Source organism: Bombus bifarius, unplaced genomic scaffold (assembly GCF_011952205.1).
Source record: "Bombus bifarius isolate JDL3187 unplaced genomic scaffold, Bbif_JDL3187 scf7180000008166, whole genome shotgun sequence".
In the NCBI taxonomy this organism is placed as follows: Eukaryota; Metazoa; Arthropoda; class Insecta; order Hymenoptera; family Apidae; genus Bombus; species Bombus bifarius.
This window is the reverse complement of record NW_022884488.1, coordinates 992,645-1,251,762: the sequence shown is the minus strand read 5'-3', so window position 1 is coordinate 1,251,762 and position 259,118 is coordinate 992,645. Positions and strand designations below refer to the sequence as shown.

The 259,118-nt window shown below is 35.7% G+C and overlaps 2 protein-coding genes, 1 long non-coding RNA gene and 2 other non-coding genes across 7 annotated transcripts; 2 read left to right on the top strand and 3 right to left on the bottom strand.

The window, feature by feature from the left end:
• Positions 1–67,542: 67,542 nt before the first annotated feature.
• Trnav-aac lies at positions 67,543–67,615 on the bottom strand. Its single transcript has one exon. It is a non-coding gene; the product is annotated as a tRNA-Val (tRNA).
• Positions 67,616–68,032: 417 nt separating this feature from the next.
• Trnav-aac lies at positions 68,033–68,105 on the bottom strand. The gene has a single exon. It is a non-coding gene; the product is annotated as a tRNA-Val (tRNA).
• An 8,067-nt stretch (positions 68,106–76,172) lies between these two features.
• LOC117209233 (ras-related protein Rab-37) lies at positions 76,173–251,547 on the top strand. Of its 3 annotated transcripts, none has more exons than XM_033450991.1 (8): positions 76,173–76,271; positions 115,627–115,741; positions 124,446–124,703; positions 148,945–149,055; positions 243,383–243,491; positions 246,991–247,101; positions 248,794–248,935; positions 249,961–251,547. In XM_033450991.1, the coding sequence occupies exons 2-8, from the start codon at positions 115,679–115,681 to the stop codon at positions 250,076–250,078; spliced, it is 912 nt and encodes a 303-aa protein (XP_033306882.1). In that variant the 5' UTR covers positions 76,173–76,271; positions 115,627–115,678; the 3' UTR covers positions 250,079–251,547. The 3 variants fall into 3 exon arrangements, with proteins under 3 accessions (XP_033306882.1, XP_033306880.1, XP_033306883.1); XM_033450989.1 differs by lacking the exon at positions 76,173–76,271 and adding an exon at positions 98,997–99,449; XM_033450992.1 differs by lacking the exons at positions 76,173–76,271; positions 115,627–115,741; positions 124,446–124,703; positions 148,945–149,055 and adding exons at positions 240,624–241,152; positions 243,107–243,217.
• Positions 86,829–90,159, bottom strand: LOC117209234. The gene is made up of 5 exons (XR_004487881.1): positions 89,754–90,159; positions 89,339–89,666; positions 89,057–89,259; positions 88,579–88,682; positions 86,829–87,426 (listed from the first exon to the last, which is right to left on the bottom strand). It is a non-coding gene; the product is annotated as an uncharacterized LOC117209234 (long non-coding RNA).
• A 292-nt stretch (positions 251,548–251,839) lies between the features above and the next one.
• On the top strand, positions 251,840–257,436 carry LOC117209232 (zinc finger protein 62-like). The gene is made up of 4 exons (XM_033450988.1): positions 251,840–252,126; positions 252,459–252,605; positions 252,689–252,778; positions 252,848–257,436. Exons 1-4 carry the CDS (start codon positions 251,983–251,985, stop codon positions 256,187–256,189), a joined length of 3,723 nt encoding a protein of 1,240 aa, XP_033306879.1. The 5' UTR covers positions 251,840–251,982; the 3' UTR covers positions 256,190–257,436.
• Positions 257,437–259,118: the final 1,682 nt, after the last annotated feature.

The window sequence follows — 259,118 nt, the reverse complement described above, 5'->3', positions numbered from 1 at the left end:
AATTTTTCTTCGAGCATTTCAAGCTGAAAGTTGTAGGAAATATCGATATACTTATTGAAAATTGGTAATACGTATTAATTAAGTATTATGGTGTTAATGTGTTCATATTCTCCAGCAAACATAGTGTGTCTTCTCTAGTTATACAACTTTGCGTATTCCTCTTATACGCGACTTGTTCTTGTAAAGCGAATGTCTTTTAAATTCTCTGCTAAACATTCCTACGAGTTGAATCTGCTAAATTCGATAGAGATACATATTTACGAAGACAAATTTTCGAAAAGAAACAAGTAATCTTGTAATCTGGAAATCCTAAACGATTACGTTTAACTGGATAGTTTTCTCTATTGAAATTTCAGACTTGGCAGGTTTCAATCTCCTAAAATATTAATTTTAAAATAAGAACACTCGTTAGAAGAATTTTATAGCAGGAAAAACATCAATTTCTTCCTAAGAATACATTACATCGATCTCTTCCAAGAAACATCGAACAAAATAATGCACGATCGCCGTCGATCTGAGGAATAATTTTTCAATTACATTCGCGTTCCCATGAAACTTCCTCGATGTTGAAAGAACACACGAAATACTTTCTCCGGACAGGAACTAAAAGATATTTTGCTTGTTACCAATAACGAGACAAGAATGGACCTCTAATTAACTCGTATAATAGTCGCACAAGCAACTCGACCGTTCCATTCGATTCTCCTTGATAAATTCTCTCGTCCGATGCAAGTTGGCAGAAAAATGCTGGCAAAGCTCTTCGCGAGGGATGCATACCTATCCCTTGTTCGTGCGTTTAGATGACACTATCAGGCCGATTCGCACGAGTGCGCGCGCGCACGAAGATGTTTCACGTGCTGGAACATGCGGCGCGCTGTTCATCCTCTTATCTGGAATCTTTCGTGAACAAAACGGCTGGCTACGGTAACCAGCTAACATTTTGCATGCACGTGCATTCTTACGCGATTGCAGAAATTTTTAACTCCAGCCTTTCGCTCTGCTCACTTTTAAATCGTTCGTTGTACGTGCGTTATGGTAGTCGCCGGGTAATTCTCGCAGCAAGTATTAAAATAGCTCGAAACGTATCATTTTTTTCATTGCAGGTTCGGCCAAACTAACGAACTTTTTAGAATAATTACAATCTTTGGACAGATTTTAAGAAGAATCGTTGTATATATAGTGACGAACAGGTTCACTCGCGTAGATTCGACCAATTTTGTATTGTTCGCATTTTGCCAAGTACCATAACCGTGGAATTGGAAACCTTCACTTCGAACAATAGTTGGAAATTAAGCAAACTTGAACTTCGTATAAACAACTTCGCTATCTATACGCTTGTCATTGTACTTGATTAACGTGATACATGATTTAATCGAAATGAATCAATCAAATTCGAAGATGGTATCTCACTGGGGGTAGCCATCCACATGTTACTTAAGTTAGAAAAATTTACCAAATGTCCAGCTGGACAAATTGTAAAGTATAAATTAAACAATAAAAAAAAACTTTCCGAAAGAAAAAAAATGATTTAATCATTGATTGGTACTGCTAGATCACTGAGTCAGATTGCTTGCTCTTAAGAGCGAATTAAATTTTGGGAAAATGTACCATAGACGTTGTCGTCGAATGAGACTGAAACTAAAATGAAGTTGTTCAGGAGATACTTTTATGTCTGCCCTATTCTCGTTCTATACGTAAGAAACGATTGAAGATATAAAATTCAGGTACGCGCGTTGGCTTATGTAACGCTATGAAAATAAAATTTTAAGTTAGGACGTGACGTACATAATAATTTCGGACGTGGACATTAAGGATATTTCATTCGCGATTTTCGCTATTCATTTTTCTCATACGATCGTCCCGTACGCCTCTATCTCATGACTAACAAGCAGAATGGTCATGCTTGTCCCGTAGAATGTGGTTCTCGCGAGAGAGCAAGTGTCGGCGACAGCATGGCAAGCAACAGTTTGCAGACGATAAATCACAATCCCCGAGCGTGTCGAACGAACTATCGGTTCTAGAAACGGTACTTCGATCGATCCGTGCGTCGCGAATTCAGTGTCATCGACTCGACGTGGCGGGCTGCGAAATCGTGCGTTCGAACCACATGACTTCGTACACGAGAACACGACGCTTGTGCAATTGACACGTTCTGGGAATTTTGTTCACGGACGATACCGATCGTACAATTTCATAAAATTCCACCTTGCAAAATTAAAATTTCTAATTTAAATAAATTCTCCTATGGTCCGCGAACTTTTGGAATTAAACCTTTCAACGATAAAATTCTTTCTACGGTACTTGCAAGCAGATAAACTTCCGAAAACCATTAAACTTCTCTCACAGCATAAAAATTAGTTCTTTCGAAGTTAAAATCTCCGATTTAAGTAAATCTTTCTAGTTTCCGTAAACTTTTGAAATTAGATGTTCCAGCGGTAAAATTCTTTCTATAGTATTTATAAGCAGGTCAACTTTCAAAAACCACCAAACTTCCCTTAAATCTGTCTACTTACCACGAACTTCTGAACATTCATTCGAATAATAAAATCCTTTCTACGGTATTTACAAGCAGATGAACTTCCGAAAAAATCGCGAAACTCTCCTTAGATCGTAAAAATCGCAGAAATTAGTTCTTGCGAAGTTAAGACTTGCAAATTAAATAAATTTCTCTACCGTCGACGAAATTCTAAAATTGCTCTTTTCGACGCTAAGATCTTTTCTCCGATATTCACCGGCAGATAAATTTCCAAAAGCCATAAAATTTCTCTTATACGTCGTAAAGATCCTTCGAAAATTACTTCTTTGATTCTTCTAAAATCCCTAACTAATTACTTCTCTTCGTTTTTCTAATTCGAAAGAAACTTTTTACCGCCGACAAAATTCTAAAATTGCTCTTTTCAACGCTAAAATCTTTTCCCCGATATTCACCGGCAGATAAATTTCCAAAAGCCATAAAATTTCTCTTATACGTCGTAAAAATCCTTCGAAAATTACTTCTCTGATTCACCTAAAATCTCGAACTAATTACTCCTCTTCGCTTTTCTAATTCGAAAGAAATTTTTTACCCACGAAATTCTAAAATTATTCTTATCGTCGTTAAGGCGCTATCTTGCAAATTGATAAAATAAAAGAGAAATTCTCAAAAGCCATAAAAACCCTACTGTTTCCCTAATTAATCCTTAAAATTACTCCTTTTAAGATGAACATTTCCGACGAAACAAAAGTTCTGCTTTCTTCAAAGCTGTGAAATTACTCTCTTCCACATTAAAATACGTACTTTCCGCAATATTCACAAGCAGGTTTGGGGTCGCGGCGGCGAAAGCGCGCGTCCCGAAAATACGAGTCGGCCGCGCTTTTTATTATTCATAAACCCATCGGGTCCCGCCGGTGAGAGAACATTTTCGACTCGGTGTACGAGCCGGCTATCGTCACGTACACGCGTCCATACACTGTCGAGGTGATCGCGAGCATTGCTCGTGGAGACACGCGTGCGTGCTCGCGTGCACAAACGGGACAACGGTGTTCAATTGCAATACGTACAGTGGCTGGCGAAAGTATTCGCACACTTGTCGTCGTCGATATTTTTTATTTACATGTTACGTGTGTTACTCTAAACGTTTTCAAAATTCGTTGATATACTAACGACATTCAGCTATCACGGTTATATCGATAAAACTTCGAACTATATTCTGGAAATATGTACGAGATATTTGAAAAATGTTGCGAGATATTTAAACAGGCCATTGTCTACAATATTAACCAGTTGGTTGTTACGAAAACTCTGAAAAATGTGTATTTAAAAAAATGTGTTGCAAAAAAGAAAGAACGAGTATACTCGTCAAACGCAGAATATGCGTGGCTTTTATAATGTAGAATTAAGTTGTAATGTAATGACTGTCTTGTTTTTTATCTTTATTACTGACCCGCCGTAACACGAAGTATCGTCATTTCTTCATGACGAGTATACTCGTCAGAGACAGCTAACTGGTTTAATAAGTTTCAATGTTTAGTGGGACCATATTTAACATTTACCTGTTATGTATACGCTCAAGATGAGTATTCGTACTGTATATAGTGATATTCTAGGAAATATAAGTTTGCTGTAAATATTTTGCAACTTCTATACGACTCGTTAACATTTATTTAATTTAATTTTTGTCTTTCGGTTTTCAGTGACTTCCGGTTGTCAAGCTTACAAATTTTTGTAAGGCCGACTATTCAGTCAGTGATCACGATACTTATTTCTATCTATCACTCATTTATCTAATTGTTAATTATAATTATCTTAAATCTATCTTATTCTACTGCTATTGTCTCTTGCTTTGGTACCGTGCACTTTCTATATGTATTTCTATATTAATTAGATTAGATTGAAATTTTGTCAGTATAACGTTTGTAGTCGCGTCTCGTTACAGTGTTAATGAAGTATTAAAATGTTTTATATAACACGCACGATATCCAGGTAAACATTTTCTGTGGTAAGAAGTGTGCGAATACCTTTTGCCAGCCACTGTAAGTATGTCTTTCAGATGGAAAATGAGATAAGTGCATGTGCAATGCGCATACGAAATACGATATTAATTGGTAGTTTATGGTATGATCGATCGAGGTGAAAAAGTACGAATGGTGATAATTGATGAATTATGACATAATTGATTAATACGACTCGGTAAATGCGAAAGTTTGGATTAACTCTTTGAGCGACCGTCAATTGGAGAAACTGTTTTTGTTTGAGGTTTTACGTAGTTGTTATAAATATTACACGTTACGAATAAATAGATGTTATAAATAATTCTATCCGATATTTTCCACGCGATATTTAACTACGTATAATTCTTCAAAAAAAAAAAAAAAAAAAAAATGGCAATAAAAGTGAAAAATAGCAATTCATACCTGCATTTATCACAGTACCATAACATAATTTTATTCCACTGTAATTCCTCTGAAAAACAATAAAATAGAAAGGGAGCAAAGTGTTTAAAATTCATTCGTTTATTCCTGATGTTCGCTTCGACACTATATAGGTAGCTCATCTTTTAAAATGAAATCCACGGAAACGAACGAATCCTCAAAATCCACTGATTCGTGTCTACCATGATCTAATTACAATTTCTCAAGGGAACAATGCTAGAGACCCGCAAAGTTTATTCATTCATGCGTCCATTTCCTCACAGTCGCTACCTCCGACACCGCAAACCTCATCGTACGCACATCGGGGAAAAAACCTGCTACAAAAAAGAAAAAAAGAAAAAAAAAAGAACACTGCATCCCATTTCATTGGTGCAAACAAGGCAGCCTATTTCATCGCAAAAAAGCAGGCGAAAAGGTAGTACTACCAAGGGATGTAACCGACAAAAACCGCGTCGAACCTCGTGTACATGCTCGCGAGGCAAAGGAGCAAGAAGATACGGTTGAAAAAAAAGACCAGGAACACTTTCATAGACCCGCGAGGAAACGCGAACGAGTCGTGAAAAAAGGTAGCAAAAAACGAGCGAACCTCGCGATGTAGTTGGCCGTGTGTATGACAAGGATAGATATACTCGCGAGCCTCGTCTAGAGACAGTGCTACTCGGGATTATGGTTGAAGAAAGACGGAGCTAGTATCTCGGATCTCTTCGAAAGGAGGGAACCGGCTGGACGGGAGTGGAACACCACGGGTACGACCCTCGTTCCCGAACGAGCACGCTGGAACGAGGATAGAGCGGTTCCACGAGGGTGTCGTGGAGATGTTGGAGAGAGAAGAAATTTGCTGATGGAAGAGGATAGACGAATAGATACTATATCTTGGCGCGGAGCTTTGCTTGGTAGTACAGAGACTTGGTTCTATTGGCGTGTTCTATTTTCTGTTTGAAGGTTCTGATGATTGGCAAAAATACAGTAGTACTGTAATGTAAATGGTAATTATTTCCTAGGGCACAATATAAGTTTATATTTATTTATTTATTTATTTATTTATTTATTTATTTATTTATGTACCTTTATCTCTTTATTAAGTCGGTGCATATGGAACGTATCCATCAGATGAAATTTAATCGCATAGTTTCTTCCAAAGATTATATGCAGTGGACCCTCGTACAATGCGTTCCCCTATAACGCGGATTTGTATAACGTCACATTCACAGCCGATGTAGAATACATACAGGAGGTTCGTATATTATCGTACACAGTGTATATGACACAGCTGTTTCCTATAACGCGGAACGGATAGCCCGCGTAATGCGGGGTTCCGTTGTACTTAATCAGAGTAGTTTGCACATAATCAATTGATTTCATTATTCCAAATATGCGAGAGTTATCAATTCTTTTACGCCAATGGACTAATCTACGAATGGGATCCCTTACTTTACACTCACTTCCGGTTCTACGGTTCCATTACAACTTTCCCCTCTTTTTCTTCTCCTATCTTATCCCTTTAAATGTTTAACGTTCTGCCATAAAGCTAGAAACGGGGTCACGCTTTTTCGAACGTCGCGCTGGCAATCTAAGATTTCCTTCACGATGATTGAAAGATTTGCAGTAATAACATACTCCAAATATCTGAGTCGTGTTTATTGGAAAATAAAGGAAGATACGCGTAGAATTTTTTCTAAAAAAAAATCTGTCAAATTACTGCGAAAAGGAAAGTGCCACCTTATTGTAGCATCCCTTTCGATCAACTCACTTCACCGTAGCTTCGGATAGAGCCGATGTAACATGCTCAAGGAATACATTAAAATTCGATTAATTCAATAATTCAACAACGACATCTTAAAAGTGGGGGAAGGGAATTTTACTCGTAAGGAAGGCTCGGACAGCGCTGTCTTATTCGACGTTACGTGCAAGAGAAAGAAAGCGAAAGGTGAACAAGAGAGAGAAAGACAGATAGAGTGGAACTCGAGGTTGGAACTCAAGCGCGAAACGGAGGTGGCGGACGATGTTGTTGGATGAAGCGAGAAGGTAAAAGACGAGAGTAGGATGGAAACGGAGGTCGGAGCGTTTTATGGGTGTGCGGTGAGGTCGAGAAGGAGGCACGACGAGCGCGTGAGGGATCGTTCAGCTCGGGAGGGGCCTGGAAGAGGGGCCAGGGGATCCTTATCGGGTTCTAGGATCGCGAGGCTCGCACGTACGGCAACCGCAACCACCGGGGAACGATGAGGAGAGACGGAGCAGAATTTTTGAACACCAGTACCCGTTCGTTTTTGTCCTCGATTGGAACTTTCTACAGCCAATTTTAGCCCTTTCAGCTCATATGGCTCATATGGGCCACTCTAGAATCGCGAAAACGATTCTTTCACCGAACTCTCTTGCATAATGATTTTTACTAACTAATAATTAGACTGTAGATTTTTTTGGATCTTTTAGAAGCAATTCGGACACGCGAAAGCGCGAAAAATACACATAATATGCAAAGGTAGATTCAGAGTATAGTATCGATTCTTTACGATGTTTAAAATATATAATACAATTTTATATGCAAGTTTCAGTTTGTTAAAATTATAAAAGTTTGCACAAGTATCTGTAGGTTACTAAGAAATATTTATGTATCGACAAATGATAGGTTGCGTGTGATAGGTTTCGGACAACTACAGTCGACATTTAGAAGCAATTTACGTCGCAAAATTCGGGTGTCCTTGTTATTTTGATTTTTTGGAAAATTTAAGTAGGTATAATAGAGATTTACTTATTGGAACGAAATATTAGTTTTGACTGTATTTTTGAATAGAGTAAGAAGATTGGATAGAGAAATATGTATTTGTGAACGACGGTGTATATTTGCTTTTCCTTTTACTGTTTGCGTTCGAGCTATTGGAAGCATTCGAATAAGTGGAGTGGCGCCAGATAGTAGCTTAAATAATAGGAGCTCCGCAGCGGTTCAGTAAATCGAATGTCGAATGAAATTTCATTCACGATGAATGGAGTACGGATCTGCTATAATTCTCCTATAAAAGTTTTCAGTACCATTCGATACATTTCAATACGATCCAATACAGTTTTCTATAGTAGATTGCTATAAAATAGCAAAGAATTGCAGCAAAATTGTTGTAATCTTGCTATAGAAAATTATTGCAGAATAATGAAAAATTGTATTAAAATATTTCAATTTTACTATAAAAAATTCTGCAAGGTATATTTAATTAAAATATACACAATATGACATTTTTATTGAAAATCGATTCTTTAAGCTCAAACTTTGGCCAGCGTTTCCTTAATCTTATCATATTCTCTTTACGTAATTGCAATTAACGAAATGTCAAGACAGACGTGCAATTTAACGATTAAAAAGGAATTTTACGTCGACTGTTATTGGACAGACGATTGAAATTGAAATTGTGAACTAAGCCGTAATGAACTTCTGATATTTAATTGATCTCCGGTGAAGCGTGTAGGTTAGATTATTGGTTGCTCGCGCGTCTAATTAGGGCTATAGTGAATTTGGATTAATTAGAACACGAGTCGAGCTAAGGTATGTCCAATCCACACTGTGGTTATGTAATCGCGGTGAGCGGCCGAGGAGTGGTTGCGTGGATGGTGAGAGGCGATCGCGTTTGTCGAGGAATTATGCGATTGATTTTATTCTTCCCGAATTCAGTTCCATTACTTCCAAATTTCTTGTCAAAATTATATTCTCCAACTATTTTCAACCGTGCTATGCTCTTCGAATTTTTACTCTCACTTCTTTGCTTCACCCGATAGAAGAAGAAATTTATAAAAAGGTTTGTATTTTCATAAATTAAATTTTAAAATAAACAACAGCAAATCCCAAGATACATTATATAAATTCAAAAAAGTAGTATACACGTTTTTAGTATTAACATTGTTTCGATTTTTCATCTTATATCAACTCCTTAACAAACCACTTAATCTGAAAAATCCTCGATTGCCAATATGAGCTTCTTAAAAATGAAATTGATCAACTCTAATCGATTAATGAATCAACTGACTTGCTTGCAGCGGTTCATTTACCCCGAGAAGATGATACAAATAATAACAAATTTTAAAGCTTCTATAATATCACCATGGTCTCCTGATTCTCGTTGTATAAAGTTGATCAACGTGGCTTTTGAATGGCTCGTATATCAACATACGATCAATGTTCAATTTTTACGAAATGATTGACTTACTTCCATCAGTTCCTTCATGCCAAGAAATTGACATAAATAATAGTAAATTCTAAGGCACGTTTAACATATAGTGTTTGCAACATCGTTGCTTTCTCCTGACTCTCACTGTATTAAGTTGATCAATGTGGCTTCTGAATGGCCCGTATATCAATCAGATAACACTGTCCGCGCTAAAACATCAGTTGCATTATGCCAAGAAGTTGATATAAATATTATTAAATTTCAAGATAATTGAAAGTGTATAGAGTTGATCAGTGTGACTCTTGAATGGCTCGTATATCAACATACGATCAATGTTTTTCATTCTTACGAAACGATTGACTTACTTCCATCAGTTCCTTCATGTCAAGAAGTTGATATAAATATTATTAAATTTCAAGATAAGTGTAATGTATAGAGTTGATCAATGTGACTCTTGAATGGCTCGTATATCAACATACGATCAATGTTTTTCATTCTTACGAAACGATTAACTTACTTCCATCAGTTCCTTCATGTCAAGAAATTGATATAAATATTATTAAATTTCAAGATAAGTGTAATGTATAGAGTTGATCAATGTGACTCTTGAATGGCTCGTATATCAACATACGATCAATGTTTTTCATTCTTACGAAACGACTGACTTACTTCCATCAGTTCCTTCATGCCAAGAAGTTGATATAAATATTATTAAATTTCAAGATAAGTGTAATGAATAAAGTTGATCAATGTGACTCTTGAATGGCTCGTATATCAACATACGATCAATGTTTTTCATTCTTACGAAACGACTGACTTACTTCCATCAGTTCCTTCATGTCAAGAAGTTGATATAAATATTATTAAATTTCAAGATAATTGAAAGTGTATAGAGTTGATCAATGTGACTCTTTAATGGCTCGTATATCAACATACGATCAATGTTTTTCATTCTTACGAAACGATTGACTTACTTCCATCAGTTCCTTCATGCCAAGAAGTTGATATAAATATTATTAAATTTCAAGATAAGTGTAATGTATAGAGTTGATCAATGTGACTCTTGAATGGCTCGTATATCAACATACGATCAATGTTTTTCATTCTTACGAAACGACTGACTTACTTCCATCAGTTCCTTCATGTCAAGAAGTTGATATAAATATTATTAAATTTCAAGATAGTTGAAAGTGTATAGAGTTGATCAATGTGACTCTTTAATGGCTCGTATATCAACATACGATCAATGTTTTTCATTCTTACGAAACGATTGACTTACTTCCACCAGTTCCTTCATGTCAAGAAGTTGATATAAATATTATTAAATTTCAAGATAAGTGTAATGAATAAAGTTGATCAATGTGACTCTTGAATGGCTCGTATATCAACATACGATCAATGTTTTTCATTCTTACGAAACGACTGATTTACTTCCATCAGTTCCTTCATGCCAAGAAGTTGATATAAATATTATTAAATTTCAAGATAAGTGTAATGAATAAAGTTGATCAATGTGACTCTTGAATGGCTCGTATATCAACATACGATCAATGTTCAATTCTTACCAAACGATTGACTTACTTCCATCAGTTCCTTCATGCCAAGAAGTTGATATAAATATTATTAAATTTCAAGATAAGTGTAATGTATAGAGTTGATCAGTGTGACTCTTGAATGGCTCGTATATCAACATACGATCAATGTTTTTCATTCTTACGAAACGACTGACTTACTTCCATCAGTTCCTTCATGCCAAGAAGTTGATATAAATATTATTAAATTTCAAGATAAGTGTAATGAATAAAGTTGATCAATGTGACTCTTGAATGGCTCGTATATCAACATACGATCAATGTTTTTCATTCTTACGAAACGACTGACTTACTTCCATCAGTTCCTTCATGTCAAGAAGTTGATATAAATATTATTAAATTTCAAGATAAGTGTAATGAATAAAGTTGATCAATGTGACTCTTGAATGGCTCGTATATCAACATACGATCAATGTTCATTCTTACCAAACGATTGACTTACTTCCATCAGTTCCTTCATGCCAAGAAGTTGATATAAATATTATTAAATTTCAAGATAAGTGTAATGTATAGAGTTGATCAATGTGACTCTTGAATGGCTCGTATATCAACATACGATCAATGTTTTTCATTCTTACGAAACGACTGACTTACTTCCATCAGTTCCTTCATGTCAAGAAGTTGATATAAATATTATTAAATTTCAAGATAAGTGTAATGAATAAAGTTGATCAATGTGACTCTTGAATGGCTCGTATATCAACATACGATCAATGTTCAATTCTTACCAAACGATTGACTTACTTCCATCAGTTCCTTCATGCTAAGAAGTTGATATAAATATTATTAAATTTCAAGATAAGTGTAATGAATAAAGTTGATCAATGTGACTCTTGAATGGCTCGTATATCAACATACGATCAATGTTTTTCATTCTTACGAAACGATTGACTTACTTCCATCAGTTCCTTCATGCCAAGAAATTGACATAAATAATAGTAAATTCTAAGGCACGTTTAACATATAGTGTTTGCAACATCGTCGCTTTCTCTTGATTCTCACTGTATTAAGTTGATCAATGTGGCTTCTGAATGGCTCGTATATCAATCAAATAACACTGTCCGTGCTAAAGCGTGATGATCATATAAAACTTGCTCCCACTCTGCATGTGTCTTCTTCCCCGTGAAGTCCGCAAGAAGAATCCGAAACTGGACGAGGCACACGCACCTCGTTGTCCCGTTATTTCCGCGTGGCGGTGTAAGCCGGCTGTCGCGGGTGTAGCAGTCGATAAATCAACAAGTATACGCTAGGCTGTTCGCGGGTCTGTCAGACTCGCGTTGCACGCGTGTACACGCGCGGACACGTGGACAGAAACGATGGCTGAAAGAGAGCTGAAAAGGGAGGCAGCCGACTGGTGATTTATCTCGTAGACAGCTCCGGGTTCCTTTGGAATTCTGCTGCCGGCGACCGTGGACGATCTCGACGAAGGGAAGTCGATCGACCGGAATACGTCGACGTAACGAACCGATTCTCGACGCTTTCTTCCTCCTACTCTGACCGTTTATCGCGCTGACAGATGTTTTCGGTGAGTGCCGTGTAAAGCTTCGCGTTACGGTTTGCTTGGTGTCGATGGCTCGGGGCGGATGTGCCGGAGACTGTAGCTTGTGATGCTACGATCATTCGATTGTTCGTAAGACGATTATGGTTCTAGCGATTTTCAGTCGTGGCAGATTGATGAGACGAGGATCCATTGTTCCGCCGATTCTTGGCCAATGTTCCGAACTTGATAACGATTCAATAAATTTTTTCATGTTGCGTTTAGGCGATTTTATCTTATTTGAAAGTAGGTAAGAATATTTATGCAACGATGATCCGAGATAACGTGGCAGTGTCGTAGAAGGGTTGATCGTAAAAGTTCATTTTCATCGTATTTGAAATACACGGTGTTGAATCGTAAGACGTAAGAAATCCAATGATCGCGATTTTTTCGTTCGAAGAAACGTTTTAGATTGAAGATCGATACGCGTGTTGGATATTGATTGTATGAAAATTTGTCCGAATTGTCTGAGGGAGTAATCAGACTTTCTATCTCTGCATGTATATGTATATCGCTGATTTTTGCAAAGATTACAAAGCGAGTAGTTTTACTTGAGATTGTATTTAAAGATGAAAATAATCAGAAATCCTAGAGGATTTAATTCGCTGTCCTTTAGAAAACGATAAACACGCTGTGTATGTAATGAACTTTTTGATATCGATCGAACGAGTAAATTGAACTGCGAAGATACATGCGGTTGTAGCCAGTTAAAGGCTACTACTGATTACTCGCTACTGCCTCTCTAACTGCTGGTAATTACTGGTAACAATCGGTCTGTGTTCTACTGTGAAAGCTGTTAAACGTATCTAACTTAACCCAACCTTCGTCACAGTATGAAACACATTACGGTTGAAACGTTGGGAATATCTCAAGTGAAAAAGTGAAACATTCTACCATCTGCTTTATAATAACATTGAATACTTCTCCTCATTCTTAGAACAATACTTTTAAATTATACCTATCTATAATAAGTATTAACTTATTGTAAATAAACAGCCATGTCACTGCGCCACGCCAGAAAAATTACTGAAAATTCTCAACGCGAGAATTGATTGTAATTTCAACAAATAAATAAAAAAAAAATTCTTAGAACAATATCTTCAAAATAATGAGAACAATTTTTAAAGCGATATGAATAATATTAGGTTGTTCGAGAAGTGTCTTTCTTTTACAGACACGTACTTTACAACGACGAATTTTTATACAAACATGAAACATAATCTGTCGAACGTTATGATCTTTATTTTGATAGAACAACATGGATCATACGTAATTCGATAAAATAATATAAAACGGAGAATGTTGTGCATCCATTATTTCCTTATAAAACGAAAGAAACTTGGTATGAAACTTGGAAAATGGTATATGATGATTATTATCGTGTATATTTTGTTATATACATTATATGGAATAATATGTTGAATAAATATTTCCAAAAATATTTCCGTAAATAGATAGCAAAGTACAAAATCACCAGATATTAATAATCAAATGAAAAATATGAAAATAACGATTATCCCTTTAGTTGGAAACAATTCTTTAATGATAATCTGTTTTTAAATCCTGTTATGATTTAATGTGTTTCATAAATTTCAAAAATCTAATTGAAATGGAATATTGGATGCAATTCGACATAAACGCGTTGAAGTTTAAGATTCATCGACCAATCTATCGAATTCACGTTCTCGATTCGTATTTCACATTCTACTGTTATTGTTTCTCTGCATAGCTCGCCGAAACGTTGTTTCCACCGATGTTCAACTGGTCACCTGTTGATCGTGGCTGTACCGACTTTGCAACACACCGGAAACAAAAACATATTCGAAGCTTCCGGCCGTAGTAGGACCGGTTCAAACTCTCGTTTCGTCCCTTTCCCCTTTCGACATACGATTCGTTGCGTTAATTGGACGATTATTATGCAAATACGTCTCCGATCATCGAATTGCTTGTATACATCGCCAAAATACGTAAATGGGAAGCCGGGAAGAAGCGTCGCGAAACGAGTCTGAAGTTGAAATCGAGTTGAGTCGTATGGAAAGAAAGTGGAAGGTTCTGTCTGGGAAAATTTAGTTTAGTTTAAGTTACATTCGTTCGAAACATCGTGAGAAAAACTCAGCACCATGGGCTTGCTGCAGTTTTCAAATATTCGCGAATCACAGAATTTGAATGTACGAATTTCGAAGTTAAATTTCCAGATTCGAAGTGTGCAATTTTTAGATTTTCTAAAACTTTCAAGTTCTCCAGCCTTGAAGCTTGAAAATTCCCGAAGCTGCGAAATTCCAGAGTTTTCAAATTCCGCAGCTGCAAGCTTCGAAAGTTTCCAACTTTCCAATTTACTAACTCCTTAATTCTTCACGTTTGAAATTTCGAACTTTCGCAATTTTCGAAGAAGCTTCGAAATTCTCAAAATCCGAAACTCTGCAACTTCGAGACTTTAGACCTTCCCCATTTCGTAAATCTAAATGTTTAGCTTCTGAAATTCCTAAATACTACACACACTTCGCCAACCATTTCCACCAAAATCTACCCGTAGCAAGAAAAACCTTCTCTAAACGTCCAATTACCAACCAACTCACCGCACACCGGGTATCGTCCAGACGAAAAATCGTATAAACGCAAACAACTTACGCTTTCCTTCGCACACGTGCGTACATCCTACGTTGATACGTAACTGTGGCATTGGTGTGGTATGGAGCGGCCGTAATATAAAACGTACATCGTTCGTTTTTCTCGTTTTCTACCGTTGCAGAAGCGTGGATCGCGAATTCGTGGACGAATCGGCGAGCTTCCCCATCGCTGCCGGGAATTAAGAGCGTCGTAAGAAAGTCTCGCACGGTTTAATTACCATTCAAGCCGGAGGGCCAGAGGGAGGCCTGGCCTCATGCAAGTATAATTCTCTGCTCCGGTCTCTCCTCTCCTCTCCTCTCTTTATTGCTTTCTCTCTTTCCCTTGGACAGCCTTCTACACGATTCTACGGTATACGGTACCCGACGAAAGTATTCGTACACCTTTGAAAACGGAATAACCTTTCTGAAACTTGACCAAACCGGCTCGAGCTTTTGCGAGAAATTATGTGTATTAGTTTGTTGGATGATGTGTAAAAAAAAGAAGAAAATATGTCGAAAAAATGACAATTGGTTGGAACCGAGAAGAAGAAGGTAAAGGTCGCTTTTTATAGCATTTTTGTCTGGTAATTGAAACAAAACAGTTTGAACAGCTATGTCGGTTATTATATACACGTTGATAATTTCATCGAAATCGGTTGATCCAAAAACTAACGTCGATGCGATTTTCGTCGTTTTCAACCGCTCGTAGCCCGTAGTGGCATTAACCGATCTCGATGAAAGTTTCGATCTTTTAAATTTTCATTACGGATAAAAAGAAGATCGTAAAAAGCGAGTTTTACTTTTTTCGTCGCATTTCCGACCGATTGCAATTCTCTCGAAATTTGTTGTACACGTCGTCTAATAAACTAATGCTTTTAACTTGTCGCAAAAGCTTCAGCGATTTGAAAAAAGTTGTTCTCTTTTCAAAGGCGTACGAATACTTTCGTCCGGTACTGTACATACATATACACAGGCCACGATCTCGAATACTGGACTGGCGTGATACGCAGGCGAAAACAGAGGAAAAGTCACTGGAGAAATGCGTTTCTTGTTCGATATTCCTCGTTTGTCTTCTATTTTCATGTGATTTCTATCATGTCCAGTGTTGTGATTTCTGCTATTTAATTTCAAGCTGGTGTGAATATTATGCACGTTTTATTGGAATTTTTGAAACATAGCTTCTAATTGCAATCTTGAAATTTGCATTGGTTTCAATGGATTAAATACATCGTATTTTAAAGTCATTTTCTCCTCTTATTTTCGCCTGACTTACTTTCTGTCGCTCCGAGTCTCGTAATTTATATTCTTTCACATGTAAACATTACGTAGGTTTGACGGGAAATTTAAAACAACAGTTTCTATTTCCAAGTGTGGAACTTTCAGCCCGGCTTCCTGTAGATTATCGATTTACAAAGTTGAAATTTTCGTCGACATCTGCCCCCTTTCCAGTACATTCAGCCATATACCCGAGTTAATTAACAGCGTATTTATTATTGTGATCATATATATACATATTTTTATCATTCAGTCAGACTCGATCAGTTCAGAAATGAAGCTTACACTTGCATCGAAGATTCCCATAATCAAACAGCAAGACCATCCATCCTTTGGATGGATCCCATCAAGTTTGGAACCTTCAGCCTGGCTCCCTTAGGTTATCGATTTACAAAGTTGAAATTTTCGTCGACATCTGCCCCCTTTCCAGTACATTCAGCCATATACCCGAGTTAATTAACAGCGTATTTATTATTGTGATCATATATATACATATTTTTATCATTCAGTCAGACTCGGTCAGTTCAGAAATGAAGCTTACACGTGCATCGAAGATTCCCATAATGAAGCAGCAAGACCATCCATCCGATGGTTAAAAATTTGCATCCTTAACGAGGCAGATACTATAATATTTCATTAACCACATTTTTCCAAGAGACACTGTATAAGCAGAAAGAAAGATAAATTTAGACGACACCCGACGTAGATTACGAGCAGCTCGATGATGAATCTTCCCTTTCATTCTCCAACCGATCTCACCTGCGTACCGAGATCCCGTGTTCGTTAACGATGGAAAGTAATTTGCGGCGTACGAGCGACCGCGGTACAATGCGTGTTTTCTTCGATAAACCACGACCGGAAGTAGGTATTCGTGATCGCGCGTGTCGTTACCTCGCGATTTACAATCGACCGATGAAATGAGTTTGCCCGGGGCCAATAAAACGATATGCTCGATAACGAACGAATGCCGTGTCTTTAAATATAATCGAGCCCACCGTCATGATATCTTCTGTTACATGGCGTGGTATTAGAAAGATAATTGATTATCCGGGAAATTGATTGACTTTCTAAGGCTGGAATTTTTTGGCCAATTGCCAGCTTCATAATTGATGTGCACGAGTGGATGCATGAAATATTTTATGACGGACGCGATTAATGTGAAAATTGGCTAATATTCTGAGAATACCATTTTTTTGGTAAGCGTTCTTTTTTTTTTTTGAGTCGGTGATTGGACGACGAGAGATCGATGAATCGAGAAATTAATTGATATTTTGTATAATTGTGATTTGTTTGGAATTTTGGAAATGTAAAGACGGTTAGTTGGAGAACTGATAAATTTCCTGTGCCTGGAATTCTTCATATTTGTTTTTGCAAAATGACTGACACATGTAGATGAAGGAATATACAAGGCATTAAATGAGAGATTGATTAATTGGAAAATTGATTAATATCGCGAGACTGCTAGTAGATTCTTCGGAGAAACATTTTTAATAACCTTGTTTCATAGAGAGATTGATGTCGAGGAAAATTGGATATCGATGTTAGCTAAATCGATAAGTTGATTAATATTCCAAGGATTTTATCAGGAATTTTTAACAATTATATTTGTAGAGTGATTGATAAACATGAGTGGACAGATGAAGTCACTTACCTACCAGGTAGGAAATTAGTTTTAAGATTACTTGAAAAACTGACTAACACGCTACAGGAGAATGGAATTTCTCGAAACTTTCTAATTTCAATTAAATCTTTTTCAATACAAAAAAAAGCATCCCATAATTGATCAATCGTAAAATCATCGATATATCCTGAAAATGACAAAAATTCACTATTTTCATTATTTCGAAATTATACATACATATTTAAAAATTCATTATTTCATCCAATTACCTATATATGTATTTGACATTTAAATAAATCGAAAATACTAATTAATAAACGAAATACTATTAAAAAAAAAATCAATTCAAATCAAAGATATCTTTTTCAATTTTCGATAATTCTTCGAATCTCTTAATACGCATTTAATGAAATCAAGTTGAGTTCAACTGAGGACTTGAATCGAAACGACCAACGATAATTCTGTTTCTCAGAATCGATGATTCCACGATGTGACATTAATTAATCAGAAATTTAATTAATATGCTGTGGATCGTGAAGTTCTAGAATGTTGGCTATGTAAGAATGGTTAATTAGAAAATTAACTCTTTGGCAACTAATTTCCATCAACTGCAACTGGCAGCGATCGTTCCAGGAACGCTAAATACCGGCATTAGAAGCACTTTTGTCGCGATAACGAGTCGGTTATGCGGATGTCCGTGAAGCAGATTGTTGGCCGACGTACTCGCGGCTACGACACGCGAATCTGCGCATGCGACACGGTCCGGTGTTGCAGTGAACGCGGACGACCCATTTAACCCATTCGCGGCCGTGCTGTATACTGTATACTGTATACTAATACCGCATGCATTCGATGCCGAAGAAGGTTCTTCACTCGACCTCGTTACCCCTATCTTCTTACATCTTTTCTCCTGGTGTATCGAAATTTGAAAACTACGTCGTTTGATCAGACTTTTATAGAAATAAAAAATTGATCAAATATTCGAAATATCGGACGTGGCAGCGACGATTCGCTTCGTTATATTTTAAAGTCTAGAAATTGTATGCTTTGAATTTTGATAAAAGCAAGGTTAGCGATGTTGAAAATTGTGGATCGTAATCGCGGAAATAAATATGTAGGAATATTTTCGTTACATGTAGGAATGATAATAAACTGGTTTTGTATTTATTTAATATGCGATTTACAAGATGTTCATGGATACCCATTACACGTGTCTCACTTTTACAGTGACATTCTTTTGTTCTACGAGACGCTGCGCACGACATACGCACATACTTACACATATATTCACACGCATATATGCGTATCACTATTGCGCAGGTGATTAGGTGTAGCACACAAAATTACGTATATCTCAATAAGTGAAACTGATCAAATGTTGTAAATATTCCGCGTGGCGATATTGTACTTCTTTTTCTTACGTATCAATTACATTCGGAGATCGTATGCTTCGTATGGTGGCAAAAGTAAGATCAGTACAATGGGTAAAATGTGTTAAATATTGGGCATAGAAATTACTTCTATCTTCTTCTCTTTATTATCTTTATCTTCTTATCTTTACTATCTACAAATAAAATATTGGAAATAGTAAGTGTGTGTGTGCTTTGAATCTTGACAAAAGTAAATTTAGTGTCACTCATTTTTACTATTATTACAAATTTGCAAATTGCCTGCTTCGAATCTCGGTGACAGTAAAATTCACGAGATATAAATATCGAGCAGGTATATTATTATAGTTGTGTCTACATATAATTCTTAGTAAAAATCTTGATACACGTAAAATTGGACGAATATAAATAGTAAATTAGATATTGTAAATATTGAACATGGTACTTACATATTATTTATATCACTTTTGAAAAAACATGATACCACGTCGAGTAATTGCGAGACTGATAATTTATTGTTAAGCCGCAGATATTTATGCATTTATGGAAAATCCAAACGTGTAATCATGGATATAATATGCAAATGTATATGAGGTATTCAAAGCAAAGTATTCATTACAATATTTAGCGAGTCTCATTTACTATGCACGTTTCATTTTTCGAATGTTATTCATAAAAATATGGATTTGCATAAACATTCGCAGCATCGGTATATTATTAATAAATTAGGTTTACGATTCATAATTTGTCACGCAGCTGTATAATTTATTATATAGAATATTGTGAATTTCAAATAGTCAAAGAAATTGATTTGCAATATATCGCAATAGTCAAAGTAATTATAACCGCAATATGTTGTTGTATAAAGTTCAACCATAATCCATTACAACGACGATTATCACTGTCTGGATTATGCAATTACCTACTGTACAAAAACATATAATTAAGTTCTATCGAAGGGTGTAATTTCGAATGGTTCGCAAAACGACATAGACATCTTTCAAACCAAATCTATAAATTTATAGTCGTGAAGGGATCAAAAGAATTGAAAAGTATAAATTTGAAATTTCTTATAGAAAATTCGAAACACCTAATTGTCTTCAAGTGGAAATTTAGGTTTGTTCTCGTTTGATGTCAGATAGAAAAATGACTGAATTGAACATTTTCACGAGTTGCAGAGTGTGTGTGTAGGAGAGAAAAAAAGTTATTAGAATCGAAGAATATTACTCTTTGATAAATTATCAAGGATTTTTTTAAATTTCACGTAAATATTGCAACGAGTATTTTGTTAATAGCTGTTTGACAAAGTCGTAGTTTCAAGATTTCTGAAACTAATTTTCTCTGAAACATCTGGATATGAAACAGGTCCTTTCAGAAGGATGCTTATACGTTTCGGTATTGCAGCTTGTCTCATCAGGGATCTGGGTTAGGTTAGCACCATATGTGGTATCAGTGCGTCATCGGATCCCTAATGAAGCTAACTGCAATGCAGACGAAGCTCTCTTAGATTCCCGAAGGTATACCAGTTTCTACTCGCATAGCAAGTAAGCTCTGCCTGTCTCCTCTAGGTTCCTGTACTTCGACGATTATACGCTGTAATCTGTGAGATACTCTTAGAACAAACTGTTGTAACCACACGGATACAGTAAGCAAAAATAAGTTTAAATATGTGGAAAATATAAAAAATTTCAATTGCTAAACTTTTAAAAAATCTGAAAATTCGAATTATTTCTCAAGTTTAAAAAATTCGGAAAGTTCACGATAAATCTAAGTATAAGGAAACGTTAAAAATTGGAAAAATTTCAATTATTCCAAAAGTTCCAAAAAAAAATATCCAAAATCTTCGAATTTCAGGAATTTACGTTACACATATCAGACACGAGCAAATATTCGAAAAATTCCAATAATCAAAGATTCTAAAATTTCGAAAGTTTCGAAAATCTCACGATAAACATATCAGAGATAGCAAGATAATAGAAAATTCCGATAATATCGAAAGATCATAATATTCTTGAAAAATTCTACGACTACGAAAGCTTCGATAATCCCAGAAATTCGAAAAAATCCACTTCTCATTTTACACGTTCCACGGGGGAAAAAAAGAAAAAGTAACTTACGTACGTCTGTGGAAACCATTTACCCCGCGCTTACTATCGCATTACGCTGGTCAGTAATCTCTCGCAATCATTCACTTGGCATTATACCACGCGGAACAAAGATAGTCCCGTTTAAAGCGATTTTCCGCGTTCATTCGCGCAAATGAACGCGGATACATTCGACGAGGATACAATTATCCGGTCATCATGCTCTTTAATTCTCTCCGAGCACTTCTAAATCCTACTCTCCGTTGCACAGGGAATGATGTTGACTCCGTTGATCGTTCTCGTCGTTCGATGACCCGATTTTGCGGTCCGCTCGACATGTTTGCGGAGAAATTGAAAATACGTCGCCATACCGGTGATTGGAATTTTCGTTGCGGTGGATCGATCGCTATATCAAAAATTTCATCTTCCACAAAGGGTTCGTTTGTCAGGAAGGAGGCCGTGCATCTACTTTTTTTTTTCATCGTCGCAACTTTATTGAAAATTTCACGTTTGTATTTTCTGGTTATTGGTAAACGGTTCTTTTGTTTTTAAATATTCCAGAATATAATTTGTTTACGTAGCTCGATTTTACTATGGACTCTCGTACAGAATCCCTTCATGGGAACGATAAAAAATATTATTATTATATTACGTTATAAACGATTCTCCCTGGTAGAGGCATTCGTTTTTCCTCTTTTATTAGTTTCAAATTGAAATGTACGAATAAGCTGTTCAATCTGTAATGTATTTAAATCGTAACGATTTCAATAAGCACTACGATTGCCAATATTCGTCAGAAATTCGTTTCAGAGTCGCATAAACTGCCCAGCATTTCTATTAATAACAGATTTTCTATAGAAAAATCTATTTTTTCTTTTCGTCAAACTTTTTCCACGATCGAGCTACAAATAAAAGTATTATCACGTTTACCATATTTGAAATTGCAAAAGATTGGCATTTCCATTATGTTTGTACTTGCATAAAGCTTGCTCCATATTCAAACCACGTACGAAAATATTTATTACATTTACTTTATCAAATTTGTAATATCGCAATAAACTACAATAAATTAGAATTCGTTAATTATTCGGTTAATGTCGGCTTACTGAATTATTTAAAAAAGAATATATATATACACACACACACACAGTATCCATATCTTTCGTCAAATTTGCCACTAGTTCATGAAGTTCGTTCACCTTTATAAAAGAAGGAAAATGCGATAGAATTTTACGTATTCGAACGGAATTTCAATTACGTATACACTGTTCGATGAAACGAACTTTCATGCGCATAATCCTAACTCAAAATTGCGGCTGGTATCAGCACGAACTCCAGTCACGACTATTTAGTTCGCGGCTCGACAGCCTGGTCTAGAAATCCGGAGTCGAGATAGCGATTTCGAGCGGCAAGACGATCTTTATTACGCGTGCACGAGGAAAGTACACGATGACGATGCGGACGGTAGCTGGCTCGGTGCCAAAGAGAGATCTCGCAGGGCTCAGCCTCTTCATCCTCTTCCTCTTCGTCCGTATTCAACGTCCATCCTCTACCAACCCTCTGTTCGTTCGCTTCTTTTCTGCTTTTTTCTTTTTTTTTTTTTTTTTCGGAGTCGATATCGAGAAGTTGCAAGAGCTCGTTTTGGCTGAACTGGCGTTCTCTTTTTCTCTCTTATTTCTCCTCGCAATTTTCAGTGATTTTCTTTTATTAATTGTAAGTTTCTAGGCACCTAGATATTTTTCACGATTTACAAAGAAAAGTGAATTTAATTATTAAATTATGTGATTACGATTGTTACGCTTCTAGGAGTATGGCTGGCAGCGAGATAATTTGTATATTTATCTTGTGATTTTTGATAGTGTTATTTAACGTTGAATTTCTTTAACAGCATATTTATTATATGTAATAATAAATGATTAATTAACATTGCGTGTATAATGTGAGAATTGAATATATTTAATTAAAATCGTGAATATAACTTTCTAAAGATCTTGAACATCGTTTTGGAGTAAAGTTCGGGAATATGTGAGTTAAGGTCCTCGAATAAGAAAATACAGATAGCAAAATTTGTGCTAATTGGAGTAATTGTTGGAATAGTGAATCTCTTTGACAGAAGAAATTAGAACTATTATCTCAAAGATTGATTGTAAATTAATTCTAGAAATTATTTAATTTTGTAAAAGAAGGCAGATATAATCGAGCAAATTAGCAGAATTTGCAATTATTAGAATATTTGTTGTTATATTGATGTTTCATAGAAAGCGAATAATAATTTTTTGTCACACGTTTGCGTACAAACAGTTGTAATAATTGAAGGAATAATGTAAACAGCGTAGTATGACGAAGAAAAATATTTGCGTAGACTCGTTAGTAGCTGGTAAAATCTCGCGTAAATTTGCAAAAACTAAAATCCATTGTTTAATCGACATACTATACTTTCTATCGTATCAATGCAAATATCAAAATCAACAATTGTATTAAACTCTCGATATCAGAACGCTGACCAACAGTTCCTGACACTTTTAGCATTACAATAGCCAAAAAAATTTTTTTTTAACTCAAAACTGTCTGTCTTTGTAATTGCGCAAAGCAATTAAACATCAATCGATTAATCCTCAAGTAGCAAAAATTCCAACTCTCGTCTCTAAGATTTAGACGAACAGTTGCAAACGCTTTTAACGCTACCAACTCTCGTCTCTAAGATTTAGACGAACAGTTGCAAACGCTTTTAACGCTACGTTTCTTAACGACTTCTCTAAAACCGAAAATCTATTTTCAAAACGCTTTGAAACAATTCGCTGAATTGAAGCTTCAATCGGATACGCTCAATCGACTAATTTTCCAGCAGCAAAAATTCCAACTTTCGTCTCTAAGATTTAGACGAACAGTTGCAAGCGCTTTCAATGCTACGTTTCTTAACGACTTCTCTAAAACCCAAAATCTATTTTCAAAACGCTTTGAAACAATTCGCTGAATTGAAGCTTCAATCGGATACGCTCAATCGACTAATTTTCCAGCAGCAAAAATTCCAACTTTCGTCTCTAAGATTTAGGCGAACAGTTGCAAACGCTACGTTTCTTAACGACTTTTTTAAAACCCAAAATCTATTTTCAAAACGCTTTGAAACAATTCGCTGAATTGAAGCTTCAATCGGATACGCTCAATCGACTAATTTTCCAGCAGCAAAAATTCCAACTTTCGTCTCTAAAATTTAGACGAACAGTTACAAACGCTACGTTTCTTAACGACTTTTTTAAAACCCAAAATCTATTTTCAAAACGCTTTGAAACAATTCGCTGAATTGAAGCTTCAATCGGATACGCTCAATCGACTAATTTTCCAGTAGCAAAAATTCCAACTTTCGTCTCTAAGATTTACACCGAGGACACATCGAAACATTTTCAAAATTACGATCCTTAACAATTTCTCTAAAAGTGAAAATTATCGTGTAACTCTTTAAAACAACTAGGATTTGATTAAATAGTAATTTTCAAGTAGCGGTAGAAGTTGGAGTAAAGTTGAAGGAAGGTGGAGACTCGGCTTGAAAAAAACAAGAGAGAAAAAGCGGAAGCGGAGGATTCAAAGCGATGCCGGGTGGATCGAATCGGACTGCACGGAATTGGCGGTGATTTAAATTGGCTGCCCTCTCGACCTGCCGTTTAACCTATTTACCACCGAGGCTCCTGAATACGCCTGCTCCTCCTCTTCTTCTTTTTTCTCTTTTTATTTTTTTTTCCCCTCCCCCTCTTTTCGTCCTATTCCTCCATCCACTGAATTTCGTAGCCTGTCAGTCGCATTTATCCTCTTTGTGGCACGACCCCGAAGCTTTTTAAGCTCCTGACGGGAAACACGATCGTCGGGCCCGCGTATCTACAACTCGTGTTCGAGGAGCCTTCAAAGGGAAATCCGCGCTCTCACTCTGATCGAAGTTTATGAACGTTTCGTGGCCATGTGTTTTCGTTTTATCCGCTGGTTCGATTTGAATTCGCTGGTGGGCGGGCAAAAGTCATTATCATAGAAGTCGGAGTATAAATCGGAATGATTAACTTTGCAGAGAAGCATTCCGATTTGTACTATTAGAATGGTCAGGTAAAAGCGCGGAAAAAGAAGAAAGAGAAATCGAATAATTCGAGTGAAATTGTATTGTTAAAACGATAAGCGACAGATAACGACATAGAGAATATTAACGCGCTTATCAAAGTTCGTCTGTTAATCGAAATTTAACTTATACTCTTTCGGTGTAAGTGTACACTTATTCTCAGAATCATAGGATTTATTTATTCCGAAATATTAGCAATTAGGCTCTCCAATGATTTCTATCCTATATCATAAGTTTATTGATAGCTGGGTTTATTTACAATGGATTAAACTAAATACAGTAATGTGCTATAACTAAGACAACTAAATAGATAATTCACAACTCACGATTAATAGTTCACAACTCATAACAGCTCAACTCTCAGCTCCTCACAACTCGACTCTCAGTTTACGACTCCTCACAATTCGAGTCTCAACTAGCAACTCAAGTGTCAAGAAGTATTGGATTGGCGACTAAGTGATTGCGGAATTTGTCAATACCACTTAATGACAAAATCCGCAATCACTTAGTTTCCGACTTAATAGCTCTTAACATTTGAGTTATTAATTAATATGATACGTGAATGGATGTACGGATACTTAAGCGAATCCATACTTTCTTAAAGATAAACGAAGGAATGGAAGCTAAGCAGGTATTTGCATTTCCTATCAAATATTATTATAATAGACGCCAATGTTTGTATACTTTCTCACAGATTTTCCATAAATGCACAAATGTCCATAATCTGTGCATAAATTATATTCCGAGATTATATCGCACACGTTTCTTTGCTCAAATCAAAATTTGACAACTTAACTGTTCCATCTCCACCGAGTTTGTTAACTGAGAGAAACTTTATTTAAAACGTTTAAACTTGAAAAGGATTGAATATCTGTCGCGTACCAAGTAGAATTTTCATCAGATTATCACGAACTTGCATTCTTTGTACCAATGAGACGTATGTGGATCGAACAATTACATTTTTTCGAAAAATGGAGTTCGAACGGTTAAGGAATAGAGTGACCACGTGCAGGTAGATTTTCACTCGAAAATCTTGCGATTCTTAGGACGATTATCGTGTTTGCTTTAAAAGTGCAAGACGCTCGAAAGTGCTTACGAATGAATGTAGTTTAATTTGCCACTTTATACTATAAGTGAACTAATTTATGTGCCTCTCAGAAGCCTTTTGATCGACGAATCTGCGACAGAAAATTAATTAGCCGCGGTTAGAATACGGTTTGTCGTAAACAGAGTGGAATTTAAGATGTGTATTTTGGAAAAAAATGAATTGCAATGGTTTGGAGAGGGATATGAATTTTGGAATTGGATCGTTGATATAAATGTGAGAACACCGAGAAAATTGTTCGAGTTTCGAAGCTTTATTTGCATTATAATACGATCCGTTGCTTCCAGAGACGCGTGTAAAACTGTGTGGCGATCGTCTGTGATTTTAAATTTTACACGCGTGTACGACAAAGAAAAAGATCTCATCTGTTGGATGGAAATTCTGTAAAGATGGTCGCGTGTAATTACAAATCGATTTATACTTCGCGGTTTCTAATAAGAATAAACAGGGAAACGGATCTTACAAGTAAAGAAATGGACGTGCACGTACGCGAGACGTGAATTAATTGGAATTTTTAAAAGAAAGATGGGGTTAAAAATGAACGAAGAGAAAAACAAGATAAATTACGCTTTTTAATACGGAGGATACGAATATCAGCAGGAAAAGGAAAACCTGGAACTTTCTACGTTATAAAAAATTTGTTACACTGAGGTTAAGGAAACTTTAAACCAAGAAATAAATTTTTAATTGGAAAATATTCAGCGACGTGAACAGGTTATCTAATGCTTGACAAGTTGAATTGCTAATTTAATGTTGCGCAACGCGATCAAAATATCTTCGTTACTATCCTTGCACCAACATCGTTATACCATAAATATTAAATAAAATCGGCACAGCAACATAGCGACTATCATAATTAATGCGTGGTTTGCAGGAATCGATATTAACACTAGAACTAGCAAAATTCAAATTGACTGGTCTTATAATTTTATTTTAAAATTCCTATTTCATTTATATTTTCTTCCACAATGATGTAACGAGTTTTGCAACGATAACTAAAAGAATAATATAATGAAATTTATTTTGTTTTTTTATGTATTCAAACTGAAAATAATTCTGTATCGAGGCTACTTATACCAATACCAGTCAAAATGACTGGTACTTGTCAAAGTGTAAAAGGATGCTGCGATCTGTTTATCTAACCCCAATTAACCAGTCTCCTCGTTTTGTACAACTTCCCACGTGTTTTTCAAATTTTTACTGCGTATCGTTCGATATGGTGATATCAGTTATCAGGAAAATTCCGGATCGATCGCTAGATCGCTAGATGCTAACATTAGAAATACCACAGCGGTCAAAACGACTGGTTCTACAATTTTATAAATGTGTCGACCTTAGTTTAGGGATGATGGTCCCAGATGGATTAATAATACCAAAAATGTACTACACAACATGGAATTCCTTCTGTAAGAAAGTAATAAATCAATAAATATAAAAATATTCTATTCTTGTGTATTATTTAAAGACCACTCATTTTGACTGGTTTTGGTAGAAATAGCTTTGTGTTAACTATCGGTAATTCTAGTATTAAAAACATACGAAAGATATGACTTAGGAAAAGGAATTAGAAAAATGAAGAAACACCGTTCTCGTGACAATTAACTCTTTCGTGCGTATCTACATGAGCAGCTGGCTTTCAAAGTTTCCATACGGTTTTTCCACGTCTCACGCGAATTCCAACCACGTGCCGTTTCGTCGCGGTAAATTCAGCTTGTCCTGTGAGGGTGGCAGCCGTTGAATTAACGACGGTACAAATTTAACTCGGTCGCGTGCAACAAATAAACGAACGCCGCTGCAGGCTAAATAATTATTGCCGAGCAAAATGGCGTGCTGAGCGGCCAGCCAGCGTAGCGGCCATTTGTACGTGGCCAACTCATAAACGCGGCCCAACTCTGCTCTGCCACGGTCCTCTCTGTGTTGCACGAGACCCGTTTTCTACAGAAAACAGCTGTTTGAACCTTTCAGTGTCCCTACAATGGCAACAGAATATGCTACAGTTACGATTTCATTTATCTGAAACTCACGAGATTTTTAAAACTCTTTGTCCGTGCAGTGCGCACGTTGTAATAGAAGACGAATTGCCAAACGAATTACACAGTTAACACGTTGTTGACTGGCAATTTTGCTGAGAATTTATCTCATGTCACCGGCTGTTATTTCGTGATTGGATGTGGAAATAAAACAGTATAAATAAACTTTAATAAATTTTATTTGTTATTCAACTTTTAATATTTTTTTGGCGAAAAAAAAGCGCATCGCGAGTTTACTCGTGGCAACGTTTGGCCATGAAAACGCGAGTTAACTCGTGACCGGTCAACAATGTGTTAAGATTCGTGTCGTTACAAGGATAATTACGAGTGATCACGTATTTTGTATTTTATCTACCGTGTGAAAAGCGTATGTTAACCGTTTGATTGCTAAACGTGTGTATACAGGGTGTCTGCGAAATCACGGTACAAGTCGGCTGATGATTCTACGCGTGGAAATAAATCGAAAGAAGAGAGCAACGTTTCTCTTCGTTTAAGGCTTCGTTTTCGAGAGAAACGAGTTTGGAAACCCAGCAGGTAGCCGCGTACGTAAATAGAAATTATGAAACTTTTGTTTCTTTATTATTGTTACTGATTATTATTACTTTCTTTACTCTGTGTTCAATTTCAATGATTTCATAGTGAAGGATAAGGCTAGTACCTTTTAAGAATCATTTTATTAATCAGGAAGCAAATAGCGACACTGTTGAAAATGACAACGTGAGTTCGCGCTCGTCATCCATATGCAGATGTGCTAGTTACAGTAAATAATAAGTAGAAGATAGTTCTCGATACAATCGATGGATTCAATCGATAGGTTTAAGGGTGTGTGTTGAATTAGAATGTTCTAAAACAGCGTCTTTTTGTGATTTCTTTTAGAAGGGAAAGAAAGGAATGAAGTTATTGAATTTTGAGATATGGTTTTATATGTATTTAACGAATATAAAAAAATTCTTTTTAAAGTAAAAAAGAAAATTATAACAGATTTCTAAGCCTATTTCATGAGCTGCAGGTTTCAATCAGCGTGAAAGATCCACCCCGTAATTCTTGACTGTAACGAAAAACCAAAAAAGGATTAAATTATTCTCGATGAACTAAAAAAGTTCGTCAAAAAGTTTATTTAAATAATTGCTATAGCACCTTAAAGTTTATTTCTTCTTTTTAAAAAACACATTTTTTCTTTAAACCCGCTAAAATTTTTAATTTCCACACTATTTCCTGCCTTTTTTTTTAATTCATCGAGAAGAAAAGTATATAATAATTTAATCCTTTTTTGGTTTTTCGTTTCAGTCAAGAATTACGAGGTGTATTTTTCACACCGATTGAAAACTGCAGCCTATGAAATAGGCTTAGACATCTGTTATAATTCTATTTTTTTACTTTAACAAAATTTTTTTTATGTTCGTTAAATATATATATAACCATACCTCAAAATTCAATAACTTCATTTCTTTCTTTCCCTTCTAAAAAAAATCACAAAAAGACGCGGTTTTAGAACATTCTAGTTCAGGACACCCCCTTAAGATATTCTTTTGCTTTTTATCCCTAATAAAGAAAAAAATAACTGTGATCCTGCTTCTAAATACAGAAATAACAACAGATTATGGGCCCAGATTCAATAATTAGTTATTATTTTATTGAAAATATTATTAATAGTAATAATATTGAGGAACGCAGACGATGACCTAAAAAATAAAAAAGAAAGAACGCGATCGATGATTCAGTGTTGAATATCATAAAGGCGCTCTTTTTTTTTATTTCTAGTCCATGTAAGAATGTGCAATAAATGTTTCTCGGCTCGGAATGGTGTGATAAATTTATCCAAAGAATAAAATAATAGCTATTGCGACCCTACCTGTAAATACAGAAATAACAACAGACACTGTCCACGTTTAACAAAATACAGACACGAGCAGAAACAACAGTTTCATAATTCGAAACAACCAGACGACAGACGGCTACCCGATGAATGTTCAAACTCATTTTTCTTGAAAACGAAGCCTCGAGCGAAAAACACGTTGTTCCTCTTCTCCACTTATTTTTCCATCTGGAATCATCAGTCGACCGTTTGTACCATAATTTCGAAGACACCCTGTACATGTACTTTTACGTTCATTAATATATAGAAAATATTAATTTACATTAATATATAGGAAAGTATATATATATATATATCCGTTTAGCAAATTTTATTCAGAAAAACACATTTACTGTCTTAGCAAATTGATAAAAAGTAGGAAAAATTTCCCAGGTGAAGAATTCGTAGAATTAGGAGAAAAAGGTGAGTTAATAAGTTAGGAAGAAAAAAACTGGCTATGAATTAAGATAAGTAAGTATTGTATGGTCAGCAATTCTTATTCTGCTCTATTAAAAGTTCAATTAGTGTTCTATCAAAAGCTTGTTATTGTCTGAGGATAAGCAAGAAAGAAATAGTCATGTACATCAAAAATCTACATGAAAAAACGTTTTTTTTCTAAGTAGCGCAACATTTTTGTTTGCAGCACATCGCCAGTTTAATCGACAACGAGAGAGTTAATTCACGTCTGGTTCGATGAACTTCTGTCAATCGAACGCTGTCATCTGAATACTCGGAGTGCGAAGTCCTGGTTTTGCGGAATTTCACGGTGAATATCGAACGAACCATTCGTAATATTTGGATTATGTATAAAACTCGTGGACTGAACATTTGATTTTGATGATGCGAGAACCAAGTATTGCATAATTCAGTATTTTTAACGCATAGTAGCAAGTAAGGTAGAAATGTTCACTTTATACCACGTCTGATATTTTTCTATATTACCATTATTTCCTATGTTACTTTATGATTATTTTACAACTTGGTCTTTTTAAAACTATATTTTATTCCGGTTTCATCATCGTTTTGCAGTTTCGTTTTTCTTTAGATCACCGCTTCATTCGTCTCTTCGATGTAGAAAATATCTCTCTATTCGAGATTGAAACTGTGGTAATTTTCAGATCTCGTTAGGATCTTTATTCTGATCGTAGAACGATTTCATTCTTTCAGTGGAATATTTGAAGCTGAAATACTTCGAAAGAAACTTTTACAATCTCGTTACATCTCTTCTGACTGTACTGTCTACGTTTTTTAACGTTGTTCGTATGCAGATTTCGTTGGATGAAAACGATAAACTTGTGGAACACGAATGAAAGAGAAATTCCTTTGGTTAGCCATTACTTGGTACGCGTAAACCACTCAAAAATCATACTAATCCACTCCATTTCGTGAAAATTTTATAATTTTAATATAAATCTACTGCTTTATTTCGCTCTTTTTCGACTTAATTATGCTTTTTCTAACATTCAAAAGAAATGTCCAGCAAATTCTTGTTGATACAGATGATTTTTCGCTGTAATTTTACGTGATACGTCTTGTTAAAATTCTAAAAATTTGTTTGGTCTGCTGAAATAATAGCAATAAATATGCAAATATAAATATACAAATATGAATATAAAGATACAGAAGCTAAACGTTTATTTGTTAAAACTGATTTGATTTCTGCGTGACTAAATATATATGGCAATGTTTAAAGATTAATTTTCAAACGTAGCGTAATAAATGAATTTAACAATTTCGAAGAAGGCAAAGATTTGAATAAAATCGAATATACCTGCGGTGTATCATTGCTAGCTAGGAATCACGTTTTTAATTTAGCGCTTTTTAACAGATTCAATTTCATTATTCGCTCGAAACAACTTTGTTTACGGAGCCCTTCGTTCCATATTTTTCTTACCTTTATGAAACGAGGATTTTCAATTTTCCGCGAAGCGATACGATTTTGTATTTCATATTGCCGCAACTCGGGAAATAAACTATTAAATTTAACCTACATTTACGAGATTGGTACAGGTAAATCGTACTTTATCTCTTCGATACATTCTGTGATTGAAATTTTTCTAAAATTTCCTCCACCGTTTAAATTACAACCACGTCTGCGAATAAAAACAACTAGTAACGTGTTAAATAAATAGACGAAATAAATAACGGGAGCTCTAAATCGACCATACAATTAAAACATTTAAAATAGAGATATTACAAAATTCTATTTAAATTCCACTATCGAAAAGCTACATTTTTGGAAAAGTCTTCTCCTCCATTTACTCGAATTGTATCTCGCTCTGCGATACACGTTACGTAAATTCTAATACAAAAATAAGAATTACACGTACGTTAACATTAACGATAATGAAAAATAATTATTATTAAAATAATATTCAAAAATTCTACTTATCTAAATTTTGCTAAAATTCCCCCCTCTTATTTAAATTCTAATTACTCGTATAATCGATATTATACAAATTATCGCATAAAAATACATTAACGATAATAATAATAAAAAAAAGATAGCGAGAAAGATAGTAAGACATGCGTTTAAAATATTAAAAAATTCTATTTGAAAGTTATTATAAATTCGTGTGAAAGTAGATCTTGTGGGGAACTTTGGCAATGTACGGTGTCTCTGTTTAAACTGAAAATTTCCAATTTTTCCGAGCAAACAAAGAGAAGCACAAAGAGTGCAGTGACGAACGAGGCCAGAGGCCTGTAAGCGCGCGAATCGAGAAGGAAGGGAGAAACGGAGCTGAGAGAACGAGAGAACAGAGGAACGTCTGTTCAGAGGCACGCGCTGCCATATCGTTGCGCAACAGCTTGACCGATCCATCGACTCGAAACACGCGTCGACGATTAACCGCGTTATCCCTATTTGCATGCGGCATTTATACGCCACGCTAATTACAAGCTACGTATTGTCTATCTATTAATTTGCTCGTTTTTTTCGGTTTCTTCCTATCGCCAGATCGTAAGATGTGTTTCGCACGACTTTGTTAGGAAAAGATGAATTCCACTGAGAAATGTTACAAACGTTAGATAAACTTGTTTCACAGTAGCTGTTAGTATTACGGAGCTGTTGCTTTGTGAGTGTTAAATAGTCTGTGGTTAAACATTCTTAAGTATAATTACACAAATTGAAGTAATTCAACGAAACTTTTTGCCATTTGTTCTCCTGAAACTGGTAAACGTTAGAACCATAGCCTTTTCCTCGGTTTTACTTCGATCGCTTTTAAACTGTTTCAATCGTTCGATCGTTTGGTCGAGTGTGATCTCAATCACGTAATACAGATATTCCGTAATTGTAAAATAATTGTCCAACTATTCCAAGAGTAAAAATATCTTCGATTCTATGTTTTCAGTTGTCTGATAATCGTAAGTTGCATTTATAGTTTCTTCGTTGCGCGTTAATTTAATCTTCGGAACGTGCTCGTGATACAAGTTCTAACGTATATGGATATTTCGAAAAATATTGAATTAATTAATTGAATAATTATTTCGATAATAAAAATCATTATTCATTACCTTTGAATTGCCTAAATTGAAGAAAACAGATTGAGATTCGTTTTAACGGTTATACGGAATAAAAACTGATTCGGAGCGTTTAAACTGGAACGCAGACGAAATACGGACGCGTGAAACATTACCTGGGAGTTACACCGGGTTATACAGGGTTAACTGGTAAAGTGGTTATAATGCGCCAGTGCGTCATACAGCGTCCTTGGTGCAGTGCACATGACGCACGGATGCATCGTGTGCGAAAACTTTTCCACGTTTGATTGTCACAAGTCTGCTCGTTTAAAATCCACACGTTTCCTGCGCTTCTTTCTTTTCTGCGTTTCGTTGGAATTATTTAAATCAATTAGTTCAAGCTTGTTCGATCTCACGTTTCTTTATATATTCGATTCGAACAATTTCTTACGAACGTTGAGACAATAAATAAACGATAACGCGAAAACGTAATTAACATAACCGATTTAATCTTGAAAGAAATGACATTATTTTCGAAATATATTAAAAAGATTCCAATTCATTTCGTGGTCATCGAAACATAGTTTCACCATTTACATATTTAGGTATTTAATAATAATTACGTATTCGATAGAAAGAAAACCAATGAAAAATTGTTACTCAGAAAAATAAGATACGAAGCTAACAGGAATCTGCTAAAGGCTTTCGATTTATTACGAAACAGCCAGAAGACCATATTATATCTTGCATTTCTTTTCTTTCACAAATTACCCAATATCAGATAGCAGAACCGATCTCAAACTTTTGACCTGTGCTGTGTCCTAGGCTAATAATAAAACTAAAAATCCTCCCACACTCATTTCCATCGAGCTTTCTACCTGACAGGCTTTGCACGTGATTTTTCCACGAAAATTTCCCTGTCACTGGGATTAGAGACGTGTTTTGTCCATGTTGGTGGACAAGCGCGTCGGTCAACGACGGTCGATTAAAAAATATCGAGAGGCGCGGAGAAAAAGAAAAGAGGATAGAGAAAGAGGGAAGAGGGAACGGAACGAGGTCGAAGTCGAACGGAAGACAAGATTGATTACTAAGCGGAACGTATGGAGGGTCGGGGACAAAGCAGAGACAAAACAGATCGAAACACCATCCACGCTTGGGGCGGGTTTCTATTTGAGCACCCTCGGCCACGCTCGAGTGCCTTACTAATTCGATTAAACGTCGCTCCCGACCTTCCGTACCTTCGACACGTGACAGTCTAATTAGCGTGCGATTATTTCTGTAATGCCAAACAGGCCACCCGTACGTTATTTGTGCCGTGAAATAATATTGGGGAAGGTATCGATGGTGTTTTTAGAAGATTTCCTATGGCGGAGCGGCAAATTACACGCTTGCAATGAGTTTCAGTTTGATTAACGCTAGAACTACCAGTCAAATTGACTGGTTTTACGATTTTATTTTAAAATTCCTACTTCGTGTTATATTTTTTTTATGTAATGAATTTTTTGTAACGATAACTAAAAGAATGATCTAATGAATTTTATTTTGTTTTTTATGTATTCAAACTGAAAATAATTTTGTATCAAGGCTACGTATACCAATACCAGTCAAAATGTAAAAGGGTGCTGCAATCTGTTTATCGAACCCCAATTAACCAGTTTCCTCGTTTTGTACAGCTTCGCGCACGTTTTTCAAATTTTTACTGCGAATCGTTCGATATGATGATATCATTTATCAAGAAAATTCCGGATCGATCGCTAGATCGCTAGATGCTAACGCTAGAAATACCACAGCGGTCAAAACGACTGGTTCTACAATTTTATAAATGTGTCGACCCTCGTTTAAGGATCATCGTGGAGTAATAATACCAAAACTGTACTGCATAACATGGAATTGCTTCTGTAAGAAAGTAATCAATCAATAAATATAAAAATATTCTATTATTACGTATTTTTTAAAGACTACTCGTTTTGACTGGTTTTGGTAGAAATAGCTTTGCGTTAACTATCGGTAGTTCTAGTGTTAAATATTTGCGTTTTAACTGACTTAGACGCGAGTACATGTCTTTTGGTCGACCCGATGAAATTGCAATGGAGCTGCTTTTTCAGATACGTTATGTGTGTATTAGGTTGTCAGAAAAGTTTCTTTCGTTTTATAAGAAAATAATAGACGCACTATGTTTTTTCTTCTATATTAGTTTATCGAATTATGCACGAACGTAATAATAGAAATAGAACGAAATGGATCATACCTAATTCAATAAAATAATATAAAACGGAAATTGTTGTTCATCTACTATCACCTTATGAAACGAACGAAACTTTTCGGACAACCTAATACAATGGTTGGAACACATATTTCTTCATACTCTTGCTTTTCATCGAAGCGTATTTTTTTTTCTTTTTTTATATATCAGGTCCATTTCATTTTCACGGTATCGATCGTACTATCGATGACACGAAATTCAATGTACTTGAATGTACTAATTAATTGCTATGTACTTGATGCGATAAATACAATGGTGTGTAAATGCTTTTTGGTAATTGGCAATTTCCTAGATATATGAATATCGTAGAAGAAAGAGTGTATTTTAACGTTCCTTCACGTCAAATTTCTACGTGATAAGCAAATTCGCGAGACATTCGTTCTTCTTTATTCGCGTTATAAACACTAATTTGAAAAATTGAATGATTCTATAAAAACTTGCATCTCGTTTAATAGAATCATTCGTAGAGCGCAATGAACTAGAGAGTAACAAATACAAGAAAAAATTTTGTAATCGAAATATCCAGATTGGTTAAGGCAGTGAACGAATAAAAATTATCCACTAAATATTTATTGTCTATGAAATTCTCATTTGATAACATGAAATGTCATCTCTATAGATCGTAACCCACGGTTCCCAAAAGAAGCTTTTAACAAGCTCCTAATCATTTCCCGGGTTAATCTCGTTCTCTGTTAAATGTTCTATTACTTATGCATTGATATGTACTTTCTTACGTACACAGAGCGTCATGAAGGTGCGTTTAGGCGAAGCGAGCTCGTTCTTGCGCCGCTTCGTGGTGGGTTTAGACCAACGGAGAGTATATTCGTTGTCCGCTCGGTAAAATTAAAAGATGATATCGTAATCGAGCATTCGTCCACCGATCGGACAAAGAATGATCTCACTTTCTTCGCGTTTCTGTACACGTTTGGTTAACTGTAAATTGTTAAAATTTCGTTCAGCGTGAGAGCACAGGCGAACGAATGCTCGTTTGCGCTATTCATTTCACGAAATTTTACCAGAGCGGTGAAAGAGCTAAACGCACAATTAAACGTAATTAGAGCGGAAAATCGAAGCGTAAACGAGCATTCGACGACTGTTCGTCAAATAAATAAACGGCACGTTATGAAAGATCCTAAGAACGTTTGAAAAATCTTCATTTATTCGTCGGTTATGGTCGCCGCGAGTCTAATCGAAGATCGAACTGGAAATAACTATCGAGCGTTCCAGATGCCCGGTCCAATCTCTACAAACGATCGTACACAAAATTGTAAATGAGTTTACGAAGCTATCGGTCGATGGTGGTTTACAGAAAACGAGCAGTAAAACGCTGCTGCTCTCGTTCTATATTCTTGCTGGTTCGTTCTAAACGCGGCTAGAGGTGTTGCAGCGAGTCGAATCGGCTCTTGAATCGCATCGAATCGGCCGAATCGATCGATTTACGATCACCAGCGCACACCTGACCGACCATAGAGTGGCGCCGATCGAAACGCGGGTATGCACGCGCTCATTCCCGCATTATTCGTCGCGTATAAGTGGGAACGTACACACATGGGTGCAAGTTAGGTCGCACGGCTGACCCAGATATGCGCGCAGCGTCGCGTCGTCGCGCGAAGCGAAACGCGATTGAAACAGCCCGCTCTAGATTTCGCCGCCGTTTGTCGTATCATCGGCCATCGTATCGCGCGAAATATCGTCACGCGACGTCTTCTACTGGGATCCTGATCTATACAGAACTGTACGATCGATCCACTAACTATGCTAATAGACGTAGCTACGTGCAAGTTGCTACGAAGTCGCTCGACAATACAAACTTTATGGCATCTATTCAGGTAGTTTTGTTCTTAATACTGTTGTCAATTGCCGCGGTTGTTCATGGTTGTATGGTTTCTGGGTAAATGGAACGGAAACGTTGGATAGATTGTGGTTGGACGAGACGAGTTGTTTAGGTGAATCGAGTTTACGAGTTCCGAGGAAAGTGAATGCAAAAGGAAATATTTTCGTATTGGCGGATTGCGAATGTTTAGGGAAATTCAGGTTTTTGTATAATCATTATTTTATACCCTTGGAAATAGAATCGTATAAATATGAAGTAACGTGCAAGATAAATAGAGATTTGTTTCATCCTTGAAATGCTGTACACGCCTTGGATATTTTGTATATTTTTGCAGATCATGTGCAATGCGCATTCGAATTTCTCATAAACGCAGAAACATTGGCAGTGGGTAAGCAAATAAAAGGATAACTTTGATAATATGCAATCGATCATTGAATTTTTCAATCCCTCCTTATGTCTCTTTCCTGTAGCCTTCAAAATTATCACAATTATCCCGTCAAATTCTTAAATTGTATCTCATTGTTGTGCGTTATTTAATGCCAATAAACCTGAAAGCCAGAGACCAAGTTGGAGAAGAGTTCAGACTCTTCGCTGTCGCGACTCAGGCATGTTAAAATTTCGATATTTCTTTTATCCGCCCTTGTGCTTCGATTTAAGTTGCAAATATACGAAACAGAAGGCACAGAATTTTGTCGTATCTCCGATAAAAAGTCTGCTCTTGAAAGTAGCCGCGAAATGGTTTTAATAAACCTGAAAGCCAGAAACCCGGTTGTATTTGAAGGAGAAGCTTCTGCTGTCGCGACTAAGCTGCATTAACATTTTTTTATCCTCCACGATATCTAAATTTAAGATGATCCTACAGATACGCAGAAGACGTAGAATTCTTTTGCCCTTGATAAAAATTCTACTCTTGTAAAATAACTGGAGAACAGTTCTAATAAACCTGAAAGCCGGAAACGTAGTCGGAGAAGAACCTAAACTCGAAACCCTTGGCTGTGGCGAATAAGGCGTCGTAACCATAACGCAGCCACGAGTTCCAGCCGTCTGGCAGACGAGGCGCACAAGCTGAGCGTATCCGGCACGAACGTGCGCATAAGTGCACACCGGAATGCCCGACGTAGCAGCGGTGCATACTTAGCGGTGCATACGCGCCGCACACGCATACACTCGGTCACGCGATCCTGTATGCGCATACACTGTCTCTCAAAAGTATACGGACGCTTGGTTGCGTTTGACAAAATGTGATGTAAAATCGTAGGAACGTAGGAGCAGCTGATTTTTATTATTTTGTCGTTGTTACGTTATGGTTGTGTGTGTATAGGTGTACGCACATGTCGTCTATGAATTGGAGACATAATTTAAGAAATTGTGAAAGAACGAGTCGCAGATGTGAGACATCGTCTTAAGTTTGAGAGAATGTGACTTGAATCGCGGCTACGAGCAACCGCGCAACCATCTCGTTATTTATTCGTTGTTGATGTACGTTGTATATGTTGCAGAGTGTTTTTAAAGCGAAAAATGTCACATAGAACGGACTTAGAAGGTTAGTTAAACGCGCCAAGTAACATCGTTTAGGTTTGATAGAGGGAATATAACGTGAGTTCTAGAAAAGAGTAACAGCGACGATCGTAGTACAGGTCGCTTGGTTGCGTTTGACAGAGTGTGATGTAAAATCGTAGGAACGTAGGAGCAGCTGATTTTTATTATTTTGTCGTTGTTACGTTATGGTTGTATGTGTATAGGTGTACGCATATGTCGTCTATGAATTGGAGATGTAATTTAAGAAATTGTGAAAGAACGAGTCGCAGATGTGAGACATCGTCTTAAGTTTGAGAGAATGTGACTTGAATCGCGGCTACGAGCAACCGCGCAACCATCTCGTTATTTATTCGTTGTTGATGTACGTTGTATATGTTGCAGAGTGTTTTTAAAGCGAAAAATGTCACATAGAACGGGCTTAGAAGGTTAGTTAAACGCGCCAAGTAACATCGTTTAGGTTTGATAGAGGGAATATAACGCGAGTTCTAGAAAAGAGTAACTGCGACGATCGTAGTACAGGACGCCTCTAAATTGGAGATACAATAGAGAAAGGGGTGGAGAAAATCAATTGGATATCGTAAAGTAAGGTTTTTCACTGAGAATCTGATCCACATTGTTGTTATAAATATATTACAATGATTTTGTTATTTAGTCGTTATTATTAAAGTTACGGTAGCCTTTATCTCAAGAGGCCACAATGTGAAAATTGTTAGATCGCCAATTTCTGAAACGTAACAAATTCTTCGCTCGTGAATCCCCTAATTTCTAATATTATAAATTTCACATTGATTTATTAATATTTTTCCAAATTTCTAAAGACCTTCGCTAACACGATTAACAGTCTAACTTACAATCTGTAAACCTATTTATATGCACATAGAGTTACAAATTGGTCAAACCTCTAGATATTAGGTTGTCCGAAAGGTTTCTTTCGTTTCATAAGGTGATAATAAATGAACAACAAATTCTGTTTTATATTATCTTATCGAATTAGGCGTGGTCCATTTCGTTCTATTTCTATTATTATGCTCGTGTATAATTCAATAAATTAATATAACAGAAAAAACATTGTGCGTCTATTATCTCCTTATAAAACGAAAGAAACATTTCGGACAACCTAATACTTACGAGTAACAGTGCGTGTACGCGTCAGAGACACTCTGAGTGCTGTCAGAGCTAAAGAGAAAGAGAGAGAAAGAGAGAACAGTCAGGAGCGGGTTCCGCTGGTGCGTGCGGGCATGTGCAAGCGCAAGGTCGTGTCGGGGTTGGGAATTCGGACTGCCAAGGGTTCCCACCCCTTCGTATTGCACTAGAATTCTGACACTACTACCTGGACGACCGACTGCTGCTAGACGAAGATGGAGAACAACAGAGAAAAGAGTGGGAGGCAGATAGAGAAGGGCCACTCCGTCTCGTTTCCTTTCCGAAGCGTATCCTTCGGGAATACGTACCGGGTGAACCCACAGGATTCCATGCATCGGGTTGGTTCGCAAACCTGTTTCACAGGGGGAATTTGTCACGTTCCCTGCTAATCCGATTTTCACGAGCCATACGTTATCATGGTAATAATTTTCGTGTAAAATTAGTAACACTGATTTTTACGCGTCTTATTTACCAATTATTGTGAAATTATCAGTGTAAATAATATTTATGATTTTTACAGTTATCCTTCTATGGTATTTGCATACTATGTGTGCGTTATCGACCAGCGATTTTAAGTTATCTTTCATCTTTTTATGTTTTCGTTTAAATCTAACTTTGCTTAGAAAGATTAAGGTAACGCGTTGCAATGAAAGCCATTGGACGATATTCTAGAGACTTGGAAGAATATTCAAGAATTTTGGGCGATTTTAAAAAAAAAATGCGGATCGCATGGATGTAAAGGACTCAGTGTGCAGTCGACACCGGTAAAAATAAGGTTGCAAACGAAGGATTATGGATTATTGCGTGAAATCGGTTTCTGCGTTGTGAAAATTTCTGTTTTATTTAAAAGTTACCGCGATATTACGTATGTTTATATCATATATGTGTGTATAATTTTTTAAACTACGAATTTCATCAAATTTTATTTAATCAGATTAGTCATTAGAGTACTACATGATTATTAAAGTACATACGCTGCAAGCTAAGGTACCATTGGAAATTATACGAGGAACAATATAATTCGTTATGTTTCATTCAATTTTCCGATAGTTAATATTAATTCGGATCAATAATTTTAATATTGTACAATGTATAAGTATTCTCAAAACATATCTAATAAACATATTTTGTTTTAATCCTTTTAAAAATATACCAATTAGATCGAAACAATCGATAGTGTCTCGACTGAGAACGGTATAAAATATTACAAATAATATAATTGTAAAGTAGTAATTATAAATTAAATTATAAATGACTGGTTTTAATACTTTTAACCCCTAACGTGTTTTTCTATTACAGTGTTCGTCGCAAAATCGTTTTCGTTTACTTCATATCGTTCCGTTTCATGACGTGCATCGTTGTTTGACGTATACTTACACGTCGTTTCGTTTATACGTCATTTCCGTTTATAACTGGCGTACGATGAACGTGTCGAGATTGTACAATACGTCATTAGATACATTTGCAAGATTATGAGTTGCGAAATGGATAGTAATAGAAGCCTAATAATAAGATTGGCTAAGCTTAATGATAAAAGAATATGAAACACGTAACATAATCAATAAAATATATTACATCATAGCGGGGAATATAGTTTGAAAATATAATTTTTCATTATAAACTTCGGTTCGTTTTTAAATCATTAGACACTGTGTATCACTATGGAATATAGTGACAAGTATTTGTCAAATTATAAATTTCAAATTATATCTTTCTATATCGATTTATATAATTTCGCGAGAAATGAATAAAATTTGTTTTAGTTTTGTATAAAATTTTGTAAAAAGCTACGAAGAATATTTATTTCGTCCTTGAGGGAATTTTAACAATGTTCTTTCGATATTTGATTGAATCAATGATTAAAACGTTACGAATGAATTTCCGTAACCGTAAAAAATTCCCCGATGGAATTGTCAGCCAACCCTTTTTTCATCGGTAGGAAGATAATTCAGGAAGGAAGAAGAATCTTTTGATGAACAGAAATGCCGGGAAAGGATTGAAGTTCCTTTTCCAAGTGGATGAAGTACGTAGTTGGAGTGATAATTGACTGGGCGATGATGAAACTGGCTGACTCGCGATCTTCCTAGAGGTAGCTAATATTTACGTTGAACTAACAGGAAAAGGAAGTTCTTCGTGAAGTAGGAAAAAGCTTCTCTTAATGCGAAATAGCCACTCGTTCTTTCAAAATAACGGCTGAACGAGTCCCTAGTAGAAAATTAATAAACAAGCGATTAAGAATTCAAAATCTTTTTTCTAAATAATTCCAGAAACGCAAAGAGTTTCTATATTGTTTAAAACATCTTCAAAATTGATTAAATAAACGTAGCGATATTTCTTAGAATAATTAGCAATTATGTTATTATAATTTTTCTTTCGATTATTTTTTACTAGAAAAATACTACAATAAAAAGGAAAAATACTTTTTGATTCTAAAGTTTCTTGAAAATTCTCGAAACTGATGAAAAGCGTTGCTATCGAATATGAAAAAAATTTTAATCGTTTTCAACCATCTAAATGTATTTTCTTTATTATATCATCTTATACCGTAAATAAATAAAAATCACGTAGAGGTTAAAGAGGACCAGTTGCGCGATAATTTCGCAACGATCACCCGTTATACAGGCAGACCGATCTGTTCGCGTAATATTATAGTTCGGTGAACAGTAATCTGGGTTACGCCCTCCGCTCGATTCATAAGAACCGCGCGTTAAAGTAGGAGAGAACGTGATTTCTCTCGTACCTTCGTTCTTTCTCCCTCCCCCTGTCGCCCTTCTCTTTTCTAGCGACACCCTTTTCCTCTCTTTTCCTTTTTCATGCTTTCTCCAAACGCTCTCTTTACTTTAACCCCTTTCCCAATCTCTGTTTCTAATACTTCAGTTCTTCTTTTCTTTTTCTGTGTTTTCCTGCTCCTCTTTTCACTTTCACCCTTCTTTTTTTTTTTTATCTTTTATCTGCTCTTTTAATTAGTACACTCGCAATTTTATCTTACGTTGTCTTCATCTCCAATAACCATCTTCTTTTTTTCAAGATACTGTAAATGTTGAAGTTGTGAAGTCTACAGAAAACGATTGGCATTGATATTCAAGTATGGAACTATCATTGATAGTTTTACAGCTAATTATTATTTACTAGTTTTTACTAGTTCAGTTTTATCAGTATGTAAATGTGTCAGAGAAGGTGTTAACTGTTTAACCATTTAACACCAAGCAGTTGCACTGCTTCTCAAAATCACTTTCGATCAATTTCAAAAAAAGGCTCCTTTTCAAAATTCGTCAAACTTTGTCCCTGATTAATGCCCCTAATCTTTCTTGGTCAGGCTCCATTGACAGAATAGCGAATAATTTATACATCGGATTAACATTCCTAACAAATCTTTGATCTGAAGATAACAAAACACCTACGTATAATATATAAATAAATTTTACATCTTTTAGATAATTTGGATTTAAGGAACCAGATGTTGAACGGTTAAACAGAGAATTTATCCAATGTTTCATTTTTTCCTTCCCATTTTTCTCCTAAAATTAATATTAAAATTTCTATCGACACTTATTATCCTGTTCTATTGAAGAACACTGTGAATACTTTCAGTGTTCCATCATATTCGTAACGTATATTTGTATCATCCTGAATAATAGAACAATTAACGTCCTAAGAGAGAATGGCGAGAAGAAAATTGAAGGAAATGGTCCAAACTTGTTGCATGCCATCCGGACGCTTCTTTCACCCTCTCACCCTTATCTTCTCATTTCTCTTACATTTCTCCGCGGATATTTCTTGGTCTCGTCATACCAACCAGGAATTTCCAAATGGATCTTCATTTTTTAGATGGCCATTTTTCTCACGTCCATTTTCGCGCGTCTTTTTGTTCCTACGTTGCAAGATCCGGCTATGGCGAACGGCTGCTTTGCATTTATACGTCTACTTCCTCGAGAAGCGAATTTTTTATCCTACTACGTTCTATTTTGCTCTACTCTACTTTTTTCTTCTTCTTCGTAATCTCGCCGCGTTCTACTTTCTCGCGTTAATTCTGGATTTACGAGCGTTCGTGCGTCGTGTTGCAAATAGTTGCGAATATTCCGATTCTTTCATCTCGATGCAATATCGATCTTGCGAAACTTGCGATTCGCTGACTCAAGGATTATCGATAACGTTAGTTACATTTCTTTCCATACAAAATATCCGAAATTTGTAGTGTTAAATAGAAGATTGAGTCAAGATTGTATAAGATATGAGATTTTTTTCATTTTCTTACCGAGAAAAACGTCATTAATTACCATTTCTAATTGATTCTTTACACCTGCACCGATAATCAAAATGGGTTAATAGGTTATTCGCTAGTAATAAATTATTAGTAAGTTAAAATCGGTTCAAATTATAGGTCTTGAGTCTTATAATTTCTTTTAAAAGATTGGCATGTTTTTGAATATATTAAATATAAATTGTGTGGATGATTAAAGAGTGATATATCGTCGAGATATTACCAGCTCGATTTATATACTATTCTACCTTTCATAAGTGATCCTATACTTTTTCTACCTATAATTACTATTATACTAATTGCTATAATTACCTCATATGTTACTAAATAAATAAACATCTTATTATAATAGGAAGATATGATTTATTTCAATAGAAATAAATTCTTTTGCAACGTTAAATCATGCAGCACGACTTTCGTGAATCACTGTATCCTCTTTCTTTTAGTTACCATTATTATTTTAATAATATGTACCTACTATTATTTTAGTAATTTGTGTATAATTACTTCGTACAATAGCAAATAGATAGATAATCATGCTGTTATACGAAGACACGATTTGTTTTAATAAACCAAGTTCTTCTGTAAGTTTAGTTTAGGTACAGAAACTATCATGAATGACCAAACGTTTTTTTTTTTTTTTTTTATTTGCAGGGCTGAGACTCGCAGAGGACCAGAGGAGTTTATTGAATAAATCAAGGTCAAGCGAATGAAAGAGCGACGAGGAGGGCCGAGGCATCGGCCGGGATTCTGTCGTGGCGCAGAAAAATCAAATTAAACAGCCGCTTTTAAGTCGAATTAAAACGAATGCGCTTAATTAAAGCGGCCTGTGCCGCTCAACTAAAGGAGTTTTATTGACGGCGACCGAGTCTCCTTTGTCGGTGCCACCGTGTACCCTTTCATTATTACGTTAAAAGATGCCCGCGACTTTTTGGTTTTGCAGCAAATAACGCTCTATTTTTCTCTCCGTTAAAGACAGCCCGGTTTTTTTCCGATTTTTCAACCCGACTTCTCTGTTTTTCAATGTTTCCTTTCTTTGTGATTTCGAGACGCGTTTCAGGATCCAGCTTCTTCGTAGCCGTGTTTTTTGCTCCTTTCATCCTTACGGCTACGTGAATCGGAGATTTTTTGGAAGCGGCAGAAACATGGTGAAAAAGAAACGAGCGTGTGAAATTAATTTACTGTCCTTATTGCTTCTCTTTGTTAATTGGATTAGAGTGAAAAAAGCGATAGCCCTTTAACATATTTGCTGGCGTTAGTTTTATGGAAGGTCTGCGTAGTTTTTATGGAAATTCATATTTTCATAGAGCCAATGAAAAATCTGGAATCTAATGGTAGGTAGGATGTTATCTCATCCGCTGAATGTTATACAAGTAGCTACTGTATCTTCCTTATTTTCTGTACTTTCACTTGTCGTGTGCATTTTCCAATTTGTCATCTTCTATGAACGCGTAAAATTCAGCCATACGCGGCGGTTATTGAACGAGAAGCTCGTAACGAATGCGAAGAAGAAATGTTTTTACTATCGTAATGCATAAAAATCCGCGAAGCAAATGTTTAAATAAAGCAGCTAACACAACTTGTGCATTCTAGTTTTCCATATAGAACAGCGCAGTTTCTGAACGATTTATTTTAAATTCTACCTTATTTTATTACACTACCAAAGGGTTAGATGATAAAATAATTCGTTTCATCGTGGCTGTAACGATGCTCGTGGCCCATGGTTTATCGGTCAGAAAAATGTGCAGAGCCGTGACAAAAGGAGTCATAACGGAACCGCGTTCGCAAGCCAAAGACGAGCACGTTAACGGTGTCTGAGGTTTCACCGCGCTAAATACACACTTTTTCCCTCTCACTCGTCGCGTTAACGTCGAACCAACCGCGGACGACGACTCTTTTTCTTTTCTCTTACTCGACGATGCTGTCCGCCGTGAAAAGAAGCAGCTACTCCATCGTAGGGATAAAGACGAGAAAGCGAAGAAAAAGCCACGGTTCTCGTTGCAGAGAAAATCGGAAGAGGATCGACGTAGAAGATGAATAGAAGGCGAGAAGCAGAGGTTCTCCCTTGAAACAGGGGGACAATCTTCCCCTGTTCATTGTGAGAATTTCTAATTGTTCGCCAATGTTCCGGATATGCTAAGGGAATTTTTCTCTGGGAAAATGGTACGTGGCATTATCTCTTACCATATAACGTATGGATTATCGAGAAATTATAATTTTTTTTAATAAATTTAACAGTTGAAAAGCAATGCGTAAGTGTCTGGTGTTTTTATTGTAAATTGGCAACTAAGTGATTGCGGATTTTGTCAATACTACCTAATGACAAAATCCGCACTCACTTAGTTGCCAATAGAAATGAAATTATGTAAATCATTGGCGATATTATGTAGTGTTATAGGTTTGATAATAATAGCATCAGTATTAGTAATATTAATAGCTGTTAATAATAGGATGATGTATTTTAACAGTATAATTGATATTAAAAGTAGGGTAAGGGGATTTTCTTTCGGCAGGGTGGATGCGACTAATTAAGAAATTTAACAGTTGAAGAGCAATGCGTGAGTGTCTGGTGTTTTTATTGTAATTGGCAACTAAGTGATTACGGATTTTGTCATTAGGTGGTATTGACAAACTCCGCAATCACTTAGTTGCCAATGGAAATGAAATTATGTAAATCATTGGCGATATTATGTAACGTTATAGGTTTGATAATAATAGCATCAGTATTAGTAATATTAATAGCTGTTGGTAATAGGATGATGTATTTTAACAGTATAATTGATACTAAAAGTAGGGTAAAGGGATTTTTTTTCGGTATGGTGGATGCGACTTTTTGTTAGAAAATTGTGTACGTATCGTGAAAAAATTACAAGTTTTCTAGGAAATTGGGTGATTTAAGCGTAACGTACAAATCTTGCTTTTAGAAATGAAATTATGTAATTATTAGTAATTGTGTAATTATTGCAGGTAATCGTGTAATTATTAGTAATTATTAGTAATTACATAATTACGCAGGTAATTACGTAATTAGTAGCGTCGTATCATTATGATATTTCAATGATGTACTATTAAAACGATGCCTGTAAGTTAAAGAAGAACTAAATATTAGGAAAAACATAAGAAGCCACTTCTCAATTTGTTCATTTCCTTTGATCTTCCACTTCTCCCTTGCTACTCCTAAAAGATACCGAAAAGTCACAAGCTTCGAACTTCGATCTTATCGAAATCCCTGAAATCAGTGAACTCTGAAAATCGATAGTTGCCGAGCGAAAAATCCTAACGGTATGTAAAAGCTACTATTATGAAAATTTCATTTCAGTTACGTACTTCAACTCTTACAGGTCTCCTTAGTTTTACAGCAAATGAAAATTATATTTCACTGCTAGAAAAGTAAAAATCCATTTCACAAATGATAGCACTAAACTGGCTTACATCGCCATAATCCTCATCTAGCCAATTATCACAAATATAAACCGGTGATAGTTTCCAAGCAACAAATGAATAACAAAAAAAAAAAAAAAAAAACAGAAATAAAAAGAAAAAGAAACTCTGAATCGGACATAGAACGAGCGCAAACGAGGGAAGAACAATTCTCGCGCCCTTCGTGTGCGGCAAGGTCCGTCCTGCTCGTTTCTTTCTCCTCCGGCTCCTCTTTGCTCGTTTTCTCGCGGCGTCGTCGTCGTCGTCGTCGTCCCTTCTTCCCATTCCATCGTCCTCTTTCTCTTCTCTGCCGGCCGTGATCTCACGAGATTTATTAACACGCGTCGCGCCTCGCGGGGATACGCCGCGCGTTGCGAATTACGGATGGAGCTCGGTCGCGCGCGTTCACGCGCATCACACCGCTCGCCTATATACTTACTTATGTACTTCGCCAGTATTATTTGCACACAATGCGACTTATGAAAAATATCTGTATTAAAGAACCGCGTTTTCGACGTGGACGTCTCATTGTTCAGCGTGGGACGAAGTTAAATCACAGACCAGCGAGCTTTCTTCTTCGATAATGGTTGGCGGGACGATGAGGTGGAGGGTGGGGGGATATATAGAGAATTTTTGGTAGATTCGCGCATTCGTGTTAAAGTAACTTTCTTACGTCAAATTTCGTCCAGATGATGTTTTTTAATTTCTTCCTTTATTTCTCTGTGTATTTTTGAAGGCATCGATCAATGTATCATTTATGAGATTTATCAAACAGACAGACTGTCGTAACTACGGTAAAACTCTGTTTATCTGAATTTGTAGTGGAACAAACAGTTTAGGTGTAGATATAATGGAAGTTCGTATACAGCAGGAGCTCGCTAAATTTCTCCCTGCTACCCATTATTTTTCGTTCATACAGGTAATAGGAGTTGGCGCTCGGTTAGTGGGTCAGTGAATTCAACCAGCAAAAGTTCAGTTAATCGGGCATTCACTAAAATTTCCCTCCGATAAATCCAGTTCCACTGTATTGAATAATTAGCGCGAGCTTTGGCGAGCGAAATAGGAAAATCCAATGAAAATTGCATTTAACGAGGAAGTCAATAATCGTATATCGTAACTAGACTGCGGATTTTTATGCATTTACAGGAAATTTGAAAGTGCAAAATTCCGCGGAATGCACGTGTGTGTAAAATATCCAAGGCAAAATGCTTCGTGCGATACTTGGGAAAAATTTCGATCTTTTATTGGAGAATAAATAATAATAATAAGCACAGTGTAAAATTTCAGTATAAACAAAAATATAATCGTCGATGAACATTAGTCAATTGTTTTTTCGCTCGTATCTGTGCCATTTATTTAAATGAACGCAACGTTGAGTTTTCTTTACAATTAAAAAACATGGCACGCACATGGTTTTTTTTTACAGACACATTTTCCTTTTCCATGAATTTGCACTTCGTTAACGCATAAATTTTCTTCTCCTCGGAAAAACCTCGTTTCTTGGCACTCGCAGTGTCTTCTACGAACACTGTTCGACGTTCCAGCGAGACAAATTTTCTATTTCTTTGAATCATTCTTCCCAAAGATAAGAATCTGCGTAAACAATCCGCAATGTAATCGTAACAGATTCTGATTTAAAATTATAGTTAGCTAGAAACGGTAAAGAAATGCTGACGATTCGCGAGTCAAGCTCGATAAATTCACGAATCATGGGAAACGACCAATTCTCAGCATCCGGTGACTTCCAATTACGTCGCATTGTGTTCGGCAATCCTCTATGTTCCCGCTTCCGTACGTCAAAGAAGCAGAGGAAAGAAGAAAAAAAAAGGTAGGAAAGAAAAGAAAAGAGAAAGAGAAAAAAGAGTCGATCGTGGTATTAGGAGGCTGACAATGAAGAGAGGGGCCAGGCGTTGTGACTGTGTGCGTGTATGCGACTGGAAGTGGGCTAACTTTTGATGCGTTTCTAAATAAGGGTTCGACATACCTTGTGACACATGTCACTCACGCGGGAATCTGCGAATCATCCCAGGACGGGTTTAAAGACAATTCCCTGAGTTTCTCACGCGGAAGAAACTTCACTTGATCCTGTCTTCTTTTCTTTTTTCTTCCATTTTTCTCCGTTAAAAACTTGTTATTTCATTATACAGGTTGTTTCACGGTTTAACAGCCAAACTTTGTACGTGCATTTTACAGGTATAACGAAGCAAAAACGTTTACGAACACGAATATAGATCGTTTAGAGCTTTGTTAGAAAGTTACAATAAAAATATGAGATACAGGGGGAACAATGAAGAAGAAATGAAGGACGATACTTTAAGAAAAGGCAATTACGAAACGTTTCAAAATGTTCACTGTTCCTGTGATACTAATAGCGATCAAAGATTAAATTTGTTACCCTATGACGCTCATTTGGATTTCGTTTTATCCGAACGAAACGACCTAATACTCGTCTGATATATCTTTCCTTTTTAATTTTATCCAAACGTAAAGACCCGATGATCGCGGACCAAAGTATTCCTTTGGTATTCTTATGGTTGTTACTTTTATTATAATTTTTTAACACAGCCTTCGACAAATCACCTAATTTTATATGACATTTTTCTCTTGATTATATATATTTACACCTGAACACAATAGAATCGTTAATCACGTGAAATTGTAATCATATTTTTCATGATTTAAACAAGGCGAATGTACTTTTTAATTTGTTAAATCTATATTTATATTTCGTTCGTTCGGTTTGCTTCGGTATTTTGTGAATTTATAATTCGTGAATTTTTAACGTGTATATAAATATTTGTCAATTCAATTTATCAATTTAATAGCACAACTTTCTTACCTTAAATGTCAATTTTAAATTCTAAGTATATCAAATATACTTCCTTATTCGGTATATCCGTGATATAATTAATCTCACTCGATTAAAATAATAATGTGATAACGTATCATCGTTTGTAATAATGTAGTCTGCACGTAACAAGCGTTAATGGCCTCAAACGAGAGGCACCTCTTGAAGTGGCGTCATAAATCCCTGCATCCCTCGCGGAACCCTCGATGGCGACAAATAAATACGCGTAAAACGGGGATACCAGTCCCTTCTAGTTGTTATACAAACATAAAGGGCGGCTGGAAAGCCGATTCATCAAGAGGAAAACGGAAGTTATCATTAGCCCCGAGTTTCCTGCCGTGAAAATGGTCCTTCTCTTAAATTTTAAGAAACGACTCGAGAACCATAAACGCTCGGATTCTGAGTAATTTCAGAACATTCAAACCATAGAGTCTTGTTGAGGTTGAGGTTGACTGATCGAAGAACGAGTGGATGAATTTGTAATAGAAAAGTGTATTGAGATAATTAAAGGTATAAGTATAAGTTTATGCTGATTCAGATCTTTACTCTCTTAGTGTTACTAGACAATGGAATGATAGGGAGCACGTTCATATATTTATAGCAAAAGGATATTACCAAAAAAGTTAACCGTATAGCTTTGGTTAGAGGCCACAGGGAACATAAATAGAAATCTTTTTATTAATTGCTTTGTTTCTAGACCTTGCAACCTAAAACATAATGTATGTTCAAGGGTACAATAATATGCACTTCTCCTTATGTAGAATATTTCTGCATAGTAGTAGTCACGGATATACATAAATAAAGATGTAGAGTTTTTCTTGAAGTAGTTACTTCAACAAGTCTGAACGAATACGAAAACTTGCTATCCAGGGTAGAATTTGACCGAATGAAAAAGAACTTTTGTACAAAGAATTAAGCTTAGTATTTAATACAAGACGTTTTGCTATAAGATATAAAGTAAAGATATTGATATATTTACGGAAAATGGAAATATGGAAGAGTATGTGAGAAGCACACAATGCCTATGAATAGATAAATAAAACATCTAAAATGAATTTATTTGTTACAATATTTAGGTTAAGAAAAAAAGGCAAATCCATATTTCTTAAGTCGTATTCGTAAAAATATAAATTTGCATAATACACGATATGACAGTCAGATATGATATAAAAGGAAGGTATAATGGAAAATACAGAGAAATAAGAGAAGAAAACAGAGCAGTGTATCCTAAGTATATGAGATATAACAAGGATCGATAGACGATAGCGAGATTTAGCTGTAACGAGAAAAGAATTAAGAAACTCTGACTAAAAGCGAAGAAGAAGACATTATGATGAAATACATTACGCGGACAAGGGGAAGAAACGATAGAATTGCAGAATGCAGAGAAGCTGGAAGAGAAAGGAAATTAACCAGAAGGATAATTGTGCGGAGACAAGAACAAGGAAGAAAGTAAATATAGAAAATAGTAAAAAGAAGAAGTCAGTAGGCTGAATAGGTTTCGCGAGTATATTAAGTATCCTAAGTATTGTAATTATTTTTAAAGTATTTCACTGATATATGTTTATGTACATTGATTTTGTACGCGAAATCATGTGCCAACCCACTTTTCAAGACCGAATAGGCAGAAAAATAAAGTTATCTATCTATCTATAAATTTACATAAAGATATGCAATCTAAGCGTAACTAATTAACTAGAAGTATTTGATACAGAACTATAATATAATACCTACGTGATACAAAGTTTATAAAGTAAAGAAATTACAATGATGTATTGTACACTGTAATAGTATATTGCAATAGTATATTGATTTTATTAGGATCGATAGGGAGCATTGCCTCCTTTAGCGATTTCGTGAAGAACCTTTTGATCTTCCACGGAGCATCGTTGCACTTTTTTGTGTCAAGCTTGAGACCACGATCGTGCTTATCTTTTATCTTAATACACTTAAAGTAACGATATCGTGATAGATTACAATGTTTATTTAAATTTACGCTCTTGTCGTATAGAAGCTTGCAGTCTATGTATTTCTTGGTTGTTAGCCTTTGTTCAACTCGAACGTTATAATACAAAAATTATTCAGAGTTAGTCAAAGTAATTATGAATCGCAATGGATCGAAGTTTCTTATTCATTCGTTACGGAAATATGTTGAATAAAATATTCTTTAATCATTACTTGTACGTTAAAACGTAACTTTGCCTCTGTATCTGTGTTTAATGAAATTTAGTTAATTTTAAAAATTGACTTTGTTTATGAGCTTTGCAGTCTATGTATTTCTTGGTTGTTAGCCTTTGTTTAACTCGAACGTTATAATACAAAAATTATTCAGAGTTAGTCAAAGTAATTATGAATCGCAATGGATCGAAGTTTCTTATTCATTCGTTACGGAAATATGTTAAATAAAATATTCTTTAATCATTACTTGTACGTTAAAACGTAACTTTGTCTCTGTATCTGTGTTTAATGAAATTTAGTTAATTTTAAAAATTGATTTTGTTTATGAGCTACACACAGCTTCCTTTATCACGCAAAATTTTATTCAGGTTTCAAAACCTGCCTTTATACTCTACGTCAGGTAAAATTTCTTTAGTCCCTTCTTTCGAAAGAGAACGCATCGATTTATTATTTCTCCTCGCCATTATATCATAGATCAGTGATTTTCAGTCTTTCTCATCCCACGAAACTAAACCAATTATTGCTAATATTCTATCAAAATAATATATAAACTATATACTAACTAAAATAATAATATATTTTCTACATTTGGTTCGAGACAGGGCATTCACACCGGACTATCTACTATCGTTGTTTTGGCTGTTCTAATTTTTTAATTTGACAAATCTAAGAAAGAAGAGGTCAGTGCTCCTGAATAAATGCGAGATACAAGTAATTAAGCAATGCAATTAGTAATGCAAATAAATATTTTAAAAATTCCCGCCGCACCGGCACCAAACGTCTCTAAAAGAAAGATAAAAACCCTACAGGAAGTAGCAGCCTCTAGCTTGACCTTCCGATTATTATCACCAAAAGAAACAGTCATATTTCGTTCCATCCCATCGAAAACCGACAAAACCGCCGAGCGAACAGATGATATCGGTACTCTGGAACAGACCTCGCGCAATCGTCTCGCGTTTCGTTTTGCTGTCGATTTCCAAACGCCTGATAGTTTGTCGAATGATCTGGCCTTTTCCACGGAGGAATTTTAATTTTTCTACGATCGTATTTGGATCGCAAGGCATCGGGTCTAAATGTTTCAACGATTCCCGTTCTTCCGGCTCCATTATAGTCAAATCGAGAGATCTGTCCATCTCTTCGACTAGCTCAATACGTTTCTTGTCGTCTTCATCCTCCTTTATCGAACATAACCGACGGCGATCCATATTCGATCGAGTAAAAATAGACGTAGACGATGTAGATGACATACTCGCTGCATTTTTCTTGTTGCCACCGTCGTCGTCACCGCTGCTAGGTTCCTCGTTCCCACAATCGTCTATTTGCATATAATTCTTCTCAGTGTTTATAGACGCAGCTAGCTTCCGATTCGTTTCCAATTTCCTTTCAGTCGAATCAATTTCACGCGTTTCTTTTCTCCATTGCAGACAAAATCTTCGGAAATCGGAGCAGCGAGCTAGCAACTTCTGCATTTTCGTCGTTTTTGTTTCTTCGGCGATCTTCCAGGTTTTCCAAGCAACGCTCCCAACGTTCTCCACGTACCCAATCTCTCCCTTCTCTTAGCGATCGGACGAGATTGTTCTTCACTTCGGTATCTTCTTCGGTATCCTGTGGTTCCTGCCGCGACAGCACCGGCACCAGGACCAGGGATCGTAATAATCCTATTCGAAATACTCTCATTATCAGCATCTCCGCCATTCGAGCTTGGCAGCTGCGATACACTTGACCAGTGTGAATCAGTTACGATGACAGAGACAGCGGCAGCTTCTTCTGGCCAATTGCGAGTTATTACATTCATCATCATCGTATCTTCAAAGCGACGATCTCTAGACTCGAGCTGGAAGCGGCGGATTCTTCGGATCTTCTCAACGCGTTTTGCGAATCGAATCGATTGCAGTGAACCGATTCGATGCTTTTCGTGATAACGGGCGCCACTTTGGTCTCAACGATTCTACTCCTTGCGCTAACTCCACCTTCACCATCGGCAATCGAGAAAATCATCTTGCCTGTATCTTGATTCTGTGTCACTGGTACCTGCTGTAACTGCACTTCTCGAAGCGCTGATATCGGTGACTTAAGAAAGTTTATGACCCGATAAGATCGCCGGTTGCGATAACTTCTGATCCGATAAAACCATCAGTTACGCGTAGTTTGCCCGACATCGCCGTCTCCGTCATCGAAAAGGACGATTGATCCTGGTTCAATCGATAGAGGATCTAATCCAACGGTTGCATATTCGCGATTGATGCCATTGTCGAGGTTGCTCCTAACCGGTCAGGTATAGAAGAAACGATCGAAGATAAGAACGTTGCCGTGGCAATGGAATGTTAGCAGCGGCGTGGAAAAACGCGCTAATGCAATCGTTTCCGCCGTCGTTGTCGTCTCCGCGACTTTGCTCCGACACCGCGTGAACCAAAAGGTCGACAGTGTCGGTGCTTGTCTCCATCTGAAGCAGCGAAGTAGTAGCAGTGGCCGACTGATTCAAGTTCCTTAACTGCTTGATGCGTAGACTGGAAACAGACATGGACTCGTCGTGACAGCTGCCGCTACCGCACTGTAGCCACTGGTGTCGTTGCTGATGTCGGTATGTTGAAGACTGTCCGCGATGTTACAGGTTTCTAACAACTTGTTCAACGTCTCGTCGAATTGTCTTTCCCTGCGAGGATTCCACTGTAGCGACTTAACGTCGATAGATTTAAACGTTTGCTTAATATCTAAAAGCGTGTAACGTTCTTTTGTACATAGGTTTACTTGTTCTTTTTATATCGTTTAATGACTTCTCGGTGACTTTTTGGAAGATTCGAGGGTTTTTCTCCGAGTTTTTGATTTTTCTTTCTTCGTAAAGCACACTTACGAGGTTTGGAACCGTTTCAATGTTAATAGATATTAGGAATTTATATTATGATATGAATAAAACAAGATTTAATTTTCTAGAAACCACGAATGCTCCATCGTTTAAATGGAACAAGCGTACCTTATTTACGTAGATATTTGGTATTTCTTTTAGGACACGGCCACTTGATATTATTCCAAATTTCAGTGATATCAGGATTAACATCTCAAACATTATCCTCCTCATCTGCCATAATAATTCCTTCTTTAAGCAAAAATTTTTCAGACAGAAAATTGTACGACTCCGAATCTAATTTCCTGTGATAATTCACGTTCAATCTGTCATTGTGGAGTTTGCAAATATCGATTAAAAATTCCCACGCATATTCGATTGCTCTTCTTCTTAAAATAATCAGTAAACGACCAGTTTAACCCGCATTTCAAAATATGTGTGACGATATGTATCTTTATACACGTCGCGTCGTCCAAGTCATTGTGTTTCAGTGGCACGTATGAGCACATCTTTCAACCGAACATGCTGTTTTCAAATTGCTAGATTCTCCTTGTAAAATGTTTTTTCGAAATTGGCACATGCCACTGTCTGGCAAGAGTAACGTCGTATCGTTGTGTGGGACAATGCGACTGGACTTTATCAATGTGTGATTTTCACACCTGAAACATTTTATAGTCTTCGTTTCTCTGGACTAATCACTCGCGTCTCTAAGTATTTGAAAAATTCGATTTGGCCAGAAAAACGCCTCGACCAATCGAAGCTTTGAAGTCGAGCTTTTTACGCAATTTAGAAAGATCAGCCGGTATATCGGCGAGATATTTACGTGCAGAAGCGATGCAGAAACATACTGTTACATTATAGTGAGTAACTAGATATTATAAAATAAATCCAACAGATCTCTGTTGTATTTTTTTTTTCCATGATCATCTTCGGTAATCATCGTCGTTCGAAGCGTGAACCAAATGGTTCTAAACGCGTAAGAGAACATTGGTTGTGCCACGTGAGCCATTATTTCGCTCGAGACGATGGTTCATTGCGTTTCATGCGCGTCACATGGGTGGCGTGGGTCACCCGGTAGATCCTCGTTCTCATGTCGATACTGTTATCGGCTACTAAAAGATAATCAGCCGACTCGATGCGTCGTACTCGAGAGTGGGCGTGCGACCGGCTGCATCGTCGCGGAATTTATTCAGCTGTCCTCAATACCGATGGAATTCAGACTTCATCGACAGAATTGCACGTCGAACGATTTCTCGTTATAAATATCATCGATGTGCCGGTAAGTTCGTTTTAGAGTTAGTTCGTTTTCGCGTGTTTTATGAATACATAAATCTGTATGATTTTGCTGGAGGAATTGTCTGAACGAATCGAAGAGTACAGGAACGAGATGATTAATGATCCATTCGAAATTGAAATTGATATTTTAGTATCGTGCGTTACAGCACGAGGAAAGCTATCAAACTGTAGCGTGATAAAATCAAAGAACCGTAGAAGGATTAAAGACGAGAGATTTTGAATTTAAAGCTGAATGATCAAAGTCAGGTTTTTTCCTAAATGGACAAGCGATTAAAGTATCAAACGGATTTCACTTTCTTACGAAGTATAGAATTATCGGATAGATCTTAGGCCATTTCCAGTATAAATAACATAAATTGTATTCCGATATCATGCAGTGGCAACGATTAAACCAAATATCCACCATTCTGTTCAATAATTCTCTGCCATCGATTGGATTGTTCAATGCCATCCCTGTTTCTCAGCAAAAGAAAATTCGAAAAAAAATAAAACTTCACAAAAGCTTAAGATTTCTACCCGATAACACGATAATTTCTCACGTAGAATCTTAGGGAATTTAATTTAAGAAGAATTGTATACTTAACGAGCAATTAATGCTCTCAGAGAGCTTCAGAAATCTTAGAAAACATTTATACTTGTCGTGGACAAAAGTTAATTCTTCCATATGATCCGCTTGTTATCAACCTAACAGCAATCTCGTAAGCTTATTAAACAATTTATACTAGTTGATTGTTCGATTTGTTGGAATAAATTTCGTGTTGCTCGACAGAGTTTTCGAGCTCGTTTTCCAAACATATTTCGATATGACGAGGCGACGTTTGCGTTCTGTTAAACGTTGTCCAAGTGCGATTCGCAGTCGAGCGGACCGCCGTTTTACGTAATCGCGATTAAGCGCGTCCTTGCGGACGTATTTGTCCGGCTCGTCACGCGACACGCGCCATTGCTTCGAGAATTTTCAACGCGCGTCCCGCAGCGGCGCGCCGAGCGTAAAAAAAACCGGTTCCGGCGGCGGCTCGCCTCGAAAGTCCAAGCCACGCCGTGAAATATATCGCCGATTCGAGATTCCGGCCTTCCTCCCGTCTAGGAATATTAATTCCTCCTCTTTTATTCCCTTCTTCCGCCTGTTTCTTACCTTCCCTTTTTTTCTCCCTTTATGCGTTTCATTCCTCTCGTCACGGAAGTCGGATTATCGGGAACTTGACGATGAAACTTAATCGTTATTGACTTTGCAAGATGAAAAGTTGATCATTGTGAATGAGACAGCGAACTATCGACCTCGTCAGATGAATAATTAACGCTAGGAATATTGGAATTTCTACTTGCTTTTCTTAGAAATGTCCTGTCTCGTAGCTAAGAAAGTAGTGTACGAATTAATTTGAGGAAACGTGGCGGTGTTTTTAATATACGGACGGGTTTCCTCGATCCTTCGAAGCTGTAAAGTAGTAAAATAGTATTTTTTTCAATATTTGTTTCTAAAAATTTCTAAAATTTTTCAATTGCGTCATATATATACATTCACTTAAAAGAAACAGCAGAGAAAGAAATATTTGAGAATTAAGAATTTAGATATTTCTTTCGGAAACTGTAAGCAACTTGTAGAAATTAAAAAATATCCCAATGACTTCAACGATCCATCCAATACGTTTGAGATCGAGTAGGGTTCCCTTAGCTAACCGCTAAAAATTTCTTTTATTTTTCGTATCTTCAACATTGTTTAATATCTATTTGCTACGTTATTCATTGGTAGTACGTGAAATAACGATGTACACGAATAACTTAGTGATTACGAGTACGATTACATATAACAGATATTTATTAACTTATCAAAATTTCAGAACACGAGTTCGTCAGACGTATAAAAAGTTTTCCAAGAAAGGATGATAAAGCTAAACTACGGGGAAACACTCGTAAAACACGCGTTATAATTCCAATCAGCTTCAAACACACTTTTACAAGACCTATCCGTTTCAACGTATGTATATGTATCTACATTGAAAGCTGCTTGCTTTGCACGTTTTCTTCATTCGCTAAACAGATTACAGCCGAAGTTTTGATGTTTTTTCTTTCATTGTAACTTGGTACGATAACATTAAGAAAACTGACGGCTATTAATTGCGATAGTGTCTGTATGGAAACCTCGTGGGTCACTAAAGTAAAGGGTGTTTGGAAATTTATGCAGGAATCTCGACCGCATTCCGTCAACATGGCGAGCGTAGAACGTGATCTAGCGAAGTTTCGTCTTGATTCTTCGATTCTTCGTATGATCGTGCTTAAACAAAATTGAGAATCTTTGTTTTCTTCATTAGAACGCGTTTTCAAGGTAAATTCTTATACTTAACAGATTGGATATTTTATATTTAAATAAGTATTCTTAGGTGTAATCTCTTCGTGATACAGATTTAAGGATATATTATAGATCAACGTACGAGTAATTGGTGTACGTTTTTAGAAAATTAATTTTAGATCGACGATTCCATACGATTATTGGATTATTTTTCCGCAAGATATATCATGCGAAGTTGTTCGATTTATCGTTCTGAGAGTTTGCATTTTTAACAGATATATTGCTTAGTTTGAGAGATAAATATTTTAAAGACCAGGTGCCTGATCTATGTGGCCAATAAAATGGAAATTTAGTTTTTACACGTTTCGCATAAACTGTGAAAACCTACGTATCTGAAAATATAAAACAGTTTTGAAGCTTTCCAGTTTTGTCGCCGTTATAAACGCATTTTCAACGTTCAACTTGCACATGTAAAATTTTCTGAAATATTTCGCACCGTAGCAACGAATAAATTCAACGCACCATTAATATTTCACGCACTGAGAGCGAACAATATTGAGCGCAACGCGCGCAGTGTAACTGCAATAAATATCCATCGCGTTGTATTACCATACACGTACGACCGAATTTTTTCAGTCATAAAATAACCGGTAAAAGATCGAAACTTAGCAAAAATTAAATCTACTGTAGGACGTCGGTAACTCGAACCTCTATGACTCGAAAGCGAAGCCCTCTAAGTCGAAATATAAATTTTCTCTATGTCGAATTATTTTCTCCACGTTTAAATGCGTTATTTTAATCGTCGAATTTAGAGAAGCTCAAACTATGCAAATCGAAGTTCGCCTTTGTAAGTTAACGTGTACCATGTCCCCGCTTTTTTGTACGAAAACTATATACATATTGTCTTTCGTCGCGTCTTTGCTCTTGCTGCTGATCAAACTGATCGCCTTTTGTCAGTCGAGTCAAAAGCGTAATCGTTTGATTTGTTACGCGTCTCTACGTCTTTGAATATTTATAGACCGGGAAACCTAATCTATCTATGAAGCCTCTGTAAGTTGAATTTGAATACGAATAGCTTCGATAGGTCGAAAGCAATCCATAACCCGAAGATTTCAATTCTTCCCTTGAGATTCGAATTATCGAGCTTCTGTTGTATTAATTATATTATTTTCTGATATTATCACATGTTCTTCAAATTTATATGTAAGTCGTTCACAATTAGAATTCGAGCCGATCAATTGCAATTTTTATGGAACTATCAGTTTCAAAATATAATTGAAGGATATAAACGTTAATCGGTGTGCGTAAATTTTTCTTTAAAAATCACTTACGTCATGTGAATAAATTTTCCTTGTTAAAATTTCCAGTTCGCGCACCTGTTCGGTTATTATAACTTAGGGTCCTCACACGAAATGTAATAATTAACCAAGATTATCAGGAAAAGGATTAATTCATCAGAATTTTATATTCGTCTAAAATTAGGATTTCAAAAATTTGTGGAATCTATTTGTAGGAATTACAGAAGTATAATAAATTGATGATATTTATGTATATATTTATAAAGTTTCCTTATTTAAATTCTACTGACAAACTTGCGATGAATTAAATAAACAATTTCGAGAATCTAAATTAGAAAGACTGTTACAACGTTACAAAAACGAAATTCAATATTCGCATGAATACTAAGATTAACCAGAGCAGTGATCGAAAGATGCAATGGATATAGACGAGGAAAACAAAAGATCGCGAATATAATATCGAACGTATGAGTTCAATATATCAAACGTATGTAATTCGTCCGTATGAAATAACAATTTTTTTCCATAATTTTCTAATGATTTTTCAAAAGTATCAGAGCAGTAATCGAAAGATGCAACGGATATAGACGTGAAAAACGAAAGATCGCGAATATAATATCGAACGTATGAGTTCAATATATCAAACGTATGTAATTCGTCCGTATGAAATAACAATTTTTTCCATAATTTTCTAATAATTTTTCAAAAGTATCAGAGCAGTAATCGAAAGATGCAACGGATATAGACGTGGAAAACAAAAGATCGCGAATATAATATCGAACGTATGAGTTCAATATATCAAACGTATGTAATTCGTCCGTATGAAATAACAATTTTTTTCCATAATTTTCTAATGATTTTTCACAAGTATAATACTAATAAAATTGAAATTGAGGATGCTGAACTATAATCAACAAATCGTAATAAAAATTGCAAAATTTGCGCATGAAATACTAGAAATTGTAACCAACATAAACCTTTTTACACGCTACGTATATAGCTACAAAAATTCTTCAATTTGCAGCAAACACATGAAAAATTATTGCCAATACAAGCGTGAAATCGTTCTCTTCGCACACGTATCCAACCTTCGTTTCATCGATCACGCTTCCAATTACTCGAGATTAAAAATCACATGGCAAAAAGGAAAAAAATGGATGAAATACACGGGGAGAAACGGTTTTAGGGGGATCGAGACGAAGTGAAGAAGGCGAGAAACGTCGCAGGGGGCGCGATCGATATCCCGACATCCTGGCCCACGCGTGAAATCAATGCCTGTTGGCGTCGCTGAGGGCTGGTCACCATATTGCGGCCGATGGAATCACGGATGAACTTGGAAAAGATTCGATTATGTCTCTGTGATAGCATATATAATGCCATAAGTGGCTAAGAAATTATTAGACTGCGAACATTTATGCAAACTTGTATTTTTATAAATATGATTAAAAAAAGATGGTACCTGGCTCGAAAGAAGCTTTACCTGTTAAATATTAGATATACAGTGTAGATATTCGGAAAGGTATGATGAATATCGCAGACTCTATATATTTTTGTAGATCGTGCGCGTTCTCAGTATATCTGAGACTTTAAGTTTCGTAAAAATGCAGAAACTTTCGCAGTCTAGTAATTATAATCATTTATTTGTCAACTATAGTCCAGAAATTCTATCGTTTCTCTGCAACTATGGGAACAACGCACCTCTCACTTGTATTTTGTATTTTTATAAATAATTCAAAAAATGGTACCTGGCTAGAAAGAAGCTTTACCTGTTAAATATTAGATATACAGTGTAGATATTCGGAAAGGTATGATGAATATCGCAGACTCTATATATTTTTGTAGATCGTGCGCGTTCTCAGTATATCTGAGACTTTAAGTTTCGTAAAAATGCAGAAACTTTCGCAGTCTAGTAATTATAATCATTTATTTGTCAACTATAGTCCAGAAATTCTATCGTTTCTCTGCAACTATGGGAACAACGCACCTCTCACTTGTATTTTGTATTTTTATAAATAATTCAAAAAATGGTACCTGGCTAGAAAGAAGCTTTACCTGTTAAATATTAGATATACAGTGTAGATATTCGGAAAGGTATGATGAATATCGCAGACTCTATATATTTTTGTAGATCGTGCGCGTTCTCAGTATATCTGAGACTTTAAGTTTCGTAAAAATGCAGAAAATCTGCAGTCTAGTAATTATAATCATTTATTTGTCAACTATAGTCCAGAAATTCTATCGTTTCTCTGCAACTATGGGAACAACGCACCTCTCATTTCTTTTCAATATTTCAAAGAATCTTCATTCCAGGATAAAGAATATTATTTATCTTCTACGATAAATTCGGATAAATGAAAATTCTGATATAGTACCATGTTAAATTCTTTCCTTTTTTTCGGATGCTTCAGCCATATTAAACGTAACAAAGTGGAGAACGGTACCTCGAAATTGCATTACACGTACAACTGCAAAAGAAACACGACCGAAAGCTTCATGCAGAGGCGCAAGTTCGTAAATTCCCGCTTTATCGTAACAAGGCGGAAAAATGAATCGATGAATCGTCGTGGGCTCACGTATTTCGTCGTATCGGCTTCCACAAATCGCCGGGCGCGTCGTTCGATTGATAAAAGCAGGAACGGTTCCCCGGGCTGGTTTATTAAGATCGCGGTACGATATTTACGGGGTGACTCAAGGCGATCGAGGAGGCGTAATCGAGGCCTCGAAGACTCGTCGAACGCGTTACTTTCCGATAAGCTGGTGAACCGTTTCACGAGGTCGTGAATCTGTGATCATCGATAACCGGCTGATACGCTGTAATTTCTTTCCAGTTCTAATAATAACACGAAGTTGGTGCAGCCGAAATGTCGTTTTTTTAACGTCTCAAATTATCATACTGATGCCACGCCTTAAATTTCATTCGATACGCAATTTGTGTAAGTCATGGTAATCATTCTTCAAGGATGAATCTATTAAGCTCGAAGAATAAATATATTTTCTTTTTATTTTTCTTCTATTTCTTTTCTGTACTTTTGTTATATTCTTCCTTTTGGTAGATATTTTTTACCTTTTTTTATTGTATTTAAACGTGTCAGGTAGTATTGAGAAATATTTTGGGAAAATAAGGTACAAGTGTCTGCACTATATGTTATAAACGTTTTTCCATAATAATAAAATCTTAACGAATAGAACTATACCAATTATACCTACGTGTTTTACTACCATATTTATTGTTGTTATATAGAAATAACATTTGTCTGTTTTATGCTAACCGATAGTTTCTGAATAAATTATTGGAATTATAATATCGAATTATTTTCAATGTTCAAATTTACCAAATTACCGCATTAATATTCTGTAATATCAATGAATAATTCTTGTCCGAATCAACAAATGAAACGATTGTTCTTCGATTATTGAAACACCGGCGTAATAAAATGAAACTAATTATCGTATTAAATAACAGTTTCAAGTAAATTCACCAATTCTCTTATTCGTTCACTCGATTACATGTCGTCGATTTTCTATTTTCTACTGTTTTTAACATTCGCGTGAACAATATCTTTATCTGGATCCTCTACTTTAAAAAAATAAAAGTGCTTCCAAAGATTAATGATTTTAAATCTCGAACCGACTTTCCGAAAAATATAACTTTTATTAAATTTTTCATTTTCGTTGTGAAATTTATTTATTAAACCAGTGCTTTATTGTGGATATTTCCCCCACCCATTTATAAATGCACGAAAATCCGCAGTCTAATCATTGCATAATAACTGGCAAAAGTATTCGTACACTTGTTCGCATCTTCTATGAGCACATTATCTGTACTATACTAAACATTTTGAAATGTTGTTAGTACTGTAATGACATCCAAATGTCAGGAATTTTACTGGTAATATGTTTGACGATTCTAAAAGTGTATACAAACGTTACAAGATGTTTAGTATATGTAGTACAAATATGTTTTGTAGAGATCGTAAAGATATTTGAACAGGCAATCATGCACGATATTAATAAGTCTCGGTTTGTTCAATGGAACGTCCTTAAACACCTGTTACATGCTGAAGGTGAAAATCTCTATTGTATATACTAATATTAATTATTCGTATACTAATTTTTTATTAAATACAAGCTTGCAGTAAATGCAAAAACTCTTACACAATATTTCTATATCGCACTCAAATTTTGCCTATATAATGATAGTAGTTGCGTCTCATTACAGTGATAGGTAATCAAATTTCAGAATATTTTAACTAACGTTACAAGTTTTTTCCACGAATCGTATTATTTATGTATGTACGAATGTAACGTTTATTTAATCGTTTTTCGGTTTTGAAAAAATCGCTCACTTCGGACCGACACGACCGGACCGTAAGGACTCGAAAAAATTTTGCACTGGCTCGAGGAGACCGAAGATTTTTCTTGAAATATCTGCTTAATTAACGTACATGATAAAATAATAAAATACACACGAAAAAGTTTTCTATGACAAGTGAACAAATACTTTTCGAGCCACTGTAGATACTTTTACGTATAGATACTCATTTCCATTTTTCTTTTTTTTTTAATTTAATTCTCCTATAAATCGAGAGTATTTAATGCCTTCACATTCTTCAACTTGTCTATCTAGTACTCTGATAAGTGACGTCGATTTGTTTCCAACCTTTCTCTTCATTACTCGCTTCCGGTTTACCAGCATTTTCCTTGATCACAGTTAATCATCGCGGGGCTCTTTCATCGTAGCCAGCACCGACGCGAAAGAGGTCTCGAAATAACGTGTCGTGACCTCGATACGCTGAACGGCCTCCAGATTCGCTGGTTGGCTCATGGCCCGATTTTCCTTCCGATATCTTTCCGCTGCACCCTCGAAAACCACCCCGTCACTGTTGTTCGTTATACGTTCGCTTGGACGATGCTCTTATTCTGAATAATTCGCGGGCTTGAATTTTGTCGATGATTTTGAGCGCTTCTTAAGACGTAGGCTGGTTGTTAGGAATTTTCCCTAAGAGTTGGGAAGGCTCCAAAATTAATTGTCAATAAAGTTTTGGCTGAAACGGTTATGAATGAACTGTGAATGTTTATACATTTATGAGAAATTTAAAAATACAATAATATGCAGAATGCATATAATGCGCAAAATTATCTAAAGTAAAGTATCTATTAGAATATTTCAAAAGCGAAACAAGTGTCTATTCGGATTCTAGGATATTTCTTCAAAATATGAATTTGGCAAACTGAGTTTGCATAAATATGCTTGGTCTAATTATAAGATAAGAAATAGTTATAGTACAAAAATATGTGAATACCACTTATAGCATCCAGAGACTAAGAGGATGAAAAATCACTTGTAAATGTAAAAATTTAATACACATGCTATGACTAATGTATTAAGAAAGAGATTTATAAAGATTTTCCATGGTGCGTTGGTTGACAGATCATTGCCATATTTTGTTATTTCTTATTTTTCGTTTCACCAGTTATTTGATATCTGTTCTGTTCTACTTCTAGAAGGATTCTATATAGATTTTATACCGGTTCAAAACTGTTGTTAAATTGGTTTTATACTCGTGTCGATATTACGATACTCGTTGTTTTTGATAAAACTTAATTTTTCGTTAGTAAAGGTTACGGAGAAATATATTTATTTTCAGAAATGATGCGAATATTAGTGGTATTAGTAGTAGTGAATAAAATGAATTAAATGCACTAAAAAATGCTAGCAAAATATAATTGATATATTAAATGTATTAAAGAAGAGATTAAGTAGCTCACAGAATTATTTCTTTGAATTTAAAGCTTCACGCGCCAAGTAATAGGAAAGAGTTTGCATTAAACGGAACTCTCTTCTCCAAAATCTTTTTTAAAATCAGCTGTTTTTTTATAAATGTTCAAGGAAAAATACTAAATAGGACACTTAATCCCTTTAACATCGGATTCTATGTAGTTACGAACGGTTTAATGGTTTAATTTCGCGTAGTCACGTCGCGATATGTCGGACATTAAAATCTTCTTCACAGAAAATTCGGAACAAGTGCCGGCGAAATGGATAAATGAAGCTTTCAGTGCTACAGATTTATATGCCGCCGGTGAAACATCATTAATGTGAAGTATGAGGCATGGACGTGCGTTTTTAAAACGCTGGAAAGTATTTTGTCTGCTTTATCTTTGCACCACGCTGTTTTTAATGAAATTTTCGAATTTGGTGTAAGCTATGACTTTTTAATAAATTCATCAATATATTAGGGTACGGGTAATAAATTAAGGTTCAGGAAATTTTCTTATATGTTGTAAAATATCTGAGAGGAGCGCTAAATTGCATCGCTTTGATACTGAAAATTCTAAAAAATAATCCAAGAAATATCAAAAAGTCTAGAGAATAGTGGTTGTATGTCCAAAGTACCGAAGTTCGTAGACATTTTATTAATGAAATATTTCCAAACATATTGAGATTGTTAAAAATTTCATTTTACCACAATTATCTCACGACACACAACGATAAACTACGTTGCACGGTTACTGTTTTTAATTACTTCCACTTTAATTTTGTTATTTCCATTTTCAATTAAAAGTAATTTGTATACTGTGTATTGTGTGTATTTTTTTACAAAATATTCAATGCAAAAAAATGTTTCCGCCCGGGATCGAACCGGGGACCTTCCGCGTGTTAGGCGGATGTGATAACCACTACACCACGGAAACACGCTTGTGCGTCAATTTCTGAACACCGCCCTTGATGAGAATATTAAATTTTCATTTAAAAAATTTCTTAAATCTATTTATTACTTGATCGTATATGATTCGTATATGATGACCTTAATTTTAGAATTAAAACTACATTATACTATGAAATATAGGCTGCAAATTTTTAAAGAGTATGAGTCATGAATATCATATTAAAAATCAGATATGAACAAATAATGATAAAAATTTACTGAAATTACTTTTAATATAATAAATGAATATGAAGAAACATCGATAAAATAGTGATTTAAAGCTAAAATTTTAGGCGGCCGTAGTAAATATAGCAGACAATGATGTTGATCGTATTTTAAAATTACACTACAATCAACTGATACTTTCAGATGTTGGTGCGTAGATACTAAAAAATAAAAAAAATGTTTCCGCCCGGGATCGAACCGGGGACCTTCCGCGTGTTAGGCGGATGTGATAACCACTACACCACGGAAACCAGATACTGGTTGTTCACTAGAGACAGTCCAGGATTTTGCATTTATTTAAATTTATTTATCAATCATTTATTTTTCATTTTCTTTTTATAGCTAAAATTTGACGAAGTAAATATAAACACGCTTCCGATATATATAAAATAATTGTAGAAAACTACTAATCACGATCAATTAGTTCCCTAGTTTCTTTTTAGTGATTTTTTTTCTTAAATGAAGTAAGGTACGACGCTATTGTAAAATACGAGCAATGTCCTTTTTTAATGTATAGATAGATATTTATCTGAACGCATGAAATTCATAACATGCACTATTGGTTTTTATGTATAAAAGATTGATATGGATTTATGTATAAAAGATTAGATTAAAATTCTTTTTCATATACCATGAAATGATCTTTAATATCCTTTGAAACCGTATTTCTAAGCTTCCGTCAAGGAATGTGTGCAGTGTAGTATAAAATTGAATTAGAAATTCTAACGCGCTTATGGTACAGACATAACCTCCAAATTCTACAAGGATCCTGTAACTAAACTTCGTGGATATTTATGACATAAAGTACCAATTGTTCTGTTCGCGATGCTTTCTTTCGCTTCAATTTTTCCTGTGTAGTCATCTGACTGAATTCTATAATATGTACCAGCATGTTAAGTATATTTTTACCAAAATTTATACGCGCACCTAGCGGTAGCGAATATAATACAGTTATAAAATAATTACTAAATAATATCCTTCTTTCCTTTCTTGTTTCCCAAGAATTTGACAGAGCATTGCCTCTGTACTATAAAAGTCTATGAGTGAATATAATTCATAACATCTTCTAAAATCATCGTCAACTAAAAAATTATAAGCAGGGTTGTACAAGAAAATGACATACTTTTTATCAAGAAATTTAGATAACTCTAAGAAACATACGTTGTGATATACTAAATTCATGATACTCTACATAATCTGTCCGCTTTTTGCATGTAAGTTTCCTCTTCCCACGCATTAAAACAACACCGTATAACATAATTTGGAATTATACGTAATAAGCCAAATAAAACGAAAATAAATAAATAAATATACTATACTACCTGTACTATAGTAATTCTACTACAAAGAGTACTATATTTAAATTCCTAATACAACCAACAAGTTTTTACCCAATTCTTACACATAATTCTTCTTTTCACAGTTTCATTCCCACACGTTAGGACAGTCCCATATAGCACAGTTTTCGAGTAGCTACCTGCGAATAGCGAAAGGGTTAATCGAAATCGGCGCTGGAAGGAAGCCGCGTGTCATTCGACGCACAGCAGCATCGTAAATCGAAGATCCACCCGGCGGCCGACCAATCAGCGCCGCGCACCAAATCACCGACACACACGTCGGTGGACCAGCACCGCGTCCTGTTCCTCTGATCCTTTCACGGGCCTTCTATTGTCCTTGACGACCCTCCACTCCCACGCGTTCTTCGCGCTCTCGTCCCGAAAACCTGGCGTATCCTGTCCCCACCCCATCCTCCTGCCTATCCATGGGAGCCATCGCGATCCTTCGACTCGCTGTACGAGGATCTTACCAGCGGAAGGACGAAAATCTGCCACGTCTCTGGTCTCCTGGTAAATATTGACTCGCGCTCCACCGTCTTGCTCGATTTTCCTCGTATTACGTGCTGTATGTATACGTACGTGGAAACGATACAGTGGCACACGAAAATATTTGAGCATTTGTTATAGGACAATTTTATGTATAGTAACATCATGCGTGTTATGTAAAGTAATTAGGAATTTCGTTAGTATTGTAACGACTGGATCGTGGATTTTTGTGCAAATTAATATCTTTGAAAATATAATTAGAAAAGTAGAATCTCGGTAGGTAATTGTTTTAACTACCAAATATTATGAACAACGCTATACTTTGAATGTTCTACGTATTTTTTTACATGTGCAATTTTGCACTTTCAAATTTTCTACAAATGCAGAAAGATCTATGATTAAATCAAAGTTACGTTAGTCAGATTTAAAAACAATCTGAAGTTACAAGATATTTATGACAAATATTTAGTAAAGGGTTAATAACGTGAATAGCTGTTGAAGATGACCTCGTCGAATGTTGAGGCTTACTAATTGATTGTTTGAATACTTTTGTGAGCTCTGCAAAGCGTATATAAATACCTGCACTAAATATCATGTAGCTTATATAAGTACATATTTTCAGATTACTTTCTAATTTGATCAAATCATGATAGTCAGATCTCATTACAGTATCAACGAGATTTCAAATTATTTCGTAAAACACACATAATATATTCGTAAAAAGTTTGTATAAGGATTTTTCGCAGCATCTATGCTCTAAAACAGAACTTCACATCTCACAGTGTATTCAAGTTTCACCTTTTCACATTAAATCATTTCATCCCAATCATCGTCAAATAGCAGCCTGCATCATCCTTAAAAAAACCTTCTAAAGTATAAATCTTCCAATATTTTGAAACAATTCAACGCAACGCGTCTCAACCACTCAATATCAAAGGAGGCTTGAAATTTCGTATGAAGAATCAACAACTCGTGAGAATGAAAAGGGTGTAAAGGAGATAAAAAGGTTGTGAGGGGGTGATATAAGCGTCGGTGGCAAACGACTCGCAACAGTCGATAAACAGAAGAGCTCGGACCACTGTTGAAGAGCGTCGGACCACCCTCCTGGCTAGCGTGAAAGCTCCGTAAAGCCCAATGACATAAAACGTAACAGGACTGACGGGCCAGGCCGCCTTTGGGGTTGGATCACGAGGAATTCACGGTGAAGCAGACCGCGTTATTAACCAACCACGGCGAGGCTAACTCCCGGTTACGTTATTCGACGATCGATGCCTTAGCACTATAGTGGTTAGTGACCCGAAAGTGACTCATTTTGAGTTCAAAAACTATGTAATTGATATTCTGGGCAGGTAACTATACCGATTTAATGGTAAATTGTTTATTTCGAATTTCTAATAGCGAATATGAATCAGAGAAGATTATTATTACTTATATATTTATTTATTTATTTATTACCAGTGTCACTGTTTTAAATTAATTATTGATAGAAGAATTATTCGGAAGACTTACACAATTTTTGTATAGATGCTTGTTTGGAAATAATATCTTGTAATTGTTGCAGATTGTATCTGTTTTAAAAAAAGCTGCACAGAATTTTAATTGAAAGTCATTTACCACTTGGTGATTTAATTTAATTATCGATTTCGATAAATATTTATATAGACAAGTATTGGTTAAAATATTAAATTTCATTAGTGAGTACATTGTCTTCTGCTACTTTTCCATGAATAATTCTTCAGTTTCTCAGCCGACTTACGAACCTATCGATTCCGGACGTGGAAAGATTTTCGATCACAGGAAAGTAAAACGAATCTCGAGCCTCTCCTCAAACATTCTCAACAAAGAATGAAGAAATCACATCAACGAATCTAACATTTTCTGCTATATTTCACATGGAATTTACATTTCTTTCTATTAAATCACTTCCAATTTTTCGGACATTTGAATCATTAATTGTCTCGACTCTCCAAATAGTTTTATTTCGTTTTCACGGCAATGTTACTCCATGAAGCTATTCCATTCGGATATTTACGTGGCAGTTCGTTTTGGATGGCCGGGTGTCGAGGAAGAAAAGCCACGTCGCGCGAGAACAAAGTGGCTTCGTTAGATGCAAATCACTTTTGGAGCCGTTCCAAGTAACGGACGAGGGAGAAAAAGAGACAGAGACAGAGGAGCAACCGGGATAAAAGGCGGTATTTCCGCTCGACAAATTCGTGTGGCAACTCGCGGAGCAGAATCGTAGGATGCCGCGGACGCCTTCGATCCACGGGATCCGAAACGCTGGATCCCCGGCGTCCATTTGGAAATTGATTTCGAGGCTGTCAGCCGGCCTGGAATCCCATCGTTTCGTCGTCGACGGAATTCGACCGCTCTGGGATGCTTGAATTCGAACTCTGTCGAGTATGATACGCGAAGCTTGCCGAGCTAATCGTTCAACGTTGTATTTAACGTGATTATTTGAGAAATGGGTCAGGATTTTACGGAGATATTAAATCTTTTGAATGGTACGAAAGTACATTTAGATCATCTTAGATTATCTTACTGTTTGTTGGTTACCACCTCCTTTTCCAATTGTATCTCCGTTGATATACGTGTTAGTTTCATTATTAATTCGAAATTAATGCTACAGATATCAATCGATAGACTGCAGAAGCTTATGTATTTCTGGAGAATTTCAATGTATAGAAATCTATAGAATACACGCGATATACAAAAATATGTAAAATACCCAAAGTAGAGAGTTTATTGTAATATCTAGTAGGTGAAACAAATTTTGATTCATTTACGCTCCATTTGATTAGTAATATTCATAAAGACATAAAATTACAACAGTTTGCAATCTGTTAATGACAATATCCTTTACTTCGATACAATTTTTTCCTAAAAAGTTGTCTGAGATAGCGAAATTCTAAATTGATTTCTTTTCGAATTTTTGGACTATATAAAATATAAAATACACAGCGATCTCAAACTTTCGCTGGTCGTGTATCCTTTCAATTTTGCATTGAAGCAATGCTCTTCTTTTATAGATGCTTTTATATTTTACGACATTACTTAGACAGTTGCGTTCTAAAGACCATCACAATTACGAATGTGCAAACAAATTCGTACAAACTTGAGAAGAAAATTACTGCTCGAACGTTCAGGTTAATTCGGAAACACTGGAATTTGTGCAAGGATCAGGAAAATGACGGATATCGGCATATTATATAATAAAAGTTGAAAGAAATGGGATACGAGTCTAGGTTTGTAAATGTTTTATCAACAAGTTACATATAACAAAAATATATACATAATACATAAATGAAGTTATTAGATAATATTATCTTATCTATAAAACAGTTGTACATGTCTAATAGAGATAATATACGACGATTTCTACAATGAGATTTTAAAATCAACAAACCTACCAAATAATAATACATTTTTAATATCTTCCTGTTTTATAATTACTGAAAATATCCAGGAACTTTTAACAAGATTATTTCTCGATTCTTTTATTCAGGTATAGACACAACTCCATAGAGTTATCATTTTCGGTGTATCATTTTAATTGTAACTTATATTCTATAGATGTATAAGTCGAGAGTTTTATAATTAAATTATCATTAGAATATCAGTGAGTTATACATTTCAAATACTTCAAAATATTCGCGTACACTTTCCGCTTCTCTTTGTTGAAAGCGGTATATGATCTAGAAAAATGGTGGAATGGCGTAGATGTTTCTACGAAAGAGTGGTTCTCGAGCAACCACGTGAATATTGAAAGACCCAAGAAGGTTGTGGCGGACTGCGGAGGCGGATCATGGAAAAAAGACGCGAGGAACAGAGAAGAGGTAACCAAGAGTCGCGACAGTGTCGTAGCATGTGGTGAAAGACTCGATAGAAATCAGCTAAGATCAAATATTCCTCCCTGGAATACTACTTAAATTGTATCAGGCACTCTTTTTATTATTTCGATGGTTATTTGCGAATTTCAATATTGGAATCAATCGATCTTCTGTGAAGTCTGAACTATCTTTCAAAATATACTACAACAGTTCTATCTGAATTATTATCTAAGAATTTCTAATCTCTTTAAACTGTGATAAATTAATTAATTCTTGCCATTCATACAAAATATAATATAAAAGGCCACATATTGGAATAAAGAAAAACCACGAACAATGAAAACCTCAAATACTGTGAATATTTATGTATTTATGGCAAATATAAATGTACAAAAATATACAAAACGTTTAAAATAAAGTACTCATGTTACAATCTTTAGAAGGCGAAACAAATTTCTATTCATATTCCCTTTCCTTAATCGTGTCTATAAAACTATAAATCCTCATAAATCGGTAATCTAATCATCATAATCTACCACAATAGTCATCGTAATTTAAGCACTGTGATCATAATAACCATCATAATTCGCCTAAATCCGCAGACTAATCATCACACATCTAAAAAATCTATATTTCATTCATTAGTGAAAATCCCATAAACAATTATTCGTATCTCTGTTCAAAATTACAAAACCATTCAAGAGAGCTCGACAACAAGCTGATAAAGTGCGAATCGAGCACGGAAAGGCCACCGGAAGTGTTACGCCACTGGCAGAAGAGCGGCCGGCTTCAAGGAGACTCATTAAAACCGTGCACCACCGGCAGATTTTTCCCCGAGAAAATGAGAGACAGAAAGAGGAAGGGAGCAAGAGAAAACAGGCAAGGTGAAGGGTGCAGTCGGTGGACCACGAAAGATCGCCGGCAAAGGAGCCAACCCGGAACGAAAAGAGAAACCTCGATGAAACGAAGAGAGAAAGATAGAAGTTGTCGCGAATAAACCGGCTTCGGTAATCCTAGATTAAGATCAGTGACGTTCGCGACACTTTCCATCGACTTAACCACACTTCGACTAGTTTTCTCGACTGGTTGACGATGGTTCACGATTCTTTGGGATCGATGTGCTTCGCGAACGATCGTCCAGCTTCGATTATGATGAGCGTAGCTGCTCGTTAGCAGCTCGTTAGCTTCGCTTCCCACCGGAAAATCCTTAATTACTGCGATCGAAAGCGACTAACGCTGATTCTTCTCATCTTTGGATACCGCGACCCCGTTTTAATGGCAAGATTCCGGTTTGAAGTGCCTCTTTGGGAACAATTGGTAGTATATTAAGGGAATGTATGTTCTGAAGATATCTAATTGTAAGAATTAGTTGAGATTGAGGTATCAAATTGACATGTGACGTATGCAAATGTTGCTTTTTACGCGATGTATAATAAAGAGTTTTAGGATGACAGAAATGACTATCTTTTATTTCATTTTAATAGGTACTTATTAATTGACGTATTGTTTATTTGAAAGCTATGAATTTTTAGCCGCTGGATAAAATTTTTATTTGTTTTGATGCCTGGCGCGGAAAGTATTTGTTACGTGACATTTAACTATGCAAGATTTCTGGTAGCATTAAAATTCAAGGCAGAAACGTCAATAAAAATAAAAATACCTTGAAATCATACACATTCGAACACAATAGAAGTATTCATATATAGCGTGCTCGAGTCTAAACTGTAAATGCGAATTAGTCGTAAACTGCCTGCTATATGGAAAAAATATCCAAATAGGAACAGAATGGTTTCATCAATGAATTAGTTTAAATTGGAAGAATTGTTCATTACATGCGTATACTTGACAAACCTATTAAATAATTCATTCACACATTCCAAAACGCTCATAATAATAAATAAAATTAAAAATTCCAATACGAAAATCTCTTATACCAATATAAAATGTTACATTAACAAACAAATACCTTGTAATAACACACACTCGATCATAATAACAGCATTCACACAATCTTCAATTCACCAAATTTTCTGCGATACACAAAATTCTTCAAAATCACTATCCATCTCGTTATACAAATTTCACCGAACATATCGACTAACAGTATGCATGCAATTCGTGCTCGCGATTTTGTCACATTGAATATGATTCACGGATGTAACCTAACCTATAATTCGGAAGAGAAACGCAGGCTATTGAGCTAACGGGGGAATTTATGCGAGTTTCCCTAAGCAGAGTGCGACGAGGCCGGAGAGCAGCGGCGATCCACGACCGAAATAACCGAGATTTATTTCGCGAGGGTCCGCTAAATCCTGTTAAGCGGCGAAAGTGTAAACGCGCCTACGACTTAACAGCGTTTCGCGCGTTACCGTTCACGGTTTGCGAGACCTCGCTCGCCGCGCTGCGAGTCTCATCGATTATCGAGACTAACGAGTCCAATTAAAGTGCCCTCGTGATGCTACCAACTGATCTATTGCGTATCCTGGCTTCGTCCGTTTTATTAGAGGTGAAATAAATATGTACAAGGTGTCAGTGAACTGCTGATATTATGTAGAAGAGGATTGTTTTTCGTTTTTTTTTTATTCTGAACAAAGGTATTAAACGCGTATAAAAGTAATAGTTGTTATTATTTGGATTAATCTATATTTTGTTATTTCTTCATTAGGAATAAATGCAAGGTGTCTCTGAATTGCTGGTATTATTCGAAGAAAGATTCTTTTATATTTCTTTTGATTCTTCATGAAGATTTAAGGTGTAAAGAAAGGTAATTGTTTTTATTGTTTAGGTTAAACATTTTAAAGTTGAATTTGTTAAGACTAGAACAAATAATTAGCTTTTTATTTTTCTGGAAAAGGGTAATATACTATTTATATGTAAGTGTAGATATTATAGGTTAAAACCTCACATTAATCAAGTTACTTGATATATAATTTGATTTCAAGCTTTTATATATAAAAAGATAGGTTATGTGAGTTGAAATTGTTTGAATATAAATAATCTGGCTTCCAGAAATAATATTAATAATGTGTATATATCTAATGAAATATGGATTGCTATATATAAAGTTAGTGAACCAATTAATGACCAATATCAGTAATCATAGAATTAGACATAACATTACTTCAGCTAATAATCATTATTTCTTTCAAATTAAGAAATAATTATCATAAGAGACCACCAACTTTATTTGAAATATGAAAGGATATTTCAAGTCAATATATTAGTATACGCTTTCAAATTACTTGAAATAACTTGATTAATGAGGATAACTCTTTATTATAATTATTCATTATTTATATGTACATATTACAATGTATGTATTTATTATTTATGAAGTACAAACTTCTGATATACATATAATTAAGGATATCCTAAATAGTCGAAAAATTGAATTAATTTCTTGAATTAAAAGCTTCCAATTAAACTGGTTTTTTCACACATGTATGATGTTTCACGCGCTAATATGGCAAGTCTATTTACCTGTGCGCCTGTCGCATAGTGCAAATGCACCTTTAACCGCACGCGTTCCGCGTATGGAACTGATTTATCGATTGGTCGAAAGGCTTTGAATGCCACAGTGTTTTGCGATCGGCCCTGTAATTTCCTGCTTATTCGAACGAATAAAAGAAGACTGAATCGTAAATTCTACCGCAATTCATGAGGTTCTTTTATCACGGATGGAAAATACCATGGACGAAACATTTTATCGGTCCGTATATTGGAAGAATTGGAACTTAACGATCCCGGAAAAATAGAATTCCATTGGTGATTTCAACACAATGAATATACAAAAATACAATATGGGTAGAGCAATACAAAATATACATGAATATAGAAAATATATGAATATTCTTTTGGAATTAATTTAACATTAAAATATAATAAAATTTTATATCAAATTTCGTATATGGAAATTTTACACAAAGGCGTTTCATAGTTTTGTCATGGAATACTTTATAATTTGTTATGGATTGAAAAAATATACAATCCTCCTTAAAATCATGTAATGTCGCAGAGAATATTATTAGAATTGTGTTATCAATTTATCAATTAAGTATAATGAGTTTTTGGTATTAACTCAGCGTTGATTGCTTCGCACGTATCCGATATTATTTTTAGAGAATATAAGATTAGAGTGATCTACAATTTTAGCAAATAGAATTTTTGGAAATTTAATAACAGGATATTGTTCTCTTATTAGGAAAGATTCATAGACAATCTGAGAATGTATATATATGACATATATAATACTAGAGATGCAGTTTTCTTGGACTTCTACATTTTAGACCGTAGAATTCTAGTTTTCTTAGAGAACCTGGGACAAGAAAGTTGTAGCTTTCTCAAGGCGGCCTAAGACAAGAATATTCCAGTTCTTTTTAGCAATCTTGTACTAGAAAGTTTCGACTTTCTCGGAAATCTTCTACAATTTCATATTAAACAATTCTATATTTTCGCTTTAAGCCCACGTTTCCAAAGTTTAAGCGAAATTTAAGGTATGCAAATTCAAAGTAGTTTTCAAACTGAAGTAAAAATAATCCCTTTGCCGTTAGTTTCAACTAATCTCCAAATGCAACCTATTAAAATTGAAATTACCTTCATTATACTCGACTATTGTTTTCTAATAGAATCAAACTTTAATTTTCACGTAAGGTTTCATTTAAATTCTCTGTCTTATTTATTTGTAGTCTACGTGACTGCGGATATCTATGCAAACTCATATCTTTACGAAGGCAAATTAAGAAATCAGATGTAGATGGAAAATTGTATTACCCACTAAATATTTGATCAAGTAGATACTATATTTGACTGTATTATATGTGTTTTTCCCCGATACTATACATTTTTGCACCATTAAATTTCGCGTAGGTACATAAAAATCCGCAATCTACTTGTACGTAACGTGTTTATTGTTACAAACGCTAAAAGCAGGAGAACAAAGAAACGATAACGATGCTTTCGTAGAGCGTGAAAACTGATCGAGTTGAACGCAAAAGTCGGCGAAGGGTCGTTCGTTCTCCGTTGCCCACGTGCATTCCCCATATGGGATTGATTTATCGATCGGTCGGATCCCATAATTCTATGATCGAAGGCATAATTTCGCTGCACCGCGAAGAAACGATCGCAATACTATTGAGACCATCTAACGCGTTCAATGCGTATTGTATTGTCACGTGAATGAGTGGAAATAGCTGCACTTTTTGCTCTTGTTATGCAGGATCGTTTAACGATTTTAAACGATTTTATAATAGATCCGATGCGATGTTATCGGGCTTGAATGGCGGCAGAAACGTCAAGAAGTCGGTATTCTTGCGACAAATCAATGGCTTAATACAAATCAATGTATTATTGGTGAATTGTCGATCAATAGGCATATCCACTAACGCTCAATTGGTTCATTGCAAGTAACTTACATTATTTTGGATTAAGTTATATGATTTTATATAAATATTCTACTTTCTTCCAGATATCTACAAATTGAGTTTTAATTTATATGTATGTTTCAATCCTCAAAATATGACGTATAAAAGAGTTGTATAATATATTGGTGGAGAAATTATCTGTTGAAAAATTGAAGAAATTGTTCTATTTCACAGCTTGTCTTAAATACTGCATGTGTTTTGACGTTTCAAACATACATATGTATACCTTCATTTGTGAAAATCTTGAAACAAAATTATAAATATACAAACGATGTGACAATAGAACTTTCCAATCGATCTACTAATACGATCACAGAAATACAACATATTTTGTTTAATATGAATTACAAGAACGAGAACAGTAATATTCGAAATATTTTCCACTATTTTTTATCGAATGCCTACGAGTAAAATATAAAAGGTACGCATCGAAAAACAGCAGGAATACCGTGACATATACCTATGAAAAAAAGCAACGAACAAAGGCATGAAAAAAGGTTCTTTCACATGGCCGTGTGTCCTGTTATCGAGGATGTACCTAACCCGTACTTTTTTCGACGTCCGTTACACGTCGCAGCGATTCACGTCGGATAAGCTTCTGAATGGCGGGACGGTGAGTCGATGAATCGATTTTCACCGGAGAGGCATCGACGTGGCCACGATGTGGCATGCGATGCGGCTCAATAATTTATTATTTGAGCAGTCGCCGGAGACGATGCTCCGAAACCATCGCGACGTAGAATTATTTCGGTCGCCGCACGATACGCACGGCTCATCAACTTCCAGCTTACATACTTGCGCTGTGCTCATAAATATGCTTGCGAAAGTTTCAATCGATTTGTACTAACAACACGCAGAAAGCTAATAATCGAACGCAACGTTTACTATCTTTTATCTGAAATCAACGTGTATAAGAGAAAGCATTGATTTCACGTGCAAGATATTTTTGAACGTCAATGTGCCAACGTCCAGTCGCGTTTTTGCACCTCGATTAGATCATTTAAATTAGATTATTTATTTTAAGATATTAAAGCTTAATATAGAAAAGAAATGTTCGGATACTGAAGTACTGGGAATTTCGTTTGCTCAGGTATTCCGTGATTATTTTGAACCGAATGACAGAAATTAGTATTTCTTGCGGTACAACGATATCGTGAGTTGTATGTAGTAGGTACATTAAGGTTTAGAAAATATCAGGACGAAAAGATTTAACTGAATAGAAATTAATTGCCATAATATGGAAATTGAGGAAAGTCATGAACAACTGTTATGACATATAACTTTATGAAAGTTGAAGTGTAATAAATATTAAAGTATAATTGTCAGATGAACGAAAGACGTAATTGATGAGTCTGACTTCTGAGAGGAAGAATTAAAATGTAAAATATTGTAAAGTGTGACTCTTGAAGAATTAAAAAAACCTTGATGCTTCATCATCTGCCGCAACTTCTCAGGACACAGGATTGCGCAATATGTATCGATCACTTCCCTTAACGTAACCAATCAATCCCAGCACGATGATTCAACATCAACAACGATTCGAACAACAAGCAAAAGAAGCAACGGAGAGATTAAAATAGCGTTCGCGGATAACGCGTGTCACGAGTTATTTTTAAACGCGACAGGCGCATTCTTTTCGCGGCTGGTCTATCAATAGTCGGCCCCGGTAATATCTGCTACGAACATAATAACGATATTTCAGGCTGCGACTTTGACTTTTAACGCCTCGTGGGACGAGCAAAACCAACGAAGCTCCTGTTGCGTCAGTTCATACGTGAAATTCTTTTCCTTGCACTGATCGACGATAGTTTACATTTCGATATTGTAATTCGACAAACTAGAATCCAGGTTTTAACAAATAAGGTTAAAAACTTTCTCTGCCTTTATCATAGTGTTAGAAGGTATTAAGTTTAAATTAAATTAAACTCATTTGAAACGAAGTTCTGTCAATGTCAGCGTGTGCAAATGCAAGTATGAAACTTACACTGTAATTAATAGACCGTGGATTTCTGTGCAAATTCGTATACGAAATAATATTAATATTAATTAGTACTAATAATAATAATTTCGAATATTCGAAATTCGAAAATTCATTCTAACGAGTACGTGTCCCGCCTTGAATATTTTACATATTCAACATATATAACGTTCTGTGCATTTTTGCATCTTCAGATTTATCACAAATACCCGAGAATCTACAGTTTAATGTCAACAATGCAATTTAAACTACACACGATACACAAAAATGGAGCGAAAGTGTAATAAAGTTAGAGAAAATTGTTGAATAAATAAATAGATTGAAATTAACTTTAGTTTAGAAACAGCCTGTATCTACGTGTATGCATAATATCTAAGAAACATGCAACATCTCGTTTTAGCTTAATTTAGATTATAGTACGTTATTATAATAATTCAGTCTTATTAAACGTCAATTATTGTCATTTACCTGGGACAACATACAAATTAGCTTGAACTGTTTGAAAGTTGATCGGTCGATGGTTGGAAATCAATTTCCGCTGGCATATGTAATCGAGCGATCGAGCTCGTGTACTGGCGTGTTTATTGCTAATTAATCGAGCATGCTCGACTGGAGGAGAGCCGGTCGGATTGATGCCTACGATTAACTATTCAGAAACGATGCGCTTGCTGCGTTAAGACATCGTTTCGTCTTTGCCACCGTGGGATGTAATTGACCAATGTGATGTGTACACGCTATTAATATATATCGTATCTTCCGATACATAACGTGCATCCTGATTTTAAAACGAGACTTTATAGTAAAAAGACAATTGCAAATATTCGTAACAAACAATTAAACGATTTCGCGGTTAAATTGTACGTAACCAATCACCGCAATTTAGGATAACTATGTACATCTTATGTGAGGAAATTAGTGTTGAAATTATGGGTAATATACTGTAATTTCTATTATAATATAATTTACTATATAACATAATATGTCGGTGATTTGCTATTATAAATGTGTTACTCGATTATTAATATTATATAATTGAGAGATTATTCGTTATTACAGGATATTATTATTATTATGTACATTGGTAGAAATTGCTATCCGCGTTTAAAACTACTATACATATAGGGTGTTCGTTCCATTCATTGACCGTTTACTTTCTGAATATTCTTTGATTTTCTTAATCCTTCGTACTCCGAGAATGTTTACTATACAATCGATACAATCAAAACAAAACTTCTTGAAATCAAAGGTTTTATTTTGAAAAAAAAGACGTTATACAGTTTACAAATCTTGCTGATCGGATAGATAGGTATAGATATTTTACTATATATCCTAAAAATGATATTTCAAGAAATGTTAAATGACATTCCATATAAGAGGATGAAAAAGAGCAAGTAAAATATGACAGTGCGACAAATAAACATTGTTATATGGTCATATCAGTCCAAGTGTGCACAGAGCTTAATATCAACAAGTGGAACAACGTCAAAGAGAATCGAATCGAAACGGGACAAACGCGACAACTATTGTACGTGCCTTTAATTTTGGCGTATTCATTGGCAGCTATTGCATTCACGTTTCTGCGAATACCTTTTTTCCCATCTGCTTTGTTAACGTATCACAAGGCCGTGGTGGGATCGTAGCCGTGTGAACAACTTTTGTAGAATAGAAGAATGAAAATGTGAAATGTGAAATTGATAAAAATATATCTTTATACAGCGATATTATTTTAACAAAAACTGCAGCGCGTGTTTGTGTTGAAAGAAAATGATTGCAGATTTCGTTTAGCGAATGCTAATAGAATAACAATCCTTCATCGACCAAAAGGGTTAAATAAAAAAGAAAGCTTTGCCACTCTATTGTTTAAACAATTCATTGAACTTTAAGCGCCGTGTCAGTCACCTGTGACTGACAGTATACTCTTCGTTCAGGCCGCGTTAGTCACTGTTGGCATACAATTAAAAACTTATATTTTCGTATAAATTGCACTGGGACACGAACCACAGACAATTAACCGAAGAGGAAGCATTTCTAACAGAATGTGGAGTACAGATTGCGATAAATTCATAGAAGAAATATATTCGAAGATATACACGCAACCTTGCACAGATCTCTGGCCGCCAGCAGATCGATGAAATCGAATATCCCGAGCTAAACGGAATGGAAGACAAAACAGGCTTGGCGCTTAACGTGTTAACTACGTCTATCTAATGTTTCACGAATATCAACTTATAGTACGGATGAAATCAAATGAAAATCTACGAAATTTCTAGCCAAATTCTCAATCAAATACTCCATTACACTCTTTCAAGATACATCTGTCTCTTAATGATAATGAGAGAGAGTAATAATGTGAACTATAAATGAACTTCCATCACAAAAAAAGCAATGTTCCTGGATCACCTCGATGTTGAAGATTAAATTTTCAGATTTAACCTTAATAGATACTCGTTAGCTCGACTACGTTTAAATTTTGCTCGAAAAACAAATTTGCTACGAAAACGAGCGAATAAGAATGTTCTTCGCGAGTTGTCGATCAACGATTGGAACGATCTATCGTTCCAGGTGCGCGAAGGAGTTTGTCGGGCGAAAAAGGAGGTCGCGAGAGAACAGGAAGGACGGTGAGAAGGCGAAGCGACAGGAAGAGAACCTTTCCTCCCATGATACCCGCGAATTTGCATGTGAGCCGCCTTGGACCGACCGGTCGAGATATCGATTCGCAGGTGGCTAGCCGAGGGGATCGCTTACAATACGATTTATTACGGGGGACCACCTGCTTGCAGAAATCTCAATCGTGCCGACTCGATGCCGCCACAAACGGGAATGATGGAAACGCGGAGGAACCGCTTCCTACGGGATCTTCATTAGGATGTCTAGATTTCTCTTTTTAAATGGTGATTGTTCGGTTCAAATTTGGACTGGTGTTGACTTTCGTTGACTTTTTTAGATTGAAATGAAATTTGAAGGAAATTTAAGTTACAATTTGATACTAATTTGAGATCGTCTAAATTCGTCGAAGGAAATATTATTATTCGTGTTATGAAATAACGTTGTCTTTTTTTTTTAGATTTTTTTAGATTTTCTTAGATTGAAATGGAATTTGAGGAAAATTTCAGTTACAATTTGATACTAATTTGAGATCGTCTAAATTCGTCGGAGGAAATATTATTATTCGTATTATGAAATGTTTGTCTTAAAATATTTGAGTGTTTCATTGCAATCATCAGGCTCTATATGGTCATAATTCATTCTTCGATAATTATTATATCTAAAGGAAGTACATACTTAGCGAATGTTGTTCGTATTATGAAATGTTTATCTTAAAATATTTGTGTGTTTTATTCTATTAATTAGGCTCTATATTGAGATAATTTATTCTTCGATAATTATTAGGTATATCCGAAGGAAGTACATATTTAGTAAAAATTATTCGTATTATGAAATGTTCATCTTAAAATATTTGAATGTTCCATTCAAATTATCAGGCTCTATGTAGTAGATAATGTATATACATTATTCGATATTACATTTATGTATGTATTTATTAGTTTGTACTTCTTGGCCTCGCGGTCAAGAAATGGACTTGGCTTACATTCAATTACCTATAATATACATATAGATATCATACTTATGGTACCTATATAATCATATAGTTGAGTTAAGTCTGAGTCATGTAGACAGTTTGAAGAATTAATATCTTGACATTACCGTCAATTTAGAAAAATAATTGCAGTGACTAATTTTGGAAGGATGAAACCGACGCAAAACGTGTGATGACAGAATCTTTCAAATTAAAGTCATGTTTGTGTTATGATCGTCCTTTTGAAAGTATTTCTTTTCAAACTAACAAATAGTATGCAAAAATTTAATTAACTTGGAAACTACCGCCGTGTAATATATAAATCAAACATTTACCAAAGAAATCAGAATGAAAGTGAACATCTACATAACACCAGGAGAAAAGTAAGCTTTTATTCTCATACTTTGCAAGATCATTTTAAATCATTCGCATCCGCTTCCGAGTCTATGGAATTTCTGTAAAAAGTCACAAATGCATCACTCTGACCATTCTTATAATTTTATTGCCGATACGTTTAACCTGTAATCGACATAAAATAAAAAGTACCGTTACCTCTAAAAACTATCTGCCAAAATTTCAGTCAGGTCTATGAGCCAAAGTACCAAGTGTTCGTATATTTACATACAAAATCGCAGCGCCCACAAGCGTCCCACGGCTGCTTGGTCGAGAGGGTCGAAATGAATGAGAGGTGGACGCGAGAGCGTTACGAAAGAACTAAAAAAGGAAAAAGAACAACAAAAAAGGAAAGAGAGAAAAAAAGGTAAAAAGAACCCTCGGTGGCAGCCGGTCCAGCGAGTTTTTGACCGTCTGGCGCTAACTGTTGGCCCCCGTACTACCTTCTCAGGTACTATGGTGCCGTCCCACACGTGGTCCCACTCCAACCGCATGCTCTTTCCGACAGAGAAACCCTTCCTCCTATCCTGGCCGCCCACAACTCGCTACACCACGGCTCCTGGGTGATTTATGGGACATGCCGGAAACACAAAAGGGGGAGAACGGTTTCCAGCGGAAAAGAGCCAGGCAAAGGGTGGAACTGTTTTTGCTAGCCTGCACCCAGGATGCCACGTGCCGCATGGTCAGGTGAATGGCAGAAGACCTTGTTGTTGTTAATTAGCTTAGGAGAATTTAGGGACGATTTTGATTATGCTTGATAGTGGTTGTTATGGAGGAGGGATTTGTGAGTGGTTTGTAAGACGAAGTTATGAAGAAGAGTAATAGAGGAAGGAATAGAGGATTTTATGAGTAGATTGTAGAACATAAACATATAATGACTTTAGAATGTATTTTATGTCATTTTCTTGGGAGAATTTAGGGATGATTTTGGTGATGGTTGATAGGTGGTTGTTATGGGGAAAGGTTTTGTGAATAGTTTAGCAAGTGGAATTATAAAAAGTGGTGGGAAAAGGTTTAGGATTTTATAGACAGATCATATCTATATCACAAATATATAGTGACCGGAAAAGGTCTTGGTACATCATTGTATTTGTTATAGCATCTACACAGGTATTAATTAATTTGGTCCAAGCTTATTAAATTTCATGTCATTTGATAGTACTGGCATGTGACTAAAGAAATTTGATACTTCAAAAACGAAATGTAGAACTTGATAAAAAAAGAATCTGCTTCAAGGTCAACACTTTTTATAGTCGCTAAATGCCAATTTGTATTGCGTGGACTAAAGCTTCGTTCAGATAACTTAATCTACTACAATTCAATCTACTATCTGTTTTGTTATTTACATTCGAGCAAGTTAAAATTACAATCATTTTACCGGTGTAAACTTGCTAGTTGGTGTGAAATATCTTTCCAAGTTTCTACATACGCTTGTTCTCATTAGCGATGACTTCAAATCGATTGAATCCAAGTGACTAAAATTACATCTACGCTGATAGCAAACGTGTTATGCCTCGTCTCCATTGAAAAAACATCAAGCAACTTCTTGCTGTTCCATGTTTATCGAAAACTTGCACCAATGTACAGAAATTATTTCTGTAAGTTACTGTTCGTTGGAAATGTTCTGAAACACGTAACAACAAAAAGCGACAAAAAATTCCTCGTTGTCGCTTCAGTGCGAATCCAGCTACAGATTACGTTGCTTCAGTGTGAACAAAATGTTTCTATAAGCTGCTGTTTGTTGGACAATTTTTTTTTTATTTATTTAATTTGTACTTTACAATTCGTCCAGCTGGACATTTGGTATATTTTTTTAACTTGGAGATGTCGTAGAAAAGGCGACAAGCAGGTTGCTCGGTTTATTTCAATGGAGACGAGACTTCACTATTTTTCCATCTTGTGTTTACAAATGGTGGGACTCTTGAGAATTGTGCTTGCAATTATTACGTCATTGCCATACTCCAATCAGTGTAATTATCGCACAATGAGCAATTTTTGTCCGCGTTTAAGAAAAGAAAACAGTCTTGTAGTTACGGCTTTTCCTTTCCTATCCAAGCGTTGTTTTCTCAAACAAACATCATATTCATCCATGCGCCAAAGAGTTAAGTTCCGTCTTAAGTCGAAAGATTCCAATATTTCTCTTCTCGTATTCCCGTATTCCCATTAAAAGGACGAAAATCTTGCTGGAACGTTGTGCTATATTTAATCAGTCTCGATATTATCTTTCATCCTGAGCTTCCTCGATAAAACGAACGATCGTGGAACGCTGATGAGGAGGTGGAACGGCAGGAGGTAGAACGAACGGCCGTGAGGAGGTCGTTCGAGTGAGTAAATGGCACGTCAGCGTGAACTGCGGGCAATATCAGCGGCGAACGTCAGAAGGCCGGCCAACTTTTTTTCCTAGCGAACACAGACAAATCGATATCTACCCGTGCGGTGGTTTCGCGTTTTCCTGCTGCAGCAGCCTCGACCGCAGGGTCACTGACACACCGTGCCACTGTCTCCGATGGAACCGGCTACGTTTTTAGTTTCGCCTAGCCACGATTTTCCGCTGATCAACGGAAAAGTAGATATGTAAGCATTAGGTCGTATGAATGTGCATATGTACAGGAAATGTTTCTTTTCTTCGGTTAAAATAAATAAAAGAATATATCTTCGGTTTTCCCATCGAAACTGAGTTTACCAATTCAAATAGTAAAGCCAGCCAAGTAAAATGTTATTGACTTTTGGTTAACAAGTTTTCTGCTTATCTTTACTGTCTTTTCGTTAAATGGTATGGTACCTGTTCCAAGCGTCCAGAGACACACGTTTCCCAAATGCCACGCTGAAAATGATTTATCCTGGTAAAGAAACATTTCATGGATTCATCTTAACGTATCAGAAATGTTAGATTGTGAAAAACTATGAATGTTCAATTACCATAGTGAAAAAAGTGCAAAATTTTTGAAAACAATGAGTGAATCCTGCTGTTATTTAATTAACAGCAATTAACAGACGTATGCAAGCAAAATAGCTGCAAGATTTTCCTTTAATTTACTTCTTTTTAGCTTCGATTTTTAAGAGCTGTATTTTAGACGGAAAAGATGTAGCATAATAGTTTTACGTTTAGAAGTGGTGGAAAATGATCATTGCTGAGATCTATAATTCTTATAACTAAATTTTAATAATTCTTATAATTATAATTATAATAAAAATATCGAGAAACAAGAATCGATTGTTCTGTTAATTGAACATAAGAAAATGTCTTTACTTTGTATATTTTGAATAGCGTATTTCATATAGGAGAATATGACAACTTTATGTTCAAACATGATTGGTAACAGATAAAACTAAAGATTTTTCGGAAAGCGGAATCGTCTAATTTGGCTTCTTAATTTCAAAGATGTTTAATTGTGTCTGATACACGAAGAAAATATTTCCAAGGAACTTATTTTCACTTCACAAACTATTGGTTCTTCTTAAATAACTGAATGATGGAGCGTAATAAGTTCCATCTTATTTGAAACACAAACTTTCTCCGTTTCATGTCACGAACCTAACAGTCGTATTGAAGTCAGAATCTATACGTAGTACTATGAACAATCCTTAGAATTATCGTTTTCTACATCGTCAATTATCGATAATAAGTGACAAAGGTGAGATAAAATTAGAATATCTGAAGGAGTGAAAGACAAACAAACATAGATTCTTGCGACGATAGTACCTGTCCCCATTAAACTAGGATCAATCCACGAGACGCCATTCAATCCAATCGTGTACAAGGAAAGCAAGAGAAACTGGGTCAGCGCAATTTCATAAAACCTCTTCCTGCAACAGCAAACAACGCGATGTACTCGCTTTTATAACGTTGCATCGACCCACATTCCACCAGCCGCGTTTAATGCAGTTTTGGACGAACGAGCGGAACGTGTAAACTCGTGTCCATCGAACAATAAACATATTTTCTTTAAGATATTTCAACATAGATAGATATCCTTATAAAATTCCAGATTCCAATGAAATGCCAAAAAATTAGATCGTTAAACGAATATAAGTTTGGTACGTCTAAATAAATTTGGTAAACAGTATAAGAATTAGTCAGAAGCTATAACTGATCAATTTCATAAATGGAAAAGTGAAAGAAAGGTACTTAATGAAAATATTATTTCTTTTTAAATTTGTCGTGGAATTTACCTACTTACAATATCATAATTTCCTCGTGTGTTCACGAGAGAGGTTCATATGGAAATATTAGTATTTGAAGGTCCAAAGGAGATAATCTGTAGTAATTTTGAATCACAATATCCTGTATGCTGTTCGTTTAAAGTAATCGAAATGTAATTGTAAAACTTCCCGAAAACCTCTCAAAAAATCCCTTTCCAGTCTTCCCAGTATACTTTCAATGCTGCAAAAACCAACACATTTAAAAGATTGCCATCACAACTCCAACTCAATATGATCCTCGTCCTCGCAACTACACTAACCTCCACCACCTTCGCTTCGATCCAGACTCTCCAACGCCACCTCCTATTGCCGAACAACGAGACAGACTCGCGTTTCTCCTAATAATCCCAGCATCAAGGCAAAAAGAGCCGCCAAAGTGGTACTGGTTGCTCACAATAGCAAGCGTGTTACTTCCTGGCGTTCCTGTCGCCTTGCTCGAAGCGCGACCCTCTCCTCGTTTCTTCCACGCACAGCAGAGAGAGCGTGACACTCTCCTCGTCGCGACAGCACTGGCAGCACCGGTTTGGTTCCACCAAATCATCACTCCCCTCGACTCATTCTCTGTCCGCTTACCCCTTCGTTCGTCGCCTGTGAATATTCGTGATTAGGAGAACGAGAGACTGACCTTTCTCTCTCTGCTTAATATCTTCATCTTTATTGGACGTTCCAGCATACCTCCTTTCTTGTTCCTGAACAGAGAACACCTCCTTCGTCGTTTCACGTTCCTCGTTTGGCTTCTTCGGTCGTGAATGTTCGGCCTGTGTTCATCCAACTGCGAAACTCCTGTTACTTATCGGGTTTTGTTGGCTTGTCTCTTGGTTCGTTAGAGGGAATTAAGTAGCTTCTTAGATAGCGTGGCACCCTGATACCATGGGCAGACGGACGCAGACGTGCAAGATGGCACGCCCAGCTGACGCCACGCAGACGCCGTCGTCGCCCGCTGCCGCCGTGGAAACAGGATCGCATACACGGCAATTGTTGTGGATTGTGGAGAGTCGAGAGAGAGACTCGGCAGATCGAGTCGAGCTTTTGCTGGGTTCACTGAAGCCTAGTTCATACTGACAGACAATTGTCCAATCGGCAATCGGCATACGTTGTCCGCGGAAAAGCTGCGGATGTATGTACTAACACAGCTGGAAAAATAATTAGCGAGAGAGCACAATGGCTGTGAAAGTACACTATATGCTATATGCTTTTGTTTATATACGTCACATTTTTGGCTAATATGCATGCTTATCTTTATGATTGCGTTGGACCTAGCAGAAACAACCAATCAGTCCCGCGTTTATTTCTATTGTACATTGTCTGGCAATGTCGCATCGGACTGATAATGTCATCGACGAATAATCTACTTACTTACTTATGTAGACTATTTATTAGTTTGAATTAGGCTTAAGTTCACCTAATGTGAATGGAAGTTTGGGTCTATTTTTGTCAATTCCTGCGACTTTTGTTCAGATTTTGGGCCTTTGGTGGGTTCGGAAGGATCGAGTTTGCAGTTGCGAGTTCGGCGTGAATATTTGTAAGAAACGTCGGAAACTTCTTGAGCGTTGTTTAACTTCTGAGACAATGACTCTTTAGTGGTTTAGTTTTCGTTACGACTTAATATTTTTGATGAGAAGAACAGAGAAGAGATTTGCGAAGATTTACTTTGATAATTCGACGAGTTTATTCGGCGTGACTGAGACGTATGACTCGAGATGTTCACAAAAAAACGTTTTAGAATTTTTAAATATCCAGTTTTTCCGTTGATGATGATTTTGCAATACTTTTATGGCCTTATACTGCGATTTAGTAGTTTTCATAGTTTCGAAAGGTTCTATTCGCTGGGTCTAAAGGAACGTTAGGTTTGTTGCATCGAGGATCGGTTAAAAACATCGAGTGGATGTATAGAACGGCGTGTTATCGCTGATGATAATGACGCAGTGCTGATATCGCTGATTGTTCGTTGCAGCTGAATCGTCGCGTGATTAAGGGAACGGATCAGCGCAACTGCAAAGCTGATTTGCTGGCGATTCATGTTTTGTCGGGTGCGAATTCGGCCTCCATTCGTTTCTCGGTGCGATAGATATTCTTTTATCTAAAGAAATGCCTACATAAATTCCAATTATCGCTATAATTTAACTTTTACGGAGTTTCGTGTAACTTATTATCTTTCTCTTTATCTTCCTCTGTCGTTTTCGTTTAGGCGAACGAAGATAATTGTATCAGTTCACGTATATACAAAATATTTTCAACATTTTTACACAAATTGCATAATCTATCGTAAACGAAGATAGGAGAAAATGCTATATAAAATTTTACCGCAAACTTTATTATAGCTTTATATTAGGTCGTCCGAAAAGTTTCTTTCGTTTTACAAGGAAATAATGGATGCACAATATTTTCCGTTTTATATTATTTTATCGAATTACGTATGATCCATTTTGTTCTATCAAAGTAAAGATCACAACGTTTCACAGATTAGGTTTCATGTTTGTATAAAGATTCATCGTTGTAAAAGACATGTCTGCAAAAAAAAGACAATTTCTGGACAATCTGATATTTTAGTTATTTTTTAGCTATTCACATCTTTACTATAAAGCTGTAAACAAATATTGAACGCAGAACGAAACACAGACTTGGCGAAGGATTTGCATCGTAGGATATACGAAAAGTCGATCGTATTTATTTTATGCGTATAAAAATTCTGGAAGTGAACCCTATTTCCATTTATAGATCGCTGTTCCGCATTTTGATCGGTAATATTACAAACGCTTTTTATATTTCAGCATTTAGGTAACAGCACTTAACTTCGAACACTGCAGATTCAGGAAGTAAATGTTTTAAATTACACTGGTTCTTGTAAGGTTGCTTATCGTATAACATATCAATTAACCATAAGCGTACGACGAATATATTAAGCTGCTACGCGTTGCACCGCATCAGGCCTTTCCAGTGATTAATTATATACAAATTTTAAGGACACTGCCTAACACTGTAGAATTTTTCGAATGAGCGGAGAAATTGATGGGGAATGTTGCGTGTTCGAGGAAATTTTACGACGAAAACGTTGTCGAAAAGTTGCGTACAGGTGCTGTAATACCGGTGATTCCGCGGTAATTCGACTTTTCGATGAAAGGTGGATGCGATGGTGCGCTCGGTGAAAGGCAAATTGAGGAAGTGTCGACGAGGTGTGTGCTTCGAATGAAACGGACAGGATGGTGAGATTGTATAACAGACATTTTCGACGAGACGAATTTCGGGGAAGATTGTCTCGACGACAGGCTATGATTGGAAAGATGATCCGATGGCTTGAAGACTTCAATTTCCAGAGCCTGTAAAACTGATGAGGCAAGATGATTTTAAACAGAAGAGTTTTATTTCATAAGGAAATACTTTCCATAATCGCATGTTATTATTTTCATGTCGTATTATTCAATTACACAAAATTGTAGGTTTTTATTTTCCATTTACTTTTATCAATGAGTTCATTCCTTCTTTTTACGAAAATGTATCTAGTCGCGTGTTCAAATTAAATTCTATTCATCTATGAAATAAACCGAGTCTACGAATGTTGTCAATTTTTTCTCTCGAATTCAGAAAGTTAGGGCATTTATCAAATTTCCAAATTACATTTCTAATAAATGTATTTAGTCGGCAATAATTAACTGAGAAAGGTGATTGATCCTAGTAAACCACGAGATTATTAAACTGAATATACAAACAAGTGTTCAAACAGTAAAACGTACAACTTACACTATATCGAGCATCCAGATATTATCTTAGAAAAATTCACCTAGTTATTGAATGAATTTCCTAGGAAAAGGAAAATGGTACCTGCACAATTTCGAAGGATATCGTACCACAATTTTTCAGACCGAATTCTCCTAATTATTGACAACCATTCAAACCATGAATATAATTTAAAAAATCTATAGAACCTACGTCAGATCATGTAGCTTTTTAACATATTGTTGACGGTAAACTGTGAAATTGATCGGGTCTCAATCTTCCCACATTTCTGCAAAATATGTGTATTCCTGTTCATAAATCTGCGAGACTTGTCTACTTCAATTAGAATAATTATTAGAATTACATACTTTTGACATTGCGTAATTTCAATATTTGATGTTAATATCAACTTTATTTCACAATACAGATTACTTCATAGTATAAAATTGTGCACGTTATAATTCGCCTGAGTAACTTAAACAATAAAATGACAAACAAAACGATGAGATATCAATACGGAAAATCGTACCTGCATACATTCTAACCGTCATTTTACCGAAAACAAGCAAGTATCCGATGACCTACGGATAGAGTGTACATGTGTAGTGTACATAGAGTGTATAAATATATTACAAACGTTTTACCCTTAATTTTCGCGACGGACAATGGACACAACAACAATGCAATCACACAATAATGCTCGGTCATTCTCAACGTTGGAAGAATGAAAAGCGGCGAGTCTTGTCTGGCGTGAAAAATATTAAGCACCCACATCTTATTTCTAAAACGATCTTACCAAAACCACCCATTGAAACGTCATCAACGAGCCAAGCCCCAGAACCACAGAACCTACATCGACTACCCACATCGTATCCCCGAAACGAACCGCGCCAACAATCAATGAATCTCCCCCAAAAAGTCTCCCATCTCGGACGAACCACCCTTTACTGCTCCCTTCATCAACCCCCTACAACGATCGTCTCGCGATCTCGCGACGAAGAGTGATCAAAGGGAGGCAAGGTTTGGGTCATTAATCATCCGCGGACAGTGAAGCGAGCAATAGAGGGCCGGCCGAAAATGGCGGTCGACACGCATCGAATTGCTGAAACTGCGTTCTGGCTGCCTCCCCGATTGGCCGATTCGCCCTTGGCTCTCGCAGGGGTCGAACATCGTCCGTTTCCTCAAAAAGCGTCGCCATCCTGCGGCGAGCTTTCGAAGCTCGGCTGGATGCTTTGCACGCACGCGTTCCGCGCAAATCAGATCGCGCGCGCGACCAGCCACCCCTTTTCGAACACGTTCACCCTTGGATCATGCGTTCAAGTTAGGTTAGGTTCTCTGGAAGCATTGCGATACAGGGTTGGTACAGCAGTGATCGTTTAACCCTTTCACCCCTTGATTTTGCGTTACTTGTATTGTTTGTATTTATCGTATGTTTACATATAGTTACAATTATATCGTATTTTCACAGGTAAAGTGCGCATGCGCATGGAATTTTATATTCTTCGTGAACATAGCTAGATAGGATTTTGAATTATTCGAATATCTTGATAATTTGACTATTGAGTTATCGGTGGAACACGGTCGACGTGGATTCGTTGGAATTTAACACTGCCGCTTTAGTTTTAGTCGAGAAAGAGGCTTTTAACTTTTCGAGAAAATTACACACGCGAATACGATTAGAGCGATAGAACCTAAGTAGAGATTCGATTCTCTTATTAAATATTGTAACGAGTATGTTATATTTCAAATATTTTATATGTGCTCACCTACTATGTGTATTTTCATATTCTTCAATTTCCTATAAATTGATAAACATCCGTAGCCTGATCTTTTTTTTTTGGTATCAGTAAGCATTTGAAACGAAAAATATGATTATCGTATATGATCGAAACGATAAACGTTCGAGCGATAGAAAAATATGATTCGAAACGGATCGGAGATGATCCAGGGGATGAAATTATTGTAATTTTGGGAATGTGGAGCTGCGATTTTATCGACAGGGAGAAATTATTCGAGGGGGTTGAAGTAAATCTCGCGGTGGAAAGCGAGGGCTCTGCTTGCGAACACGAGAAGGGGTGGTTTTGACGAAAGGTTAGGTTGGTTTGAATTGTTGCTATAGGGTGGCTGCGAGAAGTTACAGTATAGGATGTTAAAAGGTGGGGTGTCTTGTGATGCGTGTAAAAGAAGTTGAGAGAATTGGCTTCGAAGGGTGAATGCTACGATATTGTAATGGTGAGGTAATTTGGTTGTTGAGGAATTTAATGCGTTGAAGGATGAAAAGATTTGAGAAAGAATTTGGGGATAAGACTGAGATTCGGTTTCATATAGTTTCAATTTGAAATTTAAAAGGTTGAATTACGAATTTCGTTATTTGAATTTAAATTGTGAATTTTGCAGTCTAAATTTGGATTTAAAAATTTCAATTGCGAATTTGACAGTCTGAATTTGAATTAATAGATTTGAATTGTGAATTTGTCTAATTGAATTTAAATTGAGAATTTGGCAGTCTAAGCTTGAATTTAAAAATTTGAATTGCGAATTTGGCAGTCTGAATTTGAATTAATAGATTTGAATTGTGAATTTGACTATTTGAATTTAAACTGAGAATTTGGCAGTCTAAGCTTGAATTTAAAAATTTGAATTGCGAATTTGGCAGTCTGAATTTGAATTAATACATTTGAATTGTGAATTCAACTATTTGAATTTAAATTGAGGATTTGGCAGTCTAAGTTTAAATTTAAAAATTTGAATTGTGAATTTGACTATTTGAATTTAAACTGAGAATTTGGCAGTCTAAACTTGAATTTAAAAATTTGAATTGCGAATTTGACAGTCTGAATTTGAATTAATAAATTTGAATTGTGAAATCGACTATTTGAATTTAAATTGAGGATTTGGCAGTCTAATTTTAAAAATTTGAATTGTGAATTTGTCTATCTTCACTTTAATTGTGAATTTGACAGTCTGAATTTAAATTAAAAGATTTGAATTAAGAATTTGACTATTTGAATTTAAATTGTGAATTTGGCACTCTAAGTTTGAATTTAAAATTTGAGTTATGGCTTTCAAAATCCTCATTCGATCTCGAATCTGTGAGTTTCTAATTTGCATTTTAAAAAATCCGGGTGCAAACTTAGCAAGGTTAATAAATGTTTTATTTGTTTGCTCATTAAAAGAATATATATACATAGGTAGTATATACAATATGCATGATTTGTTTCAATTATACCTAAATTCATTTTCACTCTTCATTCAATCATTACTCTTTTCATCATCACCTGAAACTCAAAATCATTCCATACAAGATTATATTATATTAACCAATTTTTAAATAAATAACTATTATTTAATAATATAACATTTCATCGTTAAATATGTTATAATCCTTAGACCCACCTAGCTCATATCACGAATTAATCCTTTCACGCATGTATGTTCCATTACACTTATACCGCCATCGTAACATACGCTGATAAAACAACTCATAAGTAAACGTAATTTCTCTTCGCTTACAATTCATCCTAAAGTCTTTCAACAGTCTATCTGCATAAAACTTGGTCGTGCAATCGCCGAAAGCAATCTCCAGCACGCCGAGCGTACTTCCGTCGTCTCAAACGGCGCTCTTCCCCCCACTTCCGGTATCCGTTCGTAGAAACTTCTCTCGTATGGATTCGATCGTCATTTCCATATCAGCCACGACGATCGATCGTAAACACGTGGTACAACCCTCTTGGTCCTCGGGGTGCGTTTCACACACTGGGTGGTCGAAAAGTCACGCAATCCGTATCCTAATAGTCGTTTCAATACAGTTTGCGCGACATTTCAACCACCCGGTATCGTATGCAGAGAATCCTCGTTGTTTCTTCAGTTTTCCCTCATCCTTACCAATTAATCGTGTGTTTTGGAGCTTCTTCGACTGGAACTTTGCGCTTGTACAATCGAATGCACCAAACATTTACGTGTAAATCTGTTGATACGATTTATATTTCCTGCAAGGTTACGTTGATGGTTTGTTTAGACGATAGATGAGACAATCTTTCTCTTGTAATCGTATTCAAAACATTTGTGGCTTTTTCATTTTGCCAGTGAACTTTCTCGATTTTCAAATATCTCAAGATATTTATTGTTAACTATGCTTAACCTGGTTAGAACTGGTTTCATGTAAAAAATAAAATTCAACACTAAGACTATCGACTTAGATGTTGTATATGTTAATCAGTGTAATTCAAATGATATTAATTAAGTAAATAAATCTATATACTTATGTCCGTGTCTAGATTCGAGGCAATATTAATTTTTGCAAAAACAACTGTATGTCCCAGCTGTGAGAAAAGAAAATTTGAAATCAGTCATTCTGAAGGATTTGATAGGTCCACTGTTAAATAAACAGTTTCCTACATTGATATCTAACAATTTTCAAATACGTATCTACTTTCTAACTAATTTCCGAATAAAAGTGATAAAAGTAAAGGGAAGTGAAAACGAGAGTAAAGAATACGATTAAGAAAAAGAATCGTTAATTCTGAAAGTAGGCTTGGAATAAATGCCAGGGAATAAATTATGCGGTAATTTTCTGAATCAGAATCCGGAGTTTGGTCAATCGTTAGCGCGAGCTTTCATTCATAAAATTCTCGAACATTCTGCGCAAGTTCGACCGACATACAGCGGACTCTCTTTCAACCGAGGGTGGCTTGTCCGCGTTGCATATTTAGGCTCTTTCCCTTTCACTGGATCATTTCCCGTCCTTTATGAAGCAAACTACTTTTGAATAATGTATAATCGTTTTACGATGAATTATCCACTTCTATTACATCTACGTCTAACTCTTCGAATCCATTCTTAATCAGCACATCAAATGTTTACTCACAGTTTAAATCACGCTATTTTACAATTAACTTTCTCGATGTTGATGTTCGAAGTTTCAATTTTAATTCTTGCAATCTATTTTTCATTAAATCGTCTGAATCCTTTCAAAAATCTATCACATTCGATCGCACTATTTTTTAATCAATTCCTCGAATTTTATTTTCATCTTTTTATATTTTTATTATTACGAATATTGAAAGTTTGTTCGAACTACTACATAGACAGTGAAATACGTAGCACCATTCATCGATTGTTTCAACTTTTCCTGGCAACCTTCGCCGACTTGCCGTTACGTGTATTTCGTGGTTGTTAGGAATTCTGACGCCAAACGAAAGGTTTAATCGATTGTGCGGACGAGACGTTTCACCGACGTAGCAGGCGTATTAAATAATTGCGTATTAAGTCATTTGTTTAACCTCCTGGCACAATCTAACACCATCGTTCATCGGCCATTCTTACGAGACTTCTATAACGATAACATCTGTACGAATTCGCTTACTATTATCCACGTCACTTGTACGATTCTCGAACGACTATCCACAAATACAAGAAAGAAAAAACTAACAAAACAAGATACAAAGACACTTTTTTATCTTAAGATAAGAGTAGAACACAATTTCTATCGTATGACGAACGATCCTTTCGTAAAATCGTTGCCACGTCTCTGGCACCCTTCCACTAACCCCATTCCACCCTTCGATCCTGCCAGGCTGCCAAACAGCAGTTCACTCACGCCATTATCAAACCGCCAAACTCGATTCACAAAGCCGGACCACCGTAACCAATCACTAAATCCAATGTGGACAATTCCAAATGCAACGATCATCTTGACCCGTCAGCGACCAACAAACTGTCAAATTGCCTAAATTCACCGTTGTTCTCACTGTTCCTTGGAACAAAGAGAAAGGAAGGCAGAGAAAGTTGGTCGAAGGGATACGTCGAAGCGAACACAGCCACAGCTCGCGAAAATTCCGAACGAAAACGAAAGCAGAACGTACGAACAGCCCCTTCCACCCCCGCGAGAGAGGTGCACGCAGCACGACCGTTCCATCTCCCGTAGACCGGCCGAACGCACCACAGATTCCCGGCACCACCGTCGACCACCCCCTTGCTTCTCCGCCCTCATCCCCAACACACCATCTTCCATCCCTCTTCTGTTCGAAATACTAGCAAACAGCTTTGTGCGTGCACGCAAAACCAGCGTACCCGATGGTTATGCCCATGGTGAGCCACCACGTGCGCGCACGCGTCCCCGCTGACGCAACACGTACGCTGACGTAACGAGAAACCGACAGAACCGAGGACGTTTTATCGAGTGGAGGTTAGGACGACGGCCGGTTGCGCTTGCGTGCGCCCTCCTTTCCTTCCGATACACGCTTTCCGTGCACACCGGGCGAGACCGCGTCAGACTTTTCCCCGGTCGCGAGCCAAACGCGTATCATTCGTGTATTTCGGCTTTTCCTTTTGCTCTCTGTCTGTCTGTCTGTCTCTGTCTTTGAAAAGTTCTCCTGGAGCAACGATCGTCCGATAACACTGAACCCACGGATCGTCGGTAGATACGGCCGGTTGTGAACGATAGCGACGTCGAGGACACTGTGAAAGGAACCGTGTCAGTCGGTGCACCCTGTGCGTCACGTGACGACCGAGACCGCGACCTATCGCAAGCAGAGGAGCAGAGACTTGGAGGCTGTACGCGGCACGACGCCGCTCTCCACGCCGCTTGCAGGGGTTTTCGTGGGTGGAGCGTGTGATCGATAGCGCACCAAACGGACTAAGGGGGTCGTCGCCAAGGTGAGAAACGCTGCAGATACACCATGAACAGGATGAACCACCTGCGAGCCGAGACACACACCCGCGCACGGGGTTTGGCGCATGGGGTTCGACAGACTGCAACGATGATCGTTCGGGGATGCGCGTTGCTATGCTTTCGAACGGGGGTACAACGTGGATTCGATGGGGCGGTGGTGGGGGGCAGATGTGGATTTTTGTCAAATTACAATCGCGTGAATCGGCGAATGGATTGGAGGAAAGTGATGCAAACGGGGATGAATGTTGATGTTTTTGAGGCTGGTTCGGTATGTGGGTCAGCGGTCGACGCCTCGGGCGCTGCCTGGTTCAATCTTTCGAAGGGTGGAGGGTGCTTGGGGCGCTTCGAGAGCCGACGTGGATGAAAATGGAATTAAATGAATTTTTTCTACTCTTTTCGAGGTTGCCCTTTGGTTTTGTTGGAACGTGGGTAATGCCAGGTATTTTAACCTCGGATTTATATAGGTTAATGAAGGTATTCGAACACTTGCGGATACTTTTTATGAATGCACCGAGTAGAATTAAAATTTCATTGGCACTGCAACGAGACGCGAGTACTATGATAAAGATTGATAAGAAGATTTGGTTAGCTAATAAGACATCGGTAAAGTGTGAAGTAACTCTGGAAATGTAGTATATAGAAATTACGAGTACAAGTATACCTGTGTTCTGGATAGATCGGAAAACTACTTCAGTAGTCAATTATCCAGTATAATGATAGATCTCAATATAATCAATCGTTATATGTTGTATACCGATTTTTTTTTATTAAATATACGTTTGCAGTAAATATCCTGTAATTTCTATATGTCTCAGATTGGTTTCAAATTTTATTATCGTTATTGGTACGCGCGATTTTTCGTTTCGATTGTTGATGGTCGTTTTAAAACCTGACAAGTCCTTGAAACTAAAGCGAGATTGAAACATAAAAGATTCAGACACCGCAGCAGGGTTAAGTTGTTGAAGGTGAGATCGAGTGGATTGAAAGTTCGCGTCGCGATACGAGTTGGTAGAAAAAACTTTTATCAAGTCGAATGCTTCAGGTGGTGTATTCAGAAGTTCAAGTATTGTTACGTACCTATATTTCTCCTCTTTTGTCCTCTATTCTCTTTATTTCTTCTACGTTCTTTCCCCTGGATTTAATCAATATTTCTCTCTAGAAACCGGCTGACAGGTTTTTACTTGCGAAGCATTCAAAACTTCAATCCGCATATAGATTGCACTAACTTTTTCAAAATATCACTATTTTTATTTGTTCTCTAAACAAAGAACAATTTGCATTAGACTTAATCTCGATTTAATTACTTCGAAATCATAGTTAAACATAGTCGATAGAATTTCGTGAAGTAAATCGACGTAAGATTTGAATGTTTCTAGTAATTGCGTTAGATCATCGACTTTAACGTTGAAATTTCCAACGTTCTTGGAATCAATTTGCAACCAAAAATGTCGAATCTCGAATCTATACTTAGTCGTGAATTTTTCACGCAAATAGTCATCGAAACCTGACCTTGATATTAGAAGTTAAGTCGCATCCGGAGTTTCAAGATGGAGGTCGGTCTAACCTTTCGGCGTGGCATTTAATCGATATCGAACCGTGGTTTCAAAGTCGTGGCCTGTGCATTCCTATCTACTAAATAACCAACGCGACGCCACGGCTCAACTCGAAACAAACTTTCCTATCAATTTTCTCTAGAATCAACGATGAGAACCGCGAGATATTATGCTACTCGCTTGTAGCCTACGCTCATTCATTTACGTATTAACGTGTCTATTTCCTAGGAACGTGCAATAAGTCACATATCGTTCGATCGGCCAGTGGATAATCCTGTATTATGCGGTGTAATTTAGACGAGAAACGGCTGAACATTTGTTTCTACGATGCTTTTCAAAATAATTTAATTTTCCCTCTTTTGAGGTCTAAATTAAGCGTATCAAGTGTTTTATTGCAAACCAACCGGAAGAACAGAAAGTTTTATATTTTTCAATTCGAAAAGCTGTAATCGAGAGACTGCGGATGTTTATGCAAATTCGTATCTTTAAGAAATACGTATATGAACGTAAATATGATGTAAATTAACGACATATGCAATCATTACGATCTGAAGTAAATTTGAAAATAATTATACAGAAAGCTGTAAGACTCTGCAAGGATTTGGAGTTGTATCAAAATTACCAAAAACATTTACAGTAGAATTTAGTGATAATTTCGCATACCAAGTTTTCCAAAGTAATCAGGATGATATTTGATTGTAAATATTAGAAAGAAACGTAACCAACGTTGTTTCTTCTGGAAAATATTCGAACGACCACTTTACTTTGGATATTTTTTATATCGATCGTAACGCGTTCATTCCGTAAACCTTGGCGCCTTAAGATCATGTCATAAACGTAAAAATCCGCAGTCTGGAAATCGATTGCAATTTTCCCTCTTTTAGGCAAATAAACTCTTGATCGTAAAAGATTAAATCGTTGGAGAAATTGTGGCTATTTATCACAAAAGAGGACTTGAATGTCGCAATAAGTCGGTTACATTGGAAATGTCGTTCACCTTTGCATAAGAGATCGCGAATTACGTTTTTGACCCAGTTCCACGATGCAGAGAAACGTCCGTCAGGGACAACAATTGCAGAAACGCGTGGAGAAAATAACCGCGACGAAACTGGTATACCGGTTACTACGTGTAATTACGACTGGTTCAGAAATTAAACGTAACGCGTTAACATTTTGCCGATTTCTACGTTTGCGATTATCGCGTCGATCGTAAAAATATCTAAAATTATCATGCATGATAACTGATAACCACCTGATTGATAAATCAAGTTTCGAACTTTCTTCCGTAGAAAATTCATCGAGTTTACGCACTTGTGTTTTATTTATTTATTTTTTAATAATATGCATAATACGTGGATAGTTTCATTGATGCTTTTTTAATAGAAATTTAGAATTAGGAATATCGATGAAGTTTTCAGTTATAGTTATAGTTTTATATACAGTTTCATGTATTGTGTTGGTTTCTGCTATGAAAATTGCACAATTAAAAAATCGAGGAAAAATATTGAAAGTATCAAGAAACGTGTGGAATTTGAAGTATTTATTAAAAAATTGTTATTATTTCGCGACACAGATTTTCGACTTGGAATAAGAATTGAAGAACTTATACGAATATTAATCTCTTTTTAAAGAATGTACAACTGCAAGTTGATTGATTATACAAATATTGCAATGTTCTAGAGACGATTATTTTAAAGATTCATAATATACGTCATTCCCATCTTGATTCCTTTATTAATTCACTTGCTATTAAAAATATGTGTTACTACATTAATAAAGTATACAATGAATCATAAAATCGTTTGCATCGTAGTTAACAGAAGAAAATATTAGTTTTAAATACAAGATAAAGTCCGAATCGGACACGATGTTCATTTTGTTCGCGTGTTCCCGCGTTATTATCGTTAACGATATTATCATCTTTGCCATTGTTCTGGCAAACGACGCATCCGGATGTTATTTTTAATCATAACCTAGAGAAACGTGACGTATATCGCTTTTATCTTTGCTTACATCCCGCTTTTCACATATTTCACGTCGCGTGATTGCTGCTTCACCTTCTATCGTTTGATATTTATTAAATGTTAAGTAATTCCGGCGTTAATTAAGCCGATTTAACGGACGCTTGTTAACGCTCCTTTTTATTTCAGAGGATTCTACAGTTTTATGTAATGTACACTAACCTAATTAGGTTTCTATGAATTATTTTTATCAGTCTTAACCATAAACTTAAGATATATAAACTTATTGAAACTGCAAGCAGGAAATAAAGTAAAATTTCAATATTAAAATTTCAATTACCTTAATCAAAGTTCCTAACGTTGCTAATGATTTCCAATTTTTCAATCGAATTTATCTAAAAATTTTAGATATATGGTAAAAATCTTCGCATATGTTTAAAATAATACTAAGTGTTTAAAATAAACCTCTTAACAAATACATTTATTATTAAGAGCTGAACATCGATTAAGATTAATCGAAATTATAAAAATTCTCCTCTCATATTTAAAATACTTCCTAATAAATGAATCATTCTATTGACAATTTATACTCAACGACGAATTTTAAAGCAATCACGTGTAATTTCCATATTTAACAACAAACCGAAACTTGCTGACAATTTTTCACACTTGAAAATAACTAAATGGAAAATGAGAAGTCAGAAACTAGAAAACAACATCAAATGGAAACTTCCGTACAATTTGTGAATGAAAAAAACTATCGATTCGAATGCTGTGACTAGAAATGTGATCAAGTGATTAGAAGAAAGTCAGGATCACATATCAGGGACTCGTGTACGCGACGTTTCCACGGCAACAATAGCGAAAGTGGCTTCTCGATACAGCACCGTCTCGGCGCGCGGCGTCACGGCGTCGTCGCACGCGACTCTTCAATGTCGTTAATTTTATCGATCACTCGATAACGACTGCAAATTCCCCATAAAACGTCTATTCTCCGTTTCATTCATTTCTCTATATCCGTTGCCATTTCCAATCAACCGATCGTTACAGTATCACTTATAGTTTCAAAATAATTTCGATGGAGATCTTCTTCGCGTGACTTGTAATTCAAAAAATTAAACACTCTGTATTAATACTGTAATAATAAAATTAACACTGTGTATATTATTATACGTGTTGGTTTATTTAAGAGACGAGTGATAAAATTGTAATAGTCAGTGTATATTAAAATTACTTTAAGTACAAGTACAGAGATAGCGTGTGCCTCAATGCTACTGTTCAACTCTGTTACTTTGTTATTCGAATGTCTGACTCGCTATAAACATTCGCTACAATGACTGTCTTAGAGAGCACGTTCGTCTATTTGTATCGATCGGTGGTATTCTAAAAAGTTCAAATACAACTCCGATTGACGATTACAAACAACGACGATAATATTTTGTCCGGAATTTGTTTACCTTTGAACCTAGCAAACCAAAACAACGTTGCCACTCCAAGACACAACAATACGAGTCTCTCCCGATTTGAATCTTCTGTTGACTCATGTTCCGCTACAAGCCCAATGACAAGATATTTATTGCAAGCGTACTCTTAATGGAAAAATTAGTATACAACGTGAACAGTAGTCTTAAACATACAATTAATGCTCAAGATAGTCTCATTAAATATCGTGGGTTATTAATATAACGGATGATCAAATACTTTGCTTATTGTTGCGATGTGTATGTTCCAATAAATATCTTGCAACTCCTATATTTTCACATTCGTCTGAGATTCTATCATCGACAAACGTGATAGCCATGTCTCGTAATGGGGCTAATGAGATTTCAAAACGATCCGTGTATTATATAGATAGAAAGTTTCTAATAGCAATGTTCGAATAGTTTCGCGAGCCACCGTATGTATAGTAGAATGTTGTAACGTGAAATTTATTTTTGAAACTTACTGCACATATAACAGCACTAATTATCACATACATATAAGGAGGTACTTATTATACAGGGTGAGTCAGAACATGTGTAAAGTACGGCTGATTCAGCACACTAAAATAAGAAGCAAAGTTCATACCTGTAAACATATGTCCGATATGACCTTGTTTTTGAGGTGCAGTCTATTTTGCGCTGTTGGACGTCACTTAAATCAACCGTTTCAAACGATGGCAAATGGAAAGATCCTGTTGGCCTTGTTTCCTCACCAGCTCATCCTCCGGACCTAAAACCATTCGATTATTAGTTATAAGGGCGTTTAGAGTCTCTTGTTTATAAAACGTCAGTCGACAGCGTTGAAATTCTTCGTTAACGCGACGGTCAAAGTTGCTGACAAATCCGTGTAAGTTGTTCGAGCGAGTTGGACAATTTATGACGCGATGCATTCACGCTTTTATCGAAACTGCACCTGGTCACTTGAAGCAATTTCTCCGGAGGTAGATAAACAACAGTTGCGACACAAAACAATCTGTTACTGGAAAACAAGGCCATATGCTTATGAACTTTTCGTTCAACATTCTCATTCAGCCCGTATAATCGCAAATCTGTCTGTCCTTAAAATTTCTAATTAAATTCCATTCTGTCGAAGAGATGCAAGTGTCTGAATATTTCTCGGCATTGGCATGTATGCGTAATACGAATTTCGATTCCTATCTCGATCTCGATATCCATCTGCTTTACCATTAAATCGTTCGATCGTGCACGCGAAGCATGTAGCAGAATAAATAAAACGAACGAAGCAAAAGAACCGAAAGAGAGGTAAGATTGAAACGTTTGGGCGGAACGATAAATGACGAAAGTTCGAATCGCAACGAGGTTTCGCGTCGATTAAAAGATCGATCTTTATTAAACAGCCCGGGTGTCCATTTGACGATCGATTGATCGTTGAATTAATAAATCGTTGCAACGGTATAATGTTTGCTTGGTCGCGATTAATGGACCGTGTCAATCAACGTGTCGAGTCGTTAACGCGGTTATTCACGCCGCGCCAACCGCTGCTCCTTGAGCTTTCGATCGAGAGCGATTAATGACGGCCGAAGCTTCATCGTGTCTTTGCTTATTTTGCGGCGCGCCATCGGCCATGCGAATTTATGGTTTCAGCTGCACGCATTTGCACGCGATCCGAAAGATCCGAGGCACGACGAAGGATGACGCTTTACTTTACGAACTTTTCGCGCGATGGCGTTCTCGGATGAATCTTTTGGCATTGACTTGGCATTAGAGTTCATTATTTTTAGATTAGCACATAAAGGATTGTACATACAGGAAATGTCGGATAACGTTCTCTTCTATCTTGAGCTGAATTTTATATTGAATTTGCGTTTGGCGTATGAAATATGAAACTATGAAGGATTTTGCTGCAATAATGAAATAATAAAAATGATGAAATAGAAATAAAGATGCGGTTCAAACAAAAATTCCCTCATTCTAAAAAAAAAGTTCTCCAAAACGTTACCATGCTTCTTGTACAAATATCGTACGCACACTTTCAGTGAAATTTAAGCTTCCACATGCAGCGAATAGCTCTCGACCGTTTGTTTATGCTTTGTAAAAGTCACGTTTATATCTACTTGACAAATTTATCAAAAATAACTAGTATATTTAGAGACATCTTCAAGAACCATGATCCATCTTTGTCATCTTGTGTCTTTTGAAAGGTTCAATGCACAATTTATAATCAATTTTATAACAGCATCGCTAAAAATAAATATCAGACGCAAACAGTATTTACTCAACTACGAAGTATCATCGAATTTTTAAAATTGTTTTCCTCGAAAACGCTAAAAGTGGACGTACTATATCGGTGCCGCAAGCTATCGATATTGAAGGAAAACAACTGACCGATTGAAAAACGGAGAATCATCAGCATGGTAAACAACGAATTAACATGGTATCGCTTTGAGAGGAAATGGAGCGATAGTGCTCGAGTGGCAAAAGGGTCGCAGAGGGTTGGAACCGGGCGAGGAACGCGAATCGTGGCGGGTGCTCGGGATCACCGGCGTGCAGAGTCGTAAAACACGTGCGAGCGTGGTTCGCGGTGCCGACCACGTAGGTGGGGAACATATGGGGAACCGTGGCTAAATATAGAGAGCGCTTTTATGGCGTGCGGTCGTGCCTCTGGGATCCACGGACGATCCACGAACCCCGATGCCCTTTATCCGATCCGACCGTGTGCCTCTCTCATTAGGGCAGCGTCACGTTATCGAACGGATCGCCATGATTTCGCCAACCCAACATTCGTGAAATCGTGTAGAAACCATGGTCATGGAGAAACGCTCGATTTAGGGAAAAATTTGTCGAGTGGAAGAGCGTGTCTTTCGTCTCGTTTGATTAATCTTCGTTGTTTGCTGATTGGTTTCGTCACACGGAGATGGTAAGTTTCAGTGAAATTTTGGAGTTTTTCGTTTCTGAAATTGTTTCTTTATTTAAGCCTAACGTAGGTTCTGAGTTATTAATTGAATAGATTTAAATAAATAAGCAGATATTTATTAGATCTTAACGTGACATAGATAGCGAGGAATTTGTTGCGTACCTGTAAATTGTGTACGTTCAGACACGGGTTTTATAAAATTGTAAAATTGCGAGCTTTAGTTTGTCAGGTTTTGTTTCTTTAGCTTTGCTTCTCTTAGAAATTTACTACGCTTGAGAATTATATTTCGAGTTCTCATTATGATTAGGGTCAGGGGCGTGAAACGATTCCTCATTTGAACTACACATGGTTGCTATGCAATGGAGAAGACATTGACTAGTGCAAATACGACTACCACAGAATTTGACGAGTAACCGCGGTAATCAGACACTCGAGAAGCTAACGACAATGATCCTAGGTCCAACAACGAATCCGCGGTCAACGGGTTAGTAGGCTTATTCCTTCGTCGAAGTCTAAGTGGAGATAGCAAGACATTAGTTAACTAGTCCAAGGGCTCGTACACCAGCGGGAGTGACTTTCCGTCACGGTGACGCTGTCGAGGAAAACTATGATGGGGTGTGTCTAAGAGCACGAAATCCTCGGATTCGTGGAGAGATGTCTTCATTCGGGAAGTGAGGGAAATTGACGCTGCTGTTAATTGAGCAATTTGGGACAAAGACTGCTTGTCCGTTTGAAGAACCTTAATTAACAAAATCGTAAGGTTTATAGCGGGTCCTCAGGCTAGCTGAACTTTTGCTGTGATAATCATGGAAGGAACCGTTGGAATGTTTACTGTCGAGTACCTCTACGAATATTTCTTTTAATGAGGGCTATATTATTACTTCATACCGTTGTTAGACGGAACGTTCGTCCCGTTGACCGCGGCTACGTTCGGCGACTGATTGTCGCCTTGAGCCCAAGCTCATTGTCACAAATCGCAAATAAGTACAATTGGGTAGAATGACGGCAAATTGTTTAATTACAGCTGTAGACTTTAATTGCAATTTTACGGATTTTCCCGAAGTTCCAGAGAGGAAGCTCCGGTGTCCTTTCCTGTATTTAGATTTGTATTAGGTTTTATACGATTAGGTTTACGTTCTTTTAATCGATCTTTATAATTCAGCGTGGCAGCGTACTTTTCGGAAGATCATAGGTCTGCTAAACTTTTTCAAATTCTATCGAAATTCAACTTTCTCAATAATAAATAATAAATAATAAAATAATAAATAATTCAAGCTTGAATCAGCTTCCGAATTATACGAGCGTGAAACACGAATTGTATCGTTCGTTTCAATGGATATCGATCAGTTCCGTGATTAGGGTTGTGGATGTAGAAACTTGTAGTTTTAGTTTGTTCTTTATTTTCGGTTCTTCTAGAAATTCGTTCCAGAAACTTATTAAATTTACACAAACAAAGAATCTAAAACTACAATCATCCTGATCATACGAGCTACAACTCGCTTCTCGCTCTTAGAAGCTACGATCGAAACAAAAACAGACTGTGTCTGCTTCAACCCTTCGTTCGTTCGTTGGTGAAAAATTTGTCGAAGAAACGGAAAATAGACAAGAACATCGTGTGTATCAGAGCCGTCTGTCTCGAATACGAAACAGAAGCTTGTCTCAATTTAATTGGAATGGTGGCTAGACGAACGTCAACGTCATCGTTCGTCAAGGTTCACGGACGGCCGATGAGTGCAGTCTTTGTCCGCTTACGGATCACAATAAAGCTTCCGACCATGAGTACGATTCGCTTGACTGGCGGTGGAAGACGAGGAAACAACGACCGAGGAAGTACACTAAGCGGGGAGTTCAAGGACAGCAAAGGAGTTTCTCTTGCAAATGGATCCTCCTTCTTATTGAAAAACGTCCTAAAGAATAGCAACTCCGAAACCCTTTTCGTCTCCAATGGCGGAGATCGAGACTGAGGAGAGACTTGGCGTCTTTGAAGGTTCATTTGTAGACTACGGGTTTTTATAGGAAGTTTCAAAGTGCAACATTACATAGAATGGGCATAATGTGAAAAGGTATATAACATATCCAAGGTAGGTATAATGTTTTTTATAACACTTGGATGGTAAAACAATTTTCTATCGCGTCTGTCTTTTTCGATTGTACATATTTTCCGACAAATATGGATTTGCATAAGAATCCACAGTCTAGTCATTTGCATCTTTGAAACTGTTGATTCGTTTGTGTTACGTGATAATACGATGACGATATATATCGATATGCTGGTTATTAAATACGTAATAACGGAATGTTATCGAGAAGAAGATCGTTTTCTAGAAATTCCTAGAGTCCCAAAAGTATTTCAAGAGGATGAAATATTATACGGGAATGTATGAGGATTAATCATTTGTAATGAATTTGAAAATGACATTTCTCATCGCTCATATGGGTGTCTAGTAATTAATTTGTCGACCAACCTGTAATATAAACGGATCTATCAATTACGCGGTGAATAATTGGCGAACGCAAGTGAATACGACGTATCAAACGCAATGCTGTATTTTAACGTGGAAAAATCGTTTAAATTGTGAAATTTCGCGCTAATGACGATGTAATTATGCATCTTGGCCGTAGCATTTCATTTCCGGTTTCTTGCAATCAATTTACATTACCGATATCTGTATTTTTAGCAATTTAGCCATAACAAAGCTGTGCAATTTGAAGAAATTGATATATTATATTTATAACATCGCGATTAAAGTGCGGATATTCATGCAAGTTCATATTTTTCTGAGTACAATTCCAAAAACCGGGCCTAGACGGAAATGTGTTCTACCAAATACCATAACAAACATTACACTCTATACATGTCACATTACATGTATGTTGCACATTTTTATCTTCAAATTATCCAGAAACACGTAAAACTCCGCGGTTTAATTATGATAAATTATCACTCGTTCCTTAATAGTTTAGACATCGTTTAACGATCTATGCTCGCCGTAGATTGCATCGCGTCGTCCAATTTTCCCGCAAAATGAAAACTCGCCCGCTAGCTTCTTCCTCCTCCTTGTATCCCAACTATAAAGAAACGAAAACTCGAGAGCAGAGACGCGTTTCTCTCTTGCACTGCCGTCGCTGCGCGCGGAGGGAGATGCCGGAGCGAGATAAGCGACGCGCCTGCTTTCCAATTCGCAACGGATGATCGCGCGGCAGAAGTGCGTGAGAGGTAACGTGGGCGGGTGGAACTTATTGCGGTGGGTGGGCCAGGCAGCGAGCGTGCGACAGAGACCGCCAACGGAACCCGTTTCTCCTCTATCCTCGTGTGCACTGGCTCGTGAAGCCGACAAAGACAAACCCAGACAGAGAACGAATCCATTAAACAAGCACCAACATCGCTGAATCGATTCGTCGAACGAAGAGGGAATACGTAAGAAAAAGGGGAAGACTTATTGCAGAAAGTGAGACAAGGATAGACATATGTATAGAACGAACAAGAAACGAAGATGGAAGATATTCGGAGCGGGAGAGCGAGAAAAGGACAAACACAGAAGCATTAGAGAACGGATAAAGATAGAAGATATTCGGAGCGGGAGAGCGAGAGAAGGATAAACGTACGTGGAAGCGTCAAAGGACAGATAAAGATAGAAGATAGATGGAGCGGGAGAGCGCCGGGGCTGCAAAAAAATGTGCGTGACGCGAGTCAAGAACGACAGAGATAGGGGGAACAGAGTTGTTCCGTGGAACCAAAGAGGGACAGATATATAATGTGAAACAAGAAGAAGAAAGATAGAGATAGCGATATACGATACTGTGAGGGAACGACGAAAGCGGAGAAAAAACTGTGCACGCAAGCCTGTCGGAGGAGGAGCGACGTATATACTGAACAAGGAGAGACGATTAGACGAGGATAGTCTTATAAGTAGCATGTTAGAGCGACAAAGAAAGGGAACGACTAGCGTTTGAATGAAACAGAGAACATGAATTGAAGAAAAAAAGAGACTGTCTAGTATGAAATAAAGGGAGATGGAGCATATAAAGAGCGACTAGTGGAACGAAGAAAAGAGAGTTATATGCTACTGGATAGGGAAGAGTATCATTGAGAGAAAGATAGTCGATATGGGTGGCAGATTGTTTGACAGAGACTGGAACTTTGAGTGGAACGTATGGAACATGAGAATGAAGATATTATGAACGTGATGAGGACGAGGATGGAAGATAGTAGATACGACGGTAGTGTACAGGGCACTGGGCACTGTAGTGTCGAGTATGTATTGGCTGTGAGTTCGTGGGAGAGAAAAAGATGGGAATATTCTGTCGTTGTTTCGTATGAAGACTACAGTAGAAGAACGCAAGTTAAATCTATTCTTTACAGAGAAACGATTTTAAAATTCAGGGTGCTGTCTATCAATCCCATGTTATCAAAGTTGATCTTTTATTTCTTGCTGGAGCTGTTAATTCGTTCCTTCGTACTTTTCAAAACTGACAAAATATTGCTTGCCTTAATGATTATACCTCTAGTTTTCACAAAACTTCGTCAGTTTACCAATTGTTTTTAGAAGACTTACTCCTTTTGACCTTAACAGATTGTTTTCTTTCTTAGATAAATCATACTGAAGTACTTGCTTCGTACTCGTAAATATCGACCTAAATACTCAAAATAAGGATTATGAATTGAGCGCGACAAGGTTGGGCGGGTTCTACTTTTATCAAAGTTTAATTTTAATGCTGACTTTATCTCCAAATTACGAGATCGTAGATTGCTGGATATAAATCGCGTGTAATATCTCAATGTTTTACTTCGCACAATATTAAAGTGCCCACGTACTACTTATGTAGGTACTTGTGGAAAATGTCATAAAGCAAAAGGTTAGAGAGTAGGGTCACGCGGAGGTTAATATATAGGTAACTACGCTACATGTACATAGATTAAATAAAATTGCTATTATAACCTTCACCTGGAGAGAGGGTTAATAAAGATCAAAAAAAAAATCTCCGAATAATTAACAACGCTTAATTTCTTAAAATAAGCTATAGAAATTACAATGTAAGTTTCTCGATTCTTTCTTCGAATTATTCTTCATTGTTTAATGTTGAAGTTTAAGCGAAGAGTTATTCGAAGAGTCGTGTAGTACTTGCGCATATTCCATACTATGAGTTAAACAGGTTTGGTATCTTTTTACAAATGATATTACCTAGTCCTTTCAAGGTAATTGCACGGAGACGTCAATTACAAAAATTAACTGGATAATTTTCCCACGATTGTATTTACCGATGGGGAGACGCGAGTGTGCAAATTGGCCCGGGATAATGGCGACAACGTGACGCAGGCATCCGGCCAAAGAAACCGACCCAATGTTAACCAACTTCATGAAATGAAGTTAAACTATGTTAATAGTCGTTAGTTTAATGAACAATTTTCGTAATTCGCGTCTGTTTTACAAACTTGTAAATCCATTTTTCAAGTTTCTGTCTCGACTGAGATAACGAGGATCGTTAGACTAAAAAAATCGTGAACGATCCGGCTCCGATTTGGACGTAACGATCGATTTTATTTTATGTACAGTCGTTTTTTCGAATGAGAATGGCTGATAGAACAACACTTTTATGCATTTTTTTTTAATTTTTCGTTGACTAGCATTTTCTTTTAACATATTAGGGAGCATTCAATTTTTGTTAACAACATTTTCTTTTTTTTGTTGCCTCTTGAGGGATCTAAGAAAAGGGACGAAAGGACTTTGGAGGCTGATTTTATCCTTTTAAACTTGAGTTTCCGCAGCTAAAAAAACATGTATCTGCTATATTTGGCTGTTCTTTAAACCTACAAAGTTTTATCCAAATCGGATCGTTCGCGAACGTTCCTTGTTAATTTATTAATGAAAATTAATATCAGGGAATATATCTTCATTCTGCTTAAGGATATAGATACATAATTTCATTCTATGAATTATTAGTGTGCCATTATGCTAGCATTGCGTGCGAAGTTTCAACTTTTCGCAAACGTTGCTTTGAATATTTTGCAGTCCAATTTTAATTTTTAATTACACATTAAGTCTCTTAGTTATAATTGTATTTCTACTAATTGCTTTTAATTTTAATTGAAAATCTTATGATCTTTGCGAGCAACACGGTCGAATGATTAGGCAATGAAAAAATCAATTAAGGGAACTTTATTTATTGTCGCTGAAACTTAAGAAACGGATAGGTCTTCGCTAAAAAAGATTAAGAAAACTTTGATTTGGCCAGACAAGCGTATTTCTAAGCTTTTGGAAATTTTTTACGCCTTTTGCGAGCAACATTACAATTGCATAATTTGGTAAGAAAAGAATTAATTAAGGAAGTTCTTTGCCACTTTTTCAATACTCTTGCCACTTTTACAATACAGAGAAATTCGTTTAAACCTTCGTCAGTTTCAGCGCGCTCTTGGTAGTAAAAATATCGCATGTTTTCGCTGACGAAGCATGTTTCTGCGAGCCGACGCGCAATTTTTAACTATGTTTGCTCGTCTAGATTCGCGTCCTGGTATTTTCCTCGAACTAACGAACTTTCGTTTGGGAAACTCGCGTCGCGATGCCGCGCTTTTCAATCCGCTTAACGTGGTTTCATTTATGCAAAAGTGACGGCGCGCACGTTGAAGATTGTTCGGCTCCCTCGGGGCTAAATCCGATCTGTTTACGCAATCGTGACTTCCAGACGACTACAAATTGCCACGTAAATGTATTACCGAACGATCTCGTTAATTTCTACAAGTGTTTCTGTCGTCTTTATCGTTTCGTATCAATTCTACGCTCACTGTAAGACACATACCATTAACAAACAAACAGTACTTCTTAACATTACGTGTACGAAGAAATATTACAATGTTGCGAAGATTAAGACATTTACAAAAATCTGATAAATTTCAATGAGCATTATATCATTATGATTGTTATAAATTACTATTTCGTTCGAGATCCTAAATTATAAATAAAACTGATATATTTAACACTAGAATCTGCCTGCAATATGTACTCAAATGTTCTATATATAAATCAATGTATATATTTATATTTATATTTCAAATGATATTAATTAAAATAAATAAATCTATAAAATTGTGATTTTCTAAATAATGATATGTAATGATATGTGACGAGTTTGATGATTCTAATGTCAGTATCATAATAATATTCGCCATAATATTAATGGATAAACAAAAGTTAATTTCTTTAGCATTTGTAGATATTTATCACATTTCTCGATGACTATATTATTGTAACCAGTCGCAAGATTCGTGATTTTTTCAAAAATTTTTAGCACAATCTTGTATCTTCTATCGTAGCTTTTTCTTTTGGTAAATATAAGAAGATACGATTATAATACGATAATACACATGATAATAGGAAGAAGAAAAAGCATTGGAGTACAATTGGCGGCTACAAACAAACTGGTCGGCTGAACGGTCGATTGATGAGAAATTTTAGTGAACCGTTTTGTATGAACGCAAACATTTGGTCGGCTAGTTTCGTCGACCATCGACTAGTCTACTTGATCAATTTTAGTCGACAGATTTAGTCGACCCGGCCATAGCCGTCTTAACGGACACTTTGTTTGGATAACAGAACGTTCAAATAACAAAGTACCTATTCGGATAATAGAGTATTTTTGAAAAAATAATAGACCTATTTTCTTCTTGTGCTGTTTGAAACGTAAAATGTAAAATACGAAAGGTAGAGAAGAAAATATTCAACGTGGAATTGATGTCAAAAATAGAAAAGAAATATATTAAGCCTATTTTTTTTCTCGAACCGTTCAAAATGTAAAATGTCGAATTAATGTTGAAGATATTCCTTAACCTCCGCGTATTTTTGAACAAGTAATAAACCTATTGTCTTCTTTCGCATTGTTCGAAATGTAATACATAAAATACGAAACGTAAAAAAATACGAAATTTTCAACATTGTATTAATGTTAAAAATATTCCTTAACCTCTGTACCTGGTTAAAAGAGTTAAGGTCTAAGTAAACTTATAAAAGGAAAAATTCATCCCTTTATGCTTTACGGACTGAAACAGTGAACCCTCGCCCTAAAAAAGCTTATTTCAGTAAGCAAAACAACCCTTCGTCACCTCGCTCCACACTGAAGCCATATTGCTATAATTTGCCCTCATAAATGGCGAAACTCTGTGCGAATGTCATAATCGACAAGGGATGTTGCGTATTCGTTTATCAAGTATTCAGCCCCTTGCGAATTCCCTCGAATCGAATTACGAGCTTACAAATCTGCTCCCATTCACTGACTAACGGTGCTTTCTCTCTTAACAGAGATCTGATGTGACGTCGTTGAACAATCTGGTGGGCCGTGTAAAGGGGCAAAATGAGGGGTGGCAGTGGTGACGTCCCTCCCATGGTCACCGTCCCCGCCTCCGCGTCTCTTAACGTGAGTATACCGTACATTTTTTCCTATCAACTAAAAGCTTGGAATTAATATCTGTTTCACGGAACCTGAGAATTTGAAAGGATGTCAACTTAGAATTTCTTTGCCTTGCAACATTATTTCACAAAAAATCTATAGAAGTAAAGAAAATTCTGACTGCTGCCTGTAACATTAATTTCAAACTAACGAGATTTAATAAACAAATTTCTTGTAAATTTATAAAGATAGTACAATTTTACGCGGTACTTAATGTACATATACAAAAAGACAAAGAAATATTTATTTACTCGATCAATTCTAGAAACTCATGATGGATCCTGACAATTATGGACAATAGGAAAGACGTTGCTCGGTATAAGTTTAATCAGAGACTATAGTTGCATGGCTAATCACATAGTTACACGAATTACGACTGGCGCGTGGCGGTGCGGTTCTCATGTGTACAAGGCCGCCATACATAAAATAATCGATATACGTATGATTAATATTAGGTTGTCCGAAAAGTGTCTTTCTTTTATAGACCCGTCTTTTACAACGATGCATCTTTATACAAACATGCTATCGAACGTTGTGATCTTTATTTTGATGGAACAAAATGGATCATACGTAATTCGATAAAATAATATAAAATAGAAAATGATGCGCATTCATTATTTCCTTATAAAACGAAAGAAACTTTTCAGGCGACCTAATATTATCGAAAATTTGGATCGTTACTTTTCAAATAACTGTCTTAAAAAATTACGAAAGCCAGAAAAATAAAGATACCACTCCACCTGGATTATCTTGATCCCCAGACACGCGTCTCCTATAAAAAACAAACTTCAAAAGGATCAAAGTTTCTGTTCGACAGCTCCTTATAAGTACACCTCAGCCATCATTCACCTTGGTAATACACAATCTGCGTAATGTCTTGCCATCACGAGACGACCAAATCCCTGGAGGATTTTTCAAAGTGTCGCGAGCCCGTTTCCCGCGGGATGATTTCGTAAGCCAATTACCGCGGGCGAGTTTATCGTCACCGCGGAACCGGGCCGTCGTTGAGCAACGCGAAAACCGGTGCTGCAAGTATTCCGCTCGACAGTCGTGTACGTAGGCCTCCATCGATCCTCTCTGGATCGAACAGACGATCGATTCGATCGTGGATAGCCCGCGCGATAACGAGGGTTTCATCCGAACGGAAGGAACATGCTCCTTTTCCCCTTTTTGCTTTTCGATGACACGAACTGCGTCCCCTTTTTCCTTCTTTTTGGATTCTTAAGAGGATTGCAACATCCTCGCAGACATCGCGATGGAAAATGTTTTCGAGATTATTTTTCGTTGGGATTAACGATGAAGCGAGGATTTGAAAATAGTAGGATGGAATTTCAAATGTGCATTTTTTGCAATAATAAGGCTATTAACGTGTTATCAACGGAGTCGACGTTTTTAATCTTCGACGTTGAGGTCGAGAGACATTTTGACATACACCGGCGTACACAAGTATTAGGACGTCAATTGCTATTTAATACAAGTTGTATGCTTTTCACTGTTTTTATCTTCTAAGTATTTTATTGTAAATCAGTAGTTTCATTTATACTATTCGCGTCTTATAGCGTAAAATGCCAAATACAGTAAGATTTGTTAGAGTTGTTCAATAGATATAACGAGTAGGCGTTGTAATATTTATGGCTGCAGTGCAGGTATCGGCAAAAATTTGTCAGAACTGGAATAAAATATCTTTCAGAGTACAATGAGTTAATGGACTGCGAATGTTTACGCAAATTCATATTTGTACCGACGTAAGGGAGAAGCTGGAACCTGAATACAAAATCACTTTCAGTTGCTAAATATTCTGAAGCATACTATACTTTGCATACGTTACACATTTGTGTATGTATAAATGTTACTTTTATCTGATATACCACCATTCAAAAGTATTCAGCTACTTGTTTATTTTTGATAAGATATATTTCAATTAGAAAACTACTGTCAAATCAAACTGCGATAATTTGCTTCTAGTACAACACATAGTATCTGTATCATAATTCGATTAAATTCATTTTCGGAAGTCAGTAAGCGACAATAAAACTGATGTTCGTAATTGTTCTACCTTACAGAACTACTTTGTCAGTTTAGTTCAGATTAAGAGGGATATTCTATATAGCTAGAAAGATTCCTGATGTTAATACAACTAGCGATATTTAAGTGGTAAATTTATATACCATTATATATAATAAACACTAAAACAAATTATTTCTGTGATTTTTGATACGTAGGCAATACATATCTATATCTTGTTGATTGCATAAAAAGGCAGCAAGTGTTGCTTTCAGTTATTAATTTACCATTCATTTGTACAATTTGGTAAAATTTGCATGTTGTTACTATAAATCGACCAAAATCACCGAATACTAACATGTAGTATGTACTTCTGTATATATAGACATTACTTTCATCTCATATATTTTTGTACATGTAGCTACTATTAAATTGTCCAAAAAATGTCTTTCTTTTACAGACACGTCTTTTACAACGACGCATCTTTATACAAACATGAAACCTAATCTGTCGAACGTTGTGATCTTTATTTTGAAAATATGCATCCGTTATTTCTTTATAAAACGAAAGAAACTTTTCAGACGACCTAATACTTTCATCTCATACATTTTTATACATGTAGATACTACTTTTATCTCATATATTTTGTTATATCGACGTAACTGTCTATAGGTCACTGAACGCTAGTCTATTTTGCGCAAAATGATTATTAGCACGTGCAATACTTTTGACATTATGTAATTTCAACATTCGACGCGAATGCTAACTTTATTTCATAATACACAGCATATATTCATAGATGATATTTCATAGCGTAAAATGTATATTTTAATTCGACTAAGTATCTTACAGATAAGCAATAGAATCAAAGCAGGAAGTCGTTATCTACATTCTAACGATCGTTTAGCTCGAACCGAGCAAGTATCCACTGAATTATGAACAAGAATTTTATAATTTTTGCCACGTAGAAAAAGAAAGGAAAGAAAAAGCGAAGTATGACAGAATAAACGAGCCATAACGATTTAAAAATGCGAACAGCTATCGGTTATTTACTTGCCGCAAACTTAGTAAAAATTCATTAACAGAAGCACGTGGTTTGGCATAGAAATACATGCACCAACACGCGAGTTCGTAATGCTTCGCCCTCCATTTCTTTTCGGCCAGCAGACCGCCCTGTGTCGAGCCGTGTCGGGACTTAGGGGTAGTCCCACCCCTAACCACGGCTCACAACGTTCGTGCCCCATGAATTTATCATGTTGCTCCTGATAGAAGCCAGCTACCGATTAGGTAGGCTGCATAAAGCGAGAAATTAGCATTCTCGAGGGAGAACCGAGTAGGATCGTGACGCGCCAAGCGTTTAGGAACGGAAGCGCCACGATTGGATTAAATTATTGCAGCCTCCAGCGTGATTGATCACTACCGCTCTCCTTGGGACGATGAATTGATTAAAATCAATTTTAATCTTGTCTCTAAACTTGCTTTTATGCTGTTCGATAATCTTCTAAAAGATTTCTTTCTGCTACGAACTTGCACGTTTCAAATGCTGCTTTATTTGTTACAGCCAGGCTAATTGGACATTTTTTTGAACTATATAGAGTAACCGAAGGATAAAAGTCAGGTGTTAAGAAAATCAAAGTGACAAAAAGGAGGAAGACAACCTTTGGTTCTCGCATTTTGAGAACTTTTCGCACTGTTATATATAGTAGAATTTCTGTGAGAAATTAGGAATTGGATATTTTCATGGTTTTCATCCTTCTAGTATCAATAGTAGTAGATAGGTATAGTAATTTTAAGGCACAGCAAGTAAAATAATTTTTCAATGTTATACAGTTTCCTTTTCTTAAAATTAGATTATCATAGAGTTGTGATATAAATATTCCCTGTAAAGAACATGTAATTTTCTATTTGTTAGAGTTCTCGCGCTAGTTTCTGCTATCTTGTAATTTATATTTAGCGATAACTCGTCGAAGCTAACGTTGAAGCTGGAATTAAAATCATAATTCCGATATCGTAAGCCATGGGTTAATAAACGAGTCCATTTAATCGAAACAATATTATTTATTGCACGTTCGTTCGACCAATTACCGCGTTAACCAACACCGTACCGATTTATTTCATTCTCATTCCATCTCGTTCCACTCACTGTGACGTTTTAATAAGTAAAATCTCGAAATACGGTTGTGGAAACAACAAGATGTATCGTCGAGAAATGACGATTCGTGGAGACACGTATCCGACAGGGTTTCGTTTCTCGACCACGCCACGGAAATTAAATTTTCCGCAAGCAGATCGACGGACGACGAATGAAAAACTTGTCGCAAAGTAAGCAAGTTCTCGGGAAATCGTCTCTGTGCGATCATATCTATTCGATTGAGATTTATCGACGACTAACGAACGTTCGTATAACCAATAACTAAGCAAACTGGTTTACTGATAGCAACTATGCGAACGTTTTTGCATCGGAATGTTTAAACACGCAAGTGCGAAGTTTGATATTAGTGTAAAACCAGTAGTTTCGATTGGAACTCGTAATAGTGGCAACTAAGAGCAGCGATAATATAGTATTCATACAGAATATAAAACAGCGTAAATTGTAGTATCGAGTAGAAATAATGATAACTCCTAAATATTACTATTACTACGAGTTAAATATATACTTGATAATATATAGAAATAATGCTGCATAAGAACCGAATAAAATTGTAGCACGTATAAACGAGTGGTTGAAGTTAATAATAGCGTTCTAATGATTATAAAATAAACTATAACGGTAAAAGATAGTAGCGTTGCATAGAAACTAAAATGTAAGAAATAGAAATATATAAGTTGATGAATGTAATAATAATAAAAAATTCTAATGTAAAATTTCATTTTATTATTCTTTTGCTTTAATAATTATTGAGAATAATAGTAATTTGTAATAGAATTGACCAATTTTGAGCATTGAACGTACTATTATATATCTATAGCTTAGTATTACTTAGTATTGCTTAGTATTAATGATAGCATATACTAACAGTTATTGAAAATAATAAAATTAGTAATAATTTTATTATTATTATATAGCTTGTCAGTAATATTTATCCAATAATAATATTCTTAATTGCATATTATTATACAATTAAATTATGTTATCTCGAATTCACAGTTGCAAATGATTATAAAATGGAACTAAACACGTGTTGTTTTATTGTTCACCACGATGTTCTGAACGTAGAATCGATACGTTTCTATAGCAGAGGACGAGAGTCATGTATGATTTATGGAAGTGTTCTGGTTACCAGGGAGAGGCGTCGAAGAAATCCGATGTAATCTCTCTTTCGCGCTGAACGAGCTTGAAAGTCGCGTATGAATCTTTCAGAGACGTTGTTCACTTTCTTTCCGAGTTTCTTCGGCGAACGAGCAAACTAAGCTCGAACATGTTTCAATATAAATGCTTCATTCGCCATTTTTCACCCTCTACTTATTTCTTTAACGTTTATTTACGAAATCCGCGTAATTTTTTCTTCCTTCTAAATCGTTTTCTATTCGTCGTTACAATGATAGTTTTATACATTTGAAGCGATTCCTCGATCCTTAGGTATGAAATTTTTCATCTTCAAAAGTCTGCTTTGTCCTTAAAGTTGTTTTAATCCATTTGAGCTTCCATATTACTCGTTTCGTTTCATTGAAAATTAAAATGTTATACCCACGGTTCAAGTCAAAACGTTTAAAACACTTTATAGAATATGCGGATTACCTTATAAATAATTATTATATACATTTCTACGAGATAGTTTATTAAACGAAAGTTTTATTCCTCCGTCGTGATAATTGATTATTGGGTAAATTTTTGTCTTGCTATTAATGCAACATTTTTTATTCGTTATAAAATATGATAAAGTGATGGTCCCAGCTGTGCTTTTCTCAGCAGTACCTTCCTAATTATTCTCTCTAATGAATAATGAAATTCACTGACTCAATGTCCATTTTCCTAGGAAAAGAGGAATTTTAAAGTTTCTGCTGTAAAAGGGCCTGTATAATGTCTATACAGAAAGATTAATATTTAACGTTTATAACAGTTAATAAATACTAACGATAAAATAAGGTTCAAAAATTTGTCGCTTAAAAAATCTTATACGAATTGACGTACAATATAAAACGTTCAAAATCTCCAAACAACAATTTACCAAAACTCGTTCATTTATAAATAATTTTCTGCATTTAGAGGAACTTTGGAAGTGCAAAATTGCACAAAATACAGATAATATGAAAAAGTACTTTGAAATATCTCTCAGCTTAGTGTTTTCTATAGTACTTGGCAAGTAGAACAATTTTCCACCAAGGTGCTACCTTTTAAACTGCATTCTCAAAAATATGAACTTGCATAAAGATTCGTAGTCTCGTTAATCACTGGACTAGACTGTAGATTTTTATGCAAATTCATGTGCTTCATTAATTCAAAAAATAGAATCGATGTACCTACTAGATATTTCAGGAAGCTCCTGGATTAATTTTTTATTATCTTTGGCATACCATGCGCGTCCTGCGTAAATTTGACCTTTCTAATTTCCCGTAAACGCATAAAAATCCACGTCCATCTGTTAATCCATTGATCGTGCAGAATTCCATTCACATGTCGACTTTGTTTCTTCACCTCATTCTCGCAGCTTCGGTTTCATCAGCAGTCATCATTAGCGATCGTAGCGAGTACCACTATCGCTTGGCGTTTCGCTAATTGGCATCTGAAGAGATCGCAAGGCCGCGTCGCGTACCGATGGAGATGTCGACCGATCGAAGGACAGTTATTTCAACGGCCAGACACAGCAACGCGGTTGCGTGCGTGCTTCTGCGAACTGGTTTTCTCGGTAGCTTTGATAATGCGACAGCCGTGCCTCGTTTTGCTGAGAATTATCGTGGCCCTCTCTGTACCACGAGCGTTTCTTCACCATATACGCCGCCCCGGCACTGGCCGCGTCCTTCGGATTATAATAAAATATTAAGCGACCGGGATCACCGGTGCGGGGAGTCCGTCTTTCCATCGAGAAGCGACGTCCTCGTGAATTGCTCGTGAATTTACTATACCTATGGCGAGGGCTGGGGCGAGATCTGTGTAGGTGGCCGATATTGCCAGTCTGATAGCTGGTTGGCCGTGAGATTTGAGTTAAAACATCGTTAACCGGACAGATAACGCGGAAACTAACGCCTGCTCGCCAGCGTCTTTTAGTTTTCGCGAAATGTTTCTCACGTGAGAAATTTCAAATGTGCAATTTCAAATGATGATCATTCTTCAGCAACCTGAATGTTATTTTCAGTTTCAGCGTTACAGTCAATCACTGAGGTCTTTCTGTTTGATTTTTTTTTTGCTTCAATATTCGTATTGTCTGAATCTCAACCGTATGTCGAAGAACCGACATACTATATCATTCGGAAGAACTATCTTCCGAATCATTAGTATTATTGTTCGGACAATTGTATAAATTTCATCGAGGATTTCTTTTTCGTTTAAAAATATTGGATCGATAAAGTATCTACTGGTTCGATGAATTAAAGTTTTTGGTCGATTGTAATTCAGTTTAGAGTAATTGTTTGAATAATTTCAAGATTAATGGACATTGCGCGAGTAACGTAGATTTAAGCTACTCTTGTGTCCAAAAGTAGAGGATTTTTGTTCATTTGAAACGCAAGATTCGATGAAATAGATTTGTTAAAAAATCCCCTGTAATGCGATATAATTTAACTTTCGCAACGTTATAATACACGCGGTAATTATCAACTTCGTTTTGTAATTAACACATTCGTTTGTGGATATCATCGGTGTACTAACAACAAGTACCACACTCGATTATTTTTGCATTTTAATGCAATTTTATCTACTCTGTGAAGAAATGAATATTCATTTCATTATATCTAATTCTTATTCACTTTCAAAGCCTACTATAAATATGCAATGCCGTTAAAAAATTATGAGAAACGATTGGCTTACTAATTTGCAATAGCGCAGAAAAACATCAGATTTTCACATTTAAATAACAAAACTGATAAATAGAATTTTCATAGAGCGCTATAATATTTGTACAATGAATTGCTTTTACTGCCATCGAATAAAATTAATACTACGATAAAACATCTGTTATTAAAAAGCAAATATCTCTACATCATATCAACAATCTCTTTATTTATTTCGCAAAATTTTATGTCATACACATAGTATACCATGAAGGGCAAAAGAAAGTGCAAAGGATAAAAAGTACGAAAAACAGCGCAATTATAGAAAAAGAGAGTCATAATCATATAGATATATTATATAGATTGTCATCTTCAACATGGTAACAAATGTTACAATTACTATAATCAGCTTATTGTTAATGCAGCGTAGTTTTCATACAAATTTGCAATATTCTATAAAAATCACATTTACTCGAACAGAGCTCGAATCTAACTTTCGGAGAGTACTATAATTTACATAACAAATTTCCTTTTCTACCACACAATTTTCACCATACAATAAAATTACTACTACGATGAACTGTTAATAATCTGTTATTGAAAATCAGATATCTCTGTATCATCGCCACAATATTTTTATTATCAATCAAACCGAAGAACCGCTCCAAAAAGAAGAACTATATCAATGGTACCATAATTCATCGCGTGTTCACGTTTCCGGTCGATGTTTCACCCACAGATCATGATGGGCGACGACAGCCTGAGCGACGACGTGTTCGAGGTGGAAGACGATGTCTCCATGGCGGCTTCCAGCGGTTTAACGCCGAGGTCTATGGGCCAACCTTTGACCATGACCCCTTCGCCGACCGGATATCGAGACTACAAGCCCCCAGCGGAAGTATTAGACGATAACTATGGCTACTCGTCCAGAGACTACGATAGTATGAGGAGTAGCCTGAAAAGGACCAAAGAAGAAGATTCCGGAATGGCGCACAAGGTGAGTTCTGTATACTTTTTCAATAACTAGCCGAGATTATAGAATAATTCATGATTTTTAAAGTAATTTCTAAAAATTATCGATATATTTTTCTGGTATATTTCTTGACATCCTATATGTTTACTTTCTGAGAGGATATGCACGAGGAAAATGGAGTTTAAATCCGGATCGAGTTGTATAGAAACGCGAACCTTCTTCGATATTATGTGGCGAATGGATTCGATGAAAATGGATTTATAGAATTCGTTTGAATGCGTTGGAAATTTGGAGACCTTATGATTAAAATGGATCGAAAGATGAGACATTTGAAAGGATTTCGTGATGGAGATTTCGAGTTGTTTTGAGATGGTCTCTTTTAAAGGTTTCAAACTTTTAGTAATATTACGTATTACGATAAAGTTTCCTAGAAATTGAATTATATTACGACGTAATTGGGACTCGATAAGGTTTCTAAAATCCTGATATATTCTCATAATCCGGGGAAATTTCAACCTACGAATAATTGCCTGAATGTATGTTTTATTTGACGAATGAAGTTTCAACCATAATTTTCTTCTTCTTCGCCACAGATACAAAATTTGCCAATAAAATAAATTTCAAAAAATTGTATGTAACACACATAATATACCATGAAAGGGAAAAGAAAGTGCAAAGGATAAACAGTACCAAAAACAGCACAATTTTAAAAAAAGAGAGTTATAATTAATAAGAACAATTAGATTATAAATAACAATATTATAACATGGTACCAAATGTTGCAATTACTACAATTAGATTACTGTTAAAGTGGCACACAAATATCTGTCCGCCTCTGCATCTATGAGACTTTTCTATAATTAGTATTCAAATACTTTCCTGTACCACTATACATATACAGCACCTTCGTTTTCATGATATTACAACACCGGTGAGAATAAAGGATCAGCTTCACGACTTCACGAGAATCCATCCTCAAAATAACCGCATTATCTCATAAATCCTTAGGTCCTATTTCGCCTTTTCTGCATTCAATATCCACGAACATACTCTCACTAACATACAACTCTCCTAAAACACGTCTAACACCCTGATCCTCCGATATCCTTACCATTGCTGACTTTTACTTTAAATCTTCTTCCCTAAAACCTGTGTCATGTACGTCCGTAGCCAGCTCACATCCTGCACACTCTGTTTCCTTCAAAATCTATTTGCCCGACGTCTCGCCATTACTCGCCGATGCAACATCCAACGTTAAGTACACGTTAGCTCTCGCGTGGATATTCCGAGTATTCCCGGCATGTATCCAGCCGAGGAAAAAAATATTCACCGCAAGAACGTCGTTTGATATTCATTACCGGCTCATTTGCATGATGGATGGGACACAGCGTTTCTCGGATGTAGCAGCAACAAGGTCAGTCATGCCTTCGTACCAAGGTCAAGCTGGCCTCCTCCCCGTGGCAAGCCTGTGGAATAATGATCGGGAATGCCCGAGGATCGCTGGTACGGCCCCCAACACGATCCACTACGTCCTTCCTTCGGCTTCTTCCTTTTCTTTTCGGCTCTGCTCTCGACAGGGAGACCCGTGCCTATCCCTCTTCCATCCTCGATTCGTCTCGTTCTTCTTCGTCGAACCACGACCCCGTTCACCGCCTCTTTCTTCTCAACGTTTTCTTTAACCATTCTTCTATCCCTTTTATGAATATCCTATCTATCTGCGTGTACGTGTTTTGCTTGTCTTGCCTTCTGCCTTTATGCTTGGCTTTTCACACCAATTTCATTTTTTCTTCCGGTTACATCGTTTTATTGTTTAGACGACTTTGTGTGTTTTATACCATTTTTTTTTTTTTTTTTTTTTTTTGGAAATTTAAAGGGATTTCAGGGGATGAGAATCGTAAAAAGATACTTACCTTTATATTATATAGCTTTTACATAGCGATTATAAGCTTCGATCGAAGAATTTGAGTTTAGTGGGTCTTATTTATTTGAAAGTATGTGCTATTTTATTTATTATAGTTGAGTAGATTGTAATTGAATAGCGACCGTGTCAGAAATTTGTATTTATAAAACGATGGTTGAAATTGTGGCATAGATAAAGCTTGCTAATATACAAGTATGCTGAAGGTTATATGTACTTTAAAGTTCATAATCTACATCGAATATTGCAGCTTTATTGAAGGTAAGAAAACATTATAAAACTTTAGGATGGTAGTTCCATTACAATTGGCCTATCATTCTACAATTCTCTCTTGCATCTCAAATGAAAAAAAAAGAATAAAAAGACAAAGATCTTCGCTTCTAATAACCATTCACATAAAGTACGTATTACTATATAATTCTCATTTCTAATGCCTGGAACTGTTTCGATCTTCTTCTGGATATTCCCAAAGAAATAAGATACAATTTCTCCCCTCTTATATTATAAATAAAAGAGAGAAGAAGTAAACTAGCAACCATCTATACAGCACAACTATATAAATCCAATTCCTAATGCTTGCAATCGTTTCGATCATTCGCTTGAAAAAGGAATAGGATACAATTTTCCCTCTCCCATTTAAAAAAGAAAACAGAAAAATCAGTTCTAACAAGCATTCTCTCAGAACACTGCTACATAAATCTCGAACCTAATGCTCGCAGTTGCCTCGATCCTTTCGTGGACATTCCAAACAGAACACGATACAATTTCCTCTCTGCCATTGCTAATAACAAAAAGGAAAAAGGCAGCCTAACAATCATCCGCTAGCAATCATCCATAGACCTCCACTATATAAATCTCATTTCTAACGTTTGAAATCACCACGATCGTTTCCTGCACGTTCCAAAAGGACTAGGATACAATTTCCTCTCTCCTATTTCTGATGAAAATAAGACAAAAAAACCAGTTCTAACAACCATTCTCTCAGAGCATTTCTACATGAATCTCAATTCTAACGTTTGCAATTGTCTCGATCCTTTCGTGAACACTCCAACGAGAATACGATACAATTTGCCCTCTTGCATTTCTAATAAAGAGAAACGACAAATAAAGGAAAGAAAAATCAGTTCTAACAGCCATCCTCCCACAACGCCACTATATAAATCTCATTTCTAATGCTTGGAATCCTGACTCGATCCTTTCTCGGACAGTTTAAAAGGATTAGGATACAATTTGCCCTCTTGCATTTCTAATAAAGGAAAAAGACAAATAAAGGAAGGAAAAATCAGTTCTAGCAGTCATCTTCCCACAACGCCACTATATAAATCTCATTTCTAATGTTTGCAATCCTGACTCGATCCTTTCGTGGACAGTTCAAAAGGACTAGGATACAATTTGCTCCGTAACATTTCTAAGTGAAAAGAAAGCCAAAAGAATCAATTCTAACAACCGTTTTACCACAGCGCTATCATATAAATCTCATTTCTAATGCCTAGAATCGTGTGGATGCTTTCCTGGCCGATTCGAAAGGAATAGAAAATAAAAGCAGATAGGGATTTTACGATCGACCGGAAGCGATATTCCGATTTGCCTGCGATTACAATGTGTCCGGCGTTTTACGATCAGACGGTGCGGAACGGTTACTGCCCCGATGCCGCGTCTCTCGAAGGAGATCTCGTTTTCTTGTGAGTCGCGAGATATCGTTCCGCGGTGGAGATCGTTAGTCAGGGCTGGCTCGTGCACGGCCGATTCTTGCACGCTTTCGCGTCGAACTGGTTTCACGTTTCGAACGAAACCCGCGTTTATCGGGCTCGGGATCGACCGCGGTTCTCTGCAACCTCGTATCGATAGCAGGGCCGATCTACGGTTTTACGCGGCCGTTCCTACGGCGTCGATTGAATTTTAGAATCTATTTCTGAAGCCCGGTCGATGGACGCGTAGTATCGCGAATGAGTATCTGCATGGTTTCGTCGATTCGTAGTAATGGTATATGAATAGAATTTAGTATGCTCTTAGTATAGCAAATTCGGATATACGCTATCGGCTATAGTTATCAGGGTATCAGCTGATATATAGTACAAATTGCATGCCTTTTATCGCTTCCATTTTCCAGTTATTTTACTACAGATGTGTTGTTCCATTCGCATTAAATATGTTTCATGATGTAACGTACCTATTAAATGAAGTAACATTTGTTCGAATTTTCGAATAAGTGTGCCAATACTTACGATCGGCAGTGTATGTGATTATGATAAGAGGTAAATGTATAACGATAGGATTCGACTCAGCTATTTCTCCAATATGTATATAATATTATGGGGTATATAACATCATCTATATAATATTACGAGGGAATGCAAAGTAAGATTCAAGTAGTTTTGAAAGATTCTATTATAGTAACTCGTGTGTAAAACTCGAATAGATCGCAACGTTCTACGATAAAGTAGGGAAATAGATTTTATACGAAAATCACCTATTATCCTATTATGTTTTCTATTTCGTTATATTTATCTGTACGTAGCGTAAATAATGTAAATTTAATTAATTATGGAATACGAATTATTGGGAAACAAATCATATTATGAAAGAGCTAAATAAATACATCTGTCGTTTGGTTATTTTTGTTCAGATTTATCGCTAGAAATATCAATAGAATCTATTCCTCCTATGACATATTTTACAGGCAGAGGGTGCCTGTATGTGTATACTATAATTAAATTGCATCAAATAATATATTCGGAGAAGATATTATTAGATTAGATTCGGATAGATATATTGATATTACGAAAAGGATTATTTGTAATTTCTAACATTACCTTCAATTTTCTCTCACCATCTTGACTTTTTGTCTCATTTTGTGCATACCAGTTCAGCTACAAAAAGCGCAAGAACGTGTTATATTTTTACCAATTAGTCTAATTATATTATTCGCTCGAGTAATACTATTCACGAATCTTTGCTGGTAGCGGTAATTAACGATAATTTCCTGTATCTCTGTCGTCCATATATTTCCTAATCAATTCTTTTATTTACATTCAACGTACCGCCAACATTATGTTTATATTAATTAAACATTATTTATCGACCTGATACGATGTAAAGTATTTAATCATATTCGTACAGTGTAAATTCTACAGATTTTTAAATTCTTCGGAAAAATATACCAAATAACGTCTGAAGAATAATTAGCATAAATATCCAAAACATCTAATGAATATCTTCATAATGCTCTAAATTACGTAATAAATATATAAAGTATCTAATAAATAAAGTATCCAATAAAGTATCTAATAAATATCAAATCTTCATCAAACAATCGCTGCGCCGAAAATTGTGAAAAAGGTCTCCGCTACGATAACAAAGGAAAGAACATCGTTGGAGGTGCATGATTCGCGAAGCGTTTTCAGGATGTCACGGCAATTAACGAGGGAATCCTCGGGGTCTGATTCGAGGGAAGGAGCCAGAACTGCTCCAGTGATCGGCAGGGCGAAGTAAAACCGGTAGGGGGTCCACGGTCCCGAGCCGGTTCTTGCCTCGCATTTTCTTCCAGCGAGTATTCACTCCTATAAGGGATAATTGAAGAGCTGGGTGCGCTGCAACCGGCTGTACTGTTGCAAATCTTTCGGCAAGAAGGGAGGCTCGTGCACTTTACAATCGATTCGAGAAACCACGTTCCTTTTGTTCAATTTACTATCGAGTATCTTTCGGATACTTTGTGGTTCGTCATCGTCATGACTGGACTGTGGATATTTATGCAAATTCGTAAATACTTCGATGAAGCTGACAATGAAAAAGATGGAGCCCAGGTAGAAAATTGCTTTATCTATTAAATACTATGCAGCTTTGGGTATTTTCTATATATTCTGTGTATTACGTGTATTCTGTACATTTTTACATTTTCATATTTAAATGTATCAAAATTCGCAGTCTGTGACAGTGTCAAACGAATTCATTGCTTCTACTAATCGATGGACTTTCTGATGTGCAATTGTCTAATGCTCATAACTTCTTGAGCCTCTTAAATCTGAAACTTATCTGAAATGTACTAATCTCAAACGTAGAACAACCGCAACTTTAGTGAGATACGCGCGTAATGAAATTTTCGAACCATAGCGTGATTTAGTTTTTCTTATGATATCGAACCCATCTTGTAATTACAATATCCATTTGTGCAATAAGTATCCGTAAGCACAGTACAATATAAATCAAGCATAATTCAAGTATAATTCTAAAAGATACGAGAAACATTTTTTGAATAAAAATATTCCTGGGTATACGAGATTCTTTTCGCGAATGACCAAGTTCAACGCTCGATAGGCATGCATGGACCATTTATTTTGAAAGTGGCGCAAGTTCAATTTTTATTGTTTCGAGAAAATCAACGATTGTCATATTAGTCAATTGAAGAACATAAAATAATTATGTCAAGTCTGACAATGTTTCTACTAATTCATCAATATGTAATTTCATTATATAAATTTCTTTTAGACGAATTTAACTAAAATTATATATATTTATGGCTGTAAATCACTTTCAAAATAAATAATATTCCATACGTAAGTATATTTTCCACAGAGAATTAAAAGATAATTATTTTTTCTTCTCACGCAATCAGATAGGTAAGAGATCCTCGTTAATCGCCTGAAGTGACCGCCATAGAAGGCTATAGACGATTAACCTAATTCAGGCCTATAAACCATTAAGAGGAACATGAAATTAAAGAGCAAACAGCATGGACCAACGAATGATCTTCGATCAAGTGTATATGTTATTCCAAGTGTTCGTGGTTCTCCAGGTTCGATCAATAGGCTGATTCACAGCACTCGACGCAGTGGAGAGGTGACTAGACTGTGTGGGTGGATTAAGAGCACAATTGGCTATGGTCGAGTGTTTGAGCCGGACGGCGCTACTACTGGAATATGATTAAGTCGTTGCTCGATACGTTGCGTCGTCGTGGCATTAACGTCGAATCCGGCTGATTTTGACCATTCATGGGGAAATTACGTGTTTCCGGTTGCATCGTACGCATCGATCGCGTCTCTGTATATCGAAGACTGAATTTCAAACGGCCACGGCCAGAACTTGCAGCAAGTTTGTTGATCTTCGGTATTAGCAAATATTAATTCTGAACTTGACGAGTATCTAATTTGTATACTTAATGGATTTATCTCGAACAGGATATTGTAGGAGAGATGGTTTCGTTTCGAAATTTGTGTTTGGATGATACAAATTGTTTCACGCTCGTTCTAATTGTCCTTGTTTTCGTAATCTAATTTTTCTTCTCTGGAATTTAACTTAATTATCCGATTTAATTTTTTCTTGATATATCATTTGTATGTCGATCGTGTCATTATTGACGCATATTGTATCATACTAATTTTCAAAATGCTGGGAGCTAATGGAAATTTAGATGTAGAATTCTATATCTCAGACATAACTATAGAATATTTCTTTTCTTTTTTAAATTAATATTATCTAAATTTCGTCTATGATCCTCTGTAATCTTCTTACTTCTCCTGTAATAGAATCAAATGGCTGATACAGTTCACTAATAATATTGATCTATCCTATGATACACATCAACCAAAATCCATTCTAAATCAAAGTATCCAATTTGAAATTCAAGTTCTCTTAAACTGGAAATCTGAAACCTGAAATCATCAATCTTATTTATTCTCTAAATCGAACTAAATCATTCTTGATACAATCGTTAAAAACCAAGCTCCTACGCCCACGAATCTGAATCGACCAATCCTGATCACGTTTCTTCGTATCTTCGCCTGATCTCATGCTGAATCAAAGTTACCAATTTCAAAGGCCAATACGATAATCAGAAGCAAACACGATGTTTCTTAAACAGGCAATCGCTTCACTTGCTATCACCATGAATTTGTATCAACCATATAACCATAAATTCACCTAATCTCACGTTAAAACAAACAACCAATTTCAAACGCCAATACCGTCAGAAACAGAGGTAACGTTGCTTGAACTAAAAAATCGTTTTACCTGCGATCGTCACGAAACGATAAAGCGACAAAGTGCCTCGACTCGTTCGTTATTTGCCAACATCGGGAGAAAACCCGCCAGCCGGAGATGGGAAGGAGGAAAAAAGAAAAGGAAAAAGAAGCTGGAGATCGAGCGGATTTTTTCCGCGTGCACCAGCCTGGAACTCGGCTAGGAACTGCGCTGACCTTAAGCGGCTGTGCATTTGGCGGGCTCGCGCAGTTGCATACAAATTGAGTTAGCGGCCTCGTGGTAATGAAGGAAGACGAGAACAAGCCGACGAATGTACGAGAGGACAGGAGAGAACAGCGAGCGAGTGTACGCTCCAAGGAAACCGCAGGATTACTCGTATCTTCAATCTGATTATTTTTTATTTTTTCTTCCTTTTAAACATTATTTTCATTCCGTTGGGCACGTTAGCGTTTCTTGTCTTATTCTCGTGTAATACTCTGTTTCTTTTCGATTTCGTAGCTTTAGAATTCTAGATGGATTCAGTGGCTCGAGAAGCAGTTTTCTGTTAGATCTATCCGTATAATTTGGAATTTTCAGCTGATTTGACCTACTGGGCCAGCTGCGAAAAATAAAAATATATATTGTTGCACGAATACTGATGCTTTTCTTTCATAATTATTATTTATATTTAACAGAAAATAGCCGATTTTGAAACAATTTTCCTCCTGTGCTTCGTAAGAATTGCGATTAGACGAAAGACTCGCGAGTTTTTCTTATGTATCGCTTTATATTTTAGAGACTACTCGACGTACGTGAAAAGGTTCGCATAGAAAATTGTAGCAAAATTACTTGTGAAATGAGAAATGTTTAATTGAAAGGTTGCAAATTAGTAAAAGGTATAAAGAAGTCTACCTTCTTGGTTAAAATTGTCATATAATATCGAAACTCTATGATAAATACTATTAGTCATTTCCTCAGCTACCAAATTTTGAGTCGATACGTTTGCTGGTCTTTGCACGGTCAATTTGTCAATTCATGAAAATGGCCGATTCTGAATTTTCTGCCATGATGCACGTAGGTTCTGACGTTTCGCACTGTGGCTGCCAAATACGTACATATCGTATTTCTATGCTACACGAGATGTAAAACAACTGCGAAAAACACTGGACATAAAATCTTCAACGTAAAATATACCAAGAGCTACTGGGTTGTTCGAAAAATTCGTGACGATAGTTAAGAAAGATGTCACTAGAATTAAACTTTTCGATGTGTATAATTTCACAAATCTTCTCTTGAGAAATTGTTCCTCTATTTCGCTAGTCGATTCCTTCGAATAACTTTCACGGACCTCTAAATTATTTAATTTCTTGCCTACATCTTTCGAATAAGTCTCGTAAAGACCGCGATAAAGAACAGCAAGATGATATCGTACTCGATGAATGAGACAAATAGAAACGAACATCCGAGCTACAAATTTCTTGGATATTACGAGCTTCAACGTTGTCTCGCTAAAAACTGCAATCTGCTTTTATTATCGGATTTTCGATGCTTTTTGTAGACTCATTTTAGTATCCAATTAAGAGCAACATTTGTTCCAACGTTTTGTTACTTCATAGAAATTTTCAATAAAAATACTACGAACTTCTCGATCAATCTAACACTATGCCAGACCTACGTTATACCATTTTTGCGTACGTATACACGCAGAACCAAAAGTACGTACGACATCCATTGAAATATTTCTTCACTTCTATCAACGCGAAAAACCATCGAGGAATTTCAGCGGAAAAAGGTTTGTACACCTTATGACAGATAGGTTAGACTCTGGTCAGTTCTTTATCGAAGAGCGTTTATCAATTTACAATTCCCAGTTCGGGGAGGCGGTGCATGGAATACCAATGGATCGCGGACGCGAAAAACGCGGCTTGAATCGTCGGGGTTCGTCTGGAAGCAGCCGGTTGCTCGGATTCACGATAAAAGGAGAATCAACCTTTTCGATCGGGCAATGACAGGTGAAACGTGGCTACAAGAAGGGCTAAGTAACCGCAGGGACGTTTGCCATTTTTAGGGACATTATCGTCGCTTCGAAGGAATGTTTTTTCAGATTATGTATAATGGAAATTGTAGATGTAGCGGTTCACGAAAGTATTCGACCACTTTTAGAAAACATAGGAAACTTTTTGAAAGTTCGTTAGGACTGTGATGCGACACGGTTATCGTGATTGTAATAGCAAAATTTTATACCGATTTGAAAGCGTATGTACAAGTTACCAGACGTTTTGAAGGTAGAACTAGAATGCTACAGATGGTTGTTACATTTCGTGATTTATTAACGTAGTGTACAACTGAGTGTTCAAATATTTCGGTGAACTAAAAAAATTGACCGAATGTCCAGTTGGACAAATTGTAAAATACAAATTAAATAACAAAAAAAAAATATTTCAGTGAGCTAGAAAAATTGACGGAATGTCCAGCTGGACAAATTGTAAAGTACAAATTAAATAATAAAAAAAAAACATTTCGGTGAGCTAGAAAAATTAACCGAATGTCCAGTTGGACAAATTGTAAAGTACAAATTAAATAATAAAAAAAATATTTCGATGAGCTAGAAAAATTTACCGAATGCCCAACTGGACAAATTGTAAAATACAAATTAAATAATAAAAAAAAATATTTCGGTGAGCTTTGCCAAGTGTATACTTTCAGTAAATATTTCTACGTACATTTTCAGATTCGTTTCAAATTCGACCAATATAACCACGATTCTTGTGTCTCGTTCCACTGCTAATGAAATTTCAAGGTGTTTTGTATAATATATACGTAGATAGAAATCTTTTAGAATCGTTAGAATATTTTTGTTAGCTATCGTACATATTAAGTGCGTATTAATTTATGCGTCTGATCTTATCTCAGCTAACAACATATAATTAGTAGATATCGATAAAAATAATAGTCGACGTTAATTAACATGAATGAAAAGGCAATTGTCGAAGGTAGCTTTGAAATATAGAGAAATTATAGAGACACTTAAGATAAATCGTAGAATGCTTAGAACATGTTTTTAACCACATTCTGAAAGTTTCTATAGAGTTTATGAAATGTCAGCTATTTATCAGAGATACGTATGAAACTCGACTGATGCAGGCACTTTCCTGTTTCACTTCCAATTTAGCCTAACGTTTTGATCCCACTTATGGCTAGAAGCAAAGAATCAACGATAGAGAATCCTTGCTCTGTCTTAATATTGAAAATATTGGATTGGCAACTAAGTGATAAATATAATAAAATATAATAAAAATATCGATCTGTTAATTAAATTGCACCAAGCGCCCAAATACTTGCGCACGGTAGTGCACGTATTACAGGATCGTGCAATTTATCGCGATTGTGTGGGTGACTATAGCTCTTCGTCAAAGTAACCAGCGAGATTTTTGTGTTACCAGGGTGAATCAATTAGATTTCATTCGCGAATCGGGCGCTGGCCATCCGACGTCCTCGGATCCATAATACATAAAGAGGCTGTCGGCTGGGATTTGCAATTCCGAACGGTTACGAAGTTAGTTTGCCCCGGTAATGGGCGAAGAAACGCGGCGGTCGAGTAATAATTTCGTTCGACTATCGGCCACCGCAAAAAGGGGGTTGCAGAGGCGGAATCCTTCTTATTGTTCGCTCGTAATTGAGTTTTTCGCTAATATATTCTGCGAGCGTTCGATCTGGCCGACGCTCTCCTTTCCGGCTTTTTGCCGTTCGCCAGCACGCGATATTCGCTTGCGCTTTTTTCTTTACCGAGCTTTAAATTAGAATCTACTAGAACGTGGACCGATGTAAAGCAACTTTAGATTATACTGTTAGAAAATAGACGTGTGTACATTTGTTCGTACGAGCGAGGAACGAAAGAGAGGAAGACAAAAGGTAAACGCCATGAGACGAGCGCATCGCGTAAATGTTGAATGAATGAATGTGCAATAAAACAAAATCTTTTCTGTCTGAGATGTAAAAGAGAATAGAACGCTGTTCGTTAATATTTCAAGTTATTACGTTACATATAAAATAATTATTCTGTTATATATAAATTTCGTATTTAATCAAACGTTATATATTATTACTTTCACATATACGTTGCATGAAACGATTGGAAATGGATATGGATTTTACTGTATTAGAGAAAGAAATGAAGGAATTTTATGTTGCAAATAGTATGGGATCCGTTGATTGGTACAAATAGTATTAAGGTGTTAAATAACGAGTAATTTAAAGAGTCTAAATCATAGTTATAAGTAGATTGTAAGTAGCGTGTACTGGGGGTGTATCGAAGGCCAGGCAAAAAACGCCACTGATATAATTTATGGATTATAAATACATACTATGAAATGTATATTACAGCATGTTAAATGTTAAATCATGTAAGGGATTAGTAAGTATGGAACTATTCGTAAATAGAAACGATATAAATTACAGACTATAAACAACGTGACATTAAGCATCAGATTATAAATAATAATAGTCTCCTTTACAATTCGTAAAATAGAATTTCCGTGTACGTAATCAACTGTTGAAAGGAGAGCTACATTTATGAAGCAGAGGATATAATAGTAAAAGTTGGTAATGATATCAGGCAATGAAAGTTCCACATGCCGCGTATTGCAGATTCTCTGCCATTTTGTTTAGCCCCGATACCAAGCCCGACGCATATTCAATTAACTAACTCTCAAATCGCGTTTGTTCCTTGTTACCGCATGAACCTTATTATTAAATTAATAACATCCCTGGTGTCTAATTTCGAGGAAATTTGGAAGCCAGTAGACAGAATGTAACGTTAAACCTTCTCGTATTCATTTTTCGCAACTGGTAATGGAATTACGATTATGCCATTAAAGCAAAATGCAACGCTGCACATGTGCGTATTATGAAATTCCTAATTAAAGCTTGTTATTCCCGCGTTCAAATTTCACACAATGGACGATTGTACGATTATACCTTTTGTTCGAGTGAAATATGCAAGAACTTTGGAATCATATTTCCAACATTCACTTCCATTTTTTATATCCTGTTATAATGTTTTATATTCAAATGACGAGAGAAACAAAGAGAAATAAAAGAATATTGGCTAATTGAACAATTTCTCTGATCTTACGTTATTTAATAGTATTCCGGCTGTTTGTTATTTAGTTGAAATATTTAAATCAACTAATTTCCTTGTTGTACAACGGTGTTTCGTTTGTCTGCCAAAATTTGTATTTCCCTTTCAACAATCTTTTCTAATTTATACAATGAGATTTAAGAAAAAACACTTCCTTTACGTATATATTATTAGTCAGATGTGAAACAACGAAATTACCTTATTATAAATAATATTCACTCTTTTTAAAGAAAAAAAAAATATTCTCATTGCTGCTAAATTAGTACGTATCTTAAACGAACTAACAAAACTAATTTCTTGAAACATTCTGGTAAAATCAGCCTGCCGAGAACAAAACCTAGAAACGGCACGTGGGGCGCCATTTTTTACACAGCAACCGCACCCTCCACCTATTAAAACGTCGGAACCGACATTCTCCGCTTCCAAATTTGATCACAACACGCTCGGAGTCGTGGCACACGGCCATGTTCGCAATTAGTGCCAATTAACCGGCTATATTTAGCGCAGCGGACACATTTTTGCAGAATCTCGTTATCCTCGTTCGCGTTTATCGGTCGGTGGTCGCTGGTATCGTTCAAAGTCTTCCTCTCTGCCTCTCTCTTCTCCTTTCCTCTTTCTGTTCCATTTCAAGATGATTAGCATACGAATGCACACGGCCTTGCCGCGCCATTGGATGTCGACAAGAAAAGAAGCATTGTACAGGACATGCAGAAATATTTGTCTTAATCCTTGAAAATGTATAAAGGAATTTGGATTGTTGAAGATTTGTAGGAAATTTTTCTGGGTTTGTCTGTTTATTTTCCTAGGAAACTTGTATGTTTCAACATCTACATTTGTTATTCAAAATTCAACATTTCACGCGCATTAATCTAACGTCGTGTTGATCAATAAGCTCGTACGTATTTTACGGAAAATTATTTTCCTCTGTCATCATTTACACATTCAATTTTACACAAACTATGCTTTTACGTTCTTTCAATTATTCGATGGTTACTTGTTAACAAAATTTCCAAATATTGGAACAATCGATATATTTCTATATTAATGATGCAATTGTATATTATTCGAAAAACGATTAATTTGAACGAAACCATCAAACAACCAATGGTAGCTACCTTCTTTAATTTTATCTTCCGAAAGTCTACGGTTTCTATATGCTCACCTGCGTATGCATATTAATACATCTAATATTTAAAAAAGAGATGTTTAGATAAATAACATGTAAAATTCTATATATTAAATCATCGAGCGTTCCCACTGTTGCAAACGTAAACGTAGCCGACAAAATACGCGATTGACAAGCTTTTTCACGATCCTGGCGAATATTCCCGTAACACCGACGCGTAGCGTAATAATCCTCGCCTAATGAACAGTGAAACTTGTCGCTTGCGTATCTTGAAAATTTTGCAACGCCCGTGGCTCGCTTTATCCCGGACTATTTATCTTTCCAGGCATCGAATAAACGTCTGCCAGCGGCACGTTGCACCGGATCGCCCGTAATAAATTTACTCTCGTTCGAATGAAACGAGCCGCAACTTTCTTCTGTCTCTTCCGTCGAGTATGCTATACGTATCTTTATGTCTTTCCAATAGTTCCTTCGGAGAAACGATCGTACGTGACCGCGTATCGACAACGTTTGGATAAGTATGAGAGATGGGCTCGCGATGTATGTGGAAATTTAAAAGCCTGTGTGGATTCGTAGATTAGCAAGTAGATTAGATGGAGAATTTATGAATCGGTAGGTTGTAAGATTTATGATTCGTAATTTATGTATACCTCTAGTAGATAATATTGTGCAGGTTGTGTAGATTTGTAGATCAGTGGGTAGATCAGATTCGGAATTTATTAATCAATACATTGTACAATCTGTGTTTCGTAGTTTGAATATGTATACGTACGTTCTGCAAATTATGCAGGTTGCGTAGATTCGTGGAATTAGTAAGTAAATTAGAGTGAGAATTTATGAACTAGTACGTTGCAGCATTTATGATTGATAATTTATGTATGCTTTTAGAACATTGTGCAGGTTGTGTAGATTTCTAGAGATTAGCGAGTAGATCAGATTTAGAATTTATCAATCAGTGCTCTGTAGAATCTGTAATTCGTAGTTCGTGCATGTATAAATAAAATTGCGTAGGTTGCGTAGATTCGTGGAATTAGTAAGCAGATGAGATTGAGAATCGATGAATCAGTACTTTATAATTTCTCATTAGCAGTTTGTATATATTTTTATTAAATAACATCCTATCGCATAATAGAACATTTTAATAAGGTTGCAATTAAGTAGCAGAAAGTATTGTGAAGTATTATTACGCGATAGTGAAGTGTTATTGATATCGATGATTACAGTTCAAACTAAGCGGAGAGGCTCGAATATTCGAGTAGAAATTCTGATAAGAAATAATGCAATAATAAAATGTTCGTATTTAAACGTCAGGTATTTGAATAAAAATAGCGCGATCAGAAAGTACAAATATCAAAGGATTCTGATGATGAAGTATTTGCACAATGGCACTCGCACAGAAGATTGGAATTAGCATAGTATGCGAATGATAACAAAGTATTTAAAAAAACAATTAAAATATTCGAAATTTGTTAGATCGGGTGAAAAAGAAAAAATTCAAACGTTAGAATGTTTCGATAGCAAAGTATCGAAATGATGAAAATTCAAATAACCAAATATATATTTGCACAATGAGTTATTCGTTTAAAACACTTAACAAGTTATTCATTTAAATTCAACGCTGTGTATTCGAAGGAAAGTGACTGAACAACGCGACAACCTTCCCCGGCGGACCTTCTCTTCGTTCCAGCTTGCACATTTGCACATGTTCCGAATTCGACGCGTACGTGCGCCTGCACCGTCTCACAGAGTGGCGCATGTAACGCGATATCTCTTGCGTTTTCGTGCGCGAGCGCGCAATGCAAATTACAATGCAGCCCGTATAAGTGCACGTCCGGCATTGTCACGTCGAACGTGGCGCTCGCTTTCCTTTTGCACCGCGTCTTCGGCCAACCATAAATTTTACGACTTTCGACTTCGACAACCGCCAGAAAGTTCAGACTTCCCCAGACTTTCGCAGCGTTTTTCTCCAGTTTGTATTCCACATACTGTCGTATGTTTTGCTTGGTACACTTTTGCGTCCTCGTTGAGGTCCAAATGGTCTCTTAGTAGCGTAGAAGCTTCGAATTTTATCGCGATTTCCTCCGATGTCCTGCGAGATTTATTTTACCGATTTTCATAGAAACTTTCAATAGCAGGTGCAATCTTTTGCTTTAGTTATATCGTCACCGCGAAATGTATTTAAGCAGAAATATTTACAGATATGAAAGGTGCTACTGCACAATATGAAATTCGATATACCTGATCCTAATTAATCAATATATGTAAACGTTATAATATTAGGTTGTCCGAAAAGGTTCTTTCGTTTTATGAGGAAATAATAGACGTGCAAGGTTCTTTGTTTTATATTATTTTGTCGAATTACGTGCGATTTGTTCTGTTGAGATAAACACCGCGACATTTCACAGACTTGCTTTCACCTTTGTATGAAGGTTCACTGTTGTAAAAAACACGTTTGCGAAAGAAGGACACTTTCGGGACAATCTAATAGATACAAGGCAGCAACTTTTTCTAGCCACTGAATTTCCCTTAAGTTCCCGTTAAATTTCTCTATGAATTTGTCTTTCTATAAATACAAGGAAATGCCAGTCAATGCCTTTCGAATGTTTAACCGTACTCATAGTGCATGCCATGTACTAAATATTCTAAATATTCTGAGAGGGTTGCATTCTTACAATTTCTTGTATCCTACGTTTTTGCTATAGAAAGCTATTTTATAGAAATTCCATCATTGAGCCAAGCAAAACATGGCACACAAAGACGATGATTCGTATAATAAACTGAATAGGAGGTGAAATGCACCATACGAGATCGTTTTTGAGATTTTTTCGTCAAAGGGAAGAGCTTCCTTTTTCAAATCAGAGAAATCAGAAAGGAAATTTGTAACGTGTTGTTGGTATCGGCGCCGCGGCGAGCCTCGAGGCGGCGCGGCGTCCCCTTCATGCAGAATTTCCATTGAAAGATTCGCAGGACCCCCAGGGGGTGGTCGTGACGAGTGTCGGCGAATGTGTCGGCCTCAGGGGCGGAGAAACTTAATTCACTGCCCTCCCTCCTCTTCCTCTCCTTCCTTCTCGGCCTTTATCCTTCGCCGTTCTACTCTCTCTCTCTCTCTCTTTCTTTCTTTCTTTCGTTTCCTTTCTCTCTTCCATATCTCTGGGCTCACCTAGAACTCGAGTAAAGCTTACCCTCCAGTTCCAAACGAATTGAAAAAAAATAGCGAGAGAATTTCATACTTGTACCTTTGAAAAATGGTAATTTTGATAATTAATTTTTTTATTATTATCAGCGCGTCTCTGTATTCCACTATGTGTCTCCAATTCTTTGTAAAAGGTACTTTGTAAAAGAAGAAAGATAATTAGTAAGTCGTTGTTCCTTTGATTGTTGTAGCCTTTGCTTACGTCCGCGTTATCTTATACGCGAAATTCTATTTTAATAAATCACCAATCAATTGAACAATAAATATATTTGTTTATTTGAAAAATTGATCTTCGATTTCAGTGTGTTGCTTCTTCTTTGTAAAAATGTTAGAGAATATATGTGTCCACGACTGTTCAGTCTCTGAACTTACAGAATTTGTCTCATCAGAAATGTTTATATTTCGAGTACCTGATAATTGCTTTGTTTGCTTCAGTATACTGTCGATTGCTCGTTCTGGAATTTTAAAAGGATAATCGTAACTCTAATTTTAAATAGAAAACTGTCGGAATTGTTTAAAATGAAGTTCCACCGTGCTTTCAGGTGCTGTGATAGTTTCTTCGTAAATTGAATTTTCTTCCGCTTCAAAATTTCCATGTTCTTTATTCGCAAATGTTCCTTTTTATACCCTCGCGAATGCTTGTTATTTCCTTAAGAAGTTTCCATCTTTCAAATTGCGTTATACAATTGGCAATTTTTTGATCGTCCTACTATATTCGACTAGAAGAGAGCGAAGTTAATTCGACGCTTGTTCTTCGATCTCGAATTTCGAGTTTAGCTCGAAATTTCGGGCGAAGACTGCTCTATCAGCGTGAATTAAAAGCGATCATGCGAAAGAGCCAATACAGCATGAACGAAAAAAGGACAACGTCGATCGACGAAACGAAACTTCCGATGGCCTGTTTTACGCGAAAGAGCGATTCCACCTTTTGCGACAAAGCTTCTCGTTTCGCTTTTACAGCTTCTCACGTCCGATTCCATCTAATCGACAGCTTTTTCCTCGTCAGGAAGAAACGACTACCATTTGTTCCATTTGTTCTACCGATCGAGGAACAAATGAGTTGTGCAATGTGGGCTGGGTAAGAAAAAGAAGTAGCTACTTCGATATCAAATAAACTAAATAAATGAATGAATACAACGAGTCCATGATACGTAATAATTGAGATTTAATTGAAATTCTATTGATTTATTTAGTTCATTCAGTGGTTGATTCATTGAACGCACAAAGTAAATTCGAAATTAAAGAAACAAACAAAAATACCTGAAGTATCCGTGACTGGACTAGAGCTTCGTAAAACGGAGAAGAGAGGAATTAAATCAAACAAACCAATTAATTTGTTACACGATCATACAATACCAGTTGATTCTTAACCGAGACCCTACAAACTCGATTAACACGTTCGCTCCAGCTCCGATTTTCATTTCGTACTGTGCTATAAGCTGAGAGCAAATCTTCGTACGATACGCTGTCTTTATATCGTGAAATACATTTTCACAATTTCAAGACGTTTATTTCAAATGTCATCCAAGTCGACACCAGGAATATTCTAAAATAACATGTCCATGTTCTTACTCCATTTTTCAAAAAGAAAAGAAGGAAAGAAAAGCAAATGTAATTAACCAATCCTCATATGTCTGATTGGTAATAATATCGTAAATAAAGGTAACTTTATGACAATACGATGAAAATTCTACTTAAAAAGCAACAGATATTCTTTGATACGATAAACTTCGCAAATTTGAAACACGGTTTTCTCATTTTGCAAACCAATGAACATAGAACAGTTAAGAACTGGAGCGGCTGGACTATCAGCCGACTCGAGTGCGCGTTGTACGCAGTGACCGTGTTAAGTGAATTATAAAAATCCTTCAGAAATGAAAAAGAATGGATAGAGCAGCGGCGATACGAAGGTCCGTAAGGCGGAGAAATTACATGTTCAGCAAAGAGTCCCAGCTGCATATCCCTAAGGGTAATGCAGGTGGAAGCGGTTGGTCGTAATGTAATAATTTGCCCGTGGCCTGGGTCAAACGTCGAGTTCCGTTCGCAGTGGACTCTGTTCACAGGTGTGTCGTGAACGAACAGAAAATGAGAGAGAAATAAAAAATGACGAGGAAACGTCGCGAATAATTTCGGGCCCATCTACCGATGGCCACAAATTTATGACGAGGTAGTAAAAGTCTGACTGACTAATTCTGTTACTTTTACGAGCTTCGCGGATAAGACCGGACGACGCGACGGTCATCATTTCACGTTTGCCTGCTTTCGTTGAGAATTCTCCTGTTAGTTTATGATCCTTTCGTTTCCTTATCTTCCCTCCTTTCTCTCTGTTTTACATTCTCCGCTTATTTTTCCCTCTTCTTTCCTGGTTTTCTCTTGCTCTGCATTTCTCTTCGTTTTGTCTTTCTAACTTTCGTGTTGCACGGTGGCTGGTGAAAATATTATAGGACCACCCCTGGGAATTTTCCAGATATTATATTTCATTTTGAAACATTTTGAAATTTCATTATCGATGTAATGAAAATCATGATACGGTTGTCGTGGGTGTATTGGTCGAGTTTGATACGAATTTGAAAATGTATTTGGAAGTTAGAAGATATTTATTGGAACATTTCGCAAAAATCACCGAGATATCTGAACGATCGATCGTGTATTACTCGACATCAATTTTTCTCAGGAGCTCCTTTGTCGAGTCCCACTCGACGTTCTTTCAGACCCACTTTTTTTTGTGAAACGTGCGAAAGAAAAGCAGGATTGCATCCTGGAAATGATTTCAAGATATATCATACACTTAGAAATTATAAAATACAACAATAGCGTGAATAAAATTGGTATTTAATTGAATTTGTTTCCCCCTTTATTTATTTAAATTGCCTTATTTCTTGGTTAAAGTAAATTTCAAATAAAACACTAAAAAACGTCGGGGAGCTGCTGCTAACGAAATTGAAATAAAATTCGGAGTGCAAATTCTGTAGCACTAATTCTAAGTTCAACATTACTATTCACATTGTATACTAACGGCTCATCAAATATACGTTTGTAATAAACGTAACTTCTACATACATTTTTCGATTGCTGTCAAATATTACTATCGTAATTACCATAGTCGTGTCTCACTGTAACGCTAACGAAGTTTCAAAATGTTTCGTACAACGTATATAATACATTCATAAAAATCTTTTATGGCGAATGTTCGTACACTTTCGTGAGCCACTTTATATCTCTTCACATAGCTACTTTCCATTCTAACTTTGTTATTACAAGCTTCACGTATTTCAATATGAATTAATTCGAATCTTATTTACTATTCTAAACAAGTTCGATATCTTAGTCGTTGATACCAGTTTCAGTAATAAAAAGCATACTTAATGCGGTGAAATATTTTCATAGACAAGGTAATAAGCGGCATATCTCTATTATCGACAAATGAAGATAAAATAAGACAGCGATCGAACGAATTTAAATTAAATATCATTTCCTTTGTACTTCATACGTTCTCCTAACGATTCTCGGTACTTTCCATCGTAATTAATGTCTCTTGCGATTTTATGGAGTTTCTGAACCGAAAGAAGATATTCTTAACAAGATAATAAACCGAATAGCCATTTCTATGCCCGAACTGAACTCTTATCTTCGCATCTAGCACTCGAAATGACTACCTTTCAATTTCGACGCAACCTGTTCGAACCTAATCATCGATCTCTTTACGAGCTGAAATTATCCAGGTGTTCCATCAATTCGCGAACCTATTCGATACATTGACACGTGTTATGATACTTGACATTCAAAGTACGATTCAGGCCTCGCCGTTATAGCCATTTGCGTGTGATATATTTGCATATTGTACACGTATATCTAAATAATAATCTAATCTATATCTTTGAAGTTTCAAATAATAAATTGTTTAAGGAATAACTATTACCGATCACGTCAGGAACAATCTAGTTATTGAAAATTCTGTTGAAATTTCAATGAAATTTTCATTACGTCGTTACCGAGATTGTATCACTTACATCTCGGAGTATTATATTTTATTATTACATGTATGGAAAATTATATACTATAAGATATTTATTTATTTTCATAGCAATACGTATATTGTTCGAACGAATATTTAATAATCATGTTTGTGTGTAACTGCTCATCTATTCAAATGTTTCTCCAAAATGACTACCTTCGTATCACAGCAAACTGTACAATCTTTTATCGATCACCTGTTTACGAGTTCGGGATGTTCAGACGCGACGAGTTTGTCAGCTGCTCCGCGAGGATATCTGATATCGTTTAATAATCAAAATAATCAATTCTCTGAAAATGAGCAAATAGATCAATTGTTCAAAAATTCATAAAATATATGTGTGAGAAATTATCTTTCTCCTGTTAGGTATTTTTCCATACAACTTGCGTTTCGATTTTTCGAATACAGATTGTTTATTAACGTACATTAACTAATCAGAAATGTTCTATCTGGCAACTGTTATAAAAGCATTTTGTATTTATCGGGAAATTCCTCTCGGGCAGAGAGAAATGGGATATTTATTATCAAGAAAGTCGTAAGGAATGTAAAGCCGTAATAACGAAATTAATCGTAGAAACAAATTGGCCATTAACATCTAATTTACAATATTTTACCACATTCTTCGTTTGTCAGTATGTTCAAACAACGAATACATCTGACTGCAACTGTTACAAAAATTAGAAACGACTCGTTTTAACATCCACATCGAACATCAACATCGCTTGAAACATTCCACTTGAACATTCCTATGATATCCCGTAGGAAAAATTCGTCGTCGCGTCGTTGTAATTCATCTCCTCTAACCAACCGATAATGGCACCCGTGCCTTTCGCACTCTGATGCCTACGACTGCATAAACCAACACTCACGCAGTGTGCTTTCGTGAGTATGTGTTTGAATACACGTTTACGGAAACGCGAATATATTTCTATAGGCGATGGTATTAGTGGCGCGTGTAATTTTTTGTGCAATAATAAGAAAATATTTTATAGCGATATTTTAGGTCTCAATGTGATAATTATTTTTTGAAATAATAAATACTTGAATAAATATTATTATAAATAAATATAATAATAATAATAATATTAGAAAGATTAGTATCATTAGAAGTAAATAATTACTAACTGATATTACTAATATTATTGCTATTATTATTATTATTATTATTATTATATAAGCATGTATTAATATTTATTTATGCATTTATTATTTTATGAAATAATTACTATATTGAATATTATTAGTATTCTATGATTAGTGTTATTAGAAGCAAATAGTTATTTGCTAGTATCATTAATATCAGTGATATTAATATTATTAACATTAATAACGTCGTTAATATCATTTGGTTACAATTAATTAATTAATAATCTTTTATTCTATAATACTTTTTCTGTTTTCAGACAAGAAAAACAAAAAGAGATATTTCATGGCCCGATGTAACAAATGTTTTCTAAGATAATAAATAACTAAAGGAATTAATAATAAGCATATACACTAATAATAATACCAATATGTAGTACAGTAATATTAATAACAATAATACTAATAATATCAGAATATTGTCAATAATTAGTCAATAAAAAATTGTATAATGTATGGTATTTTTATAGTTTCTAGACACCATACGTCATAGTATTTTGAAATACTGTCAGAATATAAAATGGTATCTGTTCCATTAAATGTTCCATAGAAAATACGCATGTCCGTAATAAAGAATCAGAAAACAAAAATAGGCGGATGTAGTTTGAGTTTTACTTTTCTTCTATAAAATTATACGCGTGGCCGAACTTGTACCGATGGCGAAGCAGGTGCCATCCTGGCTCGTAATGTAATAATCCAGCAGGTCAAACGGCTATTGTCGGCTACAGGTGTTGCCATCGAGGAACGGCCACAGTCAAAGTGCAACAAAGTTGACTGCCGACCGCAGCCTTTATGGGACCACACAGCGCGCCACGGTTCATGGGAGAGAAATCGAACCATGCGTTACGCGTAATTTGAGAAGCTACCACCGGGCCAAGAAAAATCGTAAAGGATGCTCCTGCTCGCTTGTAATTACAGGGTTGCCTCTAATTGAAGCGGTATTGGCAGAGGGGAACTAGGATTTCGACAGGAAGTTCGAAGGTTATAGGTTCGTTTTGAAAATGATTGGAAATTGATTGGTGACTGATTGGACGATTTCAGGATATCTGGAAAAAATTGTTCCTCTATATATAATCTACATACCTACTTGAAATCACTTGCGCTCTTTAATCTATTTTTCAGGACAGTTATTGTAATTCAAAGATTTAGGGCAGTTGTTATAATTTTTTCCAACTTGCCAAAGTTACGGATAAATTACAATACATCCAACTTTGCGCAATAAAGGGGATGTAAATTAAAGAAGAATTACTATCGATTGTGGAACTGACAATCGTAGCAGTTTAAGTCAAGATTTTCACAATTTAATCGCAAATCGTAACTTTTATCATGCACCAGATTCCAAGTAGCATCCATTTAACTTTGTAATTAAATAAATTTATTTCATGCTACGTATAATTTTTTTTTATAATTTGAGGAAATATAATGAGCTTTTTTAGAACAATAAACGCAAAATGTAACGCAAGAATGACAATGGACTTATAACACTATGATTCTTAATCCTTCAATTAGTAAAATAAATCTATATTCTCATCGATCGTCAATTTAAATCCTACTTTGTTGCAAATAAATCTTCGATCAAGATAAAAGTGGCCACTTTAAAATTGATCCCGGAAGCTGTCACGGTTCTGCACGGGATATTCATTCGAAGAACGATATCGTGAAGTCCACATAAACGGTGTTCAATAAAGAGATACTTTGGTTTGATTGACGTGCGCTTGATAAGAAAACGATAGTGATCGAGGACTTACGACTTCTCTTTCTTTTTTTGATCGCAGACAATCCTCCTGGGCGATAGCGGTGTTGGTAAGACATCTCTGCTGGTCCAGTTCGATACCGGAAGATTTCAACCGGGAAACTTCGCAGCAACTGTCGGCATCGGCTTCACGGTACGTGCCACGTCAATATTCAATATTTATTTGTTTGTTTGGACGAAAGCCAGTGGCCGTGGAAGCATTTGACTTGCAATCCGAATGCAGATTTTGTGCAAAGAGCACAAAACCGATTCGATGAGTATAACAAGAAATCAGGTTGGAATTTTGTAAAATATTTATTTAATTTTTTTACTCTTTGAATATCATTCTGTGAGAAGATTGGAAGTTTGTGTTTGAAAAGGAACTTTGATATTGTACGTTAATATGGATCGGATTAATGAGAAGAATTGAAAGTATTTAGAACAGGATCGATGAGCAAAAATGAGATTTGAAATTTTGCGTTTGGAATAGGATTATCGATACAAATTTTACAAGTCAGTTGTCCGCATCATTGACTTTCGTTCTTTCAACCCCTTAAGAGATCGCTAAATATTAGGAAAATAGTGTCAATAAAACACACGTCTTCGTTGCATTGCTTTATTAAAGAAATGTCTACGAAACGATATCAAAAATAATTTTCCAGCTGAGTCTTGTAATTATTACGATATTATGGAGCATTATGGAGATAAAATGTTCTATCTTTCGCGATACATATGGCAAAAATGTATCTTAAGGGGTTAACCTAATAAAATGATCATGAAGTATCTATCATGAGCAGATATGATTTAGCGTAAGTATTGATTTATTGATTTTCATGAGAATAACAGTGACTTGGTTTTTGAATTTTTCATCGCACAAAAAGATAACATCGATTAGTTTTTATTTCTACGTTTCCTTAGGATGTACTCCGTTAAATGGATAAAAAGAAGTTGATTCTCGAATAACGTTGAAGCTTTGTTGAGAGCGTTTTATGGATATTATTCTTAATTGCAACGAGGAAATACTCGATCGTTGGCTGAAATAAAATTCTCCTTCTAGAGTTCGCTTCGCCAATTAATTTTATTCCGTACTCGATTTTGTCCTACTTTCTTTACTTTACTTACCTGCTTTCATTATACCTACCATTCCTAATTTTCCCCAATTATTTGACTTCATTTATTTTCTAATTTGAACTCGCTTCCTATTTCCACCAGCTGTCTGACAGTCTTCCAATTAATTCCTTTGTTCTGTTAAAGCCATCGCATAACGTATTATTCGACGAATAATACTTTTTGGAGATACTTTTCATACCAAACCTATACTTAAACATACCTCAAAATAACTGAATTATGTCAAATTTTCTGTAGTCAGAACTCAGAACATTTGCATTTAAATCGAAGATCAACAATTAATATTATCATTATACATCTGTGTTATGGAGTATCTATCATTAAAAATAAAAAAAAAAAAAAGAAAGAAATTCTAAATTTCGATGCGTTGGGTACTGATATAATATATTCTACAAAATCTTAGAATTCGTGTCGTATATGTTCATTGTACAATAATTTTCCTACAAAATTTCAGAATACTAATCACATAATAGAAAAGTTCAGAATATCATTCATATAACATGCGTTTACTGTAAATCACGTTTTTCAGCAGAACCTCGGAGTACGCGTATCCATGAAAATATACTTTCGTCTTGCGATAACTTTCCTACAAGATTACAGAATATTACATATTTATATATAATCATACGGAGTAATATAATAATACAGTACATTATTCATATAATATATTTTACGCTATAATCCCTTTTTTAATGGTGTACGCCACAAATGTATTTTTAAATCAGTAGAATCGGAAATTACGGTTTCTACGGTGAAATATCCTCTTCTGGCGTGAATCTTAAACGAATTATAAAGTGCCATTTCCCTTCGTTAACGGGATTGCAAACGAACGAAATTTGATGCAGAGAAATATTAAGAAAACGTTGCGCGTTTTACAGGCGCAATTTCTTGCGTTTACAGGCGTCGCGGTGACAGCCCATTGCGACGCAGGGTCGCGCGTCACATTTGCGTGTATCAGCGTCTACCAATGCGAACGATGCATTTATGCATGAGGCTGAAAGGCGCGCGCGACGCTTTTACGCGCTGCCTCGCGGACGTTTACTTGCACGCGCGCGCCCACCAAATTTACGATCATTCCTCGGCTATGTATTTGTCACTCTTACGTCTTGAGTTCTCCAAGTATTTCCATCTTTTTGTATGCTTCATATTTCAAAAAGAGAAGGAGAGAATATTTTTATTAACCCTTTTAACCCTTCAATTTCTACAAGTAATTTAGATTACGATGTGACGTACGCGCGAGTTTTGTCAGTTTCTAATGTCTCGCGATGTTTTATCACCGATATAATAGAACGTATTAACGCATTAATTTGTTGATAATAGAGAAATTAATTATTTGACAATAGAATATGTCGATGACTAAAGTTTCGCGATGTTTTATCACCGATACAATAGAACGTATTAACGCATTAATTTGTTGATAATAGGGAAATTAATTATTTGACAATAGAATATGTCGATGACTAAAGTTTCGCGATGTTTTATCACCGATACAATAGAACGTATTAACGCATTAATTTGTTGATAATAGAGAAATTAATTATTTGACAATAGAACATATCGATGACTTGTTACAGGTACTGCAGAAATATCAATTTGTAGCGCCTTTTGGAGAAAAATAGTTTCAAAATTCAATGTTAGTTTATCATTAAATAGATATCTAGTCTTTGCATTGTATTCATCTTTATCAATGATTGTTGTTATTTCTATACTCAGAGGTAGGATCACTAAAAAAATCTTTATTGCACGCGCTTACAAAAACTAGGGATAAAAAGAAAAAAGCATCTTAAGCCTATCGATTAAATCTATCGATTGTAACTGGGATTATCTTCTAGTTACTATTTTTTATAACTAACGCATCTGCATATGGATGGCGAGCACGAACTCACGTTGTCATTTTCAACAATGGTATTGTTAATTTGCTTGCAAATTGTACGTTGATCCTTTTTAGGAGGATAAAATGATGTGTGAGAAGGAGTAAGAAAGTGGATCGTGGTTCTTCAAAATATGCTCATGTACATCAAATACAATAAACGAAAATATTATTTTTGATAAATTTATGAAGCACATATAAATGTAGTTTTTATACAGCAGAAAGAAACGGCCAAATTTATGAAGCACATATAAATGTAGTTTTTATACAGCAGAAAGAAACGGCCAAGAACTATTTGTTGCGTATAAAAACTCAAATTTCAAAGTACACTTACAATACATGTACAGTGAGCCATCGATGTCAATTCTTATAATTCCTATTGTAGTAAATTATAATAAAGCGAACGAGGAATGTAAAATTGCGAGTAATGCGAGAAAGCAACTTCCGAGTGGTGCTCGTAAAGCTCTAACAATATAAAAGCAATTACAAAAACATCAGCTCGTCAAATAGGCTGACTTGCAATTTTATTACAATTTTTAATACTTTCGACTAATACAGTTCGATTCGTAAGAAAAATGTCTCACATCGATTAAAGAATTGACCGATTAAATAATTTTAATAAATATTCTAACATAAAGCTTTCAAATGTAAAATTCTACGGTTTTAAACTCTGCACGAATTCTCATTCTGCACTGCATCCACGAACGTGACATTTTCACACAGAATTAACAACATTAACCAAGAACAATTGCCTAGGGTAAAACACGATTTTACCAATACAGAATTTATAACCTTTTACATTAAACAATATCGCATGATTATATGATATGTGCGATATATGAGGAAAAGTTTGCTTTACTTTAGTCCATCATCCATCGCTATAATTAACGTATCGAATCGCAACAGGGGACAGCAGTCGTTTATTCGCGATACATGAAGTAATATTCAATATCGTCTAGTTAATGAACAAGTGAGTCGACATAAATTACAATCGCGAAACGTACCCGCGATAAACACACCGTTGGTGGCTTTTGTTGTACCGTGTACAATGTGCACACAATAATCGAATACACAAGCATCGCCGGCCAGATGAAATTCAATGATCGATTATTTTTAATCTCGAACGGTATCCTTTGGAAATTTATAATTTTCCCGTGATCATATTATTTGGAAGTTCGGTTTTGAAAGAGCGTAGTAATTCGATGTTTTAACGATCAAAATTTATGAATTATCTAAGCTAAATGATATACAATATAATGATAAATGATATTTATGCGCGAAGAAAGCTTATGGTCTACTTTCATTAGCTCGTACTTCTTGAACAATGAAATAAAATTGGCCAATTAGAATTTGTTCATTTACTACGTGTGAAGGTAATTACGCGACAAATATAGTGCTCCTTTTCTACATCTTTCATTGTAAAAAATGCGACGAACCGTTTTTGGTTACTTGACAATTTTAGGATAATTAAGTATATATACCATATTATCTTTCAAGATTAAATTTCAGGATTAATCGTGATCGATATATGTTCTTTCTTTTAAATTTATCACTTAGAAGCAGTTAACTGGCTTCTTTGATATCGAAAGCTTTAGGTTGAAGTTATTAGTGGAGAATTGAATCTCTTCCGAATGAAAACTACCCAGGGATGTCATAAATATTCATTGGGCGAGAAGGGCACAGAGATTGATCGAGGGAATTTTCTCTAATTATCATCGTCCAGACGCTTTTCACTTGTCTCGTTTCGTGGGATGAGTTGACGTGGTACGAGCCGTTAATGGTTTTCCCATTTGTAGTTCTGCTTCGCCTAACTATGATTAAGGAGAAACGAAGGATTTCATCGAGTCACGTCTGTGAATAAAATAATTAAGTACCTGACGTAATTCTGTCAAATTCTTTATTCTCCAACTATGAAACAGATTTTTCAAAAATCGACGAGCTGGATTAAAAAAAAGAAAAGAGAAGAAAGAAGCATTTAAATTATGCAACGTCAACTTGTACAAATTGATCAAACTCCTACTTTAGGAAATGGATACTTCATTTCCTCGCACAAAAGACCCGAAATTCGAATTCTGATTCGGACGTCTCGGTCGTACGTATCGAAATTTAATAGAAATCGAGGGAACTTCCAGATGGAAATCGGTATTCCTCAGGTTTATACGTACACTTTCAAGTCGTGGCGGACGGACAGCTATCCAGGCAGCGGTGCACCGTATCGTCGAGAAAGTTGAAATTGCTCTATCAAACAGCCGTTCCACTCGCAGATTTCTCTCGTAACACGTGTCTATCTCGTGATGGCCGTGTTTCGTCTCACGGCTTTCCCGCGAAACTTTCGTCTCGTTACAAGTGTCTCGCGTCCATACAGGATCTCGATCGAACCTGGTTCTTCCATTATACGAAATATTAATTATACGATATATAAACTTATCGTTTGTTAATTATTTCATAAAGTTATTTCTGGATAGTTTGTATTCTAACGTTTCAGCGTTTATGTCGTATCTGTTAGTTTCAATGCTTGCAAATTGCAGCTCCAATTGAATCGTTTAAAAGCTACATTGATTGCCCTCGTGCATCGGAAAGCAAAGAAAAGCAACGATATTAGAAATATCGTGTTTTAAAATGTACGTTGAAACGTATGATCGTTCGTGCTGTCTTCTTGCGAACGATGTATTTATTGAAACAAGCGATTCGTTTTTTGAGAAATTCAGTGTAAACGAAATTGTGAAACTTACACAACGCGGAGCTAATTTTAGTTTCGCTTTACACAAGTTCAATTTCCACCTGGACGTTAACATTTTCAATTAAAACGGCTACAAACTTTCAATCGCGATTAACTGAACGCTAACAAGAAGTTCGTGGAAAAGTATGAAAATGCAAAATTGTAGGAAGAAAGAAGAAAAATTATAATACAACATTTATGTAGGCTATATTTAAATTATTGCAAGAATCTAATATAAATCCATTATGCGCTGCATGATTATACTTCTCACCATCTGAGAACTCTTTAACGTTATTATTTTCAATTAAAACGGTCGCAAGTTAGCAATCACCATTAACCCGCCTTTAACAAGAAGTGCGTGCAAGATGTACGAAAATGATAAAATGATAAAGAAGGCTAAGAAAGGTCTCTACACAGTATTTCTACGTTATACTTAAAGCACGATGGTCTGTTGTCACGAACGAGGCCGAAACAAGCCTCGTGTTTTCCTGTAATCGCCGGTTGTAGTTTTACGCGTACGCGGAACGAGGCGGCGCACCGGCGGGCAAACGTCGGTAAAAGCTAATTAATTAGCATGAACTTACAGTTCAAATCCGTTACAGTTAATCACCGTGCACTGGATCGAACAGTACGAGTTTAGTCCTAATTAAAACCTTACGCAGATTTCACGTTGGCCGGAGTTAATTAATTTAACTTGGGTCCAACGACGACGTCGCGTTGCTGTTTGTAGCTGCATAATTAGAGGAAGAAAAGACGTAGGCTGATGAGCCTGTTGCCATCTATAGCTCTAGCTATTAATCTTGTACCGGTCGATTGATTGAGATAAAGATATTTGTAGAATACAGATTATAGTTTCTTTCTTTTTTCATTTTTATATTGTCGACAGGAATAACGTTTACAGTAATTATTAGTTAGTTAGTTTATTGATAATTCCATTTTTTAGGATAAAAGTGTGGTTTATGTTAAATATTATCTTCACTCATCCCTCCACTCCCACCACAAATGCTTTCTTACGTGTATTGCATTTAAATTCTTTCCTATTTTCACTTTATCCCATTTACTCCTTCTCCAGATACTCTTGCTTCTCCTTTTTTTTTTTTTTTTTTTTTTTAGTAATTATCATTAAATCATCATTTTTAGTAAAAGAATTATTTCATGTACGTATTTCATTGTTATTCGTGTATTTGATTTCTTGAAAATGAACTAACGAAGTTATACAGAAGAGTTTACAAAGGAGAAGAAAATAAAATTTCTTTTACCTACAAAATATTAAAATTCAGATGTTAGAATTATCCTCTTATGTAAATGATCGTCTATATTTTTTGACCTATATTAATATTGTTAATTTTTTTTATCTGTGTTGTGATTCTTCGCCACATGTTCAACATTTACGATATTTCATGTGCATTTTTGGGGAATTGAAATAATAGTAGGAAATAAAAATTAATTTCGAACAATAATGAAAAAATGTCATCGAAACATTCCGCTTGTTCAGAATGGAAAACAAACAACATTACATATGTAGGAAAAGCATGGTAAAAAAGAAGTCGATGCGTATCTGGGTTAATTAACTTTTCGTAGAATTTCACGTGTATTTTATGAAAAATTATTTCATTCCATTATTGATTTAATTAACTCGGTAGTAGGTTGAAGATGAAAACTGGACAAATTAGAAGAGAAAAGAAAAATGAAAAGAATCTTATGTGTTTTATCTTCTGTAATTAAGAAAAAAAACTTAAAAAAAAAGGAATAAACTTACGAAACTTCCGTAAGGCTTATGACAAAACGACAACGACAGTTTGAGAACAGGATCGAAGGCAAGTTTGCGATTCACGAAGCTTTCGCTTCTTCGACGCAATTCCCAGTCACTAGGACGTGACGTTCCAACGAATTACATAATTATCGAGTCAATGAGATTCAGATCAAGCGAGGCAAACAGATAAGCACCACACAAGCGATTGCGTAATGGTGTACCGTCACTTCCGCTCCGTACGTGCAGTACTCGTCGAATATTTACGTCAGAACTCGATTCTGAGATCGTGAAAGTGGAGAAAGAAAGCTCGTAGAAATACAAATACAGTTAAGAAATGATATAGTTGAACCGATAAGTCGTGGTGCACATTTTTTTTATAGTTTGCGAGAAAAATTATTTGTTATTAAACTGACGGTTTTCTTGAAAAAAAAAGGACTCTATAGATGTATTTTCTATTGAATTTTTATTTACTTCCTAAATATGAAAAGAAGAAAGTGTTTTTTAGAAAAAACTACTATAATTATCAATTGAAAACCAGCTAATATCACAAAACCAAGACGAAAACTCTTGATGCGATTTATCCAATTCACCGTTTTATCTTGTGCAACCTTTTCTTAGAAAAGGTTTCAAGGATGTGGAAAAAACGAATTCCTCTACTTTTATATGATTTATAATGATTTATGATGATTTATGATTTATTGAAATAAGTTAACGCTATAAAATTACAGGTGAAAAGAATGTGGCTTGGTCCACGACAATTTTCCTCTCGTCGCCATAATTGTCTAACAATTTATCGAATACGTAATACGATAAAATGCCAAGTTTTTCTTTTTTTGAATAACGATGATTAATCTTTCTTATTGAACTCGATGGTCGATTTTTGACGCGATACTTGGTCGCCCAGTGGAGCACGATGCTCTTACACTTGATCGACCTCTGCTCTATTTTAAAGTATCGCATTTACACTCGGATACTCTTGGCTGGCCGTTGAATCGGTAGCAGTAATACGCGTTAATAACTGTTCGATTATTTTTATTCCTGGTGCGATCGACCAAACGTTAATGCGACTATACGCTCGAACGGTTGGATTGTTCGTTTCCGTTTCTCTTCCGGGTATTATTAGATGTGCATATGGTAGGATGAAAGCTTCGGTATATCGTATAAACATATAATAAAACACAGACGCGGCCAAAGAATATTTCATGATTATTCAATTAAATGTACCACTTATAAGCTATTAGAATTTTCAGAGGTAGAAATCGAAAAGAAAGAAACGTTGAGAAGATGGATGGAATTGGAGAGAAAAAAAGATGAACGAAGAGTCGAAGGAAAAAGTCGCCGCTACGAGTGACGGAAGTTTTAATCTGAGAAAATTGTGGATGAAAGCAGCGAAACCGTAATAGAAAAATTTGCATGTATTACTGCCAGATGTATTATACTGCTTTCAGCGCGTGGAGATTTATAAAGGAGATCCTTTAGATAAATAGGAATACTATTGTTTTGTGTACTTGCCGTGATTGCTGAAAGTTTTTAGTAATCTGAATTCCTATTTCGGTTTAAATTATGCACGAGTATAATCCTTCTTCTAGAAACTTTAATAACATCGTGTTTTATAAATTAATGAATATAGGTCTGTGTATCTGCGGAATAACTCTTAATACGAACGAAAAGAATGCATTTCTACCTTGATACTTTGCTAATTGTATCAAAACGACGAAAGTACATAATCGATAAAATTTAGAAATTTATACAAATCCAACAAGTTCGTGTCAATTTTGCCGAGGCAATGATTAACCGAACTTTGATACTATTAATTTGTTCTATTAATTTTATAACAAAAGACACTTAAAAATCGTGAAATTGTAAAGGAAAATAAAAAAAAAAAAAAGATCCACTAGCAGATACGTGAAATAAATTTAACGACAACCACGGCAAATTAACACGTCGTTCAGAGGAGGCGTGGGTCCGCGTTTTTTAAATTTTGTAAACGTTACGGGCGAGAAGCGTGAATTGTTGTTTGCCATTTTATTCGATTCGATATTCATCTTCGAAAAAGCATGTGTACGTAAAATTGATCTTCACGGTATATCGTCAACAATATGTTAAAATAATTTCATCTATTTTCTATCGTTGCAATATTTCTATGAAATTGAAATTCGCGAAATTGTCCTGCATTAAGAACATCCTGCAAATATAGATACAAGAAAGCGTCTGAGTTAACGTGCTCTCAAGTCGCTGATCCAGGCTGAATTAAACGGATCAGGGTTAATAAGACTCGCTTATTTAACCAGTTCACAGACGGTTCGGCTGGTTTCGTGTCGAGTTGCCATAGTTCCGCGTTTCAGAAGCGGTGGCACGAGCGGCCCGCAAATTACAAACTTGCAAAACTTGATTGGCAGACCGGCCATTATTAGGTAATTCCAGGTAGCACCTGTGCCGGGCTATTAACCAAGCTCTCGATCAATCGTCTCGATGGCATACGGGACGAAGTGAATTTCGTGGAGGAACGGCCATAATCAGGGAACACGGGCAAGCGAAAAAAAGGTAAAAGGGGAAGAGAGCAAGAAGCGAAGACGAGGAAGAATTTGAAACGGGAAGGAGACAGGCCATTAATCGATCGGACGATGAGGGTTCCGGGAAGACTATTCTGCGATTAATTAACACTTTCTCAGCTTAAACAGGTTAATGGAATGATTGTGAAGCCAGCGAACGAAACGTTCCATCGATTAATAGAAATTGATGTGGGGATCATTGGGAATTGTTAGGTGTGGGAAATTGAGATACGGAGGTGTATGGTTGCGGTTAAATGGAAAGAAACTGTATAATGGTGTGATTATGGGTATAGGATTGTATGGGTGAGACGAGTTGTATTGATTGTATGGTAGATTGAAGCTTCTGTTTCTAAATTTCGTAGTCACGCGTTTGTGCGTTGAAAGTATCATTGTGTGATATTTTATGGTACTTTAGATATTCCAGTTAGATAGTTTAGATATCCTGGCAGATATCATAACTGTTACAAGACGAATTTTAAAGGTCCTCGTATAAATGTTAACATCTTTAATTAACAAATGTTAGTTACGAATAACTGTTATAAATGGTAAAAATTTGTTTTATTATTGGTAATTATTATCAATGATGGTAATGATCGCCAATCATTATCAATCATTATCAATTTCGTTTTGGTCGTGAATAACCATTATCGATGATGGAAATGTAATTTCAATTACGAGTAATCGATATAAATGACTGGAATTCTTTTTTGATTACCAGTGATCATTATCGACGGCAAACATTTTCTCTGATCACATTCGGCTTATTCGCGATCAGAATAGTTAAAAATATCTTTAATCGTGTCATGTTTTGAGAAACTTTCTTAAAACCTGTTGATAACTGGCTTCCACTTGAACGAAAATTAATTTTTACTCAAAAATTTGTTTCTAAGAAATTCTTAGAGTAACTTCTCCTTTTGGATCTCAGTGTCTTAGATATTTTAAATATTAATTTCCAATTTTACAAATATTTAAGATTCAGAAAATGAATGTATACACTTTTCGATTCGCTTGTAAGAGAACATTCATATTAAACATTTAGAAAGCTAATATCAATTTCATATAATAAAATTATATGAAAAAATACGAAATATGCAGAGCAAAGCACTGGTTCGAATTTTTCGACGGTGAAACAGATTTCTTTGTGTGTATCCATGAAATTGTATTGTAATTTACCTAAGCGTTCACAACTTATGGATATGTTACGTTAACATTCAAAATAAAGCAATAGTCACGGATGATAATTTCACAAGAAACAAGAACACTTCTACACCGTATGCACGTCGTCCAAAACGACCTAAACGATGTTTTGAATAAAACACAACTGTTATCATTGTACGTACTAATACGTACGCAAGTAGAAACACGGTTCGCCTTGTTGGCTGAAACGAAGCGCGTGTTTCTTTGGATGCAAACACGTTGAAGAGTATTTCAGACGCGGTTTGAACACGGTCTCGGTTTGTAGAGATGGTACACGAGAGTCGCTGATCTGATTCACCCTTTGTGCATTTTCTACAGGGTAAATATTTGCCGGGGGGCACGCGAGTGCTGTATCCCTTGTTGCAGCGAGGCTACGAGAATCGATGCGGACTTTATTACTATATATATGGCAAGGAATCCTCTTTAACTATATTAATTTCATAATAGAATATTCCTGTATAATAATAGATCGATTATTATCAGTTTTGTTATAGTTATGAATTTCAAGAAGAATTTCAAGTTAAAGATCTTGCGATTTGCATAGTTCCTTTTCCATTCTGCCTGTTCATTATATCCTCGAAATTTATTATATAAAATTACACGTATTTTACGTTATTTTACACTTTAGTTAGCGTTTTAACAAACAACGTTTAGTTTATTTTTCTTTTAGATCAATTAGCTCGATTACGAAATTTGGAAATTTTTCACATTTTATTATTGATGATATAATGATATAGTTGTCAGATTATTGTATCAAAACCATTTCATTGTAACTGTATTATACGTATGTTATTGGATTATGTCAAATTTATTTTTCAGCACACGCACAAAAAGCTTAAATGTTTTTCTAAAAATAGTCTAATAGAACAAAACTGTGTATGATCGAATATAGTCGAACTATCTCCGGCGAAATGAAATTGTCGAACCAGATTGTACGCCTGTTTATCCTTCTTATCATTCGCTTCTGTTTCACTAGTTGACTATCGTAGCGGAAATATCGACCTGCAATCGACCTGTCATGACCCACTTTTCGATTGCACGAGTTTCTTGTTTCATGTTTGTGGTTTATGGATTAAATTTGATTCGATTGGAGAGTTTGAAATTCTTAGTCAAGGAATGATTAAAAATCTTAGTCCAGAAGCAACTTTATTATTCTATATGTTTTTGTCGTTAGGAAAATCAACTGGGCTTTAATGTATATAATAAAATGTTCTGCAATTAACGCAGTATATTTCCAATTATTGACAAAGTATGTTATACTATCACGTGCTAACACTATGAGATTAAATGTGAGAATTTTGTAATTATCGGCACATGGATGGAAAAAAGGATGTGTCCGGGATCGGAATAAAAAAAGGAAAAGAGAAGAAGAAAAGTCGCAAGCGCCTCGTCATGCGGTTCAACCCCACTTGGCGCTGTCAATTTGGCTGATTTATTGCTCTCTGCCCCTTTCGTCGTCAACCCTCGATAGGCTGGTTACATCGCATTAGAGCATCCTGTTCTCCGTCCCTTTTTGTTAAAGAAAAAATCCGTTTTACTTTATATCGATCGTCAAACCGCTGACAGCGCGGTTAAAATTATATCACGGAACAATTTTTTATATTTTATCGATATCAATTTTCCGCGGTTTTATTCTGCGAAAAGGTATTTTATTCTTCATATTCGTAGTTCTTCTCTAAAGTTTTTCAATATCGATGGAAACAATCATTGTAGCTACATTTGTCCTACACTTGTATACTTTATCGTTTTATATTTGCGCTTTTATCTCAAGAGTTGTAAGTTTAGTACAAGATCGACTCGGAACTACGCTCGGAAACTTTTCAATTTTCGTATTAGGAAAATAAAAACGAAAAGTTGCGCAATTAAACTCCATAGTACAGTTACGAAGCCGCTATATACGTTTGAATCCGTAAGTTTAAATATCATAAATTTCGATGTATGAGAATAAAATTGAATTCTATAGAAACGTTATAAATCCTAGCGTAAATAAAATTGATAGATTGAGAAACATTTTACCGTTCAATTCGACGATTGAAATCCAGAATTCTCTCTGAAAATTCGCAACTCTTTCGAAAGAGTTAGAGAAATTCTCGAAACAGCATATAAACACCGATAGAGTTTCAACGTTTACCGCTTCTTCGACGACGAAAAGCTTGATTTATTCGACGAAGCATAAAGCTTGCAACGAGCTTTCTAACACGATACACCAGGGAAGACCGAATAAGCTGAGAAAATTGAAATCTATCGAGATGCAAAAATAAGGAACAATAAGAGAAGAGCATGAAACGAATCGTTTCGAGCGATGGTAGACGCTAACGAGCTGGAGCAGAAGGCCCGTTCAGAATTTCTCGAGTACCGAGAGCGAATGCCTTCTTGGTCGATGCGAGCTTAAACTCGTTATCGTCTGTCTCATATCGGATCTCCCTTTCTTGGATTGCCGACTCTGTCTCCTTTCTCTGACGATGTCTCAAAGGACCGAGGGAATAATCGACCGGCAATTTTGCCCCTCTGCTAACCTCTGGGCCGTGTTCGATCGTTATCACGGAAAAATCTGATACCAGATTCCGCGAAGAATAACGATCGACTCGGTGGCCAGTTTTTACTTCGTTCTTTCCAATCGTTGAATCACGATGCGTCGATGTAGCGTAGTACTTGTAAAAGATCGCGATCGATTGAATTTTTAACTTCATGGCGGATCGTTCAGCTTCCTCGTTTTAGTGTCTTTTATCCCGTTTGATTGTTTATGTTTTGTGATTTTTGGTTTCGAGTGTTTGTCAAAGGATAAAGGGGGAAAAAATAAAATTAGGAAAATTAGTCGAATTTTGAATGTTTCAGACACTTTTGTATAGGTATGGACATACAAGTGCATTTTGTCTACATTTAAACTCGAAGGAAATAAATTCGCGCAATAAGTTCGCACATTGGTGAACAAGGGAGGTTGACGAGGGGATGGCAATCTTTTTTGCGATTGTTCCACGGGACGGTGCCCCGACGAAAGCAAATCGACATAAATATTGATAACCGGACGGGTTGGAACGAAGAAACAGGACAGAAGAAAAGAGGAACGAAGAAGAAAGAGAAAAGGAGTCCGAGTTCGTGACCAGAATAACGACCGGGCCTCGTGCTGCGGTGCATGCACGAGCAAAAAGGCCCAAAAGAGATTCAAGCAACACTCTGGGGCCGTCTCGAATCGGCCGCAGAAACCGCAACCTCGACCACAATTCTCAAACGTCGCCTGGTGAACCGTCGGTAGTAGCTGAGACTCGAGGAACCGCTTTGTATTGTGGGAAATTCGAGGATGTGGATTTGCTGGAATCCGACCAACTGTATTGTATCACAGACAATTCGAGCACGTAATTCAGTGGAATTGATCTAAATGAGAAACACCAGTTGGACTGTTCAACAATTGTCTATTAGTTACAGCTTCGGCTAATAGGTTTGGTGACAAATGGAATTGGCAAGAATTTGCCCAATTAGAAATTAGTTTCCAGTTAATTAGAAGTTGCTTAGTAGTTCAAGGCGAAGAATTTTCCTATTAATTTGAAAGTATTAAAGAACTACGAGAAAATTCAATAATCGAAGCTATTTAAAAAATTATAATTGGGGCGAATAGAAATACGAAATTCTCACAATAGTCTTTTTTAGAATCGCAATTATCCAATTGTTCGATTTATATACTGTTTGCTCGAACTGCGGACTTTCATGCAAATTCATACTTTCGTGGACACAATAAAAGGAATAGGACTTACGTGAAGATTTCTACTTATCAAAAATTATAATCAATACTTTACTTTGTCTATTTTATATATCTTTGTATATACAATGATTATGAGCATTTTGTAATATCTTCGCATCTTTAAATTTCACGTAAATGCATAAAAATTTGCGATATACTCCTAACAAGTGTTCAAGTTCTAAAGGACAATTGAAATATTGATTAGGATCAACGAAAAACAAAGAGAAAAAGACTACGATTAGTTCAGTGGAAAAAGGTAGCATTGGAAAGCGTCAAAGTAGGACGTTCGTACGAAATTTAACGTCCGTAAGAACAAACATTTCGTTATCAGAAACAGGCCGTTTCCGGTTCGCGGATTGCTCCTAATTGCCTGTAACGCGCGTAGCATTACGCGTTACAAAAAGTTCCATGAATATTTCATCGGGGAGACGCAACAGCGTCGGTCTCGCGTGTTCGTCGTGTTCACCACTCGATATCGTCGCACTGATTTACGTAACGAGTCTCCTGATGATCTCGGCGACGCGTCGCGGTGGACAGAACGCTCGTTACATTCGGCCTCGATAAATTCGAATTACGTTTATACGCGAAGCGGTTCTTTCTACGCTGCGCGAATCAAACTGCACCGAACGAACGAACGAAATCGCGTCGATTTTACAATGAACGAGAGCGCTTGACGATGTTGTTACAAAGTATTTTTTATAAATAAACTAGCGGATTTTCATGCGAGCTCGTATTTTTGGGAATATAGTTAAAAAAGTGGAATCGCGGTAGAAAATTGTCTCGCTTACAAAATATTATAGAATACTATACACTTTGTAATATAATTTTAATAATATGACTTTTTAACGTAGTAGAACATACTATACTTTGTACCGTAAAATATGATACTGACACTTTATCGTGGTATATATTGGATACTTCATATATATTTGTATTATTTATTCAATGTATTATTTATTATTTATATTATTATTTATTTATTATTAATATATAATTTATTAAAAATTTGTTCGATATTTAAATAGGTGATTAATAAACTTTATAGGAAATTGTAAGATGCAAGAATAAACAGAAAGCATATGATACACAAGAAAGTAGAAAATATTCAAAGTAATGTACCTATTATGGAAATTTATCATATGGAAAATTAATATTTGGTGTTTTTGTTTTTTCATTGAGGAATGTACTGTGAGTGTAAATACACTCGGGTGGAGGATTATATAATGTTTGATTTAAGGATTTGGATACGACAGATGCCTACCTTTGAGTGGCATCTCCTTGAGTTGCACTGCAACAGCATATGGTCCACAGATTTGCATTTTCTGGCCGTTGAACGTCATTGTAAACATACCTTCAAATTTTCCAGTAGAACTGTACGACATGTTTTACGAAGGTGCAGTTATTTCTAAAAAAATATTTCTATCATTAGTTAGAAAGATACAGTAGTAGAAGATAGACAAAAGATAGAAGATTAGAAGACCTGTTTATTTTCAACTAATCAATTACGAATCGATACTGATACGAATAAAATGACAATCCATAATAGTATGATTATAGTGTTAACATATTCTGCATTGCCTATCAATCAATATCCTAAATTCATATTTCTTTTAGTAAAACTATTCTACGAAGTTTGTTAAATTCTAATACCAGACATTTCGACAATCGTATTAATGGAAATATGGAACAGAAACTGTTTCTCGAACACTTCAACACCGTATTTTAATCCTTCCATTAGAATGTTACAAAGATGAAAATATGTTGTAACTATAATTATTCATTTGTACAATATTTACATTAAGTCATATATCATATTAAGTGATATATTAAAGTCATCTATAATATATCATGGTGAAAATTCTGCATAATTCATAAGCCAAATAATTAGTAACAACGAAAGATTAATGAACTCTTGAAAAGCATTGTAAGTAAATAAACAAACATTTACGAACATTTATGAAACATTCATAAGCGTGTATCTGATTCTTATTCTCGGTGTTTATCTACGATAACTTCATAACCGATCTTTTCACACCGTGTAACTTATCTTAGATTGTATACGTCTTCCATCAGTGTATATTACAAGATTGCGTGTAACTTTAAATTCATGAAATTTTCATGCTATTCAGCGCAAACACTTCCTGCTCGGAAACCGCCGGTTTAGAAGGAACAATTACAAAATTAATAACTATTCATTAGTCATAGCGTTAGATGAAACAACGTATAATCAATATGAATTAACGACGTGAAAGATCTGTTTCAATTAAAGTTTATCCCTTTCAAATACCGAAACATGCCATTTACTTTACGTAACAGCTGGATAGCACGTTACCCGACCAAATTACATTGGAAAGTGAGGCAAACGATGACTTTATATAATCGTCCGTGCGAAATCATCCACGCTATCGATGATATTAATTAAAGAACGAACGAACCAATTAATATTCTTAATTCTTTAAATTCCACCATCGTCGATAGACGATGAATCAAAAATTTCATGAATTATGGCTGTCGTCAACGAGCGACATTGAGGTTTCAATGAAGTATGAGGAAATTATCGACCAATCTGTTATCTAACTACCATATGAATTTGAATGATTAGAATTTTATTCTGCACTTCTTTTCCACGAAATAAATATTTATATTTGTACGTCAGCGTATCTTAAAATTTCATTCATTGACGTGTGTTACGTATATCGATAATCATATTCCATTCAACTTTTCATTTTTTTCGCGTTTCGAAGTAATAATTTATGTGTCTCTACTTAAAGAATTAACTAACGATTCCGATTGAAATCTGACAGAAGCGTGAGATAATTAAACTTACCCGAGGAACGAATGTAAAAATACAAATAAAATACATCAGTGGAAAGAGTTCTGCGAAAGGACGTTTTTAATCTTTCAAAATGAAATAATCCTTAAAGAATACTACATAGAAAATATCTCTGACATTTCGCTGGAACTTTCATCAACCAAAGCGACGCGAACCTATCTTCCACACGCATTCACGTTAAAATACACGAAAAGGTCGTGCAAAAAATAATCCTCGATCGTTTATAACAATAACGAAATTCTACCGCAGAAATGGGTCATGTTAAACATCTTCCATTGTTGCAGAAAAATATGTATCACCGATGGGATTCATTCAGAAAAGCTCTGGATACATCGTAGAAACGTGTATAATGAAACAAAAGAGCACATATACGCGGACTTTCCAGCGCGCGAATCGATGTTACATAATTTTTTCCTCGTAACCGAGGCGTTTCGATGAGGCTCCGCTAGGATTTATGTAATAGCCCCCCCGTAGGATTTACACCGGGAATTTACGTAAGCCCCCGCCGCGTTGGATTTACATTGGAAATTCGAGGAAGTGCGGCCACGCGTGCACCGCGAGTGCATTAACCGCGACACGTTAATTCTTTCGCGAGGCGACAGACTTTTGCGATTCACGACGCTTCGTGCTCGATGAATTTTTGACTATTAGCGAAATGGATGATAGTTCCAGCAATCTTCCACCCCCTAAGGGCTAATTGTTAGGCTAGAAATTATTTCGTAGGTTTCTTATGGTATGTTTTTAAATTGACTTTTGTTAAAATTTATTAATATTGTTGAAATACACAGCTTTTGTAGAAGTTCTCTTGTCCGTAAGGGCTAATTGTATGATTAGAAATTATTTTATGGGTTTCTTTTATTTTTTTTTTTTTTTTTTAATGGCGTTTTGACAGAACGTTTTGTTAATATTCGTGAATTGGAAAGTTCTTGTAGGAATTTTTTGTGTAAATTATGTAAATAATTTCGCGAACGTTTTATTTCTTCCAAATTTGATTTTGGTAGTTTTTTTTAATATCGATGAAATGGAAAACCTTCGTAGAGATTTTCTCGTCGGTAAGAGCTGATTGTAGGATTAGAAATAATTTGTGGGTTTCTTTCCTTGTTTCACTTGGATTTTGATAGAATTTTTTAAAATTAGTGAAGTGGAAAGTTTTAATAGGAACATTTGCATCCAAGCGAGATAATCACAGAGTTGGATAATTTCGTAGGTTCCCTTTTTTCCTTTAATTGGACTTATCGAAAAAAATCATCTAACGAATATCCTTGACGTTTTGCAGGAACGTTAATCGAATAAAAGGAATATCAACAGCACGTTTCATCGTTCACGTTGAAATATACAAAAAAATTAATTTCTAAAATTATTCATAAAATAAATATATATCGTAATGCAATCAACAAGAATAAAAGATTTATTTTTATACACGTTCAGCCTTGCGAAGTTTCACAATTTCCTATTGAACCATGTAACGTTCAATTTCTTAAGGAAGATCGTTGCATCTATTGGATCGCGAATTGCCCGCTATTTTTAATATAATCTTTATAAAGCTAAGCCTTACTTGGCAGATTTTCTAATACTTTGCCGTTTCTTAGCAATTACGAAGCCTTGTTTTTTAATTTCTCGTGAAGCAAATTAAATTATGGATAATTGCATCAATTGAAACAATTGAAATACAGCGGCATTTGTATATGCACGATGAATAGATTTAAAATCTTAATTTGCACAACTTTTTTTATCGAGTCGTGCGTTTGCCTTTTTTTTTTCCTAGTTCTCAAGCACCTCTGATTATACTTTACGTAACTGCTAATTGTACACCGTTATACAGTTTCAACGCAACGTATGATTACGTGAAAAGTCATAATTTTATCGTCGTACGAGCTTCGTACACTTACGAGAATATCTTACGTCGACGTTCTTATTTCCTTAAAAAACGTTTTATCAAAAGAAGAGTTTCCACTCTGCTGTCTCTTTGAAGACAACATGTGTCTATTAATAAGCATAATTTGTATTGAAACGAAAACTTTTAACTAAAATAAGTATCAGCTGTACCATTTTACCATTCTATAAGTTCTTTGATCTCAATATCAATCAAAGTGATATCAATCGATCAAAGTGAATTGCGATTTTACATTTATACAGCACTTTGAATGTTAACGACGAACCACCAAAAGCAAATAATTCTAGACGAAAGCAATTGCCGAATGTTTTATCAATTTAAAATGGCTGAAACAAGACATTTAAGAAAACCAAACTGGTTAACTCGATCTTTTGAAAATGTCTTCATTTTTGTTATTACAACGTGATTACTATTTAACTTTTCAGAAACTAAACGACTCGGTCTTTGCGTCTTCTTCCTTATTCCGCAATAATCTCCGTAATATCTCGTTGAAAAACCGATTCAAATATCGAACTCAAACGTTCTCCCTGTGCTGCGTTTTCACCGAAGCAACAACTTTCTGACGCTTCTTGTTGCTGCATGTTGGAAAACATTGCCAGCGAACAGCAACGTTTTGTCCACACCGAAGCAACATAATCCGAGGAACATTCGCGCGTTGTTACGTCTTCAAGGCTGCATTTGTTGCTATCAACAAATTGTTCATACATAAATCCCGTGTTTCCTAAACTTTCTTTACCGCTGCGAATGCGAAACAGGCGACAAGCGACGAGATTTGCAACTGGCAACTGGCAACGCGAAGAAACACGAAGAAAAATTCGACTTTTCCAAGAAAACTAAAAATAGCAACGACGAACAGTTCCTTGTCGTTGTTGCAGACGCAACTTAAAACGTACAAAGTCCACCATTGATTTCCTGCCTTCGTCATGGTTCATCCTTCGCTTTCGATTCTCCAACGACAGTCAGTTTCTCCGACGCTTTTCAACGGAAGAAGACATCGTCACCGTTGCAGCTTCTGTCCTTGAACGTGTGCCACCTCTGCCATTTTGAAAAGAGCAGGCCAGAAGCAAGTGGGAGGCCCATAGACGGACCCGTGTCAGGGGAACATCCAACATCTGTCGACGGGGTCGAGGGTGGCTCAAGAATCGAGTCATCTGACCGCTCGCGTACTGCAAATAAGCTCTTCCTCTTCCTTCCTCTTTTCTCCTCCGTTCCATCCGTTCGTTTTTGCCTGCGCACCCCGGCCTCGTCTTGCTTGTAATGGCAGAGCGGCCTGCACACACTTCACGACCCAAGAGAAACCCGTCCCTGCGTGTTTTCTCTCTATCGTGCCTCCTGCGAGTTCCGCCAGGGAAACCGTGGCGCCTTAGGGTGGAGGTTCGAAAAGTAGCCTAGTGAAAGCTTGGAAACGCGCGCGTGAGACGATAACTTACAACAGTGGAATGTGAACCTTTGTGCAATTATTGATTCTTAGGAGTGCAACTAACAAAACAGGATCTAGGCAGAAATTTGTTTCGCAGTTGGCTTCTCAAAACATTCCTATTTCTTTCTCTTTCTTGAGTTCAGTTCGTAATTTAATTAACAGCGGCTACGGAGGATACTGCGATGTGTATTTTAATCGGCAGTTTGACACCTTCATGAAGTTTACTGTATCGTCTTTAGCGAAATTGTCTTTTAGCAAAACATGGCACATTTCATTTGATTCTTTTTTATTTTGCTTTTTTCTATTTGAAGAATTAAAATAGCAATATTTGGTAAATTTAACCAATTTCTACAAATATAGTAGAAATCCTATTACTAAGAATTATCGAGGACAAATTGTCTGTGAATTGGAGTTCGTATAACGAGGGTTAACTAACTTCTCTCGTCTATGATTTTTCATTTAAACACCGGACGAATTTTCTACGTCGGTAATTTTCAACCAGTCTGCGGCCAAAATTTCTAAAACACGCAATACCTAGCTTATTTAGCAGAAACAGTGACCTCGTTTCCCTTCGATTGTCAGATAAGGAAATAACATCGACCGAAAGAATACAAGCTACTCGACATGAGTTCACTTCACTGTCTTGGGTCAAATATATTTTTTAACGTGGCGCAAAATTTTAGTAATCGATTTACATGTACCGTGAAAACCTCGAAAACATTGGCAAACATGGAACAACGTCGCTCCGGATAAATACACAGCTTATAATTTACAAATTATATCATTTCGTGTACTCGTCTCATTTTTCGGAAAAGTATCTCCAAACCCTTCAAATATTATTTTATCTAATATATAGCCCGCGAAAGAATAAAAATCGAATTGCTTCGAACGCCATATAAAACAATTTGCGCACTGCTGTCTTTTTCTTTTTTTTTTTTTTTTTATTTGGAAATAGTCTACAATCAATTCTCATTGAGAATTATAAGTAAATTATTCTGGCGTGGTACTATAACGTGAATAATGAATGATTATCGTATGTTTGTCAAGTAATTGAGTAACTAGTGGGTTTTGGTGGTTGTTAATTCTTATGTTATATCTATTACTGAATTTGGATATTTCTTCTTTAACTGTAGGTATCTTAAGCTCGCGATGTATTGTTTCGTTGGTAACATACCAAGGTGCATTTATTAAGGGTCGAATTGCTGCTGTATCTAATTTAAAAACTTTGTTCACTGTTCCGTACTCGCTGCAGTGTCGTACCTATCGCTACACGGGGGTTGAGCTAATAAACTCCGGCCCCCGGGGCTCGCTCGCAGTGGGACGCCCGATAGCAGCCTTTAGCCACTCTGTCCTCCCTCTGTGTGGATATAATTCGTACACGCGAGCAACGAAAGGAATCTACACCGTGCAACGGACGAAGAACGAACGTGATGTTTTAACAAAGACGATGATATACATTCTTAGCATAGTAGAAAGAGAGGAACGGTTAAAGGACGTTAGAAAGGCAGGCAAGAAGCGTGGAAAGGACAAGGTAAAGATAAAGACGTTCACAGTGGGGCAAATGACGAGAATCTGCCGGTTTCGACGAAACAGAATGATAAAGGCGATACGATAACCGGAAAATCAGCAGAATTTATATTACGCCAGCCACACTGTCGGAAGTGGAACGCAATTTTACAGCGAGGATGGCGATAGCAAAGGGCGTTCGCCACGCAGACCGGCACTTAGCCGTTGAAACGTGTGTTTTGTATTCAGGGATGACTCTCATTTCGTAAAAATTCACCAACAACCTGTTTGCAACGCGAATTTCGCGATCGTTCTTCTGATAGTGGCTGTTCGCAGACGTTGGTAATGTGCACGGCAGTGCAAAATGCGATGCAAGCTCGTGTAACAGAGGAGATTTAAATAAAAGATGATCATCGAGAAACGTTTTGGAATCGACGAGAGGGTTTGCAATGTTAGTTTTGGGGGTAGTTTCGTTAAACGTAGTTCGTAAGTTATTCGGTCACGAGTTCTCTTATTTAAATTCCCATTGAGACGTTTCATTCGAAGTTGAGCTGATGAAAGTTGCGATAACAGCGAACGACGAAAAGCTTTAGAATAATTCTTGCTACTTTTTAGAGCAGTCTTATCAGGAACAATTTGTAAGCTATTTTTCAACCAGTTCTGGTGTTTAAGTTTAAATTAAAGCTTTGAAGTTGCAGGTTGCATTTAAACGTGGATATGAATACAAATCTGGAATTTAAAGTTTCTGTTTGAACTATGAATTTAAATATAGAATTCGAGATGCAGATTAAAATGTTTAATTTGTCATTTGAATTCGAACGTTATCTTCGATTTTAGATTAAAAAGTTGAAGCTTCGAGTTCAATTTTTGCCTTTGAATTTAAACCTTACGTTACGGCTAGAAGTTCGATTTCAGATATTTTTAACTTCGTGGGAATTCGTTAGCAAAGAACATCGCCAACGTGAAGCAATTTGCGACGCGAAAACACGGGCTAAACGAAACGCCTAACGAATTCGAAATTCCATCGTGCAGATGGCAATTAATATCGTACCTGCTGAAACTTTGACGTTCCGAGTGCGCCGAACGATAAACGCGCAGCCAAATAACTGGCAACAAAGAGAAAGCGTAATTCGAATACGACGCGCCACAGTATTGGTTTTCTGCGATCGAAAATAATTCCTCTTCGTATACGTCTAACCCATCATTCTTACGCTCGCAAGTAATTTTCGTTCTGTGTTTTCATACGCCAGACGGCGATTCTCTGCTTATTTTTCATCGGATGTAATTTCTGTTTAAATACAATTACTGTTTGTTAAAGACGAGAATTTATTGGTTGTTAGAATTGGAATGGGAATTTAAAGGCAATATTGTAGATTATAAGAGAAGAACGTACGTCTGAGCTTCAAGGGAAATTAATGAGATAATTGGTGCTATTGCTTTTGCTGCACTTGAAACAACAATTTCTGAGTAATTAATATTAAAAATGATTATTTTCACGAACGAATACGAGTACTTATTGTTCGTTGTAAAAAATATAATAAATGGCATTATTTGAAGAAAAGAAAACTTTCTCATGCTGATATCACTAATAAGATTTATTTACTGGCGATGGAGCGTTGCGTGAACATTCGATGAATTCATTTTTTCTTACATTAAGAAAGAAAATCAGACCAGAAAGTTCTTGTCAGAATAAAAATAGAAGCAAGAAGATAGTTGTAAAAATGAAATTCGTAATTACAATAGTATTGAGTTGTTCGAAAAATTTCTTTCGTTTTATGAGGAAATAATAGACGCACAACGTTTTTTGGTTTATATTATTTTGTCGAATTACGTACGATCCATTTTGTTCTGTTGAGATAAACACCAGGACATTTCACAGACTTAGTTTCACGTTCGTACGAAGGTGCACTGTTATAAGAAACACGTTTGCGAAAGAAAGACACTTTTCGCGCAATCTAATAAATATTCCAGACAATCAGAAATCATAATCTTTCGAATCAGCTGGAGTATAATCGTGAAGTTTGCTTTATCGTCCGATTCTCAATCTGCGTCCCCCTTCGGAAAGGTTCAGACCGCCATGTGGTCAATTTCGCACACGCCTTGTATTATTCGGAGACTATTTTGTGCGGAAGCGACTGAATAATGGAGGTAGCTAGCCATCGGATCAAATGGAGATATCGGTTGAACTGTGGAATATTCATAAGTCGTAGAACATCGATTCATTTCCAGTTGCATTCAAATATTATCTTCAAACTAAATTGTACTCGATCGATTCGCGCGATTCATAATTTAATAATAAAAATAATAACAAGTTTTGATAACGAAAGTTTCACCCACGTTTTCTGATACATGATTTCATCTTCCGCCAGAAGTTGCTGATTGAATGAAATTTCTTCCGTTGCTCCCTACGCGATGAACTTTCAGAACAACATTTCCAGTAAAAAGACGCTGTTCCTCTAGGGATATTTCGAGCCAAGTGGTTCGATTAGTTTCACTTAATTCGAAAGAATATTTTTTCCACCGTTCTTTCGTTGCTTTAAAGGAAAACTGGAATGTAAGTTTTCAATTCTTTTTTCATTTTCTGTTATCTATACATAGATACATTGAGTCGCGGAAGTGTTTGTAAACTTGTTTATAGCTTTTACGAACGCATTAGTGTGTTATAACGAAATTCTGTAATTTCGTTATCACTGTGATTACATCCAACTATCGCGATTATATTAAATTTTAAATAGCTCCGGAAATGTATACAGGAGAAGTTTAGATTTCCTCCAAACTTCGCCAGTTTACATAATCACAGACGGTCTCATTATAGTACCAAGGAAATTTCAGAATGTTTTATATAACACGCACAATGCACGCATAAAATTTTTCCATGGTAAGTGTAAGAATACTTTTTGTAATCCCATCGTTTATAGGGTCGTGCAGAAAGTAACACCTGTTTTGAAAGAACAACGATACAAATGCATTTAAAAAAGATTTCTTCATTTGTAACTTTGCTATATATACCAAGTTATTTTTCGATACAACCACCAGCCCTATTTGAACGTTTATCGTAACGTTATACGAGTTTTTGTATATCTACGTCATACGGTTCCGCCGACACTTCACATAATCATCGTCTTACGCAGTCCTTTAAATCATCGTTTTTACGAAGCGTTATCGACCAGGCGTCTCTTTAAGTTCTGCAAAAAGCTGCAATGAATATCATTTGCAATGAAATCGCAGCCACGTTCCTGAGCTCCTCTGTAATGAGAGACGACTAGCTTCAATGCGTACGATCACGTACAGTTTCTCCGAACCTATTGAATTCCGGCAACCACGGTCTTACCAATAATTTATCCATAATTCTATTAACGTTAACTGCTGTAATTCAGTGGCGAACTCTTTTGGAAGAATTTTTCAGCGTTCGAAAAACGTAAAAGCTTCATCGGCGGGATTTTCAATACGCATCGTCAATTCGAACGTGTGATACAACGACGATATTAAATATCGAAACACAAAATTTTGTACGACTTATGTCGATGCATGAATGAAAATAGGTGACCTTCTACAAGTACGTTTTATATGTCTTTTATATGTAAACGAGTAGTACTTTCTGCACGATTCTTAGTTTGCGTGGGTTATCAGCAATGCAAAAGTATGAAAAGTATAGCAATTATAGATAATAATTTGAAAATTGTATTTTGTTAACACCTTACTTTCTTCGTACTTGTACACTCGCTATTTTGCATTGTGCGATTATATTTTATTATCGTAAGCACACGAAACCTCATTATGATTATCAAACCAGTAACTTTCGCCCTTATTTTCTCGCCATCTATGGTTCTGCGAGTACAAAAACAGAATTGTCAACGTATTTGCAATTTAATGAAAAAATGCACGCGCTCCAACTTGTAAAAATGCACTTGCTCGAAATTTTCGACTTGCCGACTAAAACGACGTGATTGTAAATTTATACGCCACGTATTAATTGCGAATGACGTTTAAAATCACGTGCGCGCGTCGCATGCATGAAACGACTCGAGGTATGCAAAACGCGCTGTGAATTATCTCGCGGAAATTTTGGAAAATCCGCGAGCCTCGAGAATTCCTAGAATCTTCCCCACGGTATGGTAATTTTTATTGTAAAGCTGAAATGGCGCGAGAATGGATTTTGTAAAGAAATTACAAAAAATTTTCAAGTATTTAATAACCCAACCATTATTACAGTAAAAAAAAAATTACTATGTGTTTTCCAAATGCTAAAGCACGTTCTTAAGATTCCCCAACATTTTTATTTGAAATACTTTCTCATATCATTAATCACCCTAACGCGTCATCAAATTAATTGAAAGCAACACTATCTTTCTAATCTATCACATTCGTTTATTTAATGCTCAATATAATAAATCGTAAAAGTACATTTATTTATCCAACGAATCTCACAATCAAAATTGTTGGATTTTTCTTTAAAAAAAATTAACAATGTAACGTACAACGTTTATCGAAACGTAGTATCGATACAATGGAATTTTCGCATGTAAGTCACAGATAAAGAATAAGAGGAAAACATATCTACATTGGAATTAAACTGTAGAAGCTTTTGCGAACGTCTTCATACATGTCGCGTGTCTTGAGATCGTTTGTATACCTGGTCTATCGGCTCTGCTAAGGCTCTGCTCGGACTGATTTTTCGGGTCTTGGCAAAAACCTCCAAGTCAAAGGTCCAATACCTCCCTCGCTATCTGTGTGTAACTGCATGTAACTGTATGTATGTATCTATATGATGGTCGTTGTACTGCAATAAAAATTGCTGCACGTAGGCTTTATCGAAAACATTGACGCAGCTTCCATGTCGATTTCGTTCATTTAAAATTCGCGACGTGTGCCGTTTCCAGGCATCTGTTTTTCGCTTATTGCATAAGTATCCGCGACAGTTTGTCTCTTCTGAGAAATGTAACTTGCTCTGATCACCGGTAAACTTGGACAGGTTCAAATAGCTCGTCATTTTTCATCGACTTTCGTTGCTCCGACACGAGGAACAATTTCTCGCGTTGTAGCCGCGATATCAAAATGACCGCGATCGTTCGCCCGGAAATATCGAAACGCAAATTCTCTCGAGAGAAAAAGCGACCGTTTGCCTGGAAATTCATGACCTTTTTTCCCTCCAGCTCCAGATAAGCTGCAACTTCGACGATCGTATAAATCGTAGCCGTGTCGCGGCGAAAAAGTGGTCGGTTTCTTCATTCCTGAACAGGCTAGCACGATTGCACAATTTCCACCAAGGGTTCTAGGCAATTCGTCAATTTGCTTGTCGCGTGGAAGTACCGGATTTTCCTTCCTCTCGTTTCTTCTGGCTCTATCGATTTTCTTGTTTGTCTCTCGACTTCCAGCCCCTCATAACGCATAATCCCATTTCTTTGGCTATTAAAGTCGCGTGAACCAATTAGTGGCTGGAAAACGAGGTAATGGAGCAACGGGTTTTATACTTTGTGTTAATTATTCTTTGCTTTATGGTCTACTTTTTTGACTTTTATATAGAGTTAAGTATATATATATAAAGTATATGTATACAAGGTGTCTTAATCTTCTTTAATGAAACTTTTCAATATGTTTTGTCAGTAAGAATGAGAAAAAGGTTTAAAACGTTGTTCAAAGTTGTTGCAGAAATTGGAAATACTAAAAGAGAACAGTACCTTGATCATCGACATTGTTAGATTTCTATTTAAAGTAATGGAGCGACGGGTTTTATACCTTGTGTTAATTATTCTTTGCTTTATGGTCTACTTTTTTGACTTTTATATAGCGTTAAGTATATATATATATAAAGTATATGTATACAAGGTGTCTTAATCTTCTTTAATGGAACTTTTCAATATGTTTTGTCAGTAAGAATGAGAGAAAGGTTTAAAACGTTGTTAAAAAGTTGTTGCAGAAATTGGAAATACTAAAAGAGAACAGTACCTTGATCATCGACATTGTTAGATTTCTATTTAAAGTAATGGAGCGACGGGTTTTATACTTTGTGTTAATTATTCTTTTCTTTGTGGTCTACTTTTTTGACTTTTATATAGCGTTAAGTATATATATATAAAGTATATGTATACAAGGTGTCTTAATCTTCTTTAATGGAACTTTTCAATATGTTTTGTCAGTAAGAATGAGAAAAAGGTTTAAAACGTTGTTAAAAAGTTGTTGCAGAAATTGGAAATACTAAAAGAGAACAGTACCTTGATCATAGACATTGTTAGATTTCTATCTAGTTTGTTGTATCGTTAAATTATATACAATTACGAGCAAAAGTGTGAACACACTCCGCTGATTTTATGTAAAAGGCGATACTACGACTAGTTTTTCAAGTGATCGGTAAAGATTAGGTAACAGTATCTACAAGCTACGTCTGATTAACGAAATGTAATAGTTCAGTTTCATTAACATTAATAATGTACAGAATATTTTGTAATAATTGTGTTTTGAAACAATGTTTACAGTTTTGCACGTTTCGTCAGAAACGTTTATGATAGCATGTAAATGTCAGGGAAACGAAACTGTCAATAGGCACTGATTGTCCACTGTTTCGCAGTCAACTGTTCCACACCATTGTTAGATTACTTTTCAGTTTGATATGCTTAATCTAAGATGAAGCCACTTAGTGAAGATAAAAAGAACAGTATTATTTGTTTGTGTGATAAAGGTTTGTCGTTGCGGCAAATTGCAGAGAAATGTGGTGTCAGTCATACGATGGTTGCAAGAATAAGAAAAACGTACGTTAGTGCACCAATTTCTTCACAAAACGGTAGAAAATAATCACAAAAATATTCGAAAGTGCTATCGCAGAATTGTTTACGAATATATCGCGTGAATTATATGAAACCTCTCGGAACCTCGTTAGTACTGTGACGAAATGCGATTATCGTAATTATAACAATAAAATTTGAAACCAATCCAAAAGTATAGTTAAAAGTTATAAGAGGTTGCTTAGTAAAATATTAATATACAGTACGAACAATAATCTTGAACGTACAATTACTGCTAAGAATAGTCTTATTATTATATTGTACTTTACTTTTACCGATATAACGAATAACTGACTGTTTAAATACTTTGGTGATCTTTGCAAAGTGTATGCTTAATTAATTAATGATAATAATAAACAATATTTAAAAAATAAATAATAATATTTTCAGAGTCGTTTCAAATTTTACCAATATAATCTCGATAACTGTATCTCATTACAACTGGTGGTTGGTAACTGGTGGTACAAGCGGAAAGGGGGTGATTCTACGCGAAAAAAGAAGTCGAAAATATAGAATAAAAATTTTTCGTTCGAGGCTTTGTTTTCGAGAAAATTGACTTTGAATTTTCGCTCGGTACGCGTGCACTTTATCACGTCTCGTTATAACGGATCTCACTGTAGATTTTTAAAAAAATTTAAAAAGAAAAAATTAAAAAAAACATTTTATTCTATATTTTCGACTTCTTTTTTGCGTAGGATCATCCCCTTCCTGCTTGTACCACCAGTTACCAACCATCCTGTATATCAAAATGTTTTGTACAGTATGTACGTAACAAGTTTCTCAGATTGTTCAAATATGTAGCGACACAGTAGTCAAAGAACGAAACGAATCGAGAGCGACTCATGTTGTTGTTTTACTTCGGGACACTGACACAGCCTTGACGTATGAAACGTAATGATAAATAAACTCCGGCCAAAACAATGTCACCGTTACATGCAACCGTCGAATAAAGACGAATTTGAATTTTCCGACTCTCCCCCAGGCCAGTATAAATAAACGGACGCGATCGCAAGCGAGTCAGATTATTCGAGTTATTATTCGAGTTAGTATCCGAGTTATCATACGAGTTATTGTACGAGCTATCATACGCGATTAACAGAGTGTACCAGTTATCTGCGAGCGATCATACACTATCGTTCCGAATACATTGAACGAGCGTCTTCTGACAGTATTTATACTTATATTTATTTAATTTATTCCAAATATATTTGACTGGTTGCAACAGCAATCTCTCCCTCTTGTTATTCTATATTATTCATCTTCATCCAATCCACCACAAATTGGTAACCCCGACGACAGTTGAACACGACTAAACAACCTCTACAAATATTTTCGCCAGCCACTTCATGTACATTTCCAGATTGATTTTAAGCTTTAACAACCCAATCACAAAAACCTAGTTTCATAATAGCGTTAATTTCAAAATGTTTCGTATAACACGCATATTATAAATTATGTCTACATAAATTCAGTTCATAAAATGTGTCTACAGGTGTTCGATTACCTGCATGAACATATGTGCAACGAAGTTACTCAAGTCGAAGCGTGAAAGCTAAAAATGGGTCTTAATCACGCATAGAACTTCCGTTCGTCACAATTGCGCGTTGCAGTTCGTGCCGCGAGCGTAGTTCGTTATTTTACGCGGCGATGGGTGAAAAGTGCGAATGCCGGGTATATTTCATTTTTATGGAAATTCGAGGCTGGCGTATCGCGCGCTGTCTTACTTGAAAGTTCGCGGCCAGATTTCTCTCTTCCGGTTCCTTGCGCGAAATGCTTCGCGAATAATAATTGTCAAGAAAATTGCGATGGCCGCCGCATGTTCGAGCAGTGCCTTTGTGAAATTGCTGCCGGGCGTATTCGATGGAAATTCAATTTTGTATTTCCGCCCTTTTTTCGAAACTTTGTTACCACTGTGCGAGTTAGTCGAAGTCGATATCACGTGACTCACAGTGAAGAAATTCTCATTAAAGGAACAAAGAAATAGGACTAACAGCTGATTCTTCTCGATGATATAACGTTTAATTTATGAGTAAGTAATGATTCAGTAGAAATTTAAATATTACATATATAGATATATTAGAGAGAGAATTGTATATTACTACTCCCTTTTGTTCTTTGAAGTGTCTTGTACGACACCTTTCAATTTTCATCATCGTTTTACGCATTCATAATTTCATTTGTCCTTTGTTGAAAATTTGTTCGCCATTTTCGTAATAAGTTTCTCGCATCTTTTACGAACATGTAAAGTATTTTATTTCTTGCCTATGTTCCTCGAATGAATTTCGTAAAGGTTATAATAAACAATGAAATTGTATTATATTCGCTGAGTGAAGCGAACATTCAACTTAAAATACTTTTCAATACTATCTCTCTCTCTAAAAGAAAAAAGAAATCTATTTTATTATAGGAATTTTGGTTGATTCTCTTTGATTCTCTTTGGAAATAAATAATAATAAAAAGAAAAATGGATAATAAATTCCATATAAAATACGACAATATGTATTCGTAAGAAGATACTACGTAATGTTGAATTTATACACACTTTAATAACTAACCAACTATTTTAGTATCAGAACAATAGTGTATTTTCTGTTTGTTTCGAACATATGTATGCTTAGTTGAGGAAAAATGAGTTCTATTCGATTCACGTTTTCAAAGCGTACCGTTCCGTAAAACACACTTCAAGCAATAACTCAACACGTTGCAATAAAAACCGTTTTATTTTTACGACACCTGTAAACAGCTAACCTTATACCGTCTAAAGTTGACGAATACTCGAACGTTTCATGCCCTATTTCGTGCACATCCGCAGAATAAAGTGATTGTAGGTTTACAGTGGACCTGAAACTTTATCTACAGATCTGGTCAATCCGCCTCTAATCAAAAGCTGGACGCATCATTTCCCTTATTCCCTTATATATAAATTATATAATGAGTTATTCCACTAAAATGATATAATAGCGTACGAACATAATAATCTATTGCTATATTGTACATAAGTTGTATCATTAAACAACGAATTTATCCATTTCTTCCTCAAATCACAAGAATTCAGTCGAACAACATAAACTTCATGAAATTCAAATAAACGACAGTTTAATCAATAGCGTGTCATACATGAGTTAGTCCATTAAATAATAAATTGTCCCATATTCTCTTCAAACTACAAAATTCAGTCGAATAACAGAAATACAATCAGTGGCGTATTTTCCAAACATTCAATTTCTTATCTCCATCGGCCAAAAATCCTTTCTTCCTTTCTCAAATCTTTCCGCTCGATACTCTCTTACAGTGAAAACCAGAAAATATCGCCGCGCCGCCAAATGCTCACCCCCCAGCCCCTCCCTCCTACCCGTCCCCCACCAGAACAGTATCTACGCACAAGCGAAACATTCTTCTATCGTACTTTAGTGAATTTATACAGAAATAGACACGGCTGTTGTATGCAGACAAAGGCAAGAACGATTCACAGCTTATCGACCAAAGGTTCTTCCACCGCTTGGTTCTTACGTAACGCGGCTATTCTTCGCGATCAATGGGGCGAGGCGCGTGCACGAAGATGAACTCGTGAAACGGCTTGATAACGAGGTCGAAGTCTCGATCGAGACTGGCGATAAGTGACAAGGCTAGCCAGGAATCGGCACCTCCGCGTCGAGTGTTTGGCTATAAAAGAAGGCGAACGCGACCTCTCATGGCGCGAAGGTCGATCTCGCCGAGTCTCTCGACCTCGTTTATTGTACGCGGACACGGTCACGAAGACAGTCTCGTCGTTTGTACGGCTACGGTGAAAGGGAACGCCTGTTGTTCCGCGTTGCATACGCTACCGTGCATTATGAAGCATCTTACGACGTTTCGCATATTTGAATCGATGTTATTAGCGAAATTTTATGAGTCAGAAGTTACGAGTTACTAGACATCTCTCGGACAATTGAACTAATATCCTTAGCGAAATTTCATAAGCTACATGTTATTGGGCGATTCTTGTATGTTACAGTTAATATCGTTGATGAAAGTTTGTGAGTCGTGAATTAGGATTTATAGGCACTAGAGATCTCTTGCACAATTAAATTAACCGTTTGAGTCGCAGGGGTGTTTGAAAAAACAGGGTTCAGGGAAAAATCCTGAACAGCGCGATAGCGCTTGTCTTAACACTTTGACTGCCATGCCGAAATCACATGCAAACACAGTGCATCGTTAGATGCAAGATTTGTTCTCACTTTTTTTTTATTGATATTCTAATAAAAATGTTTAATCGTTGAATGGGACACTTTTTATTTCAAAGTATCTTCTGTTTATTGGTTATATTCAAAATGCTCTAACTGTCAATTTTCACTCAATTTTTACAATTGTAAGAAGTTCAAGCGCTCCGGTCACCAATGACCACCGTGGCGTTACAGAAGAAACCGTGGCATATGACCAACGTGGCAGTCAGAGTGTTGATTGCGAAGAGAAACAAGCGTCTTGTTTATACATCTATATTATTATATGTGCTATTATATTTAATAATTATATATTACTATATATGATAATAATTATATATAACTTAATTATATACAATCATTTTATAATTATTATATGTAATTATATATATATAAATTTATGATTATATGTAAATTATATATAATAATTATATATTATTATATATACTATTAGTTTATAAATATTTCAAGTTTTGTACTGGGTCTTTTCGACAGAAAATCCAAACAGCGCGATCGCACTGTTTGGGACTTGAACGGTTCACATTGCTAAAGATAAGCCGCAGGCTATCAGGCACCTTTTGGATAATTATCCAAGTCGTAGCACGATAATTTCGAACTTTACAATGCAATAAAATTTTTTCACGAGTACAATAACTATGTTGGCAAACATTCCTCAAGCTGCGTTAACTCGTTCAGCGCACGCGACTCGAGTTTAAATCGGCACATGTCTGCTTTACGATACCTATGCGATGTGATGTGAGACGCGAATTAAAAATAACGGAATTCTCAGAAGACTTTTAAGATGAATTATGTATACACCCGTAACATCTTTCATAATGAAATTACCTAGATGACAGGATAAACCATAGCATTAATTGTAATCGATGAAATCGTAAAACCTTTTATTGGAAAAAAATTCGTCCAATAGAAAATCTGACAGCTTTCGCGAAAATTGTAAAAAGACAGTCAACTGTGAAAAATTCACCTAAATCTATTTGGACTTATCCCAAAACGATAAAAGAGCTACAATAATTATTTTTAGCGGTTTTTAACAGGTGAACGAGTTTCAGTAAAATACATATATGAAAAATTGTTGCTTTTTCTTTTGCATTAATTATACTTTTCATTTTGATTTCGTTGAACTTCATTCGTATAAATTTGACATTTCAACCATCGCTAGTTCCACCGTTGAGTTATACATATCACGTCACAAAAGTAAACTTCACAAAACTTTCCAGATCCATCACTCTCAAACCAGAATCACCTGAACCAAAAACCATCATAATCCATGAAACAACAAACGAACAAATCTGACGACGGAAACTGAAACTATCCACCGTCCTCTGTCGTTTCGTCAAGTAGACAGGCCATCATCCTTCAGCAACTCCAACAAAGTAACGTGAGACCTTGAATCGAAAGTCGAGGGATAATATCTAGTAGTGCACGATGTTTGCTATCATATATAACTTTATTCAAGTATAATTCTCTGAATTGATACGAATTGCTTGAAATTTCATTTCTATCTTATAATTCGGAATTAATTCGTTTGCCTAAAAATTAAGCGATATATTCTGTAACCTTTTTGCAATTCAATTTTGAAGTTAGTGGATTCTCTGCGAACACCCTGTGCACTAACATCCCCTGTCATTCAACTATTTATTGAATTACTCATTTAACTATTCCAGTTACCATGCACTACTATATCCTCGAACAATCTAGATGTTATATAAGAATAATTCTACATTAGAAAATAAATAATATAATATGCAAGATTATCTGAGTTAGACTAAGTAGCTTGCTTTATAATTTCTGAAATTCGGTTATGAACAATTTTTAAGCGATCCAGGGTTAAAGGGTTAATGACTAAGCAAACTTCAAGATTGCGTTTTAAGATGTTACAGCTTGGATGATTTAAATGACATTATATTACTCCATCTAATGCAGATTCTACACTAGAAACATAAATAAAATGACTCAAATGGTATACTCTTTCTGTAGTTATTCGCTTTTGGAATATTGTGAATTATATAAAGATGAATCCTTGTAGGAAAATTAATAGCGTTTAACGGTTGTTTATAACGTCGCTGTTGTTATCGTAATGGTTGAGCCAGGCAAGCCAGGCTTGTCTCGCAATTCAACAACTTGTGAACGATACTTAAGCGATCTAGAATCAAAAGGTTAAACACTGTACAAACTTGGCGATTGAACTGTAAGATGTTGAAGCTTACGTGATTCCAATAATTTCACCTTACTGTTCTATACAATGGAAATTCTACACGAAAGAAACAAATATATTAGCTGAAATAGTAGACTGTTTTGTTGTCGCTTTGGGACATTGTGCGCGCCCACGAGCCAGCAAGAGTACGTTGCTGGTAGCAAGGATCGATCTCGATCGTCCTTATCCGGGAATGCCCGGAGCAGCTATCTGCGTTTGTTGGTTCCGGGGTTGGCGAGGGCCAAAACCTGTTGCCAGCGGTTCGCTGGAGGGCACGCGCATGCACCGGCGCGCGGACGAGCAACACGCGCGCGCCGATCGCCATGGAAACGGCGAAGGCTCCTGACAGCCTCTTGCGAGCGTATGAGTCGGTCTCGTGCATACTCGATACTTGCGCACACACACATAGAACTACCCGCGCCCCGAAGGACCCCCTGCGGCTTCAGGTGGCGGCACTAGGGGGTAGAAAACCCCTCGACAAGCGTCACAGTGCCGACAGTTTCCCCGAACTGTCCGAGTCGGCTGCGATCCTCGCGCTCGCGGTCCAATCCCGCGCGGATTTCTATTTTTCCTTTCACTGACTGTGAGTTTTAGAGATGGTTCTATCAAGGTGTAATTATTGGTGTGGAAATATTACATGTATCGTAACAAATATCACATTTTTGCCTTGGTGCTTTTGTGTATTCGCGGGCCTTGAGACTAATTTACTTGGGATTTTTTTATGAAATATAAGTTCTATGGCAAGAAAGTTGGGGTAGAAGTGTCTGTATGGTAGTCATTTTTTGTCGTTTCGTCGATGTTTTAAACTCTTTATGCACGAGTTTTTTTTTCTTTTGGGCTTTATCAATAAAAGAATGATTCAATTCTGTTATTAAGATATTCGAGTCTGATGATGAAAAAGTAATAGATGCAAAGTAAGAGAAGGAAATGAATAGTGCAAATAGTCGTAAGATATATTTTTCATCGTAAGACAGTGTGTCCTCGATGTTCCCCTTTTTAATGTGTATTTGTGAACTCAATTAGAGTTATCTTTCGTTACATTGCGATTTTCATACACATAAGTTAGCTCGTATTCAGTACGATAATTTACTATATTATAAAATGAAACATTGGTATAGAAATGAAATTTTTGTACGTAAAATATCTTAACTTAATTAATGAAAGTCAATTCTCTATAAATTGTATACGTCACGAGCATGTGCGTTAACTGATCGAAAGAGACGTAGCGTTTGTATCGTTGGAAATATTATTGTTTGCCAGGGTTGTTTTATTCATTTCAGATGAATTACAAAGCATATACTGAAGAGTTAACGCGTTTTTCTTCGACGTGTTCGAGGAACGATTCTTGGAAAGATTTCATTTTTAGATTGTGATTGATTGGTAGTTCGAAATTTATGGTTTTATACTTTGACAGGATATTTATGTTTTTCATTAAATTCTAGGAGAAGTAAGTAAAATACCCCTCAAGCCGTGGGGTTTTGAATTTTCGCTGTACAGCTCGATTCCGTGTTCCACTACAATGGTTCTGCAAATCACGAAGAACGCGTTTCTAGAACATTAAGCGCATGTAAAAAATTTTGGTAACCGTGTCGAAATATCGAAAGAAAGAATTACTTTAATTAGCAACATACTGTTTCGATAAAAGAATTTCGAAAATTTCTTACTAAATTTATTTAAAAAAGTTTCACAATTGATAATCGTCATATAGAAATTTGTATGTCTTCTTCTTTTAACATTGTAACATTTTTCTACGCAAAGTTACGGAAAACTTTTATCTTCAATTGAAATAATTCAAAATTCTTGACGAATTATAATAATTATAATTAAGAAAAAATTACCTAGAGAAATTTACGTAATAATTTCTATTCTGTATGAAATATTTATAGCTTCCTAATGTAATAATCTTTCGATATAATGATATCATATGTGAAAGCTTGTTTTCTTTCTAATTAAACAGCTCAATGTTCCTGTAAATATTTTTAGATTCATCAACTTAAAAAATTTCGACGCTAACGATGCTTTTAAAAAATCGGCTTCCCGCCGTCTTTCCAAACTAAATTCTGAAAAAGAGAAAAAATGAATCGTTTTCCTTGTAATTTTGTCGATTGGACTCTACGAGGAAATAAATCTCTTTTACGATGACGTTTTGTGAATTTCTTTTTCGTATTTACACTCAACTACCTGCGAGTCCGATTTGGGTGCCCAAGTTTTTCGCGAATATTTTGATAATTTTCAGTTCGCGTATTGTACGTTTGCTTTTGATGTTGCTTCGCTTTGACGTATCTCGTCATTTGACTGAAAAAGTACTGCATGAGGGTGGCTTTTGGACGTATGTGTCATAAATTCTTAATCGTTAATGTACGTTCATGTTGCGAGCTTGCGTAATTACGAGACGCTTGTGTCTGGTGTTTGCTGTTTACTTCACGAAAATTCTTGAAGAATTTTTCAAGCATGAAATACTATTTAATAAATTTTCCACGATGAAAATTCGAAGTTATCGTCGTAGAAAAGTATTCGTTACAACGTTCTTCCAATTTTTATTCATACAGGGTATCACGAACACAAAGTATCTTTTAGTCACATTTAATGTCATACTTTCATTTTGTTTGCCAGAGTTTTTCAATTGTAGTCGAGTGCTTAGTATTTTTATAACATTTAAATAGACGAAGAACAAAACGGATTCGATTGACTGACTTTTACAGTTTCTGAATTCACATTACATCATTTTTCCATTATATTTAAAATACTTGGAATAAATTTAATACCAGTTTTTCAGACTTTTTCAAAACAATATAGAAAAGCCGAGAGCCTTTCCACGAAGCTTCGAATACGAGTAAATTACAACTTTTATTTCAACAAAAGAAATTGCATTTCTTTCTGCCTATTTTAAAAGCATTCGTTACTTTTTTACAGTATTTATTTACCAGTAGAATTAATTAGAATCGACCTAACTAAAATTACAAAAAAACTGCCTCTGCCAATTTTCAGGAATTTTTCAATTTTTAGGAATCTCCTAAAAAATTACAGATGTCATATATCGTTTCCTATAATTATTTTGTTTTTAGCGCTGTTTATTATTACTTTCCGCCGAAAGCCTTAACAAGGGTTTTATTTTTCACCATTTTTCCCATGAAAAAATGAAAATGTTTCGGCGAAGAGAATTTTTCCGGAAATCACGAGAACTTTTTCGCTTGTCTAAAGGAATGATGACGTGGAATCGCGAAAATTTAGACCCTATCCTGCACCGGTAACGAGTTCGGTTTTTCATAAAACGCTTATCCGCAGTCCCTTCCAACGTTTTTCCCCACTTTATCGGATCGAGGAGGAAAACAGCCCTGTTTTCATCCCGGTAACGATCGAAGATATTTTCCTGGGAAACTTGCTCACCGTGATAGATTAGTGCGAAGGTATGCTCGCAAATAATTCTTCTCGTGAATGTAAATCAACCAACAATTCGTTCGTTCCCGTCGATTAAGGTCACGTTGACGACTCCAAGACGGTGCCACAGATGAATTAGGTGAAAATGAACTAACTTGTACGCTGGATAAACTGTCGGCGAGTGAGTATTTTCACTGTCAGATGGGAAAATGGTGAGAAGTGAAAGCGAGAAGATAAGATGAATCTTCATAGGAGACGGCACATTCTTCGGTTTAATAATTCGCGAACGTAGCTGGCTCGTTTAAGCCGATTGTCAGTTGATTTTTATTATTTATGAAGGAAATCACTTCGGGATCTTTTGTATTCTATGAGAAAGTGGAAATTTAGAGTAAGAAAGAAGAAGAAAAGAACAGTTAAATCAAGAGGTAGCAGAATAAAAAAATTAATGTGAAAGGATCTTAGACTTCAGAATGAGAAGATTTGGGAATTCAAAGATTTTTAAGTAGAGAGTTTCAAGTTGGTGTTGAGAAGAAAAATATTTAGGGTAATTTTAGTTAATGTATGGCATTTTATTGCGGGATGGCAGGATTTGGAGATTGGGAATTTTATTTAATAAAAGGTTCCTAATTGACGTGCTTCAAATTCTTTTTCGTTAAAAATAAACATATTTCTGTTTGGAATTACTTTTATGAGAAATCATCTTACTCCAAGATAACTTTTAATACGAGAAAACGATAAAAAATATAAGAGATCAAAGAAACACAAAAAGTGCTCAAAAAGAGCTACTTTAACAGCTTCGATTTAGCTTCAAGCACTCTTTGATGAGAAAGCTTCTAAAAAGAAGTATCTATTATACATATAGCACGTACAATATGTATAGATATTTGAAATCGATAAGAAAATTAACAGAAGATTTCACAATGGCGTAATCAGAATGAAACAAATGATTTCAAACTCTTGTCCAATAATGCATACCGGTTTTTAACTCATTTCTGTGCAATTAATTACCTGATTAAATAAAATATATGTAAGAATACTTCGAAATATTTCATGTCATATTTAACAATCGAGCTGTTTGAACGAATCGTTTGTAAAATGAAACAATCGCGATAATGAGACGGAATTACGCTTCTGTCGCACGAGCTGCATTCGTGTTTTAATCATTTTGCTATTATAGCCCTTGGCAAGGGAACGTTCTTGCTCGGACGTTTATTTTCCAGGGCGGGTTTTCTCGTTGTAAAAAGCGACGCGTTGAAAAGAATGAAAAATATTCCAGCTTTGTAAGCGGCTATTTTATAGAAAAAAAGCCACTTCCTAAGAAAAGAGAGTCGTTGTACCGAACGTAATACACGTGGGAGGCAGTTTTTTACCATATGAATTTTTATTTCAAATATTTTCTATGTCGCCGATTTAAAAAAGAATTTTTTTCTAGTTTTTTATCAAAACAACATTTAGCGCGGTGAGCAAGAATTTGGTGTAGATAACTCTGCAAATAATTCCTTTTACATTTACCTTTGGAAATTATTATACCGTGCAAAACTATTATTAATCTTAAATTATTAATTAGTACTTTAGAGGTGCTCATACAGAATGTATATTATAATATGTAAAAATATTCAAAGGAAAGCACCTACTCAGTAGGATGTTTAGAGAGCAAAAGACATATTATATTAGGCGAGAGAAGAGAACAGACTCAAAATTTGAAGAGAAAATTATTCATTAGAACTAAGCAACGAATTTTTAGTACGCCGTAGATGGTTCTGTTGTATATACATAATTCCTTTTAGATCAATTTTTGGAAATTATTATGTAGTGAAAAACTGCTACTGATTTCAATTTATTAAGTAGTACATTAAAGATATTTATGCAGGATGTATATTGTAATATTGAAGAATGTAGAAAATATCCAAAGAGAAATACTCTTTAGAACATTTAGAGATTTCTAGACAAATCTATACTTAATTTATACTGTTTGAGCTACTTTATTTATAAAAACATGAATTTGTATAGAGTCCACGGTACTAATAATAATATACACAATACATTAGTATACTCTAATATTATGTATATTAATATGCAATACATTAGTATACTGTAAATACGTTAGATGTAGATACAGATAAAACGATTTCTTTGCTCAAAGATTTCATGTTATCGATCAACGTCGTCAGCTTCAAAAGTTGGCCCAAGTGCTCTCAAGGATATCCCTGATATCCCAACTGTATCGTTAACCAGACGACATCGCCGCTCTATCAACGTTGCAACTTTCCCTATCAGAGAACCGAATCACGTCCAGCGTGAAATCAGCCATGAATTTACCCCGACAGAAGACCACAAAAGGGTTGAAGCAACTCCCTGGCCGTGCAGTGGTGTGCACGCCCCTGTTTTCGGCCACAAGTGCAACCCGGACCCAATTCTTTCTAGTTCACAGACACAATGTATCGATTATCCGATATAAGTTCGACGTGTGACGTCGAGGTCAGCCTGGCTCGCTGGCACATGATTAATTAAGCGCTGACGACTCCGATGGTCGACCAATAAAATTTGTCGAAGGATTGGCCGAGCTTCGATTTGAAAGACGAAACAGAGAAAAAGAAAGGAAGCGTCGTTTCAGGACAAGATAGATTTGTAAGGAAGAATGGAATTTTTTTCTTTCGATTTCACATTATTTTTATTTCGTTCGATCAGTAGGATGGAATAGTAAGAATGACGAAAGGGTAGATTAGTTTGAGTGGTGAGAATGCAAATGGAATTATTCCAATGAAATACAATTTTTGATAAATATCGAAAGTGATTTATGCGAGGCAATGAAATCTTCTTCTTTTTACTGAGCGTTAATTTCTTTTGATAAAATTGAGAGGAGATAATCGTTCGGAGACAGTATTTATTTTATATAGATATATATATATATATATATCTACATAATAGGAGAATAAAATTTCTGTAATTATTTTGAGTAGCTAGTTTAGTGATGTTTTAATCGCTTTGTGGCGTTTCTGCGTAAACTTAATGCGCATTACTCTGTTTGTTCCTATCTAACTGGAAACCAAACATGTTGCCGTATTATTATGGTAAAACATGATTACTGATCGAGAATTAATTTTGTGGCAGAGTGGCGAATTAATTAACCCTTCTGCGTCCAATAATTACGTTTCGAAGACTGTGATTTATTGTGTAATATCTCCTCGACGAAGTCGAATCAAACTCATATCGAATATTTCTTTCTTCGCGTAACAGGGCGCCAAGCTCATCTTTTAAACGACTGTTATAACAATTTCTTACATTTCTACCAATGTCCATTAATTCTTGCAAATAACCTCGTCGAAAATCTAATACTTTTCAATTAATCACGTCTCATTATCTTTCAAAACCGTTTATCTAGTTCCCACAAATTTCTATAATTCCATCAAATAATCATATATAGATTCATCGATAATGTAACATCTTTGACAATCGGTGACACAATATCACGTTTCATCATTTTCCAAGATTATCTATCCACTAATTTCCATAAATTTCCACGATTCCACCAAATAATCACATACAGATCCATCGATAACGTATAGCATTCCAATCAATAACGCGAAATTAGATCTCGTTATCTTGTAAAATTATTTATCCGTTAATACCTACAAACTTAACAATTAATGACGTCCAAAATCGGACACCTTGCAATCGTCCAACCAAGCCGAACTCATCGAAATTTCCAATAGTTTGACGCGAAACGACGCTTGAAACAATAGAATTTTCACGGCAACGTGATTTCGCCGGTGGTTCGGCCTGATAATTAATTAACTCGAAAACGATTGACGAAACGCGGTCGTTCGTAATGACCAAGAGCCGACAGACAGATTCGACTTTCGTGCAATTACCATTTGATTAGAGGCTTAATTAGTCGAACGGAATGAATGCGATCCGCGTGACCGGATAGAAGCAGCGTGGGCTCCGAATGAGGAAGCTTGCTTATTGAGAGTTGGTTCAGAAGGCCCGGATTATCGCTCTCGATGTAATTGAGATCGTGTTGAACGAGATACACATCTCGTCTACCCCTGGAAAGTCGAGTTTTCGCGTTTCCCGCCGGCTTAAAGCTGCATTTGTACCGACTTGTCGATAAAACTAATGCCAAGAAATTTCGATTAGATTCCTAATCTGTCGCAGTTTATGTCTCGGTAACTATCTGTGTAGCTAGTTTGTAATCCGATTTCTAGAATTATTTTCAATTTATTAATTTTTTTAAATTAATTGTGTATCCTTACATCTTCCAGTAAGGTGTTAGTGACTATAGTTAAATTATTTTATTAAATACATGCTTAGTTTGGCACAGTTGCCTTAGTTAGTATCGTTAGTCAGTAAGTAATTAATCAGTTGTTAGTTGGTTAGCAAGTTGGTACGGTTTGTATGTTTCTATAGTCGGTGCAAAAAGCCCAATTCTTTTTAGAAAACTTAGAGACTTTTTACATTGTGTTCTATCAGTTGGAAGTGATTGTGCATTGTTAGATATTTTTAAGCTGCACCTCGTGTCTTCGCATTTGGTACAGTACCAAAGTAGATATTCGATGGTATTGTTGCAGTATTCACAGAGTATTGGGTTCTATTTTCTGATAAAGTGAAAATATATGATATTGGAGTGAAATTCGTAGTCGAGTTTGCTTCACGTTAATTCTTTCTGGATTTATGTAAAAACCCTACGTACCATTCTTATCTTTGTTTTTATGAGTTTTTATACCGTTGTTATGTTTGTTCTTTGTTACTGGTTAGTTGTCCAAGTGTGGTGTTGCTTTCATTTAGGTATATTTGAAATTTTACGTGAAATGGTTTTGAATTTCTTGTTTGTTGGATTAGATCAGATTCATATTATTAGGTTGTCCGAAAAGCGTCTTTCTTTTACAGACACGTCTTTTACAATGACGCATCTTTATACAAACATGAAACCTTATCTGTCAAACGTTGTGATTTTTATCTTGATAAAACAAAATGGATCATACGTAATTCGATAAAATAATATAAAACGAAAAACGTTGTGTATCCATTATTTCCTTATAAAACGAAAGAAACTTTTCGGACGACCGAAATGGTAAAATATTCCTATGAAGTTTGATATTATCAAATTTTATCCTATCGTCGATTGTCAATCACATCACAGGACACAACATTTTTTTATAAATCATATATTCAATACTATAAATATCAATAATTCGAAAATATTAACAATTAACGAGATTAACCATAATCAAGATACTAAATCAAATGAATTATTGATAGTTAAGAGCAAGTTGCGTATTTCTATGCAAATTTATATATTCGAGAATATAATTTAACGAAGTAGAACCTCGGTGGAAATTTGTTTTATTTACGTTAAGTATTGCAGAAAGTACTAATACTTTGAATATTTCATATACCTTCATACGTTCAATTTTGCACTTTAAAACATCGTACAAATGCATAAGAATCCACAGTCCAGTCATGTATAATTAGAATATTCCTATGATTCTATTACACGAACTTAAATTTAGAAAATCAAGCTTAATTAAAATTTCGTTTAACCATTAAATTAAAATTTTATTCAAAGTTCGTAGAATCACAGATATACTACAATTCTCGATTCAATCTTCCCATATAAATATATAGTTCTCAACTTAAAGATAACCATAATCACGCTGTTCCATTCAACTTTTGCTAAACTAAAACATCATCGCAAATTGTCTTTCGACAAACTTTAACCAATTTCAATCGATTGCAATGAATTTTCAATAGCTAGACAAACCACGAACGAAGGCTACAGGACGATAATTATTTCAACTAATTACCGCGGAATCGAGCTTGTTACAAGCATCCGTGTTACGAGTAGCGTTTGAACGCGTGTAACACACGCGACTGTGGTTACTGCACGCGAATCGGCTTGTAGCTCGTTTACTTTTTCATGAAAGTAATCGATGTACCTGTCGATTCGAGTGCCGTAATCGTTTCGTGTACCAACGACACGATTCGCTATTTAATCGCCTTAATGAGCGATATTTAATTATTTGTACACGTTTCCAACGAGGCGAGCTTTCTAATCCATTGATTTTAAATGGGCTATTTCGACTCTTGATCGATTATCGCTGAAAATTGCCAAGTTGTGAGATCAGTCGTTTGCAAATTGGATGTTTACGCAAATTCGTATTTTTATGGACACAATGAAAGAATGTTTCTGCCATTAAATTCTCTACCGAGTTTTATATTTTAGATATTTTATAGAAGCAAAATACTTGTTTCAAGGAATCGATATGGCGAGTCGTTTTTATAAATTTTCATTCGTTTCACGAATATTCGATCTAGCAGAAATTTCGTGTAAAAGTCCAGAACCACAACAATTCTCACGCGTTGGAAATTTAATTTTGAAACATGCACCGATATGTTCTATTAAATTTATTGATAAATCTATTGAAAACCCAGAGGTATTCTATTATCCTGTTGCAAAATGTATTAATATTTATAGAACGAAATTTCACATGTAAAATTCACATATAAAGCAGTATGTTTTAATTATTCAATATTCAAAGTAACACAGTGTACCTACTTCCATTGTTTTCCATAAAAAATAAACATCATGAAATACGTATATTATTATGTTTCGCAGCTCATTTCCATAAAAATCAGAAATACCATGAAAAAAAATCTGCTCCCTTTAAAATTCGATATTAAATCGCGTAACGTACGTTTGCAGTCACCTGTTATGTTAGTGCGTCGCTTCAGTTTGCTTTTCCAAGTTTAAAATAACCATAGTACGATTTGGCCGACACGTCCAATTAAGTAGCTCCGGACAAGACCTAATTTATGCAAAGTTGATCGTGTGTTTACGTAGCGAGATAGTTCTAGCGATAGGTCGGCACGTCAAGGCGTCGCTTTTAATCGGCCTTTAATTAACTATGCCGATAGCAAACGCGTGTCTCGCGCTATGCTACGACCTGCACTCTTTGCTAGACGTATCCGGGCCATGAAATCAGAGCGGAACGTGGAAAAGGAGTCGCCTTGGAACCCTTATCGCAAGAACTTCCCGTTGCCTGATTACTTGAGACTTAAAGAGTCGTTCACAATTGCCTGAATATAGAGACGAGGCGAAATTGCCTTTCGACGGATGCCATGATCGCCATCCTTGGGCGAGAATTGCGATTTTGTACATCGGAGAAGAAGATAAACTGAAGTAACTAAAACCAGAGATCCCATATGGCAAAATGAAAGCTACGTAGCTTTTGAATAACGTCATCATTTGGCAACGTACATAAACTTTGTAGACCGAAGGAAAACAATAAACTGGACTAAACTAAAACCAGAGATCGTAGATGGTTTGTTGGGAAATGATGACTTTTCCCTTTTGATATATCGTTTCCGGGCATACAAACGGAAAATAACAACCATAAATCATAAAAGCAGAGATTTTCGCGAGAATGTTCTGATCAGTGTTTCTAGGATTTCTTGGGAAACGACGTATCTTTGAAGGCGCGAGTTGATTGTAAAATGTCAGATTACGTAACAAGTTCCCCTTTCGGTATTATTAGATAGGATTATTTCAGTAAACTATGCTTCAACATCTTAGAATCGAACTTCCAACTTCACACAAAATAGTCCAATCTCTTACGTATTATAAAACACTATTAATGTTCAGTTTTTGATATAACAATAGAAGAATCGGAAGATATTGTGCGTTTTAGATTTAACAAGAAAGGACATAAGAAACGAGGAAAGGATTCAAATGTTATAAATTTCATGCTTATGTTTGCTGCAGTGAAACGTACGAGTAATGCGAACAACGGCAAGAATGTTAGGTGTAGAGAAAGTCGTGAAATAGTTTACATGCAACTTTAGGTAGTTTGAGAATGTTAAATTAACAATACGAAGGGGAATTTCGGGGAAAATTATAATTGATATTGGAGATGACGAGTGACAACAGACATGTTGAAGAATTTTATATCATACGTTAACAATAAATACGTTTTACTGAAAACCATTATGCAATTATGTTAGCTATTAGGTAAAAGAATGAACCTAAAAATTGAACTGACAAATTTTACGTAAAATTTTGCAACGTGTATTTCATGTAAATGAATCTACATATTATTCAGGAACTCACATAAATTCTATAGGATTATATTACAAAGTAGACATCATTTTATTGTAAGATCTTTTGTTCTAACTGACGAGATTTTGAACTAGGGAATTTGCCGAGAACTTTAATGAAAGTCCTGCAATATGGTTGAAGTGGTCATTCGATACTCATCAAGGGTCCTTCAAAGAGTCGTTGGATGTGCAAAGTTACGTAAAGTAGTGGTAAAGGGTAGACGACGAATGAATAGAAAGCCATAAAAGGGATTTTTGTTTCATGAGCCATCAATAACTATTTCCTATCATGAGAACCCATCAAAGCTTTCTATTGAAATTTTCTCAGATATTCCCCTACTTTGTTCCTACCATATTTTGAAATTAATAGATTCCAAATTCGAGCCATTTTAATGCTAGAGCTACTGTTTCTGTTAATCGTTGAATATTATTTTTTAAACGTTACTTATATTTATGTCTAAGTCATGCTACTTTATAATAATTATTTTATTATACTTTGTTACAGTCATTTCACATTGCAGAGTGGTAATCCTAATATCAGGTTCCTTTTATCAACGAATTCCTGAGATTTAATTTAAAGTAAATATTCTTATGCAATTTGTAGAATTTCTCTTTGGTACAGACACGAGATTTTTTACTAGAAATCGTTCGAATTGTCAAGAATTTCAATTTCAAAGCAACAAAGCATCAAAGGAACGCTATTCATAGACCTAATATCTCCCAGCTTACTTGTAGAACAATTTAACGCAAGTGAACAGAGTCACGCAAGATATGCAAGTTTCCTTCGTTCATCGAATTCATCAAACATTCCTATTTTCAGGAATTATCAAAAGAATACTTTTCTTAAAATGTTTATTCACTTTACTTCGAATACAAATTCAGACGGATGAATAGAACGGTGATACAAGATCGATCTCTCAAATCCGACTCTTCAATGGGACCTTTTGTACAGACCACGTGTAAAAAGCAACCTTTTAAGCTTCGTTTCAAAGCATCTCTATTCTTTGGAAAAAAATTAAACCATTGAAAACTCGAACATTTTGTTTAATCTCAATATATTTAACTTGTCATTCGATTACATAGAAAAATTCAATAAACGATCTTGTTACTTTATTTGACAGCTTGTTACTTTATTTGATTTATTGTTATACAATTGTCGAAGAAATTCTAAATACATTTTCAATTTCATTATTATGATTCCGTTTGGAAAATTAAACATTTCCAACTGTTTTTCTTATTACTGTCATTTATTAGAATAAATTTCGGTTAAAATAACGATTTTTTTTTTATTTTCATCGTCTTCCGGTTCTATCAAAGAAATGGAAAGAGAATGTTGAAAGTTTTCAGTTCAACCTAGCCACCACGTTCGCTCGTTTCTTAATTTAATACTTCAAGTAATCTTCGATATTCGTTTCATTCAATTATTGCAAGCCTGATTGTAATTCTGGTTTCAATTTTGATTCCACTGTGCACAAAGCTTTATTCCTGCATACAGTCGAGGAAACGGTACGGGCATAGAGCTATGCACAGTCGGATACACTCTTATCCTTCTTTTGTGCTCTGTCACAAGAGAGAAAACGCCGCGTATCACGCGACAGACCAGTGAATCGTTCATCAGACACGTTCTCTATAGTATGAACGCCGAGCTGGTGAAACGACGAACTAGGCAACCGTTTTCCATCGAAGATTAACTTTCCTGTAATTATTTCGCTCATTATCCTTATTTAAAAGCTAATAAATTAAAAGCTTCCTTCCTGTTGGAAGCTATGATCGCTTCACGGAAGGGTGATTTATATTCCTTAGAATTTCTATAGCTATTTTTATATTTGTTTTTTTTTTTTTTTTTTTTATAAAACAAACACTGATACTCGATTACGAGGTAATAAGAGATGTGATAAAATAAATAAAATTTAAAAGCAGATAAAAAATTCTATATTCTACTGCTACACGTTGATCAAAAATTTCTAAGACAAAGTTCATAAACTTTCAAGCATAGCTGAAAGAAACTGGAAGATAAAGTAAAATCGCGGGAACTTTGTTGGAATTTCCGGAAGTTTGGCTAGGCGCAAGCTACCTGGCTACGGTGTCAGAAAATAACTCGAAGCGAACCAGCTGCTAACATTTACGCAGTGAATTACTCTGCCGATAAAACAACTTACGATCTTCGTTGGTCGCGAAGCTGATCCGTATCGTTTTCCAGAAATAAGAGAGAAATGTTTCTCTATGGTCGGCTAACGTTATCCTGTATCGAGAACTTGGTTTGTTTCGTCACATTGCGATTTGATGAGAAAGTTGTTTAATCGTTTGAGCAAACTGCAATCATGCAACGGTATTGCTTTCTGAATAAGAAAGAGAAAGACGACTAGAATTTTGTTTGGAGAAATATTACACTTCTCTATGTATTTTACTAATTTCTTTTTTAATTAATTAAAGAACTAACGATACATATTCTATGCTCTAGATCTATTTCATTTTATTCATTTTATTTTATTTATCGTATTTTATATTACACGAAAAAATGCTCGTGTATGTTCCAATGATAATTTACACAATTTTGAATTTTCCTAAAAATTTACAATTTTTAAACGGTTGGAGCATGTGTTATCGTGCTACGCAACCTCTTGACCCGTAGTCAAGAGCGCTATTTTATCGTTGCATTTAATATTTAATATGCAAGTTTTAATTTTATACGACCATTGTGTGCTTCGATCCGCCGCTCTTCAATGCATCGCACTCGAATATTATTTAACAGTTGGAAAAAGTTCCGTGAAACGCTGGGCAAGTGACACGTTATTTGTGCTTATTCCATGCGTACGAGTCGAGACGATCATCGATTTATTATTATTACACGTTTTAAATTTTCCACAGGTATATTAAAGTGGATGAAAGTTTGAAACATAGAAAATTATATAATTTTATGGATAGATAGTTTCCCTAACGAATCTTGAAAACTTGAAATTGTAAAAGTTTCAAAGGACCCGGATATCTTAATCTCAAAATTCTTCTATTTCTAAACTTTCGAATTTCTTAAGTTTTTAATTTGTTAATTCTCATACACCTAAATTTTCAAATCTCTGATGTTACATTAATATTATATAATAATCAATAACAAACACTAAAAATACAGTAGATATTTTGTACACGGTTTTAAATAATCGTTTCGACATGATGTTTGAAAACTTGAAGCAATGAGCAGTGAATTAAGCGATTGCACGCGAAGCAAAGTTTTTCGAAAAGCAATTTCGTTAGTGCTTTCTACAGTTAACGAAGCTGTCGCAAACATGTTTGTCGCGGCGGAAGTTTACATGAAAAAGGTAGAATTAAGGTAAATGCAAATGCGCTCTCTGAAGGATACTTAAATACGAACAAAACATATCATGAACTTTAAATTATAGTGCTGTTTTATAGACTCTGAAGTAGCGCAATTTCTCGCACCAACTTTCCACCATTAATATTCTTCTTACTCTAATCTGATATTACTAACTAATAAACAACACGTTTAGTGGCTCACAGAACTCTCCCCTACTTTTCTTTGAAAGCCAATATTAACATTCTACAGCCACCTGAGTCCACCTTAGTTTATTACATTTACTTCCCAACAAATTCAACCCTTTGCTATACTGTATATCATTTATATATTCGTTTACCATTACACAAGCAACAACAAACCTCTACAAACATCGTCCCACAACAGAAAGCACGTCGTCTCACTTCGATCAACGCCATCCCACAAAGGTTTCTTCACAAAGGAAAATCATGAAATACAAGGGAAAAAAGCTGATATCTATACGTCCACATGGACATTATCATGCAACCCCTGTACGCGATCAGCGATGCAGGGATCAACTTCCGCGCAGCCCTTGCTTCGCAAGATGAAAGCGCTTCGATCTTGCTTCCACTCGTTGAGCTCCTAAGGGTGCGAGAGCAAGGGTGCCGTGTCGTCGACCTTGTTGTTTGTTAGACCATCGACCATCGACAGACATGCATTTTATAATTCAGTCTAGTTTTTATTAAGTAGGTATCGTTCAATCTAAATTTTCACGCTCGAAGAGCTATATTTTTCATTTTTCTTAGATTACGCCTTTTTTATTCCTCTATGCGGAATTTTATTGGTTATTGTTCCATATTGATTTTAATAAAAATCAGGAAGATTCTGAGCTATTTATTGCTAGACCATGGACGTTTATGAAAATTTATTCTTTATGGAAACAACTCGGCAGGAATTTCCTTCGCTTATTTTTATATTTATAATTAGATGTTATACCAAGTTCTGTATTTACATTGGATATTTTATACGCAATGGTTACAGGAAGTATTCGTACACCATTGTATATAATACATATTATAGTATTTCCATAGTATTCTATTAAGAGCAAGTATGTTAAGTTTCGTACCATTCGTCAGTGCTTTCAAAAAACGAGAGTTTAATACTATGAAAGTGAAATGTGGGAATTGATAAGAAAACGCTTCAATGGGAAATAATGATATGCACATCTGTGCAGGTATTTACCTGTATTTCCTATATAGTCGCTGTATTACCGTGTGTTTAGTGAATTCTTTTTACCTTTCAATTTCTCGTAAACGAAGACACGTCTCTGTTAGATTATATTACAAATGTTCATAGTCGAGTATTTAAAACTTGCTTCAATGAAGATAAAGATTCGTCAATTTGTCTGCAGCAGGTAAATTTCTCAAACAATCAAATCGTGGCCCAAGTGAAATTCAGATTTTTAATTTTCTAAGCAAACAACTCGTGACAAATTCGAAGTACGCGAAACATAACCGTACGCGTGTTTTCGAAATCCACTCGGTCTGTAGAATTTAAAGGCTGCTTTCAGTGCAGACACCATGGCGACAGCCTGTAAACACGATCAGATTGAAATCGGTGATAAAATTTGGAATTCCAAGCGCCACGAAAACGTGGATGCTCCGTCCTTTCGTAAAACGAGTCGTCGACCGACGAGACAAAGTAGCTGACAACGTCTATGCGGAGGTAGTTGACATTTACGAGGGGTGTCTGGTGCAGAATTGTGTTCGAGGGAAGCAGATTCTTGCGGAGAAGTCAGCAGAAAGTTTCCGATTACTCGGACCGTGGTCGAGGCGGTAAATACTGGGAACAGAGTTGATTTTGTGGATAGAGCGGAGTAATCAAATATAAATGAAACTGTCGAAAATGATATAGAGCCGTGTTTGATGCTTTTTCACTTGATTAAAGATTAATTAAAGATTGATAAAGATTACTATGACGAGGTTAGGAAAAGTTTTTGCACGAGGTTCGAAGTTCTGGTGTTTAACGTTGTGCAAACTTAAAATGTTTCCATTGTATAGTCGCAAACGTATGATATTTATCCGATTTATAGAAAATGTGATATTTATCCCATTTATAGAAATACTTACTTCTGACAATTTAACTGAAATTACTTGTTGTTCACACATCTCGAATATATTTTTCCCTAAACCTCTACGTGTTCTTTGAATCTTATCGGTTTAAAAATGTACAGAGCGTATCTTCTATGAGTTAAAACAAAATGTTATTATAATATTTATATGCTTGTAATTATACATCATAACCATAAAATATATCAATTTTTGAATTTTACATATCTAGCTCTGAACCCTTTTCACTGAAATCTAAATCAACAAAGTTCCATTCATTATTTTCTTGTAATTCTTGCAGATACTTTCTACAAACATCCGCTACGTTTTTTGTAATGTTAACAGCGGTCGATAGATATCATCCATTTAACGTAAAGTTCTAAAACTGTAAAGGAGAAGCCTCTAATCTACAACCTGTAGCCTGTTAATTCGCTATTATCAATTGCTAAGTTATTATGCGGAAGACTTCTCAATATTACAATATTATACAATTATGACACTATATAACATAGTATAATACTTGTACATAAACAAAAGGTTTATTAATATTTCAAAACAACAATGCAAATTATAGTTCATAGTCGTTTATCGTTCTATCATTTACGCTGTAATATTTTTACTGAAAGCAAATTCTCGTGCACCTCGATCGTCCAATTACTGCAAACATTGCTTCCTCCAGAAGCTTTATAGCTCATGATTTAATAAAACGAGCTTAAACCATCATTTCCAATACGAATTCCAGGAGAATGTTTTGGCACCGTTGGAGATTCGCTTCGCTCCGAATTAACTTCTTGGAAAGTGTATGTAAAACGATCGCGAAGCATTTCTTCTCTTATTAGATCTCGAATCTGTATAGACGCGACCTAAATTCCGCCACGAATTCGGACGTTCCTTCGCGAATGAAACAATCGTATCTCGATGAGATCGCGTATGCTCGCCGGGAATCGGAAATTACGCGCACCTCAAACAGTTAGGATCGAATCTACAGTGGGTTTTCAACTATTAAGGCATCTCTCGAGAAATTTCCACGCTTCTTCCTGACTGAAGTGCGATACCAGCCAAAGCATCGTTTCAATTTCAGAGTTGATCAGAAATTATAGTGTTAAGGTGTTGCGAAAGCGCTGAACACGCTTGCCATGAAGCAAGGAACTGTCGTTAGAAGTTTGCGATTATGGTAATGCAGGGAATCTGGTTTCGCTTGGTTTGGAACATTCGAATATTTGATAAGATGAGAATGAATTTTTAAGCTTCAAACGTATATTTTTATGACTTACATAGGATCACTGTGTTTTCTTCGTTACAAGGAAATTTCGGTTTATAATTAATTAAAACAGAGGAAAATTTTCCTGTGAAGCTTTTGAACAAGCAATTCGAAAAGCTCGATAAACTTGGCCTGTGAACGAGAATAAAGGTAGTTTATTAATAATTAATAATTAATAAGTACTAATAACTAAAGTAATTTATGTAGCTCATTTGTTTTCGTTAAATACTCTACTTTTCGTTGAAGTTATATTTTAGTTTGAATCTTTTAGTTTAGTTATCTTTTCATCTCCAATATCACTTTCAATGTACAATATACAATACACTGTATTTACACTATACAGTGCAATACATTAGAACATATTCCAACGTGAAACTTCTTATAAATAAACCAAACAATCTCATAATACATTGTTCAATTAATTATTTCCAATTCAACTACGTTATCACAACTCCTACTTTTTCCATTTTTATCTACTTTTATTTACAACAACAATTTTTTACTTTTATTCATTGGGTTTACCGAAAATCTTAATTACCATCGCGACGTAGAAGGCGTCGAAGTGCGCAAGCATCATCAACGTTCACGAGGCAGTGGCTCGATTACGCGATTGCCCTCGGACGTGATTACGCGGTCTGCAATTAATTAACGACCTCTCCGTGAAACGCGTGCCGGCTATTAAATTATGAGGACGTCGCGCGGATCGTCCAGCCAACCCGAAATTTCCAACTGGAACGTGACGTTGTTCCCTCGACGCGACTAACAGGATGGTTCCCGCGCCCGCAAACCGAAAACAGGACCATAATTCAAGTATCTAGAATATCCTGACGTGGCAGCCTGATCGAACGGATTCAAAAACATCCACATTCGCTGATCGGCGAAAATGTTTGAAAACTTGCTATAGAAAATTTGTATGCCCATATTGTACGTGTTACGTAGAACAGTTTATGGAAGAAGTACCCTTCTTAAAATATTAGAATTGCATACATTAACTCTAGAAATATCAACTTGTCATGCATATCTACATAAATATGTCAATGTACAATTAATTATAATTAAAATATGATAAAAATAAGTGCATACGTATAATGTCTTAATAACAGTTAATATATATAATATATAATATATAATATATAATATATAATATATAATATATTATATATAATATATATGTCGGATTATCATTAGGATTTAAGGCGCGTAACAATTCTTTGTTTGAGTTAACCATCGTTTTACGAGACAGAGATTATATTTACGCGAATATACAAGATTTTACAAAATATTATGAATATTGAGTTTAATGAATGATAATATTAACAGACGATAAGTTTAATCAATAATTAGATTAAAGAATAATAAGTTTAACGAACAATAAGAGGTACGAATAATATGTTTTACGAATAATAAATTTAACGAATAATGAGATTAACGATTGATAGGTTTAACGAATAATGAATTTAATTAACACTATTAACAATGTTTCCGGGGTTCTAACGAATCCAGGGTCAACGGGATAACTCTTCGCTATGCGTAGAATAATTTTAAACACAAAAATACGATTGCTGAGACACTCGGTAAATTGCTCGATGTATCACTTTCCAAGGCGATCACACGAATGAATATCTGATGAAAATCTTTTTCGCTATATGACTGCATTTTTTTGTTATATGCTCGCTGGAGACATCGAGAAGGTTCCAATCGTTGTTGCTAGGCAATTTCTGTCAAAAGTTTGTTGTATACTCTTTGGAAACATCGAGAAAGATCCAAACGCCGATACTAGGCAGTTTCTGTCTGGAGATTGATTCCTAATACAACGTGTGTCCCATTATATCAGCATCTCTAAAGTATAATTCTATGTGATTTCTAGGGAGAACAATACAACCGATCCACACCTTCATCAGGCAAAACGTTTATCCCGTGACCGTGGCTACGTTCGGCGACCAGTTGTCACCTCGAACCCACTTTCGCTTTCACAAATGTCAAACAATTACAAATGACAATTGCTTAATTACAGTTATGATAAAATCTAGGCTAAAGCATTAGAAGGCTTCCTCAAAATTGCAAAGGGAAGGCTCCGGTTTTCCTTTCATCTCCGACATATAATATATAATATATAGTATACAATATATAATATATAATATATAATATATAATATATAATATATAATATATAATATATAATATATAATATATAATATATAATATATAATATATAATATATAATATATAATATATAATATATAATATATAATATATAATATATAATATATAATATATAACATATATAATATATAATATGTAAAATAATATATAGCATATAATATATATTAACTTTTATTAAGACATTATACGTATGCATTTATTTTTATCATATTTTAATTATAATTATTTGTACATTAACGTATTTATGTAAATATGCATGACAGGTTGATTTTTAATAAATATAATATATAATATATAATGATATAATGTATATAATATATGATATACAATATATAATAACTTTTACTAAGACATTATACGTATGCCATTTATTTTTATCATATTTTAATTATAATTATTTGTACATTAACGTATTTATGTAAATATGCATGACAAGTTGATATTTCTAGAGTTAATGTATGCAATTCTAATATCTTAAGAAGTGTACTAGAAAATGCACGTATGCAATTTCAAATTCATAATCTGTATAATATCGCTGATGCTTGGCAACTCGAAAATTTCAAATTTGCTTTCACTGAATAGAAGTTCTATTTTGTGTTTCTATTTTTATCGTGTAAAACGTATTATATATGATATAATGTATATTTATAATTTCGTTAGTTTTGCATCAAAGGGAAAAATTATTATCTACGCCGCTACTAACCTGACCTTATTTTTATAACAACACTTGGCTCATTTTCGGTTGTTTTGTAACGCTACAAGTGGAAGGTTGTTTTGTTTTCGCGAATAATGACATATCTCTTGAGTTAAGTCAACCTTGTAACGTCGTTGAAATGATCCACGAAGATTTCCTTGTAAATTTAAAAAAAACCGCTCCTCTGAAATTTACGGATTTTTTTAGTTGTGCCGCTGTTAATGTCAAACAGCGATATGTAGACATTCTGTTAAAAATGAAAGATATTTTAAGATTTGTTCATTTTCTACGAGTGTAAGAACATATTTCAACCATCATTTATCTTCTTCTTATCCCTTCAACACTACAACAAAAGAGTGCAAACTTGAAATGAATATACCAAAACTTTTAAATTCAAAAATAAAGAAAGAAACAAAGACGAAGGAATAAAATAAAAAAAGACGAGCAAACAAGAAAAAAAAAACCACCGAAACAAAAATATACCCTGCTCCTAGTTAAATTCACTTCTCGTTCTTAAATTTCTGCCGCATACGATAACGCAAAAATTTTGAGATACAGCCTCTAATTAGCCCAAGCTGTTACAAATGTTCGCGCAGGAAATTGCTATGAACTTTCCGTACGACAGAAATTCGTTATTAAAGGATGTTAATTCGTTTTTATCTAGCCTTCAGTTGCAGCCTTGTTCTCCGTCTTTTATCTAGTTAATTAACCTTCCCTTACATGTCCAACCCCGACAAACGGATTAAATGTAGAAAATCCAACCGAAGAAAAAAGAAAAAAAGAAAAGGATGTAACCGCCGACGGCGTTAATTTCGTTGCGTTGAAAACGCTTCTAAGGGAACCAGCTTTTTTCCGCGTTTATTAACGCTGGATACACAGGATTCTGGGCTGCCTCGAATTTATCTCGCTCGTTTACCCTTTGATCAATTTTACTTTTTTCAAAAGTATACGATTCATTTGTCTAATTACGATTCGATTGCGTTTTCTTCGTGTTCGTACAGAAAATAATTTGACTATTGTTTTATGAATGTAAATAAAAATCGTGGAAGATTACTCGAACTAAAAATATTTTGTTTCTTATTCTGTTTATTTTTTGTTATATAATAGAAAAATTATAGCGTTATTTTATTTAAATGGTATATAGACGCATGATTTATAGAATTTCGCTTCACTGAAGAATGTTTTATTATTTTTATTATTATTTACTTTATTCTTGTTTATATGTAGACAAGATTATAACATTGTTTTATTTAAATTGCATACAGACGCCTTGTAAAATGCTTTCGTTTCTTTTAATTTATAGTATTTTTACAACCGATTGAATATCATACGAAAATCAAATGTGTAACGATCGACGCAAAAGTTTGTTTTGTTATATTTATCGCTTGATGGATTTAAAAATCAAAACGTATTCGTCACTAAATCCTCATATGTAATATTCATAGCTATTCGTCAGTAGTCGTATGTCGTGATGTTTACACGTCTCTACACTTTTGCGCAAATCGCAGTCGATGTTTTATGTAAACATCACGATACGAAACAGCAGCGAATTCCTGTTCGATTGCATCAATATAATCGTTGTTAAACGTGAAATATCCCATTGAATGGCTATCCTTTCTATCATGAATCACTAAATTTATCTGAAGCCGATAGCTGTGCACTTACTGTTATTTCCCAGGTGTGCCATTCATCATCTGCGTTCTCTCCTAATTCAGGTATGCAAGATGTTTCAAAATATTAGTGCGTTACATATAAATCTTTATAAAACTTTTAAGGTTTGTTTTTTTAATTTAAAAAAAGAATTAAAATAATAGTAACTAAATTAATAACATCTCATGAATTTATTCAATTTATTTGATTCCTAAATCTTTACTGTTTTTGCTTACGACATATTATTCCAACTTTTCAACTATGTAATACATACTTTTCTGTAATCTCCGATTAAAATTTTCAATTAATCATTTTCCATCGTTTTTTGGTCTTTCCTACTTATTACTTTTAGTCAATAAATTCTGAATGATTTTACACGTTTATGAAATCGACCATTTCATATGCAACAACCTATTAGTATTTAAATCTCTCGAGTTTAATCGGCTGATCGAGGCTTACACTCTTAGCGGAAATTATATATTTCGACGTACAAGTGCTTCTGGAAGCTTGATTCGTACTTGTTGGTCGAAATTACGTTTAATTAAAAATTATATTCCTCGCGTTATACAGGGTGATTGGTAACTGGTGGTACAAGCGGAAAGGGGGTGATTCTACGCGAAAAAAGAAGTCGAAAATATAGAATAAAAATTTTTTTTTAGTTTTCTTTATAATTTTTCCATCGAGACAACGATCTACAGTGAGATCCGTTATAACGAGACGTGATAAGATGCACGCGTACCGAGCGAAAATTCAAAGTCGATTTTCTCGAAAACAAAGCCTCGAACGAAAAATTTTTATTCTATATTTTCGACTTCTTTTTTCCCGTAGAATCACCCCCTTTCCGCTTGTACCACCAGTTACCAACCACCCTGTATACAGTCGAAATTATGCTTTCTGGATTACGCGCGACTACAAAGTGTAATGCCCATAATCTTTTGTAGTAGCTGCGATTTTAGCTCCACTCGAACATTAAATTATTCTGGTCTCTACGATGTTGATTATTCATACGAAGTATTGTAATTTTCATTATAATTCAGTAGAATATTTGATGAAAGAATCCTATTAAAAATACTTTTCCAAATTTTGAGAAATACACGTAGATAACCTACCTAATTGGATTACTTCATTAACTCTTCTTTAACATGAAAAACCTCCTATATTCATTTAACCGCCAATTTCTCTGCGAAATAAAAAAATATATAGAAAGAAGACAAGATCTGTAAAACCACATTTCGTATGATATTTTCATGACACAAGAAATTTTTAACATCATATCTTTACACATTTATGGCACAAAAATTGACGTTTTCGTAATATACACCAGACGGATCAACGAATCGATATCATTTTCTTTACAACCAGCAGACAAATATTCGACGAAATGTCGGTGAATTTGCTTCGAATAATTCGCGTGCGTCAGAACGGAAACAGCACGAGTCCCATAGCATTGGCACTTCCGTTTGCTTCAAGTAATGCGCAAAAACACGATGGAAAAAGGAACAAATAGTGAACAACGTTAAGCGTGTTTATACGTTGGCACGAAAATGAAACGGATCTCTGTAAGAATTCATTGACTGTGCGGGGTCTCGTTATCGCGTTTTTCTGATATTTTTGTCCGTTTTTACACACAGCCGAACCATTTTGCTCGCCTTTTCCCTTGCCTCATTTTGTATTCCTTTGTTCCACTGATAGGCTGTGCACACGTGGCTGTGGCTAATGAATTTCGTTTTTATGTCACCCGAGTAGAACCTCCAGAACATGTCAGTTTGTTTGAATTTTTGTGACTTGAAAAGGGAATATATTTCTATGATGAAATTGCAACTTCCTCGCATTTATAGCGAGCCACCGAAATATTTGTAACTGTCTCAATTGGCGAATTTGAATGATTGATATTTTCTTACAGTTCTTTTTCCTTAAATTATTCGATATATTATTATTGATAAGAATCTTGAAACTTCCAATGGAAAGAAGTATTAATCGCTCAAAACTGATAAATTGAAAGGAGACGAGAACCTTTGTAATTCACTGCATTTGTTCTAACTTTGCTGAAAGTTTGGAAAATTCGAAGGACGATTTTTCGAACACATATGACAATAAATTTGCCATGATCTTAAATAAAATATTTGCCTTATATTGAGTTATTAGAGTAGCGGTTCTTAACGTGTGTTTCGCGGACCTCTGCAGTCCAGGAAATGCTCAGCACATATAAGTCATTATTGGAGTAAAAAATATTTGGTACCTGTATTTATTTATTTATTTATATTTTTTTCTCTATAAACTTGATGCTTGTTGATGAACAGTTGACGAGTGTTTTAAATATAATTTGCGTATTTGGCACATTACGGATTCCAATTTTGAGTTAAATATTCGGGTTCCGCGACAATAAAAAATTATTTAAAGAAGGTCCGTGATAAACAAAAGGTTATAAACCGCTGTATGAGAGCGATAAAAGTGTCCTTTATACACGGCAAATATTTATGGGCGATGTTATGTAAAATCTGTTTCATGGGTTTAACATCTACGATTTATTGTTGCAATACATTGATACGTAAGTTACATTATTCAATAGGTATAATAATTGTCTATAACGTTAAATACTACCAGCGTAGAAGGTCAATATCTTTATATTGATTAACGGTCCAAAGTGATTCATGTAAACTATGGTCATATAATACACATCAATGAAACAAGCCATAAAATAACTCTTTCAAAGATTAATCGAATCGTTAGGAAAGGCATAAATATAATTAAAAACCATTCTCTTTATTACAATATTATGTTAAGAGTGTGCAAATTACTTCTTGAATTAGATCTTGAACCCAAATAGCGTTCAAAATTATTTCCAATAACTATTTTCATCTATCTTATCCATTTTCCTTGTTATCAATTTTTTACATTCAGACTACCAAATGAAAAATAATAAACCGCGTTACACAATTATATTTTATACACGTGTTACATCAAACATCTTTCCCAAATGTAAAATTATCAAACAGTCCATCAGCTCGATTTCTATTCTTCAACCCTTGTTCGCACCGTTCGACTGATCCATTCACGAGCCAAGTGCTACACATGCTCACTAGTACTCATCTATTCTACACTCATTCGGAGCGACATATAGCAGCCACTTTCGATCTCCCAACGGTTTTCCAAACAGCCCACTCATCAAAGGTTTCCATCCTCGCTTTTAGCCCGTTTGAAACAAATTTTAATCGAATACCAAAAAGAGGCGAAGTACTCGTCAAATCGTAATACAAATAAAATTGGAAGAAGCAAAGGCTGAGGAACAGGAACAAAAGTGAAAAACTGTAGAGAAGCAAATGAATCGAGGAAAAAGAAAGGACAAACGAAATCCGAGACGCGGTAAAGGAAGGGATGATAAAAAAGTCAGAAAGAGAAAAAAGGGAGGAGAAAAGAGGAAATTAAGAGAGAGAGAGAGAGAGAATATAGGAGAAGAAAAAAGGTAGAACGAAGTACACGCGTCGGTATACGCGTCGTTCTGCGAGCAACATATTTTCCAAGCCGATACGCTTTTTCCCTCGCCCTTTTTGAAACGCGCACGCCACCCTGTGCGCCACCCCTCTCTCTGCTCTGCTCTGCTTGCCGCCGGTTTCCCTTTCTCCCGCGGCATCCAACCTCCTCGCTGCCTCTGGAAATAGTCGCCACAAAGCGATTCCCTGTGCTCCGTGTGTTCCGCGCGATTATCAAGCTACCGAGTGCCGCTCGGTTCGTCCTCGCGTCCCGCCGACGCGTTATCGCGACACGTGCTTCCGGCCGTTTCGTGGAAAACCACGGGCCGTTCGTTTAACAACAGTTTTCCGTATCGAGGAAAGAGAACGGACCTCATCTGCGCGCGCTAATTGCGGATTTATTGCAAGGATCAGGGTTGTTTAAAAGTGAGGGAGAGTGTGGCGTGTTCTGGTGTTGTTGGTTTTAGGGGAGGAAGTTCATCGAGATTGTACTTTTTTTATTGTTTCGTTGAAGTTGGAGATCAAGGTGGTCGGAAAGTTTGTTTGGAAAATTGTGAGGGGTAGGTAGCATGGAAATTTAAGGTAACGTTTGATCGTGGTAATTAGAGTTGAATGAAGGAAAACGTGTTTACTGTGAAAATGTGTTGTGGAATAATTGAACGTATAGGTGGTGGTGAACTTTGAATCTGTGAAATTAATGCGGTATATTATATTGTATTGTTTGAGATAAAATGTAATGTGTCAAAAAGCACGGTTGAAGGGAGACGTGTTGATTGGAGCTGTGTTTTTGACATAGGTGATATAGATAGGTAATGGGAAAGTTTGGTTAAAAAAGAAGTGATCTATGATATGCAGTATGAATATTTCAGATAGAGTATAATTGTGGTAGGAAAAAGTCTGACGATTATAGTGCAGTTGAGGAAGATACGCTGATCGGGGTTATATTTGTAAAATAATTAAAAATGTAGGTTACACAAAAATTTCTTTGACAGAAGAAGAGTTTAACCCTTCATAGTTTTTTTGTTCGCAACATATTATACTATCGATTATAACTTCTCATTCCAAGCAGAGAAATTTAAATTAACAAGTGTAACGACAACTTTCACGATAAAATATTTTAAATATATGTAGATATAAAAGTACGTAATTGTATGACGTTATCGAGGGTAAAATGGGGTGTGATTGTGTTTTGATAAATTTTTACAGCTGTGGTTAAATAGAAAGTTAATTAAAGCTGCTTTCATGAAAAAAACTGGAAGTCTAGATACTCTAAGAGGAAAAATAAATGGTTTGTGTAACGTTGTATAAAATTAATTGTACAGGGAATTGCAATTATGATCGAATTTAATTCGAGTTTGACAAGAATTATACCTACATCATTTTTCTATTCTTTTATTTTTTGAATATCAAATTTTGCTAAATTCAGACAATTCCGAGAAATGATAGAAGTTGTATTGTAACTCATATTGAAAATATGAATCATATCTAAAAGCAATATCCTTCTGTTTCATAAATTATGTTATCGATTGATATCTATAACTCGGTAAGTTCTAAGTATTATAATCCGTTTTCTTCGAAAATTGTTCATTTTTTCATATAAAAGATAATTTTCTAATTGCTTATTTCTCTCGTGTGCACACAGGTATAACCCTTTTATTATTATCGAAATTGTTTAAGTGGTTTAATAGATTAGAAAAAGAAAAGTTACACTAAAGTTTCTACTACAGTAGCTTTACAATTAATTATTTCTGAAAGCTGGTTGTTCTATTTCTACACAGGAAAAGTAGATATTAGTGAGCGATATAAAAATCATTAACACTATCTTTCGACCACATGTGGGTCACGCCAGTCTTCAGAAATTTATGATTCTCACGTAGTCCATAGAGCTTTGTGACTCTTTACAGTTCAGAGTCAACAATTCAAAATATCTTTAACACGTAACACTTTCACACTCAAAAAATACGCAACCGGATAAAATAATTATAACTTGAATATAAGAAACAGAATCTTTGTTAATTCTAGTGAAAAATCTCAAACTGCGTATCTATATAGATGCTTCCAACCAGTTTCTATTAAACTAATTTATCAATCTTATCAATCCCGAAGAAAGTTCTCGTACACACCCTCTACATTTTCTAAAACGACGCTTCTTCTATATTAATTTTTGTTTTTAAAAGGAAAATACTTTGGTAAATCATTTTACTATTAAAATTCTAAAAACGTTAAAACGTGACTTTTTCTGATTGCCAGAATTCAATTCGCTGGCATTCATCGTCGATCCACCGTTCGTCTTCGATCACCAGAAACGATGCAATATCCCTCTGCAGCCATTCGTGACGCGTCGTTTTAATTACCACGTCGCGTTCGATCATTCTTCGCGAACATAAACCATCCTGCACCACGATCATGCCAATATGCTAGCCACATGCTTGAAACTAACCACCTACATGTATACTAAACTGGCAGCTTCGAAACTTTGTAACGAGCCTTACAAGCAATAGCCTATGATTTATCGCGCGATCGACCTCACAGGAGATTGACAAGAAATCGCGATCTGAAATTCCAAGTTGCAAGTTCTTGCGCATCTAACATGAGCTTAAGGATCCACACGATCATCCTGCCGTGACAAAATGATGATTTATAACCGTGGTGACCGAGCATGCGTTCAAACCAAGTCTGGTATTGTCGTCGTTTCCTCGAATTCGCGATAGACACCGGCGAGTAGTCGAGATTTGTTAACGCACTGGTCAGCACCACGTGTGCTGATAGAATTCTGATCGACAGCGGGTCGACGATAGAGAAATAGTTTCTGCATCGGTTCGTCATTGGTTCCTAGTTCTATAGATACAATGGCAAGGAAATAAGAGAAAACGGAAGAAAATTGCGCGAGAAGATAATTGTGCTAAGTGAAAGAATTTATTATAGTACAATAAATAACTGAACAAATAATAGTTAACAAATTAATTAGTGTAATTAAAAATATAGGTGTAGAGTTACCGCGAAAAGATCAGAAGAGGAAGTCAGACATAAAGAGTGAGTTCCAAAAATTGTACTGAATATAATTCTGCAAAAGCTAACGACCGATCAAATCTTTCAGAATATTCAAAAGTAGAGTAAATTTTAAAATAACGTTTTTCTATTAGTCTAAACGTAACATTCTATTAGTTAATAATGATAATGAATTCGGTCCTGAAGGAATTAAATTCACTTTAATTTTGTGCGATACGCGATGACCCCAATCATTGTTGATAATGTAGGTTACGTACATATATCTTTAACAAGCATATAAGAATCGTCGGTGGAAAGTGTCGGACTGTCTTTCCTGTCTCGCGACCCTTCGTCGAACGGGACAAAGCGAACACTAATGTGGCGTAAATGGAATCAAAACGGTTTCCACCCCTAAGCAACTACACCGAAGGGTGTTTGCGTCATTAATGTCAAGCCTCGACCGCTACGTGCAGAGGCGTTGCTCGATATTATACGATTTATAATTAATAGACAACCTGCATCTCTTGTTACGTAATAACTTTTGTCCGGTTCGTCTCATCGAGTTAAGTGTTTTAAATGTATAGAGTCGCGAAATTTTAATGCTCATGGAAATAAATATATTCGGTTTAATGACTGGTGCCTGTTCGTTTAATCGTTTTAACAGAATATTAGAGCTCAGGTAGGAAGCGTAAATTGGGAAACTATTTCTCAATAGTTTATTAGCAAACTATTGTAACTAATGGCATTTTTAAAACTACTATGTTGTGCTTTTTGTGAAATATAATTTGTGAAATGAAAGTTAAATTCTCAAGAATATTCTCTGAATGCAAATTTAATATATTCCCAATAATTTGATATATTTTCAATAATTCAATAATCGTTGGACTGACAAACTGATTAAAATGAAGATTGAAATTTAGAATGTTGTACGTATAAGAGATATAAAAGTGATAGAAACAGCACATAATAATAACTAAACGAACTCTTTTTTGCAATAAATATTAAATAATATATCTATGAATATAGGTTATATAATTACACATTTGAATATAAAATTAGATATTATTAAGATCAGAATAAATATTAATATACATTAACATACATTATACTATGACTACTGACATTTCTATTGTAACAGGTATTATAAGATATTATGAAAAATTAGATTGATCTTATTATTATTCACCTTAATTAATCTTTCTTTTATAATGAAGCTGTTAAAGAATCATCCTGATCAGCTTCATAAATTCGAAAGTTGGAAAAAATGATTTAAAAATTTTTTTACAAAAGCTTTTTAAAATCTTGGAATTTACTCTTATATATATTAATCAATTAATTGATTATTTACTTATTTAATTAACTGATTATATACTCTAAATATTTTCGACTTTTTATTTTAAGATCTCTCTTGCGATATTTCTATTTCGTCTTTTGTACTGGAAGTTCGGTTATTTGAACACAATATTATTTTTACGTTTTACTCAGGGTCTAGCTTGATTTTCTCTAATTTGATCTAAACGTTCATGACTTTCTCCAAAGCACGGTACACACGGTGTACAATAGAAGATTCGTCGAATATACCTTTTACAAGCAAAAAGGGTTCGGAGCAAAACCTCATTTTAGCTGGTTACCGTTAACGTGTATACGTGACTTTTACCTCTGACAGAGACAAAAAGTATATTAAGGGACCGTAAACGAAGTCAAAATGAAATCTACCCCTCGGTGTTTTCCACTTTTTGTCTTTCGAGAGATCGTTCGCTCCGTTAATTACAGTCCTTTGTACCTCATCGCCTCGTTTGTACGAGTACGAAAGTTTGCTCCTGCGTCCAGTTACGGTTCAACAAATCCTTGTTTCTATCTCTACGGTTATACCTTTATGACAATAGTTAACAATCAATATTCTGAACCGTAACGCGAATGTTTCAAATAAAAACGCACTTTCGTGCAACAGAATTTTATCCTCTAAAATTTTTATTACTTGACGCGTCGCCCGCTGAAATGGAAAATTTGATCCTACTATACCGGTATACATACCAGGAGAGAAATATACAGGGTGGTTGGTAACTGGTGGTACAAGCGGAAAGGGGATGATTCTACGCGAAAAAAGAAGTCGAAAATATAGAATAAAAATTTCTTTAGTTTTTTTTTTTTAATTTTTCCATCGAGACAACGATCTACAGTGAGATCCGTTATAACGAGACGTGATAAACACGCGTACCGAGCAAAAATTCAAAGTCGATTTTCTCGAAAACAAATCCTCGAACGAAAAATTTTTATTCTATATTTTCGACTTCTTTTTTCGCGTAGAATCACCCCCTTTCCGCTTGTGCCACCAGTTACCAACCATCCTGTGTAATATATATGTAGAACTTATTTACCATGAAACCATAAGTTAATCCTATAATTATAATATTTTAAAAATATCGAATAATCATATTTTTTTATCGTAAAAAATTCCATTATGAATATAATATTTCACCATTTTTAACACAGCCTTAATCACCCTCAACCTGATCTAGCCATAATAAGAATTCACAAAAAAGGTCAACTACATAATCGCGCTCACAATTAATAACAACTCATTCATATTTATAATCACAATAATAACGTGCATGAGGTAGTTTACTCGTAGACATAATCGTAATTCACAACAGTTCATTCATAACCATAATCATAATCATAATCATAATCATAATCATAATCACAAATCGTCCAACTTTATAACAACATACGCATTCTACATACTACATTATTATAGAAATTCTAGTGCAGAAACATTTTAAGATTACGAATAAACGAATACGTTTCTTTTCATATTCGTCGCGAAAAGACTTGTGGAAACTAGCAATCAGATCGGACGCTTTGAAATTCATACGATATCTACCCCTATGTGGTCGAGGGGTGGTTGCGTCGTTAATTTTTGCCGCGATTCCCCTGTACACAGTTACACATACGCAATATGGAGAACAGCGGCGCAATATGGAGAAGGAAGTTGCTATCAGAGCTCGCGATAGTCATCCAACGATAAAGAGCAAGCCGACTCGAATTTATTGAAGCGAACCGCGCACCGATAAACCTGTTTATCTGGAGAGAAGAGAAAAAGCTGGGATACTAATCACCACTGGAAACTAAAGCTCCGATTTGATCACTCGGTTGAGTAATATCGCGCGATTTTCAGCTTTTGAAATTCACCTTTCATTTTGAGGGATGTTTGTAAATGGTGGCATTATTTAGAGGGTGGTTGGATGATTAATGTTAATGGCGCGGTCGTCAATATAGGATAGTTTTTTTGTAAAGGTGTACGAGCACGTATGTATGTAATAAAAAGAAGAAATGTTGCAAAAAATGGATATAGGATATAGAGTGACGGACAAGAGAAAATTTATAAAAAATGAAGTATAGGTTGACGCTATAATTTTACAAGATGAATTTATATCTAACAAAGGCAACGAATAAATAAGTATAATACTTCTGGGAAGGAGAGGTAACTGTTATCAATATTGTAAAAAATGTTTAGTACAAAAGTTACTAGGATTCATAGTATATCAATTTCAAATCTAGTAGAAATTAAATGCAATTCTAAATGTAGGAAAATTTATAAACAAAAAAATAGCGAAACTTTTTATTGTGATCAGATTTAGAAGAAAATGTTAAGAGAAAGGGGTAGGACAATTTGTTGAATCGTTATCGATAAATCTTTTAAATTTTAAATTACAGAATTCCAGAATTCAGAATATGTTGATAATCTCTAAAAATTTTTATTCCCATTAAATTCTATTGAAATCTATCAGAAAATTTCAAAAGCACATGTTAAGAAACAGAATTTAAATTGTCAAATTTTCAAATCATGATGATATTTCCAGTTACTCGTTCAATTTTATGAGACTCAAGGTTTATATTAATATTCAAATTCCATTAGATCGAACGTGACTCGATGATTGGAAAGGTTATTAATATTAAAATTCTACGATACAGACGCTCATCGATCGAAAATCGAAAATTCCCGGTACAGATTTACGAATAAAGAAAATTCCTCTTCCGTAGGACTCTTATCAGACTGGAATTAAATTCCTATCAGAGAATTCGCAGAAATTTGCAAGTGCAATGCTAAACAGGAAATCAATAGCATCAGGTGAAACTAGCTCGATTCGGTCGAAATGAAACCATTATTGTTGAATCGCGAACCTCTTTGTCAAGATCTGACTAACGCGGTTAACGTCGCTGAGAGTTATACTCTAATCCATCAACCCTTTAATTGCTGCTTCTCTTATTTCCTTCCTCTTGACCCAACAGTATCTGTATAATGGCATCATGGTACTATTATAGTATGGTACCACTAACAGTATCCATATATGTATATCAAATTAATTATATAATTGCATTTTTATAAATCTTAGTAAATAAATGATTAATATTAACAAAGCATAAAAATATCGAGACATTATATTTTATTTTCGCTATATGATTTTTTCGAAAAATATTAATAGTTTTACGATGAAAATTAAGTGTGATGAATAATTAATTCATATTGCTTACTGGTTTTCCGCTACTTAGTTCTATAGTTTTTTACATGTGTACACTCCTATTTATAGATGATAGAACATTTTATTAAATTATTCAAATCATTAATAATTGCTATTTCATTTGAAATGTTAAACTCTAAAGAAAATTCTTTTGTTAAATATTGCGACAACCACCTTATTAATTATACCTGATTAAATTAAATTTTTACCTCATCTCTACCTGTATGTATTCATTGCGTAACAAGTCGGTTTTAATAAATTTCAACATCCGCATCATTAACTTACCTGTTCTATTTATTCTTATTTACTAATTATTATAACTAATTTCATTTCTACTTTTTTTTAAAGTGTAAATCAGGAAACTATTGATACATAATCGTTAATTTATTATTTTTTTTTTTATAAATCTTGCAAACAGTTTCTGCTAAATTGTATTACACATTTTGAATCGTTATTTCGCACGAATATAAAATTGTGCTCAATTAATTATCACACGTTTCGATAAAATTTCTCAGGCAAACACAGAGAAAACGGGAAAATATTAAATCCATGTTCTCCTGTCGTAAAAATGGAACCATCGACGGCGAGTTATTTTATTATTCCCTTCCATTGCCTTTGTTTCAGCAAGTTCGAATGAAAAAGCGTAAAAATGGATGATATTTTATATCGTCCAACTTCGTAGCATACTGTCGTCACCGTTGAAGTTTCCTTTCCGATGCATGAATAAAAAAGCAGCTGCAGACGAATATTTCTACGACATTTAATTCTACGGTTGATATTGGAGTGCTTTTTAAACGCATACCAAAAAATTCAGACGAAGAAGGTAGAATTCAGATCAAGCAAGATATTGTACGAATGTAGCCTGCTCAAATATTATTTGTTAAATTTCAGCAAAGTGAAAGAACAGGATAAAATAAATATTATATTTTAATTAAATATGATTTCGATTTTGCATTCGTAAAACCCAATACAATTAACTAACGTGAAAGGAAAACAAAATGAACAACAAACAGGATGCATTTCCTTTAGCAAATTATTAACTTAACTAATACAACCTTTGTAAAATTGAATAACAAATTGAAAAAGTACAAAACAGAGGCAATAGCTATTTTTTTAAATCTGCTTCCATAATCTTCTTACATTTATGCAAAATATGACTCCAACAAATTTCATAAACAAATGCATCCAACATATAGCCAGGACATAACAACGCCAAACAATTTCGAACATCACTAACATTTCCTCTAATTTGCAATAACGTAACAGCCAAAGAAATCAAGCTTACTCAACTCAGGCCAACGGAATACTTTTCTCATCTTCTCGCCCTTTTATCTTTTGACATCTCCAGAAGTGTCTAACAATAAGAGCCACCCGGTACATTTACGGACCTTAACGGTGCCCCAACGGAAAAACGTTGAAAACGTGGCTATCCTTCCGATAATTTAAAATCCAGTCGACATCTACGGGCGCGAGATGAAAAACGTCACGCGATTCAACCTGAACGACGATAACAACGACGCTCGCTCGGACTCGAATAGTTCAGCTTCAACGATGATACGGCCGTGCAACGTGTAATTGGTCGTAAAAGCAGCCAGTAACCTTCCTCTCGAGGATAATGTTCGCCGTGGCCGCCTTATTTAGGTGAATTCGCGGGAAAACAACCAAAGAGAGGATGAATTATCGTTCGACTTGCGATAATATCGTATCGAGATAGGACGTTTTGCGATAAAGCGCCAAACTTTTGCACGTCTTTCATCCCACTGATCGCTTCCGCAATGAAACCGTTCAATTTTCTAATTAGTCGAATACCATGGCGATGGTTTCATTTTCAACGTGTAAAAAAGATTGAACAATACGCCGATTCGTAATTGGAAACTGCAATTCGACGTGAGTTAATTTGATCCATATACGTATTTCGTTACTACGAATATACGGATTTGCAAGCCGATTTGATGCGAAACGTGAATCTGAGTTTATGAAAATTAGAAATGAGGTTAGAGGATTTATGAAAAAGTTAAACTGTTAACGACTACAGGAAAGTTACAAATAGAGAAGAATATCTTTATGATTTTATATGGTCTTCTGTGCAAGTTTATATTTTTGTGTACACAAACTGGACAACACAACTTAGACAGAGGTTCGTTTTATCACTCAAAAATAATAACTAATATTCTACTTTGAATATTTCGTATATATACGCATTCTTCGCATTTTTGCATCTTTCGATTTGATATAAGTGTATGACAATCGGCACTCTATTCGTCTCAATAATTAATACAATAATTAAGAGACAAAAGTAACAATTTCGTAATTTAATTTCGTGGCCACACATTTCCTAGAAAATATTCAACATTATTGTGAGTCGCATCTATAATTTGCAACGGTATGCAACAGAGCAACAGTAATAACAAATAGATTATTAACGACCCCACGTATCATATAATTTCTCGCTAAAGAAGTTTGGGCTTCAAATTCAATTAATAATGCAATACGAAGGCAATTTTTTCTTTCTGAGCTTCTCTTTGATATCGTGTAATTAATAATGATCAACTCGAAAGAGCATTAACGTCGCCTAAGAGCATTACACAAAGGTACAAACATAAAAATCGCCATAAGCGAGCCGCATGATTTGTTATTTTGAGGTGCCAACGACGATGGTCGAACTGCTAAACAAATTATTGCAGCCGACTTACGCAGATAGACGAGCGACCACGAGCTTTTATTCTTCTTACACGTGCGCCGCGTTTGAACAAGTGTCGCGCTTCGATGATGTGGCCATTTATGTAACAAACACCGGGGATCCCTGAACGTCGTAAAAAAAAAGAGTCAAAGGGTCCCTTGGGTTCCATTTTCGGTCTCAATGCTAAACCGTAGTTACGTGCGTGTAATAAAGAGAACATAAACCCTCGTGATCGACATTCGAAGAGTGAGTTTTTAGATCTGACTCGAACAATTTGCTTGCCAGAATTCTTGAAAAAGACTCGTAAAAATATATTGGAAATTTGAACGAAAAGTTGAAGACGTTTTATATACATTGTGCGGTTCTTATGAGAGACTATCGTAAACTGATGTTAAAAGAAATTATCGTTTCTCCTTCTGCCTTTAATAAGTTTTTTTTTATTTATTTATTTATTTAAATTTTACAATTTGTCCAGTAGGACATTTGGTAAAATACTATAGTCTTTAATAAGTGTTACTACCTTCTAACAGTCTATATATTTTAGTCGATGATTGGATCATTAATAATTTTCGAGTTTGAACTTTGAATATTATTTATAATTACGTTATTCTTCGTAAATTAATAAATTAACAGGCACCTGTGAAAGATGATGAAATATTATTTTTTTTACTAAAAATTTGAAGTAGAAAGTGCAAGGGAATATTTTTGGATGAGGTACGAGGTATGATATTTAGGTTAAGAATTTAATAGCAATGGTTGCAGGACAAAGATCGATCGAAGATTCTCCTGTTGCATTGTCATCAATCTAAAAGCAATTTATCTAAAATGTTCCTATAGAGTTTTAATTTATCCTTCCTCGCTCTCTCGAGCTATTCATTTTCTAACTTCAACTCTTAATTTAATAACAAGTAATGTAATAATAAATTCTTAATCAATTTATATTTGGACTCCACAAAGATGGAAAAGAATATATATAATACGAATATACAGCAATATACACAATTTATATACCAATGATAAGTACATATTACCATTTACTTTAATTGATAATTAGACTATTGAATCTCTAATTCAAACTCTGAATATTGTTCTCTATTAACGTTAATTATTCGCAAATAACATTAATAAATATTTTTCCTATGAATCGCATAAATGGTTGAAAATCCATAAATTTCGAGCCTCGACTAGCGCAATTGCATTTCAGCGCAATTTCTTCGTAACGATCTCAGGTAACGGGTAGCCAATTACTTTCCACGTTTCTCGTGAATTACCCAATACGTGAATTGCCGGCGATTTTCTCTTTCCACGGCGTGTTGCTAGCATCGTGAAGTCGTGGCTTCGTTATCGTGAAGCCGACTTTGTTGCGCAATTAGATGCACGACCTATTGTGCGTGGAAGTACGCGATATCCGTGATACAATGTGTGTCTGCTTTAGGAAATCGCGGTACATTGTTTTCGGTACCTTACGTCAATCCACGTGAAGTTTAACGAAGTTAAATTTATTGTGACTTAACGTGAGCTTGCTTGAGATTCAACCTGAGTTTACATTTCACTTTGTTAGTATTTACATTACATAGAATCTAATATAACTTTTGAATACATTTGAAACTCAATGTAGACGTCATTCAAAGATAAAACTACTACTTAGTATTATTCTAACACTATGATTATTTTTTAAGAAATAGATAATTACCTCGTAAATGAAAAATAATTAATATATTTTGCGTCTTTTTGCTCTTTCTGCGCCAATAACTTCTTTCCATATGCTTTGATTTCAAGGTAATTTTTTAATAGAATTCTTGGTTTCTACTAATCTGAAAAGTTTTGACAAATTTATAGACCACGAAAGATCACCAAGGAACATGTACACACGCATGTAGGAAATATCTGTGTAGCTACGTAGATTCCATTTTATAAAACACGTTCAAACCTTTTTAATCTAACGTAGTTAATCTTAGAACGTTTACGCGGTATTCTAAATCTATCTACAACTCAGCCTACTTAAACACGCCAAAGATTTCAACCATAAATTTCTACGTAGCTTAACATCAACCTAATCCCGACTCACTGCGAAGCTACCCCTAAGCTAGTGATCGATTCGTGCGGCGGAAGCTTTCGTTAATTGACAGTTGCCGATCGACGATTTTAAACGTTGGATCTCGTCAGTCTTAAACGAGTTTTCCTATTCTGCTCGTTCGCGGCCAACGACTTCGCTTCCTTTCTCACGGTTTGCCGCCGCTCAAATCGCTGAAATAATCGCGGACACTTTTCCAAATTAGAACTATACGCCTTTAAATGGAAAGCGATTTATTAATCAAATTATAAACTACAGTCAATTTCATGTAGAGTAATGATAATTATTTGAACGATAAACTTTTTATCCTTTACATCATTTCTACTATAAGAGCTAAATAAGAGTTCTTTGCTATAGCTAACAGAGTTAGAATCCTTTATTAGGGCAATGAATACTGTTTTGAATGTGTATCAATGGTTCGAAGCTGCACGTGTCTAAAATTTCAATTATTCAAAATATTTGCATCGATTATGGGATGTTGTTCGAATAGATATCCAGCGACAGTTTTATAATTGAGTTACTAACTTCGAGTTAATACCTTAATATAAAATATTTTTTTTTTTACGAAGAATTTTAATAAAAACGTAAAGAAAATTTTAAGAATTCTGCACGATTATTGTTGCAATGTAGGTTTCCAAACTGTTTTAAGAACCACGTTACTCATGTAATGATTTAATAAAAACGAAATAAAAATCCGGAGCAATTGCTTAGGAAACTATGAATTTACTATATGTTTTTTTTTTTCAATCTCCTGAATGCGATAGATTCGCATAAATTCTTCCCATAATTCGTTCTTCCTGATATTCAGAAATAATGAATTTATCCACTCTTGGCAATTTGTTCTCTCGGTATAATAAAACGTAACTTGAACTCTCCGCCATTAATTCGATCACTCCATTTCTCCAAAACCCTAAAAATAAGATTGCCCAGCTGATCACCCTTCAACATTCGCGTTACAAAAAAAAACGAGAAACAGCCTATTGAACGGTCGACTGAACAAGATTTACAAGACCGATCGAGCTGGATGAAAAAACGAATCCGTCAATGACCTGTCGATAATTCAATCCACTTCTCGTTCAGACCTTCGTTATACATTCTATTAAACTACAACTGAGTTGATAACTGTAAGTCAGATATAAAGAACAATTCGCAGAAATAACGTTTGCCCTGGCTCGATGCGTGTAATGTATTCCATAAATTAGCGGCGGAGCAAAGTTTCGATTAGGAATTGCTTCTATCGAGCCACGTGTTTTCGTGTTCCTACGTCAGTAGAACAACGGTTCAACAAGCTACTTATGGATCTCTGACTGTTCGTTTCACGTCGAATTAGCATAATGTAACGGAATCCCTGAATATTCATCGAGCAACGACTTGCCTGGATTTCGCGACACGATACGCTACATGAAACTCGGATCGTGTCTTTCCAACGCTATTTTATTCTACTTTTCGTTGGTGCACGATGATTTAAGTACATAAATGTTTGTAGCAAGGTTCGTATCATTCGAGTTACCTAAGCTTCAATATTTTAAAATGCAATCTTGAATATCGCACAGAACGATTGAACTTGCGTATCATGAGACGTCATTATAAAAGGATGAGAGAATATCGTGTACTTTAGATGCAACAAGAGAAAATATCGAAAAGTAATCGAAAAAAGTAACGATTAGATCCTTTCTTTCCCCTTGCGTTAATCACCTGTCAGTTCTACTGTTACAGAATAAATCAATTCATAAAACAGAGAAACTAATTGAGAATCGAAGACTCCGACGAAAAGATCTCTTAAAATTTCAATTAAAGTGTACACTACATCAAAATATTATTTGTTTTAACAATTATATTTTTGGTTGAACCTAACGGGTTCTGCTCGTGTTTATTTACTTTGTATAAAAATATTTCTCCTTAATTATAAATTAGTATTACAATAAACAAAAATGAAGATATATTGCAACTAAATAGAAGTCCAATCAAGCAAGAAAATGTCGCATGTAAGTATCTATTCGTTCGAGTGAATGCAAAACCGACACCAAGTATTCGCGATAACAACGTTCCGTTCGCCTCGCGAGCGATTTACATTCGCGCGATCTCGCGATTAAAACGGGGAATTCGTGGAATTTAATCGGTCGATATTCACCAGCAAATGGTCGCGTTATCGTTGAAAATATGCAGCTACGAGTCGCTACTGTTTCACGGACGAAGATAATCTCGCGAAGTAAAGAATATAAAACGAGTGAGGAAACGAGCGGAGAGATCGAGGAATCGCAAAAAAGTATCCAACCAGTCCTCGTGAACCGACTCCAAATGTGGCCTTACGATCGAGCCGACCTAATGGACGTATTAATAATGATTTATGGCGACGATTATGTCGCTCCAGTCGCCCATTGAATATCCCGCCGGGATTTCTAGTGACTTAATTGGGAGACACGTTTTTCGAATGAAGTCCAGTATTTCGGTTTCTCTACCTCTTCCTTGAAGATTTGTTAATATTTTCGTGCAAAGTGCTAGATTATTATATCGCGGTCGTTTAATAAATTTGCTGCTCTTTAGTGCATTTTTGACTGATCGAAATAAATAAAAATATGTAATACACAATGTATAGTAGCGTACAAAAGTTCCCTGGCAAATATATCTTTTACTTTATATTTCAAAAGCAGTATTTAAGAGAATTTTAAGTAATATTATACAATTATATAAGAATTCTTGTGTGTTACACTGTTTTTGTTTATCATACTCTTTGGCCCAGTATTATTTAAAATTCTTTTAAACATCAGCTTTCAAATATAAAGTTAAATGTTTATCGTGAAACCGGAAAATGTTACACGTCACTGTAACTTAATGTTTTCCAATTATATCTATTCTTTGTAGACATATACTTCTACTGGATAATTATATTATTATGTAATTGTAGTTATATTTATATCATTATTAATTATAAATTTCTATAATCACTGTCTGAATTTTTAGAGATTTTAAATGTACAATGGCAATAAGAAAAATGACTCTTCGATATACCGAGTTAAAGCGCGATTTTAATTGCTTTGCTAATGCTCGATAAAGTGCAATTTGGAGAAGATCGAAAAGGTTCATGAATTATGCAAGTTTTCAAGACGAAATTTCAGTCGAATGGATTATTTTTATGTGAATATTCATGGCAGAGTTTCATTTTAAATGTGCATATTTATCTGAATATCGAGGTGAAAGGGTTTCCATGTTCGAAGTTAATTCGTTGTTTGTCGTTATGTTCAAAGAGGGAAAAATAGAAGATATGCTCTGATCCGATCATAAGTTGAGCTTTAGTACGATCCAATAGTTTTTATTATTTAAACATGTCCGATCGATGTATTACGAGCGAAATTCATGATCATGCATGAAATCAACTTTAATTGAAACATATTCCGAGTATTAAATTAACAACATAATATATAGAAATTTTGTTATACGTAAAATCCAGTTTTAAGAAACATCGACCACCATCTATCTAGGAATTTTCATAAAAAAGAGATGAAAAGAAAATTTTCAATTTTCGTTCATATTCATTTAAATGTCTATTCAGGGTTATACAGAATTATAGAAATGTAATTTAAAAATTACATCTCATTTTTCCTTTGTATTTGTTTTATTAAGAATAATAATAAATAGTATTGTTTATCAAATAGATAATTATGTATGCAAAATAACGTAATAATTATGTATTTCTATGAATATGCTAATGTTGAACGCACATTATACGACATAGTAAATGTTATACCTGTATCTGTTACGGCAACGTTGTGCATGTAAGTGTTAAATTGTAAAATCATCAATTCTCTCCACCAAATGATACAGGTCAAGTGAGCTCCCTAAAAAGGAATCAAATGACAAACTTTCCATCTAGGAATACCCGACAATTCCACAAATTCCAAACAAGGATTTTCGACAACTTTGTATATTGTGAATACATTCTCTTGCATTTCAACGAAAAATCCAACTGTTTATTTGCTACTGTATGCGAGTAGAGTGATGTCGACGATATTTCATTCGAATGGGCAAAACGGACCAGTCCGGCTCCCATTTTACGTGGAAACAAACACGCGAATCGGTCAGCTTTCCACTTTTGTACAACGAGAAAGATTTCAAAAGTGAAAAAAACAAAATGCACTGCTGAAAAACGCTACGTTTCTAGTTGCTAAAAAAAATTACAGTGATATAAATCCACATAACAACCCAATTAATTTTCACCAACCAATTCTAGGTGCATCAAAGCCACAGATCAACAAAAGTGGCCTTGTATTTTTCTCGTATATAAACTCTTATTCGTGAAGTTTCACTCGCCATTTTGACGGAACAGAAATACGAATGTTTGTCTGTTTGTAACAATTCCATTCATTGATCGAACGACAACGACGTAAACATTTCGTAAGAATCTAATTTGTATCCGCTTGAAACCCGTGACTGTTCGTTAAAGAGCTGGATCGTTTTTAATTGTATTTGACACGATTAAACAAGCGATCCTCTGTCTTAACAATCCTCGTTTCTATCTTGCTCCAATAGTATGAATCCAATGTAAATTCTCTTATGTAAATCAACGTCAATTACTAAAAGAATGTTAATATCCTTTGTCACAAAGCAGATAATCCTAACACATCGAATGTTACTCGTTTTAAAATATTTACAGGCGTGCCGTGGATATAACCTGCCCCGTTTGAAATATCGCCGACGTGTCCTCTCTCTGTAAACGCGTCGCTGCTTTCGCATTTCCCGATTTCCTCTTTAATAACGTTCCGGTAATACATCAGCCGTGAAAATTTCCCATCAAATTCAACGTTTAATACAGGCGAATGTAACGCACCTACCCCGGTGCTCAAAGAAAATTTATAATAATTATTTCGCGCTTCAAATGGCATTTTCTTTCATTGAAAATCATTTTCCACTGGAAATATCGTTTACTGCGATTAATTCTTTAATTTCCAATTCCCATACATACTCATAGTTGTCATTTATTTATTCTATAACTTCTAATAATTTATTCTATAAATAAGAAAATATATCCACATATAGTTTATAGATTTTGATGGATTTTAGTGACCGTGGTTGTGATCCGCAATCTTCAAGTATATGCGATAAAGAAAATTTTGTTATCAGCGTAGTTTCCTGAAATTTAATCGATAGGTGTACACTGATATTATTTTGGCAAAATGTAGATAGTTGAGAAATAACGAGGAAAAATATTATTTAGAGAGACATTTATGTGCAAAAGATATTTATATTTTCGAGGTATATTAATGACTAACATCGATCACGAAATGCAATTTCATCGGTACCGAAACGCTGATGGATCGGTTGATAAATTGATAAAATAACACGTTGAAAACTAATCTCGGAGTTACTATAACCCGCCGATTATTGCGTTTTCGAATTTGTTGGTGATCAGTATTTCTGCGTGTGATTAAAATCACTGAGGCAAAGTTCGTTATATCAAACGCGAGAAATTCTGTCGCGTTTAATTATGAATTTACTGGACTTTTGATGAAATATCTTTTCGATTCTAATAACGACAATCACTGAAGTCTTACGTATAGTTCGGAATTGTTATTATCGCAATATATTTTAAAATAATAATCTTCAATCTTTTTAGCTTCAAGAGGCCTTAAAAAATCTCAGACGTGAACGTTAAGGTAACGCGAAAGTAATGATAACTATTAAAGCAAACTGTTCGTACAGAAGGATTAATTGTCCGTAATTTCTCGTCGTACGCTTTCTCCTGCATAAGAAGCTTTGGTTAATTATATACGGAAGACGTAAAAAAAGGAGAGCTACATAATTGAACGATGCGTCAGTATACGGTGGCAATACGCGAGTGAGCCAGTGGAAATTTAATCAAACGCTGTTCCCAATATCAATACGCAATGAAAAAAAGCGTAATAAAAAATGACAGAAATCAGTGGAAGCGGAAGCCGTGTTTACTTCGATTAATTTCGCTGCCTTTTTAATTCGATAGAATACGCGCAGCTTCGACGGAAATGAAAACTTTGCTCCGCTACGAGTATCGATGTAAAAGTAATCGAAATAAAATACTAATTACTTTCCCAGCGGATCGTTATCAATCATTTGTAATAGATACTTCGAACAATGAAAAATTGCTGCTGTATTTAATTTCTTTCGTTGTGTTCTTGCTATTTGTTTAATTAAATAACAATGTACATTTTTATTAATCGCTTTATTAAACTTTATTAAACTATATTTAATTAATTAATAAAAGTGCTTAGTGCTTCAAGTTTTCAAGAAGTGTTAAATAAGCAGCTCAGTTAGTGTTCTAATATAAGAACGATGTTTATTTAATATCCAATTAAAATTGTTATAACGATGATATATTGATTCTTCTTTCGATTTCTTTCATTTTACACTCGTGGTTTATTTAACTAAAGAAGCATTTGTATTTCTATTATTTAATTTTAGTGTATTTGCTGTCTGTACTTTGTAATTTTAGCTTTCAAAAATGTAGTTCAATTATAGAGCAGCTCAAGTTGTTGTTCAATTTATCAATCAAAATTTTTATAATAACTATTTATCGTGTTATTACATGTATTATAATGTTGTAACATTATAACATAATATAATTTAACTGCGCCATGATCTTATGTACTGTATACTAATTGCGTCGCGTCGTAAGCCTCAAAGTCGTAAGAGAGGAATTTTCCTTTGTGAGAGCCTCACAGTGCCATCTGATAGTGCTTGAATTAACTAATCGAGTTATTCTCTGCACTCTCTATATATGTATACTGTTACTAAATATAACTCAAATATGATATAGTTAGTATATCAAATACGCCAAGTTGATATGAAAATATATAATAAACAAATATTACAATATTTTATTGATATTTAAAAAACAGAAGAAGCAGTTTTGTGAATAATGCGTTAGCGAAGTGGCTATCGTGTCAGACGTTAAAATTACTTTAACGCTATGATAGTGAGTTCGAATCCCGTCAACGTCGGGGGTTTTTTTATGGTAAACAAAATTTGTGTTATGTTAACAAAGTTGGAGTTTGTTGTTTGTTGTTCACGCGGTGATGATATCCAACAGTTTACTATTGAGCCTTGTTCGATCGAACCTCGGAATTTCTGGGGATCTCGGGCAGGACAATGAAGTTTGTAAACGAAGTCATAGTTACTCTGAGTGTGAACTTTTTCTTTTTAAATATTTTCATAAAATCTTTATCGAATCCAACATCGAGCTATATTTGGCTTTTCATTCTATTCCTCGATTCCATTCGCAAATATTATTTACGATATCAAACACACTCTTTCGCGTTCGAGCTGAAGTTGATGGAAGTGAGCTATTGGTTGTGAAAAATAGCCAAATTATGAAATTTTCATTGTAATATTTAATCAATCACGGACCAGTTCACTTCAATTTTATGAAAAAGTATTAATAAAACGTAAATTTCTTATTATGTTAATTTACATAATATTGCTAATGGAAAAAAATTGTTAGAATTTGAAACTTCTACGAATTCTTCTTGGATGTAATTTTACAAAATTACTAATTAATTACTAATTAATAATTACTAACAAAAAAATGGGAACATTTGTTAAATTTGACATTATTTCTCCTCGATCATTTTTTTCACGATGCTGACAATGTTTCGTACCATATACAATGCCTGTTTATGCAATATTTAACTTGTTATTTGGAATATCACGGAACAGACGATGCGTCTCTAAAATTCAAAACTCGTTATATGAATGAAGGAAAGGGGTGGTTACACACAATCCCGGAAATAGGTCGGTCCGCGGTCAGCCAGCAATCACCACGTTAATTACTATGTTAATTAGTGAACAGCATCAGAATGTTCTGTCAGTCAACGCCTCTTTGCTGACCTTACCAGGCTACTCCTTTCTCCTCTTCGAGCTACCAGGAAAACACATTAACCAGCCGTTTTCATCACGTCGTCGACAACCAATACGCTTATAATATCCAATAGCACGTTACCAAAAGGGCGTGATTAGTTTTCATAATGGCTGCTGGAACTTAACAAGCACTTTTTCATCTTCAACATCAAAAACACGAATCCGTAATATTTTGAGGGAGAAAGAAAAATGAGGAAAAAATGCGAGTGGAAAATTTCGAAAATCTCCTTCAGCTTTGACGAAAGAATTTACTCAACACGTACATAACATCTTTGTAATTTGATAAATATTGGAATTTTAGAGAAATTAATTAAAATACGGCAAATAACTCGTTAGCTCTCGAACAAATTTCACATACACTATCAGTTTAAAAGTACCGGGAGACTCGTTTATATCTCATAGAATGTAATTTAACTACAATATCACAAATAATATCTAACTGATAAATAATATCTATATTCTGTTTATTATCTTTTTATTCCATTCTTTATCATTTTATTATTACGATGTATTACTATTATGTACTAATTTGTCCAAAAGCTTTTCCAAGATATAATTCACGAGATCATGAAAATGGATAGGTGCAGAATTAATATCATAAAATCTTCGTACAAATTATTTTACCGAAGCTTTCACCAGCGCTTGAACGGAGACATTGAACACATCGAACACAGGGAAGTATAATTATTGTAACTCAATTTGCAAATTACAAATACAGAGAAACTGAAAATTAATTTCAGAGCAAACACACGCAACTAAATTATCGGAGCAGCGTACCGTAGAAGATATAATCTTTTATATTTTTGTTATCTTCTTGAAAACCATACATTGGAGAATAAAAAATATTTATCTGTTCGCTCGTACCTTTTTAATGTATTCGTGCACTGATCTCTAAATAGATCCCCATTCGAAAGTCTTGGAAGAGTCATTATCATAATTGCCTCAGAATTGAAGCAAATCATGAACGAGCTATGTTGCAACATTTTACTTAATTTGATATATTTTTGATAATTTTTATTTAATTTACTCTATACGATAAAGAAAGTATACATTATTAATGTATTAACGACTTTAATATAAGATGTATGTAATTTAAAATTCATAATTTGCATTAAACATCCTCTCTGTGTTAAAAATAGACGTCCTAAGATTCTTCAGCTGGACTATACCATACTAGTTATTCATTTTTACGTTATTTTATACATTTCATGAAATTCATGCCGATATGAAAAAACTTGCAAAGTGTCGGAATACTTATGCACGGTAGTGTACGTCTGGAAAAAACAACCGACAACCCGTTCGAAAGTATGCCAGGCTTTATTAACCTCGTTAGGTTCGAAGCACGATGGTCGAATGATATTTCGTCGGCTAGCAGCTTGAAAACGCGGAATCAAAAGGAAGTAACAAGGGCGGAGTTCCTTTTGTGACAACAAGGTTACCTCTTCACCTTGTCTCCACTTCCTTCTTCCAATTTTCGTTTCGCAACTCTGACACTCTCCGCGATTCCCTTCGCCTAAGTCTCTTTTTCTGAAGCGTGCCACAACTGTGGTTACGCTTCGAATGATCGACTGTAAATAGGAGGAAGAAAAAAGGAAATCGTTGCGCTCATACTTGGATTTATGGCTCCTTTTTTCAAAGCTCCTGGAATTTTTCTCTCCGTTCTGCCGCGAGCTCCGCAACTTTTTATCCAGCGTATTATTTCTCGTATTAACTCGGTTCTGACAGCTTCGCGTGAAACAAATTGCCTTGATACAGGTTTCAAAGTAACTTGAAACAAGGTGGAAGACAGTAACTCGGAAGAAGATATTTTTCTCTTACGGAAGACTGAAAATTATCAGGATAATCGCTTGTAAATAGACTGCCGATCTTTACGCAAATTCGTGTTTTTGACAATTTAATTAAAAGAGTAAACCTTTGATAGAAGAGTGGATATTACGTACAAAATATCGTAACAAGCACTAAACTTTGGATACTTTTCTACAGTGTTTCATACTATGAACATTTTGTGCATCGTGCAATTTCGAATTTTCAAATTTCTCACAAATGCATGAACATTCACGGTAACGCTAATTCCCTAACGTCTAATTTTTCGTTCCTATAACTATTTATATTATTTTGCGCATCATGTGTATTCTATGCATTTTTGTATCTTCGAATTTTCCATAAATTCCAGAGTTTGATCACGAACCTTTTCGAAATTACCACACGAGCTGTTCGAGGAATAAGAATTGTCTTTTAATATGACAAATTGTGCGAATAATGAATTCTCTAGTCTGAATCTGACATTCGAAACAGTTCGAGTTACTTGATCCTTGATCCTCTATCCTACGCATGTAAGAAAAAATCGAGCCCGTGCAACCGGATGTCTTTATGTAATCGGGACAAAAACCTCTTGCGCAGGTGAAAGAAGGACGTTCAACTCAACCGATTTTGGTTGAGCCGCGTAATCCTTTCGACTACGAGCGATTTACACGTTCTTTTCGGCACGTGCACGTTCGTCTAGCAGATGTTAGATGGAAACGTTATTGGAACATTAGAAATAATCGAATATAGAATAATCTTATACAGGTAAAGAGAAAATTAATTTCACCCACGGAATATTCTTGTACAATTGTTTTCTGTACGAGCGATACAGAGAAAGTTACACGTTCATACAATTATCATTTAACTTTTATAACAATTAACGTATCAATTTATATTCTAGGAATTAAGTTTGCAATAACTTTGGAATATTTTACAAGTTTATTAGCATATCGAGGTTAATAAGTTAAAACCAAGTAGATGGACAATCCTACAATATGGATTATCAGATTATCTCTTGATTGAGCATCGCCCAATGGAAAATTAACGTTAGTTAAAATGTTACTTATAATTTAAATTCTCTCTCGTTTAAATATTCTTTATTTTAAATTCAAATTCATATGAATTTCATATATGTTTTTACCTATGTAAATTAAACTTCGACCTGATTAACTGAAAATCTTATACTAATTAAATGACTACGCTTTATACTGACTTATTAAATACAAATAGATCGAATTGGTTATCCCTGGAAACTATTTAAAACTACACATATCCGAAATATAGGGAAAAAATCGGAGCAATAAAACCTAGTTGAAGCTGACCAAAAAATAGATACAAAAGAAATAAATCTTTTACTCCATCGCTAGGATGTATGAAATTCAACGTATTTAATTTTTTAATTTATCATTTTGAACAACAAGCACGCGATTTCTCGTGATCATAAACGTCCAACAGCTGCGACATCGTCGTTAACAACGTCACGTGTGAGCTTCGTCACGAATTCGTCGAATTGATTAATTGCAAACCAGCCGCATATCTGTAAGGATTTATCGTGTGCTTTTAAGTGCAACACCGTGATACCTCTGTTCGTCGAATGTTCTAAGCGTCCGATGTGTCCGATGCATCCGATGCATTAATTAATTACGCATCCCCGAATTAACGATCGATCGAACGTACGGGTCCGATCAATAATTAATCTCGCGTACAGGTGTGCGTGCTGGTATTCGACGTCTCCGTCAGTTCAGATAGCTGCAGTAATAACAGACAATAAGACAATACAAAACGAGTGGCATCGTCGAATGGCATTGCTGTGTGTGTTATTTGAAAGATGAAATCTCGTTTTGTTTCCGTTCTTTTCTTGTTTCCTGTCAATGTAATTTGAATCTTTCGAAATAGAATACGACGATTAGAGGCAGTCTCTTCGAAATAAGAATACATATTTCTGATTTTCTTTACTTTGGTTACGTTTGCTATAGAATGAATAAGAGACGAAGTTTGGTGGCATTGCCATTTTTCAGATTTAAAATTACCTTTAAAAAATGAAACGATTTTGATCACTGCGTGAATTTAATAGTAATAGTTCGCATTATCGAACTGTCGAATATGAATTGGATGTTGTCCAACAACGTTTATTTCAATTCGTTCTCTCTTCAAAATTAGCGACCATTCAACGATTTACGAACGTCAGTGGAAATCAGAAGAAGAAAATAGAGAAGATGTCTTTGAAAGACGATCTAAATGAATGTGAAAAGGGCGACGAATTTGAAAAAAACGAAGTTAGAAAATATCAATCTAAGTTCTCCTCGTCTATTTTCTAAATTTCGTAACAATATTTTGCCTTACATGGTTAGAATATACAACCCTTCGCGTGAAATTTGGCGAACACTCGACGCTTAATGCTCGTCATATAAAAATCCGAAGTTTTCTAAAAATCCCTAAGACAAAAATACCTAAAACTGAATGTCAAATTAATTAATTGACGTTTAATTAATTGATTAATTAAACTGAAGCTAAATACGCACTAAGCTAAACGAATCGTTTAATTATTCGCCTTTAATTATTAGTCGTACGGTGCCGGCGAAAAACTTACATTTTTACCACGTCACGCAAAACCTTCGTTCGAAATATCACCGCACGCGAAGATCTCAGATGGCTTAGATAACAAGCACAGAGGAATCTGAACACACGATATTCCGCGCTGCGTTCGTTACGCCGAGGCATTTCAAAGGAGCGTCGCGGGTTCATGTAGGGTAGCCGTCAACGACACCGGAACGAAGGGTGAAAATAAAGCTGGCTTGGAGAAGAGAGAGGCTGAAACATCGGCAGTGACATGGAAAAAGTACTCCTTCGGAGGTAACCGATGCGAAAGAAGGAAATCGCTGGTGTGTGACGCGATGACGCAACGGGGACAGGTCATCCGTGTCTCGACAGAAGATAATGTCCGAGCGCAAAGCCAAGGGCGCTTGCACAATAGTCAGAATCCACGGAGAAACGAGACCGTATTACCATCGGTGGAAACACCTATAAAACACGCTCTCCTTCCTCGACTTTATATTCCACTAAAACAACCGCCGTTCTTAAAATGGTATAAACGTGGAACCGAAATCATTGCGAGGGAGAAGAGTCTCTAGATTTGTGTAGTATAAAAACGGTGTAAAACCGGGGAAAACGATAGAATCGTAATTCTGGATTTAATACGAAGCAATGGATCGTGCCTGTCAGTTTGGTCAAATTGATCTAATCGCTTATAACGATTATAGGAGAAATCTCGTTTGGTTTGCGTCCTATGAAAGCGGGAAAAAAGTGATCGAAGTCGTAAAACTTCTTGATTTAATGCAACAATTTTGCAGAACGTGAATTTCGTTAAGTTGATGTAATCGTTTATGACAATTACGTGGGAAGACCCTTTGAGACTGTGTTCTACAAAATGAATAAATCGTAAAATTTCTTGATTTAGTGTAAAGATTTCGGAGTTATTGTACGTACGAATTTGGTTAAATTGGTTTATTCATCTACGATGATTATAAGAAAAATTTTGATTGATCTGTGTCCTATGAAAAATATATGAAAGCGACGATTAAATCGTAAAATTACTTGATTCAATGCAAAAATGGTGGAGTTGTATGTGGATCGTGTCCATTGTAATTTAAGTTGAAGTTTATCTCGTATGGGTGTAAGTCTGATACATTTAGAAAGATTGCAATGAAGACATAAAATTTCATGAAAGTTTAAAGGCACTGTGCAATTGAAATTAAAATACTAATTGTCGGTGATAAGAACTTAATTATTGGTAATAGTTGGTCGCTGATAACGAAGACTTTTAATCAGGGAAAGTGTATTATCCAGATGAAATGCAGGTGTTAATGAATGATTAGTACTTGGCAACGGTTATTCAGGACACATTTTCATTAAAGAGATTACGATTGCGCGTCTTGATTGAACACCGTTGTATCTAGATTTTGCAATTAGCGAATTGCAACAACGAAATGGAGACCTTTTTAAATGGAAATGTCGAAGAAAGGATCGATAGATTTAAAAACAGAAGGAATCTATATAAAAAGACCATTAAAGATCCAATAGAAGACCTTTTAAAAGTTGTCGAAAACCTTCAAAGCTATGCTAAGAATATCTCGAAAAATCAATTGAAAGATGACTCGCAATAATAAAAAAAAACAAGAACAAACAATATTCTTCGAATATGGAAAAGATCTAAAAATTGCGAAATTTCACGGTGGATTTTACGCTTTTGGCAATTTCACTCTTTGTATTTCCTTGATACAAGTTTAGTCGTTCGAAGTATTAACGCTAATTTACTATTTTTATTAATTTTAACTATCGCAACGAAAAAGTAGTATTAAACAGAAATAATTCCATTAGAAGTGGCAAAATGAAATTATCTTGCAATTGTTCTTCTCAAAGTGTAATAAACCTGTCTATTGTACCTTAATTATAAAATATTCTTGAAATTTTTATTTGATTGGGTGCTCGTGCAATGGAATGCTTCTGCTACTTCGAACTCTTGGGATCGTACAAAGTAAAGTGTAGGAAAGGGCGCCACCAGTCGGGTAGAGTCCGCCGGCAACAGGGCCTGTTCCATTGTAACCTCGAGGGTTTTTTTGACGCTAGGTACGGCGTGGGTGGGCCCAAAGCGGTAGGCTGGACCAGCCAGCCTCGTATCTGCATCAGGATTCGGTTTTTGTAACGAAATCGCCCCGGGAATCCCCGACAGACTCGACTTCTAACTCGTTAATTCCATTGATTTCCATTTAATTTCAAATTTCCAATCGAATGGTTTTCTTCCTTAATCGCATTTTGTGCAATAAACGAGGACAAACAAATAAATATAAGATTGTTATTTACTACGACATAGATTTAGCTTACTGCCATTAGTTCCAATTTGAAGAACTAGAAACAAGATTAACTTCAACCTGTTACTGTGGCAATTATTTTCATCGATTAATAGAAAGGAAAACTTGGGAAAGTTTAGCATAAGAATCAAGAATGAAACTTGGAGCGGCTGTAGAAAAACAATAACGAACAATAATCGACGAAAAGCTGCAACATCCTCCCTTTCGCAATTCTTTTTCCTCCAGCACCACCGGTAATCAATCTCTAACTACCGTGATTGGGTCGAGCCGAACATCAAACAGAAAAAGAGCGGCGTTCGAAGCGGTACAATTTCAACTTCCCTTTCAATCTTCCACGCCCAATGAAACGGGACGTAATAGGAACGCGCTTCAACAGCGTCGTTTCATGAACGCACGTCGAAAAATATCAAGGGAGGGAACCAGCTTGTGGTAATTCGAAGAAATCGTGGATATTCGAGGCGGAACTACTTTTAACATTGACACCATCAAGCTAGTCAAAATGATCGAGTTACGATTTTTAGTGGATGTAGAAAACGAGAAATTTTACTGCGAGTTCGTTAAATTATTTCGATGCGTCGCAAATTTTATTGAATATTTGTGAGAAGTATTATTATTTAGTTAATTAATAATATTATAAAAACATGTTTCCCGATATATGCAAGGCATAACGCAGTAAAATTTAAGATTATACAGTTCTATCGATGACAAATATCTATCTATCTAAAGATCTATCATTTAGTTAATTAATAATTTATTACAGTATACGAAGTACAGTACTGCGATCAAACGGTTAAGATGACAACACGACGGATGCAAAATTAGCCAAAACATCCAGCCATTCACTTCGGCAACGATTAGCTACTGGGAAAATTCAATAATACAACCATCCAATAAAATAATCCACTAAAATAACGAACGCAATCAGACTGACAACCAACCTAAGTGTCAAGTAGATTTATCAAAATGTAATTTAATTCGCGATCGTCTCCTCCCAGCGCCAATATTTGCGTCGATTATCCGCCCAACTAACCGTAGCCCAATTAGCCATCGGAACAAAACACCCAAAAGTCAGAATTTACTCTGCTAAATATTAAGGAGGGGTCGTTAAATTTGAACGATATAACGATGGGGATCGATGTTTCGCGGATTAATTGAAACACCCGGCCGCTGTTTATGTAAGCGGACGCGTAACGCGCGAGCGCTGAAATCAACATAGGTGTCGACCCGTTATATAATCCATCGCGTAACAAGCCAAGCAATTACGAAGCTTTCAAGTTGCCGCGAATTATGCCCGTCCGTCGTTCCATGTACGCGTTGTTGATAGAACCAGCCCGTTTTCCCGGGTTTATCGATTATCCGGCCTCGAACGAGGAACAATGATCCTCCGACACGCGATGCCAACCTTCATTTTCCCGTTGCTTCAATCGTGGCACGTCTTCAACGTCGAAAACTTACACGATAGACGGTAACAGACAGCTTTAATGAATATATTATTATGCATGTTACACGAAACATTTTGCAATTTTATTAATACTGATACGAGAGTCGAGCATTATGATCATGTTGGTGAAGTTTGAAACAAATCGGAAAATATAATACAACATAAATATTATTTCGCGGGGATTCCAAAAATATTTAAACAGTCGATTTAGTATAGATAAAGCAAAATTTGCTGGGGTTTTTTTTTTGTAAATTTAACCAATTGGTGTATCGATACATATGGTAGTGTAGATTTTGCATTTGTGAAATGCTTGTTGCAAATCCGTTTATTCGATATTCATAGCGAAAAGCGTGTTTCAAATATTCTGCTATCTGTATACATAGATTGATTGCTGCTTGTTCTATCGAGTTCTGGCCAGATTACAAGATCCCGGTAATTCGTGCGATTGTAGATACATTTATTAGGTTGCAAGCTTTCAATAGGATATTGATTAGCAAACCATGCAGAATATCTGTTTACAATGTAATCTGACATCTTCTACTGTGTGTACAATGCTGTACTGCGCTGTTTCGAAACTTCAAACGTAAAGCCTCTTCATTACATCTGACAATATAGGTATAGCAAATGTAGGCAATGGGATTCATATACCCAATCCGAAACATTACACGAGGATCATCATAAACTACTTTATTCGTATTCGCTTCATGTAATCTATTAAATCAAACAGTTGAAACTTGTCCTCTCGAACCATGTACAATATGAAAGTCATTCTCCCGAAATCTTTAAAAAGCAGACACAGCAATTGTATTCATATCCTAATTTATAATTATATCCATAACCATAAACGTTAAATGAACGAATCTCTGAAATTGAACCTGAACTAAACCTTACTAAACCAAACCTTCCAAACTTTCTCTCTTGAGTTATGTCTGAAAGTCATACTTTTTGAATTGCACCATGTCTGAAGGTAATCCTTCTTGAACTAAACTATGTCTAAAAGTCATTCTTCCTGAATCTGTCTCCGAAAAAGCAGACTTAGCAACATTCGCTGGGTCCTTCTAAGGCCATAGGTGAGCGATAGAGATAAAGCGATGAAGCATTAACATTGGCATTAACGGTATTGCAGCTGCTGTACAGTCTATTCTATTCAAATTTATAAGTTGTATCTATTTCGTGCTGCTTTGGCGCTCTGTCGCTTACCACTCTTCATGTGCTCACAGACTACCTAACCATGTTCACAGATAACTTGAAATATTACATGGATCAACCCCCACAAACTTTATGCATTAGCATCTGCCAATCCATTAGACGAAGCAAACAATGTGTGCAATAAGACACATGCTTTCTAAACTCAACCATTTCCAAATACCTTGAATCATCCCTGAAAAAGCAGCCTCATCAACAGTACTCATGAGGTTCCTTTAATCCAGGTGTCTCTTAAGAACCGCGCGCAGCGTACGGCCAGCTCTCGCGAGCCTAGCGCGTCACTGATCGGCCTCTCGATCCAATCGGTCGCGCGGCTCTTCTCGCCGAGCGGACTTTCACTCAGCGTTCGTTGATCAACGGCGGCCGAACGAGCGGGCAAAGCGGAAGGCAGAAGAGACGCAAGGTGAAACATCGTCCCCTGAGTCCCTCTTCGTCTCTGGTCCCGGGTTGACTGACCTCGATAACGAAAGACAGGAGATAGGCCGCGATCCGCGCGAAGTGAAGGAAGGAGCGAGTCGACGACGACGACGACAATCACGACGACGACGAGCGCGACGAGGAGTGGCCGAGAAGAAGAAGAGCAAATTGGTGCTCCCGGTAGCAGGGGCCCATGAACACCATGGAGGAGAAGCTGCGTAGCATGACGAAACGCGCCAGCAGACACGGTCCGCGTGGAACGGGGCCAGTTGCCTCCGATTGGTCGGCCGGCTCTGGGTCCGCTAGTGGAGCCAGGGGCCCGGCCCCAGCTACTCCTTCCACTTCTCAGGCTGGCGGTTCTACGTTCAACCGGCCCCAGGAGACGACGGGTCCGACCAGGCGGCAGTCCTCGCGCGACAGCATCGACTCGACCAGCCAACAGGCCCCACCCGAACACGGCGAGCTCCTTTTCAAGGTCCTGCCCTCTCTCCTGATACTATAGCGAACCGGTTCTTCTACGAGAAAGAGATAATCGATGGAACAGGGTTGCCTTTTGCGGTCCGATCGAACTTGGGCATGGACGCTTTAAGCTGTTGACGGTTTAGAGTCTTTAGACCTTAGGGCTTAGGCTATGATTATAGTGGATGCGTACTTTGAAGATTCGCTTTAGCGTATTTAGACCAAGCAAGCGAATGCTTTTGTAAAATTTAGTAAAATAGAAATACAAGAGAAGATTTGTTCGCCGTTTGGCGATTGCTCGCCGAATCAAAAATCGAACATCCGAGTGCCTTAAGAGTGCTGCGAAAATGTTCGATTGTTGTAAATTAGTTTACGAACAATTGTCAGAGTTTGTCAGAGGGCCAATTCGCCAAAGTGAATTTACGTCCACTGCAATCACAGCCTTATGAGGGAGGAATTTCAGATCCATGCAATATATGTATGATTTATTACAATGTTATAAATACACAGCTTTCGTGGACAGAGAGTTATCGTACACGTTAAAACGCGGTCTTTGGTGTTGCAAAATTGAATTTTGTTGGTAGTATTATGAAATGTTGCTTAAGAAGGCCGAAAAACTAAAATTAATTGATGCATTGTTATCTTCATTTAAATACTATTGCAAATTTGCTGTCTTACGAAATCGTAGAATCTAGAATACATATACGTAATAATAAATAATAAATCCAATATTGTGTCGGGATGTAAAAATTACAAGCTGACAGAAATACCTTATAAACAGACTGTTTAATTGTCTTATTTAATTGATATACTTCTATAGAGAATTGGCGAGACTCGGAGATTTTGATAATTTACAAACGGTGTTTCAATTAGTTTTCGATCAATAATAAAGCAATAATCAAATTTCTCCGTTTCCAAGCGCATCAACAAACTATGGAAAGACTAAAAACCGCAGTAATTCGATCAGCAAAAACGAACTTTTCCAATCAGAGTTGTGCTTCTAACTTCTACGTTCAGAATAGAACTTTTCGCAATCACTGTCTTTTTAGCAGCGTAATTTTCCGAAAGAGCAATCTCCTAATTTCAAGCTTACAATTTGAGTTTCTCTTTAAAAGGAAACTTAATTTCAGGATTACTTTGACAGCGGCCAGTAGCCATGTTCTAAAATTCATGACGAACCAACCCCATTTCTAATACTTGTTCGTGGCTACTACTAATTTTACCACTTCTTATCACGTAAGCTTTTACACGCTAATTCAGGCATAACGCAAATAGTACACATTTTTCCAGCGTAATTTACGACTGATAGGGAACGATGATTTGCGGTTATTAATCTCTGTTAGATGGTTCATCGGTATGTTCAGAATACTTTGCGTTCGGTTCAATCGTAGATCAATCTCAATCTGTCGACCATGATATCGCTGGAATCTAGTTAATTACACATTTCTGCGCTTACTGAGTTTTCTACAAATAAGATAACTGTACGAATGCGTTTGGACACGGACTCGTTGCGTGATACACTTCGATCTGATTAACTGGTTTTCGTTAAATAGAATAAAAGTTTCATTGGAATTAATAACTAAGAATACCTCTTTTTTATCTTCTGCTGTATTTCCTTTTATCATAAAGAAATAAATGTGGATATGATATTTAAAATTGATTGAGAAGGTTAGGTAAACTATTTCGTTCTTCTGTGTTTTCTTTTCTATTACAGAATATCAGTGGTAAACGTATAAATCGTGCAATGTTTTCCCGTAAACTCAATTAAATGTATTGCAAAGAAGTTTTATTTCCAATTCTTTTTATAATAAATCTCTTCTATCTTTCATTTTTTCAAATAGATTTTTATATAATTCTAGGTTTTAAAAGTACAACTACTTTTAAATACTGTAAACGTAGAATAGCTTTCGAATATTTTGCAAAGAGTTTCCTTCTACGGTATTTTCACAGAAAATTTTCACGTAACATAGGTGATGCTACTTGGTGACAGTGGCGTCGGGAAAACCTGCCTCCTAACACGATTTAGAGATGGCAGATTCCTGTCTGGCAACTATATAACCACCGTGGGCATTGATTTTAGGGTGAGATATTCTAAGTTCTTCCTAGAAGTGCCACAAACAAAAATGAATTCATTTTAAAATACGAAGAAACAATTTACTAAGAAAAACCAAGTGACTGTTACAATGTTAATGTAGGTGAGAGAATCATATATCAAGCGGTATATATAAATGCTTTCTGTGTTTCAGAATAAAGTAGTCGTCGTCGACGATACATCTATCAAGCTTCAAATATGGGACACGGCCGGGCAAGAAAGATTTCGAAGCGTGACGCATGCTTATTACAGAGACGCTCATGGTAATTATACCCTTATCGTAGATTTGTACACGAAGTTGATAAAGTTGTTGATTATTTATCGTAAGAAAAGTAAAAAAGGTCTGCGAACCTCATTGGATAATGAAACTTTCAAGGACAAATATATAAATATTGTAATATAGAAAAATTTACCAAATGTCCAGCTGGATAAATTGTAAAGTACAAATTAAATAATAAAAAAGAAAATATTGTAATATTATATAAATTTCTAAAGAAATAGGAACTAAAGTGTGCTAGTTTAATTACTTAGTCGATTTATCTTAAATTTTGTATAATTAATTTTAACATATATTATTCGTTACATATAAAATCCTCTGATTTATGTACTACTTACACTCTCCATAATTAGAATCATCTTAAGTAATATGTATTATAAAACTAGACTAGTATGCGGAAGAGCAGCTTCCTTGCAATTGCATCCGAAACATAGTTAAAACAATGAAAATTAAGTAAAGATCCGTTTATATATTTTACTTTCAATAATTCCTACGTCTTTTTACGCGTTATACACCTACTATATGTTTCATTTATACATCTTTAAATTTCTCATAAATGCATAAACGTGCGCAGTCCATTAATATGTATTTTCTTCGTCTGTATATAGCTTCTAATTGCAGCTTAAAAAAAAGACAGCTAAAAAAATGTTTGTGACACAATTACATATGTTAAAGGACACGTTTCAAATAATTCATGATAGAGAAGTTTTCGTTACCAGCGTGCAATCAGTCTTCCATTTACAAACAGCATCGCATCCAGTAATCATGACACAAGGCGATAGCATAATTAGGTACTAGTTGGACAGACTTGTTTGAGACAAGAATAAAGGACAATAACTGACAATTCATCGCAAGGCATAAATTAGCAGTTTCTCTGCTGTGTTTATGATTTCATTACAATAATAATGCTTGGCGGGTGTCTCTATTGAAACTTCAATTTTAACTACGTGTGCTATGAGTATGATTTTAATCAAATATTACCAATCAAATTTAATTATATTCCTGTATTAGTTTACTAAAAAGTAGTTTCATTAGAGTTAATTCTAGAATAAGTTTATAATGATATCATGAATATTTATTAGTATAACGTTTCTAGTAAATTTACATTAATTTTCTCACTAAAAAAAAAAAAAAAAAAAAGAATAAATAGCTGACTTATTTCCCTCGATGAATTGTCGCCAATTGCCAGGTTTGTGCTAAACCAACGACCGCTGAGAAAAAGAACGTGTCCCAGATAATCGAAATGCTGATGAAGTTTTTCACGTAACCGGCTAAGTAGAAGGCCAAAACGCTGAGAACTCTGAACTGACTGGATATTATGTAAATTGCGTTATACAATGTGACATTACATATAACTGCATTCCAAGTATGTAGAAATACGGTTTCTTTACTGGAAAATACGAGATGAAAGTCCGCCTCTGATTTCTCTGTAAAGCGTTCTGTTTCAATTTAACAAGTACTTATAACTCTGCTCGCTACTCTATCATCCTGTTCACAAGTCTTTTATGACGTCTCTTATTTTTAATAAAACTTTCATGATCTAAAAATGATAAAAAAAAAAACAATAAAAAATACAGATTATTCTGTAAGCACCAATAACATTTTAACAACAAACTATTTCACTATCAGTCAAATAAAATGAAGTTCGATGAACGCATTTTCGAGCAATAAGGGTTTAGCGGGTAGAGTGGTGTTAAAACAGGCCATGAAACGTTTCAAAATTCAAGGAGAGCGTTAATTTTGGGAAGCTACTTAAGCGAATTCGAGGGTAAAGGAGAGGAGGAGGAAACGCGTTGTCCGCCGTCGGGGGTCGACCATTGTTTGCACGGAGAAACCCTCTTTCAGTAGAGACGCGACAATAGTTGGACGTTTCAAAGGCGTGGGTAACAATTACGCCTCGGAGACACTTCGACAATAGTGTCTCCATCGTCAGATATTACTGGAACGGCCAAGCTTTCCTCCTGTGAACTTTAACCCACCGTGGTATATTGGTGAGAAAACAAGCTTTCGAATGGAAAAACACTTTCAGTTCTTGCGTAAATAATTGATGAAAATTTTAAGTAGGACGAGCACGAATGAGAAGTATTTATTTATTGATTTATCTACTGGTTAATAGAACGGGTATAAACCCGATATATATGTCGGAGTCAGGTTGCCATTTTGGGGCGTTCGACTTACCTTACCGTCGCGGATGTGGCTAATATTTATCGGTACAAATGTGGGCACTACAAGAGGCTATGAGTAATGGCGATAGGATGATGGTGACAACGAATCCAGGTTCGATAACGAATCCACGGTCCAGGGGAGGACAAGTATCAACGTAATACTCGATTCGGGTAACTTCTTGATAACTCAATCAGTAATTCCTCCAACGACTAACTAACAAACTAACTGCCTCATAACCAAAAGGAAACATCCCTTATATATTCCTGTCCTCACTTCTCGGGTCAATCTTTGTTTTTAAGGGGAGCCATATAATCATTTCATACCTCTGGCAGGTACACGTCCCTCCCGTGATCGTGGCTACATCTAGTGACCCGCTATGTCATTTCGAGTCTGGACTAGGGTATTTGGGGTTTTCCCAACATTCCGGACGGGAAATCCCGCTGTCCTTCCATCTCCGACATATACATACAATTATATATAAGAAAAGAAATAAACAAAAATAGAAAGGGCAAGAAGAAGAACAGCAATGGCTACATAATATTATACAATTAAATCTAAATGGAGTTACAAAAAATCCGCGATTAAAACATAATTTAAACAGTGCGTATAGATCTGTATAAAGATTCCTTGAAACAATTAGCAGAGCTACAAAAAAGAAATCAATCTTATCCGTAAGCGTATTGGCTAGTTTTTGTATTCGATTAATTGGATATGCTCGAACCATATTTAGTTGTTACGGTAGCATCGGGTAATGTATGATTTTGTTTTAAAAGTTTTTGTACGAACGTACAAATAAATAAGCTGTGATAATTGGGGATACATGAAATCGAGTGCTGTAGCAAAATTGTAATTCTTCAGTAAAATTATCTATAAATATTTAAAATGCCAAGACACAAGAAGAAGAGATGAACGTTCGAAAGGATATTTTTCTGAAAAAATCATATTGAACAAAGCACGTATATCGCATATAACAAAGCAACCGTTTCAGAAACTTCCAACCGAATAATATTCCCAGAGAGACTTTCAAGTACAAAGGCGCACTTCATTTTCTTGCGCATAAAAACACACTTCATTTTCTCGCATCTCAATTTGCCAGGCCGTGAAAACGTCGTTTGACACAACGCGGTGTTTATAAAAGAACGACGAAACAGACGCGTGTAAATTTCTCTGGCCAATGAAAAAGGGGAGAACAAACGAGCTGTAGCATTTTACGGACACGTAATAACATGGACAGCGTCACGTGGAAACTTTTGTTTCCGCGTGTGTCTATCAATTACTAGGATCACGGCCGGTTGCACAACGATCATCATTGGTTTCAGCTCTTTTATTGCTGTACGATGTAACGAACAAGACGAGTTACGACAACATCAGAGCCTGGCTGAGCGAAATCCGGGAACACGCGAACGAGGACGTGGTCATTATGCTGTTGGGTGAGCTTCGATTATTATTTGAAGATCATAGTACAAAACTTCATAAATCAAATCCTTCGTTTTTTTTATAGCGAAACAACTTTAAAATTCAATGTACTGTCAAATAATCTTGTCTTATTAACCCTCTGTAAGCAAGCATGTTTTCATATTATCCAACAAGCTTGTCTAACAACAACAACAACTTTGTTTGTTTGTTTTTTATGTCCACATCCACATATGATCCCGCTAAGTTACTATATTTGCTTTAAAATCGAAAAAGAAAGGATAGACAAATTTTATCGTCATTAAACCTGACCTCAAAAATATAACGAATTATTCTTCTTTTCAACTGTGCAATATTTACCATGTTATCTTTTAGTTATTACAACTATCCTTTTAGCAAAAGTATAACATAAAAAAAGAAAGGATGTCAACAAAAATTAAAGTGAACATATCTCTTACCTAGTCTTTATTTGCATTCGTCTGAAGAGACTAAAGAAGGAAAACAGAGAAAAGGAAAAGAGCCGTGATTGCTTTTTTTGTCGTCTCGTTTGCGAGAAAGTTGCCAAGATGATCGATACGTTAGCTGGTTTTTGCATAGTTTCGACAGGTTTCTTACTTTCGTAGAAAGTCGAGAAAGACGTTCTAGGAAGAGCAGATTGTTGGTTGAGGGAATCGTTAAAATCAAGAACTGTTCGCTAGCTTGACTGGATGATTTGATTGAGTCGTGTCTTGACAGATGATCAATATCTGAATATGAATATTATAAGTCGTAAAACATTGAATGGAAGAATGTCAAATATTTAAAACAATTTTTAATAAATTTCAATTATTCCTTTCTAAAATTGTAAATAGTTATTCAATTTTTATGAGTGGAATATAATATGGTCTTAAAACCATTTATATTGAAATAGTCCGGTCGAGGATATTTTAGTATTGAGTAAGGAGATTTATGGCTACTTAATTATTTGCCGTAATCTTGGTGTGTAACTAACCGTAACTCTATATTTGTTTTAACACTTTTTGCTTCCTACTGAAAACATCACGAAACCGCTTAGTTCTAGATATAAATATTTAGATATAAAATAGAAAATAATAAATATAAGATAATAAATATAAGATATAAAAATTTAGATATAATTTTATATTTTTGAATAGTACTTTTAATACTATCAATAGTAGTAGTTGAAATACTTTCAAAGTTTTGTATTAAAATTTATATACTTGTTAATAACAACTGCAACATTTTGGTTCTCTATATAAGAGTTAAATAACGTTTCAATGATCTATTTGGTAGCTTTTCATGAACTTTATCGCAAGGGAGTAAAACTAGCTCTGTACCTCTATAAGGAACATGTATTCTAACTATGGATCTCAGCTGAAACTTCTAATTGAAACGACAGCTCCAAGAACTGATTTATGAGAAAGCACCGATCACCAGCTTATTTTTCTAAAATAAGATAAATAGAACATGATAGATTTTATAGTCAGATCAGGACATCAACTTCGCAGTAAATGATATGTTTGATAGCGTGCAGATCTACTTTTAACGAGATGTAAGCATAAACCTAGACTAGACATAGATAAAATCACTATCAATGTCAACTTATTAATTCCATTCCATCAGGCTAGCTCACGTTAAACAAACATTTCCACTTATTAAACATTATGTTCACTTCACCAAGTCTAATAAATTAAAATAAATAATTTTAGGCAACAAGTCTGACTGTGGAACGGAACGAGTAGTGAAGAGGGAAGACGGAGAACGATTGGCGCAAGAGTACAAAGTTCCCTTTATGGAAACCTCAGCTAAAACTGGCCTGAACGTCGAATTGGCCTTCTTGGCCGTTGCTAGGTATTTTCATTAATCATCACCAACCTATCATCTGTCAATCTTAAACAAATTAAATCTTAAGGCAGCACTGTACAAATACCAAGGCGTAATGCAGACGAACGGTTTTAGTGATGCAATCATAACACGATTAAGCATATTGCAAATAAATTCGGACCTGATTGGATAGTGTTAGACAATTCATGAGCATATCGAGAAGAGAGAGCGAGAAACATATTTTGAGGTACATTCGAACCTATATAACATGAGTTCAAACACTTTAGTAGAACTCTATTATAATATACCGGTTCCGAGCTCAGTAAAGCCTAGTCTACACTGACAGATAATTGTAGACAGTAGTCTACAATCTACATGTTGAGGTTATTCGATGTGTAAACAGAGAAAACACGTGGATAAATTGTAAGGCAGAAAATATATTTAAATAGAAGTGTAATAAGTAAGAATACAATTTGAGCTGGTCCAAATCCGCACGCTAGCTGTGTTAGCCAATAACTGAAAAACCCCGAAGCCAACGTCGCCTGTCTACTGTTTATGGCCTAACTTCGTCGCAGTCTTTTGTCTACGCGCTGTCGATGGCTTCAGTGCTTGAGAAAACTAAAAAAACCAGATGTAGAGTTTTCTTAGAAGTGGTAACCACTTCAACACTACATATGTTTTTCTGCGAATTCTTCCCTGGAAAATGTATACGCATTGACTGCGGACAATTGTCTGCCAGTGTAGACTAGGCTTCCACAGTGATCCAAGTAACGCTACAATATACTTTGCAAATGCCAAAAGATCACCATTTCTTATGAATACTAGATAAATCCGATAAAGTGAAACTTATTGGAATTGATTTAAATTCGTGGAAATATATTGAAATTCATCCCGTTTCTACATGCAATCCTCCTCAATGGTTCAATCCTACCATTGCATTGGAAGCATGAACGTTGCGAAATCACAACAAAGTCAAGTGACTGGTTTTCATCAGACTTAAGCGGCTGGAGAACACCTGATAAGATAAAAAGCGAATTTCTATTTGATTTCAGAGACTTGAAGGCGAGGAAAAGCAACGACCCGGACGACACGAAATTCAACGTACAAGACTACGTCCGTCAGCAGTCGCAACGAAATTCCTGCTTCAATTCCAATTGCCTGACTACCTGAATTGCGCAGTAATCCTGCGCACACACTTCCCTGCGATAGATTCAGACGAATGGTGGAACATGGACCGGAACTGGTTGGCCATAAAAATGGCGCAGAACTATCGTGGGCGTTCAACAATTCGTCCCTTATGATTCATAACAGATAATCGTTGAAATGTTACCTCGTTGCAGATGTCATTCGTAAAACGAGACGAATTTTCGTAACATTGCACAATTCGTTCACGAGAGCTTGTTGTTCGAACGAATTGACTCTCAAACGAGATCGAACAAATTTGAAAGAAATCGAAAGAAAACGCACTAATGAGATCGAAAATATAATTTTTTATTTTTACTGAAAAGAGATTTCAAAAAACGTCGAAACAACGTTTCTGTTCCACCAGAAGAGTACCTTTATCGAGGCATAAACGAAAAAAATGTAGATGGATAGAAAGCTGATATTTTTCAAAGAGACCGAATAGGAAACTCTTGTTGACGATACATGTATAGAAATTTATTTATCGGTGGTTAATCCTATACTGTACATTAATGTGAATAGCTGATTCGGGACAAAGGTCCGCGAGATACATAGATTTAGGGAATCTCTTAATGGTTCTAATTTGTGCACTGTATATGATCGTTACGGTATTAATAAAAGGAGGGGGAAGAAAGAGAAAAATATATTTAAAATGAAATTGTATTCAAAACGTGCTATCGATAAATTAACGACATGTTCACGTGGAAGCTCACCATGTACCAAGTAGATTTGCGGTTTTAGAGTGGCCGCCGTGTAGAAGAGCTTTTCGAAAATATACCATAGCTGCCATATATACAACACGTTTTAGAAAAGAACGCTCAATAATATTTTGTTCGAAAGCATATTCTCGTAGTTTTCAGGTACGAGTGATTGAAGCTTTTCAATCGATGCTACATGTGTATGTAGAGACACATTCATAAGTCTTTTAATCTTTATAATCATTTAGATTGATGAAACTCTTTAGAAAGTTTTGTATAATTGTATTTTGTTTTCAAACTTTATTCTGTATCGATTTGTTTTGCAATTAAATAAAGCTCGTGTGTGTATAATCGTGTAGTTTGTGATAACGGTTGCATTAGTTACGTAACCATATCTGATTTCTAACCTTTTGTATGTAATAGTCCTATATACGACAGGATATTTTAGATCAGCCCAATTTGTATTGTGAATTTTTGGATTTTATACACTGTATTACTTTTATAACCGCATGATGATAATTTGCTACTGATACTTCGAAATTGAAAAAAAAGGTTAAAATATTTGATTTCGTTAATTCGCGGTTACCGAGTGATTCGTTGCGAATGATGAAGGTAAATGAAACGAAATGTAACCGTGTACGTTACCTGTAGTATATGTACAATGTATCTTATCAGCGTGTACAAACGACAAACAGTTACATGTCAAGTGTATATTAACAAATAATATATATAAAATAAACGACCACTCGACCAACTATATAACCATTGCTTTGTAATTTACCACTACTGCCCTCGTTTTCCTATTTTAGTAACGTCATCATTTTTGTAAAAACTTTTGCAACCATTTGACATCATACATTCATTATCCAGATCAAAATATTTGGTTTTTATCACTGAATATACATTCCACATATTTGTCACTACATATTGTCACGCGAAACATGATAATATTCGGCCAATAAATAAATATCGCGTTAAAAAGCAGCATGCTTTTACCTAGTGTGTGCTCGTTGTCTAATTTTTCCTTTGAACGGCAGGAACGTATCGAAATGGACCGCTCGGCCTCAGTTTCAAATGTCGACGTACAAACAAAACGCTGCGTCCCTAACCTGCTTCTGAGGAGCGCGTATTATTGGCAGGCAGAACACCTGCCTGATATTCAGTGAAGAAAAGCCACGAACATCTACGTTCACGATGGGCGAGGTGGTGGAGTTGCAGAATGTGGAAGATGTGTGTAGACTCTGCCTGTCCACCGATGAGCCAAAATTGTCGGTGTTCGAAACGGACGACTCTCCGGTGTCCTTAGCCAGCAAGATACAAGCTTGTCTATCGATTCAGGTGCGTGCGTAAAATATTGTTATTTAATACTTTTGTGCCCGTCATCTTCCTAAATGTTTATTTCTCTTCGCGTACTCTTATACGCTTCGCGTTTTGTTACTGCGTTGAAACGAGTACATTGAGGTTAGGTCTATACGGATCATGTTTGAGATGGGAGCATTGGCAATGGTGATTATGGGTATTTCATTGGTGTTTATTCTTATTGGTAAAGGTTAGATAGACAAATATCAAATGAAACGTGTTTCTATAGTAATATTATCTTTAGAGAAACCTAACTTTTGTTTGAAGCTTGATACATGCTTATATTTTTATTGGGTTTATGTACTTTTTAGATTTTAGTAACGGATAGATTATCAACGAAAATATGTGCGCAATGTATTAAAAATGTGAATGAGTGGCATAATTACAAGGAAATATGTTTGCATTCACAAGACAAGTTGCATCGGTGGTTGGAACAACACATGCAACCAAATCCTGTGGTAAATATACGTGTTCTATTAATTTTGTGAGTATAATATAATATATGGACTTGTAATCAATGTATTATTGTCATGTGTCATAGGTTGTAACTATTAAAAATGAACCTGTTGATTTGGACTTTTGTGAGGACAATGTCGAGGTTATTTCTGAATCTACGAATGATTCGGATTTGGTAAGTATGATATGCTTCAAAACAAACTGTAAAAAAATAAAGGTACATTAAAATTGGTTTATTTTATAGGAAGCCACTAATCTTGAAGAAAATAATAATCCTTCAGAAAATAATGATCAAGATCAGCAATTACCTGATGATGAAGTAGCTTTAGAGGGAGATCAACCAGCTTTAACGAAAGATATGGACATTTGTATAAAATCTGAACCACAAGATGATTATGACACAGATTGTACTATAGAAATTGAATCTGTTACTGGTAGTGAACTTGTTTTGAATCCCCTTTCAAGCTCAGAGGATAGGATTATGGAAGCTGATTCCACTCAGAAATCCAACGCATCCACATCAGCAAGCAAGAAAAAAGTCAAAAGAGGCCCACATACCCATTTTAGGGGTGCACGTGTTTTTAAACAGAAATGTCTACATTGTCAAATTAATTTGCATTCTAAGTATTCTTATGCAAAACATATGGAAAGATTTCATAGTGACAAACAGAATGGTAGTGTTAATCAATTGGAATTGGAAGATGAGGAAGAGCTTGTTGAAGATTTGGAAGATGAATTAATGAGCATGGAGAAGGATGCTCCATTGACACAAGTGCAGCAAAATATTATAAGTCAATTGAAGACATATTCATGTTACTCTTGTGAACAAAGTTTTAGCGATCGTAGAAGTACTCTTTTCCACATTCGTCAGCACATGCCCGATCTAAGACCGCACACGTGTATCGCGTGTTTGACGGAGTTTCCGGATCGATCGATGTATAAAGTACATTGTAGAGCATCGTTCGAGTGTGCAATGAAGATTGCTCTCGTTATACCGAAACAAGGCTTGCAGAAATGCTTCACGTGTAATATGTGTTTACGTTCTTTGCCGGACAGAAAGCAGCTGCTTACTCATCTATCGAAGCATTCAGATAAACAGTATGAGGAGCTCGTATCTCCAACACGATCTCCTCCTAAATTAAAACCAGTAACTCCTCTGCCATCTTTGAGACAGGAGTCACCGAAAAAATCGTTCAAAGGAAATCGTACTCTGAACATACCCAGCCCTTACAAAAATGGTGATCCTGCGCACAATCATGTATGCGACCTGTGTGGTATGATTTACAGGTACAAGCCAAACATGCTGAAGCATAGAGACTTGTGTCAACGTTTATCATCCGACGTCAGAACATCCTATAGATGTGTCCATTGTGGCATGACATATTTGGTGTTCAAAAAGTTTCATTCTCATCTAACGTTGGACCACAAAAAGAGTGATTTCATATGTTCTGAATGCGGCAGCAAATTCAAATCTCCTAGTGATTATTTGAACCATCACAAAGAGCACTCTAATGATCTTAACAAGGAAGAAACTTCTGAATTGAAAAACGATATAGTAAAGGCTACGCAGAATATTTCAAAGCCCATCAAGGATTGGGATACGTTTGAAGCTGAAGTAAATGCTGGTAAACTATCAGACAGTAATCAGTATAGCTGTGCCCTCTGTAATTTGGAATTCACTACTAGAGCTGAACTAATGGAACACAGAAATCTTCATCTGAAGGTGAAGATTTATTCTTGTGTCATCTGTCGTAGTATGTTTAGCAGCGCAGGTGCTTTGGAAATTCACATGAAAGATCATGGTATAGAAGATCCGAATGAAAGAAATGCAAACATCTCCTGTGTGGAGTATGGTACGGTACAAGAAGATTCACAGGACTCAAATTCAGTAAATGTCAGCGCCACCTCGGATCCTGGCGATAAAAAGAACGAGTGCGACGTGTGCGGCAAGATATTCTCGAATAGCGCTAATCTTAAGAGGCATATCAGAAATATTCACAATGTTATCAGAGGCAACATCATCTGCACCCACTGTCGGCGAACGTTCAAGAGTAAAGAGTCTCATGACCGACACTTAGCAATTGATCACCCAAAGCTTGCGAAGTCCATACATCAGTGTTCTAAATGTCGAAAGACTTTCTTCTTCAGAGCTAACCTAAATCTTCACTTTGAAACTGCCCATGCTCAGGAATTAGGTGGTCACGGATGCGACATTTGCGGTAAGATTTTCATGGAAGAATCATCTCTAAAGATACACAGGAGCTGGCACAATCGAGCAAACTCTAGATTAAGTTTACGATTTATGAAGAAAGATGTCCAAAAGCCATTGACCCAGACTGAACAAGAGGAACTTTTCAATTCCAGTATGACCCGACCAGCTAGAGCACGAAAATCTTACCCAAATTTACCTCCAACAAAGCCAAATGGTAATTTCCAATGCCAAGTTTGCAGTGACAAGTTCAATGATGTAACAGAATTGAGGACACACTTATGGGATGTGCACTGTGCTCGTAATAAAACTGAGAAGAGCTTTTCAGGTGACGAGTTTCAATGTGAGCTTTGCACAAATGTTTTCCTTGACAAGGAGACATTAGATATACATATGCAATGGCACAAAGCTCAACCCATTCTTGATGATGTAAAGAAATCTGATCACATTTGTGACATTTGTGGAAAATTATACAGCTCCAAAAAGATACTGTCAAGACATAAGAAGCTTCACAAATCCACAGTTGCAGCTGCTGCAAAGCTACAGTCAGCTGGCAAGAACTTAGCAAGTAGTCCACTTATATGCACCCTCTGTCACAAGGTGTTCAATAGCACTCGGTCGCTTCACCGTCACAGGCTCAACCTACATGCTAACATGTTTAATCAACAACCCGAACATGTATACAACAACGCGAGAAGACTATCTCAAGAAGAGCCAAGATCTAAGAAAATAAAATTAGAAGAAGAGGATAAAAAAGCACCTCTCCCCATGGATGCCATGAGCGCAGGCAGGAAGTCAGTTATGTGCCACGTCTGTAGGAAGTTCTTTGCAAATATGAGCGTATTGTACAAGCACAAACAATTGGTGCACAATAAGACTCACATGAATCTGTTACAGAATCTAGCCAAATCATATAATATTGAATGTATACCATTACCCAGCAATGATGGTAAAGTCCTTTGCAACATTTGCTACAAAAAGTTTTCTGGCGTGTCGAATCTGCGCCAACATTTTACCATAAAACATAAAAATGCTCCTCCCAAATTTGCTTGTTCTGTAGATGGTTGCAAGCTCACGTTCCCAACGCCAACAATCGTAAAGAACCATGAATTGTCGCACAACAGCATTATCTACAGTTGCACTTTATGCGATAGACACGTGTTCAACAAGACAGCAATGTCAGATCACTTGCTGACGACACACAACACTATCTACAATGCCGAGAATAGCAAGAACTTCCACAGAGAGATGGATTTGACCAAATATGTGGTGGAGGGTGCAGTAGACGCGACTTGTCCTCAATGCAAGATCAAGTATCCCAACAATAGGGCTATGAAGATTCACTACTTCAAGTTCCACGAGGGTACAAACCAGTAGAATTGTGTATTTTTCCATGTATGAAATAATCTGCAAAAATACCAACGAAACGTATAGGTGGTTAAGAAGAATCGAATGTGACAAGTACTTGGTCCTACGGGCGGAAAAACTCTCCGAGTTGACTAAATGCTGCCTTACACACATTTTTTTACCAAATCCTCGATTCACAACTAATTATCTGATACATTGATGATAACGTTCATAAGAGTTCAAAGGGCACGTAATATCTCCTGATGTTCTTTTATTTCAGAGTAGGTGGTTTGAATATACTTTGGCTGATTTTGTTTCTCTTTGGCTATCGCGGGAGATGACCTGTTTCCTAATCAGGATCAGGGCACAGTAGTCTGATCTTTCACGAGCTTTGTAAATAAAGCACTACATATTATTGTAGAAGAATGAAGATACACGAGAGAGAGAGAGAGAGAGAGAGAGGGAGAGAGAGGGAGAGAGAGAGAGAGAGAGAGAGAGAGAGAGAGAGTCTATATATTTCTTCATTTAACGTTATTCCCAGAGTTACAGTTTTTAGGTCTATTTCTGTATTGATCGCAATGTTAGTTATTTTTCGCCGAGCGCTAATCACTCAAAAGACATCGTGAAAATAGCACTTATTGATACGTGTCGAATCAACTGGTCAGACTTTGTAGAAAATTAAGCGATCGACGTGTCTAAAAGATAATTGAGCTTGATTGATTGGAACTCTTGATGAATCTCTTGCTGATTATTGAATATTTGAAGAAATTTTTTGGTTCATTGAGGTATAACTTTATTTGTCGAATTGGAACGTGTCAACCTGAATGTGTTTATTCAGGAAAGAATGAAATACGCTGCGAGACCTCTATTGTACGAGGTACATTTACAACAATATATCTTATCTTTTTTCTGTCTTATTTTTCTTTTTGTTATGGAACAACAGCTATTCTTTCCATTGCAATTTGGCTGAACGCGTTCACTTGACTAGCGGAAAACAGTGCATCCCTAAATGTTGGAATCTAATGTAAATGAAGGATTGACTCTTTCTAACGGTGCGGTTACATAAAGGTTATGATCAACGGTGGAGGGATATGATCGACAAACGTGGTCAGGTTTTGCACATTAATTTATCAGAGATGCTGTTTTCTGAACGCTAAAGTGGAAAGCGATTTTTAAAATGTTGTTCTAGATTTTATTATTAATACGCATACTTGTATTGTATAAGCTGTAGCGTTTTTGCATATAGTGAACAAATAAAGGGAGAAGTAATAAGCACAGATCCTCGATTTTCCAAGAATCACTTGACGTTGTTCTTGTTCATGGACTAACGTCGCAAGGATAGTATTGTACAAGTTCTTAGATCGTTATTTTCTGTTTTTAAACTGCTCATAATAATTAGGCGATCATGTTTCTGAGCAATTTACCTCGTGTCTGTGATGATAGTTCTCGTAATGGCCATCAGAGGGCTACCATTGCTCATGATCCTATAAGTTTTTAACCTCTAGTTCTTCCATATGGATCATCGATCAGTTAGATTTACAGATGAAATATCTTACATTATGGAATGACCAAAGCCTTTATCAATATGTGTCTCTAGGAGTTGTCATATCGGTTAGGTATTTTCTTATATATGGTTAGCTATAACCTTTGTCTTATGGTACTGCCGATGACAGCCATCTTAAAGAGCAGACCTAAAGAGGAAGAGTCTGAACGGACAATGACCAAACGTGGACAGCTCGATCGGTTAGAACAGACAACTCGCGGATGAGAACAATCCGATTTAGAATCATGGTTCAGCAATTTGATTCTTCTATTTGTACTAAAACGGGAGAGGGATTTGACTCCTTGGACTGATTTTAGATCAGACTGATATAGATCTTCTGTTGTAGCGTATTCTCGACACGTGTTCATTAAGTAGCTCCTTTGATAAGATCATCAGTAAATATAGGAGATGTACATAATGATTTGTCTGGTATACTAAACTCTTTGATTGTTAGTTAAGTTATATTCGAGGTCTTGGTTAGTGATAAGGCTATCTGAGCACGCAAACTTCAAAATTGTTCTGAGCAGTAATCTACACGCGTGGATAAGTGTTAAATGTGAATTTTATCTTTAACCGTTTTGTAATTAGAGAAACTAAATGAGGGAAATTGAAGTGCTATTCGGAGAAATCTGCAGGTTCAACCATTCCATCTACGTTAAGTTTCTTACAGCAGATGTTCGAGACGATGATTACACTCTCGTAGTTATCGTTCTACGTAACTACAATAGTTCCGAACTTCTCAGACGTAATTGTATATTCGTAATCATTTATCCGCAATGAGAATACATAGAATCTATATTTCTGTACATGGAATGTTTTTATATAGTGTGTTTTTATGTGCATTTTGAAAAGAAAAGACTGAGAAAATAGGAATGTTTTATCGAATATTCTTAAGCGATTCAGGTTTTAGAAATGCCACAACGTGCTGAAAAATATTCGTTATTTTCTCCTTTTAATTACGATTGCACGAAACGTATTTCATTAGCTGAAAGAGATGAGACAATGTAAACATTTGAATGTTTAACTGATAATAATGTGAAAATTTGAGATATTATATACATGTATATATGCGGATACATATATGTTGCATTTTAACTTCTTGCAGATGATTATGAATAAATAAATGTATGTATGTTACATTAGTATAGTTAGCTCTCTTGCTTTCTCTATTTCTTTGTCATAGATATCTTTTTTTTCTCTATTTTTAATAATGGAATGCTAAGCGAGAAACTTCTACGAAGCACGTAGTTACTTATTAAATTTAAGAATTTTTAAGAAATCAGATCTCACAAATACGAGATGAAAATATTATTTCTACTTTGGAATATTTTCGAAATTTCTTTGGATGAAAAATTGAAAATTTTTAGATGGTCCTTTAGTTATAAGATGTAGTATATAGCAACGATAAAATGTAAA

Bases quoted from the DNA above. Each gene is read 5' to 3' on its own strand.
- LOC117209233 (XM_033450991.1), top strand. From the start codon at position 115,679: ATGAGGGGTGGCAGTGGTGACGTCCCTCCCATGGTCACCGTCCCCGCC. The intron at 115,742-124,445 runs GTGAGTATACCG...TTTCACCCACAG, and splicing joins CCGCCTCCGCGTCTCTTAAC to ATCATGATGGGCGACGACAG. The intron at 247,102-248,793 runs GTGAGCTTCGAT...AAATAATTTTAG, and splicing joins CGTGGTCATTATGCTGTTGG to GCAACAAGTCTGACTGTGGA.
- LOC117209232 (XM_033450988.1), top strand. From the start codon at position 251,983: ATGGGCGAGGTGGTGGAGTTGCAGAATGTGGAAGATGTGTGTAGACTC. The intron at 252,606-252,688 runs GTAAATATACGT...CATGTGTCATAG, and splicing joins ACATGCAACCAAATCCTGTG to GTTGTAACTATTAAAAATGA. The intron at 252,779-252,847 runs GTAAGTATGATA...TTTATTTTATAG, and splicing joins CTACGAATGATTCGGATTTG to GAAGCCACTAATCTTGAAGA.